The 247778-nt window shown below is 31.2% G+C and overlaps 3 protein-coding genes across 3 annotated transcripts; 2 read left to right on the top strand and 1 right to left on the bottom strand.

Moving 5' to 3' along the window:
- The first annotated feature begins 9240 nt into the window (after positions 1-9240).
- LOC113398203 (thrombospondin type-1 domain-containing protein 4-like) lies at positions 9241-72813 on the top strand. The gene is made up of 16 exons (XM_026636834.2): positions 9241-9487; positions 14986-15049; positions 15957-16072; positions 25610-25727; positions 29207-29309; positions 30978-31108; positions 66076-66256; positions 67989-68149; positions 68227-68535; positions 68682-68906; positions 69186-69425; positions 69985-70132; positions 70670-70845; positions 71262-71436; positions 71704-71793; positions 72402-72813. The coding sequence occupies exons 1-16, from the start codon at positions 9450-9452 to the stop codon at positions 72503-72505; spliced, it is 2379 nt and encodes a 792-aa protein (XP_026492619.2). The 5' UTR covers positions 9241-9449; the 3' UTR covers positions 72506-72813.
- A 2098-nt stretch (positions 72814-74911) lies between these two features.
- LOC113399175 (thrombospondin type-1 domain-containing protein 4-like) lies at positions 74912-191943 on the bottom strand. Its single transcript, XM_026638257.2, has 16 exons — positions 191717-191943; positions 148934-149003; positions 146192-146328; positions 138520-138652; positions 136629-136731; positions 135606-135736; positions 81106-81289; positions 80045-80205; positions 79423-79971; positions 79075-79341; positions 78857-78998; positions 78605-78780; positions 78138-78330; positions 77384-77455; positions 76588-76710; positions 74912-76377 (listed from the first exon to the last, which is right to left on the bottom strand). Exons 1-15 carry the CDS (start codon positions 191752-191754, stop codon positions 76604-76606), a joined length of 2463 nt encoding a protein of 820 aa, XP_026494042.2. The 5' UTR covers positions 191755-191943; the 3' UTR covers positions 74912-76377; positions 76588-76603.
- A 37750-nt stretch (positions 191944-229693) lies between these two features.
- On the top strand, positions 229694-230443 carry LOC113404903 (uncharacterized). Its single transcript, XM_026645977.2, has one exon. It carries the CDS (start codon positions 229694-229696, stop codon positions 230441-230443), a length of 750 nt encoding a protein of 249 aa, XP_026501762.1.
- Positions 230444-247778: the final 17335 nt, after the last annotated feature.

The following is a 247778-nucleotide window of genomic DNA, read 5'->3' as shown; positions in this document are numbered from 1 at the left end:
CTTATTATATGAGTCATATACTGGTAGTTTGTAGTGAAATATAAATGTTATAATATTTATTATTTTGCCCCTTTTAATGGAATTTAAGAGATATTAACTAATTGTTTTGGCACATGTGTCTCATGACGTAAAGAGTAACTTATTTTTATTTTTAAAACACACAGTCAGTCTCGCCATTTGTGCCTTGTATAGGTTGAGTAGTGTCTATTTCTATGCACAATCATTTCTAAATAGCAGACAGACGATCGCGATCAATCACAATGATTAAATTATATCAAGTGGCAACATTTGTTTGAATAAGTTAACAAGCGTTGACAAACGTGTTTGGAGCTAACTTTAATTCATAGATATAGATATATTTGTCGCCTACTTGTTGTCATGCGTAACTTCGCTTGCCTTTAGGAGTTATTGGTCAGGTGTTAAGCATAAAAAATAGCTTAAGTTCTCCCATGGAGTTCAAGCTTACTTAATTCCAAATTTCATCAAATTCGTTTCAGTGGATTGACCGTGAAAGAGCAACAGACAGATAGACAGATTGACAGACAGTGACTTTCGCATATATAATACAAGCTTCCAATCCCCGTTTTACCGCCTTAGGGAGTTTCGTAAAATCTATTAGCGGATGTTTACACTCTATAAGGAACCTACCTACCAAATTTCAAATTTGTAGGTGGGATAGGTTCGGAGATTTCGTGATTAATCAGTGAGTGGTATTTCGCTTTTATATATGTAATATAGATCGAAGAAAGACTAAAGAAAAATAAATAGCACACAACAACAACTTAACTACTTATCTCCACTTTAATTTCACTTCCAAAACATCTTCGCTATAAACGCACACACATCTTTCTGTCGCGATTTATATATAACTGCCAATAGTCATATATGATATACATGTATGTATGTTTGTGCAACGACGATGATGATGGGAAGGCTAGCTAATAATAATAGTAATTTTAGGTAATGCGACCAAAAATTTAGTAACTAATAAATTAAACTTTTGGTAAGAATTATGGATACTATGGTAAGTTTCGAAATTGCTTTCCTAATAAATACCGACCGTAATTTCTAGTTAGCTTAGAGTTTATGAGCTAGAAAGTGGCCCTTAGTAATACGACACCATCCATGACAAAATTGCATGGCGACTACACGTTCGCTTGTGGTTTTATTTTTACCTAAACCGCGAAGAAAAGGAACGTATGTCATTAGCTTTAGGCACTCGCTGCTGATATGTGGTTTCTAAGTCCTACGTAACAATTTATACTGGATGAGGCAAGATTGAAAAATATAGATAATTATAATACAACTAGCTACTTGTTTCGGCTTCGCACGTGTAATATAACGTTAACGAGAGCCACTTCAGTAAAACTACCGGTAACAAGAAAACAAAATCTTTCACTCAACGTATGATTATTTAAAGAATATTTAATTCTTTGTCTATACAAAAACTATAATTGTACAACATTAAATCTAAATTTTTAACTTGTATTCAGTACAACCGTCGCTTTGACATATTCTATGATCATGTAACAATTTATTCAAACAAGCTACCAATTCTTCGCTCGCATGAGCCGTTCAAGTTATTATCAACTTATTTATCGTGATTAGCACGATAGGGCACTTACCTTTGAACTCAGCCACGGTCTCGATTTACTGACCTACTTAAAAGGTATCTAACTTTCTTATAATGGGAAAAAAATAATATGTAAAACAAGGATAACAATTTAATCAACGATGCATTTTTAGTTGACGCAAGAAATATCCTACCAGAATAAGGAGTTACCTCATAAGATAAATTCACCTTTGCGAATCAGTGCAATCATAAATGGTCTTGTTATGTTAAATAAAATATCAGTCTCTCTTATCTACTATAGTGAAAGTATAATATTGATAAGACATATTATTTAATTAATGAATTTATGTAATATCTAAATTTAATGGTAATGTACTGTGTATCTATAGAAATCTTTACAACAAATTCTATCTCTTATAACTCTTTATCAAGCAAATAAATTATGTTGCTTAAATAATAAAAATTCTGTGAAATAACCCTTTTTAATAGACTATCGTATCCTGTACGTATCGAATAAAAACCAACGTACAATTGTTTCATATTGTATTTGATTGATTAGATTGGTTTTGTGTAGGATATTTGGGTACTCAGGATTACTCAGTATTACTCAGTATTACTCAGTATTATTCAAAAAACAATACTCAGGTCAAAGTCATAAGTTATGCACACGCTTAATTGGCATTACAAATGCTGCCTAGTGCTCTAAATAGGCCTCTGTATAAAAAATTAAATGGGATTTAACAACATAATAAATAATAATTGTTAATTAGGATTTTTTTATACGAATGTGAACGACATAACCAGGTTGTTGAACCCTGGATGCTTTAATTTTTAAGGGCATTTTTGTTCCATTTTAGTTTAAATTATCTATCGATGAAACTACCACGGGTCGAGTGAGTCAGTGTGTGTCAATATTAAGCATGCAGTGTACAGAGGTGAATTTGATTTTTCTTTATTATGAGGCTATACGCGATAAGAATGCCATATTCGGTTTACGCCGTATTGGCCATTGCGCCGGTAGAAATGTCAGTAAGCGTACCTGACAATAAACACAAAAAATTACCTACCAAAATAATGGGTCTTGTAATGTCTGTCGTTTCCTAGATATTTACTTACTTTGAATTACTAAAGCGTAAATTAAATTAGGGTACAATCAATAGGCCAGTCGAGATCGAACCTGCGACTTTAATCGCTAAGCGAATTTTACTATTTTTAATGTATTAAGTAGGCGGACGGGCGTATGTATCATCTGTGGAGCTATTACGGTTGGACCATAGCAACTTTTGCTATCAAATATTTGTTGCGGACGGGTAAATTTTGCAGCCGATAATTCAGTGTTATGGAGTAATATGCTACTACATAGGTCCCTAATAGTGATTTATAATTTTTTGATTTGATTTGATATCAATCCGCAACAAATATTCGATAGAAACAGTTGCTATGCTCTAACCGCAATAGCCTCACTGATAATATGTGTCCATAGATATTGGTAAGAAATATCAATCATTCCTTACATCACCAATACGCCACCAACCTTGGGTGCTAATAAACTAAACCCCTTGTACCTGTAATTACATTGGCTTACTCATCCTTTGAACTGGACTACAACAAGTATTACCGTTTGGCGGTGGAATATCTCATTTACCTATCCAGTACCTATCTAGGTACCTACTCAGACGCTGGGCTTGCACAAAGCCCTACCAAGTATATCGATAAAATATTGACACTGTAAACTTATAACAGAATTGAAAATAGATTTATCATATTTCTGAAAAGTAAACTAACATATTGTAAACGCCAAATACTCTAAAGGCTAAACATGTCGCAGAATTCTATCTGACACGGGCAGGCTTCTTCGTGATGTTTTTCTACATCATTGATCACGTGAATATAATTATCAAACAGGATTTGTTCGCGACCTTCTGTAAAATCCACGGTTGGGTTGTTCGCCTTATTCGTCGTCGTTTTACTGTGTCACTAAAACGTGTGAAATAAAACAAAACACAAACGATTCGTTTATTTTTTTTAATTAATTTCACTATTCTGTGTACTCGGCTGTCACACGTAAGATTACAAGTATGTACTTGACTTTTAATTAAAACAACAAATACGTAGGACTAAGGACGACTTTCTCTTTAATTATTTGTATCTGAAGTCCTCATTAGTCGCGCTTAACGTGATTTATGATGGTATTTGATGATTGATTTAAAATTATGGATCATATTTTTGACCTCATAATTACATACATCATTTTTTTTTAATGTTCTAATATATACGGTATAAAAAAGTATAGCCTTGCTGTATAGTTTAATTGAGTATTCGATATTCATGTGTAATATATTTATAGTATAATTCTAAATATAATATGTAAAAATACAAAGTTTTGTTATTGTACATAAGGCACACAAGGCAGATATACCATCTGATGTTAAGTGATGTTCGTCGTTCGTAATCACTGGCACTGCTAAAAGTATCCTATTACTTCTTACCGCGCCAGTGCGCAGCCAATGATCTAAAATGTTGTACATCGCATCCCTTGTCTTTATATATGTATGTACAACGCGTTTAATTATTCTTCAACCTGAACACAACAATACATATTGTATTGTTTTTGTTATTGATGTAATGTATTGTAATGATATTGTATTTGTTATGAGTATTGATGTTTGGCATTAGAATAAAAGATGAGTGGGTAGAACCCACCCAGATACACCTTTTGTGTGGAGTTTAAAGATCAATATAATTACATATTGTATAAAATGGTGAGTATTTGTTTATTGTAATTCTATACTAATTTAATAACATTGGTCTTGAACTATAGGGGTTTTTTGATCAATTGAGGATGTTATACACCGTATGTGTTTACTCTGTATCTCTATTAAACTTATTTTGGCAACTGGTAAAGCGCTATATCGATTTTAAGCTCTTTAAATGTTTTAATTATGAAATGCCGCTTATTACTTTTTGATATTTCACGATTGTGTTCTGTTGACATTTAGAATACAATCTGCTAAACGTACGCGGGTGAAATTAAAAACAAGCCTTTAAAGGGTGTTGAGGGAGACTGCGGTGAGAGGAAAGGGCGGTTTAAGAGACCGTCAAGCCGTTTGCCGTCACGGCATACGAATCGGGTTTACTCCGAAAGCGTGGCAATATAGGTCACATAAGAATATACAGTTATGTCCTACATACGTAGAAGGTTCTGAGTTTCATTTATTTAAAATAAAGTATTTTTATGTACTTTGTAATAACTATCTAATTTTATCGTAATGGTTTAAAGTCAAAAGAAACTTCAATGAACTATAAAATGTTATCAAATAACTTTGTACTTAAGTAATAAAAAGTATGGCTTTAGACCACCTATACTGATGGTGAAAGTAGACGTGCCTACTTTAAATGCGATTCGGGAATTCGGTCTGAATGAATTGAATTAGTTTTGTATTTTAAAAGGAAATCGTTAACTTTGAAACAGTTATTTTTTTAACGATGCTCGCTTTGTATCTGTATTGTTTTGGTATTTATTGCGTATTATACTTTGGTGACATCTTGGAACGAATTAAATTTTGAACGATTTTATGAATGATACGATTAATTATGTTTAATTAATGAGTAGGCGCGCTAGAATGCAATCACATTAAAAAAATGTATGAGTTTCATTTTAGATTAAATTCTTCAGTAACCATTAAAAAGTGAAGATGTTTTAATTTTTTTTTAATACTGAATTTATTGAAAAAGATTGAATATAATAATTCACTGATTGTTTTAATAAAATTGCGTATTATAACAGAGTAATCTAAAATATATATTTTTTTTTTATTACATTACATTTTTAAACGAAATTCCTTTTTTGGTGACAGTAATGACTGTAGACAGTTTTGTTGTAAATTAAAAGCTATTAATAAAAAAAAAAACAGTTTATTTTAACAAAATAATTGCATATCCATGATAATATAATTGTTAAACTGACATTAAGTTAAAGTCTTCAGTGTGAATCAACTGTATTTTTAATGAAGAAAGTTAAAGTTAAGTTAAGCCTAAATATTTTTTTGGCATAGCAACTTATAGCAGCTTCAGTCAACTTTGTAGTACATTTAATATACACATGTACACACATCTAATAAAAAATTTTACGAACGAGGAAGTACTCTAAAGGAGTATTATTAAACAGTAAAATTAAACAGGGTTAAAATTCTACGTAACAAACACTGATTGCCATCGACGTTTATCGTTCACGGAACAATTGGATGACGAATGCGATTTTTACGTCCCCACTAAATGATTCATTCGTTATAATTACTCATTCATTCGCGAGGTATTTATTGCTAAACAATTTGTCTGTTTTTATTGCCGGGATATTAATTTTTAACGTCTCTATCAGTATTATAATAAAACATTGCATGACAGACTATTTTGTTTTGTTCGAGTTAAATTTTTTATACTTTACTAAGTAATGAACTCAAAATGGTTAGAAGAATGAATCACTTTCTCGTTTAATAATATTTTCATTGATAAGTTGAAATAAAAAAATGTAAAATTAAATAATATTTCTTTAAAAAACGATTCAACGCTAAATGATAATTAATATATATTTAGATCAACATTCTGCTTACGTTCATGAGTTTGATGCCTATGCAATATCAAAACCATACTTCATTCAAGTTACAATTTATACTTCATTTTAAGAATACATTTCACAATGCATATTCTTAGAAGAATTCCAATATATCACTATTTTCTACAAATTAAGTCACTTATTAATTTATAGTATGTACAACACTAGAAATTAGTTCTAAGGTGTAGCACAAGGGACTTATGGCTAGTTAGATTTCTTCCAGAGAACCCAGACAGACAGACCTTAAAAGGGAAAACGGCTAGATTGTGAAATAATATAGACACATACATTCTACAAACTAATACTTATACGAAATACATGAATAAAAAATATATATAACAATAAATTATTTATAATATAATATATTGTATTAAAAACGAAATTAGACTAATATTATAAGTTTTTTAAACATTAATTTAAACAAAAATTAAAAAAAATAATGTTAGTTAAATACATCTAAATTACTATTGGTCCTGGAAGTTATAATATAAACTAATACTAACCACGCTGTTAAATGTCTATTTCATTTTCTATTGAGTGATTGTATTTCAACAGTCTTATGCACCAAATGATTTTTTAACATCAGATTTGTTTAAATTCATTGATAAAGCTAAAACTATCTGCAAGATATTATTAAAGTACCGAATATCCAGCTCCGTTTGACAATTGCAGTTACTGGTGTTAAATATTTAAATATTTTTAATTTAAATTATCTATCGATCCATTTGGTCTTAGACCACGTTTAAAAGTATGAACTTTGGGCGCAATTCCAAGATAGTCCTCTGGAATTCACTTAGTTATTGTATGGGAGTAACCCTCATAGCCGGCATGGGAGCGACCGGTGTCCAGTCGACAAAAGTCACTATACCTATGCGCGCGTTCCCCATAGTTCCATAGGGCCTCATAGCCGAGAATTTCAAAATGAAATTATCATGATTTACAATTTGCGTCGCGAGTTTTTTCAGTTTTTTTTTTATGTTTTGCATATTAATCTTTTAAGGTAAGCATTTTTGGTACAAAAATGAATTATTCCTTTTCTTACGGATTATATTTTAAGCTTCATGTTGCAACAATATGGAAAAATATATTGACTATATATCAATTTCCGTAATAAATAAATTATATGTACATATTTATGAATATATTTGTTTGTATATCATGGTATATATTGTGTTGTGTTTTTGTATTTATTTTATTAATAATAATAATACATATGTTTAAATGTATATCGAACATTATTTTACAAAACTCATATTCTTGTATCAAATATTTCGAAGTGGTTCCACAGGCTAGATGTAGTTTCAAATTTTGGTCAAGTGTGAGTGCAATTGTATATTGAAGGTTCCGTATTAGTACATACAGTCATTTACATTTGTGATGCATTCCCTACTTGTTTTATGTATTTATACAATCTATGTACAGTGTGGGTCTATTTTTTGACAGATAGCGAATAGAGACAGTGAAAATAAAAAAAAATGTAGACCATATATTATAAAATAACAAAATGTAGACTATATATTTTAAGATATTAAAATAAAATCAAAAAATTTTCAACCATTCAAGCGCTACCATTATTTTCGAGGAATCCGGTTATACAAAGTGTTCTTAACAGTATGGCCCTAACTTTACAATACACAAAGTACGAAGATGAAAGAACATTGGTTTTATACTGAGGTGACCTATTTCCCTTCAACTTTGTTTACCTTTGCGTTGAAGATACAATGGTGTAGCTGTATTCATATCAGATAGTAACTGTTTTAATACTTTTTAGTTTTTGTTTTTAATAAGTAAAAAATAATCTTTAATATTCGTAATATACTTTTATGTTAATATTTATTTGATGAGGTCTTAAAAGTTTTTATCATTTAAAAAAATCCGTAACTAAATGCTAAATTTTAAATTGTTTTCTGGAAAATATTGTAAATTATTTAATTTGAAAACTTAATTCGTAACTGACGTTCCATTTTTGCCTTAGTTTAATGTAGGATTAAAATTAATACAATAAAAATATATAATTATTTACATAATAAACAACAAATTATATACAAAATCAATCTTTGTTGTTTGATTTTGTATATAAATAAACTTTTTATTCATACAAGAACATTTTTTACATTGAAAAATATGTTAAGACAAATTGCAATCTTTCACATCCGCTTTACGCCGTCGCTTCTATAGTATGTCCAAATTTAATCTGATAAGTTATCCAGTTCAACACAGTGACACAGTGCGAGGTGTCGTAATAGTTTGGTAATACACCTAACTTTATACAGAATATGTTTACCGGCGCTGTTGACTCGCTGATAATGTCTAAGACACGAAAACAAACATTATTCGGATGACTCTTAGCTACGCTTTTGTCGTGGAAAAGCTACTATTATGGTTAAATTAACAAGGTATTGAGTCTATGTAAATTTATTGTTGTTGAGATATTAAATTGTGTTTAGTGTGTTAGGTCATTGAACTTATTACGTACATTCAAGCGGCTGAAATTAAATTGTATCTTAGTTGTTTTAGTTTGTGTGTTTGTTATAAATAATAAACTATACAAAACGTATGTGCTTTGTTTTTTTTTAATTATTTATCCGTTATTTTATATATTTGAAATATTTGATTGCACAACATATAAATAACAGATAGTATAAGAGAAACACACGGCAATATATAATATTTTTTAAATGCGTAGATACTCCTTTTGTGCAGTCTATTTTAATATCTTACAACCAAATATAATATATTATCTGTAGTCAAAACAAAAACTCTTAGTTTCATAATATTAAACTTCTTTCTGCCATATCGTCCTTATTGTCATATTTTTTAGATATAATTTAGATAGTATGATATGTTATAAGAATATTCTTCAGACGAAAATTATAAGGATTGTGTATTAAATTATGTACATTAAAATTAAGAAGTTTTTATTTAGGACGCCATTTTGATTTTTTTTAACGTCGTCATTTATACAATTATAATATTTAATAATTTCTTATTCTATTGAAATAAAATATTTTGACCTTTTCTAAGAAAAACTTTAACGTATTTTTCTTCGTTACAGATATAAGCTGCACACGCAAGTCAAAGCAATTGTGGTTGAAATAAATGAAGTTTGAAATGATTAAACGCGGTGTTACGTGAATAAAAATAATGACAGTAATTACATATGATATATTGCAAGTAATATAGAATAGGTAGCTTAATAGTGTAACTAAAATGAACACGAGTAATTTAATTTTCAAAGTATTCATAAGTTAATAGTGACTTAAAATGGAGAGACAAAAGTTTGAAGGACGGGAACTTTTTTGGTAAGATTTAATTTTTTATATTTCTATATTGTGATTTAATTTATAATATGGTTTTACATATTATTACACGTGATTACAAGTGATAACTACTTTATTTATTTTTGCATAAATCCCGTATTATTTATAATTATGTTCTTAGCCAGGTTTCAGACTACTTGTGATGTAAAATTTTGTCAAAAAACTTACAAACAACAGATAACATCAACAATAACAACAACAAATTTATAGACAACAGTTCCTTTCGCATTAATAACATTAGTATAAATAATGTTCACGCTACACAAAGTCTATTTAAATATTTGACGTAATTATTATTAATTCTGTGGTAGATTTTTATTTGTTCAATTGTATATGACGTGGATATTTTTTCATTATTTGAGCGAGTTTTCTGACGATTGTTCTCGGAAGAATCTGTATTCTGTACTGGTGGTAGCTTTTTATTAATATTAAACTTGTAAAATGACACAAAAGTGTTTGTAAGCGCATACTTGGGTATATTTAAGTTTTGATATTCCTTTGTAATTTGTATTTTAATTTTTATTATTGATAAAAAATATTCAGATCATTTTTAAGTGAGAGCTATACTATAATCTGAAGGTAATTTTATAAGAACACTCTGCTAAGCGGATTCATCAGCATTAAACTCTACTGCTTCGTGTCTGGGCAACCTAACGCACAATCGTTTTTGCTACTGAAATTTTTTGATAAAAAAACTCGTCCCTGGTCGTGATTCTGCAACGTATTATAATCTAGCCACACAACCAACGAGGCAGTAAAAAAATCTGTATAATGTAAATAAAATGGCGCTTGAAATTTAAGAGAACAAAAATAAAAGGGCACAGCCATTGGCTTCAATTATGTATTAGTGAAAATAGGAAAGCTAAAGATACTTTAGGTAACATTTTCATATTCTGAATGAAATTTTCTCCGTATTTTGTGAAGTGAAAGTGTTGTGTAGTTGTTTGACAAAGCTATAATATTATATTGGCAATATTAGGTACATGGTTGTCGTTTACGGTGAATTTATGGCTTTACTGACATGAGGGTACCCGCAACTTAATCGGATACATTGAATAAACAGTTACTTGAAATTTACTATGAAATTGCTGTTTCGAAGGTAAATTTTTTTATAAATAACTTGTTTCCGTCCGTGGCTTTGCCCGCATATGAGTTCAGTTTTAGGGTACATTTTGCGAGATAAAGGTAGCCTTTGTGCTATTTCAGACTATAATCAATCTCTGTGTCAAATTTCCTTTAGATCCGTTCAACCATTGAGAGATAGAGTGACAAACATTTGTCCATTCAATCTTACGCCTTTTTAATATTAGTAAGAAAATGCATAAATGCGTTATTGCTTCAACAATGGTCCAGTGGTTAGAGCGTGTGAATGTAAACCGCAGATTTGGGGTTCAATCTCGAGCTAGCCTAACTAATATTTTATTTACATACTTAATGTGTGTTTATAATTTATTTCGTGCTTGGCGGTGAAGGAAAACATAAAAAAATGTATGTTTGGATTAAATTCTGCATTAGAGCAGCGTGGTGGAATAAGCTCCAAAACATTTTCTTGAAAACCTTGAAATAATATTTTTGCGTTAGACAGCTCATATATAGAGGAAGATTTAAAGGCTACGGTAAATCACGCTCCGACATATGTAGGTGAACCATGGTCGAATATTATAATCCATTTTTTATATGAAATAATTAAGGCGACAGACAAGATAGTATTTTTCAATTGCACAGAGCAATTTTTTTTGTTGCTATGCCATATACTATTAAAAAATATATAAATAGGTATTCTTTCATTTTTTTTATACGAGTCATAGACAAGATCCCACGTCAGTTTGTACAAGTCTTGCATCAAACAATCTGGCCACAGTAAGCGTGTTTGCGTTCAACAAATATTTTTACACGCTCAAACGGTAAACTTTTTGTGATCACTCGAAACTCCTTGGAGAGTAAATGTAAACAGAAATTATACCTCCATTCATAGAGCACGCGCTTTAAAAGGATTAAAAAAATAAGGTGAAGATCGTAATGTTGTTATAAGCGTATGAATATTTCATTGAAGAAATATTTGAGATAAGATTTGCTTTTATAATTCTTAAAGGCATTTGTTATTGTTTTATTTCAAAACTACAGTAGATCTTAAAGAAGTTACTATTGTCTATGGTCAGGTTTTCAAAATTTTTATCTGTATCGGCTATTTTTCAAAGAATGGTATTACCATGTCATGAACATGAACTACAGTTGTTCTATTATTATAAAAATTTGTATATTACACATAACATAAACAATATAATCTCTTCTTTCTAGAATATAAATTATTTTAACTAATATTGACTGTCTATTGTCAAATATAAAATATATACAAAACTGTTATTTACTTGTAAATAATAAATGTTATACTATTTATTTGTTTAGCATAATATGTATTTAATTTTATTAATTTATATTTATAAAAGCTTAAAGTTAAGGTGAAGTAAATAATTTAAGTAGAAGTATAAAATTATATTAATGTATTTTTTGACACGCAAATACAGGATGAAAATCTTAAATATTCGAGTGTAATACTTGATCATAGTAAGGATTTCGATAAACTTCGCAGCGAGATTGCATCTCGCTTGATTGCTTTTCTACTTATCAAAATTCTAAGTATTCCGTTTTCAATTACAGAAGGGTCATGGTCAAAGTAAATCCAATTATTTCAGACATGTTTGAATATCTTACTTTCGTATGAGATTTCAGTTTTCTATACATCTATAAATGGACGTTAAACATCTATTCGAGATTAAAATACTTTTACTTTGACCGATTACCATTGAAGTTGAAACATACGGTATACCTGATTGTCATGGCAACTGATATACATACATTTGAATTCGGAAAATATTTTAGTACTGCCCACTTTATTGTTGCTTGTCCCATACAGATCACATTTTTTATACACAAAAGTTTTGTCAAATTATATTAAAACAATTAAGAGATTCAATACTACTCAGACAGAATATATAAGTACTCTTTGTTTTGAGATTGTTTTAGAAAAAATATGAACGTTCTTCTTAATAACGACAAAAGCTGTCACACTGACCCATTTCGAAATTTAAATACAGTTAAATCAACATGAGACTTTATAAGACCACAAGAAATTACGATAACATTTAGCTCACTAGAAAGCACTGTGATCAGATTAAATGGCAAAGATTCAAATCAATCAACTCAGTAAGGCTGGCTTGAATAAGAATAATCTTTTCTAAATTTAAAATCTTAAGAATAAAAAGTTTCTTAAGCAGTACATCCAGGCAAATGGATTGTCGCAATAAAAGGTCACTCGTTGTGGATATAAATATTAAAATGTAATGTGAGAATGTCGCATGCGTAAGGATAATGCTGAGGAACACGACAAGTAATTTAGAACAGGCAATAAAGATAACAGTAATATGTGTGTAAAATATGTACCAAGGGCGAATAACATAAAAATAACCGCGATCGGCACTTAATAAAACACTTAAGATGTTCATTAGGCGCCTTACAAAGTAGTTTGATCGTTTTAATGTGCATGATACGGGTGCATTCGTCTCTTGTCGAAAATGTATCGTTAAAACTTTAACATCTAATGGAGTTGTCAGATTGCGCAAACCGATGGGAACTTCGTGATCTGCGTGGGTTCGGCGCAGGGTTGTCGACGCTATGGGAAAAAAATACCAGACACCAAACAGAAGTGAAACTACCTTGCGTTAGAAAGTGTTCGAACGTTACATAGAAAACATTGCCATCAAATTAGCTTAAAAAATCTTATAATTTTTTTTTTATTACTAAATGGTCACCACATCTCGTAATAGAGATATTGGCGCCGTAAGAAATTTTAACCTTCCTTACATCGCCAATGCTCCATCTTGGGACCAAAGAGGTAATGTTCCTTGTGCCTGTGTACACTGGTACATAATGCGTTATAACCTTATGATATTCAAAGTTAGAACAAAAGCTTAATTTTGTTTACACAGCATAGACGATGTATTTACCTCTAAAAAAAAAAGCCAAAATATTATTATGCCTTTAAACTTTATGTCAAACTCGTTAGGCGAAAGATTTTTGAGAAAAGAGTGGGTGCAATTCATAATAAAATAAAATTAAACAATTTATTTTTATTGTATGTCTCTTTTCGTGATGCATTTTCGTGTCATCGAGTTTGAAATCATAACGACTTTTAAGAAGTTTCACTTCAACGCTCATGCAAATTAGAAGGATCTCCTTGTAATTTATTTTATTTATTGATGTTTACGAAATCATTTTGAACCACTTTGTAAATTATAGTTGATGTCCATTTTGCCTACTGTTTTAATATAACAAATATTTACTATTAATAAAATATATCTGTTGAATTAATACGATGCAATATACTGACATCCCTATTTAAACTAACAAGACGGGCAAGTATATTGGACACACAAAGTTCGTCACCCACGGACTCATCTATTAACTTGAGCTCTTGTTCAGTTTAGAACAATATGACAACTTTTTAAAGTAATTACTTTAAATATAGGATAATTAATATTTTATTCCTGTGAGCTACAATATTAACTCAGTAATATCTTAATATCTTTGGTCTTAAAATTTAAAATGTATGTTCGATATTTAGGTTATTTTTTAAGCATATTTATTTTATAAGTTTAAAAATGTTCTCATTTAGAAGATTGTACGTAGTATTTAGAAAAAAATATTTAAAAGATAGGTTATAGTCATTTCGATTTAGCCAACAATGAGCAGAGTGTAATTTTCCCATTTAACCAAAAAAAAAAAATGACAATGAGCGACTGATTTATGTGTCACACTGCGCTCTCAACTTCTAACTTTTCTTATTAAATTAATTTTATTATCTGATATTTTTTTTCTATTTTACTATAATCTAAGAGTAAAATTAATGATAAATTACATAGATATGAAGGTTTAAAATAAAAATTAAATTAATTAAATAATTATTAAATTAATTATTGATGTTGTTGTAATATTGGCCAAATGATTTAATTGCTTAGCTTAGTTTTAAGTATAACCTTGTAGTTAGAGTTAGTCTAGTAGAAGTCATCAGTGCTAGTTACGTCAACCGCGAGAACAGCAAACTGTATATACAATGAATTTGACTTAAAAATTGATTGTGTAATGTGATTGTTTTCTTACAAATCATTTTGTTTTTAACTCACTAAACAGTCAATTTAGATAAAGATTTTTTCTTTTTTTTTTTTTTTTTAAAGAAGTTTATTTTTTAAATAGGAATTTAGTCTATAAACGACTAAGTTTTTAAAAGGACAAAACAGAATATTCTAGAGTTTAGAATATTTTGTTCAAAATAATTTAAATAATTTTGCAATTTATTTATTTTCTAATTTCAAGTGGTCAGAGCGACAGTGAGACGAATCCGAGTGTTATAACGTTATTATATAACGATACCGTGTAACGTTACTGTACATGTTTTTCAAATATATTAATCTTGTCTTTTTCAGGGTGGTTATTCTGCAGCTTTCAATTCTGACGATGGCAACAAATGTGACGACTGACACTCCTGAGGTAACTATATAAATATATTGATTTATCTCCTTCCTTATACTAATATAATAATTAGTAGATAAAGTTACTCTTTTCGTTGAATACTAGTGGGTCGCACGCGAAACTTCTCGTTTATTCAACAGATTTTTACAAATTTCGAAACCTATGACAATTTTTTTTTTAAATTTAATATTAGTGTAAGCTGACCACGTCTGTTTGCACGATTTACATTTGTTTTTTTTTATACAGCCATAGTTCTGTAGTTACTTTTTTCCGCTCTCATAACAATTCAATAAACTGCAATCAAGAACCCTCTTTACTTTTTTTCTGCACATCTACGGCTGGAGCTCTTCGAAATGAGACCATAACCGATTTTTTATGTGCAGCTATGGCCCATAATCACTGGGACACAAATTGGATTAAGCTATTAATTTACAAATATGTATTTTTTAGTCTAGTTAGTTGTAAAATAACAGAAGTGACTTACGAAATCGATTTGAAATAATTGATTTGAATAAGTATCTAATTATTAATTTGGTATTAAAATATTTCCGTATATATTTTCTGAAATCACTGAAGACTCATGCTGATTTATTTAAAGAGATTATTCATACAAATGCAATGTATAAATACCTAACAAAGGCTATGTATAAAAGGAATGTAAGTCGAAATTATCCAGTAAATAAAACACGTGGATGTCAACCGATGACAACGAGTTCGAATCCACGTGATGAATTTGTGTTTATAGTTTATGTTGTCTGGGATGAAGTAAAATCATATATATGTATGATTAGATGAAATTTTAAAACATTAAACATTACTATTCACCAACTCGACCTGAAGCAGTGTGCCCACGTGTGGGATATTTGTAGACTGTATTTGAAATTAGTAGCTATGTATAATAGCATAAATTCTTATTCAATTCCAGATAACGGAGGAGCCAGCGATTGGGCTATACGCTTGGAGCTCATGGGGCTCCTGGAGTGCTTGTTCACGGAGTTGCGGTGGAGGAGTATCAGTACAGGAGAGACAATGCTTACCGAGGTATTATATATAACTATATAGATTCGAAAAGTTTATTTTCAAAGAACATCGACACGTCTGGTTGAAACTGTTGACTAATGTGGAAAAAGTTTACTTGGTAGTAGGGTTTTGTGCAAGTCTAGGTACTAGGCTAGGTAGGCAAGGGTAGGTACCACCCACTCATCATATATTCTACCGCCATATAGCAGTACTCAGTATTGGTGTGTTCTGGTTTAAGCCAGTTTAACTACAGACAGAAGGGACATCTTAGTTCCCAAGGTTGGTGGCGCATTGGCGATGTAAGGATTGGTAAGTATTTCTTAAAGCGCTAATGTCTATGGGCGGTGGTGACCACTTACCATCAGATGGCCCATTTGCCCATTTGCTTACCTATATCATGAAAAAAGTAATTACGGCTCTATTTGGCGCTCCGCGTTAATATATGGTACAACACATCAATATGAGAAATCGGTCGCGATTCTAAGTATAAGAATCTATGTAAGATCGTTGCGCAGATTATGACTTTTAAATTAAAGTAAAGCTCTTTGAACGACGTCTCTCCTCTGTGGCTTCCACTGACAACATATGAGCTCACAATTTACTCGTGACACAGTTAAAAAAAAGTAGCTTGTAAAATTGTTTTAGCAAATGCGCCCCTTCAAACGACGTAATAAATTAAACGCTGGTCTTGGAGAATGGATATAAAGTCTGATCTCTTAAGTAGACTCCAATTTATAGAATAAATTTCAGTCCTCTCTCAATCTGGTTAAGGCAAGACCACTAAGTTTATAATAAAAAAAAACGCTCTGAAAAAATAATCTTAATTTGAATTTGGAAGTTGTTGTAAAGGATCCGAGTCTTTGGAATAATGTTGATGAACAATTATAGTAGTTTTAGATTTTTTTTAAAAAATATGTTCGAATGTTCACATGTTATGTTATTTATGTATTAACCTATTTTTAGCTTAGCATAGATGCCATATATATAGACCCAATGGGATTGTTTGTAAATTTGTTGATGAAATTTCCATACAGGTTTCAGGCAAATCACCAACTTATAATAAAGGTGGAACGGGAATCCTATAGGATAATTAATTCTTCGCATACAAAGTTCCGACTTGTAGAAAAAAGTAGTAATTTTTAAAGGCTACGAATCCAACGCTAACTATAATAAATATTTATTTTATTTTTCATTGACCAATGTAAAAAATTGAAAAAATACACTACACAGGATTCGTCTAGAAAACTTGGCGAATTAGATTTCGCAATGTTTATCATTTTTTGTATAGGAAATAAATAAATACGTAAAGCTAATCGGTGTACTATCATATATGAACTAACTAAATGTTATATATGAACTCGCTAATTGTATTAATAAAAAAAAAATACTCTTAAGATAATATCCAAAAAATAATCTACTCTACTCTACAATATTACTTTTAAATGAAGTAAAGGGCCAGTTAATGGTGTTTTTCGTTATACATATACATGAGTATAAATAGTTCGATGTTTTGAAGGTTTATAGTGTCTGTTCAAGTACAGACAACACTATGAACTTTAGAAACATCGAACTATTTTTTATCCTATATCTTGATAGCGAAGATTAATACAACAAAAGGAGCGTCATCGAATCGGTTTAGATGTTCACGCTGAACAAGGCGTTAATCCGCTTCAGGCAATGTGTGCGATAGAAAAGAAATCTGTAAATATCGTGCGCACCGCACTTATGTCCATTACGGTAATTCCCTTTAACGGGTTACACCCTCGAATCAAAAGATAACCATCAGCGATTACTCTAAAGACCTCCGCACTTAGTACAATTATTTTTTCTTCCGTTAAGCAATGAATATTTTAAAGTTGTTGCAACATTACATACAAGAAAATGCATTGCTGGATTGAATATTTAGTTGTGTTTTAACTGTGACAGGCGTGTGTGCATTATTGTAATAATGTCAAACTATATTATGATTTCCAAGATTGAACACTCTAGTCCAAAGCACAAATTTGCACAAGGACAGGGGTTTTAATTGCATCAAATAATAATTACATAAATAAATGACAAAAAGAAATGAGTTTAAATTATATAGTTGAAAATGTGAAATAAAATAGCAGTTCATGGATGTTGCACTGAACGTGTAAAGGTGTCATGTCTTCTTAGAGTAGTGAAGAGGTCGCTGCGGCAAGGTTATAGTCCAAACGCTGAACCAAAACACACATAAGTTAAAATTTCATCTAGTTTCTTCACGATGTTTTCCTTCACGGACGAGCACGAGATGAACTATGAGCATAAATTTAACTCATGAAAACTCCGTAATGCTTGACCAGATTCGAATCTGTAATCAACGGTTAAGATTCTATTCTATTTCTTGGGACGTCTCGAAATTAATATATTATATCTTTTTGTGTAAGTTTTGTGATTTTATAAATGTATGTGTACAAAGTCACGAGTTCAGCTTTATTTAAAAGTTACATAATAAACAGATAAATTTAACGGAACTTTTGGCGGTTTAACATTTAAGACGTTCATTAATTTTGTTCGGATGAAGAGATTAATATGTTTTATGGTTGATATTTTAATCAAATTAATTATTTGTTTGGTGTATGTTAAGTGGAAAGGTATAATTATGATGATATAAATAGTTGTGTCTAATAAATGGTATAGTTGTTAAGTTTAATTAGTAGGTGTTTAAGCGCATGATTTAAATCTTTTCACACACGCGAGTGTCGAGGCGAATAGCGAGGTGAACCGCGACACGAATGTTCACTTGAGCTTGTCATATGCCGCGTTACGGCGTCGTTTGTGACGCTTTTGTCGGTATACCGTTTGCCTTAAGAAGGGATTTAAAGGGTCGAGTGGTACTCGTATTATTTTTTAAGCGTCTATTACAATTACTAAGCTAAGATGCTGACTACGTTAATATTACGTATGCTAATATTTTCTGATATGCATTAAAATTTTAAATTTTACAGATATAATAGTTCTTGAATCAATAGCGTCAGAGTTTATCACAATTAATTTTACGTGTTGTTAAAGCGTAGACACGAATGTGTAAGGAGTCACTCGTGTCTATACGAATGTTCTTCGAACATTCGTGCCGAGCGTGTCTAATGGCGAGGCGAATCATGAACGCGCAAGTTTTAATACGGTACAATAACTTTGAAATAACTGTTATGAGTAGGTAGGTAAAGCGAAAAAAGTACTAAGAAATACATTTCAGGCCGATAATTCTGCTAAAAATTGTCGCTTTATTTCAATCGAATCGAAATGTATGTATGAATAGAATATCTGATGAGTAATAGTACAACAAGCAAAGTAAAGTTTCTTATTCTACTAACACAAGATCCAGTTGCTGTTCGGTCAAATTTTTATCGGAATCTAATCGAGGTCGTATCGTTATGTATAAATTAGTAGAATTGGCTCTCAGTTACGATTAAGCTAAGGTTTTCTTTGTGAGAAATGTTCAAAGTTGAGTCGAAATAGGGAACGCATATTAGCCAAAGTAGGCTCGTAAATTTGACTCGCTGATTGTGTAATTTTTTCAGGACTCAACCAAAAATCGTCTATACCGTTGATAATAATTAATATTTAAATCGTGACTTTTAAGATAAAAATAAGCTAAATATCGTATATAATTTGCAATTAGCGAAGAAACTTCTTCTTAAGTTCAATAATTTATAAGCATTAAAGAAAACGGAAAATAAATATTTTATTCAAGTAGGCTTTTACAAGCACTTTTGAATCGTCATCTTACAAAACTATATTAAGTGAAGCTACTACCGGTTCTACCGAGAAGAACCGGCAAGAAACGCAGTCGTTACTCTTTTTCAATATATAAAATACATAGTTTTAATAAATAAAAATAAAAAAATAAAAAATTTAAACCTTTATATATATATAATGTTGTTTTTTTTTAGTAGTAATTTAATTTAGTTAGATTAGGGTGTTATTGTTGTTATAAAACTTCTCAGACAATGTTGTGAATACCTGTAATTGGTGTACATATGAAGACCTGATACTTTTGACTGTATATTTAATATAAATGTTGCATATGTGTACCGTTGGTCCTCCTATAAAAAAAAAAAAAAATGAAGTCAACAAGTATTGGCGCCACGCTTTTTATCATTTACATATATAATCTTGTATTGAATAATAAGGAAAATTATATTAGATAGTTATAATAATCATTGAATGTAACCCGCCTTGTGAAAGTCAAGGGTTAAATAAAAAGTACGACATAAATACATCGAACACTTATTTAATAAATGTTCTTTAATTCTTATGACCTTTACAATGAAATTCACTAAAGACACCCTAACTAGCCTTTCCGCTGATCATCGTTCAATGAACCTTGAAAATAAAATAATTTTAGATCTTAACTTGCTAAAAATAGAGGCCGATTTCGCTTGGAGTGAAAATTTTCGCGTACAAAAGGTTTAATATGTAAAAGAAAGTAATGGATCCATGTAGCTTGTAGCCAGCTGTTTGGGTCTGATTGTAGTGATCGTGATTGACACGCATCACGATGTAGCTCGCTAATGAGCTAGCCATCGCTATCCGTTCTGTATAACAATTGTTTAAATATTTAAGCCTTTTTACGTTTTGAAAATAATGATGTTAAGCGTTCAGCTAATTTTCAATTATGCTCAACTTCAATTAAAAGGTCATTTAAGAAAAGTATTAATGAATATTATATACTATACAATAATATCATTACAACAAAAGAGAGGAGGAGCAGGTTTTAGTACATAATATTATCATAAAAATAGACACGCTTTGCAGATTCATCCGCTTTAAATTTAGACTAGTAAATGATAATATATAGATAAAAGACCAGTCAGTTGGTATAGGTTGGTAGAATCGATGAGGCCGCAGATCCCGTGGTCCTGGTTCCAAACCCCAGGTCCGGCCAATAAAAAGTTATTGGGTTTTTCTTTCGAAAAAATCTCAGTGAAAACCAGGAGAATGGAAGTTGGAAACGTATACTCCCGTGCTTCGGAAAGCAAGTAAAAGCGCTGGTCCTTGTTTTTCTCGCTGGTAAAACGTATTACGCGTTGCCCCCACGTGAAGTGGGGCGTATGTGGAACTCGCCGGTGCCCAGGACGGCTAGTGTGCCCTAGTACACCAGAATACCCACTAAAAAACCGGTGGTTCCTGCAGGTGGTGGTGGGCTTCGGCAGGCACCACGGTATCGCTTTTGCATCAAAACGGTCGGGCGGGCCATTTCCTAGGGGGATTCCAGGAGTACTAGGAATCCCCCTAGTCCCTGCAAAAAGGCGTTAGTCCTGCGTCAAATCAAATATGTCCTGTGTAGTTGGCTGGTCTCCTAAGATTAGATTAGATTCTCCTAGAGAATAGTCGCGGCCGAAATCGGTTAGAGTGACATCATCATAATTATAATTTTAATTAATACAAAATAATAACTACGAAGTTTCTTGTCGATTCATCTGCAGAATTCATACTCCTAACCTGTGGTAGCTTGAAAAACTTACACAATGACGTTTCCAATATATTTAGATTACCTATTAAAATAAAGTTTTTTTTACTATTTTAAAATGTATAATATCATTATAAAGATAGAAAGAGTCAATTGTCTCTGCCACAAGTAATAAATCCATTTGATATATAACTGCCTTCCCAAGATCCCATTCATAGTTTCCGTTGTCCAGGTATTATATTTCGCGAGCCATTGTCGTGTGCATTTGACAGATATTAATGTATAAAATGAATATAATTGCTATAAATCATCGCCCGTTAGCTCGATGGCATACGGGTTACCAGGCGATGTGAAAGTCACAAACGTATCCACTGCTAACACAAGCTTTTACATTTACACGTAACTGGGGAAAACATTTTTAATAATATGATTTTAGGTAATATTTTATATGACACATTTAGTTTTACGTATCATTTTTCAAGTCACTGTTCACTGTTCACTGTCACTGGTCATTTCGTTTATAACTCTTTATAATTTGCTAATTGAATTTGTAAAGTATTTGAATATAGATCTGTTTATTTTTTTTGTATAAGGTACATAGTTTAAGAGTGGTACTTGGTTTCCTTTCATGTTGAGAATAATTTGAATTAAATCCACGATGGTATTTGACTGTGGGAATGAATATAAATGTGTTCGTACATTTCAATTCGTTTTCTGAAACATTGAGATTGCTCATGATTTTTTTGTATAATTTCAAGCACTATGGGAATTCAATAAAATTAGTTAAAATATTATGACCTTAAATTATAATCTATATTTTATATCAACTGAATTAACCTTTCTATTGATCATGTAACCCGTTACTAACTCAAATCATTTATTGTTTCGTAACGTTATTTTAACGAGTCAAAGCTATTTGCGTACAAATGAAAGCGCACCGTTGATAATTGTAAAGAAACAAGGAGACAGGATTAATATGACCTGTTTTAAAATGCTGTTATGTAGATAAATAGGTAATCAAAATACAGTCACTCTTAATTAGGGTAGGTGCTACGGGTGGGAGATAAAGTGAACGAGAATCAGGCATAGAGAAAGGTTTAATCGATTTGATAAATACATATACTTATATACATATTATGTAGTGCTATTTTATGTATATATATGTAGAAGATATTTTATCTATATGTTTTGCTTATTAGTGACAGTATAATATATATTATGAACTTGTATGCATATTAAAAATGTTTTTAAAATTTGTAAATTTCAATTTTTTTTGTCGTTAAATTCGGCGTATCTATATATGTGTACAAATACAATTTTTATGATAATTACTATCATAGTTCTGAATAGATCAATATAAGTTCAAAAGTAGAATTTAAAATCCCAAAATGTAAGGATAAATAACTATTATACTAAGACAAATTACACTCAAACAATTCTCATAACCGAATATAAATACTATACTAATAATGGAAACTTATACTCGTATTCCATTGATTAAATTAGACCTTAATAACGCCAGAACTAACGGCATATATTTATAATATTATCTAACAATAAAAAAACAATATAATTGTTAATTTAATTTATTAATAAATAACCCAGTACGAGTAGGACCGGCGTCAATTGCTTCCAATTCATTACCGTACGAAATAAATTATTTAGATCACCTCCAGGGATAAGTTCCTTCATTAAGCACATTCTCGTCCAGTATCCTGCTGATAGGGCGGTGTGTTACAAACCGGACAAATTAGCTTCGACCTCATTTGTCATGGCTCTTATAACGACACGAGGCACATTTCATTGGCCGTGTAATAACAGAAATGAAATATTACATGTAACTGGTGATTTGAATCACAATTGCTTCGTAGCAACTACTCTATAACTATTAGGCCATATTTTAGAAATATTGTCGTATTTATTTTTATTAGGGAAATGTAGAGGCTATAAATAAATATGATACAAAGTTGATCAGTTGATACTTTTGATTAAATTGCTATATTTAGAAATGTTATTATCGATTCTGAAATAACTGTTATCAAATTACAAGCTACAAATTATATCGAGTGGACTTTAATTAGCGATAGCATTGTTAGATTAAATTTCATAGGTTCTACCAATAATGAACTCAGCGTACGTCATATGTGAAAATATTCGTTAAATTGTAACCGAATAATAACGATATATGATATTTTACACGAGGATAACGAATGCATCCGATAAGTGGGATGTTATTACAGGCGAGTCTAGATATTTTTCTTGTATAGCATTGTATTGAATTTAAATAAATAATAATACTCGTGCTAATTTGTTATGGTGGTACATGGTGCAAACCCGTCTGGGTGGATGGCATCCACTCATCTGATATTCTACCGACAAACTGCAGTACTCAGTATTGTTGTGTTTCGGTTTGAAGCGTGAGTGAGCCAACGTAACAACAGGCACAAGGCACATAACATCTTACTTTCCAAGGCTGATGGCGCATTGGTGATGTAAAAAATGGTTAATATTTCTTTATTAATAGGCCTTTGTCTATGGGCAGTGACCACTTACCATCAAGTGGCTAATGTAAAAGCTAATTCTCAATATTCTAAGGCTTGTTAAGCTGGACAAAGGTCGCTGATTAATAAATTTGACATAGTTACATCAACCAGTGTTCTAACCTCTGAGCATCCATCGTGACTCCAACTTTGTCGTACGCCATATTAAATCTTACTTAATATTTCAAATAAGGGAGTAAGTTCGTTTTTGATGCTTTCACGTCTTAACTGAACCGATTGTTTTAAAATTTTGCATACAAATTATCGAGGATAGAATTCACAATTTCAGCTAATGGTGGCTTTACTTTTAAACAAAAATGACGATACAAAAAGGACAGAAAGAATAATAAAAAAACATGATTTTAAATCTAGCTGTTAGCCGACATATGAAACGATTATTGATACAGAATTTTTTGAAGAGCGATATACTTAAAAAAATCTCAAGACAATTATCGCCCGATTTAAAGAACTATTAACGCCATCTGTTGACAACAAAATAAAGTAACTGTTTTATTAACATAAATATGAACAGTAGCTATAAACCTTGTGTCATTTCTCGTAAACGTGTCATTTCCTGGGATTTAATTCATTGATGGTTTTAAAGTGGTAAGTGGATAGATAAATATTATTTACAAAAGTTATTTTCTCTTACGGTGATAATTTTCACATAACTTTTCAATATTATAGCTCAATTCGATCCTTTGTTGTGTTACTAGTTGTACCGCCGGCAATTATTTCTACAATACATTTACGACGAAACATAAATGAAAGGAGATTGACCTTTTGACAGTTTTTTTAACATCCAAATAATTATATGTAAGATAACAATTTATAAATTATATGTAATTATATGTATTTTTTTGTATACAATATTGTAGTGATTTTATTATTCAATAAACGGTTAGTAAATATGTTTATCCATGATAATTACGTGTTACAGATTCGTAACAGGACTTGATTTATATTTATTGTAATAAACTGGTGTTGTGTAGTGTAGCGGCGATAACATCACACTATGGTTAAATTAGATTAACGGGTTCAGAGTTATTTGTTAGTTTCTTTCATGTAACCGCCCAATCGTTTTATTTTATTATATTATTAACAGCTTGTTATTTACGACAAGAAATAGGATGCTGTGTATTTCTCATTGTTTATTTTTCTTTATCCATTGTTATTACTTGTGTAGTTAATTGTAATTAATGTTATCGTTTAATGTGGATAATTTATAAATTTGTATCTTTTATGTAAATGATAATATACTCTATGTATTTAGGTAAAGGCTTAAAATAATATTTACAATTAAATATAGTTTATTGGATACATAAAAATTTTCGTTCGATTTTGATGTTTGAATTTATAATTTGATAATTGGAACAGTATCAAATAATGTTTAATCATCACACGTATTGTGTTGAATTACGTTTGAAACTAATTAAAATTTTGAAAATGATTTATCAATAGGCAAATATACTCCTGATGAAGAGAAAATTTCGATGCGTTAAGTATTTATTACGTGCAATAGGAAAGTAAACGTTTTTTAAGTTTTTTTAGTGGCGGATTATAACAATGTAATATTTGTTTCAGATCTCGAAATGTAATTAACAATGGGACTTTATTCTCGACATTAACAGGGCGGTTCACGAGACAAGTTACCCACGACTGCTATGGACTCGATAAGAGATATCATGAATGCAACACACATGTGAGTTGAAGAATTAGCGTTAATTATTATTTATTTTATTTTAAGAACAAAAAGTTATTGCAGGCAAAAGAGTAATAAGATAATAACTAAACAATAAATCTAAATAACTGCAGAAAAAAACAAAAAATCAAACAAACTTATAAACATCTACATGTATCCGTACATCGAGGGTAGATCACCTATTTATAAAAAATGTTTTAAAAGAACCGCAAAAAAAAAAACGCATAACAGAAAAAAATATTAAAATGTCCCAAAAAGGTATGTATCTATTGGTATATAATATTATATAACATTCGTTTTTACGTTAGGCTACAAAATCGCATACTTATTTTCGATAGTTAAGAAGTGTTTAGAACAACAGGCTTGCTGGGGTTCCTTGAATCGGGGGCCCATGCGACCGAATTGTTTCCATTGGCACGCCAGAGCTCACTGGGTCTTCTTCTATTATTTCTTAAATTTTTAGCTTAATCAACATTTTTTAACAAAGGGACGTCCCTGGAGATAAATATTGTTATAAATATATTAATGTTTCAAAAGAGTGATTATCGATCTTAATTATTTTGTGCAAAGTGTAATTTATTTATTTATTTGTTTTAAATTTATTGTTACGAAATATATTTAGATACTTAACTCTATTAAGTAAAATATTCAATGTAAATATATAGTCACGAGTAATACAGACATATAAAAGCTCTTATGAAGTGAAAGATTAATTTGAATCGATATTATAATGACAGTTGTATGGGATAGCGGTTTTGTCGCAAATCTGCTGTAAGTTAATGTACTATTATGCACTACTATTGCAAGTTACAAACGACCGGACACCATTGTTGAAACGGTTTTTATAAGACCAAAAATCATTTCAAAATGATAATATATTTGGAATATTTTCAAAATACCATGCATATGCTGTATCTCACGAACCGTGATTTTTTACGGATGATGTGTTTCTGTTGCCGCTATAATAACAAATAATAAAAACGGAATAGAATAAAAAATTAAGTGAGGCTCCTATACAACAGACACGGTTTTTTTGCCGTTTTAAAGATAATGGTACAGAACCCTTCGTGAGGCCAACTCGCATTTGGCCGCTTTCATCATCATCATCATCATCAAATTCATTCATCGTGTAAGGTTATGAAACTATTAATAAATTTTGCAATTTTGTGTATGTTTGTTTAATGACATTTGCGTCTTTCTCGATGTCAAATTATTTATGGTAAGCCTTACTCCTACAATGACCGAGTAAAAGTGTTAACCATTCCTACTCCGTTAGTGCCCTGCCAATCATATAATTAATCTCAGATGTTATGACTCACGAGGATGCTTCCCTAGTATACACCGGCTCACTCACCATTAAAATCAGAGCAAATGGTTACGTAATAATGATCCGCGGTAGAATGAATAATAAGTAGAGTTTTTACCCATACATGTGAGCTTGCAAATAAATCTAGATCTAGTTTAAATATTGAAAACGAATCGTTTAAAATTGACCATTTTTTTATACATATTTTATGTAACAATAGCCCTCCCGCCGCGTCTGTCCGTATCATAACGCGATAAACTCAAAAACTACCGCACGGATTTTCATGCGTTTTTATTCACTAATGGACGGAGTGATTCATGACGAAGGGCGAACTGTATAATTCAGTATGATATTGTTTAGATTTGCTAAAATATGACGATATCGTTGAAGACGGAAGTTAAGGACATGCCACTTGCAGCTTTAGAGGCGCGCCGCGTTTACCATAATAATCAGCCTGTAAATTTCCCACTGCTGGGCTAAGGCCTCCTCTCCCGTTGAGGAGATGGTATGGAGCATATTCCACCACGCTGCTCCAATGCGGGTTGGTGGAATACACATGTGGCAGAATTTCGTTGAAATTAGACACATGTAGGTTTCCTCACGATGTTTTCCTTCACCGCCGAGCACGAGATGAATTATAAACACAAATTAAGCACATGAAAACTCAGTGGTGCCTGCCTGGGTTTGAACCCGAAATCATCGGTTAAGATGCACGCATTCTAACCACTGGGCCATCTCGGCTCAACACCAATGGTATACTAATGGTAAACCGGCGTTTACCAATACAATTAAATGTATTCATAAACCTTTAATGTAAACCCTTATTATATCCACGCGAAGCCAGGATTGGTAGCTAATATATAAATAAAACATATTATGTTTGATATAAGTATAAATATTTTCTAATTAAAATGCTCCGTTACTATTGAATGGTTTTATAATACTCTAATGGGATCGATTTCCCGTGACGTTTTACATCCTTAATAACCCGTAATGATTGTTCAGTGGAGTTGTAAAGGACGGAAGTGTAGACTAATTGTGTTTCACGATTGTTTAATTATCTGTTTATAATACTTTATACGCATGTGTATAAATAATATGTAAACTTAATAGTCAGTAACTCCTTTGTGGGGCAATGTATACGGTTCTACAATAGGATCCCAGAAAGCGTTCGAAATGCCTCTGTTGCCAATTTTAAAAAAAAAGTTTAGGAACGCTTGTGTCATGAAACGACCGCCTCCTGACTATTTTTATTCATAGTCAATAGTGTAAATAATAAATTGACAAAAAATTCCGCTGAATTTTTTTCGCCGGTTCTTCTCTGGTCAGTATATTTTCTCTTCCAAACCGGTAATTTGACTATCAATAAGGAAGTGTAATGCTTCTATATTCAATAAAGAAATTGGAGTTTGAGTTTGAATACCTTATATTTTGCCTCCTATCCTTTTGGCGTGATGGTTTGTCAGATTTTTATATGCAACGTGCAGGTTTCCTTCAAATGTCCCGATGTTTTCCTTCACATCATAATTCCTTCAGTTTATAATTCATCGCTAGATGAATGAAATATAGCCAGTAGTTATTTATAAGCATTAAAAAGTTAATCTGCCTACTTAAGAACATGAAGTGAAGAACGCAATTATTTTTTATGAATATTTATACATTGAATAATCTATATACCAATAGGGATATTTTAATTAAATGAAATGTTTTGAGATAAAATCTGACATAATACTATTATTTTTTTATTGTAAAAATTCGATCATATTTATTTCTTTTAGTGCGTTATAACTAAATTACGGACGTGAATTTTTATGATGCGCGCGCACAGGATGGCATGAAAACTATATGATGAAGTTCCTTGCAAACCGCCAATAAAGTGTCAAGTCGCTCGAAATAGAAAATTTCACACGTTATCTAATTTTACGATTTTTATTTTATTTCATATTTAAGTTGAAAATGCTTATATCGTGAGTGCGTTATATCTCACTAAGTAGCTGGTGGTGATACATGAATATATTACATTTATCCTAAAGATAATAACAATTTTATTAGTATTACCTTTTAGTGAATAGAATTAAAGAAATAATATATCAAAAAAATTGAATTTCTTACGTCCATTTCTAAAATATAGGCGCCTTTTATTTTTTTAATTTTTTATGATATTATTTTGTAGCAATGTGCTGGTGGCGTGAGAGACATGCGAGCTGTGCAATGCTCGTCCTATGATAGGAGACCATTCCGCGGAAGATTTTACACTTGGACACCCTATATAGACGGTAAGAGACCTTGATGAACTTGGTCCCTGATGGCTCTCTAGATACATAGAAAGGGCATCTCAATCGAAAATCGCTGATTCTAAGACAACATTTAATTTGAATAAGTGGTATATATGTTACTGTAACAGCTCGAACTAAGGTAAATCTTAAGATTTTCCAGTAAAACCTAAGATTTACCGACATGAGTTGGTAAATGTAAGTATTTATTATAAAGGGACGACTTTTTCGGACTTTTACCATTCCAACCTAACCTAGAATGTAAATCCTAAATTTTACCAAGTGAATGATGGTAAAAGTTCGAATCCCAAAGTTTTATGGACATTTACCATTCATAAACGGTAGATCTCAGGTTTTACTGGAAAACCTTAAGATTTACCGCAGTTCGAGCTTTTACAGTAACATATGTATGATATGTGTTTACAATGACTATGATTTTTTTGTTTTTTTGTGATGCAAAGAAATGAGTTAATTCGAGAATAATACGATTATATCAACCGAGTTGCTCTCCTATTGAGTGTATTGTTATCAGTATGTGCATCGACTGCCTCGTTGCTTTACTGGCTGGCTTATAAGGTTGCAGAAGGTCAGGAGAGGAGAGGTCAGGTCAATAGTATGTTATTGTGTTTTTCGTTAAGAAATTTTCAATAGCAGGCCAAATTTGGAAATTGCCAATGCTAAGATTCGACAATTTGTCTTACACACCCGTGTTTGCGGACACACTTACGCACTCTAAATATCCTGGGCAGATACAAAAGTCTTCGAAATTGTTCAGGCAGTATCAGGAGGACATCAGTATTAATGCATTATTTATCAAAAATAAAACATTCAATCGTAGTTGAAAAGTTTTAAAGTGTAAAGTAACTTCGACTCGAATACAAAACTTGATTAAAAGAAGTTAAATTAATCAAATGCTATATATATGCTTGTTTCTTGTAACGAAAGAAAAACAAAATGTCTTTTAAAAATTAGTGTTTATTGCAACTCGTAATCGGACAGGTAATTTAATTAGCATCCTTATAAAATTAAAATCCAGTTAATACTGGTTTAGCCGGTGTCCCATTAATAACGGGGAATAACGGTAATGTTAATTTCAATAATTAATATCAAGCGCTAACTGCAAATAAATTTATATTAACATTGGACATAATGTGACTTTTATTGCAGTTCATAAAGATTAGCCTGTTTTAAACATATTACTCATTGAAGTGATTTTAATCTAACTAATAAGTAGTTATAGTAACAGTTTCATTTCATTGTACTCGGAGGGCTTTGTGCAAGCCCGTTTGGGCAGGTACCATCCATCATATTATATTCTACCAAATAGCAATACTCTGTTGTTCCGGCTTCAAGAGTGAGTGAACTAATGTAATTTTGGGCACAAGTGGAGCAAGTGGATACAGAGATAAATGATCGGGTGATTTACTATTGACTTTATAATTTACTAAGTATTTTAATGTACTGTAGACATACAATAAGTACCGACACTAATAATACCTAACTGGACGCTCATATTAGTAGACTACTTTGCCAATGACGAAGACTTAAAGGAAATTGATCGGTATGTTTGATTTTTCAGGATGAGGTAATTATATGAAGGATAATACTAGGAGTTTCTTTGTTAACCCTTAATCTACTCAGTAATTTTACTAATGTTTTTGTTTTTGACAGGTGATTCCCCCTGCATGCTAAATTGCAGACCGCTTGGACAGCAATTCTATGCATCCCTAGCGCTTGTAGTGGACGGCACGCCTTGCACAAAGCCGGGCTACAGAGCTATATGTATTCAAGGACATTGTAAGGTTAGTAATTTATTATACGTACAAATAGACGAGATTAAAACGGATACTGAGAAATTTGTTGAATAGGTATACCCAGAAAAACCTCTTAAAAATGAAATTTTGTTAATAAAACAGATTCATTCGAAGAAGTCATCAATATATACTTCCTACTTTCTTAGGATTTGCAAAGCTTAAAAAAATTGAGACGATACGCATAAACGTACATTATAAATAATGCGCCTGTTATCCATATGTATATAATAAGCTTGAAATTTTAAAATCATACAAATGTAATAAGTTAGCTGATATTATCAAACTAAATAAAAAATAACTCATTGATCTTTATATTCGAGACAAACTGAAGCATATCTCATGGCTACGATAACGTCACGTCGTACAATATAAAGTTAAATTGCCTCATTTCCGCTAACTTCGAATCGCGTATTAATATGTGATAATTAATTATCTAAGCCTCCTATCTAGTTTAATATCTACAGACGTCGGTGGACGCGTTACTTCTCACATTACAATTTTAGTATCAACTCTTGCAATCAACTCTTAGTTGACTGTTATTAACCCCCTATATTTATGACAGCTCGGTTACAATTTCCGTTCCATCCTTTAAGTAATTTAGTACTTCATTCTTAATAATGTTTATATTTATTTCTGAGAAACTTGCATATGTGTTAATGGAATCACGGCAATATTGCACTAGCAATATTAGTTGTGATGTCTTGAAAACTTTAATTTTTTTTGTCATACTTCTGTTATTATGATTACCTTCTGAATGACTTCGTCAACGGTGGCCATACTCGATTGAGAATAGTCAACTGTACGAGACGTCTTATAATGCAGAAGTGTATGTAAGAATATTCCAAATATATGTACAATTATTATACTAGTTAAATCTTAACTCTTTAATTAATTTAAAACAGATTCCAATTATTCTATTACGTGGATGGCAAGATTCACGTTATTCCGAATTCCAAAAATTTTGTAAGTATAAATCATAACATAATCAGCCTGTAAATTTTCCACTGCTGGGCTAAGGCCTCCTCTCCCGTTGAGGAGAAGGTATGGAGCATATTCCACCACGCTGCTCCAATGCGGGTTGGTGGAATACACATGTGGCAGAATTTCGTTGAAATTAGACACATGCAGGTTTCCTCACGATGTTTTCCTTCACCGCCGAGCACGAGATGAATTATAAACACAAATTAAGCACATGAAAATTCAGTGGTGCCTGCCTGGGTTTGAACCCGAAATCATCGGTTAAGATGCACGCGTTCTAACCACTGGGCCATCTCGGCTCTATATTATATAAATCATATAAAAATATTTTTGTTTTAAAATACTTAATCCCGTGTTGTACAATATAAAACATGATTATAATGATTACAAAAATATATTATACTGTTATTTTATAAACATTATTAACTTCTTGTTCATTTGAGGCTTTAATTATTTATGTCTTAGAAAAACGAGCCTAACAACTATTGTCACTTATGGTGTGTTAATATCTCACAGCTCATGAATGGAAATAAGAAGCAAAAATATATAAAATAATTATATCCTTTCGGAAAATGGGTTGGTACCATCTGACTACCAACTCTGCCACTGCACACGCTCATTGGTCAAATCAAATAGAGCCGTATGTTACACATTTCCGTCCCTTTTCACGGAATCAATCTCACGGTTACAGGAAAGGGGGAGGAAAGATATTTTTCGTATAAACTTTATGTTCCATATTTAAATTATTGTTCTATAATATGGTAATGTAATATTATTTTGTATTTTATCGAATTATAATAAACCTATATGTATAAAGCTCGATACATGAAACTAACACCATAGAAAATATCAAATTGTTTGTAATATTAGAATTCTGTGACAATACTTATCAAAATTCAGGTCTTAAATTAAACCGCGTAACCACGAAACTTAATCGCGACTGACAATTTGATGAATTACCTTATAAAACACTGCAATGTTACAAAACAACATAACGTATGACAAATGTCTTTGCCAATAATTCAAAATTTGACGTCTTCTATTATTTGTAGTAATAAAATGAATTGCCTATGTAAGGCCATATACACACTGACTCTCCAATAAATATGAACTAACAAAACTTAAGTAACATAAAATATAATAACATCGTAATTGGGTTCCATTGTTAACGTAACAAGCGTTTGATGGTTACAAGTTGTAGGCTATGTACCATTTTTAGATGCTGGAGATTGTATTGATTGTGAAGGAATATAATTTAGGAAATTTAAAGTTTCGTATATTCAAATGCAACGAAATTTATGTAACCTATTGACCTTACAAATTTTATCATTTCAATTTCAACTTGTGTGAAAAATTTTGTTTTTATATAATAAATGTCCAATGGAATAATAATTTATATCGACTGGAAACAGTCATTGTAAATAATTGACAGAACATTCTCCATCACTCAGCTGAACCGTTTGGTGGTGGCTAATTCTAGCTGCCTCGTTTGTATAATGGCTGTCCCGCGTGCCTTAAATCCTGGTTCAAAACAATAAAGTCTTTAAGTTTTACAGGCAAGAAAGTCGTTGAGTCCGGAGTAGGGATTGCAATCCGGCGTACTTTTCAGTCCGACCGGATCCGGCCGAATCGGTTCAGATAAATACAATTTGATAAATCTGTCTAATGAGTGGCACAATTACCGCAATAATGAGTTTGTATTATAATTAAAAATTTTTAGTTTCAACAACTTACGGTAAAAAAACATTAATTAGGTTTTTAGCGGTAATCTAAAGTAAGGCGTTATTCTTTACCTGTTTCGTCTGTCAGATACGTTTGCAGTTACATATCGTTTTTAGTAGACAATCTTTTGAAAAGCTTTACCACTTTTCGCACTTATTGAAGAAACTCATTGTATCTATGAATTACTTCTGCCTTAGAAAGATAAGGATGACGAGGATCAGTTATTGTAACTAACTCCTTGTTCATCATCATTCGTTGTGTCTTCGACATCTGCATCTGATTCATTTGATGTTATTGGCGTTGTTGCCAGGCGGTCATCTGCATTCTCTTCATTATTTTTATATAAAATATCGACTATAGCTAATCATAGCTAATGTGCGAAACACAGCTGTTCATAACAATTCATAAGCTTATCTACTTTGACCATGACTCTTGCTCATGCCAATAATATCAGTTCAGTATCAAAACCGAAGTTTTTTAAGCAGTGCTGATAGTATCTTTTGCAGTACATTAACGATGTTAATTTAATCAAGCCTAGATTAAAGAGTTTTTAACAATTAAGCGCATTTAAAGTGTCTACTCATGCAACAGTTCTATCATTTTGCCAAAATTGCTAGCACCGAATCCGGTCCCCGGATCCGGTATATTGGTACCGGATCCGGTAGACGTATAATGATGCCGGATCCGCCGGATTACCGGATCCGTTTTTCCGGATTGCAATCCCTAGTCCGGAGTTAAGATGTTGTTTTTTTCTAGTTGTTTCCTCAAAGTGGAGGCTATTCCTCCTGATATAGAGCGCACTAGTTTTTGATAATGAATGTAGTAAATTCTAGTCATGAGAACTTCTGAAATTTATATCCTGGACTTATTAGCTTTAGAAGCGATGATATAAGCGACTGTTTTCTTCAGATAAATTATTTATCATAATATATATAATACGCTTAAACGCTACACTAAGTAGTAAACGCTAATCTAAGTAGTGCTTATCCGTATTGGACTCGCGTCTTAAGCGGTTGAGATCCAGTTGTTATATCACTTTTTAGTTACTCATCATGGTTCATAAATGCTTACATTTAGGTCCATAGATAAATATGAATTAGATTCAGCACGATTCGTTTCGACTGATTTACTTAAATTTAATAAAAAAATATAAAATTAACTATGTCTAAGTGGACAGTTACAAGTAATTCAAGATGAGAGTGCAAATGACATTCTGTTGAAACAATTGCGATTAATTTACGAGACCGTGGCGATACCGCGAAACCAATCGTTGGCTTTGATCACATTCTATTGATTGTGGAGATAATAAACTATGTGATTTATCGTTTTATTTTGACAGTCATTATGTTGTATGGTTGTACTGTCTAGACGAACATTTACATGTTTAGTCTATTTAGCTATACGCTTCCTTGTGATTAAGACTACTTAATATGTATTCGAATTTGTTGATTGCATTCGACTTATTATTCATTATATCCAATTGTAAAACACTTTCTACACATTATCTAGACATTTGAATGAAGTTAAATGCACAACAAAAACGTAGTGATATGATACAGTAACTGTCGTTGTATGATCAAAAATCAAAATATTCTTTATTCAAGTAGGCTCATAAAAGCACTTTTGAATCGTGTTATACTGTTGAATTTATTTTAAAGCTACCATCGCTAAGCATACGCTGAAGGCGTATCCGCTTGGGACATGGAGAGGCAAATCGAGCTAAGTCTGCGTGATCGAGCAAGAACTCTAACTCTAAGCACTCATATCGGCATCGTTCTTTAAGAAATGTGAATTGTGGTGAGCCGTAGCATCCTTCGGTGAGGTCGTCAAGGTTTAACAATAGTTTTAATAAAGGTGCATCATGAAGGCGTTATAACTGGAGCTCAAATTTGGTTGTAGATTCATGAGGTGGAGAAAACTTGCCAGCCGTCTGCTGATTTTTTATTTGTTTTCGTAGTATAGGTAGGTGAACTGAAAAATGTGTCACCTGATGGTAAGTGGTCACCACCGCCCATAGACAATGGCGTTGTAAGAAATATTAACCATTCCTTACATCACCAATGCGCCACCAACCTTGGGAACCAAGATGTTACGTCCCTTGTGCCTGTAGTTATACTGACTCACGCACCTCTTAAGTCGGAACACAATAATACTAAGTATTTTATGTTAACACGACTTTGTACAAAACGTCCGAATTTAAAATATTAAAGTTGGAGACGCTTGCTCTATAAAATAATTCATAGCAACATTGTAAAGCCAAGGGCAGTTGAAACTCAGTCGTAAATTATTTCAAGTATTGTTAAGTTTACTGTCGTGATAATGTTCTTGCAGTTTCGTGTTTATAGCTTATTTAGCGTGTGACATTAGAGTTCATTTGTGTCCTGTTTGAATTGCTTCATAGAGTATATAAAGTACTCATGTGCGAAGTTTACGAATCAATGATACGTTGTTGAAAATATTAAATAAATATTATTATTTAAAATAAATGCATAAATAAAATTTAAATGTTAATTATTATATTTAATAAATAGGTACTTTATTTCGTGTGATCTATATCTGTTTTAGCTTGTGTTCAAGCATGAATTAATCAATTAACTCGCACACAGAGCGATTTGAAATTTTTGGGCTCGACCCGCAATAACTTTGCAAGTTTTTGCCCCAAATGTTATAGCAGATAGCACGCATTGGTCGAAAACTTTTATACAGGTGACATAGGGCCTGACGAAGGTTGCTAAAGGCTATCTAACCCAAACATATTCTTCGATCTTCATACAGCTTTGCACTAAGCTGTGATCTGACTAAGGTATTAATCATCAACTTTAAGAGATTTATTTCGAAGTATATAATATTATAAAATTATATTTGTTTGTTTGTATGTAGGGGGAGGGATATGGGGGTGGTGGGATGGTAATGGACGGAATTAATGAACCAATTCTTTAAAAAAAAATTACTGGTACAAAGCTACACTATTCCTACAATATATGTATGTACGAGTAGGTATTATCCGTGTATGACGATGCAGAAGATATTATACAAGCACAAGTGTCTGCTTAAACACAAGAACGCACTCTACTTCCACACTAAATCACACTAGCAAAAAGAACTAGTCCTGCCAACTCCCTAATGAAAATTTCTTTACTAAAAACCCAATAAGTTTAACCAAACTGATCCTCGGTATCTTTACCCGACAATAATAGTATAAATCTGAATCTGAAAAATGTTACTTCAAATTAAGATTTTTAACTATAGCCAGAGGTGCGTTTCAGAAAAACTGATAGAAAACTATTTTACAAGACATCTTTTTTTTATGGGAGGGAGAGGAGAAGGGCTTTGTATGGCATTACGAGAACAGAGTAGGTACGTATGAAATTGTCAAATAAAAAATTGCGATCGTACTATTGATATTTTCAATTACAAACATAATGCTAAGCTTAATGATGAGTGAACGACATCTGTGAATCTTTATGTTAAGAGAGTCTCACGTAACGGAAAGTGGAGAATATATTCCGTAGAAGAGCACCTAGGCGGAGTAAACTTCGTATCCAACCTAGGAAAAGAGACTACTGGCATTTGTGAGACATTATTTACCATATTTAACATTTCACATTTATCTGCTTCCAATATCTGTAAACTATAATTATTACTAACTCACCTCATAAATTCAGTATCGTGGCGCCACCTATGAACTCAAACCTTATTTGGCGCGAAAATTGCTTTTATTTGCAAATGGCCGCCAATTTGGAGTTATTTACTATATAGTTATATGGTAATTGTGCGGTGCATTAAAGGGTTTCTTACGTCGGTATTTGAGGTTTATTACCTTGTGTTTCAAATGTAGCAGTTTAGTTGCGTTTATAGTAATTTATTTTGTTGTTGATTGATGATTTCTGTTAGAATCGAATTTTAATGGAATAGATTAAATGTGACATTCACTTCTATAGATATATTGTATGTTCTTTTATGTCATGGCTATCTATGGATATGTTTTCCGAGCTCTCACGAATTATATATCGTCAGAGGAAAGTAAGAAAAGCTTAAGCGCCAAATTGGTTCCTTTGGAATATGAGACTTAAAGTTTACCCGACTACCTAAATATAGTACCTACAATTTGTTCGTTTAGTAGGCCTTTGTGAGTAACACTCTGATACTGACCGTAGCACGAAGTGACTAACTTTTTTTAATGCAATACTATTTGGTAAATTGTCTTTAGCAAAAAATATTAAATTTAATGATAATAATTAACCCGAATTAAGTCGAAAAGGTTTGAAGTTAATATAAAAACTGCTTCAATGCGGTTTGGATACACGTGAGGCATTTTTGTTGTAATCAGACACATGCAGGCTTCCTGACGATGTTTTCCATGAACGCTAAGCACAAAAAAAATTAACACATGAAAATTAAGATGGACGCACTCTTAACACTGGACCATCTCACCACACATTTATATTAAGGAGGGTTATTTTAATAAGGTATAAATAGACTGGCTTTCATTACTGTCTTCCGGTATATGTTTAACAATGGAAGGTATGACCACTTACCATGAAATTAACTATTCACTCGTTCAAAATGAATTAAATTAAAACGCGTACAACTCCCTTATAAACGTTTCATACGCAAACGTTGCAACGTTTTTAAATTCGACCTCGGAATATAACTGTCATTGTAATAAAACAAGTTTCACATCGAAAATGATATCGTTTCACCGTTTAGAAAAATAAATTTTATTGAACAAGTTATGATGTATAAGGTAGATTAAAGAGAAACCGTCTATTATAATTGCGACGACGCCGGCGCCGGTCAGCTATCACCCATCAGTGATTACACCGCCGGGAGCCTTATTCTGTTAACGATAAATTAACACGAGATTGGTGTTAACTATATTAAATGTTATTTCTTTTTCTTATTAGCTTGTAATCACTATAATGTGATTACTTGGTAGAGGTTTGTGTAAGCCTGTTCAGGTAGGTATTCATCAGTAATTATTCCGCCACATAGAAATACTTAGCATTGATGTGTTTCGGTTTGAAGGGTGAGTGAGTCAGAGTGACTACAGGCATAAGAGACATCTTAGTCTTATCGGAATTACCAAGTTTGATGGCGTATTGGCGATATAAGTAATTGTTAATATTTCTTAAACTGCTACAGGTATAGGGGCATGCTGAAATAAGCTATCAACTCCCTGTTTATGTACGACCTGTTAACGTTATTATGATATAATTTTTAAGAAATCTTGCATATTTCTTAAAATAAATTAATAAATGTAATTCTGTTGTTATTTTTTGATTATGTTAAAAGATGCCCGTCCCGACTTCGTACCGGTAAAATAAAGAAGATTTTATCTCGAGATATTTAATTAACTCAATGAGATTATCGTGAATTAAATAAATATGGAAAATTGTGAGAGTAACTCGGAGGCTTCAAATTAAGGGATTCTTATTTGTTTATATGAGACATTCAAATAAAAATCCCGTATGGTAGCAGCTACGCCACCGCTTGGGGATCCAACTAGTACAAAAAATGTTTCAACAAAATTGGTCAAGCCGCTTATTTGAATTATAAGTACGAACACACACACACACACACACTGGAATTTTAAATATATCCATGTACTCGTGTGTTTTATCAATGTAGAAACTGTTTGCTTCTGTATTTAAATAAATGTGTTGTGTTTGTTGTGTATAATAGAGCTTGTTGGTTTCCCAATTAAATATATTAATATTACTTAGGTTATTTGCCATTCTTGTGTGTGGCAAGTTTATGTTTGTCCAAATATAGATGAAATAAAGCTACTATAATGTAAACTCTAACACTACGATTAGCTGTAAGAAATTTATTGTGAAGTTAATGTTTGTTTGTAACAAGATAGCTTCATAAATATGATTTCAAATAATTGCTATCGGATAAGTCGTTTTCAAGTAAATATTTACTTAAATAGTCACTAGAATTATTATATTTATATATATTTATTTGATTTTATGCATATTCTCTATACAATAAAACGAATAATAATGTGATAAATCATAAGTATTTTTGTAGTAAAGCTTTGTTGGGATGTTACTTAGAAAAGCTTTGTACGAGCTTTTCTAAGTAACATCCCACCTACCATTTATTCTTACCCCAAAAAGCAATACTTTGTATTAATATTTCTTAGAGTATCAATGTATAGATGTATAGGTGGTGGTCACGGTCATCAAGAGGACCATTTGTACCACCAAGTTGAATTAAAAATGCAATATACAAAATGTCAATTACTAACATTATCTAAAACGGGATATTTACCATGTTTTTTATTTTTATTTGGTGGAGCTCGATATTTAGACATTATCTACGAATGTCTTGTTCACGAGAGAGTCTCGTGAACAAGAATAAAAATAACCATGTTAATTTAAAATCTTATATAAAATGTCAATTGCTTGAAGCACGCCTAAAGTCAGCATATTTTAGATTCCACCCGTGCCCCATACACGCCCCGTCTCGGTGCACGATCTCATCTCTATACCCTTACAAAGACTGGCAATAAATATTCTATTTAATTATTTTTTTGAAGAATATGGTACAGATCTTTAAGTATATATATACGATATTTGATACAGAGTGTTCAAAATTTTTACTATAATCCTCGCGCCCGTACAGAGCCCCAGCGATTGATATGAGCAAATTATTATTATATACATATCTATTTGTTTGAAGTGACATGCCACAGGAGATGGTAGACAGAATATGTAGTAAACGTCAAAAGATTTTTATAATTTTAAAATAAAACGGAAGAGTTTAACAAAAAAATTCTAGAGACAGCCCCAAGTTTTCTATAAGCATAATTAATTATCTAATTTTTGTCTCAACATCCTTTAGCATTATGCGTATAAAAAACGTGTACGTATGCCTCTCGGGACGCCCGAAAGAAGTGATAACTTAAACGAATCTAAGTTGAAATATTTAATATTTAAATTTTACGTAGCCGCAATCACTAGTTTCATCCGTCAAAAATTGCCTAGCGCCGTAACGCGTTACGTAACGAAGCAGTTTTCCCTCCCATAAAAAGTTATCATTTCAATAAATAAAAAGATGTACAAATTAAACGAGATACTATTCGATCGAGATAATTTTTACTTTTAGGTTTTTGTCTATACACAATAATATAATATATTTTTTTACTAGTTTTACCCATACAGAATCAAATAACAGATACGCAAATTTGCTTTATATCCCTCTTAATACAAATATCTCATTAATAACTTGCCCCACCCGTTGCTTTGCCCACCTGGAATTTAGTTTGTGACTGTAAAAGTACAAACATATATAAAACAGTTCGGTATCGATTTTTCTTCTAGCTTAATTTATAAATATCATATTTCTGAATAAATTCTTAATATTACTGTTATATAAAATATAGCCTATGTTAATTCCGGATAAAGTTGCTTTCTCATTGTATAAGAAGGAAGAGTTATACATTTACCATATATTTATATAATTAAGTTAATATATGCATTCGGAACTTAATGCTGCGAAGAAAACAAAAGAATTATAATATATTTAATTTAAGGGAATTATTTACCAGAATAAGTACGTGAATGGTGTTAAATAAGAGAAAACTAGGCATTCTTCTCTTACGTATGTAAAAACGTATGCGCTGGAATTTGTTGACGCGTCTCGAATACGATTGCATCGTGAACTTTGTGTTAGATTGCCATCTAGATTTTAATTACGTTTTGAGTCACGGTTTTATAAATAACTAGATTCCTGTTCCAATTTCGTACGTGTAAAATTAATATAAATTTATCCCTTCCATTTCCCCCCTTGAAGTTGAAATTTTTAGCCATTTTTATAGATATAAACGTACATTTATATATATGTACATGGCTTTGAAAATATGCTTGTTTGTTTTGCTTTCACATCTCACATCACTCCACAGATGATCTTTATTTGTAACTATCCGTTAAAACCATGAAAATAAATCAAATATTTGATCAGCATTAAATAAGTTGCAACTGTCTCAATGATTTAGTCGCTAGCTTAAACAGCTTCGGAAGTCACACGTTCTTATTCTGTATGTATAAAAATTGTTTTTTGTTTTGTGAGAAGTAAATCTTGTGTGCCTGAAAGAGTATAGTTTAAGAGTTGGCCTTTTGCCTGATCTTAATCCGTTCGAATCGAATTGCTGTCATATCAGAATATGAGAATGAGGGAATAGAGAACGTTCCTGTGTGTGCATTATAAGATCTCTTGCTAACAATTTTGTGATTGTCTGACCATAATTACATAATTGAAACTGAAATAACGACTGTTTTTTATATTCCGTGTTGATTAAAATTATATTAAATATATTTTTATAAAACGATTCATTGATAAAATATTTACGACCGCCCTTGCATCAGTAGTATATTACACACAATAGACTAACCTTTGAAATCTATATCTTAAAAGATTTCACTAGCAAAGTATGTCAATGGCCTCGTATTATATTTTATGTACAGCTATAAATAATAAATGGGATTCTGGTAACATTGCTCTAAATAACTAAATTAAAAATCGTTTCATTTAAATACGACACATCAATTTCTATTGATTGATTCACAAATACAACGCAACTCAAGACAATATTGGTTTTCTTATTTAGTTGTTTTACTAATTGCTTAATTTTGATTTAATTAAATGCCTATTGGATTGGTTGAAGCGACACACGCCTATGACGTCCGATGTATATATATATATATTTTAATTTGGAATCAGTGGTTTTTTGTTTCTGAAATGACGTATGACTGAATGTATTTTTTTACGGTATTCTTAAATGATATTACGTTGCTTAAATAATATATATTCACATTGAACAGTTAAATACTGTGACAGAAGTAATTTCTATAAAAGGACATAAAAAAACAAACAAAATATATTTTATTCATTATTTAGAGTTCAGAGCATACAACAGTTCAGAATGTGAATTATAACGGGAGCTACTTACATTTTTTCATCAATCAAAAATATATTTTTCATATATAAAATTATATTTATATATGAAAATCAATGAATACTAACCCCAAACTCTTTTTAATTTTTATAATATATTACAGCATTATAAGCTTTATTTATTTTTTTAAATTATGTATAGTATATTTTGTAATTCAATAAAATGTTATCAAACATAACATAAGTGAATTATTAGTGACGCAATTGTTCTAAAACTGTTTAACGCGCTCTCTGAAGATTTCGAAGAATCTATACTCCAGTATGCGATCCAATTAATAATATCGTTCCTGCTGTATGTAAATGTATCAATATTATATAAATAACAGGTCGTTTTAGAAATATATACATAATTTTTTTTTTGTTTTAATATTTTTTACTATGAGTTTAAAGAAGTTCAAGATTTTATTTTATAATTTGTGTCTTTGTATATACATATTTCCTACTACTATAATATAAAGTTAAAGCTTAGATTATTAGTATGTATGAGAATAAATAGTGGCCAACCCTTGGTCACTAAATATACGCTTACTAGTATGTAGTGTAAATAGGCACACATAGATAATAAAGTCGACCCGTTTGTTTTTGGTTTTTTGTAGTCCGGCTCTTTATTTAGATATATACGAGTATATACAGTCTATAATTTTCTTAAAAATAAGATATATAAAGATGGCGGCTCGAACGATCGACAATTATTACCAGATAGCTACATTAGATATATTTTTTAGTTATAATATTAACCACAATATAGTCATCATGGTTCATGGATAGGAACACGTTAATTTTAATCAAAGATCGCAAGTTAATATCCAAGCAACATTGAGGTGTTTATATTGTTTTTTTTTTTTATCATCTCGGGATCAATGGCGAAGGAAAGCATAGGAAGGAACACATGCAAATGATACAATTGTATCCAATAGCAGCGTGATGGAATTAGCTCCTAAACTTCTGCTTAAGTAAGAAGATTTGACATTAACCATTTTTAATTTCTCTAATGTTTTAATTTACATACTCATAAATTATTAATTAGTCGATCTATATATCACGGAAAGTTTAGCACTGGCGTTTTACGATCGACAGTACTGAGCTATTGAGTGAACATTACCGTACTAAAATCAACACTAAATCACCATGATTAGTTTATGTCTCCTATAAACATATAGGTATAAGCTATGTAACACGATAAAATTTATGTTTCGTTACTCTCCTAGAGTTTTCATACAAGGATTTATGTACTTCGAGCATAATTGGATGTTTTTATACATCGTGTTCCCTTGGTGACAAATAATTGGATATTACAGTATAATTTATTCGAAACACGTTTGAATAATTATATTACAGTCTCTTATTTATTACAATCGTGCTGTAATCCACAGTGGGGTTTATTTTATCGTGGTGGACATTACGCTTATCCTAGACAAGATAATATTAACCTTTGAAGCTACATGACTAAATATGATACGTTTCGTTCGTTTATTATTTAATATGCGTTCAGTCACTTTAATAAATAATAATTTCGCGTGAAGTGTTGACCGTTCTAATCCTTCTGAAATATAAAATAATATATTATAACAATCATTTCTTTTAATTAAAATATATAGGACATGGTAAACTTTTTCTTTTTAAAGTGAGCTTAATACGTAATTCCAAGTCAGAGAAGCAGGAAAAAAATATAATAGAGGTAAAAACTGAAATGTATCATAAAAAAAATGTCGTATTTGACAACAAATAAATAATGCTTAAAAAAACACAAAATTGTTGTAATTAAGCTCTATGTTTAGTAATACGGCTCTTCTTTATACATCCTATACGTTTTATGAATTGAATGTTGTACAGATGTGAAGCTGGTCACGAGACTAGATGTTTGTTTTAACGATAAATATATGTTATATACAAAGTTACTAAGAGCTGATCATTGAGTAGTTCAGTGTGCAGTAGGCTGATCATCTAAGGTTTTCACATATGAACGTTGGCGCATAGTCCACGCCAGTAGTGCACGATCGCTCTGCGACATCGACGCGTATCGGAAAAACCGTCAACCGTGAAATCAATTAATTCGAAATTCGAAAAGACAATCCGATATTCCGAAAAGCCAGTTTTTATCTGTGTTTAGTGAATAAAATCGGTAAAAAGTGTTAACAGTTGTGTTAAACTTAATATATAAGTATAATTTCTCACGAACTTTTTGAATTTGGAATGAAAATTTTAAACGTACCTCATACAGCACTAAAAGTTTAAGGCATCCGAAGTTTAAAATTGATATATCACACGTAAAAAAAGAACTATAGAAACGGTTTATTTTTCCACAATACCAATAAATATTATCTTGTTAATAAGTCCCATCCCTTCGACGCAGGTGTGCGTTCTAAGCAAATAATTTAATTTCCGTTAAAAATCTCTTATCGTCACAATTACGGCTCCGTGTGAAGTGATGTAACACAATGACAGACCGATGTTAATTTGATGGCTGTCAAACATGGAATATCGACAAGACGGACTGCTGTCTCGGACGAAAAATAAAACACTTTTTTTATTTTAACAGATAATTACTTTTTTTGTAAAAATAAAAACAACAAAATAAAATTTACCGTTGAAAAAATTATAATCAAACATTTACCTATGTAATAATAATAGCTAGAGAAGTTGAAATGTTTTTTTAAAAGTACTTTAAAAAGTTTCCAATTATTTTTAAATGTGTTTAGCCAGTGCTAATTAATGTAGGTCACGCTTCCTAATGAACAAGGATTGAGATGCTCCTAACAGGATGCGGGTTTCATTACGATTACAATGGATACGTTATTTTCCAAGAAAAAATTTAGATTCATGTAATTAATAAAACATAGTACAACTTTATTGAGAGTATTAACACAAATTATAAGTTGAAATTATTATTGTTATATATTATTACATGAATCTGTTTATTTATTTTACGTTTATACGTTTTATAAATGTTGCAAGCTCCTAGCCAGTTGATCATTAAAAATACTTTTTAGTAAGACTTGATATTTAAGAATGAATACAGAATACATTATATCAAAATTCTTAAATTGAAAAATACTTTCTTCAGGTATGTTCTAATAAGCACTTTTAATCGCCTTTTACAGAAGTGTAGTAAACGTAAAGATACCATCGGTTCGGAATATAGATTCCACCGTAAAGAATCGGCGAAACACTCATTAGTTAATATTTTCCAACATTTGAAATACAACGTTATGTCTCATAATTACAATTAAATTTATATGCTATAACCTGTCGGAAAGACGACTAATATTGTCATAACATATTGAATATATATGTATATATCAATAAATTGAAAACTTTTTACTCGTTTTTTGAAGACATTTTGCACATTAAAAATTTGAAATGTTTAGAATTATATAAGATGAAAGTTTATTTTGAAGTACATCTTACTCTGATTTAAAATTTAAGAAATAATATTCATATAAAAAAAAATCTGTAATGTTACAATAAGCTTATAAAAAGAATAAAATGAAACATAATTAAAAGTTAAAAAATAATAAAATTTAATTAATTAAACAAGAAAAAAAAAATAACATCCACAGAACATAAATGACAATTACGTATGCGTAAACTTTTAAAAAGTGTAAAATTAAAAAAAAAGAGAAGGTTAGGTAAATATATTTTTGCGTTGCGACAGATTGTTGACCCCAAGAACGCAGTTGATACTTGAACAATTATGACATGAAATCGCAAGCGGGTATGTAAATCGGTACCATTTTGTAGCAATCTATAATGACTTTACCGACTCCAATAAAGTTGACTTTCGTAGCTCCGTACGGTAATATGAAACCGTTTTAACGAGACGTCTCCCCATTTAGTACACATTTGTTCCTCTTTTTGTAACACTAATCGAATTACTCCATTCGTTTGATCTAAGATTAGTCGCTATTTTTAAAAGTGCACTTGTATTTTCGTTTAATTAATTTTGCGGATACAAAAAGTAATAAAAGCGAAATTAAACATCAAAGTTTTGTCCGTCATAGAGAAGCTGTGTACCTTATCTTTTACTCTTAATCTTAGTACACGTAGAAAAATAAACATCTAAATTATCATATAAAAACTGTTTATTTATTGTAAATACAGATTTTAAAAACGAACAGAACGATTTTGTACGCTTTTATATTTGTTCCTTGATCTTCTGGAAAGTTTATAAGTCATTCAACGCAAGCAATCCCGCGATAAACAACATGTGTTTTTTAATTGGCTAAATTCTTCCAAGATGTTTTCTTGCTTAGAGTAAGACTAATAACGAAAATTTGTATACAGTTAGTATTTAATCACGCAAATTAGTTCAATAAAATAGAGAAAACTTTTAGTGAAGTAAATTTTGTGAGAATTATTTTTCTGTATGATTACAGTAATATTAAATAATTATACAGTTTAGTTTAACACAGTTTAAAAAATTAGTAGTAGAGTAAAAATATATGGTACACAGTTTTAGATACGTCGTTTGGCTAGTATATATTAAAGTAGATGCCAATAATATAAAAACTTTTTGGAAATAAATCTACCCACAAATCTATTGATAAGACTAAATAACGTAAGGATACTTAAACCTTTTAGTCGGGTCATAGATTAAATAGGTATAGAATTCGAATTTGTTTTCTTTAATTATGAGTATATTATGTGTATTCGTTTTTTTTTTTCATAAAATAATATCTAATCACAAAATAAGCTGATGTAAGACAAAGATGATAACTTTATGATTATGCTAATTTTCATGAGCATAATTTATCTATAGTTATTGAGATTACAAGGTGATTACGGTAATATTATTGCAATGTTTTTCAATAGACTTTTTTTTGTATTTTAATTCAACGTTCTATGAAAGTACCACCCAGTCAGTAGTTATTCTGATGCCAATCAGTAATCGTATTTCTGTGTTTCACTTAAGGGGTCAACAAGCCAGTGTAATTAGAGGCAAAGAGAATACCTATCTTTGATTACATGGTTGGCAGTGAATTGACATTAGGGTATGGGATTTATCTGGCACGAATTCAATGACTTTGAGCAAAGATAATCATATATGCATAAGTAAACAGATTATGTAAGTTATTATATTATAATAGAGTAAATGGCATCTTCGCAAACCTAAATATTAAAAAATGGATATGATTATTGAAGTTAACAAGCGGCTAATGTATAGGTTTAAATGTATTTAAAGCGTGACGAATGATACTTTAAAAAATGGCGCTGTCATTCAAGACAGGACCGCGTTAATTTTTCGTCAAGTTTTTATTAGAACGGCTATAAAAACTACGAGTGACGATCAACAAATTGAGGATTGTTACAAGGTTGATTAATATTACGTACCCCGGTCGATAGGGCTGATAATACACCCTTTGTTTTACTGAATAAGTATGACTGTTTATATAATTCCAGTTCAATATTCTACTTTACGTAACGTGATTCGTAATAAGTATTTATATTAAAATTTAATTTTGTCTTATACATTAAATGTTTTTATTAGTAAACTTTTCTAGGGAGGTGTACTAGCAACATCATTCGGCTTATCTAAAGTGCAGTACAAATTCAAAAATGGCGTACATGACTTCTTAGCTAGATTTCTAGATTCATTCTTCTCTCAGTATCAAAGGTTAGTTGGAAAGGATCCTTTATAAGATGAGTACTCATTTGTGCATTTTTATTTTATTAATTTCTAAGCGTTATTAATTCATAATATCTGAGTGTTTATTATTTTATATTATTTATAATATCCTCGTTGCATAATTTGCTCAATTAGCGTTTATTTATTTTTTATAAAACATATTTCTTGCAGTTTGTATTAACATATAAAATATTAAAAACATTTTCTTGAAATTATGTTTTCTCTTTTTAAATAAATTAACTTTGTTATATGTCAAAGCCATTCTGCCTAAGAATATTTCTAATTTTTAATAAGGCACATTGATTTAATAATAGTTTTTTTTTTTTAATTTAAGCTTGGTATTTTTTAAAAATAAAGTTTTTTTGGTAAATAAATTTGTCAGCCCTAAATGTCATGTCATAATTGGATAGAAGAGGACATCTTTGTTTTGATGTATTGTCATTAATCATAATTGTTCTTCTTCGAAATACATATCTGTGTCACTCAGACTTCGACGGCTTTTAACTATTTCTGTATTTTTATACATTTTAATGTAATCCAGTTTAAGATGTCAATCAAAAATTGCGTAGATTTTTTTTAAATGAAGAATATTTACTATTGACACTCATGTCCTTTCCACTGATCTAATCTTGAGCACGTTGGCCCTTCTAAAGGGAGACTAACGAACGAACATAAATAAATAAATGCGTCAGCCTAATGTAAACAAGAGAGTCCGGGAACACAAGAGCACTATAGTACTCCTTCTCTTAATCCGATGGGAGACTACCCGACCTGACCGGTAGAAGCTTAGCCGCAGGACCAAATGCATTACGTGCTCTCTGAGGCACGGGATTGTTGAACCCTTGACCTAGGACTCTGCAGTTTATAATTAAACGTTCGATCAACAAGGCAAAAGCTTTATGATATATTTAAGTATTAAAAGCAGGTTTTGTTTACAAGTGCTTGTATGATACAAACGATTTCAACAAATACCGTTTGTAAGCTCTGCGTAGATAAATCTTTTCAAATGATAGTTTATAGTTACACGGTCATGTATAGTTTTATTATACGTATCATGTATTCCATTTTTAAATTCAAAAATGATAAGTAACGAAAATTATATAATGGTTGTCTAATATCAAAACATCACAGATTTATGACCTCTTGGTCCTTTCGACGTATTAATTCCTTCACATAATGGACTTGTAGCCTCCTACATGTCAATTCAAATAACCAATGAGTGTAATATGCATAATAAAATTATGGTCAACTTTACAAATATAGTTTATGACCTCAATTTATTTTTTATCATTCTTGTACGATGTTACGTTAACTATTATTAGGTATGTTTCAAATGTACTCTGTAACGGTCCTATAATGAATATACAATTTCAAAAAATTCCTAAAATTTCCAAAGAAATTAGCAAAGAACAGGTTGTGGTCTTGAAGGGCTAAAGAGAACTTACTTTGATAGCAAAATATTTGTACTGGGTAAGTATAATATTTTTAACCTAGAACTTTTAGTGCTTTAAATGTTTAGAAGTATTCTATTTTCCTTGAATCTTATTTATCGAATAGAGATATTACACGATAGATAAAAAATAGTTCAGCTATAGGATCAACGGTTTTACGTGCTTTGGGTACGCGACTGTAAATACTGCTAAATACCTAACTTCGGGCTGTTTCTCAGAATTTCTGGACACAAATACAAAAACTTCTATATTAGTCTGACCCAAGGGTTTGAACCTAAAACCTCCCCATATGAACCAGTCGACACTAAGTTGTGTCACAGACAAAGTCGCGTATAACCGTACGTACGAATACAATTGAGAACATGTTCTTCGTCTATGAAGGGTTAGTCATTTGAAATAATTGACATATTTAGTGATGGAACATTATCACATTAGGTTTAAAGCGGTCGACTCAAATTGATTTATGACTAATTTTAATTACATTAATCACGTCATAGGGAAGATGTTCGTAACTAACAGAGGCAGAAGTCTGACAAAGAACTTGCATAGAGGCTTAAAACTGAATTATTTGCTTGTTGCAGTTTTTTTTTTTAAAGTTTAAATATTAAAACTTTTTAGTGATATTACTTATTGTTGTCAAATCCATTAGTATCCACGGTAATACAATTAATAGTTAAATTTCGAAATTGCGCTAAATATGGAAGAAATTAATGACAAAATTGAGAGAGCGCTCACTGTTTGTTCTATTTGATTTTCGATTGATGAATTGCAATTAGTCCACGGTCGGGGTCGAAACATTTCTTATTAATTGTACTATGGCAAATGAGCTAACGGACAACCTTCGTCATCTATTGGTCACAGACGTAATACTCGTGTGTTTAATTGTCGATACGCTATCGACGTTCGCTTCTTTTTGTATTGTTGCGTCTATAAAACAATTGATTAATCCTACGAGCTTGCTCTCAAGATTCATCTCATTAACGCATGAAATGTATAACGTAGAAAAACAAATTTTTGCATAAAATTTCGAGAAGCCATTTTTAAATAAATATAATTAGTCATTCATAGCATAAAAATGTTTTTTTTTTTTTTTAATATTTTTTTTTTGACATTTAAGAAAACCATTTTCGGTAACGCGAAGATATATTCTTCTCATCCACCAAATTTTGCATCTAGTACAATAATGTGACTATTACTAAACTAGTGTTATAAAAACCATGTGATACTCAAAGAGACCAGTGTAAAAAATTCGCTGGACAATTTTGTAGAAGTATGTAAAACAAAACAAAACACTATAATAGGGCGCCAACTTAAACTATGACGTCATTTAGGTTTGAATTTTTGAGCAATGTCATTTTCATAATATACATCAGAGTTATACATATATACGAAAATAATAGTAACAATAGTATCAAGTAATAAATAAATGGGCTTTATATGTATGTTAGATAGTGTATATGTTATGACAATTACATTGACAAATGCACGATCCATTTAAGGTTTTGTAATCTCGTATCTACAAATATGTACGAGATGAACGAAATTTCACTGTTACGATGTTTTATAGTGGACATCAATCCCATGTTATCGTGACAGTGTTATTTGTTATGGAGTCATGTCTTCATAGCATGAGAACGAAATTATTTCATTGAATTAAATTAAAATTTAGTTGGTTTATGGTGTGGTTAGATTTATTTAACCTTTTAATTAAATAATGTTGACATAATATATAATGATTGTTTTTTTTTTTTGTGAAATGAGAAGAGAAATTATGTGATTTTCGGAAAATTCACTTAATTATTCTCACAATCTCGACAAGTTTTTTTTTTAAAGATTAAAGAAAGAGTGCAAATTGAATAGATTATGTTTGAAGAAGTTTGATAAAAGTTTTATTGAGTTAATATTACAAACGAGGATGTATCGCCGTTCTTCATTTACTCTGGAATAGATCGTTGTGTTTATTTATTTATTAGTTTCAATACCGATACCCTCAGGTTATCCTTAAAACTATACCATTTTTAAAACATGTTTAGATATCAAATAATATATATATATATATATATATTGTGTTGTGATATGTGTACATGGTCGGGCTAATGGTATGTGGTCACCGTTGTTAATAAATATTGGCACTGTAAAAATATTAACCATTCCTTCCATCGCCAATGTGCCACCAACTTCGGGGACTAAGATGTTATGTCCCTTGTGCCTGTAGTTACACTGGCCCACTCACCCTTCAAATCGAAACACAACAATACTAAGCAGTTTGGCGATAGAATAGGTAATGAATGGGTGGTACCCGTGGTAGGAAGGTGGTGGCTTGCACAAAACCCCACCACCAAGTAATAATTGTATAAATTAAACTATTTTACCAGTTCTTTTATGTCAGATTGTATTCCATTATTTACGTTGGTAGATTTTTGAACATCTTTCATATTTATTTTTACTTGTCCAACTTTCTTGTTTAAATTCCTTGATAATGTTTGTTAGGTGTTCGTGTCTGTATTGCATCGAAATAATGTTTGTACAGTTCATACAAAAGTTACCTACTTAATCTATTCAAGCGAAATGTCTTTACTTTTGAACGTCTAAGATGATCTCAATATTGTTACACTGGGAATTATCTGCCCGTTACAATATCCCAGTTTCAATGAATCGTGTTACAGCTGTTGGCGTCTCGCCATCAACGGTTTTACGAGCTTAAGAAAATTCGAAGTATGCGTTGAGTATTCTTCTTAGATGTATACTCAGCCTATATACGAAATTAACTGCAGTTAAAATGCGCGTATCGTTTAACGTTTATGATTTTATTAACAATTATAAAATTCGAAACGTTTGATGAATGTGCAAAATTGGACAACCTTGATCTGTTTTCTTGGAAATGCAGTTTTCAATTACCTATATTATCATTAATGTGCGAAAATTTTACATTTAAAATATTTAGGTTAATGTGCATCTTTGTTTGCAGTTTGTAGCAAAAATCAAAGAAATGCATAAACAAATTTCTTTACAACGTTTAAAAAATTCTGTCCTCTTTGAAGTTAGTGATTAGTTTTAACGTTCTCATTCTAATAATCAACATAAAATAAAACAATTCAAACCGTGTTTATTAATTTATTACTTGTTATGTATAAACAAAAAAAAAAAAATACTTTTCAAGAACATGCTTTTATTTAATCCTCGTACCAAACGATAATGTAAAATAAAATTAATGTTTTCCAACGGATAATTAAATGAATTAAAACTAAACTGCACGAAGAACCGGATATAGCAGTTTCTATATAATGAAACGACATCAAAGTGTAGGCAGTTAAAACATAAGTTCCTTAATATATTACTATAATCTTGAAATACGCGTAATTGCATTACACACGGCATGCAAATCAATCCGACTGATATATGACAAATTAATGGTAATGTTTTAATCCGTGGCGAATGTGAAACATTTATACCCAGAGGTCGATATAAAGACATCAATAGGGATTTAGTTTGGCTCCGAATCATTCGAGATCAAAGCTGATATTTGAACTTGGCAGTAATTATGATTCAATGCAATAATAAAGTTTATTCGTACAGAGTTAGGACGCCTGTCCACTATTTTTAAGTCACGTGTCAACGTTGAATGATTTAGGGCCTTGTACGCGTATAATTTGTAACTGCCATAGCAAGCAAAACCGTCGGCGGATGTTGTCTGCCACGTGTTATATATAGAAAAGTTAATGTATTGTAGTTTTTTTCAATTATGAAACATAAGAAAACATATCTTGATTTGTTATTATAGATTATGTTGTATTTTATTCTGTGATTGTGATTATTGTTAATAAATATATTGGCTTAATACGGTTTTAAAAAATTTATTATTATATATAGAATTATTATTTAATTTAGAACTATAATATGCAATACATAACTACATAAAACATCATCTGTTTACAGGGTTTCCGAATACTTATTTAATACAATGGCACAACTGATACTTTATAAGAGATTTTGATGCAGAATATCTACATATATATCTTCGATATATAAGTATATAAACTTAAATATATTAATTATTTTATTTTACTTGTTTCAGACAAGTTTGTATATATTTATAGCACAAGACATTTTAATTTTATACAATACTTATATTAAAACTTTATATTAAAGACAAAATAACACATAAATACGATTCAACGATCTAAATCTTCATTCGATCGTTCATAAATGTTCAAATGATATCAGCTTAACCTTCAGAATCATTATTTTAGATTACACAGAGCATGTAGCATTCGGGCTTATACAATTGAATGATCGTAAATAGCTTACTGGTATCGCTTTGGTCTGTTTGGTTTGGCTTAAATTTATTGTTTATAAATCCCTGTTATATTACAAATCAATTGTAATTACAAAATCAATATCAATATAGTAAAATCTTAGGTGATAAATAAGGTTAGTGTGCGTTGATTTTTATTACATAACGTAATTTTAAGTAAGCTGTAAATAATTTATCGATAAATAAATATAATAATTACCTCCAATTTAATGAATATTATGTAATGTAATTTGTAAGGCCAAACCGGCAATGAAATTTGAATCATTTTATTTAATAATTATATAACACTGGCACACACAAATTCGCACGGAAAAAGTTGTCGTTGGTTTGCCGGGAGAGCTACCTGCGTTACGGTGATATTGGGATGCCGCTATCCACTGATTAATGTCATGTACATATCCTTTTATCTAAATGAATATATCGTATATACTAAACAAAGGTAGAGAGAAGTTCACACGATAAAAATATTTTTTTAATTCAAAATATTTAAAAATTCAAGTACCTAAACGATATTTTTTTTGTAAATGAAATTAAAAATGAATAGTTTTTTGATAATATGATAATAATAATAATAATAAATTGACTGCACAGTTTTAGTAATATAAGGAAATGTGTCCTTAATCTGAAATAAATTACCTTCGTGGTATAATACGGAAACAAGAGAAGATGACGCTTTCATCTGCAATATTCATCGTTCTTCTGATTACCGTAAGTATTAATTTTATACATTAAGTAATTTTAGCATACGAGTGGTAATAACAATTTTTTTTTTTCATAAATAAAAACATTGTAAAAATGTCCTTGAATATTCCAATAATATTAAGAAACTGAGCCCAACGCAATTTTTTTTATTAACAAAAATATATTTCTGAACAATAAATAGCTAAAAATAATGAATTGCCCGACTCGACTTCGTCGCAGTAGAATGATAATTTTATTTACTTCCCCAATATAAACCATCCAGTGACCCAGTTAAATACACATAAGTTTTTTTACAGTTACATACACACGTACATAAGATTATCATACAGATTGATTGAGAATCTCCTGTTTTTTTCTAAATTTTTTTTAATATAGCTAGGCGGACTAGCAAAAGGGGCTTAAGGCCTAAAAATAAGTAGTCACCATCGGCCATAGACAATGACAATGTAAATAATTAATTGATAAATAGGCTCTGTATGAAATATTAACCATTCCTTACATCGCCAATGCGCCACCAACTATGGTAACTAAGATGTTATATCCCTTGTCCCTGTAGTTACACTGGCTCACTCACCCTTCAAACCGGAACACAACAATACGGAGTACTGTAATTTGGCGGTAGAATATCTGATGAGTGGGTGGTACCTACCCAGGCGAGCTTGCACAAAGCCTTACCACCAAGTAAAGTTAAAGTTTCTATGTTGTTTAAAAATACTGAAACAATTTATATCAATATCTTCTGTACCCAAAATAAATCAGTTAAATAGCGTGGATTTTAATAATTCGATTTAATTTCAAGTATGGGACGGATAATACTGGATTTTTTAAAGTGTTTGCTTACAATACATAAATGTTTTGTTAACAAAGAAATCTGATGAGAAATTCTTTATGACCAGGACCTTAAAGACCAGGATTTAAAAAGGACCAGACTCACCGCACTCTCTACAACCTGTATTTGTCCTGAATTTCGTATTTATTTTAATTTATTCTAACATAATTTAGTGATTTCAATAAGTTAGGTAACACATACTTGTTTGTAGAGTCGCCAGCGTTTGCCCGAAAAGCGTGTAGACCGACGACTGACAAATATGGATTTAATAGATTGATTTTTAAACATTATGGTAGCTAATAATTTAAAGATTAACATATAGTATTTTATACCGGATAAACAATGTGTGGACTTATTTTGGGAACATGACTGTACAGATATTCAGATTGTGCCAAGTCCACAAAAAAAAAACAAAAACAAATTCATTATATTAGCTTGAATTATACTAAGTATTTTAGGTAAATTCGTCCACTTACCAGTGAAACGGTTTCTTAAATATCATTTGTGAATAAAAATATACATACAACTTAGAATGTTTGATTTTCATTATTATTTTAACAGATTTATACATAGTCTTAAATTAAATAGTGACTCGATAGATACAAAAGGAGATCAATACAATAAAATAGCTAAAAACCAATAAATTTAAAATGTGTGGTAATTTTCCTTAAATTCTCAAATGTCATGTATGTAATGTACATAACAATGTTATACTCGTATACTTGCAAGAGCACACACTGAAGCGACATTATTAAATGAAAACTAGATATTAAACGTAACTGTGAAACCGGGGCGAGTCGCCAGTAATGGCATACATATGTATATACATATATATATATATAATACAAATGAATATATCATGTTAATATAAGTTAACACACGACATAGAATAAAATTAAATAATTTAGTAAGAAATACGCTGTTATTATTCAAGGAATTAAATTACTATAATTTCAAATATTTAATACGGAGTTATAGCTATGATTTGAATACGAGGTGTTATGACAGTTTTGTGAGTTGTAATTACTATGTGACCTTTTATTTACCTAACTTCGTGTATAGGGTTAATTATGCTTAATACTAATGTTATATAATATTTACTTTTGTACTGTTATAAGCTTAAGAAGTGTTTCATTGAAATTTCATCGAAGCTGCCGGTAATGAAGATGTTTTTTTGAATATCCATATTAATGTAGGAAATTAACTCACAAAAATTTGATATGTACATATTATCATGAAAGGGACTTGTCATGTCATTTAAATAATATCATGTCATTATAAATATTGGCTTATATTTATTTAAAAAAGATGAAACGAGTAAGTAAGAACATGTATTACTATAATTAGCTAATTTCCACCCGCGGCTTTGCTCGCGTTTAAGTGAAGGGGGCAGATGTATGTCTTTTCTGTACCCCTGACAACATATATGCAGAATATCATAATTATCGTTTAAGTATTTGCCGCTGAAGCGTAACAAATACTCTAATTTCGAATTTACTCGTTGGAGATATTTCTTGAACTATCCCACTCTTGAAGAAATATCTTTCCATACTATGTAGGTACAATTGTATATAAAAATTTTACTTCCGAGCAACGGGAGTGAATTTAATTTTTAATTTCGAAATGTTCGGTATAGATTAGAAAAACACCCACCCAGTCATAAACATATATATACACTTTAACTTGATTACACTTTAGTATTAACAGTAAAAGCTTAGAAAGTACATTGGTCTGATCCATTAACGTAAAACAAGTTAAAGGTGTAATATTATTCATCTCATTAAAAAACGTTTTAAAATTCTTATATTACTGAAGTGTAACGATCAAATAATTTATCGTTTATATTAATGGTGACGGATTCGTGTAAACACGAGACCGTGGGCGACAGCCGACTGTGTAGTCTTAATTTGATTTATAACAGCATTAGTTTAATTAAGGTTTTTGAACAATTACGCAGAGTTTTTATAATTAATAGATGTCACCTCGAACGGGTTAATAATAAACTACATTTTAAGGCTCGGCCACATGCACGCAGAAATATTAAGCACGCAAACAACATATATTAAAAAAATCTATTTTTTAAGTAAGGAAAACGAATTAAAATATAGTTGAATTTTTTTCTTATTAAAACATATGTTTCGAATGTTTTATTCTTATCAACTTTTATAATTAATTTATTATCCTTTAAAATGTTTTGCGAATACTACAGAAGTAATAGTTACGCCTTGAAAATTACCTAAAAAAAACAGGCTTTAAGACTATATGACAAGTAAATTGGCTTATTTTATTGTGGGTATTTGTGCAAGCCCGTCCGGGTAGATACCATCCGCTCATCGTATATCCTACCACCAAGCAGCAATACTCAGGATTATTGAGTTTCGGTTCGAAGGATGAGTGAGACAGTGTAACTACAGGCACATGGGATATAACATCTCAGTTCCCAAGGTTGTTGCCGCGATGACGATGAAAGGAAAGGGTACAATTCTTACAGGGGTAACGTCTACAAAAAGTGATGATTACTTACTATCAGGTGGCACGTTTGTCAGTCCACCTACCTATGCCATCTATTTCATACTTGCTTACTTGTATGTATGTAAACCAATTGTCATGGCGATCGGTTGAACTACATAGTTGAAGTACAGCAGTGCCATTTTGTGGCAAGTCAACAAAGTCTTATATAATAGCTACTCTGTATAATAGTATAATAACTACTCCGTGACAAAACGATATTTTTATTATTATATTATATTGATTTAATGCCGATAAGACCAATGGTATTGGTGTACCTATCGATCTCGAATAATTACGCCTAAAAATTTTATACATAGTTTGGTCAGTGTTCGAAATTCGATCGTAATCATTTCTCAACATATTTTTTCTTCTCTCTCAATTTTTATCGTTAAAACTAAAGTTTATCAATAACTGCCATACAAAGAAAAGAAAACGATCACAAACAGAGTAGAAAATTGTACTGAACTGATAAAACATATACCTATTTATACATAGATGAGTTATTGTTAAGCCCATCTAGACATCAACTCTCAAGACTTAAAAGGGTAAACTACCGTAATTTATTTCACAAAATTAAAGTATTTAATGCGTCATATATTTGAGTATAAACATGTTTTGACTATCAATACAAATGCTACAATCAATTTAAATGTAATTTACAAATTAAGCGTAGATTTATTAAGAACTTTTGATCTATTCAATATCATTGATAAATTATATTAATCACGAACTTGCGTTTAACGACAGGTAATTCGTTTCACACTTAATTCTAATTAATGGCCTATTAGTGGACGTTTTCAATTACGTATTGCGTTTGATTTATAAGTAAATACATTACTAAGTATTTGATGATTAAGAACTGCGCCAAGATTACGGTGATCATATCGAAAACAACTATTTTTATTGGAATATACGTTGCTGTCAGAAGACCTTTCTGGACAAAGTTAGTTTTGACTGACATAGGCATATTTTTAACTGAAAATATAGATTAGGTTTGGTTTATTTGTAAGGGGCTATCTGAGATTTGGGGTTGACAGGTCCTATTAATCCTTAGATGTGTATATACGCGCAGTTAAAATTAACTACGCGTATACACATCGACTGCAAACTTAAATAATTAATACTACTAAACTTAACCTAACTTACGTATGTATAGAAATACATTAAAAGGTACATTTGATTTTGCTAGTTAAGTTTTATTTTGTCCTGTTTTAATCGGCAAGTTTAATCATAGCTTGATATCTATAGGAACACTATATATGCGAAAGTAACTGTCTGTTTGTTTGTCAGTTTGACTATAACATGATATCGGTACTAATAATTTAAATGCGAAAGTAAGTCTGTCTGTTACGTTTTCACGATTAAATTACGGAACCGAATTTCATATAATTTGATTTGAAGTAAGTTTGAACCCCAACGAAGGACATAGACTATTTTATACCCAACACTCGATCCCTAAAATGCGAGCGACGCGGGTGAAATGTAGTTACATACATATCCGTACCGGTTCCGTTACATCTTTAAAAGTAACAGAAGTGTATGTTAAATACATTTCTAAGTTACTTCTTGCGTGTTTAACCGTTGCTTCCTTATATCAATTCAGCAATAAATAATTACTTACTTCATTTGTTGATGACTGACATCAATGTTTTCAAGGGCTTTTGAGATGGCTTTCGTTCATATTAATTTGAATAATTTAATTAATCTTTCACTGGTAAATGTTAGTACTAAGATTAAGAGCGTATTTTGTTTTTATTTTTCATACTAAAGTTGACACTTAATCTTAACTAGCTTGAAGTTAATACGATATAATAACAAGAATAATTTCATAATTTAGGCTTGTATGCAGGATAGTTTTATAATGTCATAAGTCGTTATTTTAAGTGGTGTTAAGACTTTATATTGAATGCGTTTTAGGTAAATAAATAATTTTCGATGGTATATTAAATATACGATACAGTGACCACTGAGCCTTATAGCATAATAAATATGTCTTAGTTCATTAAAATTCTCAGGCATATGACAGTTCTAATGTTGGTAAAACGGCGCCGGCATTAATATAAATTTACTAGCTAATTTACATTTGTATAAAGTCATTAGCCAAATAAAGAGAAGACGTTCCTTATAGGATGTTTCACAAATATTTTGTTAAGACATCTGCTAGACCCGTGACTATGTTTACATGGACTATGTATACACGGAGACACATTTTGGCCAATCTGGGCGAGTTGTGGCCTCCCCTTATTTTTTATTCAATGTTCTATATGAAAGTAAAATAATAGCCTAATCACACTTCTGGGCTATCCCACAACGCACTAATATAGTTGTTTTATAGACTACTAGCTTTTCATCCAAAATATATATTTCTTCACAATGTATTCCTTCACCGAGTACGAGTTAAGAATATCAGTAGTTCTGATCTGCGTTTTAATCTCTACTAATCGTTTAACAATCACGTGTCCTCATATCTGGGCGATCTGGACACGCTGAGTTAGTGTACCTATACAAGGGAAAAAACAACTCTTGGTTGTTTGTACGTCAAATGAAACCAAAATTCTGTAGTTAAACATTTGGCGCAACTTGTTTTTAAATTTATTTAAGAAAATATACAATTTTCATTATAGCCAATTTTATTTTTTGAGATATTTGTTAATTCGGGATAAGTAAGAGAAATGTATGCTTAGTTTTAATATTATGAACAGATATACTTTAAAAGTCAAAAATGTCGTAAACGGTGACGCTTTAATAAAATGAGATGAGTTGTGTCACAGACGGTTGGGACGAGAAAACTATGTATTACATATTAAATGTCCAAGACAATGAAATTAGTTAACAACGTCAGAGAACAATTAAATTACAAGGAATATTTTTTTTATTAAAAGATCCATATGAATTCAAAAAATAACAAAAAAAAATTAATAACGTTGTATAAACCGTATATAATGAAAATAAACAGAGGGGAAGATAGAGAGGGAGAGGGAAACGTTAGCTGGAATCGGCATAACGCTTTTTCTTCACGTGACTATTTCTGCACGTTCACTCTGCTGTAAGCCGCGTAAAAAAACTTCGTTCCAAATTTTCTCTATACAAATAAGTAAGATAATTTAGTATCAGTCAAACATACACTGAGTTTTATTATTACGAATAGATTAAAAATAAAAAAAAAAGTTTTAAAAGATTAATTCCTTAAAAAAAACTCTCCAATACAAATATAGTCATTGTACAGATATAACAGTCTTTTAAGATTTGACATTAATTATTATTGAACCTTTAATACAAAATGCAAATTTGTTTCGTTTTCAATTAAGTCCTGCGATTGCATTATCTCGCTTAAAATGTTTTTAAAAGCAGATAATCGTAAAATATATAGTATATTGTTTTCGATACATGAATAAACATCATAATAACTTAGTATTGTTTAAAAATAAAAAATAAATAATAATACGAAACTCTTACAGTAAACACCTTTTATACTTTTAATAAGCAAATGTTTATTATATATAATATGCAAAGTATAGATTAACAGAACTACGCGAAAACAAAATACGATCTGTGCAAACAGTCGCGTCGCTTAAACATACGTACATACTTTCTGGAATTGAAACTTTTTTATAAATATTTAGAATGTTATGACATTATTTTCTTTGGATTTTTTTGGTAAGTCTCTTTCAAGATATGTTATTAATTATGTATGTATATATAAGATGTTATAACTATAACATTTATCCGTGAATTTAGTTCTTTTAGTTTAAATGTTAAAATATATAGTTTCAATGAGACAACGTTCTTAGCTATTATTGAAACAAAAAAAACTGTTCAGCTATCATCAGCTGTTTTTAGTTGTTAAAGGGATTTGAGCCACATTGACTGTTTACAGTTGCAGCTTCAACATCAACTAGAATCACCATGATACCCAATTTCTATAATACTGTTATAAGTTACTATATTTATTTTCAAAAACTATGTTTTAAAATTATGAATAACTATTACATCACAAGTGATATTCTATTTTTAATAACGTGTTCCTTGATCATTCGAGAAATAAATATACCTTTTGATAGCTTCACTTTGTAAGAGGCGATAAAAATAATATAAATTCGGCAGAGTCAAGATCAATCTATTCGAAGCGCTCGGAACCGCGAAGAATATATAGTTATTTATATAAATAATGGAATAAGATATAATGTTAATGAGGTTATGTAAATTAGCTCCATAAATGTATAGTAGATACCATGAAGCTCGTTTTCGATCGTAAAAATAATCACAAAAGTAATATACACTAATGATATTATAATTAAATGGGTTATAAATATATTGTTATAGTCATTGGTTTGAAATTATATATTATTTTAAGTAATAGTAATTTTTTAAAGTCAGCTGTCGTGTTGTTATGTATGTAACGATTTGACGATTCATTTGTATGACGTTTAATAAAGATCTATTCCATATATAGTTCATGGACTAAGGGTAGTGATGTTTACCGGTCAGGTGTTGGCGTTAAGGAAACCGATTTATTATGTTTTTTTTTTTAAATTATATATTTTATGATATCAGTTTCTTAATTTTCTAACAGTTAAATTGATATATTTTATTCGATGTTTTTTATAGTAAATCAATTTAACAATCTGGTAAAAGATTGTCAATCGTAAATAATATTATAAATGTTATAATGAGTTTTTTTGTCACGATTTCACTTAACTAGTCAATTCTCATGACTATTTTCATACGATTTTTCAAAGATACAAAAACCGAAATATGGTACTTAACTCAGCCACTCACAGGTAGACAAAGCCACGGGCGAAAACTAGAGATTATATAAATTATAATAATAGCGACTTAAAAAAAAACCATAACATTGATATATAACTATTTGATGTGTGTAACATTAGGAAGTCAAAATATAAAAGATGAATCATTCAAATACTTTGAATCAAATCTATTAAAAAGCAATAAAACCACAGATACATAATCTTATGTATATAAGACATAAATTTAATGTAAAATTTCGTAATCGAGCTTTTATCTGACTCATCTTGTAAATAGCATCCTTGATCGGTGTGTTTGTAAGCGCCGGCGCCTCGACCATCAACTTTGTATCTTTGTAAGCAAATGTTAGGTACATTTGTAGATAGCAAATATCGTAAAAATATAACTAATACAATGTATTTAAAAAGGTGTTTTGGATTGGTTGTTACGTCAGACGTTACGAGGACGACGGATATTATTAATAGTCCTATAATAATAATATGGATTCAATTTTAACTGTTAAAGTAATAATATTATAGAGGTCAGATTTGATTGTTTGTTTATTTCTGAATTGGAGCAAAATTTAGTAACGCAATTTTGTAATGCAAACATGCTACGCTTTACGCTATTTTCCGGCCAGACAGGATGTACAGGATGTTTATATGTTGTATATTTTTTGAGATATTGTTGCATATTTCATAAACAAATTTCGTACTTGTCTGTCAAAAGTATAAAAGTCCGGAACAAAATATATACATATATATGTAAAGAAAAAATATGTAATTTTCTTTAATTTGAATTCCGCGCATCAACCGTCATCGCACGCGCAGTAACATGACAAATAAATTTTGTTAGCCATTAATAAGATAACCTAGAAGCATCTCGTGTTTGTGAAAAGTAAAGTATCTTAATTGTGATTTAGGAACTGACATTGTTAAAAATAACATTAAATGTCGTTTTATAAGATATTTTCTGTTATTTTTGTGATTAGGACGACACAGTAAGTCAAACACAATTGAATCTCTCTTCTTACAGAGAAACTCAATTGTGTTGTGTTGTGTAATATATATTATATATTTATAATAGCTTTTGCCTGCTACTTCGTTCCCGAAGAAGTTGAAAATATCTTTAAAGTACATTTAGGAGCTGTTTGAAGTGCATAACGCTAATTATCATTATTAAAGGATTAATATTATGTTTATAAAATCTTCGTGTATATGTAACAATACATTATTTTAGTACAAATTCGATTATCACAAAAAAAGGTTATAGTGAGACAATCTTAAGATAGACATGCTGTCCTGTATTTTTTTTTTTAGAAATTTTAAGAGGGAACAATTTTGTCACACATTATTATTGCGTAACTTTAACCGTTTACGCAGCGCACGTAGAAGGAGCTCTCAAAAGGTATACTGTTTTTTCCCATTTTAACAACATTTTTCATTGATACTCCGCTTCTATAAGTCTGTAACCTGATTGTATATAGTATATAGCCTAAAGCTTTTCTCAATAAATGAGCTATCTAACACTGAAATATTTTTATCAAAAGATAAAAATATCATGTTCGACCAAACAAACTCTTGAGCTTTATTATATTAGTATAGATGAGTACGGGGCCAATATGTCAACGTATTTAGTTCACAAGAGTACCATTCTCCGCTTCCAGTGAACTAGTGCCAGTCTGTCGAATCTTTCGCTATCAGCACGACTAATTCTAGAGAGCTAAATAAGAGCACGAACTTCGATACTAGCAAGACAACGTTAGATCGAGTCAATTTAATGTTACCCGGACGATGTCTGGACGGAAAACTAGCATCACGCTATTTCTGTGACAAAAAAAAATCACATTACTCAAAATCACATTTTGACAAATTAAATAATTTATTAAAACATTTTCTCGAACATTCTATGGTTATCGAAGTTTTCGATCGAAACTCGTATCTAACAATTGTTTATACGCATATACGTATACGCGTATTTCTAGATCTTTCGATATTTTAATCAGGGTCGTATATCATAATGTGTTTGTACAGTGCGAGTATGACATTCCACTGAACAATACGTAGACCCATTAGGCAGATTGTATTCTTGTCAACTATCAGCGATTAAATGTCGCCGTGATGTCGCCCAGTAGATACTCTTCACGCTCGACTCCGTGCTAATGGAGATATTATTACAGATTCCTAACCTGCTATGACAACATGGATAAAGGAGTGTCGTGTTCTATTTAAAGATTGGTTTCGGTAGTTTTCTATGAATCAGAGACGTCTTTTAACATACTTAACTCAATATTTATTATGTTTCCAAGATAACTGAAGTGTATTTATTGCCTTATAAAATATTTATGGATTATATATTTAGTAAAATAAACCTACTTAGATTATAAATTGTTTAATAAACTTTAATTTTAATATTTCGTTACCACTGTAAGAAAATGTATCGATTGATTTAAAAAAAATTAAATTATTACAAATAATTATTTGATTAAAATTGTTTGGTTTTGGATCCTAAGTTCGAGTATTCTTCTTAAGAATATACATATACTTCTAATATCAAAACCAAAATATTCTTTATTCAAGTAGGTTCAAAAAACATGTTTGAATCGTACCGTTACTTAATTAAATGTAAAATGATAATCCCTGGAATAGGTTTCATTAAAAACTAATGAGTATTTATGGTACAAAATTGTAAAGTAAGGTAGATGAATGTATTTAACTATAAGGCGTCCACGTGGAAATCAATAGTGTAATCATTTTTTTTTGTTGGAAGTAAAGTTTATAAGTAAATCTTATTTTAAATATGAATGTATTAATTTGTAATTTTTTGAAGAATTTGTAATTTTTTAAAAAGAGATAAGGATTATTCTGTGTTTGATGACTAAATTTATTACATATTATGGCCTATTTTATAATCATCAGTTAAAAATGTACTTAGTTGTTTTTTTTGTAATAAATTGTCATAAATTCAAATTGACAAATTGTTACATCAATACTAATTTTATTTTAGTGATGTTCTAATTTCGAATGACATTTTAACGGTCTGTTTATCTATATAAGTTTTGTTATGATATTTATGACTGTCAATAATTTCTATGGTTAAATGTAACCGCAGGTGGTAGGCCGGGACGTGCTTTCGGTGGCAGGTAGTCGCGACGTGCGCTGCGGACGGCGGTTGGTGTCGGGCCTGTTCTCCCGTCCGCGGTTACCCCTCGGCTACTCCTATGTTACAACGGTACCCAGAGGCGCCTGTCGGCTCAACGTCTCGGAAATCGTATCTAGCGATAATTATATCGGTATGTTTTATATCTAGTCAATATAACTTACCTTACTACTTACTAATGTTTGATATTAAATACTAACTCGTCAATCCCGCTTCTTTCCCTGGACGTTAATTACATTTTATAAATAACGAAGTTAAATCAAATGACTCTTTATGGTACACCAATAAACACATAAATAAGCCACGTTTAAGAAAGATGTATAAAATGCGGCTTTATCGCTAAAACAGCGATCTCTTCCAGGTAACCTTGAGGTAGAGGAGAGGAACAGAAGTAATAAAAGTAGGGGTGTACATACCAAAGCTAAACATAATATTTAAATACATTAAACTTAAATAATAATATGTTTAAAATTAATCAATGTACAATTACAATAGATAATATATAGATACACATGCATACGTATATGTATGTATATGATTAGATATATATCAAATTAAATTAAATTCTTGCGAAAGATTATTTTATGTTCGAAATTTTAAGTAAATCAGCTCGTGATCTCATATTATCCAAAGATGTTACATCGCGAACATTTAAAATGTAACATTTTTTCTTTAATTGCGAGAGAGTGTTAGCGCGTTGGTGTCACAAGCTGACACACTTGTAGTTCTGGTTTCATTTTAAATTTGTTGCTTAGTCTATAGTACAGTTGTCTATGACGAAGTTAAAATTAATAGGGATCAGTAAATAAAATGATTTATTTCGTTTTAATTTCATAATTCAAAATATTTATATAAGAGGATATGATGGCTTATTCAATTTAAGCCGTTGAAAACATCATTACAATGACGGATGAATTCCGCATGACAGAGTTCGCATTCGCGTTAGACATTCATTTGTTTGCAGTCAATGGTCCTTTGATGAAGGCAAATGGGCCGCAAACATTAGGTTAGTCACTTATCAATCAATGTTGTATGTCTGCTTGATCGTAAATCATTCGTAAATGCAACAATAGACGCCTTCGATGTCCTGCGGATTATGAATGGATCTAACCTTGCGCTTGTTTCCGCATTATTTGAAATCAATTAGTCAAATTTCGAAAGCCGATATGGTCCAGTGGTTCGAACGCTTGAATCTTAATCTAGGTAAGCGCAAGCAACACTGAATTTTATGCTTAACAGGCCAATACTTAACTTTTATAAATTTGGACTAGAGCACTTCGACTTTAGCTTGTCTTAAACAAGTTCTAACTTATTAATGTCAAAGCATAACACTGATATTACATTCTGTCGTTAAACTATTTAAAAGACGTGCATGGTACGTTACATTGAATAACGTATTTTGTATAACATTTATTAACTCGATGTGTTTGAACCAAGGCCAAAGGTCGGGGTCAATGCATAAGATACAAGTCGGTAAAGCATTTAATAATTCCTGAGCTTGTAAACTAAAGGTACGCTAACAAGCTATGAATATTGCGAACCGCTTAAATACGCTTAGACATGCACAATGTACTGATCTTATGGCTCTAAGTCTGCGAGTATCTCTTTAAATAACAATAAAATTATAGACGCCTACAATTTTATTGTCTAAGTAAAATATAGTTAAGATAGATTTATATTATCATATTCAACTCATCAATGAATTTAATTGTGTGATACCAGCATTTGTTTAAAGTAATTTATGCATTCAATTGAAATATTCAATGTCAAATCAATAGTTATTTTTGGAAAGCATAAACTATGTTTAATATTCATCATTTAAATTCAAATCTTTCATTTTTATTGTATTTATTTTTCATCTGTAGCGTTGAAGATAACAAATGGCTCTTACATTATGAATGGAGAATTTGCAGTCAGTACCCCAGGGACATATGAGGCTACTGGTGCTAGATTTGTTTACACCAGAGAAGGTGGTCTTGACTCAGTTATTGCATTGGGACCTACACACAGTGCCATCGATATTATGGTATGATAATAAATTTACAAGTGTTTCTTTTTGCTTCTAAAGTTAATGAAACAAAATTAATGAAATCTTTATTGCAGATTTTGTACACGCAACCGAATCCGAATATAAAATACGAATATTTCACTGAATCACTACCAGGTGAAGCTGACGTGGAATCTGTGACAAAAGTTAATTCACCCGAATCAACAATCCTTCCCAAACACACAAGGCGGCATCATGGATTCGATGGCCATCGAACTAATAATCCAGGATACCCAGACTCAGCTGGATTAACTAAAGAATCGAAAGATAATGCTATAGAAGAAAACGTTGTGGGTGGAAGGAAATTTATGTGGAAGATACTCTCCTATACACAATGTTCGAGGAGTTGTGGAGGAGGTATACAGGTACGTTTATCGTCTGTATAAGAAGCTATTGCTATACAAGTATAGGAAATAGTTATTGTTTTGAATGTGTAAATAATTATATGAGTAAAGATAATTTTTTAATAGAATAGATAATTTTTTGTAATTCAAATTCTTGGTAATACTAGGTAGGCAAATACAGATGTATTGAGGCAAGCTCATCAGGAGACAGAGAGGTATCACCTGTACACTGTGCGGGGTCACCGCCACCTGGAAAGAGACGAAGGTGTGGTAATTTACCCTGTGCTCCAAGATGGAGGGCGGCTGCTTGGTCACCATGTCCTCAATGTGGTCCTGCGACAAGAACTAGGATAGTCGGATGCGTGCAAGACCACTCACGAGGTATAACTAAGGTAAGTGAGTTTGTTGAATTAGAGTTAAGGATACTTACGTTATAGGATAACGGCATTTATTTTACAAATGTTTATTTAACGCCACCTAATATATAGTTGCAAGATTTTATCTATACATACTAATGCGTGCATTTGTTCTAAATCGAAAGAACAACAAAGTTCGATTATGAAATGTTAGTTTACATTAACTAAAAATATTCTTTTATAAAACTCTCTATAAATATTGAATTAAAATTATATTGATTTGCGTAAAATCGTCTGATTTCGTATTATTTTCAGATAAGCGATCAAAAGTGTCCGGCACCAAAACCCTCAACAACTGATACGTGTAATATACCAGATTGTGGATTAAACACAGGAGTTAGACACATAGATCGATTGAAGTCACGTGTTCAAACAGATACATTTAAAGATGGGCCGATTTATACGATAGCTGTCAATACATCTGATGATGACCTCGGACCAGAATATAGTTTCAGTGCTGGAGTGGGCAGCTGGCTTTATACTGATTGGTCTGAGGTAACATTTTATTTGAGCGTTATAATTTCATTTATTATTTGGACTTTACGTTTTTCTAACAAACTTTTACTTAATTAATCTAAAAACTGGTCAGTATCTTGACCTCATAATGTAGACTACAAAATACGTCTCACATATATCTACCAACCCGCATTGAAGGAGCGTGGTGGAATATGCTCCAAATCTTCTTCTCAAAAAGGAGAGGAGCCCATTAGTGGGAAATTTGCAGGCTGTTAATGTAAAAACAAAAAATATACCAAAATATTTATCCATTAATCTCCAGGCATCATCCACACACAAACTTACACGCATACAACACATGCAAAAACACACACACATCAATACTAATTCTTTTAATCTTCCTTTCTACATGTAAGTAAAAAAAAATCCTATAGTGGTTTCTTTTTTATGTTTTAAATACAATATTTCATTGAATATGTTTAAAGCTAGCTAGTATAAATAGGACCAGACATCTATCGGGCGAGCCTTCAACCAGGAGGACAACATTAGTATATAATATGTACATCGTGGGTGGTATAAATAATTATTTTTATTTTAGTGTGTAGGTTGGTGTGTAGGGGGAGGCTTACAAACGAGAGCAGTCCGTTGCGCTGATCCTTCTGGCTGTCCCCGGAAATCCCCTGAGTCGTCACGCAATTGTGCTCCAACTCTGCCTTGTGAACCTCATGACGGTCATTGGTTTATGGGTACGTGTATTTAAATATTACATGTTTATGTACTCTGTTGCTTTATATCTTTGTTATAGTGACGTCATCAAAACATTTATATAAATATACTATTAGCACAATTAATAGACGCTAAAAGCATTTTTATGTTAATTCAATTTCATTTTTTTATATTTTATTTTACTATAAATAAATAACAGTTGAGTTTTTAAAGTCATAAGAGTACACTTGCAGATAGTTTATTACCATTTGGAAATATATATATTAATGAGTTCGTTTTTATATGTAAACTTTGACAAATAAGTTTTTTTGGTCGGTGATTCTCCGCCCTATATTCGTTAGTATATTTGTGTTCGTGATTTTTTTTTAAATATCGAATATCTTGATAACAAATGACGGTATAAACTGAAAATTCATTTAACGACTTTTAATTGCATAAAACATATTAGATAACATTGATATCGAACTTGCATTTGTAAATTTAAATTATCAATCTGCTGAAAATGTAGATGAATAATATATTTATGAACTACAACTAAGATATTTTTTAAACTTTAGGTGATTGGTCACCCTGTTCATCTCCATGTGGAGGTATGCAAGTTCGCGGAGTACTCTGTATAGGGGGGAGTGGGAGACACCTTCGAGATTCGGCCTGTAAGGACGCTAAGCCCGAGCGCGAAAGGAAATGTGGAAACGAATGCCCACCCGCTTGGTACTCTAGTGAATGGGGACAGGTACAGATTTTTTAAACTTCTTATGGGAGGGTAAACTGCTTCGTTACATAACGCGTTACGGCGCCAGTTTGTCGGGCTTCTTTTTCTCTTACATACGGCAGCGATAGGCAGACTTCTCTCGGCAGTAGGAGGTTCTTTTTTGGAACTGGCAGATATCGTTACGTAAGGAAAAAGTGTTATGACACCCCAGCCGACCTTTTTCTCTGTCTATTTATATTATATAAGATTTAATATTTAAACTCAATTTTTGTTATTGTTTATATTCATGCGGAAATGTTCTTAAATTTCGATATTTTATTGTGTCTTTCTTTTAAAACATAACATGTAGCGAAAATAACTTCGCTTCAAACCAATTCGAAACCAATTTTTTTTTTTTACCAATATTTATTCATTTATTAGCAAGCATTTATTTTTAGTGTACTGGTAACTGCACGCTCGGTGTAGGAATACAAAGACGTACAGTCGTGTGCGCACGCGCGGACGGCAGTGCTGCCAGTGACGACGACTGTATCACACCCCGACGGCAAGCTAATCGCGCTTGTGAGCCCAAGTGTACTGTCGAACCGTCTATACCACCAGATTTAACCATCGGTAATATTTTTGATTATATAAACATATTATTTTCTCATTATAAAAATAATTATGATTTTTTCAAATAAATATTTTATCATGAATATTTTATTTGAAAATATAATTATTAATTTTTAATATATTATTTAAATAAATAAATTACTTAAAATATAATATAAAGTCAATTAATAATATTGTATCGGTATTATTTTTTATATCATAAGTGGTAAGAAGTACTTCTACATAAATTTTAAAATATATAAGTTTAAATATACGACTGTATTTCAGAGTCTCAAAAAGCGGGTACGGAAATACCGACGACACACACACCAACGTCCACCACACAAAGGAACTATAACACATTCAATGAAAAAAAAGGTATAACTAGTTAAACGTTTGAGAATACTTTATTTACTCTTTCATTCAGCACTGGAGTTTAAAGTAGTAAAATATGAGACTGTAGACCGTCTACTGGTCTATGGGCCTCTGGGAACACTACTCTCCTTCAATGCGAGTTGTTGCATTCACATGAAATATACTTGTATTCGAAACATACAGGAGCTTAATTTTCCTAACACATAAACAGTTTATCGCTTTAGAATCAAAAGGTAATCGTTGTCGTTTAGCTGAGTATCTATACATAAACATAACGATCCAGTTGCGGTTCAGACTAAGTTGGTTGATGTAGGTGAAATATAATCTGGATCCGATATAAATAAGAATTGGACCTGAGTTATTATTAAGCTGAGGTTAATTTCTGTGTCGAAGTAGAATCGAGAACGTATCGTTATCGTTATAAATTAGTAGAATTCACCCCTAGATTGGAGCTCACCGTTGAATTATAAATACTAATTAATCACATGCATTCTTAGCGATACTCGGTTGATCTTGCATATTCTAGCCACTGAGCTATTGTCTATTGTAATATCACAAATGTTAATTAAGTGTAATAGGAATTATGATTGTTTTTTTTTTTATTGTTACAGACTGCGAAGACAAACTGCCAAACTGCTCGCTCGCAGTCCAAGCCAGACTTTGTCACTACAAATATTACATACAAAATTGTTGCGATTCTTGTAAAGTAACATGATTACTTACATTAATATCGAATGAAATTTGAATATCGATTTAAATTCGATCACACTAACGTTCGGACAGTTATATACACGAACTTTTATACTTAGCATTACAAAAATAACTCGAAATAATTGTGTAAGCGAATAATAATTATAGTTTTATTCATATTGTATTTCGGTGTGATATTTATTTTCTATTAAAATCATAAGCACATAAGTATTATGACATTGTATTAATTTAAGAGTCAATTCAATGGTTCTTACAATATTTTGAACGTATAATGTAAATAAAAAACAATAAAAGTGCGTTACAAAAACTATATGGAATTGTTATTTTATTTATAATGTAAAATTACACATACATTAACAGCCTGTAAATTTCCCATTGCTGGGCTAAGGCCTCCTCTCCATTTGAGGAGAGGGTTTTGGAGCATATTCCACCACGCTACTCCAATGCGGGTAGGTGGAATACACATGTGGCAGACTTTCGTTGAAATTAGACACATGCAGGTTTCCTCACGATGTTTTCCTTCATCGCCGAGCACGAGATGAATTATAAACATAAATTAAGCACATGAAAATTCAATGGTGCTTGCCTGGGTTTGAACCCGAAATCATCGGTTAAGATGCACGCGCTCTAACCACTGGGCCATCACGGCTCATGTGAAATTATTTGTCGCTTAATTTCGGTGGAATCGAACTCGGTAACATCATTTTCTATTTAAGATATAGATACTTGAATATAGTCTATTTTGATTGAACAAATCCGTTTTTTAATAATAATAAAGTATCTTATTATAATATGATGTCTATCCTGTTTTGTCTACGGTAGCTATTCTTAAAGAAGGCAAGTCAGGATCTTCTCGTAAACCAACATTTCGAGAGGATTAGCAGCAGAAGTGTAATCAATGCCTAATTCCAAACTGCGGGCTGCTATTGGGAATTGACAGAAAAAAAACAGACGAGGCATTTCAACCCAGGATTTAGTGGTCAGTAGTCTTTGAAGTTTGCCATTCTCGAGGCTGTTGTCTTATTAAGACACGAACATAATAAATGTCTGAGAGAGAAGATTTTGTGTCAAAATAATGTTCTAAATATAAAAAAAAAATTGTCAGCACACAGCGAGGAAACGCTTGTGTACAGTATAGTATTCAGAATAATAATAATACTAAAGTATCTATGTACTTAGCTTTATATTACCATAGGAGACTCATCACTCAAAGCTGCCCACAGACTCACTATACATTATCTTGCATCATAGTGTCGTCTACCTTCTCGTGCAAAACGCTATTGCCCCTAATAGTAGTTTATTTTCAAGGTATTACAGTATCTATAAATTAAGTATGTAACAGTCCTAGTTGTGAGTATAACAATGCCTGTGTAATCCCGTATATTTTTGAACTACAGATGTTAAAAACAAAATGAAGTTAGTGATTACTTGGACGTTCTGAGGTATTATGATACAAATCTATTCTAATAAATATAATTCTCAAATGCCTTACTAAAATAACGACTTAACCAATATTCATAAAACTTATATAAAAAGATGCAGCTCGTTTCGGAGAAGACGTCGGTATAATATTTATTTAAGTAAGTGCGATTTGCAGGTTTGCCTGCTTTAAGTTTTGACTATTGACGTGACAAGCGTGTTAATGTTCTTGCGACATATTAACGACCCTACTGATATTATCAATTGCCTTGACATAGGCCTCGTGTACAATGCCTTATATAATGCTGTTGGTTTTATTGTATAACGAGACCAATGAGTTATTTGCTACAATACATACAATAAACATAACATTATTTGTATGAGGTCATTACAAATGATGACAGATATACCGGAAGCTGAAAACTGCTAATATTGTTTATTTTTAAATCATTTACTTATTGAGGTGATGTCATCACTCGTTTCCTATATTTGTATTCAAAATGCAACAAACATTCATGTTTAGTTTGCAATCAGTATATTTGTAAAAAATATTATTCAATAAAAATAATATTTTTTATAAAATTATTTACTTGGCGGGAGGATTTTGTACAAGCCCGTCTTATGTGTTCTTATGTGTTCTTTTGAATGATATTATTCATTTTAATATGTACAAATTTCATCTACATATACTTTTTGGGTTGGGTGATATGTGTAGTACAAAAACAATACAAATCTTAGAGCTGCTGATCTGCAAACTAGATAGTATTAAGGACGAAACAGCTTTTCCTTCCATGCTTACAACTATCAATATTAATTTTAAGTGGGCTACGGGTTTTATATAAATATTAATAATAAATAATAGATAAATTTAATGTTGAAAAATATGATACGTTCTACAAACGATGATTGTACATGATTTAAATTTTATAAATATATATTATTTAACAATTGTAGAAAATATTATTTAAAGGTAAAGGAAAATAAAACAAAATTCGGTGTTTAAAGCTTAATATTTTTGTACGTTGTTATACGTGTTATTAGTACAGACAGAAATGCCGTTACATTAGCAAAACCAATTTAAAAATAAACATAGTTGTGATGGTACGGTATAAATTATTGTGTTTGTTACCTATAACATAAATACTTACAGCCGGTAAATAAATGCGCTATACAAAATAATGTAAATATTTACATGAAATTTGCTATAAGAACAGCTCCACACGTAGACAATAGGTTGAGAATTGTTTTTTTTTTAATTGTATATTTTAAATTAAGAATATGATCGATCGGTATATAAAACTGATTATAACATCTGTTTATGTATAGTATGCATTCATTTCTGCTATTTTAACCTTGGCGACATTTGATTGTCACTTAACGATACAATTAATCGTGTGTGGCGCCGCCTTAAGCGTCCATTTCTTTGTTCACACATTCAGAATCAATAAATAATGAACACAATGTTATTGTTCCTTAATTACATTTAGAAACATTATCTTTTAATTTATAATGAATACTATAAAACCCTAAACTAAATCGTATATTAAATTTAATGACTAATCTATGATATAGTTTGAATGGTTAACTAAATATATTTTATAATACATTTGTAGAAATCTCATAATTAATATATTTCAGAACTCAGAAAAATGACAGAGGCAAGCTTATACAATTGTGAATAAGGAATAATATGCTTTAATGTTATATAAATATGATATATTTTCATGTATTACATTCTCTTTCAATGGTATTTACCTTTAGTGACATAAGTTGTTTATTATTTTTATTTAATTAATTAATGGAAACCGGTAGGTATAGTAGTAAGAAGTAAGGTCTCAACACCGCTCTCAGACATCGGTACTGTAAGAAACTATCCTTTATATTATAGCCACCAACCTTGACCACTAAAATGTTATGTCGTTTGCGCAAAGTGGCTCCCCCTACTAACCCAAACAGAACAATACTAAGTATTGCTGTTTTCCGGTAGAATATAGGTGTGGGTGATACCTACCCGGATGGGCTTACTCAAAGCCCTATCACCAGATTATTACTAAAGATTCGTGTCACGAGAGGCAAACACCATATTACGTCTATATTCTGGAGATCATAAAATTAATTCCTAACTTATAGAAATACAAACGTTACTTGACAAATGAACTTCTATTTATTATTATTGATAAAAATAGATTTATATATATTGTAATATATTATTTTTTACTTTTAAATTGATAAGAGGAAAAGTTCATTAGCCTTATGTATAGTGAAACTTCTTATAATTAATAAGTTTTGAGTTAAAAAGCTATTTTAAATGTAGTTAATTACATTTTTATTTAATTACTGAAAGTGAACAACTTTACACATACATACGTTATTATTTGTATGCATGTCGGTATGTTCACTTTAAGTTCATTTGTATCACAATACTATGAGTCGTAACTCCTTTGCTTCTAACATTACCTGTAAGAAAAAAAAAACAAAATTAAATTTAAGCATGAACTATTTTATGTAAAATGATACTGGTGCTAATTCGTATTATTAATCTCAATATAAAATTTAAATATATTCGATTTATTAATAACATTCCAATTTTGAAAATCGATTTAAAATAGGAATAATACATCTCGATTCATTTCAGTTATATTTGATTAAATATTTTGATTAACTCACCGTGGTTGATTGCCGTTTACCGACCGTGGCAAGAATGGCAGCAGTTATCGCCATAATAGTGGTAGTGGCAGAGACGCGCCTGCACCGCTAGCGCGCAGTTGCTGAGCTTGTCCGCGCATGCCCCTGTGCACATAATATATTGTATAAGTATATTAATAGTATATGCACTCATATATTTAAGAGAATATATTTATATCGTAGACTAGCTAATTCCGCTGGAGAAGTTAGAGTGCATAAGTGTGTGATCTTTCGTAATTCCATAGTGTGCTAATCCGTAAAGATTTTAGGCACTTTAGAGCCTTATTTAGCTATGAATATTGTAATAATAATATCCATATTAGTGAATACTGTTGTATATTGTAACATTTGTTAAATAAAAGAATTAAATAAAGGCTTTAAATGAAAACGTCTTTACTATTTCGTCAATTATTTGACTATTTATAATTTATTTTTTATTGACCAAAAGTAACCGCAATTTTGTCTATAACGACACACGCGTGTTAAAGTTAAAGTTACAGTTTAAAAAACATAGGTGGTTATAACTCTTATCAAATATAACTTTATTAAAATGGGTTGTAATTTTATCTAATGTTATAAAACTTTTGTACAAGAGAGGTTGTATATTCATCTTGACACAAAATATACAGCAGATGAAACCGCGTCGCAGTTTTAATTATACACTAAATGATATAAGTATGCAGTTTTACGGACTTTTACGAAGCCACCCAGTTTTAGTTTAGTTTTATTTTAATTGTAAGTACGATAATACTTAATTATTGCAGTAATTAAAAGTTACCTTTGCTAAATGAACGTTCTCTGACGTTCTGTGTGTTTTGGCTTTGGTGTCGCGTTACACGTTGTTGCGGATCTGTAATAGAAATATTTATTTTTCCTTTCAGGAGAGCGGTTTGTCAACAAATAATATTGTTTATTAAACACTTTATATATAAATAATTCGGAAGTTTGGATCAGATACGCTGAACGAATGATATTGGGCACAGGGATAGATTAGAATAGAGTCTGGAATAGCACATAGGTCGCTTTTTATCCCGGCTAAATGTACTAAACACCTACAACCCCCCCTCCTACAAATCAAAAAACTATAATAGTTGATTTATTTTTCATATGTAAAAAGTTGAAGTTGCGTCAAGATCGACTTTTGTTTTTATTTTTCATTTCAAGTACTATTTTGCATCTCGCAGTAAATTTCAGACCATTGTCTTATCTTAACGTAATAGGCATAAAATAATTAGAAACATAATAAATCTGTTGTTAATGTCTTCAATTCTTTAGTTGTATCTGGCATTATTTCGATTGTTGTAAACTATGTAGCAAAAAACAAATGGCTCGTACATTGAAGTGACTACTACCTAGATTTTGTATAGCCCACAAAATGTATTTTAGTCGATATTTTTACGATTACATTTTAATTAAATTTACACTGACTTGCACATAACATATAAACATATGTAGGTTCTTATTTTGATAGTAGTCTTTTGAGACTAATCTGCTATAAATTAACATAATAACATATCTTGTTTAATTCCTACCTGTAGCCACAACGCTAATGGCAGGCTTGACGACCGGTCGCGTGGTGCAGCGCGCGGGCACGCACGAGCGGCGCGCGGGCGGGCGCACGCTCGCGCAGTCCGCGTCCCGGGCCGCCCCGCCCGCGCCCTCCTCGCCGCCGCGCGCGCACCACACCGTGCGCGTTTGGATACCAGCTTCACATGGACCGGTGCACTGAGTAAAGTTTATTATTGTGTCAGCTATATATCACTTTTTCATCGGCAAAATTAGTATTTTCTAGCAGTTGCGTGTTTTTCTTTCGGATTAATGCTACAATTATAATAATATACCTTATTTATTGCGTTAGTATTTATATGATGATTCATTGGCTTGTTGATTTTTAGTTATGACAATATAAAATCAACATCAACAATCAACAAAGGGGTCCCCGTCTGGGTGCACAAAGCTTTAATACCGGTAAAAATTGTTGATATCTAATCGTACTTACCTCTCCCCAATCACTGAGATACCAAGAAGGAGCACAATTTCCTCCACACGCTCGTTCTGATTCAGGTTTGGTCGTTTTACACAAGTTATCACGCAGCCGTCTGCCGTTTCCACCGATGCAAATCACTCCTCTAACCTGTCGTCCACCACAAGCCGCTGAGCATGCTGACCAGTCACCTAGAGTAAAATTGATATTATTTATATGCTTTAGTCTAACATTAAAAAAAAACTTTGTGTAAGATTTTATATTAACCAGTAAACCATTGCGCATCACACTGTTTCCTTAAGGAGCATGTTTGAGAAATATGAGGAGCTCGGTGAGCTGCACAGCCGTCAGGTTCTGCGCAGCGAACTGCACGAGACTGTACTCCACCTCCTAAACACCAGCCTACGCACTGCAAAAAATAACAAGAGTTACTAAATGCATAACAAAGTAAGTTACTTCGATGGTTCTAAATGAATTATTTTTACCTCAGACCATTCCGTATAGAGCCAACCTCCAGCAGCAGTGAAGCTGTACTTGGGTTCATGTGTGAGGTTAATTTCATTATCCGATACGTTAGAAGCAAGGGATATTACAGGACCTTCACGGAATGTGTCAACTCGATCATTTGGACGAACTTGTCGTCTTGCATCAAGTCGTGGCGAGACTTCTGAGGCAGGTTTTCCATCACAGTTAGGAATTTCACAAGCTTCTTCACTTGGCGGCATAGGTAGCGGACATTTTTGGTCACTTATCTGTAAAATTATTGTTTGTCACAATTTTCAAATAAAATTCGAAAACTGTAGAATTAATGTTTATTCATCTAATCTACAAACCTTAGTAATACCTCGAGCATGGTCTTGGACACATCCAACTATTCTAGTACGATGAGCCGGACCACACACTGGACATGGTCCCCACGCAGCAGCTCTCCATCTAGGGGGACAAGGAGCCACTCCACACCGTCTACGTCTAGATGCAGGTGGCGTTCCGGTGCAATGAGCTGGGGACACTTCACGATCTTCTTTACCATCAAGCTCAACACATTTAAACTTTCCAATTTGAAGACCACCTCCGCAAGTTCTCGAACATTGCGTGTATGATACAATTTTCCATACAAACTTCCTGTCACCAATAACGTTAGTGTCTAATTGATACTGATTTTCAACAGAGCTAAATTCTGGTTGCTTCGACAGGGATGGGCCTGATTTTTCTAAGGCTCTCGTGTGAGATTCGGCATTGTGGTGTCTATGGTGTCTTTGAATTTGATGATGAGTTTGCTCAGGTTCACTGTTCGAAGTTGGAATATCGTTACTAGTTTCATCTGGCAATGAATCCGTAAGGTATTCGTATTTTATGTTCGGATTGGGTTGAGTATATAGGACCTAGAAACAAAATTAGTTTTAATACTGTGTTCAAAATATCGAATATTATATTATTGATTTGGTTATTTGTTACCATAATATCAACAGGGTGGTGAATAGGTCCCATCGCAAATATTTTGTCCAGACCAGAAGATCTAGAGTAAATAAATCGTGCGCCAGCTGCCTCATAAGTGCCTGGAGCGCTGACAGCAAATTCGCCATTCATGATATACGAGCCATTGGATACTCTTAGTGCTAAAAATAAAAAAAAAACGCCCCATGTTACTTTAACAATAATTTTAGAGTTACATATTAAATAATTTAGTCTCTTTCTGTTTTGATATCATTTATATCTAATTGAGACGTTTATGTTACGTTTCAAATATTTGATCATGTAGTTAATACGTTAAATGTACCGGTATTGATCTTAGTGTTTACGGAACAATCAGCGAATTGGTATCCTCGAGCATTGGCAGTGCGTCATGCAAATAATTACTCGCCAATTGTAACGGCGGCTATCTCCATTTATCTCACAATTTGCGGCGTAGGCGCTTCTATTGAAGCGATGCGCCAGCGGACTGTACGCGTGCAATTCCTATAAATCGATTCGACATCGATCTTTGCACTAGTGTACTCTTCATCTCTCTATTAAAATCTCGATTGACCCAATATTCGAGAACCAAATAACTTTAATAAAAATTGATACATATTGGCTGGCACTATTGTGACCGAAAGATTTAATAAACGGCCTTGGATCCAACATCTGCTCATTGCTAATTTACTACTAAGTATATCTACAATTGAACTAGTATGACCGAGTTCAATCAAACCTACCTCGAGTCTATGAAATTATTTCTTTAAATTTGACCTAATTTGTAATGATTTTCTTCATTAATTTGTCATGACCTAATCATAGATATTTCAACATACTCTGTCAGTACTTGGACTGCATTTTATTGACACTTATTATATATCTTGCGCACCTGGTTATAAGAGAATTAACATTTGCATCTAAGTAGATAATAATAGGGAGATAGATATTTAAGATAATCGTTATGGAGCAAGAACTTTAAAGGTCTCATATCTGTCGGCTTATCTGATCTAAAACAAAACGAAATCATACGATAGTAAAGTTTTCCATTAAAAATGTGTTACCGATGTAATTCTCGCTGGTGACGATTTCTGAGACGTTGAGTCTGCAGGCGCCACGCGGTATGGTCGTCACATAAGAGTAGCCCAGGGGCAGGCGAGGCCGAGAGAAAAGTCCGGACACGAGGCGTCGACCGCATTGCATGTCGCGGTTAGCCGTCGTTGCCAGCACACCCTCGCGGCCTACCACCTAAGAACAAAAAATACAGATATTAATAATTGATAGTAATAACTTTTTAATATAATATCTTTGTAACATAATTTATATAAAAGAAAATTATGTATTTAGACTAGTTTAAAAATGTTATAAGTAATACATAAATATCTGTATAGAAGCATAAGACTTTCTTGCCGATTATCAAAATTCTACCATCTGGAAAGAAACATCTCAGACCAGAGAAGAACCTTAAACCTGAGAAGAAAATAGATAGAAAATAGATAGTATGGTGATCGTTTTATTCCCAATGCGTGCTCTTATCTGTAAATTGTTAATTCTATAATAACCTTTAGCACACAAACTTTTAACGGTTTTCTTAAGCTAATAATATAAATATTTTGAACATGATCGCAGCTGTTTGTAAAACGTATACATTGTCCCACCAAATAATACTAATTTGGTAAATAGTAGCAAGTTTATGTTTGTTCCCTGCTTAAATAGTGTGCACATCGCAATTACCAAAAAAAAAAACGTTTATATTCTTACGAACATGCATGCAAAAATGCGTATACATTCTGAATCGCATAATATGCGTAATTATTTAACAATTTTTATACTTTTATGCAATAAGTTAAAACGAACCATTTGTAGATTCCAATTGATGTTCAGAATGTTCTTTAAATAGCGATTAAAAATAGACAACACTCATAATTTTACGCAAAATTATATTCGCCATGGTCATTCCCATGAGGTGATCTACGAACAGCAACGCAGGGTAAGGATTAACACGTCAGCATATTACACGGATGTCGTCGGGAGACCGCCGGCATCGCGCAGTAATTATAGTAATATACTCGTAGCAATGAGCGTTCTTCTCATATTGTATTTCATCCATATGCGAGTTATAAGTCGAACATTATAAATGTAAGAATTTGTGGGATGTTACAGGTTACTCAATCACGCACGACAATGAACCATCTAGTATTTCGAATGAAACGCGTTTTTAAACTCCGATTAACAGAATAAGCGATAAATTTTGACCTCTTATTTGAGTTTGGGAGAATATAAGATAGAGAGACTGTTATGGACTCCTATAAGGTTTTTGATATTCTTATTCGTTTTTTTTTGTTTTATTAAAGTATAGCTAATAATACTTTAATAGAAATATCTGTATATATATAAAATTCCTTGTTATGTCAAAATTCTTTTATATCTAACCTCATACGTCAATATAATAATTTTGAGCTGATCATGCATATCACTATACTAATTTGTTTAATAAATATTGATAGTCAATTTACAAAACTCCATATCTATATTATAAACGTATTTTTGTCTAGCTACCTAGCAGCCTCGGTTTCGCAAGGGTACAATTTTTTATAAATAAAATGATATGAATATGTACATATTCATTCATTTTCAATTATATCATTAGTTTCGGGGATTACCCCCTACACGAAAACACACAAATTTTACGTCTTTTATAATGTAATAGTATAGTTATTATGTAAAGTTAGTTTTAATAGAATTTCATATAAACCTTTACAGATCGAAATATTCCAAAACTCTTACGTTACGTCGTAAGATTAATGACTAAGTGGTCTATATGCGACTAATTGATCAAGCTGATTTAAATTCATACGATATATTTATGTGTTAACAATTTCAATTTCCCGCTGATTACAATCTCATGTAATGGACATAACATTTAATATGTTACAAGGCTATATCTTAATAGAATTAATATAAAAATGCAAAACATTTTAAATATTGATTATTTTAAATGTTTACAGTAACGTTTTAATTTTTATTTTCGTACACATAAATAAAACACTTGTTTTTGTTTCGGTCGGTATATGATATAGCTCTAAAAAGAAAGGCAAGCTATAATATGCCTATAAAAATAGAATAAGCGCTTTAAAAGAATAATCGCTTATCAGATTAAATTGCATGTCTAATAAATCGTAGCTCTGTGGGCGACCCGATGATTGAAACATGATATTGGCAGGCGTAGCAAATGTCTACAATTTAAACTACACTCGCATTGACTATTCTTAAGCCCGCAATTTAGGATAATGATTCATAGGGCAATCTACCCGCTCATAATGTACAAAATATAGCAATTTTAAAATAGGAATTCCTCATTCGTCATAATTTATAGGAATTAGTAAGAGTCGAAACAAAATATTACAATAACTGACACCTGGATGTTTTGTTGTCACTTCTAATGAAAGTCCGAATAATAGAGTATTATAGAGTTGTACGTTTATTTATTTACAAGCACTCCTTTTTTTTTTAAACATTTTCATTTAGTAATTTATGTCATGGGAGTAATATTATTAAGATACAACATATTGTATCTGAATAATATTGCTAATGTTGTGTTTCAAACTTGTCTGTTGAGGCAACACCACCCATTGACATTGCCAATGTATGAAATAATAACCTCCCTTACATCACCAATGCGCCACCAATTTTGAGAATTAAGGTCCTCGTGCCTGTAGTTACACTGGCTCACTCATCCTTCTACCCGGAACACAACAATACTAAGTACTGCTGTTTAGCGGTAGAATATCTGATGATGTGCCAGACAATCTTGCACAAAATCCCTACCGTCAAGTAAATGTGAGTCTTCAAATGTCAAACAGTAAAGGTGTTTTTAATATTTCAATATGTTTTTTTTTTTAAAAGACTTACTATCATTCGAATAGAATATACGTGCAACAGTTACGAGGGACACGTCGTATTTTTATGAGCTACGAGTAACATTTACGAGTATGTTATTTTGGTATCAATATAACGAGAATGATATAAATTGCTTATGTAATATTTACAGTTAAATATATATTTTTTATGAGAAGCACTTTATGTTCGAATACATTTAATATACAGTAACTCGAAACTCGAGTAAAAAATATATCTAAAATTGATATATGGTAGATGTATTTCTACATATTTATATACTTGGTGGTAGGATTTTGTGCAACTCCGTCTTAGAGGTACCACTTAACGCCAAGCAGCAACACTATTTTTATTGTTATTATTGTATATCTGCAGAAATCTTGTCCGTGCTTATTTTATCTTTTTAATTGGTATTTTTTTATTTTATTCCTTTGTGCCATCAATTATCAACAAATGATAATTATTAATTTAAGGCAATACTTAATAATGGCAATATTGTTGTGTTCCATTGAACCTGTGCATCAGTGTAACTACGGAGTACGGGTACAAGGGTCATAACAACTTGGTTCCCGAGGTTGGTGACTTAGGTAGCCACTATATCGACATTGCAAGGAATGGTTATTATTTCTTATAATACCGATGTCTATGGACACTGGAGTCCTCTTACCATCAGGTGGCCCGTTTGGCAGCCCAACTAAATATTTGAAAAAATATTTATGCTAAGATTTATGTTTGATAAATACATACGAAATTTAAACAAAAACAGTTTATCTTGAGAAATAAAAACTAATATTTAAATTTAACTAATTTAACTTTACAATCACTTACGTACAAAAGCTTAGCACAGTCTTTATATGACAATCAATCTGCACCAGTGAAGTCGTGGTTATAAGATATTTTTTTAAAATTTAATTATAATTTTTTTTATATATTTAATTTTTCGTTTTAATTTTGCGATATCCATAAAAATCAATTATTTTTTTATTATTTCCTAACTTTTTTCTTATTCTTACATAATATTATAGTCAAATAAAATCTCTTTCTCTTTTATATAAATTCAATCTAGTTGCTGATGTACATTTGTTTGAGTACTTATGTGTATGGCAGACATACTTGTAACCAAGTGAAACCGCGAGGCAAAGCTAGTGATGTCGTATTATTAAATCAATTGCTAATTGTTGTAACCTTGCAAGCTATTAATTCTAAGTACTCTTGTAGGTATATCACAAATTCGGCATTCGAAAGATTGATTATGATCTTGGAATGTAAAAAATTACCGTTATGGACTTTCGACATTGAATATATTATATTATAGACATACAAAATTGTCGTATATATATTTTTTGTAGGCTCAAGCAAGTGTCGTTATAATCAGAGATAAAACATCTACCCAATACGACTTTTTCAAATAAGGGCATTTTTTCCACAAACTCCAGCAATGAGTCCGATTTTTGGAAGGTTTTTATTCATTAAATCACCCTAACTGGGTTATTTACTCTATTGTACATGGGCTAAGAAAAGATCTAGTTTTTCAAAAATAATCTAAACAAGTTCAGATATAACACGCAGATCGATTCCCTAATAGCTAATTACAAACGAAATCGTAAAACAAATAATAATTTGACACTCACTACTTGAACTGACCGTAAAATGTTAAAAGCCGATCTACAGTGATTACTTGTTGATAGAGCTTTTTGCAAGCCCGTATAGATTGCACTCATCAGATGTTCTACCGCCAAATAGCAATACGTAGTTTTTTGTTTTCCGGTTTGAACGGTGAGTAAGCCAGTGTACCTAAAACAGTTTAAACATGCACAAGGGACATAACATCTTAGCTCCTATGGTTGGTAGTACGTTGGTGATGTAAGAAATGGTTTAGATTCCTTTCAGCGCCAATATCTATGGTAGGTAGTAACCACTTACCATCAAGTGGCCTATTTGCCCACCTTACCCTTGCCCACCTTTTAATTCCATAAAATAAACCGCAAAACATTATGTTTTGCAGCAATTAAAATCCTATATATCCTAGTGATCCTAATATTGATATTTTTATTAACGAACCCTGTCGGCACAACTGAAAGCCATTAAACTAAGAATTGAATTGAATTGAATTATAGATCGCTTGTCAACAATAAAAAAATAAATAGCAAAAAACTGAATCACTTAATACAGCAATAGTTACTAAAATCCTTAAGAAAAAAATTATATCCGATCATCTAAAAAATTAATATATATATACAGACGAATTGGGAACCATTTCCCAGGGCTGTAAAGAGGTTAGTATAAAACTTTTATATACTATTACATAATACCGCATTTATTTTTTCATCCAGAGTAATAAAATAAATAATAGGTGCACAATTAAGGTTACAACTGTTAACCAGTTTATAATTTGTTCTATTGCTAAGTTAATAAGCAAGAATACATAAACATCTTAATAATCAATTATAGTACAGGGTGGGCACGGAAAACCCTCGTCTTAAACGCCAAAAGCCTCTTCATTCACCTAAAACGACAGTATGTGCTGCCATATCAGCAAAGGGCATAATCGGTCCATATTTCTTTGAAGATAATCAAGGAAATAACGTAACTGTAGACTCAGTGGGATACGTGAAGAATTTGCGAGAGTTTTTGACACCACAGTTACATGAATTTGATGGATACAACAGCAGGACTTGGATGCAACAAGATGGAGCAACATGCCATACGTTAATTGTGAGTTTACCGGTGGTCAAAGAAATGTTTCCTAACAAATTGATGTCTGGCAGAGATGATATCCCATGGCCTCCAAGAAGCCCGGACCTCTCACCTTGCGATTTTTTCTTGTGGGGATATCTAAAGAGTCGAGTGTACTTTAGTAAACCAACGACCATATCCCAATTAAAAGAATACATCCACGAGGAGATAACCGCGATTCCTCGCAGCATGTGTCACCGAGTTTTCCAAAATTTACGTAGTCGCAGGAGTAGTTGCAGGAGTGTCAACGACGAGACGGAGCACATCTCGACGATATAATTTTTAAAAAATTAAATTTTAATAAATGTTTATTACGTTAAATAAATCATCAACAAAATAATATGTGTACTTTTATTGCTACTCATGTTTCAAAAGTGCAAAAATTTATGGGCCACCCTGTATAAAGATAATCGGTTTCAAAGCTTACTAATTATATCTAATTATGCGTTCCCAATACAATCACAGCGGCTAACAGTATCTATAAAATAATTAAGTTATTCTGATTACTTAACAATCGTGAAATACATGTATTTCAAGTTTAAACAATAAAGAAACTTAGTGTTTTATACTTAACAGTAACAGAGGAGCTTATTTTTGTAATAAATAAATAAAACTAGAAATAAAAATAAATGTATTGAAGGTTTATGTTGAATCTGGAGGTAAGTATTATTTTTGTTAATTTGTACGGTAGACACAAGATCGTGATTAATATTTTTAGTTTAAGATTCTAAAGCCCGGTTATTATTTTGTCCATTTAAGCATATGGTAAGATATATTATTTGATTTTAGTAGGCTTTCATGCTTGTGGTAAACTTAGTTCAAACCAGTCTTGATAGGTACAAATATCAGTATTCTGCCGCTATACATGAGCCAATGAACCAGTGTAATTATAGGTACAAGGTACATATATAAGAAATTAGATACCATGGGTGGCAGAGTCTTGACAAACTAAGAGCTCTGACTATGGGCTAAGCCATGTATGTAGTACATAAATAAATCGTCAGAATTTAGTATTCTAGAGATATTTTAAAATTCGAATTTGAAAATATTAAATCCCATCTAATATACGTTTTAAGAATCGTGCGACAAAAACATGTGTATACAAAGTCAATAGCAAGATGCATATGGCAATGATTACGTCATTTCGTAACATTCACTGTGACGCTAATGCGTGTTGAACATTAGTTGATAGTAATGTCAATTTTATGAGCCGAATACAAGATAACGACGTCTAAATCTCATATCGAACGGCACTGGAAACGAATTAATCGTTGAATGCAAAATATTTTTTTATTACGCAAACGTACAAGGCACCGTTTTGATTTTAGTTTTGTGACATTCTTGAACAAATAATATCAAATGCGACGCTGATAACATTGGTTGTTCTAGGTTGTTCTTATTTCCTTTAATGTATATATTTTTAAATAAATCTTTATTAATACATTTTTTAAATGTTTTGTTAAATCTATTAATGTTCTCATTTCAGTGTTGCCTGTTTTTATAACAGGGGACAATTACCTACGTATATTTTGTATATTCTGTCATATTCAGATTGTTTGTTTTAACATTGCGTCTCGTTGTATAAATAAAGAAGCTCTTGTTATTCAGAACACGTGACTGTAGCACAATGTAAACATTCAAATTAATTACTTAATATTTATTTGATAAAATTCTAATTTCGACTTAAATCAATATATAGGAACGAATACAGTCAACAAAACAATACCCTTTAAGTATTCACAAAGAAAGTCATGGTCAAGTTAGTAGCAGGTGCTGTATCTGCTATATTTAAACTGTTGAAAAGACTTTCATTAATTGGTTCAATTAGGCCATTAGGTTATTTACCTTTGACTAATTGGCAGATTGCGCGCTGCAACTAGATGCCAAAACTATTAGACTATTTGATTTGTAATCATTAAAAACAGAAATAATGGCTAAACAATCATAGCCCAGGATATAAAATATGTGAAGGTTAGTTAATTTATGGTTACTTAAAGAAATAAAATATCACGTGCTTATATAGAAATTCGCCAATTCTAATGTCTGTTTCACTTACTAAGTTGAATAAATCCCTTTCGTTCGTATAAATTAGTTTACTTGTATGATTGTAATCTAAATTACTATCCAATGTTTGGCATTATATCCCGTATCGACTTAAAAAAAAAAATCTTCGGGATTTAAAAATTACAGGTAAATAAATATCATATTTAGTCAATGCAATGTCTTCATGATTGCATGTTCGTGTAACGCACTTTTAAAAAAGTAGATTTAGTGAGAATAATGATATATTATCAAATGTAAATCAAAGTAACGCAAACGACGACTAGTTTTTCCAAAACAAGAATTATTTATGACGTTTCCCACAGTTGTCATTATCATCAATAATTAAGAGTCATTATTACGCATGTTCAATATAAATAGTCTCAAGACGGTTCCGTTGCGATATATATGTTTAGGGACTTTTAAGCGACAAAGCTTCTCTTAATAAAGTTTATCACTACTAACAATAATAATAATTAAATTAAAATCACTACCTATTTTAACTTTAACTAGTAAATCATTGCTGCTATATCTGAGTCAGGTATAGACAGTATGCATGACGACATCCATTAAAATTTACACCAAAACGACGTGTCAATACCTGTCTCCTCTCAGAATTTGCGACATTTCCAAAGTGCTTTAGCTTTTAAAAGAAAAAAAAAAAACAATGAAATAAAATAATAATATTATTAATTGTAAATCACAAACATATAAATTTTACAAACAAGAACAATTATATAATTTAAAGAAGAATATCAAAAAAAGACAAAGTCACGTGATTAATGTACGTGTAACGAGATTTTACAGGAGGATGATATCAACCGAGGAAGAGAAGTGTCGGAAGACTTAACGGCGCGTAAACGGCGTATTCCGCTGACACGAGGAATTAGAACAATGGAGCATCGCATTACAATGTTGCAGACTTGGATTCCTTTAAGCTGTTAACTACTAGGTGTTCCCTACGACTATGTTATTTTTTAAACACTCACACAGACACACATGAAACACACATTACATTAACAATGCGCCGGCAAACAGTGTCGTTACACTGGTTCACTCACACTTCAAAACGGAACATAAGAATACCAAGTTGTGCTGCTTGGCGGTAGAATATTTGATAGGTTGTACCAACCAAGACGGCCTTGTTCAAAGGCCTACCACCAAGTACTATTTATGACGTCATGCAATCTCTACCGCCGCTCTCTACTCTCTTGTGTTAGTGTTGCATATACTGTATACGTTAAAACCATAAAAGGTGAAGTAAATTTATTGTATTAAAAGAAAACTTTATATTATTTTGGTTTTCTTAAATTATACTACTTTCAATGATTATTCCGTGATTAGTTCCGCGAATGCTATATATTATTTTCTCCTATAAGACCCGTAATGTTTACGACTATTTCCCGTAATGTTTCAATGTTAGAATCGTGAATTTAAATATTTCATCGTAGTTATATTTTTTCTAGTAATAGAAAAGACCATCCATAACATATTTTGTGAATCCAATCAAAACTCTAATAAACTAAATACTTTTTAGAAAAAAACGCCTGGATTTAGGCTCGGGTTCCATCACAGGACACTAATTATTGTAAAAAAAAGCATTGTAAATCTGTTTATTTGAAAAGAGCAACTATGCGAGTTTCTTGCCGTTTCTTCTCGCTGGAAGCTGCTTTCCGTAACGGTGGTAGTATTTAAATATAGACGATTCAAAAACGCTTCGTTGTGAAGTTTACTTGAATAAAATTGATTTGATTTGATTTAATATCACAACGGGTTGGCCTCTAGAGAAGCCAAGATGTTATCTTCAATTCAATTTAAGTTTTTTTTTTTGTTGAAAATTTAATGGTGTCAACTTCATTATATAACAAAAGCCTATAAAATACAAAAAAAATTAAGTTTGCCTTAATTAGATAGCCGGCATAACATAAAAAAAGTTTATGATCAAAGTGTGACGGTTCTGAGCTATTCTTGTCGATTGATGCGAGATTCCAATCAACGTCAGTCTGAAGGGTAGGTCAATATTAAGTGTCAGTCGTAAAACAAGATAATGAAACGAAAGCATCTGGGTTACAGGGAGCTAAATGATACGCCCCCATATAAAACCCACTCGTTACACTTCGAATGTTTCGAACAGAGTATTTAAACGTTTCAAAAATTCATGCTGAGATCTTACGATAGAGTGACACGTCGTAAGATTCTTATTTTTTAATGTATTAGGAAGGCAAATAAGCTTCATGGTAAGTGGTTACCCCCACCCACATCCCCCACCCACGTAAGCCTAAAAGACCAGTTTTAAAGCGCCTCCAATCGTGGAATCCATGATGATACGTCTTTTGTACCTTTAATAATTATAGAGACTCAAACCGTAATACAGCTATGGAGAGTTACAATAATGACAGTACTTCAGCTACATCAGTCAATTTCAAAGACTAGTGTTGTCATCGTAGGAGATATTACAGAAGACAAATGTGCGCATAAACTTAAGTACACTCCATATTCAACTCGCCTAATATTCCACCATTGACCTGTCCGACACGATCAGATACAGATCAGGTGCAGAGAAGCACCTACTTCTCGTTGTAGTGGAATGTAAACGACAGATATTGAGAAATAATTAATAGCAAAACTATTAAAAACCCACACGGGAGTTTCCGATACGCGGTCTTAAAAATAAACTAATGGAAGGAAGGTATTGAGCGATTACGGTTGATTTACCTATATAGATTCTTCAATATCAAAGATCTAGTTCCGTTATTGTAAAAATAACTAAATTCTGCAGCAAACTTTAAACTTTCACTTGTGCGTAAATTTCTATTTTATACTGTATGTAATCACTTGAGGTTGTTAGAAGTATAAAATATAATCTATTATAGATTATATAAAATAGAAATCAACGCAACACTTTACGCATAAAATAAACTTGACGCTTTTAATGTTAAAATACTATTTTATGGTGGTTTAGAGAGTTGCCGTTAATCTAAAGATTTTTTTTTATCTAAGAAAAAATAAGTGTAAAGTACAGTAACTGCTTGTAAGTGTCCTAATGATGGGCTTCAGCTCACCTCAGGTTGCACAGCCAACCACGAGATAAACTGTTAGCACAAATAAAGTACTTGAAAATTTGCTAGGGGTTGGTGTGGGCTGCCCGGGTTTGACCACCTTGGATCTCAAAATATTAAAAATAGTGTATTATCATAAAATGATTTTCAGTTAATTATATATCCGTTAATTTTAATTCGAACCTAATGGATATATTCATTATCCTTTTTGAAAAACATTGTCAGAAAAATCCTGCCATTGTCTGTCGAAGCTCGTTACTTTTAAGTTCCTTACACATTATTTAGGTCTCAATGACACTTAAACATTTGCTGATTCATTTCTAAGAATAGATGTTGATTCATCGTTTTCCTTAAAAGCGTGAAACTTCAATGAGCTATTTTCACGAGGAATCAGCTGGTTTATTAGACGTGCCTACGTACGTCTTTATTACTTTCAATTGTTTGTCGTTTATGGCAGAGCTGAGCTTGAGCAAGGTCGAAACGTTTAGGGCATGCAATTTAATGCATACATAACAAAGAACAATGTGTCGCTTTAGCGAAATATAGTCTTTAATATACAATGAGAACGAAATCACAAGCTCGAAATATAGAATGGCACGCGACAAATCATATAATTAAAACAATAGCCGAGCTATTATAAATTACAACGAAGTTTCATTTAGTGCAACTAGTCCAGTCGTTGACTTTCCATTATCATATACGATGAGTTTCACCCGGTTTGTATTATAAATTTACTAGCTCCGTGACTCCCTCGGCTCGGATGTAATTCCGCAGTCTGAATTCAGCGTCATGAAGCTTGAAATATTCATCAATACGTCAAATTGTTCGAGACAATCTCAGCGGCAGTTGGTTCATGTCCGTCTAATTATACGAAGGACATTTCTGGAATACTTCAATCGTGATAGCTTTATGTATTTGTTTTAAACGACTTCAATCAGATATATAGTTAATTGCTTTCAAGAAATAAGGGCATTGTGATCGTTTTATTGTCAATTTTGTCGAGAGAATCGAAAATAGAAGGCGTACAGGCATTCAGCCTAATAATCAAGTTGATGAAAAAGTTAATAGAGTACATCGTATTTTTGAATAGTTATATTAGGTATGTTCTACAAATGAAACAAAATAAGTATTTAATGTGACAACAGACTATGTAAACAGAGAACAGAATGAAGACAACTGGGTCGCATCGTATTTATCGTGAAACACAATATTAGTCATTAAATAGGGTAAATATGTAAAGTATAACAATATGAATAATTATGTAATAAGTGCATGGCCACGTTCTTTGTCGAAATGATTTGTTATAAAACATTACCTTTAGAAATAGTTTATCATTAAAACTATATACGTAATAACGGCCTGTAAATGTCCCAAAATTGGTCAATGGTATCCATTACTCTCGGTGTTTCTTCGCCTTAAATTCATACTTTCTAATCACTGAGTTATCTCGGCTTTAAGTAAAACTTAATTATACAACAAATAATTTTAGAAATGTCTTTCAGTTATCATAAAGTCGTTCATTACAAACATTTTATACTGCATAAAAAATTAAATAATAATATATTTTTTAATTATAATATAAATTATTAGTAACTTATTAAATATTTTATAAATATTCAATGACTTAAATTTTAAGAGAATAGTCGTTGCAGTATTGTTACTCAACTGTAAATGGTCAACGACCTAAGATCGAAGACAATAGAATTGCTGACAGCCCTTTTTAAATATTGTTTTCGGAAATAATTTAAATTCATCGATAAATACGTGTTGCGTGGAGGTTATATAGTTACACAATGTCTTGTTTTCTTCTTTTGAATGTCATAATACTGATGAAAGAAAGAGATAGTTTGATGTTTAGATTTAACAAGTTAATTAGTAGAGTTGGTCTTTTAATAGCACATTGAGTGGTTCTAACCGAATACATTACTTTATTTCAAGAATAATTCTATACCAAGTGATGAGAAAGTCGACAAAATATTAAGTAGTCTGACAAACTTAAATGGATACACTTCAATATCAAAGGTTTTGGTTTACAATATGTTTTTTTTAATTAGCCCAAAATTTCTCATTTGGGAAAACTTAAAGGATAAATAATATTATATAAATCTATATATATCTATATAAAAAATTATATACCTCTTAGTACATACACAATTAACACTGTTAAAGTAAATGGACAAAGCAAAGTATTGAAAATTTGCAGATCGTACGTGAGATCCGTTTTAAAGTAAATATCGCAATTGAGGTGGCGCCAACATTCTTTATTAAATATAAACACAAAAATATAGTTAAAACAAACGACATTCGGCTCGTAAAATAATACTGGGTAAATGCTTTATAACCAGCGTGGCGTTTGACGATAATGTTGATTTCCTGGTACTAAAATGAACTGAGAATTTCAATGCCAAACTTTACGACCGGTAAATGAGGCAACACACGTAAAAAATGCTCTTGATACTGAAGGATTTCTGAAAATTAAAATCTTTGTTTTGATTTGTCCTTTATTAAATAAAAATTCATGGGGAATAGTTTAGATTGATTTTTTTTAATCAATTGCTTAGCAAAGATAATAAGAATGTTAATATACTGAACTATAAAATACTTGAATAATAAATGTGTCTGATGGAGAAAAAAACAATACTGTTTGTAAAAAAAGTAATAAAATTCACTTTGTAAATAACAAAGTATATTAATTTAATACGATTGCAAGTTCCTATCCATGCTTAATAAAATATATATCAACATTTATTTTATTTGCTTTACTTTATCACAAGATTATATAAGTTATATAATTGTTTTTAAATTAATAATACTTATTATTAAATGAAATGATGAAGATTATTTAAATTATCAGGATTAAGTTTATCGCTCTGTGAAAAGGGATAGTATTTTATTTTAGTAAATATTTATAGGTTGTATAGAATATAATCAATATCAATGAAAAGAAATGCAAACAATTAATGTTTATTGATCGTTCAAAAAAGGTGTCAAATACAATAAGGCAGTTGACCCAAATTGACAAAATACGAATACGTTTTGACGTTCACAAATTTTCTAATCAACACTAGGTGACCACAATGATTTAAAATTGAGCGTCTAGACATGATTGCAATTTACTGTGATTTACACGTAACGAATTATTGTCGAATATATTTACTTAAACAGAATCGGCGGTTGCGGGTTGCAACTGTTAATTTTTTTAGTTTCCATGTGTTTAATTTTTCTTAATAATAAAAAAAAAGTAAAACTTAATTTCACTTACTACCTTCGTATATTGAACGAAATTCCGTTACAGGTTTTTCATTGAAACTTACTCTAGAACTCTTGGTTCAGTAGATAAATATACTCTAACTTTCCTTTTACTTTAATTAAATTCTCTAAATACATCGAACGTTTTCCTTTTTTAAAAGTGTTTTTTTTTAATTACACCACTGTTAGTGTATAAATCTTGCAACTAGCACAATCCATGGCTCCGCAAATTTGCAAACATTTTTGAGTTATCTAGTATATTATTTTGTTTTCATAATGTTAACATAACAATGAAAACGTGTTTTACATACAATAAATATATACGCTATCTATCGATCTGTTGTCGTTAAAGACTATTTGCATAATATTTTAACACTTCTACTTGTTTCAATATCAAATTATAATGGAACAAGGTTAAAAGGTACTAAGCGTGCTTTATGTAACACGTCAGTGCACGAACTTGATAGTACCGCCGCTTATGTTCGAATTAAACAGGACTCCGGGTCAATCACGATCCGGGTAGTGTAGATAAGCCAGATATAGACCTGCACTTTTAACCTTTCACTTTAAATATATGAAATATTTTTTCAACATTAAACTTTGTGTTTATATCAGTGATGAAAGTGTTTTTAAATCGGTGTGAAATGACTGGAAGTCAATTAATTCATATAACAAAAACACTGTATAGGGAATTTAGATTTTTTTATATTATCCAATAGTAAAATATTCGTCATGTGCATAATCGATCCTACGATCGTTATTGCAACAAGGTTAGGCAGCATGAATGACTGCTTATGATTCCGTCTAATAAGAAAATATTGAGTTTGCAGGGCGTTATCCTGTGTAGACCAATTACCATGGCGATCGGTTGAACGCTTGAGGTTGATGTGCTGTATCGCCATCTAGCGGCGAGTTAAAAAAAAATCCCAAAAAAAACTATCGCCATGAAAAAAAAAACTGTTAACATTCACGGTGATCGCCCTTTGTTTCGAAGTCACAACCAATTCTATACTAGTTTCGCCACCACTAAATTTTAAACCACTGGTTTTAATTCAATCAACATTTCATTAATAATTCACCTTTTGTTTATGAATTCGGTCGGTTAACAAACAGGGGGAAAAGGTATTGAACTGTTTTGTGTTTGCCTTTTTATTTTATTTTCTATATGTGTAAGATACATATTAAATTAATATATACTTACCGCCACGATGACCATAAGAAGTATCGCTGCTGTACACGCCATGACGGTTCAATATGTTCACAAAGATCACAAACTTGTATGTTCGCTTCTTACACAAGACAAATATAATTTTGTCAGCAAAGAATTGTTCGATGAATTATCACTGGTTTTTTATTCTGAATTAATTATTTTTATCATCTGTGAAAGCACATTTTATAAAACAATTATAGCAGTTATGTAGATATATAATATCTTATGTATTTAATTATATTTATATTTGTTACTTTATGTCTTATTTTTGCACGTTTCTAATTACTCTGTCGCTTTGCCAGGCTTTTATTCTATTATTATATAAAAAAGTGCGTTTATTTATGTACACGCGTCGCACGTGAGAAGTTTATAAATAATAATATTTATTTGCATGCACATAAATAATTACAATAAAATAATAATAATCTACTTATTATTAATAAAATAGTAATTATAATAATAAATGTAATTTCTTCTTTTTTCACCACTACTATATAGCACACACTCAGACATTTAGACGTTCACGATTTAAATTTGTATTAAAATAAACATTGTAAAATTAGATAAGATGCGAAGTTTTCTATTTCGAGTGATTTGACACTTAATTGGCGGTTTAGCGAGCAACTTCATCACGTAGTTTTAATATCACCCTCTATGCGCTCATTATAAAATTTCATTATCATCATTTTTTTCATAACACACTAAAAGAAAGACTTCAAAAATCATGTCAACCTTGCGTGTAACGTCTGTGTTTGCGAACCAAAGTAAGGTAACCCCCGAGGTAAGAAATTGTTTCTCGATATGAAAATAGGAGAAACACGTTATCGATAACCGAGTTTACGATTTATTAATGGCAATGATAACCTTAATACTTTTTTATGATCCAATCGGCTGCATATTTCAATACTTGGACTTGAAATATTCAAAAAATATATATTTAGATAGCACATTGTAGATTTAGATATTAGTCATAACTAATGACTTAGTTAACTAAAAAAAAATTAATCCTCTTCCGACACGGAATTATTTTGTTACGTATTTATTTTAATAGCAACATGCTATCACAAATGTCCAAAATTCGATCGACATTACTGATAAATCGATAATGCACTTAGCCGGTTCTATATTACAATAGTTGTCGCCCCTGGCTTCGTTTGCGATTTTAGGGTTGGTCGTGTTAAGCATGAGAAAAGTTCAAGCTTGCTTATATACTACATAAAATTCAGTTAAGTGGGTTGTCCGCGAAAGAGCGACAGAGAGACAGGCAGAGTTACTTTTGCATTTATAATGCTGATAACTATTTTTTTTAAACGAGGTTTTAGTTGAATTGAGTACATATTTATTTATAGACTTTTTTTTTTAAATATTGAACACATGGCTGTCTTTTTTTATTAGTACGTTTATGTATGATGGAAGAGATGTAGATCATGTCACAACTGTTTTGACGCTGAACATTCAAGACGATTGTGTCTTTTTCTGTGTCTGCGTCAGTTATACGAAAGCAAATTGTACAAAATAATGACAATTGTCATTAATTGGCATAACTAATATTTGAATTATAATTTTTAAATTTGAAATTGGAATTTGTTCTGATTATTTTATTTATAGTGTAGCATGTCAAATAAGTGATTAATTTTTTTTTATATCCGCTTTATATATAAGCAATGAATTTTATTTCTGGATGTTAAGTAGGTTATATAACACGACAAAAACATTAGCAATATTATTGAAATTTATTGTCTCTGATAAGATTTGAATTTAAAAAAAATGTAAGTTCAAACTCTATGCATTATTTTTAATAAACATGTATATTGTATTACTCATCAGTTAACGATAATCACTTAGATCAATTATCGTATAATGGAATTTCCATTTTTTATATTAATGAAAACATGGTTTTAACACCAAAGATGGAACATCTGAGCACCGAATATATTTAACTGTGGAATTATGAACTGAATGTCATATAAAATTAAAAAACAAATGCCGGAATCAAACCTTGGCACCATAATGTCCTTTCGTAATTCCTTATGCTCGCAAATTGTTAAAACACCGAGACAGAGTAAACAAAACTGTGAGATAAAGAAAATAACAGAGATACGGCTGCCTTATCAAAACATATGTGCAATTTACATTCTTAAGATTCTTAATTTGTAAAAATGAAAATCACGTAAATTATATCAGCTAAAGTTAACTGGTCATCTTACCGAAATAAACAAAAGCATTGCTAATAAATTAAGTATTTTATTAAATTAATCATTAATTTTAGATTTTATTAAAGAAATAAATTTTTCGTTAACATTTTCAACCATAAATATTCTACAGCTGGAGAATAATCTCTTCTCGTGTGAGAAGTATACGGAGATTTATATAGCATTTACAATAGCTGGATTAGCGTAAAATCTTCCTGAATCTTTTTCAATTAAAATGTCCTCGTAGTCTTATGATATTTCCTTTGTAACGTGAAAACATTTATTAAATACTACTTAACGCGTGCGGGTTCGCCTGCGTATGTTCGTAGGCGTTCGTAGGTTTTAATTATAAAAAAGTGTCCTTCCTTGAGGTTCAAGTTTGCTGCATATCATATTTCATCAAGTTCGGTTCAATGATTTAGCCACGAAAGCGAAAGAGACAGACAGACAGGGTTACTTTTGTATATATAATATTAGAACAGATTATTAAATTTATCAATAGTATCAGCTCAAGGAGTATTTTCAAAAAAAAAAAACGGCGTTTTAAGTATGTTATTTGTGTAAATATGAGAAGTTTTATCTATCAAGGCCGGAATTAGGGAAGGGCAACCGGGGCAACCGCCCAGCGGCCTCCACATGAGATTCCGACGAGTTAAGTAATATAATCTAGATATAGTGAAATTATAATAATGTTAATAACGATTGTTTGAAAAGTTACCGATACAAGTTAATCATTTATAACTTACTGATAGAAATTAAAATATTCAAATTAATTAATAATATAATTATTAGGGTCTCCACGCCTCTGTTACTCTAGGGCCTTCACTGCTTTGCGGTCCCAGGGACTACATAACTTTAAATCCGACTCTGCTGTCTCTGAATGATTAACCAGCCGTTTCAGCTTTGCCCATAATTTTGAGAGTTGAGGAATAGAGAGTACTTGTAAGCGCGCGCATTCATTCGCACTATAATATTTTACGGTAGTTATCCGCAGGACCATAGATAACATAGAGTTTCATATCAATGTGTTCTATGCATTAGACCATCTCGACTAATTTTAAAATCATGACATAAAAAACGTTAGCAGCCTGTAAATTTCCCACTGCTGGGCTAAGGCCTCCTCTCCCTTTGAGGAGAAGGTTTGGAGCATATGCCACCACGCTGCTCCAATGCGGGTTGGTGGAATACACATGTGGCAGAATTTCGTTAAAATTAGACACATGCAGGTTCCGAGTACGAGATGAATTATAAACACAAATTAAGCACATGAAAATTCAGTAGTGCTTGCCTGGGTTTGAACCCGAAATCATCGGTTAAGAAGCACGCGTTCTAACCACAGGGCCATCTCGGCACATAAAAAAAACTGAAGCAGAATTTTAAAATTATAAATGAAAAGAAAATTATAAAAGTTGCATTTCTCCTTCAACGACACATGAAAGCAGCGTGGCCTAAATAAAATTAATTAAAAATGGCATCCACTACCGTCCTTATGTATGTTACATTTTTAAAGTACGATGAATACCTCAATAGAATCCACTAGATAATTACTTCAAAAAAGTAATGAGTCCAGGTGGCTTAGTGCATATAACACGTGGATCTTATCTGAAAAACCCATGTTCAAATGTTCTTAATTTGTGTTTATAATTAAACTCGTGTTCGACGGTAAAAAAACCTTAAATCCTAAAAAAATCTACATGTCTCCTATTTCATTCTGCCCTATGTATACCAACACGCATTAGAAGGAGAGGAGGTCTTATCCCAGTATTGGGATTTTATTTAATTTCATTGTTTACTTATTAGGTAGGCATAGGAGCAAATGGGCTGTGGGGATGTAAAATTTTGTGGGGCTTATCTAGATATGAACCTACTATATTTGGTTAAAGCCTACTTAGGCTTACCACTAGACCACATAGCTTTGATTACAACTGCATAATTATTATTAGTTCTGAATTTTCCAACACCTTATATTAGTAACGATAATTTTTTTTGTTTTCTATTTCGGCCACCAGGTGTCGTGTCTCCATATGATCTCAATATCACAGAAACGGTACGAGTGATGCATCGTTTAGTATATTTTAAAAGCCATTAACGTACGAGATGGGCGTGTGTTTACAATATTCTTTTCATGTGTTTTAAAATCGTATAACCTTAGTCTCATTGTTAATTATAATATGTTAACATATATTTTAACACGCTGTCAAATGTTAGTTGTGCAAGAAAACATTTGTAAAGACATTTATACATTTGATTTTCAGCAACTTCTTCGAGACAGACTAGCAAATGACTAGTAGGATTTTTGTAGCGTTATTTCCAAACACATAAATAATTCACAACATGATGTATGTCTGTCCAAACCTTACCAAGGACGGGTCGTAGATAAAGAAAACATTTCTATATTTAAACTGTGTCTGCGAATCTGTTTGAGTGGAGTTAGAACAACATTTTTTCTGTCTACATAGTGTAAGAGATCAAGATGATTTTTTTTTTTATATAGAAATATGAGCAAAAGTATTCACTAAAGAATTTTTGTAATATCTTTTTGTTAAAACTACTAAACTAATATTCATAAAATTTATACCAAAAGGTGCAACGCTTATCGAAAAAGGTTTTAGTATATTTTAAATTATTTTATACATTGGTAGATACGCTCGCAGTTTCACCTGCTTTAAATTTAGACTATTGGGACAAGCGTGAATTTTATGTTCTTCTAGTATATATCTATAAAATGTACAAAGAATAAATAATTCGTTATTTATACGGACCAGACCGACAAAAAAGGGATGTTCTTTGCTAGCAGTGAGACATTTGCTTACTGATAATTTAATGTAACTTTACTATTTTTACTGGCAACACAATCCACAGTTACAGTTTTTGCAAAAATATTTCATGACATAACACGATCTTATTTTATTACAAACTATATAAATAACATTTTAATATCGTCTAAATATAAATCGTATGTATTGATTTCAAATTTATTATAGGACTGGTGTATGTGCGTCATAATTTTAATAGAAAACCATCGTAATTGCTTCCTGTGACGATTCCAGATTTTATGTAACAGTTATTTATGGTTACGCATGCCTTGTTACGATGTTAACATTTTAAAATGAATCATATTTGTATTATATCATATCCGCAAGTGGGTTCTACATATGAGACCACGGTTTTGAATACGGGATTTTGGCTGAATTTCTTCAAGTAATGTCCTCTTGACCGATTACGTTCACGACGACTTTGTCAAGGGAGACTACCCATCTGCGCGGGAAATGTTAAAGTGCACAAGTATGTGCGCAAATACAGGTATTCCTTACTTCTGTCTGTCTCATAATCCGTTGGAGCGTCAAATTCGATACGACTGGAATTAGGCGCGATAAACGGTTTTACTTGTTTTTCGAGGCACGGGATAGTGAACTCTGCCAATTTATAGAATCCAGGCTACAGAAAACACCGTTACGAAAGTTGCATACTTCTCACAAATACACGTATCCATCAATTACTGGAGCAGAGTAATGGAAGAATAATTTTTAATGAAGAGGAGGAGAGCAGGACTTTTCTCAGTGGTGTGGCATATCAATATTATAGTGTGAAGTTTATCTGGAGAACAAATTATTATTATCTCTCTTCCTCTAGTCCAACGGGACAGCAATCCAAAATAACCGGAGAGATAGAAGCCGTTGGATCAACGTAAATCTTACGTGCATCAAACATTTTACTAAATCCTGACTGACTATACAAAATTGGTCGAAAGTATAAATAATTAACTTTTCGTTGGCCCTACGCAGCATTTGAAACACTAGACGGAAATAATACCAATCAAACATAAATATTTACCGATACAGTACAATATGATATCAATTTTATTAATAATTAAAGTTAATGCTCTTAATGTAATACAAGATCACAAACGCGTAGCATCAACAGAAGTAAAATTTCCTTTCGTTTGTATTGCAATTCGTATTCCGTGTCTGAAACTCAACGTTTCTTTGTATCGAGTGGCGATTAATTCGGACCTACATTATAGACCAGATGTTCATCTGTAGTAATATTTCTAAAACGTTAATTAAGACTATAAAGTGGAGTCATTATCCAGTAATTGTATTCATTACTTTTTGATAAATCGATGAACATCTCAAATGTGATATAGTTTGAATCGACCCCAAACGATCTTTTAAATCGAATTTCATCAACAAAGTATTAATATTAAAGACACAAGTATCAAAATTAGCTTATTTTGATTACCCAAAAGAAAAGTAAGAATTATCAGTGACCGAAGTTACGAGTGGAATCTAATGATAAACTGAGCTCGAGTGCTATAGTAAGATTACATCTGATATTTATTTTATCTATATCATAAGAACACTTTAATATAAAAACTAGCGTGTTATTCATTTTTTTTCGAAATCAGGCAAGGAAATGATCCTTCTGATGCTGAGTGGTTGTTTTTGCCACAACAGTGTAAGAAGTATAACTAAATTATACATCAAAGTATTACTAGTTACAATGTCTTACTCATCTTTTAAAACAAAACATAGTTTGATTGTGGAATAAATGACGAATGCTTGGTACCTACCCAAATTCACATGCTAAAGTCCTACCGCCATAAAATCAGGGTGAGATTATCATCATAAATATATACTGAATAAAACCACAACGAACAGTTTCAAAATAAAATGTTGAGCAACACACTCGATATAACGATCATACTAGTATGCGAATAGTAACAAGAGAATTCAATGAATTTACTATTTTAAAAATGTTTGAATAGTTTGCGTGTTCGTTAAATATTAATCGGAATACTAGCGATTGCTTTTGTTCTCAGTACGATAATTGAACATCTATATAAAAAACTTTATGTGTTTGTCCGTCATTTACAGGAGTCGATTTCATTTACGTTGTTTTTATCGAGTGTAATAATTCAAAAAGTTTATAATATGTCAGTACTATAACTAGAAAAATATCACTAAAAAAATGTATTTTAATTTTGACGCCGACGATAACGCGGATAAAGGCTAGTTCACAAACGTTTCGTTTCACAATTGCTATCATGGCACGTGACTGACGAGTTTGAATGGACGCCCCGAGCAAGTTTGGCGGAAGTCCAACCGCACTGATTATTTTGCTCTCGTAAAATATGAACCACTAATCCCTTTTGTACAGAATGTTTTTTCAGAAATTAATAAATCAGTAAGCCATTAGACGTTAAAATTGTTTCAGGATTATTACACGGTTTCATGTGGTCCGAGAAACAACTGCGAATATACGGGGTGCGTATAAAACTGTTATGAAATCATTTTGTGGTACCATTTTACGTTCCACTCAAATAAGACGTCGTATTTTTTTATATTTTACGAGTTGTTTTATGTTAAAATGAATGCGTGTCTTTTGATCTCTTTTTAAAAATTTAAATCTAATTTTATCACATGCAAACAATATTTTATTAAGATATTATGTTATGAAACTGTTGACACTCATTTTACGGTTATTATGATTAAGTTTGGAACAAAAGATTTACAAAATAACTGTTGTTCATATATAAAATATTCTATATCCGAATCGTAATAAATAGCATATGTCACCGTTAATGATTATATCAAAAATTTATCGATAAAAATACTAAAAATATTAAATATTAATATTTATTCACAATTTAAAACCGGTCTCGGCTTCTTAATTACCGTCTCTGTGATCAGATAGGTTATTTGATTGTTATGGTTTCATAAGATCTTAATAGGTGTGTTCTTAGTTCAATTATCAGTGGATTTATTAGAAATAAAATATATCGACAGCTTCTAGAGTTGGGTGTCGATGAATTGCCATATGATTTATCGTTTGCTAGTGTATAACGACAATGTATAATTTGTAAAATGTATAATAGCTTAATTTTTATGGTTATTATATTCGGTCGATTACGATACCGAACAGACTCGTTTATTTTAATAAAATAACAGTTAAAGCAAAATGATATATGATATCTGAATACGGAAATTAAAAATTAAACGTTCTTTCGCGTATAGATAAGGAATTTACGCGGGGTTTTCGTTAATGAGTTAACACCTCGGAATTCGTAGTGTTTGTTTGAAGTGTACAAGTATAAGCAATTTTCTGGCATTTTGTTACAGATACGTTTTATGTGTGAAAATTAGTAGTTCATCGAACCTTGCGGAGGTTAAACAATTACTACTTACTTCTGGTAGTCTTCAACGTTTTCCATAGCATTGAATAAACATGAACTATCCTATCTGGGATTTTCTGTTCTATCTGTTTTTAATGCTATTACTTGGTCGTTCAACCTATGAGTTTAAAAATAAAAACGACTTAGACCATATTTTGCTACGGTTCAAAATAAATATGCTTACCATTATTCATTAAAGCGACTACAGAATACAGTAAACATAAATTAATACGTTGATTATTATTCACAATCTGTTAACAAAGATTAACAGCTTCGCCGACATTATCGTAGATCGGTCACAAAATAAACGCGAGATATTAACGATAGAAAATTATGCTTCGAGCAGAAGCAAAATTGACATAAGAGATAAAACTCTGTCCCTTTTCCAGCGATTTAGGGCAAGCAAACTGTTTTGCTAGGGCGCCCGCGTAGACGAGGACGCGTACACTATTGCAATATTTATTGTATTTTGTAATTGGTCTGTTTTATCATCTTATCTCGTCTGTCGTAATTTTGATTCGGAGATATCTTGCGCTATCAAAATTATAATCATTCGAGGCTCCATATATAGACTATAGTTTCAGTTTAAGCGTTTGTATATTATATATAAATTAAAGCGTTTCTTGCTTCGTATTCTACTAATGTTAAACGATTCGTTAGTTCTCAATTGGTATTAAAGATTAAATATCTTTGTAAATTTTTATTGATGACACCTTTATAAAAAAACAGTCATAGGATCATATAATACTGAGCAGTGGGGGATTAAATAAATTGACAACCCACCTAGCCTTTTTGCTTTGTTTAACTTTGTAAGATATATTTTTTCTACCATTACCCAATATAATTTATAATTATGTTTTTTTTTGGTTATCACGTAGTTTCTCTATCAAATAGGGGAAATATATGGTTTTAACAACTTCATTAGCAATTATTTTTTTAACAATATTCCCTATTTCCTGGCTTGCCTAGGGGCTCCTAGGCAGTTACCTATACTGCCCAATGGATAATGCGGCCCTGATACTGAGCTGGAAGTTTTTGTTTTGTTTCCAACATTACATAGCAATAAAAAAGTTATTACTTTGTTTCAAAGGTGGACACGTCAATTGTATCGAAACTTTCTTAACAAAAATGAGGTATTGCAAAGGGCATAATCAAAATGAGGCATTTGTTAGTGTATAATAATATTAAAAAAAAGCTATAATACTACCTAAGAAATTCGTCTATAGTGACCTCTTTATCTAATGCCATCGGAGATATTAAATTTGTTTTAGATTACATTTATCCGTCAACGGATCTTATCAGGGATTTATCTACTTGTCAGTTTTGTTCAAACATTAATGACAGCATTCAATTAAAGTTTATAACTCGGACGTGTATTGGTTTTATAGTACATCAATCTGTGATGTAAGAGTGTATTACACTAATTCTATTAAGTTTATTATTATCTGAAGCGAAAATTACATGATTTCTGAAATGATAGTTATGAAAAATGACGTTTGCGTCCAATATTTTTTAATGTTATTCGTTATTTGAAAATTTTTCTATCTACCTATTTAGATGTCAGAAAATGAGTTAATCTTTAAATTCCAAATTTAAAATTTTGTTAAAGTACCAAAGAACCACTTTTATAATCGCATTTTTTAAGATTTTTTTTTATCAACGATTACAACATTATAGAAGAATTAACTATTAATGACATAGAACAGTTTATAATTACAACTGATCGCCAACACTGATTGGCATTCGCAAAAAATACTCTTATTAATTAAGCAATATAATTAGTACATAATCAAATCTCAGTAGAAATAGGCACGTGTGAGACAACTCTTATTTAGGCGGCGAGATAAGAGTAGTATCAAAGAAATCTAATGAATACATACATAGTTAGCAGTTAGCAGGACTACGAGTAGGTGTTATTATGACGTAATCTTTATAGAATTATTATTTTGATCTATTCTTAACTTTAGTTTTTTTTTAACACAATTTCGATCGACATTACATCGACATATATTTGTTTTTTTTTTAATTCAACCTTTTTGGACGTATCGCCTCGTTTGTAATGTTTAAGTGAAAATATTTTGTTGCAATTGCTTCACTTTTTTCACGTCCGCTAATTTGCAAGCGCTTTATTTCATGACAGTCTATGCATGTATTATTACAAGTCTGATTAGAATCGATTATGATTTAAAGCTCTAGATAAATGAACTCCAGGTTGAATAAAGAGCGTTAAATAAAGGGTCTTTTCATGTGAAATGAGATCGGGGCTCGTGTAACCTAGTTAGTAAGGTGATAACAGAAATTAGGTAGATAAGGTGATAACAGCCTCACCTACTGTGACATTGAAGTCCAGTCGACCTTGGTCTGTAGTTTCTTCAAATGGAACATACATTTATTTTGATGTGAAATAATATTCAACGTTAAATTAAAAAAAAGTGCTAATAAATACTGGACAAAACTCTTTTTGTTTTTTTTTTTAAAAAGCTGTATGTCACATATCGCGTTTGTTATAATAGTTTAACATAAATTACTGAACCCAATGAAAAATTAGTCACATTATAACTGGAGTGATTTATGGACGAAAATGAATGATATTATATTTTCTTACGTTTCTAAATAGTATATTTACAAACGTGGTGTCATAATTAATGGCCATAGTTAATATAGAAGAGATAAATTAGTACAACTTTTATCTAAAATAATTTTATGTTAAAGTGATTATTAAAATTTATCTCAAGAAATTAAATCCTAATACATATATATTATAGTATCATTTACTCACGTCTTGTATACATTTATAATTAACACAAAAAATATATGCCGTATTTTTAAGGAAATTTAGCGTGCGAATGAGTTAAAGTTGTTTTTTTTTCCGTATAAGTGACAAAGCCTGTTTATTCATTAGCTATCATTTATATATTTTTTTTTTAATATTTCGTGTATCATTTGTGTTGTCTATCATATTTTATTATTTTTATGGATGTTTCGTTTTTAATTTTGTTAAAATATTTTTAAATTTGACAGTTTTTTTTAAATGTTATCGTTTTGGTTTATTTAATTAAATATAATTTGTTATTAATGTTTATAAATTATATATTAATTTTAAACCATTATAAAGTGTCGTTGAATACGACCAAACAAGTTTTTTTTATCAGAATATTTTTTACATATCGATAATAAAATTAAGTTGTTCACAGATGATATCCATGCAGTTAACACTTCACATTTGCTAGTTAATTATACTAACTCACGAAAAAAAAATAATTAAACTGTCAATCGAGCGAATTGACAGCACGCATTTTCGCGCCAATTTCCCGAAGAGCGCGTAAAAAGTTCGTTGGTGGACGTTGGCGCGCTCGCGCTCTCAATGTGAACTGTGAGTCGCGAGACCATCTCACTACCTTACGATTTACGAGCGTGACGCAGAAATAAATAACATATTAGAGCGCGTTTACAGGATAGGTCATATGTATATATTAAGTTCATGAGAATAGTCCCAAAAATATTTGCAAAGCAAGAAGTTTGTCTTCAAATGGGGTAACAAAAGTGTAATTTAATAATTACTTATCAAATGCGAATCTAAATCTAATATTAGAAACAAATTAATAATTTAGAGGACTTTTAAATTATTAAAATCAATGAAAATGGTTGAGGCATAAAACTTTCTTAGTTTGACAAATTATGCCTGCTCGACACTATACTAAGTATTTTACTTAGGTATATATTTTTAATACTTATAATAAATTAAAAAATAACTTAATTGTAGTAACTTTTTATTGGCTTAGAATGGGATTTAGATCTAGGTTTTAGTTATTAGCCAGTTGTAAAACGAGGCAGTTATAATTAGGCTCTATATAATTTACCATTATCATAATTTATAAAATAAAAACATAACTGATACGTATGCAATTGCATAGAAAATAATATAAGGTAGACTCTTTCTTATGAAGATTATCATTAAGATACGAGTTATGAAATCTCGTTGAGACTTGATAATCAAATCTTACGTAATTCTGCAATATCGATTTCCTCTTAATTATATACAGGGCATTCCCGTTAAGAAGAAGCTCTTTACAGACGTTAAAAATGTATTCATTTTTACAATCATAACATCACTGACATAAATAAAAATTGACCTGGATTCTGATGACAGAAAATTCTGAAGTGTTCTCAAATTTTAATGATGACGTTTTAATTTTTTTATTTTTCGAAATAAACATTTTTTAAGATAAGATAAAATTTAAGTCGAGATATTTTATATACTATATATAGTCTTTGAGGTGTTTATGTATGAAATATGGAAGTTTTACCGTCGGTTTCGTTCGGGTGAAATTATTTCTTTTGTTGTAATAATTTCGATGCATGTAATAGTATCTATATATATCTACTTCATATACGTATTCCAAGCTATTTTCTATTATATTATTAATTAAAATTCAGTAGATAAAAATCACTAAGTACTTAATTTAATAAAATGTTTTATATTTTGATAAACTATTAAAGTTATTTGTCAGATATATATATATATATATTATTAAATGATAATTATAATCATACTAGCTATATATGTATAGCCTTTGAAAAGCTGTCATTGGGTAGCTAGACATTATCGCCTCTACACGAATACATATTTTAATAATAATATTCTCAAAACGTAACTTTACCAATTACAAACGATTAAAATTTAGTGTTATTAAGATTATTTTATAAAATTATAGGCATTTGTGTTAATAACTATCTTTACAGCCGCGACCTATAAGTTCATAAATCGATCCATATTTAGATATTTTGAGATACATCAACACGTTTTAAAGCCGCACTGAGTTTATCATAATTGGCTATTTCCTTAACGTGTACGGACGAGCTGGTATATATGTATAGTTACTTTTAGAACAGAACCACAAGGGTTTAAAAGGGTAGCCGAGGTTTTACCAGAATATAATAATAATCTCTCCGTAATTTTGATATAGGTATATTGTAGTTAACCTAGTACTTCATGTTTTCATGTAATTTTTTAAGCCGTTACCGAGATACTATGTCTACAGTATGTTTATATTATGCAGTCGTCGGTTACAGATGCTGTTTTTTATACTTATTTTTATATACTAAGTAGTAGGTAAAAAGAGCAGCTTGAACAAAGTAGATTTTTGGTATATCGATAAATCTCCGAAACAAAAAGTGCTGGTATAATAAAGGTTGGTTAAAGCACTTACGAAAACGATTGATAGACGAGCTTAACGAAAATTCCCTTGGAATACTCTTATGACATCCACGAATTAAGATTAGGCTATTCTCCCCCGAGGCGAGCTCCGCCATGCGACGAACGGAACGAGGCCCGTAAGTATGCATGAATATTAAAACCATCTCACAACTTCTCCGTGACGAGAATGACAGAGGTTTTAAAAGGCAAGATCTCCCAACATCCCACAGAGATAGAGAATCCCACATAAAATGCTACTCCCCTTCAGAGGCGTGAGCTCTTTCTACTAGAAGACATAACCTGCTTATTCAGGTGGGGATGATATATTCTATTCACTAAGTAAACAGCGTTATAAATACGTACAATTATTTTCGAGCGTCACAGATCAAGAACAACATCACAATAACAAACATATTCAATCTGATTCATTTGTTTTCGGCGGTAAATCAAATAGATCGATTTGCCAACTAACATAATATTTGGTCTAGTCACAGGCTGGCCTTAACATAGTCGGGTAAATGAACGATAAAACCTTTCAGATAACTGTAATTTGACGGACAGGTGTAATTAGCCGCTACTCGCTACCGGCAAATGGAAGCTTGATGATAAGGTGGCTTATTCTCTAATCGTATGATTGTATTGCTTCAAATAACTCGCTTTAATAATTGTATTCAATTATTTTGTAATAAAGACATGCGTATTTATTAATCAATTGTGTTTTATCGCTTGAACATGGCTATGTTTTGACGGTTTTCTTGTCATGAGTCAATTTATGAATTTTATCAAATTAACTGATTAATTTGAAATTTTGCATTAAATAGTATTTTAGTATTTTATAAATATTGTTTTTAGTACGAAGTACGAAAGTAACCCTTCAATATGGTCATGTACAGATCACTTTATTAACAATAAAATTATTATTGTTCATAACTTAAATTGAACAGACATTAAAATGATTAATTATTATATAGATATATCGATGGACAAATTAAAGTAATTTTAAAGTTACGATGTACTAAAATGAAGAATTAAGTTAAGAAAATGGTGTCTTAATTGTGTAAGATAATTTTTATTAAGTATTATCATTATTAAGTTATTGTCTTGTTTAACTGTAATATACACTAATTACTATTTCAGGGTCCTTTGAAATAGTCTCTACTCTTACCCCTTCTGACTTACTGTCAAATTAGAGAGTTTTAGACATAAGCAATTATACCTACATTTTATTAATTTGATATAATGCTAACAGTATTATATTATTTTAACAATGCTGCAACTAATAGAGCTATGACAATTAGTGGTTATCTCAATGTATCATTTAATTTGTCAATGTTTCGCCTCATATGGTGGTCCCGGTCTATTAAATTTGACTCTGAAACGGTGATGTCTAAAATATCAGGTATGCAAATACCTACCAGTCAAGTTAGGAGCTGAACTTATTTTAACATTAGGAAAACTAAAATTCTATCATATAATATATATCTCTAAATTGCAGACAAATTTACTAATGTTATAAACGCAAAAAATCGTAGATGAATAATTCTTTGTCACGATGATTCACTTTCATGCAAGCCCATCTGGGTAGGTTAACCTACCCAGATGGCGTAAGCGACATAACATCTTAGCTCCTAAGGTTGGCGGCGCATTGGAGATGTAAGGAATGGTTAATATTTTTACAGCGTCAATGTTTATGTGTTGGGCGGTTGTGACCACTTACCAACGCGTGGGTCCTTTGCTCGTCGTCACAGATAAAAAAGTTATTTTCACTGAAATAAGACTATGAAAAGCTCGTCTGCCTACTAAAAAAAAAACTAAGTAATTTACTACATAAGTGGAATACTGGTATAATATTTTGAACACAAAATATAAAAAAAAATATATAATATTACATTTTTCGCTTGGCTTTATGAGCGCAATATAAAATGACCTTATTTAAACCATATGTAATTTATTTCTTTACATATTTTTAATTAACAAAATTCTCATACAATATATATCGGTTGAGTACAGAATAAGACATCAAAGAACACATATAGTTAACAGCAAAAGTAAGCAACGATGCCCTTCGAGATTACTACTGATATATTAACGCTAATGTTTCATTGCGGAACGTTTCGAATCTTGTCCAGCTGTTGCATTAGTATCGCCGATAATCGACGAATTTATCACACGAGAGCACCGCGTATGTATTGTGGGTGTCGAAATGTGGTGCCGGCACTTAGTGCGAGGAAATTCGAAAATAAACCACGCAATTTCACTTTATATCAATACTAATTTTATTTATGTATCGTTGGCGAAATTATAATTCCATTTATTTATTTTTATTTATATTGGCATTATATTTTTTCTTAATATTTTAATTTATTTTAATAATTTCGACATATTTATTATTTATCGACCTAATTATTAATGTTAACTGAAAAGTATTTCGTATGTTTGTTATTTTATTCTTAATATAAAAAAAAGTATGATACTTCTTTAAAATCTTTTATAAAGGAACCTAATAAAGTTACAATAAATAATTACTATGCTTTAATTCTTTCTATAACCGTTTTGTCTACAAAAGATGAATATACAAAATATATTTTTAATTATCATACGCTTATTTACTCTCTTTCTTACTGTCCACTATGTTAATAATAATTCTTCATCAGTATTATGTTTATTCACAAACCGTTAAAATTATATCACAGCTTCATTAGCAGGAATAAAAAAATCATAGGACTTTAACATCAACTGTTTCCAAGATAATTTTTAAATAGAGAACATTAGAATCAGGCATACTAAAAAAAGGATGATGTTGTGTTATTTATTTTCAAAAATGTTAGCAACAACTGTCAATCCAAATCCTTCGAGAGCTTCATACAACGAGAATAAATATAAATAACAAATACGAGGAAGGACACGCAGTTTATTTAAAAAATTAAAGTCTTTGAATTTGCGAAAATATCAGCGGTATGTTATGCAATTCCACAGTGAGCTGATAAAAATGTTTACACACTGCGTTCCAAGTCACGATGATTAACGTCTTGAGCTTGTGATACAATTTCATACAAGCATTCCATTTAAAAATATATACATTTTTATGTATCGATATAATTAAATATGTCAGACATTTTTTTTAAATACAGTATTTAATGAATAAGCTAGAAGATGAAATATCTAATACTAGGGACTTGTACTGGCTTCGTACGGGCGCAATGCTGATGTGTCTTTATATACAACGTTCACAGTTTTTTAGTCATTAGACAATACAATCCGCTCTGTCAATGCCTTTTAAATCTGTAATATCTTCGAAAATATTAATTTAAAGTAAAGGGACATATTGATTTATATTAAATACACAATCTATTTAAGGTACTTAATTGGATAAGGATTAATGCTGTATTGCTTAAAATCGCTTCGAAAATAAGCAACTATTTCTCGTAAAAAGTAAAGAATAAAAAATTGTTATTGTGGATTATCCCTAAGAGATAGACATACACCATCGGGGACTTTTTTGTAGATCTTTTAAGTGGTACAATATTGTAGGACATTATTTTGATCTATCCTGTAGGGTTCAACCAGCGGTTGCAATGTTAGCGCAAAAAACTGTGTTTACTTACGACATCACATTAGAAATCTCTAAAATTATCAGTGTTTCTCTACTATATTGGGCATGTATTATATATTTAAACCGTTCCGTTGAATCAATCTATCTACTAAAAAAACACATCAAAATCCGTTATGTAATTTTAAAGATACATAGGGACAGACAGCAGTAAGCGACTTTGTTTTATACTATGTAATGATGATGATACAGGTATGTGAACTTAAAGGAAATATATTTTGGATGTGTGTTCTTCAATCACACCGAAGCGGCTGGTAAGCTAATTAATTGGCCTCGAAGTCGATAATGTTATGGAATAGAACATTGTTATATTTACATAAAAATAAACTTGACTACATTCAACGACATCTTCTGTAGATAGGATTTGTAAATGCAAACTTCTCAGTTATTCTAAATTTTCATTGGGGCCAAGTCGTCTAAGGAGAGTACTCAAAATACAAGAATTTCTTCTTTGCATGGCTAGACTCGACGATTAAGGCCACCTCTCAGGTTGGTGAGCGTCTTGTTTGTGTAATGGAAAGAACAGATTATATATAGGCTGTGTACGTAGCTAGTCTTGTTCGTTACGCACATTTCATAACTTTAAAAAAAAAATTGACACATGAATAAATGACATGGGGCCTATATGGGTAACGTTGTTGTTTCATCAATGTTTATTGAAGTCGAAAAGTGTTGCGTAAAAACTTCGTCGCGGTATCACAAAGTAAAGATTTCCCTTAAAAGGTTCAACAATATGACAGTTGCTTGTCTCATAAATCATTCTACGACGGTAACGTAATTCGACCGTTTTCACGGTGTTGCCACACGTATAAAACATTTCTGGAAGCGGCTTTTTCGTGATACATTTTCAGAATATTTAAATATTCACTCTTAAATCAATTGGGCTATTAAATAATTTACAACATTTCTCAATAACAAATTTGACAGATTTATATCCAATAATTATCTTGTCTAAATTATTCAAAGGGTACCTAATTATATAATTAAGTTGTAAAGTTACTAATGAAAAATATTAGAACATAAATATTACCTATGTAGAGTAATATTTCAACTTTTAGTCCTGTCTAAATAATTGTATACAATTTTATATGCAAGTCGTTTTCACAGTGATTATATTTTTGTATTTTTTTAAATTGCCACTTATGCCACTTTATCATGTTGTAGTAGCAAAGACTGGCCTCAAACATCCATATTAGAAGATGCCCTATTCGGCGCGTTGAACTCGCGACCTTGGTCAAAAATAGTCTAACGAATTCACCAAATTTACGCCACTCAAAACAAATTTGTTTAGAGCTTATCTCAATTCATGGTCCCGTATATTATATATGGTATATGGTGGCAGTTCCTAAAGTATTTTTGTTAATACGTATTAAGTTCTATCACCCTAATTATGATCTATTATTGACGTATCAACAAATTGTTAATTACTACACACTACCGGGAATTTGCATTCGCTCTTGTTTTTGTATTCGCTTTAGTTGCTTCATTATAATATTCCGTGCGCTCCCTTTACCTTTTGTTTTATAATCTGATGTACAAAGTAAGTTTTTCTAAATAATTCCATTGATTTTTCAAATACTATTATTTATGTTCAAGTGTCTCGAGGCTCGGGTTTAGTTTGTAAAACTGTTTACTTTCGTAATTCTTTACTGCTGCTAAAAGCAGTTTAATAAAAAATACTATAAGTGTTATACGAGAGATGTTCACAATAATGATTAAGAAATTGCCTTAAATAAGAAAAAATATTCATTCATAAGATCTAAGGAGTTTTAAGGAGATGCCGTCGAAAAAGCATTGCACGAGATTACATTAAACCACATCTAGCAAATTTATCTTTGAATTTTTTTACTAGCTGTTTCTTGCTAGCTCAAGTCGAGATTTTTAAAACCCAGGCCAGCACCGCTGACTTTTCATATCCTTAATATCTGTTAGTAATCTTGCTCGGCGGTAAAAGAAAACATCCTAAGGAAATTTGCATATGTCGGATTAAATTTAAAATTAGCTTTTAACGTTTTTCTTAAACGAGAGAAATGTACATAGTATTTTTAAAAAAATTGTAACAGTTTATTCTTTTTTAAATACAAAAAAAAATAAAATGTTAAATTATTGGAATCTATCCAGTTTTAACGTGTATGAGTTATAAGAAAACTTTCGCTTTTATATTAGATGTAATAAAAATTCATTTCGATGTACCAATGAGTTAATAAATCAAGAAGATAAGTTTACGTTTTTTCTCAATTGAAAGCGATGTTTTAATCTTAAATCGTTTCGAGTTATTTATCATATCAATTTCACTAAAATAACATCGGTTAAATTATCATAAACATAATATTTCAAATCAATATTTCATTGTTCAATAAATGTATGAAATCTAAACATTTGTAACGTAACCAAATATTATTCCATGGCTTAAAAATGGCAGTTAGTCAGACAAGTAATATACAGGTCTAACGAAAACATACTATGCGATATATTTAAGCCAAACAAACAAACACTAGAGGCATATTTATGTTTCTTATTTCGTTTTCATTGAGTCACAACCGAATTCAGTAGTATTATCTAGAGCTAATTATAGGGACCACGCAACGCATTGCACCGTTTAATCCTAGGGAATATTTAATAATAGCTTGTACATCAATTGATTTATTTTTGTTATGTGAATATCGGTTAGGAATGTTAAGTAACGCACATGATTATGATTCAGATGACCGAATGAACTAATGTTCAATGTTTGGTTACAGTTTTTCGTAAAATTTTTACGTACACGACTGAATTTAGTGAATGAATTTTACGATCATTCAAATAAATCGCGCAATGGAATCAATATTTTGAATACTAGAAATGTATACAGTTTAGAATTTAAAGTGCTTCCGAGTGTTTTCACGATATAAAAATTCGTTAATACGAGTTATTTTTTTAATTAACTTGATATCTTAGTATACATAACGTAACAAACCAATGTGCACAAAAACGTAGATAAAAGCGCCTATACAATTTAGCAATAAAAATTATAAATTAAAAAGGTTAGCGTATTATTTAGAAAGTTTTTTTTTTGTCGATATGTAGGTATGTTCCCAATAACTTTAATTTCAATTGAACTCAAAACAAAAGATCGATATTTAATTTTATTTACGACAAATATATATGAATATCATGACGAATATGATGTGAATGATAGAATATAATATTTATGATCTAGATAAATTAGATAATAATCATATTATATTATAGTTAGAACAATATACAATCCCATATTTTCTTAATAAACTCCATAAAACAAGTATTATTTATTTAACTATTATTTTCATTAAAAGGTAAATAAATCATATAAGGATAATAAACATACTAGACGTCGCCCGGTGCTTCGCTCCCGTATTAGGGGTTGGTCGCTAGGTGTTAGGATTAAAAAGTACCCAATGTCCTTCCCTGGAATTCAGGCTTGCTTCATACAAAGAGCAACATACAGACAGACAGAGCTATTTGCGCATTTATAATATAAGTATAGATCAGGCAAGCGCTTGCGACGTTTGAATTGCAATTTAACAAGATTAATTACAAGCTATCATTAAACTATTTCATATACAAAGACCATTTAACATAAGTGATAGGCCGAAGCTGGTTGTGCACAGAACACGTGATTTATTTAAATAATTATGTGAATATCGAGTAGGAATGTTAAGTAACACGTGCGATGATTCAAATAATTATATTCGGTCAATGAGTTAACACTTGGCGCCAATTTATGGTATGATCACGAATCTATGAACATTATGAATGTTTTAAATGCACTGCTTGTATGATCGTCTGATTGTAAGTGGGACGCAAATGGGAATAGATTATTACACGGCTTCATTAACTGCTATGTAAGAATTTGTCTTTGGTATATGAGAAAATGATAAGACTGGGACTGAGACCGTGTCCACTGGACCATATCCCAATATGGTCCAGTTGACAAGTGAATTGATATATATGTAAAATTACAGTATAAATGATGTTTGTGGTTCAATCTTCGTTTTGTTCGTTTCGTTCAGGGATAAGGAAAAGAGTATATCAAATGATATAAAAAGCATGAAACTGATAACTCAAAAAGAAAATATAATTTAAAGTGTACGTATGTTTACTTGAAGTTTACTTATACGACAGATTATATAGCAGACATACAATAGCTGCGTAGGTATCACCAGCTCATCAGTTAAACTACTGGCCAAAGTTTCCTGTCTAAACGGTCACCCAATGTCATTTTAGACACAAATAAGATTATCTTACAACTTTACTAAATTGCCTTTGATAAAATAAGTAAAAAAAAAGCAAAAACAAATGATAATAAACAATGAATAGACCTATAATATTTTCTCAAATAACTTGTCTTCTTTATTAATATCCTAATATGGTAACTTTTTTTTTTTGGTTAGTTCTATTGATGACGATTGCCAGATTAACGCAATGTATCGAGTTATAAATAAGCCGAAGAATTGCTTGGTAATCTAGCTAGGTGAATCAGACCAATTAGAGCACAGTTATGTTATATGAGGAATATGCCGTAATGCCTGTAACGAGTCAAGTTTAAATGAACCGTTTTGTTTACGCTTATGGCGAACAAACAAGCAGACATGACGATCGCCTTATGGAATGCGTACGCCATTGACAAACCATGCGTTTAACTTTGGAACGCTGATTTCGGTATATTTAAATGTATAAATCAAGCAAGTTTAACCAAGGAAGGACACATGCTTTTTGCAGCGGACGACAACTAATTAACTATAAAATCTACTTCAATAAACAATATTTTACAACTATACAATGCTATAGTAGTGGTAAAAATAGAATAAATTACATTTATCATAATTATATATACTAGGAGGTCTCCCGCGAAACTTCGCGTTTATTCAAAAGATTTTTTAGGACTTTGAGAAAAACAGTCCTTTTTTTTAATTCTATGATAACCTGTACCTGTGTTGTATAAATTTTGTTTAGTTTGACACCTTAGCAAGATTTACAATAGCAAATTTAATTAGTCGAAAAGAGTTATTTGATAATGTGTAATATATACCTATACCTACATTTAGAATCGTACCTACCTTTATTTTATTTAACATAATTTATTTAACATAAATCTTGTCAAATGACGATTTGAAAGTGCTTAATTTTTAAGGATTTGGTATAAAGTGAATTTCTTCCTAGGCTTGTTAATAACTTGTGATACTGGGATAAAAATACTTAATTTGATGACCATAAAAACACGAAATCGAAAGTAAAGTGGAAGAAATGAAAATCAGGAACAGTCAAAAGTATTTTTGCATTATGTCTGCAAATTATTTCAGCAACAAAATATATAATATGATATCGGATACACCACTTGCTTGAAGTAAAATTCGCAATAGATACAAATGAGCATTTTTTAAATAATTAATCTTTAAAACTAATCCATCAAAGAGATAAGAAAAAATAATGTTGGTTATTTTGGTAGCTAAATAACTATACCCCCGAAAATAGTAATCTACACTAATTTTATAAAGAGGTACAATTTGTTTGTATGTACTAAAAATAAAATAAATCCTCCTGCTCGTTTGCCACCTCTAACATAAAAGAAAAAAATAAAAACATCCACTGATCGCAAGTTACATCGCACCCGTGCGAATACGGGGCGGGTCACTGGTATGTTATAAGTTCATAGTATCAGCTGTATGTATTCTTCATCGTAACATCATGAACTGTCGTTAAAGCATGTTTTTGATAACTTATTTCAATATCGTTGTGAGTATTTCAAGGTCATATTTAAGTGCGATGTTTATGTAACATTTGCTTAAATTTTTCATGTAAAACAGTTTGCCTTTCATAACATGTATTGAGATTTTATTGTAGTCGAGATATTAATTCTTTATTTATTTGAACAATTTTATTTGCGGTTAGTAAGGCAAAGCACGACGATGCGCGTTCAAGTAGTGCATCATTGATAATTATTGCTTCAAAAACTTCAACCAAATACTCTTTGTACAAAATCTAATTATGTCGCTTGTCACAGACGTCGTGAAAAACATTTAATTGGTTCGCTATCTGTCATACTTATCTTATCTTATTTTACGTTTGTCTTGTATGCAAAAGTGACATATTTCTGTGACATCGCTGGAATGTTAAAGGTAAACATTTTGATTGGCTCGTTAATACAATGTCATTCCGAATTTCGCTAACAATAGCGTTTAAGTATTACACTTTCGCTAAAACCGTTATAAGATTTTCATTTTTGTCTCTAGCATTACATTGAGGAAAAATGTTTGTTAAAAATAATAACAATGTGTGTAATTAATAATTATATACTGCATTACGAAAGCTGGATATAGGAACTCATGGTTAGAACTGAATCATTCTAATTTGGTCTTCATACTCGAAAATAGAAAAAAAAAAAGATTTATTTTCTGAGCAATTTATTCGTGCAAATAAAAAAACCTATTATTTAATTTAATTTATTTTTTACTTACATAAGAATCATTAACATTAAACACTATGTATAAAAAAATAAAAATAGTTTTTGTATGTGACAAATCATGACCGCGTGGAATGTTGGCAAAAATCCTAGCAGCATTTCCCCGAACAAACAATTCGTCTCTTATACCCAATCATGTTTTTGTTCCATTTTAATCGGATCTTTACCTACTGCAAAAATATCCAATAAAAGTAAAACACTTCGCCTTAATGCCTCCTCTTTTGACAGGAGGACTGGTTATTATTAATGTATTTGTGCAAATATAATCGGAGGATAAACTTGTCCAATTGGAATCAGCATTCTATTTTTAATAATAGTAATTTTATTCGCATTACTAGTAACAGTATAAAGGATGTCGTTATTGCAAACGGAAAAGGTAAGTAATAATTATATTCCTAATTGTTATTTTTATATAGATATTAGTTACCACGAAAATAGTAAATATTTTTATGCATTACATATAATGAACTCTGCTTTGATATACTAGTTTTAGTACCAATAGTAGCGATAATATGTTTAATGATATCGACATACCAGCTGGTGCATACAATTGCAAATCTAGATGAAACAGGGCTTAAATTTGTTGGATAGTTGTTATATTTTGGTAGTGTTTATTTTGACAATCAATAAATAAGTGTAATGCTTCTATATTGAATAAAGGTAATTGAGTTTGTGTTTGAGTTTATTCTGTTAAGATTTTTACCATGCCTCGGAAATCAAGTAAATTCGTAACCCGTATTCAATCATTGCAGCCGTATAAGACTGCCTTCCAATCAGACTATGAGGGTTAAGGTGCAATTATGTAATTCAGGATGACTTTATCATGACGAAATTCTATTTTATAAGCAGCACTTTATATTCTGAATATTACCTTTATACGTGATGATCGTTATATGAATGTTGAAGAAGTTAACACATTGAATATATATGAATAATGTTTATGTTTAAGTACAAGAAATGATCTCAACATATATTATGTAATAGTGATGAGTCCTTACGCTTATAAGGTTGGCTTTAAATATTTATTGGTGTACTCAAAAACATTTGAGCCGGTCAGCCCAGTTGTTAGAATACGTGAATCTTTTGATTGGCAGAGAATAGCTCAGTAAATGGAAGATGATTGTGGTAGCAATTTATTTTGCAGTAGGCGTAGCATTTTCATGGTCTTTTTGGTTGTATATAAATGTCGATATTTTTCTACAAATATGCTAATAGAAAATTCGAATTTAACGTACCCTTCCCAGTTTTAAGTCATACTTGGTTCGTTTTTTTTTTATAACAAAGACAGCGGTAGACAGTCGAGCAAATGCGACACCTAGTAGTAAGTAGACATTGGCAAGAAATATTAACGACGAACTAAGATGTGATTTCCCTGTGCCTGTGTGTATTGGCTCACTAACCGTCCAAACTACCAAGTGTAAACTTGGTATTCTCTGTGAAGTAACAAATATTTTTGGCATATTATAATGACTACGCCCATGTGTGAATGACGTGTTTATATTGACATGTTGGTCACAAAGGGATATCTCGGCGCGATATAAACCAGTCAGTGAGATATAAGCCAGCGCCGCCTTTAATTAGGAATAATATAATTATGTACGACAGAAACTATTCATTGATTATTTAAACGAATCGATCTTAGTCGATCTGATTCATCGGAACAGATAACATTTACGACTTTTCAATTTCAATATCAAATTTATTTATTTTTTCGTTTTGGTTTGTTGCATAAACAGTCTTGAATCAAAAAATATTCGTTAAAATATACAAGAGAAAGTTTATTAAAGTATTATCTTTCAGCTCTCAGTGGACGAAAAGGAAACAATGAAAGTTTATTTTCTTCGTGTTATTATAATATATTTTAGTATATTTATATAAAAATATTATCTAACTTGATGTATACATATATATTTATAACTTTTCTTAATAAATGGATTATTCAGTTTCAAGTTGAACTGGCAGATGATATTATCACGTTTAAACAAGCGAACTTTTCATTAAACAAACAAACCAGTATTTTGTATAAGTGACCCGCCCAGGCTTTGATGTGGTACAGTTTAATAATAAAGAAAATGATATGATATAAATTTTAAAAAATAACAAATGTTACCTTTTTATAATATTAGTATAGAGTTTGATAAAAATATCTTAATCTTTTAACATTTAAATTGTAGTCGTAAGTCCATGACAAATCCATAAATAAAATCGTTCATTGTATGTTCTCAAATAATAAACACAAAGAACACTTGGGCGGAACTTTGCGTAAAATATTGACTAAGCGTTTAATGATATATTTTCAGTACCAAAAATCTTTTTCGTCGTTTTTATTTGACATCGAGTCGAACAAAGGGCTTCTGAACTAATAAAGTACTTCCTACAATTTATCGCTACTCTCTGATTCCTTGCTGATACGCATCGGGATATAAATTATTTAAAAGCAAATCTCTTAATAAAATAAAACTTTGATATTGACGCAGCAGTTTCTTAGGATGTTAGTATGTATGAAATTAGCAAATACGCGCAATCTAAGTCATACTGGCCGGTCTGAAGTGATTATCTCCGTGACTTTCGAACATGCGTGATACGAATCAGTAAAAAATCGAATATTTACGAAATCGTAGCTTCGCAACCGATAGTTATTCCAGCTGAGGGTATTATTTACTTTATTTTGATTTTGCGTAAGTGGAGGCACAACGGACAATAATAATAATTAATCTCAGCAATTTATATGCACCTGTCTATGTGAACTAGGTGTTGATGACCACTTACCGTTGGGTGGTCCATTTGCTCGTTCGTCTAGCTATATCATATAAAAATACTTAATGTTTTTGCATGTCACAGTTACCTTTCAGTATGGCAACTATTACCATTAGACCTATTCCGCATTCTTTTAATTTTTAATTGTTACTGTTGGCAATCCTAAATACTCTATTAAATAACTAAATGAAAATCCGTCTTTGCTCGGGTAAAATAAATAAAACTAAACAAATATAAACATACTAACTATCCCCGCTTGAAATTATTATTTGGAAGACACTTTTTGAATGCACCCGTAAACCCCAACGGGTCACGTTAGACGTTCAACAACTTCATGGATTTAATATGGAACTATATCAATTATACCTTTTTTGCGGATATGTCTTTATCGACTAAAAAATATTTTACGATTTACAATCGTGGATTGGATTAGATCGGTTCATATCTTAGACCTGCACGAGAATATTAACATAGATATAAACAAATACATAAAGACATGGCCTATTAACTAATGACCTTATTTAATTCATTATAATATAGTCGAGCATACTGTGTCGACATCAAGCCCACAGGAATATCAGGGGAGATGTTAACTTCAAAATTTAAGTATACATTATTACCAGATCCTTTGAATTGTTATTGTGATATGGTTGTAATAATTAATCAATTGCCTCGTCTTTACTGGAGCATTTTTAGCGTAAGTACTTTTAAATTATCCGTTACATATTTTCAATTAAATTGAACCGAACCGAGCTATAACGTTATAGCACTTTTGATCGTAATGTTATTACCGTCTTTAAAATTATACCGCTTACTTGGACTTCTTTTATGAATATTATAAAATTTTATAAATTTTAGATGAAGCTCGTTGGAGGTTATAACATACATATAGATAGATTTGTTTTAATAAATATAACACTTATATTTGAATATTAATGAAATTCTTTAATGAAATATTACTCAAAATCTGTAATGAAAGCTCTAAATCTTCCGATTCCGGATTCACTTCCCTCCATTCTGGGAGAAGTCTTGTAGCTTATTCCACCATGCTATCAATATGCACCATGCCAGATCTATTCCATATATGAATAAAAAACTTTAAACATCGTATTTTAAAAGTTTCTATTTTCATTTTCAAGTTTAAATCGCTTGTGTTTAGGCCTGGGTTCGATTGAGTCCATCTCCGATCACAATCGCAGATAGACACGTTTAGAACTAACGTTTCCATTGTCTTTACGAGTGCCGTTACAACCTGTATAAATTTACTTCCTAGTGGGGTGAGAAGGGAACAGATTTATGAGCTAAAACTAAACTTTAAAAAATACCGATAACTAATTTACCTTATTATTTTCAATTTATAAATTCTAACACAATAAATAGTTCAGTTAACTATTTTATTTAAATCCCTACTAGTTACATTCTGGTTCAAAGTATTCAAATTCAGAATGCATTCTATCTTCTTTTTTTTAATTTTTTGAAAAGCAACATAGACTTTAAATGTGCTTATAAAAATATCTCTTGGCTTCTATGGTTGCTCTCAAGAGCCCAAGAAAAACAAACAGTTTATACGTAAAAATCTGCGTAAATTGATTTAATATTCCATCTTCAAACAAGTAAGTATTGAAATACAATCACGACCAAGGAACAAAAAACATTCATACTTAACACATTCTGTTACTTTGATTCTTAAACATATTTGTAGCTAAGATTCACATATATATAACGACACGACAATATAAATGTGGCACAAATTAGTTATATACTAATTTGTGCCACAATAACTTGGTGGTAGGGCTTTGTGCAAGCCCGTCTGGGTAGGTACCACCCACTCATCAAATATTCTACCGCCAAATAACAGTACTCTATATTGTTGTGTTCCGGCTAGAAGGGTGAGTGAGCCAGTGTAATCACAGGCCCAAGGGACATAACATCTTAGTTCCCAAGGTTGGTGGCGCATAGGTGATGTAAGGAATGGTTAATATTTCTTACAGCCCCTTTGTCTATGGGCGGTGGTGACCACTTACCATCAGGTGGCCCATATGCTCGTCCGCCAACCAATGCCATAAAAAAAAAATTCGAACGAATTAATGTTTACGATTCATCTAATCTTTTGGTTGTTCTACTAAAGCACGTGTCGAGTTCGCGCTGACGCCAAATCGTCGATGTAATTTACCAATTAGTAACTCTGATCGGGCACTCACGCTCCACGCTTGTGCCCTTTACGGATTTCATACAGTTTAAAAATATTTATTACACTAACGATGTACAACTTCGTAGAATCAAAATTATATGTAATCATTTTTTAAATTAATACTCTTCGCAACAGATAGGATGGCTCTGTGGATTTAACGTGTGAATCTTGACTTCACTTAGCATTGGTTTCCTTCATAAATTTTTAATGGCGTTGTTGTTAGACATAAAAAATAGTCTAATATGTTGTCATAGGCTACTTTTAATGCATTAAATCTTGCTTCATACCAAATTTCGAATTCGGTTCTGTGGTTTGACCGTGAAAGAGCAACAGACAGATAGACAGACTTTCGCATTTAAAATATTATTATAGGTTTAATTTTAAGTGACTATTGCAAGAGAAAATATGATGATCAACGTGCATGTTCGGGAAATCTGCAATATCACGACGTTTCACTGCAGCTTGTAGGAGCGTAGTGTCGGCATCAATTTTTAAAATATGTAAGTTTCGTCAGGATGTCTTACCCAATACAATCCGAAAACTTGAATATCCTCAAAGAGATTTATAGGAAATATATTATTTAAAATGTAAAGAAAATTAAATTAGGTATACGGAAATCTTTATAATCCAGATTAAAAATGTACAATATCTGATAACTTATATATTAATAGCTTAAGCCGATTTTTATCCCAGTGATTATGGGCCATAGCTGCACATAAAAAATCGGTTATGGTCTTATTTTGAAGAGCTCCAGCCGTAGATGTGCAGAAAATTAAAGATGATTCTTGACGGCATTTTACTAAAGTGTAACGAATTATCAAATAATTAATTTTAGAGAGCGCAAAAAAGTTACTGGCTGGTTAGAGAGCACTACGGCTACGGCTGTATAAGAAAAAAAATTAAAAACGTAAACAAAATGAAAGTAAAAAAAACCTTTTAGAAAAACGCGAAATATCGCGGGAGACCCACTAGTATTATATTAAAAATAAACATAACATAACAATAAAAACAATTATACGATCTTCATAATTAAGTCTTACAAATCATTAATCTTTTTACAAACTTTATGTATGAACTATGAAGCCGTTAAGTTAATAGTGCTCTGCCTCATTACAGATCACTGGATCAACTAGGGATCAACCATGCTCGGTAACGGTTCATATTAATAATGAAACGTACAGCTTCCGAAGAGCTCACCGTTACTTCGCGTATCAATTGCGGTACTACACTAATACTTATAATTTTGCATAGATAAATATTGACGTCCGTTCCGAAGTACCGGTGTGATGAATGAGAGAGCAGAGCCGATACTTTCAACTTTAGTTATAAAATATGGCGTCATAAAATACGACTGCTTAGTATGAAATTAGGTAATAAAATTTTCAGTAGCGTTTAATTTATCACCTTGCTTGCGTTGAAAATTATATCACACTTAAATAAAATTAAAATCTATTTATACTTATAAGTTAACTAAGACGATTGCAACGCCTAACTGAAAAAAAAAATACTAAGCCAATATAAACAAAATTTATACAGAGGTTTACTATAATGATGATGACCTGCTGTAGTTGCGCTTCGCAGTTCCACTCGATTGAAAGATTATATTAGGCTAGTGATGTAACATGCAATTATTTTATGCACGTTCATCAAAATTTGCAATTCTGTTTCCAATAAAACGAAATCAGAATGTACTTAAGGTATTGAACGAAAGCTATTACGAATGAAGACAGCTTCTATACCGTTCTGAATTACGTAATAACGTGATATTAGAGGTACAGAGATGGTATTAAACCACCACCAGCTCTTTAATAAGCAGACGCTGGGCGACTAACAAGAGTCCTACATCAAGAGCGCCGCTTTGTGATTAGCTACAATTAATTTGTCGCCTCACAAACAGCTGCCCTTTCATTATGCGACTCGATACATTTCAATTTGAAATTCATCGATATTATGTCGTAATGAGAACATTCTTTCATTGGCTCCCTGGGAAAGAAATATACTTTTTATAAGTCATACAGCCTGTTTCGTATTGTTAGACACATGTTCGTTAATTGGGACGCGAATATTTTTTTAGTTTTTTTTTTTTAATATAAACAAGTTCAGATAAAAATAGTACAGCCGGTTTACTATTAAGAGAAATATGTACAATGCGTACGTGAATATGCGCACGATTACTGCGCATCGTTGAACTTTATTATACTTTTTTAATATAAAACTAGAAATAATTTTCATTATATTTCATTATTATATACAAAATATACTAACTATTTTGTTTCATTTTTTAATTTATTAAGTTTTTTTTTTGTGCAGATATATTTTTGGTGACCCACATTATTGCCAACATAAAAAATAAAAACTTTAGATATTAAATGAACCGTTATTTTTGTCAATATTATATGGCAGCCGTTGTCTTAACGAAACTTGTCGAGCATTTAATCGATAAAATAATAAAATTTTTAAACCCTAAATAAAGTTTTAAAAATAATAATGCATAGTTTCCATAATTGCCAATAGTTTGAGAACAATACTGAAATAATAAGAGAGATATTATAATAGCTTTAAGGATGTTTTAAGTTCACGGAAGCGATTTAAAGCGCTGAGATCGAGAACGGATGTAATTGATAACGCAAAAGGAAGTTCATACGTTAATGGGAATACAATATTGAATAATATTATTTATCGTTACTGCTTTTGTTTGCTATAATACTGTCAGAAGTTGATTTATTAAAGTTAAGACGTTTATCTGTGGTGAAGCGCGATATACTCTGCCAATGTTATTTAAAAAGTCAGTTAATTTGTGTATCGACTATATAACAAGACCATCCGAAATATATTTATTTTAGCGTTTAAAATGTAGATCACAGTTATACTAATATTATAGAGATAGGCGTTTTTATTTGTTCAAAAACGATCGACTCGATATGGAAGTTTCAAGTTCTTTTTGTTTATGATAACGTAGTCAGAGAGTAAATCCAGTCCAGCCGCTGCCAAAACCATAATTTATAATTTTATATGTACACAAAACTATTATACGTATCCGAGAAATTTGTCGGTCTCAAAAATTTCTATAGAAGTCAGCGTCAGCGTCTTTATTTCACGTCATTATAAAACAAAAGCAACAAAATATATAAATATTGATTTGAAAAAATCTATATAAATAAGGGAGAACTTATTTACATTTACTGATTATTGGACCATTAGTTTTACAAATATTATATGATATTTAAATAAACGCATGTAAAAATACTAGGGACGTTATACGAGGCTATGTCTTAGTGCGGGCGAATAGCCCATTTAGCGAATGCTTACATATTTCATTGATTAAAAAATTGCTTGGGATAAAATACCTAATTTACCTGCATAAAGTCTGGACGAACAGTTTTTAAGAAAGTATAATAACACTACGGTATTCGCAAAATTTTAGTAATTGGATTGAGGGATTTAATTTTTGAAATATATTTGAGTTTTTATAAGAAATTACTTCGATTTTTGATGTCATAAGTGGCAAACGAGCAGGAGACTCACCTGATGGAAAGAGACTACTACCTAGTGGACATCTGTAACACCGAGGTCCTTGCAGGTACGTTACCGGCCTTTAAGGAAGGAGTACGCTCTTTTCTTGAAGGTTCCCAAGGCGTATCGGTTAGGAAAAACCGCCGGCGAAAGCTGGTTCCACAGAGTGGTTGTGATTTTATTTATATGTCTAAATAGACTGTCAAAGCTGAGTACGCGTCGAAAAAAACAGTGGCCAACTCTCTACGTACACCCACACTAATAAAATAGAATGAATTTCGCGAGTTTCAAGCGTAGCTTTACGCACACATAGATAATAAAGTTGTCTTTTTGTTTTAGTTCTTTTATAGTGCTTCAATCTATCTAGAAATTTAAACAATCTAAGATAAATTATTCCTAAATAAATATAGACTCTTGTATAAAAGTAATCTAAAGGAAAAACAGTGAAACTGTCACAAGCTAGTATCCCTGTCGGCTGTTATTTAGCATACGATAAATATTAATAAGCTGTTTCCTGCACTCAATGAAATTACTGCCTCCGTATCTCCCAGTTTTCGCTATCGACTAAATTTTTTATTTAATAATTTATTTTAGGAATAATATATTTATTCATTTTAATTGTAATATTATGATCGATATTGATAAACTATTTCTTTATAATTTAAAAAATAAATTATCGTGTATAATCTAAAACCAAGCGATGGTTTAGTGTCTTGATTTTTTGGTCGGGTCATCTCGATCTACTTTCCGAAAATTTAAATGTGCTTGCTTACGAGAGCTGTTATTTTGTTAAACCTTAATAAATGATTTTTTATCTTTATTTATTTTACTCACATAATTAATTATAAAAGTAATTAAAGGTAAAATTTTATAAACTACTACGGTAGATTATTGATTTATTATTATTATTGTAACACTGAAACGAATTTGATGAATTTTTGGGTATTGTATGTTTGAACTCTTAGGAAGGACATAAGGTTCCTTTTTATACCAAATACCTGACCTACCCGTAAAACGCCAACTAGTAAACTATGAGTCACCGTTAATGTTTAAATTTATTAATATCATGTACTTATAAAATAGTGCATTGCACGTGGATACAACCAAATATATAATACTGTAAGATTTTGTCCAATACACGTTTTCTAAGTGATCTGTATGAACGCAGCAGTTTTCGTGAGGTATGTAGCGTTTATGATCACAATTATTTAATCAAAATGTTTTCACATATTTGTATCAATTGTTAGGAGAACGAACAACAAACAAACGAACAGATAAACCACCTTAGTGTGTTGTTATCTTTACTGATTGATATCAGTCTGTGAGAGAAAAGTGAATTTGTTTTCAAAGTATCGTAAATTGTTTTAGAAGAGGTAATAAGTTACTAATTTATTTTTAATACTGTGTAAGTTTTTTTTATAAATCTGAGTCTCGACTAAGTGATAAATGATTTAGTGCTCAGAATTACAATATCATTAACGTACTAAAAAAGTAAGTCTTTACTTAAAATTACCGTTTAGGTTACCCGTGAGTTAGTTTTGCATTTGTAATATCTGTATAGATAAGATATACTAATTTTGTTTAATATAAGTTTTCACTTAATAATAGAATAAAGACTTCTGAATATTCTATATATTACTCGAAATAAATCTTCGATTTCCGAACTCGCAAAATGTTCCGAATAATTTTATCATACTTACGATATCATAGAAACGGTATCTAGTCGTAGTGAGTCAAGCATTCGTAGTCAGATAACCCATCTGCGGCACATTACCGCACAAGGAATGTTGTTTGTGTGAAATTCGCTATCATCTGCTTTAGTCTTACACCGGAGCTATTTTCGCGTACAAACGTATACAGTATAAAATATTATGAACTAGTTTCTGTCCGCGTATTAAAATATTTATAATGTATCTCTGCGATAAATTTTATTAAGATCTGTTGAACCGTTCTATGGCGCGATTAAACATACATCCATCTTAACTTTCGCATTTATAATATTTGTATAAATAAGTTGACATTAAATAATTTAATTAAAAAAAATGTGATTTCAAAATTACTCCTTTTTAGGTTTATAATTCTTTTAATAGGTTACCAAAGCCCAAAACAACCATTTTTATACTTGTACGTCCGTCCATTAATCTTCAAACGGAATACAAATGAAAACAGTTACTTTTGGAATACCGTTTAGTATTTATTTAATAAAAATCTGTTAAGTAGAAGACTATCAAAATATACATACAAGTACATCTTCATGATTACGCACATATTCTATCTAAAAATTAAATGAAACGCGGGTGAAAACAGAACACAGCAGGCAATAACAATAGTTCCACTGGTTCAAAGTATTTTGAGTATCTCACGTACAAACGAATTGAAATATCGATTATGACGTAATGGATTTATCCGTCTTTGTGTACAGAACCCGACACACGACTGACTCGAGGATTGCGCTCGCTCTAATTAATTTACACCGTAAGAATTTTGTCGCCTTATTTTGTTTTTACTTTTATCTACATTAAAATGTTCTTCATTTTAGGATCGTCGTTATATCTTAGAGTTTATTGACGTGGTTTCAGTTTATCATAAAACTCACCAGGAGCTTGAATAATAATAAGTTTATTTTTTTCCTACTTCCGTTGGAATAGACTATACGTAATAACATATAGAAGGAGAGTCGAATGGATCAGTGGATTGAATCAAGGCAAGTACTGAATTTTCACTGAATTTTTATATACTTAATACGTTTTTGTAATTTATATCGTGTTCGGTGGTGAAAGAAAATATCTTAAAGAAATCTGCATGTGCCGGATGAAATTCTGCCACGTGTCTACCAAACCGCATTGGTGCTGCGGTAAACTCCTTCTCAAGAAGAGAGCAAGCTTTAAATTAGCAGTAGCACAATTACATGCCGTTACTATTTTACTTTACTTTTACGTTTGTTGGTTATTTGCGCTCGTCTTGTTGTATATTATCCGATAGTCAATTATTAAGCCGTTAAACCGCAATAATTTGTATTTGTGTGTTTCGATTTGAACGGTAAGTGAACCAGTTAATGCTTAGGGGACGTAACGTCTTAATCCCATGTATCTTAATATACATTTATATATATATTGTATTATTCAAACAATATATTCATTTAAAGGTAAAATTGGCGTAATTGCGTATTGTAAATTTCTAAGGTCAGTGACCCCTGTATATAAATCTGAAATAGTATAATAAGTATTCCAACTTATTTTACTATAAAATAGACCACACTTACCATCGCTTGAGGTTCTAACGGTACAATATATTAGTAGTATTTGACAGTAATTGTTGTGAATTGCTATAGATCGCCACGGAATCCTTAGCCATTGTATATTGATCTTTCATTCATCAAGAAAATGAAGTCAAGCGATAAATCTCAAAGGTCTAAATGGCTGGTGCTGGAAATGCAAGGATTTATTTCAAACCAGCATCTTCGTAACTGTTGTTTGCGTATTTATTTATTGCTGTTACGATTGTCACTTAACTCACGAAACGAATTTCAAAGCGATATTGTCCTAAATATAGTACTTTGGAACCAATTTCAAATAGGAATGAACCTTTGTTATAGTTACGATACGGTGAAACTTGTACGGGTATAAGCAGCATTTTGTGCAATTTGTTCAAAAGATGAATGTATGCTAACCAATCACCTCAGAACGGCTGAACGGTTCTGAATACGTTTTAGCACAGAGAAACAACCCCCGTCCCCCTCCAAATACACACAATATTAGATACCTTATGGCTTATTCTGTAAACATGACAACCTGTTTGACAATTTCATGGTTAGGATATAGTATTGTAGCCTATTTTATTTGGTATGTTTATATCATTACTATATTGTATATTTTAGTTTAGTATAGTATCGATCTGATCAAACTATTATATTGATATTCCATATGAATATTAACCTTACAACTTGTCCAGAGTTCAAGCTGTCTCTATGTGAAATTATATTAATATCATCAGTTCACCCGATATTAGGAATAATACCGTGTTCTTTGTATTTACACTTGAAAATAATAAAGGTACACACATATTTGCCGAGTTTCAATCGCCGGTTCTTCTCTGGTCCGAGGTGTTTGCTTCCGTTGGTAGATTTTTGAGTATCGATAAACAAGTGAAACGATTTTTGACTTTCATTTTGATACAGTCTCTCGTGCCTTTGTTTATCTCAAAAACAGTAGATCATTTGTTTTTAATACAAATCACATTTTGTTTTATTTTCCTTGATGTCCAGTGAAGATATAGGCAATGTGTTGCATTGTGTTTAGATATTGTATGATCACACCAAATGTTTCTTTTTGGGTGCTATGTATCGATCATTGCTTTGTTTAATGTATCTTATAAAATTTGAATATAATATACCGTAAAATCTAGTATGACAGTGTTTCATAAAAAGTAATAAAACATTTTTTTTTATTTTGCACTCTTATTTTAAAAGTAGCTTATTTCCTTGTTGCTCGAGTGATCTCTTTATTAAATTCGTTCGACAATTTCTATATATTTACATATATAAACTGCTATTTACTAAAGATTTATTCATTCGTACAAACCGCTCTAATCATGAGATATTTAAAAAGGAACGAGTTAAGGAAAATATTGTGAGAAATAAATTATTTAGACGAGAATGTATTTCAAGTTATTAATATAAATTGTGGGGTCTCAACTCACACGATGTATGGCTTTAGGCTACACTGTGCTGTGGGTATACGTGCCAATCTCGACAGCCCAGTCACGCCCGCACCACTACAAATCAGATCTAATACCGCAAAAGTAAGAAATATTATATTTTATCACAAATTATTGCAAGAAGGAATCATTTCGAAGATTACTATTTGTGATGAAAATATTGAAATTTTTACCAGCTTATATAAATGATTCTTGTAATCTAGATCGGGTATGGTTTCATTTTGAAGAGCTTCAGCCTTAGATGTGCAGATAATTAAAAAGAATTCTTGTTTGGAATTTACTAAATTGTTACGATTTAACAATAAAATAGTCTTAAGGAGCGAGAACAAGTTACTGGCCGGGTGCCACTATACCCGGGCTAGGGCTGTATAAAAAAAAAAAACAAATATTAAACGTGCGAACAGACGTCGTCAGTTTACAATGAAATTAAATCAAAACAAAATCTGTTGAATAAACGCGAAGTTCTCGTGCGACCCACTAGTCATTAAAAACAATTCCACTGCAGTGTGATATTTCCAGAATGTTATCTGATTGCCGTTAAAATCATTAATAAAGGATCACAATCTTCAATAGGAGATAATATTTAAATTGTCAATTAATGTGGTCAGCCATTTGCATCGCCACACTGTTAAGCTGACAAACTATTACTTTTCTACTTTCTTTTGTACAATTGCTTAGGCTTAGAAATTGTTTTTGTAACTCAGTGTTGTTTACAATAAAGCTACCTATGTATATATTTTTGTATGTATTTCGATCGTGATTCGTAGAGTACGTAAAGTCCTTGATCCCGGTTGTTATCAGCATCGGATTAAAGTACTGGTTGGTCCATAAATAATGTGAAGGTTAAATGGCAATCTAACGTTAAAACTTACCTGCTCGATCTGGATTAGAATAACAATCAGATGTTGACACAATGCTGTATAAATGCGTAAAGGTTTAAGGTAATTCAAACAAAAAAAATGGTGCGTGTAGTTACGTTTTTTTGTTCAATATTCAATATATCTTTGATGTTTCAACTTTAAGTTCGATTCGCTTATTCTTGAATATATATTTTATTGTTCCATGTGAAGTTGTTCAATTTTTTTCTGAGCGCTGTTACATTTGGAGCTATTCCACTCAAACTATTTAGTAACACAATTTCTTACAGTAAATTAAATCTTCAAGTAACTTATAATTTTTACAAGACCTGTCTCAGCTGGAGAGTTATTTAGTTGATATGCTAATATCGAGTGGATGAAAAGTAAATTGTATACTGTTTATCTTGCTAAGTATATAATTTATGTGCTGCACAGGCGTACGAACCGATTGCTTCTGTCTTGATAAGAAACTTTGCAATTACTAATCATTGACTACTAATGTTGAAGTTGTTTGGAAAGCCGTACCATTTAAATTATAACTTTAGGTAGTCATATACATCGATAATGTAATCACTCGTACAATGTAACTCGAAGGATATTTATTGTCAAACTAATTATGTATAGGGGACAGTAACTGTCGCGGTCTAGACCTAACTTGGCCTATTAAAAATTTAAATTTCATAACAAAAACACATCGATAAATGAGAACACATTGATCAATAAGGCATATTACTCAATACGAGATTATATGAAAGGAAACGAAGCGTGGACTTAGTATTTATTGATTTCTAACCAGGATATAAAAATTTAATCGTACTTTATTGACATACTCTGTAATTAAAGTGGTGGAAAAGAGTAATTAATCTATTTTACAAACGGTAGTTTTACATTTAAATCAGCTCTGTAACTTGACGACTCGAAAGTGGATTTATGAATCTATTTAAATAAAGAATATTTAGATTTTGACAAACAAGGATCGGTCGTTCGGGTATTGTTACTAGTATTAGGACGGGATGTTAAATAATTTGTTTTACTGTTAGGTAATATTCAGTAACGGCTCGGGGATCTAATTGACAGTTGTTTCATATACATTAAGAATTTTCGCTGTGCCCGAAATCGATCGATATAATGTTTTTTTTTTCTTTTTGAAAATATAAATCTTAGTAATATAAGTTATTAAATGATAATAAATAAGTATAAATTATAATAGTCTAAATATTTTATCTTTTTGTCGTTAATAAATTATTGAAAATACTGTATTTATGTAAATTATATTATTTATATACATTTTTAAAATCTTGTTTTAATGTATTGTTAAAATGTAATTACAATAAAATTGTAAGTCAACTGTGACTCATCTGATCACATTCAAATAATATCTATTTATTTCTTATTAAAAAAAAGGTTAGGTATATCTAAAAATTGGGCATATCTTTTGCTAATAAAAAAATTGTACATAATATAAAAAAAAACACTTTCTTATATTGATAAAAATATTTATCTTATTCCAATGATTATAATATTTCGGGTTTCAATCCAATGAAGATTTAGTAATATTTTTGCTACTCACCGGTAGATGGCGCTATATAAATTAATTAAAACAAACTAAGCTTTGGTAAGCAGTATTTATAGTATATAGTAAAAAGTATGTTTTTATATAAAATATATTAGTAATTTATCTTACCTTACAAGAACCTTGTACACAAATAGCGCGATATCCTGGTTTCGTGCAAGGAGTGCCGTCGGCGACCAAAGCTAACGAAGCGTAGAATTGTTGCCCGCGCGGACGGCAGTTGAGTATACACGGCGCATTACCTGTGTAAAAGGAATGTAGGTAAGTCTTCGTACTTGAATATTTTTATCTAGTTATCTATAATATTTATATTAATGTAGTATCGGTATTCGATTAAAGGGTTATATTGATTGACTTCATTGCGAAGGGTATCTATAGTTCTATAGTTGCAATAGAAAGGTTCCATTCGACTTTGTATATTGATATTTTATATTTATATATTATATTAGATATTATTTATATTTTATATTCGATCAATTAATCAAAATATACTTATACAGTTTTTTTTTGTATTGACATGTTATCAGAGATTAAAAGCAATTTCTGCCCAAAATCCAGCAATCATTCACTCCATTGATTATGACCAAATTAATTACACTGGTGCACCCACCATTCAAACTTCGACTTGTATTGTTTGCGATAAGATTACTGGTAAGTCGTGATGATAGCGTTATCCACTTTTTTCGGCCAACAGATACCGGAACAGCCTTAAAAGCTTCTTTTCATGATAACTCTACCACCAAGAATGTTTCCAGAAAATTCTGAATAATAAAGATACGTTGAACTATTTTATTTTTTATATTTACTGGCAAATAAAATATCTGATGGTAAGTGAAGACTACCGCCCAATCAATGCGCCATTAACTTTGGGAATTAAGGTGTAAATTACCCGTAGTTAATCTAGTTCACTCAATCTTCAAACTGAAACACAATAAAACTAATTATTGCTGCTATGATGAGCGGATGGTACCCAAACGGGCTTGAATAAAACCAGGTAAACAAAGTTAATCATAATATTGTATTTTATTTTACTTTATATATACTTTTGAAATCATGACGATTCAAAAGTGCTTGTAAAAGCCTACTTGAATAAAGTATATTTTGATTTTGATGACGTACAGTAAAAAAACTCACCGTCCACATAGGGTACCCAGGTGTAAAATCTCCCACGGAATGGTCTGCGATCGTAAACCGCGCACTGTTCAGTCCGGGGATCACGGACTGGACCAGGACAAGGCTGTTATAAATATAAATAAGCTGTTATAAATTTTGATATAAAATTATAAATATTAATATATTCAATTAATATTATTGTACGCGATATCTAAGGAGTTGACCGTAAGACTTGAAAAAACATTTTTGATTTAGATAGTATTATGGAAGCGTTTTGTTACACATATTATATCACGGTACACTCTAACGAACAACAGTGATCATAAAGGTCTGCCAATCCGGCAAACAATTATCCAACTGTACTCTTTATTATCAAATAAAGACCTTAACAGCCTCGCCGTTTCAGCCTTCGCAATCTTATCAGGGAAACTGTGCGTGATATCAGATAATGCACAAGTGTGTCACCAAGAATAATTGTCCTCTATTCCCTCAGTATCGTAATCTGATTGTTAGCCAATCAGAAGCGACCGATGAAAGCGGTCTTCTGTACTTTCCAAAGCTCAGAAATGTTAATACTACCGACTTCCAAACTTCGAGCTCAGCAGCTCTCAGCTTTAGAATTGTTTGTCAAAAAAACTTTTTATTTACTTTACTCGGGGCTTGAACCGAGGAACACTGGAAGGTCACTGGCAAACTATGGATCAGTAGATGAAGCAAGAACGACAAAACGGGGACACAGGTGTATTAATGCGGTTGATGTCTGTTTAGTTAATTAGATACACTTGAATATAATTAAAAAAGGTATGTATTAAATGCAAATTTAATGATGAAATTGAGGTGCGTTGAGTTTTATAAATAGTTTTAGGTACAAAAAATTAAAGCAATCAATTGTAAAATTTAAAATACCCTTATTAAAAGATTCAAATAAGAGTATATATATGTACGGTCTATAGATTCTCAAAACATAATTAAAATTTACAAAGAAAATTGAGAAGAAAATTGATCTGTTGTATTATAGATATATGTACTTAGCATAATAACGTGAAAGTGTCAACAAGATGTTTTTCAAATTTTCCTCGACTTAATTAATTTTATAAATGTTAACCAAAGTCAATTGTTTTTAAGTCATATTAGGTTTTAACTTATAGTTGAAACCCAATAGTCTTGATATTTGGTCTCGCATTCATTTATAGATGTATTGCGTTCCCTCTACGTTAAATTATCGTCGTTTTAATAAAATAAACTAAATAAATATTTAATTTGTATTTTTTTGCTGTCTTTATTCTTAGTCGTCTCACACACACTATAGCATTTTGTAAGCGTGAGCGTCACTCACACTAATGCCTGCCGATATTGATTTAATGTGGAAGGGCGCGCCTTCGTGAGTGAATAAAGAAGCGATTCATATTTATTGAGCTTACAGTTCTGAAGTGGCTACAGATTATGATTTTAAAATGTTACATATCAAGTTAGAAAAAATATTAACGCAATCGAAGTAGTAGTCGTTGCCTCGCGCATGCGCAGTGGCACAATTACAATAATATAATACGAAAGAAACTATTTCTGTTTTTTATAAATCTTTAAACCGACTGTATTGAAATTTGACATCGAAATGGCATAGGGTTTAGAAGTCGTCTACGTGTCGTCATCGTAGGTGATAGTCACGGGGCAAACATACCCGTATAAATTACTGGAAAAATAATTTTGACGTGGATGGAGTTGAGGAAAATAATTAGTTCATGTTTAGTTTTCATCTCGGACTCACTGGTGAATAAATGAAATTCTACCAAATGTATATCAGATACAACCACAATGGAGCGTTCAATAAGTCCACCCAGAAATTCCCTGTAATTTTGAGGGACTGATATTTACCGACTACTGCTGTTGGCTGCAGTTAAATGTAATTACATACTGTTGTGTTGCATTCGTGGTAGCGACGCGCAAGCCCCGGACAGTCAGGAACGCTGGCAGCGCTCGCGTTACGTGTTCGACGTATTCTTTCCGCGCTCCTAACCAGCTTCCTTCTCTTTCTACTGCGTCGCCATCTGTAAATTAAATAATATAACTTTAAAATGATTTTAAATATTATCTAGTATCTAATTAAAAGATTAACATAACACATTTTAATGAACTAAAATGATTATAAGGAATAGATTTAAGTATCAACTTATATGAAAAATAGTTAATAATAAATATCTATTACAGAACTGTAACAATATATACTAACTACTGATTTTTTAACGGTTCTTCTCGGTAGAATCTTCATTCAGAATCGGTGGTATTATTACTTTTATTACAGTTCTGTAAAATGACAATTCAAAAGTGCTTGTAAAGGCCTACTCTAATAAAGTAGGTACATATGTATATTTGGATTTAATTTGATATAAAAAGCATGCATCTCTTTCAGACAACCATGCAATGACGTTTGCAAAACTTATCACAACTGACACAATATACACACACAGTCACAGGCATACTATGATAACAGTGGATACGAATTGTAGTTACTTGAAAATATGGAGATAATTGTAATTTTCCAATTTATTTTAATTGTAGTATCGTTGTTATGCCATGTGATGTTCGGTCCTTGTTAGTTTGTTAACATCGCCTTTGTAATAAGATGCTGTATTTATTTTGCATTACGTATGCATGTGTGAATCTACAGTGTGAATGTATGTATGTGTGTGAATGTGCAAGTTACACACATCTAACAACGAATTAATGTAATTTCTTATTTTTATTATATTACCGATAATAATGCAACTGTTAACAGTTATAATATTTCAAATTTAAATTTTATTTCATTAAATAAAAAATATTTAAATTAAAGTGCCTAGTAATAACTAATAAATAGAATTTACTTATGTGTACAACTACAATGATATTACTAGGAGGTACTTTTGGAATGTACGAAGTTCTTTTACGGTTTACAGTAGAGTGGACTGGCAGAAATTGTCACGTAAGGAAAGCGCGTTATGCCCCTATTATATTTTGTTATTGTTCTAATTCGCACGGGAATTTTTTATATTTTTTTATCATATGCATTTTTTATACGTGTTATTTAATGTTGTTATTTATTTTATTATGTCTGTTATTTAGTTCGTAATATATAGTGAGAGTCCACCATGTGTCATGTTTTTTAAATTAAATATTTTAATAAATGTTAATGAAAATGTAATCAATAAAAAAAAAACTAAATATGTAAGATCGAAACAGGCGCCACGTAATTAAAAAGTTATTTAACCATTGAGCGCTTTTATTTACGGTGTTAACACAAGTCACGGTCGTCATTGCTTTTAAATTTTAATTTAAATTGTTCTCAAGCACCCTTATGAAGTACAAACGTATGTTAATGAACGAAACATTACATATGGAAATGGATCTCTCTTGTACATTTGAGTAGACAAGTGTTTTTTATTTTTTTATAAATGTACTAAGTTTTTAAATTTTGGACCACGAATTGTGTTTTGTTAAACGAGGCATGTTTGTTTGAAGTAAACTGAATGTGACGAAAACCAGTTATTCGATGCTATAAATTTGTCTATTTAATTGTAAATTTAAATTTTATATGCGAATAAATGGGTCTTTAATAAATATATATTTTTTATGTAATTTTAACTTCAAAAATATATTTTGATATATATATTTTTGAAATTATAATATTTAAAAGTGCATAAATAACACCAAAGTCTGCTTTCATTGTTATTTATGTAATTTTATTTTCATATTAAGGTGATTTTGAACAGTCAATTAATGGGAGACTAATTATAATTATTATTTTAAAAAGGCGATAAATTATATAACACACGATACTACGCGAATCATTACACAATTAGGCCGATGAAATCTATTAACGATTTTTCACACGACTGTACAATACCATCAAATTGTAACTTTCAAAATCGTATTGTTTCAGCTCATCAGTAGAAGCACACGGCAGGGCGCCACTTTTGTCCCGTAATTAATATTACGATTCCAAAACAGTTACATCACCGCCACCCATAACTACACGTAGGTATTGAATTGTGATACGGTTTTTTGTTAAGCACTATTGTTACCATTCGTTTTCGTAGAATCGCCTATCAATGTTTTTTTGTTCCATGCTACAGTAGTACAGTCATTATAAAACAGGCTTCTGGTAGAATAAGTCGATCATAAGAAAAAATTAACAATTTCAAAAATATGATACGTGAAATGAAACAGTAATTTAAACGTCACCCTATAAGCTAGAAAAATTTAAAATAATAGCAAATTATGTAACAACACACGAATATCAAAAATGTATAAAACACAGACAAAGTATTTTTTAAATAAATATAATGATGCGCTATAGCTTTGACGTTTTAAGGGAATGTGACGCAACAAACTGGCTATCATTCAGCTCGATGTGGATACTTCGTCCTATATATCTCAGCTCAGCATTCTTCACAACGAGAATAACTTAAGAAGGCCACACGTACACAATGTAGTGTTTATAACCTGGGTGATGGAGCCTATTCCATTAGCAAGTGGAGTTAAGTTAAATAAACTACTTTGTCCTTGAATTGACATTACACCATTATATCTAAATAAATCTGTCGTATTTATTATGGATTCGTGAAAATCTAACACAAGGTGCTGCTCGCCATTTCTTTTACTTGAACTTGGCTTGACACGCTACCGCGTTAGACACGCGATTTAGAATGTCGTCGAATTTACCATCGGTAATTTGGAATTAAAAAGGATATGAGTTGTTAAGCGGAATAGTAATGTATTAAATTAATATATGTCAATTAAAAACTTTCTCTAGTATATATACCGGCATATAAGCAAATTGATTGTATTTAATGTATTTTATTTACGAGCTGAGATGGCCCAGTGGTTAGAACGCGTGCATCTTAACCGATGATTTCGGGTTCAAACCCAGGCAGGCACCACTGAATTTACATGTGCTTAATTTGTTTATAATTCATCTCGTGCTCGGCGGTGAAGGAAAACATCGTGAGGAAACCTGCATGTGTCTAATTTCAACGAAATTCTGCCACATGTGTATTCCACTGAGAACTGCTTGTACGTAACGAATAATGGATACAAATACACAAAGAAGTATTGTTGGTTTTATATTATCAAAATTAAATGAACGCATCATATTACTTTTAAACAAATGTTCATTAAACTATAATAGCAATATCAAATGCTACCGCCATGAAATTGATGGCGAAAACCAATTATACAATATCATTGACGCGATCAAAGGAATGTTATTCCAACGAATACAACGATATATTCATTTAGTACGTATTTTACAACACATATGACGCAAAAGCTCAGTTCGTGTAATCGTTAAAGTACGGTTTAAACATTTGGTTCCGCACATAAAGCGATTGTTAAAATAAATTTTGATTCTGGTTCGATTGGCCCGCATGCAATATTTTGCGGTCGTCGTGTCCAGCTGGTGTGGTCGTATTTGATAGCTCTCATAGTAATGAATTCAGCATTCAATTCATTAAATAAAATATGAAATGACAATTTTAAGTCTACTGCAGATATACTATGTAAAGTCGTATTAGAAACTCATCACAACATACGATTATGAAATATTAGAATGCGATGCGACATTGATTATAATAATTTCGACATTTAAAGGACTCACGTATAAAAATGGCATATCATATTTTGTATGGCAGTCGACCTATCGAGCTAAGACAATAGATCATTTTATTAATTAGGCAGTACTATGCCAATAGTTTTAAAAAATAAATTTGACTGCAAATCACAACATGTTTATGTGTGTGTACGTGTGCATATAACTAAAATTATAAAAGTTATTTGTCTATGGTTTGACGGTGACAAATGACATTGACATAAGACGCTATGACAGCTACATGAATTCACGTGAGTCAGTTGAACGGAATACAATTCATTCAACTGAGAACACTCGACTGCACGTGCACACTGACCAATGACCATGTCAGATAAATAAATTGAGTCAAGATTTCGTAATCCTTTAGCTTCCGTAACATATTATATTGTCAGACCAAAAAACAAAGGAAATATATTTTCATAGCAAAGTAGGACTTCAAATATAAACTTTGAAATTAATAAAACATTTAATGTTATGTTTAACCTGTTAATTTTACTTTCATTTTTACTAGGCATAGATAAGTCAACTTGTACTGGTAGTAAATGGTTATCTCTGCCAAGACACTGGTAGACATATTATTATTTTTTATTTATTCTGTTATCCATGGAATCAAACATGATATTATGTCTGTTCCTGTAATTGCACACATACAAACAGATGAGCAATAGAAGGGTATCTGGTTTATATCATATCAAAGAACATCGTTATTTTTGACATTATTAGTCTATATATATAGAACTTAAGAAAAGGCGTTAACGAATATTTAGATTACCAGCAATAGAGGAACTGCCAATGCGTTCTCAGCTTTTGAGGACATTTATGTCACTAATAATCTATACTTCTATATGAATATTATAAGTGTGAAAATAACTCTGTCTGTCTGTCGATCTTTCACTACTAAACCAATTTTTTTGAATTTGATGAATTTTGGTATGAAGCACACTTGAACTCCAAGGAAGGACATAGGCTACTATTTTGCCTAACACATGACAACCAACCTCTAAGAGGCTAGCGAAGCCACAGATGACTAGTATTAATATAAACTTATTCCTAATATCAAAATCAAACAAACATATCGTATAAAACGCTGTAAGATCTAAGCGATCTCAAACACTATTTAATCGAGCTGAGTTTTATGTTAGTTATTTTTCTATCAATTTATGGCTCCGCTATACGTTATCGTGTTAACACAGACAGCCAAACACTAACACGATACACACTGACTCAGCGCTATCCCTAATGAACCTACAACATTCACATAGAAATTCGAAAACCGGTGCAAACAATGATATAACAATCAAACATTAGCGATTGGTTCTTAAATTATTGTGCGTCAATCAAAGGCGCTGTCGAAAATAGTTGTAACTTGTATGCGAAGGCTTGTTCCATCTTTCGTTCAATATTGCCTTAATTTGGTATGTTGGACGTAAAAAGGGCGATCAGGGTCACAACGTATGTAGCCTTTGACTCAATGATTGGTTCTGATGGCGAAACCACATTAATGATTATTGGTTCCCAAGTAAATGCGTCGTCTCCGCGTGCATATAAAACGTAGTTTTTGTTTGTGTCTGTTGTAATGTTTTGTTAGTTTATTATTGCATTTGTGAGCTTACAAGATTGAAGTGACGTTAAGGGTCTATACGATAAACCTTTCTTCATATTAATATGATGCCTGTATACGTGTTGAAATAAAGTGAAATTGGAGCTATTTTAAGTTTTATACAACTTATATTTAATTCGATTGTAGAATATAGATAAGTGTGATTTTAGCTCCAGGTCATAGATTTATTCTTGGTTATTGTATTTCTTGTACAATCAAATCTAAGTGTAAATAATAATTTCAAAAATATTCATTTAGGCGTTAGGCTTTAAAAGTTCTTAAATGGACTGACTTTTTATGTTAGCAATAATTTATATTATTTTTATTTTTTATTTTAATAAATCTTAACATTGGATTAAGCAGTTGATATTTTTACAATGCAGCACAGTTGTAACGAGTAAATTATGATATCTCTGGTACAAAGGCGATCGCCGATGCCGTCATAGTATTCTTTTTTGATTGCCCCTACTATCGGTCACGTTATTAAAATGGTTTTCATAATTATTAAATAAATTTTATTATCATGCTTATACTTTTTTATGAATAGAAAATATATATTTTATGTATCGACATATTTTTTCTCTATCGTTCGGTACAAAAATCATCACGAGTATGTCCTAGTAAAATAATTCAAACAATAAATTAAAATGTCTATAAAAAAATGATATTATGTGAGATGCATCTATTTAATTTATACCATATCGTACCTCGGAAATGGGAGCTTCCTTGGCTCTTATTATTTATTATATATGTATATAAAAGTGATAATTATTGTTTTAATCAAGATTTACTTATACGGATTATCTTAATACAAAATTATGAATCAAATTATTAATGCAAATGTTTCAGAGATATACGAAATATTTTGCATAATATCAATGTACATAATAATAATTGCTCATTAATCAATGATACGAGACACAAGTTTTCGCCTAAAAAACTTGAAATAATTCATAGCTTCTTTAGAATTTATAAGTCTTTGCTGTTGATACAAACTTTTACAAGCTATTTTTTATTTCGTCATTATTAAAAAGATAATATTAAAAATTAATAATAAATAGAGCATAATTCGTATTTTAAAATTTATCCTTTCGCACATGAATTATATTTTTATTTTAGTCCTTTCAATGTAATATTTTTTCCAAAATACAATTTAAAAATATACTCGATTTGTATATTCGAGAACCAATAGTAGCGAAGTGATCTCTATAAGGTTCTCCTGCGGTGGGCAGATATCCTTTACAGATTACGCGCCGTATCATTAGATATCATTGTGATCTATGATCTACGATCAATGGGCATTGCAGGGCCGACCACGTGAACTTGTTACTTACCGTTTTTGAATAATGACCCTGCTATAAGTTTTTATTCAATTGTAACAATTTTAATAACATTTTCATTTTAATTAAATTAGGTCTGTTACTATTTATTGCCTCGAATCGGTATTAAAAAAAATTAAGTACAATTTTAACCTACACTATTTCACACGGTGTAAAATTATTTCTGTTTAATTATTAATAGATTATTTATTTCTTTACCTATTTTCATATAACGATATTTACCAGATTTGGTTGTTTATGTTATTAAAAGAAAACATCTCTGTATCCAAAAAAAATATTCAACGAATTTTCAATAAACATAATTTATTTTTTTCTAAATGTTACTGAGTATTTGTTTTTAAAAATTCATTGAGAAATATAAAAAAAATGGCGGCTTCTAATAATGAAATAAATTAAGACAAAACTCGACCAACAATATCGATAGAATGCAATCATTAATCTTCTTCAACCGTTGACTTGTTTGTTTTTCCGAGTCAAACACGAATTTGGTTTTTAGTTAGAACTTAGTAAAGGATATATTTTAATTTAATCTATCCCGTTATCTCTTAGAATGAATGTTATAGATAGGTATTACCTCGTTCGATCGTCTGATTGTTGTCGTTTTATAACATTTTAATTTGTGTTTTATTTGTTAGTTTGAAACTTCGATAGTATATTTAATCGGTGTTGCCAGATCTATTTATCTTTTTAGTAAGATTAAATAAATATAACTTTAATTTTTTTATATGGATATTCTTACATTTGTGTTTTAGCTAATAATTAATATTGTCTGTGTCTGTATTTTTTAATGTATTTTTTTTTGTAATTCGGAAACTCGTATGATGTTTCGTAAAATTATATTGGGTTTTTTATATGTACACATATTTGCTAGTCTTAATTATGTAATGTAAGCTACATTGTGTGCAAATTTTAGGTCCAAATATTTTTTTTTTCCTTCTATCGCTCTCTTCCTCTTAATTCGTTGAACTTTATTAGACAGTCAGATTCTGAAGCTGTTATCTATAATAGACTAAAAATTCACCTAGTAGGATCCCTTGGAAGACAGTGCCTCTCCTGCACGGCGACTCCGCCGCCGCAGGTCCGCGAGCAGGAGCTCCACGCGCCCCATGCGCTCCAGGCGTATGTCGTTACGTTCGTTCGTGTTAGCGGCGAATGAGGCTGGAATATGTAAATAAATGATTTTATAAAGACATATAATTATACATACTGTTAATATCTTCAAATACATTTGTAATATCTTAATCAACTTTCCTCACATGACTACAATGAGCCAATTTTATAAACAAGCAATCTTAAAGCCAGTAACTCAGGATCTGCAGTTTTGTTGACGAGTCCCCTAGCGTTGCGAAGACTCGTGTTCGATCCTACAGATAAACTTTTCTTTCTTTCTTAAGCACTTTTAGCTAATATGTATATAATTGTGATATAATTATATACATATTTGTATATGCATATATTCATATCTTTAAAATGGACCAGTACCTCGTTGAGGTAGTATTTAGGCGGAATAAAAGTTTGATTTTGGTTAAATAGAAAAAAGGTAGATGTTCATTTATGAAATCTTTAGGACTACGGGCGAATGGGCCATCTGATGGTAAGCGGTCACCGCTAATAAGTCTTGGGGCCGAAAGAAAATTTGACCAGTGTAAGTACAGGCACAAGGGAAATAACATTTTAGTTCTCAAGGTTGGTGGTTAGCGATGTAAGGTATGGTTAATATTTCTTATGCCTATTGGCGGTGATGACCACTATAACCATCAGGAAACCTATCTGCCTGTCCACCTACCTACACCATGAAAAAAATAACTTAGTTGTTAAACCTGTAGATACACTTGTACTAACTGGATCTTAAATGTAGTTTTAAATAAAAATGTAAGAAACATATTTATAATACTGGTACTGTTTATAGCATTCCAAATTCGTGTTTGACACGAATATAACGATATCACATTTCAAGTGCTTAATGTATCTTTGTTTATTTCCAATAAAATTAATAATATCTATTCAATCTACATTTTAGCCTTCTCTCAAGGTCAGAGAAGGCGTGTTTTCCAAGGCACGGAAGTATAGCATTACTTTCTACATGCTTCTGATATTTTCGTGATATAAAAATACAAATTCACAATTAGCTGATCGCGGAATTAAACATAGGGCTTCACAATAATACAGTCGTATAAGTTAGTAATTAAACCAACTAGGAGTATTTTTTTAAAAAAATCAATGGAACTAAACTAAAAATGACAATTACCTTAATATCTGAAACACCGGAATATTAATTTATTATTATTTTTAATATTTAATTGTAAAAAAATTACTTTTGTTATGATTTTGATATGCATGTGAAATCCTGTTTACGATATTTCATAAAAATATCAATGGAAAGGAAGAAAGGCGAAAGTGCCATAATGGTACTTTTGGGAAATCTGTTTTAAAGTTAAGTTAGTAGATCTCATTTCTCATAAGTACGATTTCGGGACGATATATAAAAAGTATTAGAACATTTGCAATATATGTCTCTTTGTAAAAATTTAATCTAAAAATAATAATGAAAACAAAAACGAAGCTCTTTATTATAAAAAAAAATTTTTAATAAAGGCTAACAGCATCACGATAAAACGAATTTGAAGATTTTTAGATAGAGGCTTGTTTGTATTGCAGGTTGGTTTTTCTGTATTATTAAAACTGATAGGGATGAGATTCATATCTGCTTATTGCAATTGCTGAGAGCAGCTAGCTACTTTAAATGTTTAATGTTTTCCTTAAAATTTTCTATAACCAGCCCAAAAAACAATAGTTTCAAAAATCGAACAAGACATAAGACCCCTTTGTGACAGCTTGTGTAACAGTAGTTTTCATAGTAAATAAATTAATATAGTATTATTATTGTACGACGAACTTCACTTCCATTGTACCAAATGGTCTCACAGTTGTAACCAAGAGATATAAAAGCAATATATACATATCAGACAGGTCATAAAAACTTAAACTTTGATTGCCCACGCAGTTTCTATTGGGGACATTATTGATTGTTCATTGACGTAACTAAAATATTCCGCTTAGCAAATCAAATAGGCATCATTAGACAATGAGGCCAAAGTAATAGTAATGACCCAACCGTAGGGTATGTCGAATAGTTATTAATTTCAAATTATCTTAAACTCAAATGGAAATAAAATTACCAATCATAAAACGCGTTACATCTGTGTGACCATTACCTTACATGTGAGTATTTGGTAATTTTTACCTAAAGATTAAATACATTAATGGTAATGTACGGATGTTAATTCAATAAAAATATCAACATCCATATTGATATGTATACATTAGGATTATATCAAAGTTACTGTGCCTAATAAGGAATCACATCTAAACATTTTCCATTTAGTGTTTTGTTTTTTTTTTATTTAATATATTCATATTCGTTAGTGACATTTCAACAGAACAGCGATCTTGTAAACGAGAGCACGTTTATTATTTTAAGATCCAGTTTTTAATTTTTATTTTCCAAATTTAAATATTTTATCTGCTGCTCTTTACTCTGCCATATAAATAGTTGTATTGTTACCTTAAAAATAGTTATGTTGTTTAAATTATCGATTTTTGAAATATAAATTGATGATCCTATAGAAAATTTATAGTTTTATAGCTTAGATTACATAAAAATTATAAGTAAATTTTAATAGGTTTAATAAAGTCTATTAATAATTAAGTATTGTTTTGATTTAATACACTGAACTTGATAAATAATATAGTAGGTACTCACTGGCAAGCCGACCTCGGAACTCATATTTTGTGCATATGTTAGTGGTATTCTCAGCCATACTGCGATTAATCTGTAACAACAAAAAGGTTCTATATAACATATTTTAAATACTACGTGATTATAAATACTACATTCAATAAAATTACTTTCAATGTACGATAATGTAAATATAAAATAATTATTTAATATATATTGATTAAATATAAGAGAAAAGTACGAGTACGTAAGAGCAATATTTAGTATTATTGTGTTCTACAGGGACATAACATCGTAGTATCCATAGTTGATGCATTGGTGATGTATGGAATGGTTACTATTTTTTAAACCAACCACCACTCACCAATGTCTTCAATGTCTTTTGCCCGTGTTTTGTATGTATAGGTCTTAAGAATTACATAAAAAGTAACATGAGTGTGTCGGTGGGTTTTTATAAGTATGTGTGTGTTTAGTTTGATCATGAATAGTAACGATAAAATCAATTAATTACACAGCCCTTTTGTTCATTATTTATCTATATAACAAGTTAAAAAATATGTAGAAAAAAAAATTGCTTCTGTACAATATAATCATGACCGCATGGAATGGCGGCAGGAACGCTGCTAACATTTCGTTTCCAATTCTCCGAGCGATACATTAATGAATCAACCTATCCCTCAATGGAAGCAGTATATACCTATATTCAATATACAGAAAGGATTTAATAGGTTTTTGAAAAGTTATGGTTTAATTTGAAAATGGAGATTAATATTTGCGGTTTGTTCAATTCAGCATTTCGTCGGCTCCTAATTTAAATATTATGTCCCTTATCGGCTATAGAACGTTCTATCAACTTAAAAACATTGTAACAATAATAATTTATAAGTCTATAAAATTACCTATATTTTCCTACACAGGATAGAAGTGAAGCTGTTTTTTGCAAGTGTTTAGCTGCGACGACTGTTTGTCTAAGTCAAATTTTGCAAGCCGAATTGGATACACTTTTATCCTACGGTGCTGAAATGTATGTGTACGATGTTAAATCATATTTATGTTAAGCATGACTTAATTTTACTCCCTGGTTTGGTTCCGAACGAATAACTCCTCAACAGTAGAAATTGCTTACAATATTTTTTTTTTTTTAACTTTTACTATTAATTCACTGTCTGATGTAACCTAAACGTTTCACTTAAAATGAGTCTTATGACTTACATAAGAATTGATAGTGTATTTAAAGTAAACTACTATAATGATCATACATACATGTATGTATATATTTAAAATAGTTCCTCGAATACAGCGAGCACAATAATTATTTGTTTAAGCTAGACATATCATGTTAATTCACTAATTGAATTCCGGGCAGCGTGCAGTAGATAACGAGAATGCAACTTGCATCTCAGTAGCATCTGGACCGAATGAACCTAATTCAACTTCCGATATCGCTATTTCTGTCAGACAATTTGTTGTAAACAATGTTTGTTATAGATTTACTTCATGTAAACATTGAATTAAAGGACATTAAACGGATTATTTTTTAGGATAGTCTAATAAGTATTGAATATTAAAATGTATTTATAAATCAACTTGTGTGTCTGGACTTAGTTCCGTTCATTAAACTCTAATGTCATTAGGTCTGTTATTGATTTGAAAAATTAATTATAAAACACAGATAAAAAAATAAAAAATATTGATAATAAACAATGACATAGTGTACAAAATTACGTGCATGTGTATTTCAATTCATCTATCCATCCTACCCATTGCTAAAGGATATACGTATGTAGATTTACGATTTTTTTCTAATCTAATTTGAATTTGTTCTCCGAAAATATATCAATAGAGCCGAGTTGGTCCAGTATCTAGAATACGTTAATCTTAACCTAAAAACCAAACCCGAGCGACGTTGAATATTTATATGTTCTCGGCATAGAAACATCAACAGAAAACCTACAATTGTTTGATAAAATCTGCTGCATGTGTGCATTAAATTGATTACGTGCTTGATGCCATACTTAGTGTGGTTCCGTACATATTTTACAAAATCGATAAGGCTATTGGAGCTCAAGTGGTAAAAAAATAGTGTAAAATCATAACGATACTTGTTTGATCGTAATCAGTTAAAAATGTAATTATGATTCATGTATACTTTCTGTCAATCAAACCAACTTGGTGTTACGTTTCAGGATATGAACTTCGAGTGAGTTAAGCATTTCGGTATTTAATTTTAGCAGCAATAAGGCCTCATTATTACAGTTAAGCCACCGCATATGGTAATTGTAAAGCGTTGCTGTCGATCGCGGAGATAACTCTTTATAATTCTATACGACCATTATATTTTATATGAATGTTTCAATGTCTTTGCCTTAAGCATATTATCCACTTATATTATTATTATTATCCGGGGGGTTTTTAAAGACAATAAATAAGTGTAAAAGTTATATATGTTGTTTACTTTTTAAAACTATTACATTTTGCAAATATCATTTATTTTATATATGAATATAATGGCATTAAAATTCTTAATAAAGGTATCGACTTTATAATTCGGTCGAAACTTCCAGAAAATAATATTATTTATATTCAAAAGTATAACATCTATTGACATATGTTATGATGTTGACAGTTTTTTTTACTTTTTAAATTTATATGTACTAATGAAGCAATGGTGTTATTACCGTTTGTGACCCCAAAGAAGCCAGCTACTTTTTTTATAATTAACTAACATTCTGTTCAGGTATAAGTTTATAAACAAAAGATTAAATGCTTTAATCCTTAAATCAAGTAAGTGAAATTTATAGTAATAAAAAATGGTAAAAAGTTATACAACTGTTTTTCCCAGATTTTTCTCCTTTGCCTGACCAAAATCACCAGCTGCGCTATTTTTCGAGAACTCCCTTCGTAATACACTCGTTTAATATTCAATAACGAGTTACTATAATACGTTATTGTGATATTTTCTCTTTAACTGTTATAATTAATACAATGAAAGTTGCATGTTATCTTCATGAAAATTTACGCTCGTGTTGCGGTGAGTATTGAATTTGTTCTTATGGAATCGCTCGAAAGACTTGCGGTACTATATTCGTTTGAGGACGCTAGCTGTTCAAAGGTTTATACCAAGCTGAACCACATGAACGTTATTAACATATCAATAACATATATATTAAAGATTAAACATACGCGCAGAAGCGGAAAAGCTGTCAACGTAACGCATAGACAGGGAATATATAATGATTAGCAACAAAGGGCTCAACTAAATCGTGTCGAACACAAACCATACACATCATTTATTATTAAATAACAATTATAATTTCCGTCACAGCCCCGCGTGTTCTTTATATCGCCGATCGGTGGCGCTTTGAATATAAAGTGAGCGATAAGATCGCAAAGGGCTTGCTAAGGCTAACCGTTCATTGGGAAATAGCGCGATGTAGCGCAGCTTTATTATTATAAGTTAAGTAATAATGTATATACAATTGTGCCAAGGGTTATAGAGGTGTTCTTCGATACGGGTCAGGAGAGTTATATGGCAGAATTTTATCCAACACAGTAAAGAAAAGTTCGCAAGCAAACCTTTAGTGTGTTTAAGAAACATAGCAAATGTTTGACACAACTTGCGGTTACACTGGTCTAATTGTATTTACGGCACATATAATTTTGACACGTTTCAAAATTTCAATCTTGATTAGCAATGCATATGAGTTATACAAGATGGAATCTTATTATTAAATAATAATAAATAAAAGACATGATTTTATTGTTTCTGGACGGTTAAATTCATCTTTTCAAATCGTAATGTTACAATTTTTTTTTTAATTAATGTAACTATTAAATATGAAAGCGATTTCATAATGATAAAGAAGTCAATAAAATTTAATAAAGGTAATAAAGTTTAGTAAATATCTTTGTATATACATAGCGCTATGTAAAACATCAACCTTACTATTTATAACGTGTGTCGAAGGTATGAATGAACACAATAAATCTATTTATTTACCGATTTGTGTAATGTATTCAAGCGGCATGTTAAGCGTTTTGATTTTTAGGCTATGGGAATGTCATTGAGTTTAATTTGAAATATTTTAACTGGTATAAATGGTATTTATTTGACGTCTTGTTAACGCTATAAGAGACGTTAATATAAAAACAAAATTCCGTCTTAATGTCATACATCGAATAAAATTCTAGGCGTAAAACATTAAGTTTTGTTGAAACTTTGAACAGTTTCTAGGAATTATAAAAAAAATGACCTACCATAGCAATGATTAAATGTTAATAGAAATGATGGAAGATTCGATATAGTTTTTGTTACCCGTTTTTGTTTATTATCAGGGCACATTCCGCCTCTTTTGTTAGTCAGAACTAAATCCAGGTTATTCTGTTGTACGCGAATATTATATATAATCTCAGAATATCTTTAGACAGACTTCCTCACGATGTTTCCCTTCACAGTTGAACACGAGACGAGTTGTAAATACGGTTTTAGCACTTCAAATACTGATGCTTAGTTATAAACAAGCAATTTTCAGTTAAGATCCACCTGTTTCATTGGGTCTCATTATCGCTATTCTAATAATATCAAGTGATAGACATTGTCCAACTTTGACATTTGCCAATACATTTTAATATTTTTTTGAACAACGCTTCATAAAAAAAAAAACTAATGAGATCTCGTTGCATTTCAGACAAAATAAAAAGTTTAATGAAATTTATTTCGAATCAATGATAAACGTATATAATTTTATTTTCATTTCTCTCTAACGATTCTAAAACTCTTTTCAAAAATCCTATTTTATACATTGCTTTTGATTATTATTAATATTCACACAAAAGTCAACTTTTATAGAACAGACTAAATTACAAAATGGAACATATTATGTATATTCATATGTAAAAATATTCATAAAACTTTGATACAATAATGTTGTCCCAATACTGTTTCGATCACACTTAAACAGTGTTGACACTGAACACGTTGGAAATAGGATCATGTTTACAACGGCGGCATTTTTCAGTTGGCACTGGCATATTTAAATATAGAACGCGTTGACATATTCCTTACATGCGACGATTAGTCGTTAAATCGTATGATAATTTTTTTTAATTTTGAAAGGAAAATATATGAGACAAGACATGACATTTAGGGATTGAACTAACACAAGTAATATTTTATTAAATCATTAGTAATTTTAAAATTTCATCACCTTCACAAATATTTTCCTTTGTTTGTAAAATAATTGTGAATGTTTCTTTTGTTTAATTATTTTATTAGCCGTGATAGTTATAAATCACAATAAACAACTTATATCTGATACCCCGAAATAATTTCTCAAAAAACATTCTTAAATACTTAGACAAATTATTTTATGAAAATAATTCTCTAATATTCTGAAGTAATTCTTCCAAATAAATATAAACTTGTAGCTAATATTAATACGATTTTTAAATACATTGGGTATTCCAAAACCGTGTCACCCAAAGTCAGCTGTATGTATAGAATATGTCGCTTATCCCATGGGGCATTAGGTAGCTCACATCATCAAGGAGTGTCCGCAGTCATGGACGGGTGCTCGCTTGCGTCACTTACAGAGTAATCTGCCGATAAATCACAACTTCTGGTACGATGAGATCACGGATTTCAGTCGCGCACCAATGAAAGATGTACCTAATTTGATACTCGAATTTATGCAGCGTTGAAAACTAATTTCGAGTCGTTTGATATTTGGTTCGATTTATAATTGTTAAGTGCTGCTATATATACGACCTACTTATGTGTTTTATACATATGTAGTTTATTATAGTTTCTGGGGATTATTATAGATTATGTACAAGTAGCTTTGTAAATGATTTAAATATCGGTTGTATGTTTTTTTTTTTATGAAACAGTTCCTATCAGCCAGTAAATCTCAACTTGAACTAAAGCTTTGGAGTTTAATCCATATCCCGCTGCTTCGCTGTGGGTTCTTTGATAAAGCAAAATTTCATCAAACTCATATACGTCTCTTGGCTTTATTTATGTAAGACCATTTTTTGATATTAAATCTAATTAAACACATAGAATATCAGTGTTGATTGCGTGAACTGAATTTTGAGAACTCCAGTTAAGATTCACGTGTTCTGTATATGGGTTCATCTCAACTTACTAGTCCATAGATAGGTATATAGTATGCATTCCATGAATCCGTAAAATAATGAGCTAGCTACTCATCTAGGTTTTATAAAAAGTATTTTATTGAAGGACAATCATAGAATATATATTTTTTAAATTAATTACCGTTGTGGATATGCACAAAAACAATAACCCAAAATTATTAAAATCGGATAAATGGCTTAATAATACATAGATGAAAATGATACAAATACAATTTGTATTTATTAAGATATATTATTTAATTTATCTAAAAATTAAAGTATCGCAATATATCTTTTAAATAACTGGATAATATTGATATATTTCTTCTGTCAATATTATTTACGTAGTTTTTAAATTAGGTCGTAAAATTTTCGAATTGTACAATAATAAACATATATCAATACATCTTCTTTAATTAACAAACACTAATAAAGAATGATGTAAATCACAAATATATATTCTATGTTCCATATATGTGTTTAATATATTGTCTGTGGTGATAGGGCAATTAGTCAAATTCGAATTTGGAACGATGTGTTTGCCATCTTTAAAATGTTTGTTGTGTTAATGCGTATAATCTTGGGCCTGTTTCGATAGTTCATTTTCTTGTCGGAAGACGTGAGATGTCGATGCGTCATGAACGAAAAGTATTTTCGTCTCGATTAGTGTTGTTACCGTTTGATATTCAAGTTGATCAACTTATAATTATAACTTATTGGCTACCCGAACTGTATTCACTAGTTTTTTTTACACTCAATATTGTTTGTAATGTCTCTAAAACTATTGTTACAAACGGCGAATGAGTCAATTCAACTCATCAGAAAATTATTTCAAATTAATATGTTACTTACAACTATAAAAACTGAGTATTAACGTGCTATATAGATGTATCATATTCGTATATTGGTGTTATATGTTTGTACATTTTTTTTGTTTAAAGTATTATACAACATACAGGAATTTACTACACATTTGTTCATAAAATTTCATAGACTCATCAAAGGTAGTATGAGATTGCTCCAAGTTGAAATTTGTAATATATTAAGATTTCATATCAATGAAGTTTACCTATTCTATTTTTAAAACTATTATTGTAATGTAACCGAATTGTATATCTCTCTTATTTGAAATCTAATATAAAATACCATAATTGTACTTGTATAACAATAAAGTAACAGATTAGTGTACGCTTCACACGAATAGCTCTTACACTAAATACGTATTTATTTATACTTTAAGACGTGAACGGTTTCTAAGTGCATCATACAAATCACATTACTTACGGTAATAATTTACGTTTTGTGTTTTTAAAACCGAATTATGAAGACAATATCTTAGGCCATAAATTGCTCCGAGTACTATTAAAACTGATGAAATATTTAAAAACCGAATTAAAAATTCATTTAACCCTATTCTACTAAAATTTACGAGCGTCTGATGTAAATTTGCCGGTCGCTTTGACCCTCAACAGTAGCCTTTATTGCGGCAAATTATTAATTTGTTTACAGAACAGATAAGATCAACCCTTTTGTGTGAGCCCATAAAACTAATTGGTGTAATTCGTCTCAATCGGTTATACGATTGGGGTCTGAGGTACCGAGGCGTGTATTAACCCGTTACACGGTCAGTGGTTTGATTACGGGGATGCGGTTTCGCTTTGTTATATCCATTAGTTTTTAACGGCCTATTAATGTCATGCATTCGTGTATAGTTTTATTAACAATTTTACATTTTATACAATTTTTAATGTCAATAAGTTGACTAACGAATGATATTTGTGTCTTCTTATCGATACAATGATAATTTATTATTTTAATGAATCTGTAGGTGAATTATTATTGTGTATATAATTAGTTTATTAATTTATGATATTTATTTATTACACTATACAATTACACAAATACGATATAATATTCTATTTATTATTTACTAGCTGTGCCCGCGACTTCGTTCGCGTAGTTGTCGGAAACACTATCATGATTATCGTTTGATTGCTCACGTTGGTTTTTGTTATTATAATCGTCAATAAGATTTAATAATATGTTTTACAGTACTTTAGCGTAGATTATATTTTTAGTTTTATTTTCTTGTGGTAGAAGAACATACTGATTTTGCCCGCAACCCGATCTTGACAACGCGACATATAGTTGGCCGTGTGAAAAGCAGTCTTGACGTAAATCGATTCCTACGTGTTTAAATGTTTGGCCCTGTGATTTATTAATGGTTACGGCAAAAGATAACTTAATGGGAAATTGAATTCTTTTAAAATCAAAAGGTAAATCATTTGGAATCATTGGGATGCGAGGTATAAGCACTGTTTGACCAACTGCCGGACCAGTCAAAACTGTTGCAACGATCACGTTATTGCGAAGGAATTTTACTTGAAGGCGGGTCCCGTTACATAAATTTGGTGGTTTAAGATTTCTGAGTAAAATTATCGCAGCACCTATTTTTAACTTCAGGGAATGTGGTGGAAGGCCGCTCGGGTTTAAAGAATTGAGAAACTCTTGTGGGCAATGGACAGCATCTTCTTGATCCATTACATTATCAATAGATGTGTAGGTAGTTATATCGCCTGGAAGTTTGGTTAAAATTAGGTCGTTAATTTCGTCAACGCTACTATTTCTCGCCGCCAATATTGCCCTTTGACACATCCATTGGTAATCTTTATTTTCTATTTCGACGATATTAGGGTAAACTTTTGATATTAAATCCTCTATGCTAGTCACTTTTTCTCCTAAATCGCGATCAATTTCAATTTTATTTTCAGAATGAGGTACTTTTCCATCTCCTATTAAAAGTAACTTTGAAGGAAAATTTGTACTTCCTCCCCCCAAATGTGCTCTCATATTCGTAGATAGTTTTAAGGTATGGACAAATTTCCATAACGGTGAACTTTTAAGGCAAGACCTTACAATGTCTGCTCTAGTTCCTCTTAAAATTACCGGTAAAGTTTGTCTAAATAAATTACCAACATCTGTGTTTTTATTGCTTATTGTTATACGGTCAATTATGACAACCCTTTTCTTAAACATAAAAGAAATATTGTACAATAGTGTACGATTGCGAATATTTTTTTTGTTAACAATTCGATGCAGGTGTATCGACATCTGGATGTAAGACAAAAGAAAAAGTCAATTGTAAATAAATAAATCACAAACAAAATTCATACTCTGCCAAAACAAACAAAACGTTCAACAGGAAATGTAATAGTAAATCTGAATGACTTTTCTTTGTCTTGGATTAGGAGAAAAGTTCATGAATTGTAATACCTGACGGTAGACATGTTTGCTTAAACACTCAATTTTGATTCCAATTTTCTGTCATTATATAGGACCACTATGTACGTATAGGGTTTAAAAAAACATCAAGAAGAAGTGTATTTATCGATAGACCAGATTTACAAATTTGGAGTATATCATATATTTACAAACCTACCTTGGCTGACACCGCCTCCAAAAATAACATTAATTTTAACTATAATATATTATCGTAATAACTTTGCTGACTTTTAAATAGTCTAAATATTTTTAATTTCATTTTACATAGTATAAATCTAAAAAATATTGTGATCATTGTTTGTTATTCATAGGTTTGTGTTAAGTTAGATTTAAAGTGGGTAGGTACATACTTATCTCCTTGCGTGGAAACACAGAACGTACCTACATATTGGTAAGTAGAATAAGTTACTTGATTATTAAGTTGTAGAATAATAAGCAATTATTTTTTACTTTTTAGAGCATATTATTTTTTTTCTCTTTTGAAGTCGGTTTTTTTTTGTCAAAATTTTTGTTTCTAAAAGATTCGGCCGAGTATCGCTAACGTGCTCCTTAGAATTGTTCCGTTCCCTTCCGTACCGTTACTTTGTCATGGATCCTATGCTCAGAACCTTACCAAACTTTCACCATAGTACCCTTGAAGTATATCCTTTATAATAAAAAAAGAATCATTAAAATTGGTTGGCACAATTTTGAGTTATTCACCTATTTATCGCGCACATACATAATGCACATTTAAGACTTATATCGTTTTCATAAGGATACCATCATCGTAACAGGATAAAATTAAAATGGGGCCCCACGGGAAGCACTACCTTTCAAACAAAAAAAAATTATCAAAATCCAGTGAAAAGTTATGAGGTAACAGACATATAAAAAAAAATACAGACGAATTGATAACCTCCTCCTTTTTGAAGTCGGTTGAAAACAAACAATATTAACTTAAACGTAATAAGATAAACAAACCGAACAATAAGAAGTTTAGATTGTTTCTCCTTTGGTGTTATTATTTCATAAGGTGATTATAGTACAACCGTGTTGAATATGCTTGAACGTAATAGAAATTACTTGAAATATTGAACTACTAATTTATTTGTGTAGTCATTTTAAACGATATTCACCTATTTGCTTATTTGCATAATTTATTTTCTCAGTGATGATTAATCTGCATCGGTGAAAGTATCGCTCGCCATTTTGAACTTTTTTACGTGTGTAATGTAATTTTTATACCTTATTTATACCGTGAAACGTTTGAATTGTTTACTTGCAAAGTACGAAGGAATGTTCATTGAAATTTTATCTTATATCGTAAGTTAAAACTACAGCAGATTATGATTTAAATGTAACCGATTTTAAACGATAAAAAATAATGAGCAAATAAGCTGATAACAAAACCTAATTTTGATAAATAATTTAACTATTAAGAATGTTAATTTTTTTAAGTCGTTATTTGCATTGCTACTTCGCAGAACTACACCGCGGGTGAGAGTGGCGAGCGCGGCGGCGGGGCTGACCCGCCTCCCCCTCATCCGCCGCCGCGCCCCGCCTGCTAGCACACTCTTAACAAATAGACATATAGTGTCACAGACTTTTTTTTTATTATTAAAAGAGGAATATATCTTCATACACATTTTTTGAGTAACTTAAAACGTTTATGCTGCGCACGCATCGAAAGTCCATAAATGTGAATAATTTTCCCCGTTTTTGCAACATTTCTCACTGTCGCTGCGCTCCTATTGGTCGCAGCGTAATGTTATATAGCCTAAAGCCTTCCTCTATAATTGGACTATTCAACAAAAAAAGAATTTTTCAAATCGGACCAGTAGTTCCTGAGATTAGCGCGTTTAAACAAACAAACAAACAAACAAACTCTTCCGCTTTATATATTAGTATAGATGTAATAATATAATATACATACAGTACACACCGACATTACACTTCATATATTTATTTTCATATATTAACACAAAATATTAATACACAAGCGTACTCGGGCGAAACCCGTAGTATGCGGCGGATCGGCCGAGCGACGCTTTTGTTCCGCGTCTACCCGCCACCGCGTAATATCGTAAGTCGCCAAAGAGTGCATAGCTGATTAGTTAGTCGATCTCTCACGTTCGATGCGATTCGTTTACTAGCCTTTAATATCAAATTGTTTTCGTATTTAGTTTTAGTGATTTAAATGTTTTATCAATTCTATCAGAACTGTTGCTTTCTTCTTCGGTACTCTCTGTTACCTTCTGACTTTTTCTTTCTGTGTTCATTGTGTGCGTATTATACGAGTTACGATCAAGTTGTGGACATTGTTATTTCTTCCCGCTTTACACACTACGCACACACCTATAAATTCATTTATTTTTAAATATTTGTATAATTTTATTAAAATATTAGTTGAAATAAAATTTTATAGGCATATTAAAAATAGTTATATTCATTAAAAATAAATAAATCTTTTTTGATGGTAACTTCAGTTAAGTACATCATTATTTGTTTCAAAAATGTCATTATTTTTAATATCTACGGTTTAGTTATTTTACTTTCATAATAGCTTTTAATTAAATTTAAGATGAATCCAATAAATCTCTAAAAAAATGTACATTTCAACTCTTTTTTTTATCATTCTGTGTGTTACGAAACTTCGCATTTTTAATATTAATAATATCAACCTTAAGTTTTTATATGCATTTATGCATGCACTTAAAGCTTAATGTTGTAGTCAGATCAGGTATAATAAAGATGACAGTAAGCTTCCGTGCACTGTGGTCCTTAGTAAAATTAATTGCGATAAAATATTATACATATCCGACTTCGATGCGATCACATAATATGACGTAATGATCAACTTGCGTGGCGCGAATATCTGACCGCTCCCTTGGAACAATAACGGTTCAGAAATTCTTCATGTTGTTGTCATTGTCTATGTATTTAATTACCGTTGTCACAGTTGGCACAGTCGTCAACTTCGGCGGTTGCAGAACGTGAGGTCTCGGCTACTAGTCTAAATATAAAGTTGATCCACAAATTTTCTGTTGCACTCTGAAGTTATGCAGTAGGAAGTTCTAGATATCGTGTAGTTCGTGAAGCGTTGTTGCTGTTCCTGGTTTTATTCCGGTCGTGTCAGGTTAGCCTCGGACTTTAAGAGTGCAAATACAGTATTCGCGCACATTTTTGCATGTTCCGTTAAGAATAGCCGCCGTGCCAGAAATGGGTCAGGAGGACATCATCTTTATTAACTATCGTGATTGTTTTTTTAACGAAAACGTTCCCGGCTATTAAGACGAGGATGTTGCTTCTTTTAAATTGAATATAGGACTGATCATCAATTCACCTTGTTAGATATATAAATATATATTTCGAGAGAAAAGAAGAGATAAATACATGTAGATAAAGAGAGAGAGAAAAATAGATACATTATTTCCTTAAAAATATCTATTTGTATTTTAATACAATATAGTACGTTAAAGAGCTCGCTTTATTTAGAAATTATATGTTCTACATTAGATAAATCTACATAGAAATCAACATCACAATCGACATCTGTTCATCTCTTGGTACATCTGAAACCAATGACAGGTTTTGTACGAATACAATGGTAGGTTTTGTACGAATTGGACTTGAACATCTTATTTTATTATTGTGTCGTGATAGCGGTTTTAGTTACAGTTACAATTATACAAAATTTTGATCTAAATCAATATAAAAAAATATAATTAAACTATTCTTTATTTAAGTAGGCTCATATAAGCACCTTTCGTCATGTTACAATGTTGAATTAAATCTAAAGCTACCACCGGTTCGGAAAGTAGATTCTACTGAGAAGAACCGGCAAGAAATTCAATAGTTACTCTCTTCCACCATTTTAATTACAGAGTACGTCAATTAAGAACAATTATAAATATAATAATTAATTATAAAAATTCTAAAGAGACAGCTCTAGAACGGGCAATGGGCATGTTATATTATTGACACGCGTACGTTGAGTACTAAAAGTACACGTAAAAAAAGTATCTCTTTTGGATACCGGAACAATAAAATCACCGATTCAATTGGTGGGAGGGCTATGTGCAAGCTTGTCACGTTAGGTATTCTACCGCCAAACAGCATTTTTTAGTATTGCTGTGTTTTGGTTTGAAAGGTGAGGAAGCATGTGTACAGGCACAAGGGACATAATATCTTAGCGCCTAAGGTAGGGGGCGCATTGGCGCAATGTAAGTAAGAGGTGACCACTTACCATCACGTGGCAGATTTGCCTGCCCGCTCACCGATATTAGAGAAAACTAAAGAACGAAGTTTGTAGATAATAAATAATATATTTACATATTTATTATTATATATAATCATATAATTTAGATTTCAAGTCAGAGAGAGAGAAATTTGAGTTTAAACTCTCATTCCTTACAATGTTAATGCAATCCGGCCAGTATTGTTTTGATTCCGTAACGAGTTCTTCTTATCACTTGTAATTCTGATTCGAAGCTCTCAAGATGGCGATTTATCCCGGAGCGTGACTTCACAAAGCGAATAACGGAGCTAGACTCGCAATTAAAAAGTACCAGTCTAGGTTCCGAGAGTTAGGCGCTGCGTAATAAAGATCTATCATAGATGTCAAAGATTATGGAAATGGCATCAATCATAGTTGGTAAAAAAAAAAAAACATTTTGTTTTTAACTTAATTGATATTTATTTAACGAGAAAAAAATGCTTATGGTAGGTATCTGTAAGTAAGCAATTCATTTATGAAACTAAATTTCGGGTTGATACTGCTATTTATAAATAAATGGTACCCGTAGTAGGTTGTGATGTGATGATTCGTTTTTTTTTCTATATATAAATAACTCTATAAATTATATTATTAATGAATATGATTTTATAAAACAACTAATATCCGCCTCGTTAGAAGAGCTTTAGTTATTCGGGATCAGATTTTAGGTTAGGTTAGGTTATATCAATTTCTGTACTCTTTACGTTTATAAAAAAAAAATCGTTACGATCGATGAGAAAATGAGTTTATCATTTTCGTAACAAAAATATAATAATAATGTTGATAACAAAATTGGGATTCTAGAAAGCGAGCGCGAGTCGGACTTGCAAACGAAGGATTCCGTATCATTATCTACAAAAACGGCAATAAAATCATGTACAGTGTATGTGGCTAACATATAAACTTAAGCCCTTAAATATTTATTTTATTCTAAGTCTAACTTGATACTAAATATACAGCCTAGTGACAGACGGACAGATAGACGGACGAACAGCGGAGTCTTAGTAATACCCTTTTACCCTTTGTGTACGGAACCCTAAATACTGACCTAATTATTTTACATTCCTATTGGCGGTTCAGTATATATACCGTACAATACATTATTTTATACACCAACAATATACCATTTCTGTATATTGTTTATGGTCTTAGAGAATCAACTACCTACAATTATTATGTACGCTTCCACGCCTGTACCAGATTGCTACTTGATTACGGCCGCTTTTGATTGATTGTGCCCTGAATGTATAAAATGTGCAATTTGTAGGTAGACTTAATTGATATTTGAGAACCGAAAACAAACATTGGATTTAATGAGCGCAATTTTCGAATACCTGAATAAAATATGTTTAACGTAATCTGGTGGTACAAAAATGTCTATTAGAATCTTTGTATTTTGAAAATCAAAATGAGAATGGAAAATATATCATTCATTTGAATCGTTAATGTGCAAGATTAAATTAAAGCCGACGAATGAATGTAGATTTTATCGAAAATTTTATCGAGAAGAAACGGCAAGAAACCCAGTAAGTTCTCAGTTTCTAACAATCAAGTTACTAATATAGTTAAAAACGATTGAATTGTTACGTCTTCAACAACATATTTATTTAAAACCTTCTATAGTGTGCAGCAATTCTTATTAACCACAAAGCCTTATAATATATATTCGAAAAACATAGAAGTTATAAATAGCAAAGATAAAATATATATGTACCTTAAAATTTTGTTATATGAAGATTTATACAAATATATAAGCACGCAGCATGGTGATCATGATGTCGTCCTTACCGATTTCGCTCATCACAGACAATCTCAAGGAAGACCAGCCAACTACACAAGACATACCATATGTTGTACACAAATGTATACGCAATACGTACACAGGTCCAATATCCTCTAAATCCAGTCCGGCAAATCCGACATGACCGGAAAGAGTTGGCGCACATCTATCGAGGATAGAAGAATTTTTCGTCAGAAAACCGAATAGCTTTCTATCAGTCAACCTGGGGTTTGAACCCGGAAACCCCAGGATCTGTGGCCTTATATCAAGCCACTAGACCAACGACATAGTCAAGTACTAGGTACATAATAACGTAATTATCAAAATACCTTTGATTATAACTTAAAATTGAACCCTAGATTAATTAGATAATTGATATAAATTACAACCAAGGAATGCAATCATCTAAGCCCTATTTATATACGGCAGTAAATCGAACTGGTTAATATTAAAAACAAGTATTTTTATAAAGGTAACATGTTTGATTATATTATCAGTACATAAACTTGAAGTTTGAAAAACCTTTGATTAAAAATGAATAGCTCGAATCTTGTTATGTCTTACGAGTTATATCGCGTTACCATTCACGTTGAATATATATATATATATAAACAAGTACATTCTCGATACCCAAACTGTCAAAATCCAGTGATACACAATCGGATCCACGACGTTGCGAAAAAAGGCACGGACAACTATGACCACGTGGACGTAGATTAACTACTCACGACAGGAGAGAACAGACGCATGACCAACAACTGAACGTACTTTCCGAGACTTAAAAAAATCCAAAGAATACATAATAAATTTTACTGAGCATACCAAGGCTTTGAACTCGGCCTTTCCAAACAACAGCCGAACAAGCTAACCACTTGAACAACGAGGTAGTTGCTAGTTAACTGTACATTTAAGTCACCACTAAGATACACCGCGCTTAATATAAGTAATAGCTATTCCACTAGTATAAATGATTATACGTCGAATGCAATTATTGCAGTTATCTCTATACGAGTTGAATTTAAATCATAAATTAGTGGATTTATTTAGCTGTAAACATGCGAGGCGCCACACCGCTAGGAATCTACTAGTGTGACATCGATATGGTCGTTTTGCAGCCAAGCTTACTCACGATAAATATAAATGCATCATAAACTGTACCACGAATCAATATTATTAGAATTATAAAGTTTAACTGTAAATTATATCCACGGAGTACTGATAGCCAGAGACTGCATTTAATTCAAGATTATAGATGAAACGAGCCGTCTCAACAAGTCTCTTATGTGATCAAAAAACACAACACAAAATCAATTCAATCGGAATTTTTCAACTATTCTTGTTTTTAACAAAAACTAAAGCGTTTAATACAAATAATAATAATATTTTTTTTTATAGACATGGACATGCTGGAGAAATATCACCAAGTATCTAGAATCCATCTAAAATCACCAAGAAAGACTACTGGCACAAACAATTTAATTGTGATGCTGTCTGGAAATAGAAACGAGAAAGCACATAAAATTACCGAACTAACTTAATAAATATAATATGAAATATAAAATAATAATACTACAAAAGCACCGACAACATGTATGCAGAGATTAGAAAAACTAAATAAGAAAAAAGACAAAAACCAAACGTTATTCAAAATTTAACAAGCCAGCTATAATTTTGACATTTAATTCAACGTTTCGTACAACTTACGTCTATAAATTAAATCTGGTCCATCAATATTGTCCCAAAAAGTTGTCTGGGAGAAAAAGTAGTTTAACAATAAGGGTACATACATTTTATCGTGTTCTGGGTTTTTATGTATATTTGTAATATATTTCTTTCCTGCAATCTGTGGGAGAGATTTCGTGAAAAGGGACGGAAGTGTGTAACTGGAAGCCGGGGAAGCCCGCGCTATTAAATTTGACCAATGAGCGCCCGCAGTAGCCAACACAAGTCAGATGGTACCAAACCTTTTTTCGAGAACATATAATGTTAATGTTGCATATTTCCGAAATGTCAGATATTATACATCATATGGGACTATTGTAAGCATTTTTTTTTAGCATTAGCAGCCTGTAAATTTCCCACTGCTAGGCTAAGGCCTCCTCTCCCTTTGAGGAGAAGGCTTGGAGCATATTCCACCACGCTGCTCCAATGCGGGTTGGTGGAATACACATGTGGCTGATGTTTTCCTTCACCGCCGAGTACGAGATGAATTATAAACACAAATTAAGCACATGAAAATTCAGCGGTGCTTGCCTGGGTTTGAACCCGAAATCATCGGTTAAGATGCACGCGTTCTAACCACTGGGCCATCTCGGCTCTCAAGTAATATTGTAAGGCTCGCTCGTAAAATATAAGGTGAAATAATAATACGCTGCCTAGACTCTGCTGCTTTTTTAATAAGGTCCTATGCCTTTACATCGACTCACTCACGCTACATGAAAAAGTACCATAACAAATTTCTTAAAAATAATTACAGCTGTTTTTTTTTCGCAAACAAACCGATAAACCATATCTATGCAATTTATTTAGTATCAGAGGAATTTTTTGCACATTCCGCAAAGGTCTATATGACATAACCTAAATAGTAGTAAAATATTTGCTGATTAAAAGTTTACACGAAGCCGTCAAATTACACACGAGACCTCTTGAGTACAAACATAAAAGTCTGGCGCCTCGACTAGACGAAATACTCATCTAGCGAAATTAACGACCCGTTTCATTAGTAAAGAACGTGACCAGCACTAAGTAATGTGCGAATTAAAAAAAAAACGTTTAAAACAAGTGCAGTGCATTCCTTAATATTTAAAATTAAAGTCATTGGGTATAAATTAAAAAAAAAGAATAAGTTTTAAAAAACCTTATTAAATTATGAAAACAAATAATAAAAAAACGTTTTTTTTTATTTCGCATATATCGTGGTTTGAAATTAGAACACGTTCTTAATTTAAATTTATGGAGCACTCCGAATGATCGTGGCTATTAACTAATTATACTTGTATCCAACGACAATTCTATTCAACTATTTTCGTAACATGTTATCTTGGATCATAAATTATTTGAATAAAGATTCACACATTGTATAAAAAAGATTCCATGTTCTTTTTTTCATCAGTGTAAATAATAAATCAAATGTCCTACATTTAATTTAATTAAAACAAGATTTGTTAATTAAATGAAATCACATTTCAATTCACAACACAAATGTATTTAAACGAGTATGTTCATTGCTCAGACAACACGTTTTATGAAACGTTCATAATAGAAAATTTAATATGCATAATAAAATCTTAAGACTGTTTAACTGACATAAAGATGCTATGAACAGCTCCTACATGAATTAGAAGCATTATTTGCAGGTGAAATTTTTAAAATTCACCCCACAAGATTTCAATAGCGAATGAAGTTTCTTATCGAAGTTCGTTCGAATTGGAAATTTCTTGTAGAAGTATCGTTTAGTCTATATTTTTACGTACACGAAATAATCTTTAACCACGACTGCTGTGTAAAAAAATATGGTTAAAAACACAATTTGATGAAACAAAATGTAAAAATTAATCTTTAAATGTAGATTTAGTTACCATTCATTAATTAATTTTTTTGGTAATTACGATATGAATCTCGGTTATAATTTTAGATTCAAAATATATCCGGAAATTCGCAATAAACTGAAATCGATTTATAAATAGTATTTATTTATGCATTACTTTTGTATTTAATAAAAGTATTTTCTTTGTATTTAATAAATAATTCTAAAAGTTGTATTTATGTGGTTTGGTTTGTATGAACCCATAATCAAAATATAAGCACCAGTAAGTTCTCTGACGCCGTCAAGAGAACAATTTGCAAACATTGCACAATGCTAAAGACACCGTTATGTGCAGTGAACTAACTTTTGTATTATCGTCAGATACGGAAGATAACATTCGTAGATAACTTTAGAAAATAGATCACGGGGTAAATGACTGTATTCATTTTGGTATCAAGAAATACAAGCAAACATAAGAAGTACGTTTAAGTTTAACTAACATCAATTTATATAAAAAATAGATTTTTTAATGTATTTTATTTTATATATTTCTTGCCATTAGAATTATTTGACCGTAAAACAAAAATAAATATTACAAAATAAACGGTTGCCTCATTCGTAGCAGAAAAAAATGCTTAGAATCCAATAGTACGTCCCGAAATTTAAATCAGAAGAATTATTACAACAAAAATTTCGAGTAAATATTCGAAGAAGCTATTTTGTTTCAATAATATCCCCTTAAACAAGAGGAGCAACAAACCGATTATGTTTCATATTATAACTTCTTTGTATGTTTGCACAGTTATGATCAAATAACTTCTGGTAAAACGAAGACGACAAACATCGGTCCATTGTTTACATTTGTGACGATAAAAGAACCAATGCAGGAAGATATAAAAAATCTATTTAGACACTTCCTTTACCATGTACAGGGAGTATATACACATATTTGTATAAATATATATTGACATTGCCCTTTATATAATGTATTCTGTAGAAAGAAACAAATAATTTGTACAGTAATTGGATCCCTATTTTATAAAGCTGAAAAAATTCTTTGTTCGCGCTAGTTTTAGGATGATGTGAGAGTACATTTTATAAAAATTGGGCTGCATAGTCCCTTTATAAATACATGATCATTTACTTATATTATTTAAAATCACGGGGCAACTCACGGAGAAGAACATTTCACGGAGAAAAATATCTATTGCTTAACTCGATTGAAAACACATAAACCATCGAGTTTCGTTTAATTTTTAGTACAGCTTTATCTGTTAAATCGATTTTGATTACGTTTAAAATCGTAAAATTAGAGTAAAGTTTTGTATAAACAGAGACTGATAAAAAATTAAGGTGGCATTTTCTACGTAAAAATTAATCGGTAAAGTCTAAAAACTTTATGACGAACTAAATAATTGATTTGCTTGTCCATCCTTTTTAATAGAGTTGGCATTTCTAAATAGTTGAAGCTTTTTTATTGATGTAATAATCCGGTAAAAATATTCAAAAGTGTTTGTTAGAGTGTACCTACTTGAACGGGAACAAATATTTTAATAAATATTGTTTCGTTTGACTAAGAAGTACACTCAATGTGTACAAAGACTTGATGAAATTTAGCATGATGATAAAACTGGTATATCTTACTGGATGCTTTTCCGATGTATTTCCATACGTAGTTTAATTTATATACTTAATTTTATATACTTTGTTTATCTATTAATTATTATATAATTATCTTATTAGACTTCCTCCGTGTTTTATTGTCATAAATAAATTAATAAATATCTGTAGTAATAGTAGTATAATTGCAAAAGTAACTCTGTCTATATGTCTGTATGTCTGTTACGGTTTCACGATTAAACCAGTGAAATTTGGTACGGAGTATACTTGAACTCCAAGGATGGACACTTTTTACACTCTTAAACAAAGTTGGATATGAAGGTTTGTATTCTAATTCTTGAAGTATTGAATTTCACGCGGGGAAACCGCAGATAGAGTTTATATAGATACAAAAAAAAAAACTATCGCAACAATTGTTTTTTTTTATATAAATGTACAGTTTTAATTTGCAATATTTGGAATTTAATGCTATAAATTTTATTCAGTTCTAAAATCTAGCAGTAAAATTTATTTCTACAAATCTTCGACAAGAATTCGATGGGGACCAAGTATCGGTATTTCCGACATGCCCTCGGTGTTAGTTCAGCGTTAACGTAAGAAATCTCAGAAACCCAATGTTATTTGCTAAGAAAACTATTGTGACATGGGCATTTATTTTGTACACATTTACGAGTACGTGTACAGAAATGCACAGATAATACAATATTGTTTTATCTGTGTATACAAAGACATTTGTTTATTCGAATTTTGTATCTGTGAGAGAACCGGTATACGTATCGGATTCAATTAATTACAATCTATTATTAATCTAAAATCTAGTTTTAACTGGATAAAAGTAATGGGAATGATTTTGTAGTTGTAATATTTTAATAAATAAAATATTACGCAGCCACTTTTTACGTTTCACAGGTAATATTAGAATGAATTATCCTGACAAATTCTACTAACTTCGTGTCTATCTTATGAAATGTTGTAAACTTAATTGTGATACGCTAATTTGATCCGTGTATCCTTTGAATGTTATTATTATTACAATCATTGTCGCTTGTCATTTCTGACATTTCGAGTCGTGTTCTGCGTTGAATTTCAAGTTTGTCTCTACTGAGCCAAAACATTATGTCACTCTTATGTCAGGGAATAATACTGTACTAATGTATTATGTCGAATTAAATTACATCGTGATAATGAGTAAGTATCCTAATAGTACTATGTAGTTTTGATATTAAAAACCAATTAATATAGGTTTTGACAAAGATCCACGTTATAAGGTCCAGAGTTATTTTGGATGTCTATGTTTTGGTGCAATGCATATATTATAATGATATTGATTTAAAATCGGTTCAATTTGACGAACACCTGATAGAATTTGCATTTGCAGTGGTTTGTTTCATAAAACTAAACATGAAAATGTAACGGTCAATTCAAACCAGACAAAAACATAAAAATACTAGTTAAAAAAAAACTTTCACCGATAATCTAATATTACTCTACTTATTTCTTCTTTAGTAAAAACATATTGACGTCATTGTAATAATAAGAATATTTGTAAAACGAAATTTCATGATTAGTTAAGTTTTCATCATGCCAAAGTTACGTGGAAGCAAAAGAAAGAAAATTATAAATGTTCCCATAACAGCAAAGTTTACTGCACCACTCACCATACGGATAGTGGCGACACGCTGCGCCCGGTTGGACCGTGTAATGACTGTTTTCTTAAACAGCTACACATTGCAGATAGCTTGGAACAAGTGTTCCATACTATTATAATATCACGGAAATATGACCTCTATTGACTCAAGTCGAACGCCAAGTTTGCGTAAGATAATAGAAAAATATTTTTTTGGAACTCAATATTTCGCTACTAAAATATTTGGTAAAACCATAATATAAAAAATAAGCAAAACAATTTCAATAGATAAAGATAGAGATCTATCGTGAACTTTATGATGATGCAATTTTATCTGTAATATATAATCATAGCAAACTAGACTCGCAGCAAAATAGGGTATCACCGTAAATCGTTTTTTAAAATTTCACGATTGACATACGAAGTGAGTGTGGTCACTTTACCGAGAGACTTTGTCATAGTCGATTGCATCACAGTTAGCCAAGCACTATTATATTAATACAGCTAATATGAAGATAAATAACAATTTTAATTCATAAGGTTCAATTGTCAATCAATAGATTTAAGTTGATGACATAACCGGGTAAGGGTAAGGTACAAGAGATCTTGCCCCACATTTTGAATTATTTAAAATTGACATATTATTAACTTGTAAGCCACTCGTTCATCCGGTATTATACAAATACTTCATCAATTATATGACTACGTCGCAACAAATTGTCAACGGATGCGTGAGCTGTTTTTAGGGTTTCGTTAGACAAATGAAACTGCGCTGAGACTTTGAATTGCGTCTCTTTTTACGTATCAGTCCATTTTTTCACTTTAATTATAATTTTAATTACACAAGTGACAAAAAATCCTTTTTATGATAGTTTGAATCGCCAGATACGGAAAGAATCGTTGCACCCAAATTGAACATATAAAATACATACATATTAATCTTAATTCTGAATATTGGTGGTAGGTCTTTGAGCAAACCTGTCTGGGTAGGTACCACCCACTCATCAGATATTCTACCGCCAAACAGTAGTACTCAGTATTGTTGTGATCCGGTTTGAAGGGTGAGTGAGCCAGTGTAACTACAGGCACAAGGGACGTAACATCTTAGTTCCTAAGGTTGGTGGTGCATTGGTGATGTAAGGAATGGTTAATATTTCTTACAACACCATTGTCTATGAGCGTTGGTGACCACTTACAATCAGGTGGCCAATTTGCTAGTCCGCCTACCGATATCATAAAAAAAAAAATTGTACGGAACTCTAGATGTTTGAGTCCAAAGATCCCTTGGCCGGTTTTTGTCATTTCATTATTCGTCCCAACATATTAATTTTGTAGCTAAGCAGATTATGAGACGAGTCTTCACTCTTTGAATACAAACACAGCGCGTGCTAGTTAAGACGTTTAATCCATAACCAGTAACGATTATTTATAGTCAAAAGATTAATACATCGCTTTTGTGTCTTCGTTTGAAACTATACATCACTATTGACATAGTTATACTACTATTTTGTTTATTAACGTATTTTTTTGTTGTGTGAAAATATAATTAAATATTCATAAATTGCACAGTGTAATATATTTCTGAGATCTTTTCTTTAATTATGAATCATCTCACAATAATATATTATAATAAACTAACGGGAAAATACTACGGAATAAAAGGTACAAAATGACACAAATGCATATAATATTTTTAATCGATTTTTATTATTGTAGACCCTTTGACTTAAACATTAAAGTTGAAAATTGAATATAGCGACGTGATTTATATTATTGTATTTATACAAAATCATGCAGTAGAGTTGCGTAGATAATTTTTAGCTCGTTATCAAGACAGATGCAATTCTTTTGAAACGTTGGGCAAATTAAAAAATGTTTCAGCATGGTTAAAAATGAAAACTTAAATTATAATATATAAATACTTGTGTCACCAGTCTATTTAATAAACATATGATATATTTAACATATAATAAATTATTATTCATAAGACAAAAGAAATAAACCACTTTTTTATTAAGTTTTTTTAAGCGCTAAGCCAGAGATTAACTCTTAACACCGATTCAGTAGTCAGTTATATTGTGTGCCGTATTTGAACTCGCGAACTAACAACGCAAAGACGCCGTTTATGTTTTGTTAACCTACATTACATGTATTATATACTACGGCAGGGCTAATATATTATGATCATTTAAAAAAAAAATATTTAAAAAAGAATTGTTTTATGGTTCATTGACCCTAGAGCAAAAATTAGTATGAAATTCTTCCAAAATACGTTTAGTTATTAATAATTCGCATTAATATAATTTCCATCTTTGAAACGAATCGAAAGCAGTTATATCGATATCGTTATTGGAAATTCGATTGATTTGAGATTAATCGTTACAATTATTCTGGATACGAGCATCATTCGCATACGTTAATGCCAATTTCAGAAGCGAAATTGATTTAAACTTGACCCATGCTGTTCCCGCGAGAGATTGTTCAATTTCTAAATGTAAAATCGATTTTATATGATTCGTTCTGTCTACATTTTCAACTGCCCATTAAATATCCAAACATAGTAGAGCTTAGAGCCAAACTTTGATGCATTCGTTGAGAATAAAATTTCAAAATGAAATTGTTTGCAAGGTTTTATCTTTCTGTAAAAACACATCGTAATTCCTAGATTCGTATTCGAATTTATTGAAACCTTGACCGGTATTTATTAGCCAACTCTAGCCGATAGTTTTACTCGTCGTAAAGATGTCAACGCGTCAGACATGTTTACAGACACATAGACAAAGACGAACACAAGATCAATAGGTTTAATTAGACTGCATAAAAATGTATTGTGGAAATTATAATTTTTTCGTTGACCGTACTTTTTCAAAATCTTTGAATGTTAATCGAAATATTTTCAAATGTAATGGGCAGACTCTTAAGAAGGTTTTTCTGGAGCTTTACCCGATAAGTTAAAACCATTCTGTATGATATTTGATTTGATCATTATTCAGCGCCAAAATGCTATCAATTTCGTTAGATGATACAAATTACACAATACATAGTGTGAATCGAATATAACGCCTCAATGAACGTCGTGAGAAATACCATTAAATTAAACAGTGATTTAATTACGATAATTAGCCAATATGTAAGTGATATTTACTTGTGAATATCGATTTCATCCCACATATTAAGCTACGTGTAAAACTTCAGACTCCGTTCATACAAATTTTGATTATTAGATTTAATTTTAATTATTATTAATTCTTGTTGTACTTGTTAGTATCAATATCGTCACTCTGGCAATCGCAGTCCACTGCTGGAGATAGGCCTATCTCAACACCCTACTCCCACTTGGCTCCAATCACCACCTCGGGTCATATAATTTAGATACAATTGTTACTAGACAAGTTGTACTATATTAAAAAAAAGCTAACGTCTCTACATAATATAAAACAAACACGATTCCCGCTGTCTGTGCGCTTAGGTCTTTAAAGTACGCAACAGATATTAATACAGTTCAAATAACAAAATGATCCAAGAGAAAAGTTTATGTGTATAATATATGCATATTGTAGCAGAGAAAAGCCGATAATTTCGACTGTCTATAGAATATAACAAGATTTTTTCTTATTATGTTTCGTCTTCGGAAGTTGTATATAGAACCTCATTGGATCCGTGTGAAGCCGGGACGAATAGTTAGTAATGTAATGAACGAAGCCGAATTTAAAAAATACGCTTATTCCTCATATGCCTGCCTGCCTTACAGAAGGAAAAACAATATAACAAGAGATACATTTAATCGAGCTTCCAAGATTCGACCTCTGTCTCGATAATGATCCCTTTAATGTCATGAACAGACGACCTCGTTACAGTTTTATATGTATGTGAGACAAATATTACTCAACCAGTTATTTGCCTATGCGGTGGCAGTCATCGATAATTTCTTAAACTTTTGTATCCTTTATGTGATGTTACACTATAGGTACTCATGTTACTCAATTAAATAAACTATGTCACATTACAGACAATCACGACAAACGAATAACCGAATGCAGTGTGAATGTATGTCCTATTTCCGAGACCGATGATCCGCAACGTCGCGCCCGTGTTACGAAAACGCTGTCACAAAGCGCCACTGTTCTTTGTCACTCGTATTTAAATAGTTTGAAATAAACATTATGCGTTTTTGCATTACTTTCCATAGCGAAAGGAAAACTCCTCCAGCGTATAAACATTGCTTTAATGTTTGAGACACAATGTTCCACTGCTTGTTAAAACTACAAAATCACAAAGAAATCATAAATAAATTATTATTTTAACATTATGAGCCGAGGTGTCAACGAGAATAGAACCCGTGGATCTTGTGGATTTAAAATTGAAGATTACGGGTTCAAATCTGGTCAAATTAACAAAGAGCTTTTAGTAGGCGGTGAAACAAAGTACCATGAGATAATCTGTAATTATACTAAGAGCATATCCACAAACATACAATGAAGCAATGTGCTCGACTAAGCTCAAAATCATCCCCTCATGGGAGATTCCTTCGCCCCACAGTGGGCATTTACACTATTAATGTAAATTTAATCTTTGGTCCAGCAAAGCTGTGCAACTAGTAAATATGATGGTGTCAAAACGTAAATTTATTTCAGGCAACGGAGCAGTTTCATGGTTATTAGACACGTCATTCACTGTCGAAACTGATCCTATCACTGGAGACAAACTGTTCTGTATCAAGAGACCTCGTTACGTGGAATTTTAACATTTATTTTTCTGTTACAACATTTAATAATCTACTCAATGTTAAATCCTCAAACCCTCATATATTAAACTTTTCGAGTATAGATAGACGATTTGAACGTGTTCATTTTAAAAGCTACTAGTATTTTTGGTATAGCAACAACAATAATGGTAAGACACACTATTGGACACAAAAAAAAAACAATAAAAATAAACGAACAAATAAAATAATAAATTATCTTACAAAAGGCTAAACAGTGATATCTTCCAGGCAAGCTTAGAGAAAAAAATCTAACGATATAGGTGTGTAAATTTTGCAAGATATGACAAAACAATACAAGCATAATACATATATAATATCATATATTATACATTTACAATATAATAGTTATAAATATTCAATAAATATTATTGATATATTTGACGTTGTTGATTAGATTTCACGGATAACAGTCCGTAAATATCCTACAACGAGCAACTCTTCCAAATGTTTCAAGCCCACGTGTTAACTAGGATCTACAACATAATACTTATACGACAAATAATGTTGTAATAAAAAATACAAAAGTTTACGGTTGATAATGGTTCAGACAGCTGGTAGGCGCGTCCCGTCTATTAGTTATACCATTTATTCTGAGGTCTCCTTGCACGCGTCAAAATCGTTATGCACGGTGAACTTGGGCTATAATTAACCTTGTACGGAATTCATTTCCCTTTATTGACCCCTTCAATTCAGCGTTAACTGTTAAAATAGATTTAGCATTATAGTAGGCACTTTATTTATTGTTACCAATAATAAAATATACACTTTATTTAAATTCTATTACATGAAAAAAATATTGAGCATAGTATTCGTAGGCGTACTGGGCCCCATTTCTACAAACAAATCAACAGTTTATCGCTATAGTAGTCGTTTAGCTGCGTACCTATTCTACAAACGCAACGATCCAGTTGTGGATCGGTCAAAGTTGGATCGGAATATAATCGAGATCGTATCGTAACTGATATCATTAAGTATAATTATTCCTCGATGAGTAAACCTGGTTAAGATTAGCGGAGGACTGTATGTGCCTCAGACAAAGAGTTACATAAAAGTTTTGCTGCGGGTGATGATGATGGTAATACTATAATTATTACAGATTATTAGATTGATATAAACATTTAATTTTGTACTACTAGCATTAAAATCAAACCGTACAAATAAATATCTAGGTATAAAAAAAATAAGGAAAATAAATATCGATTACCTGTTAATGTCAATATGCCTGATATGGTTTCTGGCCATGCCACCAACAACTGTTCAAAATTTCCACTCAATCGGATGAACGAACAAAAAGAATACGAACAAAAACAATGAATTTATATAATACTATAACGCGGTATACGTTGTTCTGCCTTTTATTCAATTGGGTACGGTAGAGAATCTGATGTGTTGAAGTGCAAGTCATATTTAACCTACCCGTGTTCCAATCTATTTGCGGTCGGCGGATGTCTTTTCATTCCATTCTCCTCTATTATTCATCATCTGATCGTTCAAATCCATCTCTCTCGTATCCCTCATCACACATTCCATCCATGCTTAGTTAGGTCGTCCTCTTCCCCTCTCTCCCTCTTCGCTCATACTCAACGCTCTTTTAGTAACGTGTGTCTTCTCTCTGCAACATGTACAGCCTGTAAATTTCCCACTGCTGGGCTAAGGCCTTCTCTCTCTTTGAGGAGAAGATTAGGAGCATATTCCACCGTACTGCTCTAATGCGGTTCGGTGGATTCACATGTAGCAGAATTTCGTTAAAATTAGACATATGAAGGTTTCCTCACGATAGTTTCCCTTCACCGCCGATCACAAGATGAATTAAAAACACAGCTTTCCTTGCTTGCCTAGGTTTGAACCCGCAAACACCGATAAAATGTACGCGTTCTAACCACTGGGCCATCTCGGCTCGTCGTCTCCTCTCTGCGCCTCACATCAACTCAAATGGTCTCGGACATGTGAGGTTGATAGGCAAGTGAATAGATTAAAAACCGTCTCCATATAATATGACATAATCTATATGTAGCAAGTTTTACGGTGATTGGCCAAACGGTATCGCAGTCTATTAATATTAAAGAGGCTAATAATAACAAAGTGTACATGAACTATAACTTGTGGTATAATATCGTATTAGAGCAACAAATTATTCGTCATCCTCAACGCTAGTAGTATTTGTCAATGGTATTATTCTGAATTTATTTATTATTTAAGCTTTACGTTTGCAGTTGCGTAAATGATACGTTTCTAAGTATAGTGTTGTAAATAAAATGATATTAGCAATTAATTTTAATGTTTATTACAGAATATCACGCGATCGCTTAAGTAACTAGATGAATGATATACAACTTTTGAATAATAAATTTTATGAAAGTTCTTACAGTACTTCCGCCGATGTATTCGGTGATTTCATGGAGCAGATATGAGGTTTTTGGGAGACTGTTTATATCGATAAAATGACGTCATTTTAATAAGTATCCTAAATGTAACACATATTCAATAGACTTTTATATATACTATAACATAATAGCTGCAAGCAATGAATAATAATGGGAAAGCCAATAATGTATTTTAGAAAAACTTTACCAGATGTGTCGTGGTCACCATGTCAGGGTTAATGGTATCCAGTATATCGTACAGGTTTTTGCAACTAAATAACATTACTCACTATCTAATATTATAAATGCGAAAGTAAATCTGTCTGTCTGTCGCTCTTTCACTTCCAAACTACTGTACCAAATTGAATGTAATTTGGTATGACACAAGCTTGAAGTCCAAGGGACGACATAAGCTACTCTTTTATGCCTAACAACTGACGACCATCTCCTAAAACACGAGCGAAGCCGCGGACGACACCTAACAGTAGTACCTAATAATTCTTGAATAACAAACTCGGAACTCTTCGCAGAACACGATAGTGAAATGTCGAGAGTCATAAGTGACATTTGTTATAATAACATTATGATATTCAAAAGGATACGCGCATCCAAATGGCGTGTCAGCGCAAGTCAGTTTTCTACATTTCACGAGTGAAATACGAAGTGAGTTCTCACAGAATAGAACTGCAGGACTCTACGACGTTAAATAATTCAGTGGAACTATATAAAATAATATAAAAACACATAAAAAAACGTGTTGCTTAATGTACAATAGTGTGGAGAATCAGATTTAAATATTGATTCTAAGCGTGTAAACGAAATTTTATCGTTAATTTTGAACGAGCTTGATCGGCTCTTTATGCATATAAAATATATTCATTTTTCGTATTCGTAATTATATAATATTAACACATACTTTCTGTAGTTTTGTTTTTGTGCATTTTTTTTACAAATAGTTTCAAATTATTATTTATTTACTTAATTGATTTTTAAATTTTAGTAACCAACAAAGTTTTTCGGATAGAAAAAACATTTTCTATAAGCTGTTCCTCACGTGTAACAAAATTTTTTTAAATAGGTAGAAACTTACTCAAATAATACGCAATAAATGATACACTGAAGATTAGTATTACGTTTAAATATTTTATGTAAGAACCTAACATTTCATTCTAATGTACAATATATAAGTTTATTGAGTAAATAGAGATTATTTAATTTTAAGCGAACGCAATAATTTTAAAAACTCATGATTGCAATAACTTCTAGGTTGTGATACGATTTGGTATGTATTCAAAATAAAACGGTTTTTCCGATCGTGGTATATACCTAATGTACGTACGTCCATGTGAGTTTAGTATCTGACAAAACTTAGTTTGAAACAAATGAAATCCTTTAGTAAAATAATATATATTCAGAAATAATAAAAACATACAATACTCAGAGCTTCTTGATAAACAATAAAAGAGTTAGACGGGGCAAAATCTATGCAAATCAACGGAACTCATCTTTATGAATATGGCCTTGGGGATTCAAAGTTGACAAGACATTGACCGGTCTGCTGATTAATTTAGCACATTCAGATTTTTTTTTCGTCCAAAGTCGTTAACATTTCATTTTAGACAGAAGTTGTTTTATAATTCGTATAAGAAATTCGACATAAGGTATCTTGACGTTGATTTATTGAAATCTTTTGTTGGAAAAATTGTTACGTGTTAACGAGTTGAAATTTTCTCGAAATGTTTACAAAAACTATTGAATATTATAATAATTTTCACTTATATTATCCAATAAATAATGAGGCATTTTTTTAACGCCTACTATAAGAAACTACTGAATTAATGTACATAAAACTATAGCAGAAGATAGCAGCACGTTGTGGAGAAGTTTTTAGTAGATAAAATTATTATAAAAATAGTTGCGCTTCTTAGTTTCACCGGCTGTAACAAGCGTAAATTTTATGTTATTAGTACGTACTTCTTTTTCCTTAATTTTTCTCGGAATTGGTCGAGGCTTATTGTTATACAACCAAAATTAAGAAATACTATATTTATTTCAACGACTTTAATTCACGATCCAAAATATGAGGTTATATTGGAAATATAGATATTTTTAAGACTTTTTGAATAGCACACGACTTCAATTTAATGTATTTATAAGGCACAGCTAAAAGCTGAAACATAAACATATTTCACGTACGAGTTAATGTATGAAAGTAAAAATAAAATTTAATGATGTCACAACTAGTGATCATTTTTAATTTACCAATTTGTGAGTAGCTTTGATATAGAGTTGCTACAATAACGAATAAATCAAGCATTTCAAAGTTGATTTTGCTGAATTGCTATGGACATGTTTAGACAAAAACAAGTCTGGAACATGCTTAAAGGTTAGTTTTAAGACTTTCATATCTCAAACTAACATTTATTAAACAATAGATACAAACGATCTTCACCTACCACATCGCGAACATCGTGTGCCCGGAAACAATCGTGACGGCGCGTTCACACGCTTTGTTTTATTTGTTATTTCTCACAGCATTTGACTCGATCCTATATCGATAGTCTTCCTTGTAGACTTGTAAATGTTAAACATTGTTAGTATTATGGTTTAGAAATGCATGTTGCATCTAATAAACTTTATGGGTTATAAGTCTTTATTAAAGTGATGGACGCTCCTCTAATAACTGCACTATCGTAATATAACGCAATATCTTCATAGCGCAACGTCTTTGCTTTTTCCAAGATTAAAAAAGAACAGATGAGTGTCGTTCTTGAACTAATTTAAAAAAAGAAAGAAAACTCCTTTCAATTTTTTTTCTCATCTTTAAACAATTTTTCCGAAAAACGTAGTGTAAGGGCAGTGTAGGACGCCCTGTGGCATGGTGGAGCGATGATGTATGGAAGGTGATGAGAAGGGCCGAAGATCGGTCTCAATGGCGCGCCTTGGGGGAAGCCTATGTCCAGCAGCGGACTAATACAGACTGATAGGATGATGATGATCATGATGATCATGATGAAACAATTATTTGATAGGTGAACATTACGTTATCCACAGGTTACACGAAACAGACTATATTTATGTAATAAATACATTAAATTAAATCTCTATCGCTAGGACTGAGACGTCCGTAGACAATGGTACTATAAGAAATATTAACCATTCCTTACTCGTCAACGTGCCACCAAACTAGGGAATTCAAATGTTAAGTCCCTTGTGACTGTAGTTACAGTGGTAATGATATCGGATGAGAACCACACGTTGAAAAGCTGATTATATTCATTTGAATTAATACGGATTAGAAGTTCGTTGTGTTCTTTCCTTTATTAGAGTTAAAATGTCATTGTATGTGATAAACGTAAATTACTTAAAATTTCTACTGATATAATTTATGTTAATGCAACTTCCTTGATCAGTCCCTTTCGTCCGACAACAAATTGACGTAACTTTTAACAAAAAGAGTATTTTATACGCCGAAAAGTGACAGATTGAACAGATAGAGAATAAATGAGAACGCTGCTGTGGTTTAAAATAACTTATGCAATAGTAAAACTCATATATTTAGATTTTATTTTAGTTAGAATATTGAATATAATTTCCACCATATTATTATTATTATTAAATATGACTCTTGACTATTTATATAATATGTTTTGCTAAAAATAAAAATAAAATAAATTTTATTTTGTTTAAATTGAACATGTGTAATATTGATATAATATATTGTTCAAGAACTAACAAAGAGATCAGTATATAGATTTTTACATATATGATTATGAATGCGTGGGCAAAACGGTTTTTTTATCGAATTATATGTTTATTATAAGCCATTAGCGTTGATATATTGTCGCGGAAATATTTTTATTATGTTACTTTAAAAAGCAAAAAAATATTCTTTGCTAATAAATATCTACACGTTCGATAATATGCAAAGTTAAATATATAAAGCTATTTTCATACGGCATTGCAAAAAAAAATAATATATTTTTGCCGCGACGATGCTTTTGATGCGTTTGTGATTGGTGTTTGCATTTGTGCGCGCTTAACGATTTGAATCGTGTAAACGCGGCATCAGCAGCAAACGATGTCGCTTTTTTTTACGGCCCCGTATGGAAACAGCCTAAGAATTCATTCGTTTGTGTTATACGATTAATTTAAAATAAAATATATTTTTATTCAAGTAGGCTCGTACAAATTCTTCACGAGAATAAATTAAATTTAAAGCTATCACTACTGTTATTTGACAAATAAAATAATTGTAACTGTATTTTTTAAACATGGCAATAATATTTTTAAGTGGATACTGAGCTCTCAGTACAGAATAGGCAAATGATTTTTACGCTATTTCTTAATGTTATTTTCTATATCACATAAATATACTTTAAGACATTGAATTGATTTAAATATGTAGTTGAAAATATTGGTGCCGACGAGCATGAAAATGGATAAATAATATTAAAATTGACCCAAATCGATAAAGGAATACCACCCAAGGCGCCTAAATTCTCGACGCGTGTTATATTAAAAATACATAATATTCCTTTCAAATGTTTTTTTAATTCGTTTCGTTAAATTTGTTACAGATTAAAAAACAATCTTTTTAATAAATAGTAATGTTATTTTGAAAGTTATTAAAATATTAATTTTAATTGTTCGATAAATAGGTTATCTAGACTTTAAAATATTCAGAGATTAGCATAAAATTGTTATTGGCAATTACATATTTTTTAAATATATATTTTATAATGTCTGTGTCTTGGTAACTATGCAAGGAGTGGCCTATACATTAAATTAGCAATTAATTTTTTTGCTAAAATTGTATCAATTATTTTTAAGATCGCTGCTCCCGACCATGTCATTTTCTAATTTTGAAATTTTTAGTCTGTAGTACAGGCAGTGGCTAGTTATATAATGTGTTACCTATATACATCAGGTTTATATATATGTATATATGAAATGACGATGCGTGGTAGCGACTGAACCGTGACGGAACCTCTGGGTAGAGCAGGGAAGAGCAAATTTGATAATTTTCATTTCCTAAGTAACAGTGTAGCATCCCCTTGGGAATTCATTACATCAGTTAAAGACGAAAATCATAAAACCAGATGACGATATTAAAGAACAAAGATAGATTGTATTTGCAATAAAAAAAATTTTAAAATTTAGCTATTCAGTTAAAGTCTAATAACGAATGCTTGGTCTGTGGAGATTTGATAATAAGTTATAATAAATATAATTTAATTTATATAGTGAGCAAATAAACATGTTAGTTAATTTATAAAAATCTCCTAGTTCACGAAATAATAATAATATTATTTTTTGTACACCACACTCATAATCGGCGTATTGTTTTATTAAATAATGCTGATGCTACTTGCTTTCTTGATCAATGTGTCCAAATAATACACGGTTTTTTTTTAAATTAAGTATGAAATTGATTAATTTATGAAAAAACTTAATTCATCCAGTGCTCGGTGGTAGGGAGGAAATTTTGTAACATTTTTATCTGGAATACGGATTTAGTGCAACGTCACATATCACGATCATTTCTGATGTGGGACTTTCACAGCTTATTTTCACTTACTATGTCATTACTTTTTCATATTGAAAATGCATCAATCGGAATACAACACTATTATTCTATAAACGGAAGTATTCTAAAACAAAATCACCTAAAATTATTATAATATCCTCATTAAGTATGTAAAATAAATTAAGATTGATAAAAAAAAATATATATTCAAAAATTAATCATTGCAAATTAGAGAATTCTATAAGCTATTCTTTAAATGAAATTTATCGTTATTAATTAAAAATCCTCTATAAATCATGAATATTCAATTTTATCATTCAAACTTATGGTCCAATATTGTCATTTTAAGTAGTCTTGGGCGTATTTTATATGATAATTCATCTTAAATTTAGATTATTATTATTGAAGCTAGTCAACAACATGTAGCTGTAACTATAAGGATTTCACTGCCATTTCAATTCGATCTAAGTTCATTTATTTTGAACTTCTGTAACAGTCCTTAAGTATCTCTTTGTCTGGTATTTTGAGACAGTTTATTTATTTACAGTTCGACACTGGACCATCTGATGTGGTTACCACTGCCCATTGCTACTGTGAGGAATGTTAATCATTTCCCATATCACCAATGCATCACAAGCCTCGGTAACTAAGATGTTATGTCCCTTGTGCCTGTTGTGACACCGGCTCATTCATCCTTCAAACCGGAACACAACGATACTCAGTATTGCTGTCTGACGGTAGAATATATGATGAATGGGTGGTATTTATCCGGACTTTCACAAAGATCTTACACCAAGTTGATTTGAACGGCAAAGATAAGTTATAAAGCCTCCGCCCATTTATGTGTCAGGTAAACTAGAAGATCACCGGCTGAGCGACCCCGACGGGAACCGTACTGGCAGTCGCTAATCAGCTGGTACTCCTCTAGGTACCGCAGGAGGAGGTACTCATGCGAAGTTTGGACAAGTAGTAACAATTATGTATTAGTAGTAGCGTTTATGATTAGTTCTTAAATACACTGCGTTTCCTCAATAACCTTTAGATACAAACATCACGTTACGAAATACGAAACTGTAATACAATTACTTGTTTTGACTGTACGAAGTGAATAGTCACTAAAATAAATGACTAAGGTTTTTTATCGGTAAGTACGTGTAATGAAGACTAATTGATTGTATTCGTGTAATCGAATAATACCTGGGATATCGAATAATAATAAAGAATTAAACATTATATTATTTACAATGAAAAATACTTTGAAATTTACTATCATTCGGAGTTGTTTTGATTACATATACCGATTACCGTTGGTTGCCTGGAAGAGATCGCTATGTAGCGATAAAGTCGCCAAAATTGTACGCGTCTTTTGTTAAGGCTGGATCTATTTTTTATTTATTTATTTTCTCTGTGTGGTGTACAATAAAGTATAAAGTAAAGTAAAGCACGTATATTTTTTTTAATTAGTTTTTAGATTGAATGGAATTGATTGTAGTCGATCAGAAATCGAAAAATTAGGAGAATGTATGTGTACGTACGTATAAATGATCGTATATAATATAAAACTTTAAATTCCGTTTAGGTTCGAATACTGTAAGAAATTCTGACAAGAAATTCCCATTACTATTTCGAATACACCGCCGGTTCGAGATTGAACTGGTTACTCGACAGTAACTCGCTGCGTTATCATAGAACCATTAATCAATCCTTACATTTAGCCTTTAGTAATTATAATTAATAATTTTATCACCTATTCGAGCGGCGCCTGTACCCTCTGTTACCACTTGAGCTGTGACGTCAGACAATTTATTATGTGTTCATTCATGATTGTTTAAGTTTTTTAAAGGAATATAACAATATTAATAGATTCGTCGTATTTATATTATAATGATACTGTTACCTTACTGTTAACTTACTTTTAAAATAAAAAATAAAAAGAGACAACAACATATATCGAAACGAATGTTTGCGAAATTCCTTTATCCACATAACAGCTAGCTAGTCTGTTAAAAAAAAAAAACAAAAGCGCGCCAAACTGCCATTATTTTTTTTTATTTTCGGACTCGAATAGAAAGGTCGATATTGTCGCGACTTGTAAAAAGTGTTCGTTCGTTCGTTCGTTCATGCGTTCATGTCTTTGTTAAAAGTGTTCGCTGTATTTTATTTGGATTTGTAAGCTTAATTGAGTAAGTAGTTTACTTCGATGTATATGATTTTGTGGTTTATTAAAACATAAAACTTTAAACTTAAGATATTTTTTCTCGACACTATCTACTGCCCGTGCAATGTCGCTAGTTTAAAAATATATACTATTCGAGATCTATTCCGTGTCATGGTAGACTACTTTACGGGATATTTTATACTATAGATTACGTTTTTTTTAATTTTATTATTAAAGAGTCAAACTCAAAAATATATATCTAAAATCTATATTCAAGTAAGCTCTTAGAACTTCCGAATAGTAAATTTACCAGACTATATTCAATGTATAAATGGTAAAAACTAAGTTTAGTTTACTTTAGTTGCAATTATCAAACACAATTATTATACATATATGTAAAAACAAGAAATACTAATAATCCAAGCTAAAGAGCACGATAAAACTATCGTCTATATAACTTTAAGTATAATATGCCTTATTCATTTCAAACGTCAACTTTAAATGTATTTATTGGTAAATTTAATGGTGTTGCATGAAAACATGTCGGATATTTGAGTCAATTACGAGTATATGACGTCTCGTATCAGACCACATGCGTAGTTGACATGAATTGAATGCGGCGATCTGATTCGAAATAATTAAGTAAATTCTGATGGTCGACCAAAGTGAGTTGTGATTGTATGTCACTATTTAGTTGGAGCGATCACAACTGTGACTATCGAGTCACGTGTCAACGTTGAAAATATAATTATTTAAGACGTGCACACTTGTATACTGAATGGTAAGAAGCCAAATTACAACATACGTAACGTTACAAGTTAACTTTAAGCCGGTAGAAAATTTTCGTTTAAATTTTCAAGGTCAAATTTGATTTAATATACCATTATTTTTATTTTGTGCTTTTATTTGTGCCAAGAGGGCACATATTATTTCGCCAATGTCACGTGCGACATAACATTGAATTGAAACGTTTCTGACGGTATTCTCTTTAGTTATGACATTTTTACTACATTATAAATTCGTATATCTGAAGAGACCAAAACTCGTCGCAAGGTCGTTGTGGTATTTACTATCAATTTTTTAATAATTTATATCGATTTATGTGAATGCAAAATAATTTAGACAGTCTAAAACACACGTATTATTTTACATGTAATTCAAAACTTAAAAAAACAAGTAGGCCTTTACCCATGACGGATATCGAAAGGTTCATTGAAATCGAATAAATTAATTTGCTTATCGATTATAAGTTAATCAATCAAGTTTTTTCAAGCTCCCAGACCCGAACGGCATTGATGATAAAATCTGTTATTTTTTTTTTTTTTCATCTAGTCTACTTCTTCTAAAGAGACATTACAAAGAAGTAATTTGTATTAACATCGATATATTTAGTATTCGATAATAGTTATATGGCAAGCATTATGTGCATTCGTGAAGTCATTATGGGTTCGGCTGGATTAGGTCATGCTTTAGTATTTCTGGGAGTACCTAGGTATAATTAAAGCATTTTATATGATTTAATTGAATGCTTTTATGTAATATTTGAATTGTGATCGTTGTATCGTAACAGACGCCGCTGAGAGCATGTGTAATGTAGTAGGAATTACGGAATTCTTTATTGAGTTCGAATGCCCCTGTAGAGGCGAAACCATTATTTTGATTTTTCTATCCAGAATAAGTTTGGAGCAAGGAAGTAACACAGTAAACACTGTAATACAACAATAATATAATCCCATTAGTCCCGCGTCTGGCCTCTATTTGGCTAGGTCGATTTTTATATGATATTGGATAAGCGGACGAGCAAATGGGTCACCGGGTGGTAGGTGATCACCACCGCCCTTAAACAATGGCGCTGTAAGAAATATTAACCATTTCTTATATCACCAGCGCGCTAACAACCTGCCAGTCCATTAAGCCTATTACTCTAAATAAATATTAAATAAATATTGGACAACATCACATATATTACTCTGATCCCAATGTAAGTAGCTAAAGCACTTGTGTTATGGAAATCGGAAGTAACGACGGTACCACAAACACCCAGACCCAAGGCAACATAGAAAACTAATGAACTTTTTCTACATCGACTCGGCGGGGAATCGAACCCGGGACCTCGGAGTGGCATAGCCATGAAAACCGGTGTACACTCTACTCGACCACGGAGGTCGTCATCTGGCTCACCTACTACTACTGCTACTGGCCCTTCAAACCGAAACACAACAATACTGAGCACTGCCGTATGGTGGTAAAATATCTGATGGGTGGATGGTACCTAACATCAAGTAAGGTCGTTTCGGACCGCAAGCACATAAATATATCATTTAGATATAACGAAGTTTCAGATTCAAAAGCAAAAAGAATGGAAGAGAGGATATTTCGTTTCCAGTGAAAATATACACCGAGATATCTTCAAATAAATATGACTTATTGTGTTTGTATATATAATACTCATTTATAAATTGTGTTTTTGATATCTGTGCGACTTAGCGCTTTTATCTTATTACAGTACGTCATCTATCTTAAACTTGTCTGTAATAGATCGCTCAATTAGATATCAAAACACTTAATTAAATGTCTTGGTTTTTGTCCTCGAATATAATCTATATTTGGTACACTTTTACTAATTTAAAATGAAAAATTGAAATTTCAATTCAATTGTTTTGAAAAAGATGACGAATAAACTTGTACGGGTCGGGAGATATTCTCTTACATATATCAATGTATAAAGTAGCCCCGTCCCGACTTCGTACGGGTAAAATTCGTGCAAAGTTACCGCACTTCCTCCCCTCAGCCCTGCAGTTGAAATTTCCAAAAAGTTGCTCTGACTATGAGGAGTAATTATGCTAAATTTCAAGCCCATAGAACCTATAATTTCGGAGATCTCGTGATAAGTCCGTCCGTATAATTTTATTATTTCTTCGACAATCCACAACGATAGGTAAATCTTGCGTTCATGATATTTCAAGTCTAGTTAAGTTTAATTACCGTTATATTATTGTAAATGAATGTTTCGTTTTTACGATATGATATTACGATATATAATTAACAGTTCTACTCATAAACGTTCGTTTAGAGGATATTCAGTTAGAGTTCGCTTTTTGTCATAAATTATTTGATATTCGAGTGAAAAAGTATAACATTTATAGTCAGAACCGTAGATGTAAAAAACAATGACCTAAACAAATAATAATAATAGTAAAAATAAATGTTTTTTTTTTCATTTAACATTACTGTATAATTTCTCTAAAATAGACGAAAAAATCGGAGCGAATATGACACTAAACAAATACGCAACACATATATAATTTACGCAAAAGGCTATACATACAACTGGACATGACAATACACAAATAAACGAATCCCTAATGTCCTGCGACTATAAATCTTATCCAGTTGCGATTTCTAGAATGTGTCCACCGATTCAATGGACAGGTTATAAATAAGGACAGGTATTTTGACACCCCGCAGCATTTCTCTAAGGAATGTTGACCATTGAGGCGTTTCTAATTTCTTTCGATATCCTGTGTCCGAACCGCTAAATGCCATTCCTGTACGGATGGGGACACTGGTTAATGATGCGTGTGCTGTTTTTACGGTTAACATTTTGAAATTTAAATATAGAATGAAAACATTTTTACGCTCAAACGGTTATATTCGATAACACTTGGTTTTACACAATAATAGATTATGTTTTTTTAAGTAGGTATTATCATAAAGCTTAATAAATATGAAAATGATATTAGATACTGTCTATATGTACTCGTTCTTAAAAACTTTTTGTTAAGATAAATGTTTTCGAATATATATAGTTGATAGTTAGTTCAGGAGAACCACTTCTGTTCATTTGCTTTATTCGTTTTCTGTCTCAGCCGCTTTTACGGCTGAACAACTACCCCTAATTTGATGAAATTGAGTATGAAGCAACATTGAATGCCTTGAAATGACTAAAAGGTTAGGTAGGAAACCTACACCTTCATGACTCAAAAACGTAGGTTTCTTTAAAGTTAACCAAAAATTGATCACGTTTAACATACTTTTCAATGAATTGTTAGTCTTATGTATACGACGGATCAATGTCCACGTTAGGTATAAAGTCTTCGGAATTTAGAATCTGGACCGCCCACGAAAATGCCCGTTCAATAAATATCGACCACGCAATTATGCAATTTAAAACTCATAGGAAACGAAAGTAGTCTGAATATAATTGTGAAATACTAGATAAGACAGGTGATTATGTTCGATTTTAGAGAGCATTCATGTAAACGCAAATTCGCCCTCTACTTTGTCACTCGAATTAAACACGTTTTATTCTTAAACTTGTTTAAGTCTGCTAACTCGTTAAAGTCATATGTTGTATAATGTATATTTGTAATTTACAAAACTATCTTAAATCAAATAACAGTTAATTATTTAGTTACATAAGACAGAAATGGAATATAATTTATCGGTTAATATTGTATTGTATTAATTTTAACCCGCAAAAGCGAATTATTGCAGGTTCAAATCCGAGCAAACGCCTCTGTTGTGATGTGTCTGAACACACGGTGGATTAGCTTGTTGGATTATGTTCCAAGCTCTCACATCAAAATAAGAGGATGCGTTAGCCCAGTAGTGGGATATTAGTGCAAGGAAGTAGACATGAGGCACAATTTGAACCTAAACATCAGCACTTTTAAAAGACAAAACACCTCAAAGTTGTTAATGAGACTTTACGTACTGTCAAATATAATTAATATATGTATATAATATATTTTAAATATCCAAAGTACCTATATATTTAAAAACTATAAAACAAAAATAATTATCCTAATACCATCATAAAGTTAATTTCATGGGACATACGAGTACGAGTTCAATAAACTTAATCAATATAAATTGTTATCATAAACATGTAACTCTTGACAAAAATAAATCGTCGTTATTGAAAACACCGAAGGTCAATTATTTATTAAGTAGTATTGTTAATGTTATAAATCTATTAAATATATCATATAAATCTCAATTTTAACTGCCACTTAACGGTTAGTCGTGTAAAGCGTCACTTTAAGCTAACTTCTAAAACCGACCGTTGATTCTATAGTAGTTATTCTATTTTACGACCGAATAATTTGTTTTTACTTCGTGTTTATAGGTTGTAAATATCAATTGTTATCGGATATCGTAAAATTGATGGATATAATAAAATCTATAACAAAGAATAGACATTGTTCATACAATAATCAGTTCGTTAATGTTTGTAGTAGCTACAGTGCCATGTCACGGTAGTATGCGCAAGCGACCCAGTGACGTCTCCCAAAAAGACGGAGTGGGTACTGCTGGTTTTTTAGTGGATATTTCGGCGCCATCAGCGCCGGCGAGCCCCAAATACCCCTCCACATCATGTGGGGGAAACGCGTTATGCGTATTTCCAGCAAAAAAAAAAAAAGCTACAATGCCATATTTTTTTCGTTTACATGGTTACACTATAGGAGTTCATACTTTGTTTATTTTGTACGAGGGAAATATTTTATAGAAACAATTAACAAATATTAATGCATGATTCTGTAGGTCACGTAGAGTTTAATAAAATAATTCTAATTTTCTTTTATGTTAATAGCGATTTTGCTTTTTTCTCGTAGGTAGTCTTTATTTGATTTTGGTTGCGACCGCCTATGTGTACTTTAAATATCAAGTAGGTATTCCTTGCACTGTCTGGTCAGCTAAAGATATCCTTCAACGTGTCATGTCATCTTGTAAAATAAATAAAAAGGAAACAATACTTACATTGACAAATATAAAAGGAAGCGTCTTTGATGATCCATAATTGAACTATAATATCCGATGTGACTAAAATCAGTAATTAAATTATATAATTGCACTTAATAACAACACTTTAATTAAATATCTATCTAATGAAATGAGTTTTCTATTACTTCTATTTTATTTTTCTATCACGTGATATCGACTTCTGTCATCTTCTTCGAATTCTCTCAGCGCATTGAATTGGGACCTGTAAAAGAAATTATAGCTATAATTAAATTGTATTACATAGAAACAAAACAATATTTACTATGATTTTTAAATAAGAGATTTTTTTTAAACAATGAATTTTAACCAAAGGTTGCGAACTTACAAAGAGAAAGAAATGTGCATGCTTCCACCGGTACGCAATGTAGAGCGTACATTGTACATCGGCATGATATTATGTATTCTAAAATCCCAATATCTGAATGCAGAGGTAACGTCATATTGTCGGGTGGCCCTTTTTATCGAAAGTAAAGAAATATTTATGCATAACGGTATGATTACACCGTCTTCTATAAGTGATGGCGGCTACTTGCTACCAAATGGGTTTCATGCTTTCTAAATAAAATACAAATAAATCTTATAAGTTTAAAAGAATAATTCTTGTGTGATACGTTTGTAATCCATTTCGTTTACCTCAAGACAAGACTCTAATCATTTGGATCCTATTTTAGAATTACAATAGTTACTCTTTATGTTTATCTAAATATACGTCTTTCCAGAACAAAAACGCAATATTTCACAAAATAAAATAAGAAATCGACTATAACTAATCAATTATTAGAGCCGAGCCGTCGCTCAGGTACAATATTAATAAAAAGAAAACGAAAGGCGATAAAAAACTTCTTATAAACTATGTAGTAACATAATTTAATTTCAATAAACACCCATCCGAAGTATCGACGTGCCTTTGAAGATCCCTGAAATTCTCTAGTGATCGGACGCGTGTTGGACTAAAAATAGACGACACCTTAGTTCCATCAATATCTGACGTAAAACAAATAACTCACTTTATAAATCGTGCCGTGATCGCTCTGGGATCGACTTCCCACACGATCTAAAACTACACACTCGATAATAAAACAGTTATGTTTGTTTGTACACTTTATATTGAATCTTTTTTTGGGTGTAAGAGATAAATTGAAAGGTCGGATCAGATTGCAACGATTTTGACAAAATACAGTATAAGGTGTCAGATCTATTCCATCCCCTTGACAAAAATCATGGTGACCAGGTTGAGACATAACGTAGCCAACAAACCCTTTCACGAATATAATATTAGTTACGACATACGAAATATAAAAGTGTATAGGTAGAGGAGATCTTCGATTTATAGTTGCGGGCTGCCCTCTCTAAACTTTTACTCAGTCGATCGTTCAAATTCATATATTTAGTATACCGAGACGAATAAATATTGCCTAAAGGTATTTGGTTTAGAGTGTCTCGCCGAAACTGCCTTAATATTAAGCTATGCGGATAGAAGCCACGGATAGTATTCCCATTGTTTGTTTAGTATTTAATTTGTAACTCAACGATATACAATTAACACATTCTGTAACAATTATATTTAAACTTAGTCTGGTTATAGAATTATATTATTTGTTTAGATTTTCTAATATTTTTAGTCTGCCTTATATTTATATTTTAATAAATGTTGTCACAAACAATTTAGTTAAAATTCTTATTTACTTTAGGTATATTAACCTTAAAAAACACATTTAAATCATGAAGAAAATAAGAAAATAATGTCTCGCTGTAAATCATAATATAATGTTATAAGTATAGCCACATATAATATCAAACTAATATTTGTTATTAAATCCTTAAAATAATTGACTATTAAATTTTGCACAGTGATCCACCATTTTTGTTAATTGGCTTACATTTGACGAATGGGTAATTGAGATAATACATTCAAATATTCATTAATTTAGTATGCATGAAAGATTTATTTAATAGAAATCTTAAATCTGTGTGATAATTGCAAATTGCAATATAAAATAACGATGATAATTCTCGAACAAAACATGTAATCTATTTAGGTATTAGTAACAACTTAGATATTATTTTAAGATACACTATAAGCTTGGCAATATATGTTCAAATTACGGGTACTAATCCGGTTATATCCTGACAGATCAATTTTCACTTGATTTATAAATATCACTTGCTCGTCTGTGAAGCAAAATATCATATCATATGTTTTGGATGAAAATTTTCCACAAGTGTATCCAAATAATCTATCGAAGCAGCTAGATAGAATACACTTAGAGCTTATTTTCTTCAAAGGGTCAGCCTTAGATACATTGTCCTTTTACAGGATACATTTTTCTCTGAGAAGAATATTTAGTTCGGTATTTTATTATTTTTTTCAAATTTGACCAAAAATAAAATAGGAATACACATGCATATTTTCCTATCTCATTCGTTGTCATCGCTTTGAGATATATGTCCATATAAAAATGATCAATAAGAGGTATGGGATTTTCGGTGCATACACCTGAGTGATATACAAATGTTTTTTTTAACACATATTTCATCTATTCGAGATTTTGTTTTATTCTGTTCATTCTTTCATCTAGCTTAAACTGAGAACTCCTGAAAGGTAATCTAGTTTCCGTTCGTGGCGTTGCGGTTGAGTAGTTAAGGCATGAAAACGTTATAAAGAAATAAATTCACTTTCACATTTATCAACACATACCTCACATCCCACATACACATTCAACACACACGGTCTTCTTACAATCACACACACTGGACGCACATTACACAGACGCACATTACACAGATTTTCTTTTATTGTTTTTTTTCCTTAATGTAGAGAGGGACTGGCAAATTATGTCAAGTGTTCACCACCAACAGTGTCAATGTTCATAGACACTGTTGTTGTGAGAATTTTGAGAAATATTAATTCCTAAAATCGCCAATGCGTCGCCAACCTTGGTCACAGCCTGATGTCATGTCTATTTTGCGTTGTGCCTGTAGTTACACTGGCTCACTCACACTTCACACCGGAATAAAACAATACTAAGTATTGCTGCTTGGACACAGAATACCCGATGAATGGGTGGTACCGAGCCAGACCGGCTTGCACAAAGCCCAATCACCATTACACACTAAATATATTATTTTGGATAATCACGTTACAGACTAGTTACGACACAGATACATTACTTGACTTATAATTAAACCAAGACTAATTCTTACATGTTAATTTATCATAAATATTATTAAATATTACAACATTACGCATAATCTTGATATACCTCTTGTATAACAATAACATAAATTAATAATACTAATTTATAAATTCGTTAAGCCAATAACGAGTTACCGGGATTATAATCATGATTTAAATATTAGTTCACTTAACTGTTACAATTTCATTTATATGATTAATAAATTTATGTATATGTTGGCGTCTCGATATACATATCAGAACAAAAAGAAGTGGTAATCGTTTTGATTTATTATTATAACGATACTCGACAAGCGTTAACACTTTGTCAGTTTACTAAAACTATGTAGAAATGTAAGGCTGTTCGTTCACGTATGTTTTGTATGCTTTGTATCGCTTGTCATAGTGAGTGTTTTGTAGTTTAAATATGTGAATGAAACAGTCTGAATAATATTATTTACATAATGTCCTACATTGTACTTATTTGAATTACAGTGTAAGATTTGAATTACAATTTATATAATTATTTAACCTTTTTTATTTTATTTCTGTAATGAGCTTTTGCCGCAATTGAATGCTACGTCTCTAACGTTCTTACGTCTGGATAAGATGAAATAATATGCTTAAATCGGAAGAACATTACAGCATTCTATCCTATTATGTTTTATCTATCTGTTTTGTCTTTAATACTTCATATACATTATATTGGATGAAAGCGTAATTTACTGTAAAAAAAAAAAAATAATAGTTCGCTGACAATATCCAAAGGCAAATATACCTCACGCGTGCAATCGGGTACAAAAACAAATATGATTTATAATTGTACACTAAAATGGCTTGTAATGTACTTGACGTAATTTATAATATATGACGGAATAAACCACGTTTAAAATAGCTTTGCATCGCATTGACTCCTAACTTCAGTATAACGTCAGCCTAAAGATTATGCGTTATAGCTTCCGAACATATAAACAATGGAATAGTATTAAAAACGCGTCAATGTACAAATTGAAACGTCAGTTATATTGATTTGTTGTCGGTATCGTTACGAACGCAAGTCAGTTGACGTGATGATATATTTAATATAATCGTGTTACATTTGATACAAGTCTGTTTGAAACCTATGGTGTTATTAATTGTACTGTGTTTCGTATCTACTTAAAAATAAATAAATAAAAGTTTATAATTTAAATTTTGTTTTTTTTTTTATTGCTTTAAAATTTATTTTATATGTTTTATCTAAATTGATAATTTAAAGTGACATTTTAAAGAATAGCAATACTATTATTTTGTTTACTAAGTTTGATTAAACCTAATTCGATTTTTAAAATATGATATTTGATATTCCTCTATTTGTGGATATACATATAAGCTATTCCCGGTTTCCTGAATAATAATAGAATCTAAATTCAACTCACTTGACAAATATTTAAAAAGCTCATACATCGTAGTTTATTTAACGTTGAAATAACGTTATCAAGTAGGCGTTTTATATTGTGAATATTAAACAACTCGTTTTTACGACTTTAAAACGTTCAATCAGACACATAAGACAAAACCGTAATATGGAACAGGTATTTTAATGTTATAATTTGAATAACATATTAGACATTTATTGTTATAATTTAGGTTAAATTGAATATTTTCATTCTAGCTACGCTGATAAAAAAATTAACCGCAATTTATAACCGCAGAATCCAATAACATGTTTATATAGTGACACGATTATTATAAAGATCATATAAAACTTAAATATATACAATTATAGTGTTTATTAGTTTTTAATAAAAAAAATGATTTTAATAGATACTTTTTTTAAAAAAAATTTTGAAATTGCATTTTTGACATATTTTGAAAAAAACGTGATAACTCGAAAATGGTTCACTTTTGCATTATGCATATGGGGGTTAAAATTATCGCAAATAATCACCCCTATCACCCCCTAACGGGAATACGTCGAATTACCAATAACCCTGTATATCACAACAATGTAAGATTATTAGTTCTGCTAAGAATGTAAAATTAATATGAAAAAGTTTTTTTCTATACATATTTATTAATTTTTTTTTTATATTATAAATAAATAATAAATAAATATTGGACAACATCACATACATTACTCTGATCCCAATGTAAGTAGCTAAAGCACTTGTGTTATGGACATCAGAAGTAACGACGGTACCACAAATACCCAGACCCAAGACAACATAGAAAACTAATGAAGTTTTTCTACATCGACTCGGCCGGGAATCGAACCCGGGACCTCGGAGTGGCGTACCCATGAAAACCGGTGTACACACTACTCGACCACGGAGGTCGTCACGTCTTCAATTTAATAAAAAAATTTCTAATAAAATAAATATAATAAAATAAATATAATAAATAAAAAATAAATAATAAAATTGAAATTTTATAACAATAATATAACTTGTCATAAAGTTTCTACAGGTATAAATATAAAACGGTTAAGTAGGTATGTCACCAATAAGGCGATCAATACAAGCGTCATAAAGAAATATTTCAATTCTTAGTTTAATGGCTTTTAGTTGTGCCGACAGGGCACTTATTTCTGACAGGTGTCATGACATGCATATTGCCTAACCTTAGAAACCATTCATATAATATATTTGTTAAGTTGCAACAAAAAGTTTTCATGACAACAATATTTAAAAAAAAAAGAAAAACAAAAGATGCCATTCAAGTGATCTCCATTTATTTTAGTCTTTTTACTGTTGTGTATTAAATTTTATCAACCTACATAAATATGGAATAAAATAGAAAGTACCTTCCACAATTAATTCGGTGTCAAATATCAGTTTGTTTGGACCACATCCGCGTTTAAAGTCAGTGATGTGACAAGAATGACATTGAACCTGCTACTTAATTATCATAAGATCTATGCATTCGTTTCGGAATCATTGACCAAGTCGACTTGACCATGTGTCAAGTTTATTAACGTCCCGTGCGGAATTATACAGATATGGCTTTGATGTATTCGATTTTTAAATTGAATTTATCGATTGTAAAATAAATGAATTTATATAGAAAAATAGCTCCAGCCGTAGATGAGCAGAAAATTAAAGAGGATTCTTGTTTGCAAATTACTAAATTGTTACAATTTAACCAAAGAATTAATCATAGACAGCTGGCTGGATTACTGGCCGGCTACAGAGTGTACCTGCCTGCATAAGAAAAAATATTAAACCATTAACAAAATTATATATACTATTTGACATTAAAAATGTAATTTAAATAAGTTTTCTTAATTTTGGCGTCAAATGTAGATGAATGAGTTTACAATGAAATTAAATCAAAATAAAACCTGTCATAGGTTTCGAAATTCCTAAAAAATCTTTGAATAAACGCGTTTAAAGTTTCGCAGGAACCCACTTCTTTATTCAAATAGGCTCATAAGCACTTTTGAATCGTCATGTTTTGTATTCACTCTATAATTCACACTCTCATCCGATCCCGAATCTGATAAGACGGCAATCCAATAAACCATTTAGCAGTTGCGGATTCAGGCTACGGATGTATTTAAGGTGCCTAAAGAAAGAATTCGAATTATTACGTAACAATTCTTAAAGTTGATAACAATTATTGTTCTGATAAAGTTTTAGCGAGGATTACAAAAGGAGAAGTAATTCATAAATTACTAAATCTAATTCACGGGGGCTTGTTAAGTTAAGCAAAATAAAATAGTTCTTGTAACATATATACTATATAAATATTTATGTAGATGATAGATTAATTATTAATTTACTATTTAATAATATATATTTATTAGTTCCATTGTTGCTAAATATTATTAGGGTCAGTAGTCAACCAGTTGGTTTCTGAAAGGCAAATTTTAATTGAAGCAGCCAATTATATTTCTGGTTCACTAATAACGAATTAAGTCGATTTACAAAAGTGGGTCCGAAATTTCTAACAAGAATTTTCGAATGCATTTTTAAATTAAGCTTAGAAATCGAAAAATAAAAATTATTCCAACATATTGATGATTAAAGTTACCTGTGTTGACAGTGTTAAACAAAATCGTTTTGTATCCTAAATAATTGTTATCTTGTACATATGGAACAAATCAATTGAACATTATACCAGCCGTTGATAAATGAAACCTGTTTATTGTCATTATATATTATACAGTTATAGTTTACATAGTCTTTAATACTCGTAACGCAATTAGTTCAGTAAAGCTATTCTGTAAGAAATAAAGACATTCGATTTTCGACTCGATGTGTCTTGTGTCCTTTTTATTACTAGTGTTCGCTCAGTGGTTGCTATTCGATCATAATTAAAGGTTGTATAGGTATGTATAAGAGGAAGACGTAATATGTATATCAATTTGGAGAATCCAACTTTTTTTTTACATTTATTTTTGAGCTTTGGAAGTAATATTTCTTTTGGCACGTTATGAAAAAAAAATGTCATTTTTAAATTCAATTCTTAGTTTAATGGCTTTTAAATGTATCGACAGGGCACAGACTATTTCGTCAATGTCACGTGGGATGAATACACGAAAGAGATTGAGGTAACAAACTCAATTAAATTTTTAAAAATAGCATAGTAGTAGCAATTTCCTTGTTAATCCTTAACCTAGAACAACACAAACATTAAGAGTTAATAATAAGTTAAATTAAAAATTGTTAGTACTCAAAACTATTTACAACTAAATTCTATTACATTTAATGTATTTATATAAAAAAGAACAAAATGGACTACACACAAACGTCACCAACATTCAACGTTTATAGGGCAAGGGACTTTAGGAGGGAGAATGGCATGTCGTTTTTTATGTTGCGCGTGTACACACAGTGACAGGGTGACGTGTAATATCATAATGAAGTTGTTCGCAGAACCACCAATTAAATGCCAAGTTGCTCGAAATTAACAATTTCACATTATTTTATTACAAATTTGAAAGTATGTAAGTGTTATAGCTGTGATGTTTATTTGTGTTTATAATTCATCTCGTGCTCGGCGGTGAAGGAAAACATCGTGAGGAAACCTGCATGTGTCTAATTTCAACGAAATTCTGCCACATGTGTATTCCACCAACCCGCATTGGAGCAGCGTGGTGGAATATGCTCCATACCTTCTCCTCAACGGGAGAGGAGGCCTTAGCCCAGCAGTGGGAAATTTACAGGCTGATTATGTTTATGTTTATGTTATAGCTGTGGTGAAAAAAAGAAGAGAAATTCCTTTTTTATAATTATTAATTTATCGTGATTCATATTTTTTAAGCTATTAAAAACTATTTTTTAATAGTTTTTATTTTTGTTAATAACAATTTAATACCTTCCAAAGAAAATCGGTAGAGGAGAAAAATGTACTGAACTGTTATGTATTTACGGGCAAGCTGTTCATCCTAACTTCATATGGGTAAAATAATAACTTTAAAAACACTTCAAATAGTACAGATATCCACACAAACACACACAAAAAAGACAATAAAATCGGTTTTGCTGTATAGTAGTTCAGTGACATACAAACGTAGGTACTGAATAATTATATATAAAATAATAATGATATTTTTATAAATAATTAGTGTAATCAATATCGCTTAAAATTTTCGGTCTTGCGTTGGAGTTTTAAGTACGTAAGTTTTTAATGAACGTCTCAACAGTATAATACGTCCAGTTAAGCGAGATTGTTTTAACATCCGCGCTTAAAGTCAACACTGACAGGGACTTCACATCCGTTATTATGAACTTTGTTATCTTTCAACCAACTATTGACGACAAACCGAGCACGCGTCTTATAAAAAAAATTAAGATTCTGGTTTGTATGATTGATATTATTTTTTCAGTATGTTATAGTTCCATAGTCACAAATGCAGGTTTTTCTTGGTTCAAATATAATTGAAGAACCGAAATAGCCCAGTGGATAGAATATACGGATTTTAACTAAAAGATCGTAGGTTCAATCGATGGTGAAGGAAAACATCATGAGAAAACCTACATACATGAATCGGAAGAACTTTTGATTCATGAGAAAAAAGGTTCTACCCGCAATAGAGTAGGGTCGTGTCGATGAGTGAATGCCCATAACCGATTACTATACTTACGGCTCAATTTTATCATTTTGAGAAAAGGTTCATTAAAAGTATAACACTTCACCTTATTGCCTCCACTGGTGACAGTAGGGCTGGTTCGTTTTTTGCCCAGAGGATTGGAATTGCGATTTGCGAACGGGGAAATGCTCCTAGCATTCTTGCCACCATTCCACGCGGTCAAGATTTATATAGTAATTATTTTTAATTCATATTTGTATATATTTGAGGACTTAATGTTAATAATTCTTATGTAAATAAAAAAGTAGTATTCCATTATGTTTATAATAATAATATATAAAGCTAAACGGCTAGTTTGTTTGTTTAAATACGCAAATCTCAAGAGCTACAAGGCAGATGGAGAAAACTATTTGGGAACAAGGACTACATAACTATCATACTACTATTACATATATATATATGTCGATATCATTATTCGTTTTTAATATGAGAAATGGAAGACTTATACCCGAACGTACTTACTCAAATACATTCGTACAAAGCTCTGGAGACTAAACACGTAAAGATTTACTGAAAATCTGAGTGAATTGCATTAGTCTATACCAATATAACGTTCCATCGAAGTATAGAATTTAAACTCTAGTTTCTATTACAATATTTATAATAAAAGTATGTAGTTAATAAATTATTTAAATTACGCTTAATATAATGTATGTATGGATGTAGAGGAAGGGACGACCAAAGAAACGATGGATGGATTGTATGTAAGACGATATGGCTGAAAAGAATAAGCTTATAAGAAGAGAAGAGAAGAAGAAGATATGCTGCGCCGACCCCAATTATAATTGGGATAAGGGCAGGAGGATGATGATGATAATTAAAAATAGATTTATATATGTAAGACTTGCTGATTATTTTATAGCTAATTCCCTATTAAAAAAATAAAATATATAAATACAGATAAAATAAATTACTTTGTGCAAGCCAGTTTAGGTATCACATATTCTACAGTCTAATAGAAATCCTTAGAATATTTGAGTTCCGCTTTGAAGCAAGTAACTAAAGCCAAAATGGACCTAACGTCTTAGTCCCCCAGGGTTGTTGGCGCATTGAAAAATCAGACGGCTGCCATTTTTAAGAAATAAAAAAGCCATCAAACTAATGTTATTATCACGATTAATAAAGTTATGTTACATTACAAACAGTTTTGCCAAAATTATCGAACTTATGTGTTATTGGAACAAAAGAACACCCGCGGCTTTATTTATACACGAAAATAAAATTTATTGTTCGTAACAATAATATTAACATAGCTATGATAATAAGAATTCTTTTATAATACTTTAGGGTCCCGTAGAAAATAACAAAAATCAATAATGACTCCAACCATTAGATCTACATCACACTTTGTAATTATATTTTAATAACGTCGTATCAACTATGATATCTATAAAAAGCGTAATATCTTTTGTCTATTGTGTGTGTATCTGTTTATTACTTAACACTCCTAAGCAAGTTTTTTTTAGTAATTCATATTTTAACGCTTTACACAGATTTGTACATTATGTTTTTTTATTTTACCGTCATATACGGTTGTGTATGTAGTTTATGAGAAATGAATATGATCACAAAAAAATACAGGCTCTATATCTAGGCCAGTGATAGACGTGTTAGCATTCTCTTCCCAATTAAATATTAAACTTGTATAAGGAGTTGGTGCGACGATAGTCCAAAGGGCCAAGATCTTATCAGTGACCTTCACATCGCTGACCTGTAAGCCATTATGCTATTAGACGTAAATTAAATAATGAAATATACTGGTAACTCTTTAAAAATGTCAACCCACTTATACAGTAGAGTATTTTTTTAAAACAAACAAAGAAATATGTAACAATAGTGTTTAATAATGTTATTTACTAAAGAAGCCGCCTACTGGCCATGGCCAGTCCATATAATAACTTTAACAAGACCATCGCATGCAAATTTGTCACTCTTTGGAAATATGTCATAAAAAACGCCCACAGACTGTACATTCTTCATATATAGTTATTCATTATATTCCCATGATTGATATACTTTGTTGGGTAATGCTTAAAACAATAGATTATTATTTATATTGTTTGATTCGATATTAGTTAAAATTATTTTTTTTTAATATGGCAACTTCCGAAAATAAATTACAATGAAAGTAAAAATAGTACGATTAAAAAAACATTGCATGTAAATAAACTAAGATTGGCACAAAAGAAAATGTTTAAAAAATACATTGACTTAATAACGGGGAAATAAGCTTATAACGTTTTTCATTAAAAAAATAAAAACTAATACTGTGTTCTCTTAATCATCTACAATATAAGCAATTTATAAGTGTTTGAATGAAATGAAATGAAAAAATGGTGGAACATATTTAAATATGGAACACGAAAGCATTGGTCAGCGTTGCAAAATGTTAATTGCTTAGTTATTTTTAGTGTCCAAGAACAAGGTCTTGTTATAAGAAGTGTTAGTTGGGTAATTGATTTTTAGTATTAATAATAATATACATGGACTACTATGTAGTTAATTGTGGTCAGTAGTCGTCTAAAATGCGTTTTTGTTATGAACCATTACATTGGTAGAGAGATGTCGTTATTAATTTTTATTTCTATACTCTATTCCAATCATAACAGGAAAAAATCAAATCAACAACATTTGACAGCAAATTGACGCGATATCATTGGTTGAGAGCTTGATTAATATGTGATATTCACTATGGCTTTGCGAAAAAATGGCGTTTAGAACGTCGACGAAACTGTTATCAAAAACTGTTAGAAAAAATCGCATGATATACATAAATCTAAGGTTTGTTTATCTTTTTTCCTACGTCCATTGGAATACGCTATATTGCTGTGTACTAATGATGAGTAAGTTAAAGTTTTTACAAACACCAGGACCAATGGCTCAAAGTGCATACCGGCAATTTTTCACCGGAAAAACCGAACTTATAATGTTCCCCCCACGGTATAAGCCCTGGGACTCTATCGGAATTAATGGCCTTGTGTGTCCTGTGTTTTTCAGTAGATTCTAAAGAAGAGCTGGTTGCGATCGTCGTCTAGTGATGTTAGTCTGGAACCACCGAATTCGAAACAAAAAAGTGTGTTCCCTAATTTATAATATGAAAAAAAATTACAATTTATCAATTAGCGTCTTTATACATTACATGGTGGTAGTCCTTGCAAGCCGTTCTGGGTTGGTACTACCAACTTTACGTTGGTCACTACACTAGCCATTGATATCGGCACATTTAAAAATTTTCATCTCGCATCTTCAATGCGCCACCAACGATCGTAGTTAAGATGTTATGTCCATTGTGCCCATAGTTACACTGGATCACTCAGCCTTCAAAACGGAATACAATAATATTAAGTATTGTTGTACTACGTTGTAAGTCGCGAATTGAAATTTAGCATGGTTACTCACCATGTTAAATTTCAAGTCGTTTAGTATTATAATTTCGGAGATCTCATGAAGCACTCAGTAGTATTTCGGTTAAATATAGATTAAGTACAATCTTGTAGGAGGAGGAATTGTTTTTATTTCAATAACCCAAAGTGGATTAGGAATAAATGTTACTAATCCCGATTAAGGATTTTAAGCGATGGTGTTTCACTACGAAGTAATCCGATAACTTGTTTTTTTTTTGTTTATACAATAGTAGCATAGACACATTTCATTAAGTTAACAATTTCCAAAGATTTATAAGAAAAAGTATTGTAAAAAAAATAGTTGAAGATAATAAGCGTTAACAGCTCAACGGCATACAGCCTGGAGATGTCAAAACGTTTTTGGCTCGTACACTTTTAGTTCTAGCTTAACGTAAAAATTAATAATATTTATTTTCTGAAAACATTCACTGTTAATATTATATTATTTATTTGGCATCACGAATGTGATTACAATTTACAGGGAAACCAGATAATTCTGACCTTATCACACTTACAGAGTTTCTTTATACTCAGACGTCTTTACTATCTATAACCTATAATATTATCTATTTATTCTATTCGGAAATATTATAAATGCGAAAGTAACTCTCTGTCTGTCTATCTGTCGCTTTGTTACGACCAAACCACCGAACCGAATATACGAAGTACAGTATGAAGCAAGCTTGAACCTGAGGAAGGATATAGGCTATTTTGTTACGCCTAATACCTAAGACGACCAACCTTTAAAAAGCGAGCGAAGTAGCGGGCGACGATAGATTTAATGTTTGTTTGTATATTGTATGTGCGAATTCGAAATTGACGAGTTTGGTACATTTCCTATTAAAGAGGATAGCTTCCTATTCGTAATTAAACTAATATTTTTGCTCTACATATAAGCAAAAATAAAATCCTAATAAAGATAAAATAATAACTATTTATTTACTCACTAAGTAAATAAATGCAATACATGAATGTATTTGCAATTCATTTTGAATTAAATTCATCTTTCTTATTTTTGGCATCGTTGCGAATAATTTAATACACAATATATGTTACGTCCTGTTTAAGTTCCGTAAACAATTTGAGAACACATAGCCCAGCTTAAAAACGCATCTTTTAAATAAGCTTGATGAATCGTCTGAGATCGACGCCGAACTGGCGGAGGATGGAGGAATTGTTGTAATTGGTGTGCCCATAAAATTACTTGTGCAATTAAACTGTTGAATGACGTCAAAATTCTTCAATACCTTGATCTTATGCAATTGAAAACTCACTTATTAGAACTCACACGAATCAATAACTGTCGTAAATTACTAATTACTACTACGAGTATTATTAGGGTTATCTCGTGAATCGTCTCAGAGTCAAAATCTATACAATCGTTGGTTAAATTTGTGATTATAATGTTAAAATACCCTCAAATAACACATTCAAGAACCAAATAGCCCAGTATTAGTAAACAAGTAACTACGATATGTATTGAAGGTATTGAAAACCAAACAGACCGACGACGGATGTAATAACTATTTTTAAATATTAAGTTAATACTATTGTCATATGAGTCACATTTTTGTCTTTATGAAAATAAATGATCTTAAACCATTTTAGAGTTAGAATTCATGAAATTACTCGTTAAGTAGTCGTTTTAGTTGCTTGCTTGTATTTGGGTTCGTTTCAGTGACAAAATTACGTCGATAGTTACATTGCTTTTGAATAAGTTACTCTAACGGCTTTCAATGTCTAATTGAAATATGATGATATATTATTATAAATATAAACCATGCTAGTCCAACCCATGAAACATAATTTCATTTGACATGTGCAGGTTTCCTCACGATGTTTACCTTAATAATTACAACATGTCGAAGTAATTATATAAAATTAAAAATATATCACTATCTTCTAAATTATTAAACCTAAAAAATCAAGAACTTTTACCACCATTATTTTCGTGATATATTTTAAATGTTTTTTTTTTTAATTGTATATTTTAATTTATTGAATAAAATCAATCTTAAAAGCCATAAATATCAATAATTGATTCATAAAAAAAAATGCCTTTTCTATATTCTTATCTAAAACCGGTAAATTTACTCGTAATATTTGTTCGTAATGTCACATTTTGTTATTTTTTTTTCTACAACAGACGATGGTTCAGAATCGGGTAACTTAGTAGGAAAATAAATCAATTTTTCTTATGAAACTGCGGTAGATTATTTTAATTTATTTCTATATGCAAATTTAAAACATTTTATAAACACAACGATTTTATGCTTTCATTATATCAATCTTTTTAATTTTATACTAGTGCTATAAACAGATCTAGATAAACTCGATAAACAAGTATCAAGCTCATAAAGTATTTGAAAAAATACAGAAGTGTCAATTAATTAGTCGAAATGTTACTGCCTACTTTATTTATCTGAAGACATAAACTAAAAAAAAATGTTTTTTTAAATGTCAAATGACATGCACACTTTTGTAAAAAAGGATTCGAAATTATTGTCAAAAAAACAGAATACATTCGAAAACGCGTTCGAACACAAGATTGTTGTTCCACTATAATATAAACGGTACATGACTCAGATATTAATTTACACTTTATAGGATGTCTTACGCATAATCGAACTTTAAATAATAACGGCCTTAAATTATTATAAACATTGTTAAACATTGATTTCTCTCTTTCTATCAACATTGATTTTACATTTGAAAAAAGAAGACGATGTTAACCAATCACCCCTAAATAACATTTATAGCCTAAGTCGTTAGTTTATTATTATAATCGTATTATTGAAATTGGGTATGAGCACAACACGTGATCATTTCACTCACACATTCAAAAATGCTTATAATCTGTTTTAAAGATTTACTGTCCATTCTTATACAAAATCTTGAGATAAGCTATCAAGATTTACTATCAAAAGAATATGTCGACATTAGAAGCAAAGTGAAGGTTTTGATATGGTATCAGCTGTATATATTTCTACCTAAACTTTTTGTACAGGAAATTTCTTCTTGTACACAATTTTCTTTGCCACAAAAACTAAAAAAAAAAAGTAAAAGTCATGTCAATATTAATATAATTGTTTCGTGTATCTATAACACACATGTTTATATATTAACATAGTAATAAAGCCGTTTAACTTATATTTTGCGTGTCACTTTCATCACCCTGACCGGAATTAAGAGAAATGGTGTCACATTATTGTTCGAACAATTGTCCAATGTTTGTGCCCAAGCATCTGTGCAAATAATGCGCTGCCGTGAACCAAATTACATTATAAATAAACGTCTATTTAAAAGACATATAAGAATGCTACTCTTGTCCTAATATATAACAGACAATCGGGTTTCGTTACAAATTGATGTAATTATTTAGTGCTTAACTTGACTCTTTTAACGTTAACAAATATAAAATTATCTTATCATATTTCATGTGAAACTAGTTCTTGAGCGTGACTTCGTTCAAGTAAAATTATTAGTTTTGTTGTTGGTCAAAACTATGATGTAAACTAACTATGATAGAATTATCCATCAAGAGGTTAGCCTTTTACGCATAGAGTATCCGTACCTTCTTTAAAAAAATTGCATTAACATATAGATGATGATTAGAATGAGTTATATCATTTATTTTCAGAATTAAAAGATCTTTATACCGTCTGAAATTATATGAAGACAACGCAATAATTAATCAATAACTAAAAATAATAATTAAAAAATACAATAATTTGTAGTTATTACTATAAATTATACAATTATAATTTAAACGAAATAAAAACACTTACTTTAAATACTTAAGTAATTTCACTCGATAATCTTTGATAAAATATTGTTTTTATAAGTAAAAGCAATCGATACTGCGAAAAAAAAATAGCTTAAATAAAACCGTATTCTAAGCGAAATAAAGTCCAAAGTTCATCAAAACAATAGAAACATTGTGTTATCGGACTCCGATTACAAAGATTAGGTTGTATTAGGTAACCGTTTATCTTGTGTAGGTGTTCTATTTTCCTAAACATTATCTATTTTTGTTAGGCTTATCAACACATCTGCATATCATTTGAATTGTTTGGTCACAAAAATATTCTTTCACATACTAACAATAGTTCCTTTACATAAGCAATATGCGACATAGCATCATCAAAGTTCTAGTATGTTATTAAAATTCTACAATGCGAAGTTTTGCTGTCGAGCACGAGAATCAATTTTAAGTTAGTCGTACCGATATACCAGTCGTACAGTCTGGAATAGTAAAGAGTAAATTTGATAGTTTTCCTTTTTAATAAATCTTTTAACGGGCTTAAGCGTTTATAGTATTGTGTTGTCTAAATATAATATATTAGTTGTTAAGATAATTTTAAGTTATTAGACATGGAGGACTGTGAGATTTGTCATAGTTTAAGTTTATATAGAGGAGTGCATAGAGCTATATTTAATACAATATGTGTTATAAATACATTATATTAAACAAAATGAAACGTTCATAGTTTACGTCATGCTTAACTTAAAAGTAACAATAAAAAAAAATAACTTTTTTTTGTTGTAATAACGACAAGGCATGGTCCAGCTGAGCCTAATTTTTACTATCTTTCAAATCAATGTATTTTTGGAATGTCAACGAATTATGATGAAATTTCGATCAATGGGCAACCCTAGTGGTTGCATTGCACAGTAGTTATATACAATAACAATGTAGCGAAGTACAAAAATAACAATTACCGCAAAACTATTTACATAATAAATTATTTTTCTGTATTTTAAAAAACAAAACAAAAAAGGCATTTACAAACTTGCCTGCGATAATAAATTTATACAAAACGAATGATACATTTTTTAAATGTTATTTTATCTATTGCACAAATTCGACACAAGAAATTCAATAAACTGTATTGAAATTAGACAGATGTTTAACCTGAGTTTACCAAACAATGTGTGTTTAGCATAAGAATTATATTCAAACGATTTTACAGTTAAGATAGTTACATAAAATGCAATGTAGTACTGAATACAGAAAATACGTAACCGATTTACCGTGCCTTTGAAAATCCGTATATGGAATAAAATCGCGTTCCAACATTAAGTGTTTATTGAAAGATTCTTACGTGTAGCCGTATTCTGAATTATTAAGATGTAAAGCAATGTTGCTAACTCATAAATTTACGGGTGAATTATAGTATGGATTGATTTTTAATTTTATGGTTGTTATTACATTTTCCAATTAAATTAATTAAAACTAAATAAACGGATAAAAAATATTTTTTTATTAATAGACATTTTGTTCCCGCCATATTACGTATTATATAATAGAGTGTGTTGTAATCGGTTCTTGATCAAATTCTACTTTTATTGACCGAAATATTTCGTTTGTTTAAAAGTATGTATATATATGTACTAATATTCTGAATGCGAAGGTAACAGTCTGTCTCTCTGTTGCTCTTTGACGGGCGAACGAATAAAACGAATTTGATAATTTTGATACGAATATATATACGTACCGAGAGGTTATGTGGAAACCGGCTGTCATGGTATGGGCATGTTATGCGAAGGAATGAGGACCATGTTGTGAGGAAAGTCTTGAGAGTGGATGTGGATGGATATAGAGGTAGGGGACGACCCAAGAAACGATGGATGGATTGTGTGAAAGACGATATGGTTAGAAAGAATGTTACTTGTGACATGACGTCAGACAGAGAAGTATGGAAGAAGAAGACATGCTGCGCCGACCCCAAGTAAAATTGGTATAAGGGCAGGAGAATGATGATGATGATATATACGATTTGGTATGAAGCGAGCTTTAACTCTAAGGACATAGGCTTTTTATACCTAACACCTGACGACTAACCACTAAAACGCGAGCGAAGCCGAACAGAACAACTAGTTGATTCTAAATTTTTTGATAATAAATATATCCAAAAGTAAATCTCTTTACAGTAATTATTTTTATAATATTACTGTTTAATATTTGTGGCAAATGAAAGGGAATTCTAATTTATTAGCCACAAATAAAAATACGAGATAAACTCAAACTGACACTATATCGGAAAAAATAGTGTCAGTTTGAGTTTCTCTCACTGAGCATCAATAATAAAATATAGATTTTAAAATATAAAGAATACCTTACAATGCTAATATCAATAATAATAATTACAAACCAATTGACCTACTTGGAGTTGCTCATAAAAAAACAGACACTGTGGTGTTCAAGGAGCTCACTAAAGCCGAGCGACTTTTGATTCGATCTTCTTTATGTCCGCATTACAAAGAGACAAACGAGTATTACTTATTTAGGTAATAAACAAATTGCAGAGTTGTGTAATTATGTACATATCAATAATAATGAATAATTATGTGATATTCAAAGAGCCGAGATGGCCCAGTGGTCAGAACGCGTGCATTTTAACCGATCATTTCGGGTTGAAACCCAGGCAAGCACCAATTAATTTTCATGTGTCAAAAAAAAATATAAACACAAATTAAGTGTTTATTCGTGCTCGGCGGTGAAGGAAAACATCGTGAGGTAAACTGCATGTGTCTAATTTCAAATTCTGAAATTCTGCCACATGTGTATTCCACCAACCCGTGCGGAGCAGCGTGGTGGAATATGCTCCAAAACTTTCTCCTCAAAGGGAGAGGAGGCTTTAGCCCAGCAGTGGGAAATTTACAGGCTTTTAATGTAATGTGATATTCTCGTGGCCGATATCCTCTACGATGGCCATTCGCAAGGAAAACTAGGGAAACATGTCCATTTATAATCCGATCGAATAGCAAATATGACATAATCAGAAAGATAAAAATGAAACCCATATCTTGAGGAAGCATTTTTTTGCCGCCATTAGGTGATTGACCAGCCAAGCAAGACCTCGGGATCTGCGGACTTATATCTAGCCACAAAACTTACGAGGCATTCAAATATAATATGAATGAATAATATATATGTAGACGCTTATAAAATATATTGATTTAGTTGATAAGTTTATCTTCATACTCTTGAATCTATTTTTTATAAAGGTTTGGTTAAACACGATTTCTCTTCCGCCGTTTAAATACATCGAAACCGACTTAGCCACTATGTCATATAAACGAAGTTAATACCAGTTTCTGTTCAACAACTTCTATTTTAAGCTTAGCACCTTTGCAGATAGTAAAATAAAATAATATATTATTGTACTGATCGGATAATTTATATTATAAATACGTATATTTCCAAAAAAAGCGTTAATGTTATAAAATATATATTTTTAAATGTAATTATATTGTGAATGTATTTTTGTTTAATAAACTTGGTATCATTAAGAATTCATAATGCAATTATGAAATCAAAAGAGTAAGTAGTTCCTTCTGTCAAAACCGTAACGACGATCGGAAATGATATATGTACTTATATTTTCATAAAATCAGGGAATGAGTTATTTTGTATGGATTTAATACATCTCAAATGATTTACACAAGTTTGATGCTGGTATTGCAACAACAGCTCGCGAAACTGATATTAAGTAAAAATGTCGGCTTTAGTATAATTATAAAATAGATTTATTAATGATAAACACACGAATAGACAGGCATAAAGGACGTACACGGGACAAAACACTGATTCAGAATTCCGATTTTATTTTACGAATTTCTAAAAATGATGTCTTTGCCACGCTAGTTATATCTGAAACAATTGCAATAAAAAAAAAAGATGGTATACAAATAATATCGTAGCAAAATATTTTACATAATTTCAAACAAAATACGTCTTTACGATGTTGATAAATAAGCCAACGAATGTCGCAAGAATATAATTTCAATAGTACTTTTTCTACTCACTGTCATGATAAGAATAATTAGGTTATCTGAGCTACCTATTAAAGTTATTAAAATATACTAGTTTTATGTCTGGGAAGATGTTTTATCATTGAATAATGTTCTAGTAAAGTTCTTAAAAATGTGGACATTGAGAAATTTTTAGAGTATAAAATCTTAGTGACACAGTTAAAAAAGCAAATTATAGTAATATTGTTAGAGTATAATAAATGACCATTTATTTGTGAAATACGATTATACGGTCGCATTTTTTTTAAAATTATGGTTTGATTATTTATATGTGTAGTTAGACAGTCAAAGCTCGAAACGCGTTGAAAAATATTATACCCCATAGTTTGCCACTAAGTACACGCACCTAGAAGTATGACGTTTAGTGTGAGTCTAGCATATCTAGATAATAAAATTGTCACACACACCAAGATAATCAATTTGGTTCGTTTGTTTTAGTTCTTTTGTAGTGCGACACTTGAAATGCATAAATAACTAAGAGTTGACTTTTTAAGAAACAAAAGCATTTATATAAAACGGATAGAACTAAAACCTTAGATAACCGATGCCGTCTTCTTGACAGTATATTGCTCATTGATAGATAAGCAAATTGACAAGCAGATGGTTGTAATGATAAGTCAAAACCTTGGGCAATAACACGCTCATTCATCATACATCAATGATCGCAACGTTATTCTTTGCTGTCTAATTACAGATTATCCAAAATATAAATACACGAATCACTGTTCCACGTTATAAAATGTGACGTTAAAGGCACATAGCACTAAATAAACTATAAATGAATTTATATATTTATATATACATATTGTTAATGACATTCTAAAAATATAATATTAATTAAATTTGCGTAAGAGCTTTATTGTAAAAACATAAATACAGAAAAATGAAGTAAAATTAGCCTTTTATGCGTGGAACAAATATATTGTAAAAAAATTGACCAATTTTAGTTACATGTGTTACCCCCTTATAACCAGCTGTGTCATTAAGAGAGGATGCAGTAATTAACATTGCGCCATCAAGAAACTCAATCCGCTAAGGCAAAAAAATATGATTGCTATATGAAAGTAGACTTAAAGTCGATATATTTATTTAAAACTGCAAAAAGGTTTTAATGAAAATAATATTTATAAACTTTAGAAAAATAAAATATTTATTACAAATAAATGTTTCATGGTTCTGTAGCAAATATAAAAAAAATGTTTCGTCTGATTCATCCACGTCGCTGTTTCGCATAGTTTCTAATTTGAATAAAATTTTCACTTTGACTTGAGAGGTAAGCTGAAGCTTCATGTCATCATACTCTACATATCATCATCATAGCCCAGTTTTCACGAGCTTAAATCGCGTTCATAGTTTCGCTAGATCGTGAGGAAACCTGATTGGAAGTTCAGCCATACCACTAATTATAGTGGTCACAAAATAAATGAACATGTAAAATTTATAAAAAGTTACGCCTCACCCCCTCCCAATTGAATTTTTTAGTAAACATATGTAAACATTTTAGTTAATGATTTCAATGTCATATATACAAGTACAGAAGAATTTTATATCGAAAGATAATAAATCTATACTAATATATAAAGCGGAAGAGTTTGTTTGTTTGTTTGTTTAAACGCGCTAATCTCAGGAACTACTGGTCCGATTTGAAAAATTCTTTTTTTGTTGAATAGTCCAATTATAGAGGAAGGCTTTAGGCTATATAACATTACGCTGCGACCAATAGGAGCGCAGCGACAGTGAGAAATGTTGCAAAAACGGGGAAAATTATTCACATTTATGGACTTTCGATGCGTGCGTAAATTTTTTTTGTTTGAAAGGTAGTGCTCCCCGTGGGGCCCCATTTTAATTTTATCCTGTTACGATGATGGTATCCTTATGAAAACGATATAAGTCTTAAATGTGCATTATGTATGTGCGCGATAAATAGGTGAATAACTCAAAATTGTGCCAACCAGTTTTAATGATTCTTTTTATAAAGGATATACTTCAAGGGTACTATGGTGAAAGTTTGGTAAGGTTCTGAGCATAGGATCCATGACAAAGTAACGGTACGGAAGGGAACGGAACAATTCTAAGGAGCACGTTAGCGATACTCGGCCGAATCTTTTAGAAACAAAAATTTTGACAAAAAAAAACCGACTTCAAAAAAGAAAAAAAATAATATGCTCTAAAAAGTAAAAAATAATTGCTTATTATTCTACAACTTAATAATCAAGTAACTTATTCTACTTACCAATATGTAGGTACGTTCTGTGTTTCCACGCAGGGAGATAAGTATGTACCTACCCACTTTAAATCTAACTTAACACAAACCTATGAATAACAAACAATGATCACAATATTTTTTAGATTTAAACTATGTAAAATGAAATTAAAAATATTTAGACTATTTAAAAGTCAGCAAAGTTATTACGATAATATATTATAGTTAAAATTATTGTTATTTTTGGAGGCGGTGTCAGCCAAGGTAGGTTTGTAAATATATGATATACTCCAAATTTGTAAATCTGGTCTATCGATAAATACACTTCTTCTTGATGTTTTTTTAAACCCTATACGTACATAGTGGTCCTATATAATGACAGAAAATTGGAATCAAAATTGAGTGTTTAAGCAAACATGTCTACCGTCAGGTATTACAATTCATGAACTTTTCTCCTAATCCAAGACAAAGAAAAGTCATTCAGATTTACTATTACATTTCCTGTTGAACGTTTTGTTTGTTTTGGCAGAGTATGAATTTTGTTTGTGATTTATTTATTTACAATTGACTTTTTCTTTTGTCTTACATCCAGATGTCGATACACCTGCATCGAATTGTTAACAAAAAAAATATTCGCAATCGTACACTATTGTACAATATTTCTTTTATGTTTAAGAAAAGGGTTGTCATAATTGACCGTATAACAATAAGCAATAAAAACACAGATGTTGGTAATTTATTTAGACAAACTTTACCGGTAATTTTAAGAGGAACTAGAGCAGACATTGTAAGGTCTTGCCTTAAAAGTTCACCGTTATGGAAATTTGTCCATACCTTAAAACTATCTACGAATATGAGAGCACATTTGGGGGGAGGAAGTACAAATTTTCCTTCAAAGTTACTTTTAATAGGAGATGGAAAAGTACCTCATTCTGAAAATAAAATTGAAATTGATCGCGATTTAGGAGAAAAAGTGACTAGCATAGAGGATTTAATATCAAAAGTGGTAAACTTTTGATATTAAATCCTCTAATCTATCTAAATCATCTAATCCTAATATCGTCGAAATAGAAAATAAAGATTACCAATGGATGTGTCAAAGGGCAATATTGGCGGCGAGAAATAGTAGCGTTGACGAAATTAACGACCTAATTTTAACCAAACTTCCAGGCGATATAACTACCTACACATCTATTGATAATGTAATGGATCAAGAAGATGCTGTCCATTACCCACAAGAGTTTCTCAATTCTTTAAACCCGAGCGGCCTTCCACCACATTCCCTGAAGTTAAAAATAGGTGCTGCGATAATTTTACTCAGAAATCTTAAACCACCAAATTTATGTAACGGGACCCGCCTTCAAGTAAAATTCCTTCGCAATAACGTGATCGTTGCAACAGTTTTGACTGGTCCGGCAGTTGGTCAAACAGTGCTTATACCTCGCATCCCAATGATTCCAAATGATTTACCTTTTAATTTTAAAAGAATTCAATTTCCCATTAAGTTATCTTTTGCCGTAACCATTAATAAATCACAGGGCCAAACATTTAAACACGTAGGAATCGATTTACGTCAAGACTGCTTTTCACACGGCCAACTATATGTCGCGTTGTCAAGATCGGGTTGCGGGCAAAATCAGTATGTTCTTCTACCACAAGAAAATAAAACTAAAAATATAATCTACGCTGAAGTACTGTAAAACATATTATTAAATCTTATTGACGATTATAATAACAAAAACCAACGTGAGCAATCAAACGATAATCATGATAGTGTTTCCGACAACTACGCGAACGAAGTCGCGGGCACAGCTAGTCACCAATAAAATATGTACGGAACCCTACAAATTGCGTGACCAAATAAGGTTAAAGTTATTGTTTATTGACGCATTTTTTTCTTTCAAAAGTTTTCATAATTATTATGGTATTTTATTTCACAAGTTAATTACTTTATATCAAAATATAATATTTCAATCATTTATATTTGTAAAAATGTATCTTACATATTAAAATATCATACACATTTTTTCGTATTAACGACAAAAAATATCACGTTCGAAAATTGTAAATTCAATATCCGAATAGTACTCGTAACAGAGATTAATTATAATTATAAAATTATTATGTTTCAAGGCGATTCGTAAAAAATGGAAAGTATTTTACATCGAACGAACGAATTTCGACCACACACTTTGTAATTTATCTTCTTGACACTTCGAAGTGTGACGTTAAAACATATTACCCTTCATGTATATAAACGATATTTTACCTTTTTTTTTTAAATAGACTGGCACAGGTGCAAATATGTCGTAAGTGATTCTGTAATGAGTAGGTAAGAACTTTTGAAGTAGCTCATGTGACATAATAGCTGAAAGGAAACCAGGTGAGTATCATATATCATCATGAAAAGTATGTAAACGGATAGACGGGAGAAATACGAAAAAATAGTATTGGATGAACCCAAAATGAAAATATATTTTATTGAAAAAAGAAATTTTACAAGTTCCTTAGCGTCGTCATTTCATAAGACATTATATTGAGCTTTAAATGTAATATATATAATTTATTCAAGCTAATTACGGTTCCGAACTTCTACCAAGTAGAACCGATAAAAACTCTGGTTAATCTTCTTCACTGATAAAATTACACAGGTGTGTTTATTAGATACAATTATGTCCTGAACATCAAATAAATGTCATCTTCAAAATTTTTATAATCTGTATAATCATGTATTGAGTCATAAGCCTTATTTTTTTATAACATATGTTGGTTAACGAGTAAATTGTCTACCTGATGGTGAGTGGTCTGCACGTCATTCCTCTGTCCAAAAACAATGACGCCTTGAAAATTTTAATTATTCTTATTGTCTTTTAAGAGTATAAATTTAATTATTGGCAAAATTAAACTATGTCAGGGACACAATGTGACATATGTATAGAGTAACTTAGTGTATGACTAGAATGAAAGATGAACCATCGTCATTACATAGTATAAATCAAAGTCGCTTACCGCTGTCTGTCTCTATGTGTGCACAACGGATTTTGATGCAGTTTTTTTTAATAGATAGATTGATTCAAGGGGAAGGTTTACATGTATAATACATGCACAATATAGTTGAAGAATACTGATAGTTTAAGAGATTTCTAAAGTGATGTCGTAAATAAACACATTTTTGCGCTTTAATTGCAAACGCTGGCTGAACCCTACGAGATCCGTCCGAGAGATAGTTCGTGATGGCATATGTCTATCTCTCAGGGATAGCCCACAACAACCATTTTTTATCCTTTACTTTTTACGAGAAATAATGGCTTTATTTCGAAGCGATTTTAAGTAATACAGTATTAATACTTAACTAATTAAGTACCTTAAATACATTGTGCATTTAATGTAGATCAATATGGCCTTTTACAGCATGTAATTTAAACGAATATTTTCGAAGTTATTTTATACAGATTTAATATGTAGGGACATAGCGGTTTGTAAGACATTCTCTAGTATATTTAGTATCACTATTGCATCCGTGCGAAGCCGGGGCGGGTCTCTAGTGAAATATAAAAACACAATTTTAATGACTTTCCATTTTTATTCGAACTATTAAAACAGCTCCTACATTTTTTTTAAAATTGATATACACACTTGTGTGCGAGTGTTTTTAATAGATTTAGTTAATTAAAAATACTTATGCGTGTTTTGTACATATTTTTTATCAATTATTATTATATTTAAAAATTGTTCTGATAATAGACGACTAGTTTGAACGTTCCTGACATGTTAGTATTTAATCAGTAGTATGGGTTTACCTTGCTTATTTACTTGCTTGTTTACGCAACACAACAATACAATTTATTACTGCGTTTGATGAGATTAACTGGAGCGAATCACAAATCGTTTGACCAATGATAAATTTTATTCGTATAAATCATTAAAAACGAATACGACGATATAAATAATTAAATACGAAACGACTTAGATCGTACAACGTGAGCTTCGATAAAAATGATGACGTAATTTTTTCACCAGATCACGCATCAATATATTTTTTAAATATTATAATTAATAAGGTATAAGATTTATTTTCAAGAATTTTTCTATTATGTATATTTATTTATTAATTAAAAATAAGAAACATATTCTTAGAAATCTCAAACTCAAACTCAAACTATAGGAATAGAAATAGGTTGACAAAAGCTAAATTTGTAATACAGTTACCAAATGTTTTTATCATTAAATCTCTTTTGGCTGTTTTCATAAAAAGAATTCGCTACGCTGAGTTTCGTATATATCATAAGACTTTTTTGTTCACTTGCTTCAGTAAGACTACTTTTTACAGCATCGAATTCCGCTAGTTTGTAACTAGATAAAATTTATTTCCTGAGTTCTTCAATTTTTTGTACAAACCATTGAAGTAGGTATTGAAATTTGAAAAAAAAAAATTATACAATCTTTAATTTTGACAGGGAATATATATATAAAAATTGTAAACTTAAACTCCAGCTAAGAATGCTACCAGCATTTCTTCGTCGAATCGTCCACATAAATAAAAACATATATGTAGTATATACATTAAAATAAAATTTGCACTCAGTCACATCTGCTATTTATTCATCCCGAATGTTTTTCGAATTTAATGTTAATGTTAAATATATAATAATTTAAATAAATAAAAAGGTAAAAAAATATAAATATTGATAAATTACATTTAGATTAAACGGAGTTTATAATTAAATAGATTAAAAGCAATTTAATCTGTGATCTAATTATTTTCTTCGAACCTCATCCCTTCGTATCGTTAATAGCTAGTTTTTCGTTAATGTCACGTGTTCCATAGTGCGTGGGCTTGTAAAATAAGCCAAAATTGCACATAACGTAGTAGTGAAAAAACTCATTTGATAATATAATTACGCAACATTTATCACAAGAACGCGCGAATGAATGATTCATACCGAAAAATCTCATTCATAATTAGTATTTTTTGCGGACTTAGATAAACCGAGTAACCTCTATTACTATTTCCGTAACTATGATGAATTAATTTACTATTAAAATGAAAACTATATGGATAAAGTATCTGCCTGTTAATGTTCCACAGCTAGGCCTCATTTTCCTTTCGAGGAGATGGTTAACGGAACTGTTACGATATTGTATTAAAAGTAAAATATGTTAAACTTTAACGATTTTTTTTAAATTGCCTACAATAAACATACTTTTAAAAATAAACATTTTTGTTACAATCACTGTCGAAACAAAATCTAGTTAGTACTGCATCACTAAATCTGTATGCAAAATTTCAGTTAAACCAATTTGAGTGGAACCTGTTTGAAGTTCAGTTATAAGACTTGAACCACACACACTGAAGTTATGTAAAAGCTTGTAAATAGCAGTAACTACTATCATTATACAGTTGTAAATTGAACATTAGAACAGCCAAAGTACCAAGTAACTTACTATTCATGTTATGATTGCATGTTTTAATGTTTAACGTATAAGAAAATCCGTCAATAACCCACTGTCAGGTTATGGCTTCCACTATTAGAAACATCACAAACATTAAGCTCCAATGTTAGGAATGGGGAATAAATTATATATTAAATTAACATTTTGATATATGATTACATACTATTGAACAATTATATATATATGTGTGTGTGTGTGTGTAATAATAATATTTAAGAAGTTTTTCTTGGGTGTGTTGTTATTAACTGAGCTTTTACTTTAAGGGTTCTACCTTTATGTTGTGAAACTCTTAAATTTGGAATGAAAGTAACACCTGGGGTCCCTTTCGCTTTTATCGTGTATATTGCTTGATACCTTTGCCAATATTGTTATCAAATTTCAGTTTTTTCTGTCTAGTCAATAATTTATAAGGCTACAAATCCTTAATCTTATGTCAAATCGCCTGTCGCGTATGCATACAAAATGCATTAACACATAATTTTTTAAGAAATTATCAATAGCAGCCTAGAGTAAGGATCTTAGCAGTGCTTTTTGAGAGACCTAAACAAAATTCGTAGCTCTTGAGCCAGATTTATCTATTTTCAAAGGTAATTGAAATTATTTACAAATAGTAATCGAACAATTTAGTTCGTCGGATTCCGATGCAGCAGTTTATACCCTCCAAACGTTTATTTTATCGGACTACACCATAGTATTACTAGTAACCTACATCCAGCACGAAACAGTAAAATCAAACGATCGAATGCGTTAAGCCATCCACCGATAATGTTATCGTGTGGCCCCATAACTCCGGATCCACACATGGTTCCCAACTTAAAACCGAGTTAGCGGACACGCATCATTTGATCTTTGATAAATTTAGTATTATTCTGAATAATATAATTGATCTTAATCAATCTTAATTATAAACAATTCGTGCTTCTAATAGATCGTATTCTATACATTCACTAATCAATTATCTGTTTAAATTAATACGTGAAATAGTCTGGCGTTTTATCGAATATGTTTTTCCTTAAATATTTAAAAAAGTATTGCATCGCGTCATAACTAGTATATTATTTATTTAATGTATGAGTCTCACAACAAAAAATACACACTAAATACATATTTTTAAATTAAACAGTATAAATATGGGTTACAAGTTGATTGTTCCTTCAATTATAGGAGACCATAGCTTACACTATTAAGCATAAAATATTTAAATACAATTAAGATAAAAAGTGAAAATATAATACATAGCAGTAAAAATAAAATAAAAATAAGAAAATTCGAAAAAACATGAACTTAAATTAAAAATAATTTAATTAAACATTTTATTTTTGGTTTTTATTAGGTTTAAAGTTTAGAAGTTTATAAATGACAATATGTGTGTTTAAGTGTTTGTAGTCGCACTTTCACTACGAAACGAATATATTTAATCAAAGAATGAAATGAAAAACAAGCGAATAAAGCATGGGAGTAGTTTTCCTTAAGTTTTGTTATTCTTTGGAGGTCAACGTGCTGAAATACAGTCAATACCTGATTATTCTAATGAAGTCTGTAATCCAATTTGAAAATATAATTAAGGTGTTAATTCATACAACAATACCTATCTGAGCTACTAAGGGCCCCATTCCGAAGGTCATTGTACGCATTGAAGAAATAACGACCATTTAACATACATTGACTGCAAATCTGCCTTCAGTAAAAGGTCCGTTTATAATCCTCTATCCCAATTTAGAGATATAGACGAAAATACGTCATGCGAGGCTCTTTGCAAATTTGAATCTTCACTTAATATATTTATTTAAATTTAACCGTAATATTGAACTATTCTCAATTACATTCGGTTATGATCGTTTGAAAAATAAGAATTTTATTCTAATATATATTTATATTTCTAGTTTTCGCCCATGGATACGCACGTGTTTTAGGAATAGTCGTTGGTTTTGTGTTGGTGTTAAGAAGTTGCCTATATTCTTCCTTGAGGTTTAAGCTTGCTTCAAACGAAAGTTCATCAAATTCAGTGGTTTAATAATAATAAATAAATATTGGACAACATCACATACATTACTCTGATCCCAATGTAAGTAGCTAAAGCTCTTATGTTATGGAAAATCAGAAGTAACGACGGTACCACAAATACCCAGACCCAAGATAACATAGAAAATTAATGAACTTTTTCTACATTGACTCGGCCGGGAATCGAACCCGGGACCTCAGAGTAGCGTACCCATGAAAACCGGTGTACACACTACTCGACCACGGTGGTCATCAAGGTAGTTGAAAGGTTAAGAGTTACATTCGCATTTATTATATATTTACGTTTCAAAGCTTTTAAATTGTACACAATTACGACTCACCACTATCCGAATACGATTCGCCAATTATTATACTTCGATTGTAATATACCAGAAACCTTTATGCATGTGTCAACAAGAACTGTACAACGTTTTGACTCAATCGGATGAGTGATGTAGGAACGCGTACGAACCAAACAAAGATACATTCACTTATACAGTACGCAGATAAAACTCTGCAAACAATATCACTAGTTAGGAAAAATTCTGTGATGATGATATCGACCGAATTTGGTCGCGGCGATCAATCCCAAGGAAGACCAGCCAACTATGCAGGATATATCATAGCGGAAAAGTGTGTGCACAAACACAGGAGCATTTTCTATTCCTTCACTCTCATAATTCCATAGAACGGCTAATCCGACAAAAAAAAGAAAAGAAAAGAGTTCACGCGCAGGGTCAACAGTTTTACGTGCTTTCTGAGGCATGGGAGTCAACACATTTCCAATTTGCCAAACTCCAGACTGTTACTGAGAAATTTTCGAAAGAAAAACGTCCTAACTTTTTTACTGGCCGGACCTGGGCTTTGAACCCAAAAGGCAATGAGGCAGTCATTCGAACCAGTTAATTCCTGTATATAAAGATTGTATGGAAATAAAGAAAAATATAAATGATACTAATGGATTGGACGGTTTTGTTTCAAGTATAAAATAGTAATAACAGTTCCGATCCGTCAATTCGTGAAGAATTATTTGAAGCTATAATATATGTATATCTCTTTACTATGAACGCCGATTTGATTGACCAAGTGTCATCGATCCCTTAATCTTAATACTATCAAAATTTATGCCGTTTAATTTCACACACATTACATCGAAATGTAAAAAGACTTAAGTATAAAAAAAACGTACGTTAAAATGACTCTATAACAAGCGTTTCGTTTCTTAAAGGACAATGCGATAGCTCGAAATGTTTCGCTAAAAGGTTGAATCATAATAAAAAAAATTATGGCTCAGTCATGTTTCAACGTCAACATTTTCGCATAAAAACATTCGTAATCCATTGTAAATTATTACGCGTGACTTAATATCACTTATGTAATGTACCGTGGGTCATTAACCTCGTATTTAACATCTGATTTTATTTGATTAGATTCTGGGCACGAAAGTACAAATCTTTGATCTCTGAACAAACAAACCGGCCGGAGTTTTTATCGTGATGTGCTAATTGACCCAAAAGTGTTACAATTATGACTCAATGTAAACAATGACGTCATTTCTCAAACTATCGACACTTATGAAATTAACGGAGACTCACGATCGGATTTTATTTCGTCTGATTTTTATTAATTACTGAATAAAATAAAACAAAAACTGCTTTATTTACGATCTCTTTAGATACTTTAATAAATTAATCTTCTAACTCTGTATGGAATTGTATAAGTTGGACTTCAGAATATTATGTTTGCTTATTTTTTGGACCTCCTTATCGATACGAGGTCGTAAAATCGTGTAGTAGACTTAATGGCTATTTATTTATGTATGTTATATATGGATTTTCCCACTCCGGTTCAAAATTAGAAAGTAATACTAAGTTTTCAAGTTGTGCTTAATTTGCAATTCATCTAGTTCCCAAGGTTGAAAACAAATGTGCCACATGTATTTCCACCATCCGCTAATGCAGCGTGGGGGGATAAGTTCCGAACCTCCACAAAAGCAGAGGAGACACTTAACGAGTAGTGTTAACAAAATACAATTTTAGATATTAAGCTAATTCGTATTAAACTATAATGATAAATAAATAGTGCAATAATAGTTCCAAACTGGACTTTAGCTCAATAAGGCTCAAAATACTACTTGCCGTATTTTTACTTAAATATATTTTAACAAAATTTTAACTTTAAAATTTTGGAAAAGAGTAACTGTTCCACTAAGTTCAAGTCTTGCCGGTTCTTCTCGGTAGACATCCACATTCCAAGCCGGTGGTAGCTTCACTTAATATAGTTTTGTAAAATGACGATTCAAAAGTGCTCGTGAAAGCCTATTTGAATAAAGTATATTTTTAATTTGTTCTATCTATATATAAAATCGTTATTGTTCTACCGCCATCAAAATTACATTCAAAAGTCCCCGAATCAATAAAGATAGAATTTCGTTCCTTTTGTATTCATGTCTCCTCTAATACGTATTATAATCAAATAGCGAAATATGTACATAGATGTAATAATAATAACATAAGTTTCGAGAATAATTCAACATTAATTTATTTAAACCATTGAATACTTAAAGTCTTGCACATTCAAGGCTAGAGAAGCCGCAGAGCCCGGAGATTACGCCCTATAAATTGCAGGCCCAGTAGAAACAACTACACGATACGCAAATCGCAATTTATCCTTCCGTTGTATATGTTCTGTTCCCGTTATAAGACTCGCTTGGAAGTGAGAAAATGTGCACCTTTGGTTGGAATCGCGGCTTCGGGATTAAAAATATCATTGCTATTGCATTTCAAATAAGATTAAACATTATCAGCATCAATCAAAATTAATTACTTTTGTTGTCAATTATTTTTAAAACAAAAGAAGCTTAATTATTTACGATTAATCAGTAACTTAAACAACAGAAACTAAAACAGTAAATTAATAAATTTAAATCTTATGTTAAAAAAACGGACGCATTACTTGATAATTCTAACTAAAAGATTATAATAGATTATAAAATAATTGGATTTAATTTATATTTGTGTCAATACAAGATAAATATTTATTCAATTGTGTTTAATTACCTATGTAATTGAATCATAAGATTTAAGAGTAACTATTGACTTTCTTCGTTTGAATCTACATTCCGAGCCGTTTAATTTAATTATAATGAATATTACAAAATGATAATTTAAAAATGAAAAAGTGAATTACTAAGAACTACATAATAAAGTACATTTTGTTTTTGGGTTAATTATGAGGTTAATAACTCTATAGTTTAGTCTATGTATTTATAATCTAAACATAATCCCGTATCGATTAAATTTTAGAATATCTTAAATGTTAATAATCCCATATAAAAGGTTTACGTTACCGTAACAAAAGCAGACAAACTGATGAAAACTAGTTTACACTAATTGGGCACGAACTAACGTTCATAGGAAATTATGGGAATTCGCGTTAACGATTTTTTATGTCGAGAAGCCGTTGAAAAGTTATAATCGGTAATAAAATATCGATATTTGAATAAATGTTACTCGTTATTGTCTCGTATGTTTATCTTTATGTATAAAATTCCGGTATGCGTGTTTTCGTAATTCGTCTCTTCCTATACTGCTTGGCCGATTTTGATAAAATGTTTATATTTCATTTGTAGACTCACGTGGATTGTTTTTAGCTAGAGTTGGACCCGGAAGGTGGAACTTTTTTAAAGTTCCGATTTGAATCTTCTACTTGTACTTGATTTTCAGGCTTCCGGTAACTACTTTTTTCTTATGAGTGATTAAAAAAATTCATAAGAGTGACTTAAAAATATAAACATTATTATTCAGTAATCAAACGAAATTGCCCGTTATGCCCCTATAATTATCAATATTTAGAATTATTTTTTTTTCAATTATATTTTGGAAAAAGAAATCCATTCCATATGACACAAGCGCCATCTATTGTCCATTAACTGTACCATTCCAGAAACCTTTGCACAATATCATCAACTATATTGTACAAATTAACCACGATACAATAGAAAGTATACTGTATAGAGTAACATACATTTAAAAAATTAAGCGTATAAAATTAGATGTAAATACTGTCCAATTACACACGGTTGGTTTTTATCTACATAGACTAATATTATAAATTCTGTAGCTATTTCACTGCCAAGCCCCTGAACCGAAAATTTGTTGAAATTTGGTATGAAGCAAGCTTGAACTTCAAGGAAGGTTAGGTTAGGCTTTTTATACCTAACACCTAACGACCAACCCCTGCAAAGCGAGCGAAAACTATTTTTTAATATCTTAAGAGACATTGTTCTTACAACATTTTACTCAGTTCGTGCACCTTAATTTCAAAGTCACTGCTTATAGGATTTATTCTGACAAAGAGAAACACAACTTGCTTCAACATTTATACTACGACTTAATTTAAATATACGTAATTATCGTTCACCTATATACGTATTCCAATAAAATATTAAGTCTGCTGAATTTATCTAAAGTTCACTGGCAGAGAATAAAGTAGATTTACATTTTTTTAATGAAGTTTATTATTATACTTTTTATATAAGTCCATATGATGTCGTCATATATTCAAAGATACTATATCCGATATTAATAGATGGGCGTGAAATGCGTAGAGCCTAAAGAAGACTTAATCGGACATCGAGTAAGTCAATATCAAGGACAGACCATTCATCCATTTAATATAGGAAATTTATTTTTAATCTATTTTTATTTAAAGTATTCTGAAAAGTTAGGAAAGAAAATATGGATACGACCTCAATTCCGGGGCAGAATAAAAAAAAAATACGTCAAAAGATTTAATGATTTATCTATATTTTTTGCAAGTAGACTGTGTGCTTGATATGAAATATATTACTTTTTCAATTAATATTACTCGTGGGAAAGCTTTGATCTTTAAAAATTAAACATTTCACTCAGTTTTTTTTAAAGATCCTAAAGAATTACTTTCCTTTATATTTATTTTTAGAATTTATAGGTTACTTACAAAACATTTTAAATTACATCGCTCTATGACCGAAAAACATATTTACACACTTTTCGGTATAGAGGATATTCTAATGGTTGCACGGAGTTATTTGATAATGGATTTGAGATAATATATTGATGGATTTTTTTTATTTCGTCGTCGTATGATACATACATACACTACAATAATTTTATTTTTCCCGCTGTCCTAAAAGCGCGTTTTTTGCGGACGTATTTGCTGCATCACAGGAAAATATGTTTAAACATAATCATTGTCGTTTTAAAGTCTGTTTTAAATATCGTGGAGTAAAATTACATCGTTTAAGTCTTAGTTAGAAGTTATTGCACGTTTTATAGAGCAATAGAACCTATGATAATTACACTATGAATATTTCTTAATTAAATTAATCTAGTTGTAATCGTTTCAAGGTCAAACACTTTGCACCGAACCGAAGTACGTATAAGTAATATAATATTAATATATTTTGTATACAAAAAAATTGAATACATTAAGAACCTTTATTTAATATTAATAGCTTAAACAGTAGATGCATATACATAAAATCAATTAATCAAAATCATCGTAATACGTAAAACATTAAAAATTGCATAAAATGACTTGGAAAAACTTATGTCCCAATTTTCCAAACATGTTATAATTAAAAAAAAAATCTATCAAACTATATAAAAACATTAAAGTTATGAAAATGATTTACAAACGACGTGAAAACGAAAATAAGCGCTTCTTTCGTAATACATTAGCATTGTCCCAAAACTATTAGTTACGACAGTTTATTCAAATTAATGTGCGGGCTAGTTTAAGGTTAGCTCATTGAACTACGTATCCGGTTAATTAAATTACTGTCAATTGAATAATCGATACGTAAAATCATTCAATATATAAAAAAAAACGTAACAAAATTCCCGCAAATTTTCCTTATCAGATACTGACCTCAAAAATCACGGATCACTGAAAATCATTCACTCATTCACAAACAACGGAATTTCAATTAAGTTGAATGAATAATGTTTAGTTATATTTTTTGTTCACGAACAGTTTTTGTTAGTCTCTGTAGTCAAGTGCGAAAGCCGCGTGATAAGGACCTCGTGGTGTCGAGCGGCACGTCCGACCACGAACGCGAGATGTTGTCGACTATGGAGTACTTGGAATGGGACATCGGTATGACTATGAACTGTATAATATGGTCTCAGATGCGTACTACTATTTACTTCTTTATACGACAGTATATGTTTTCGTTCCATATATTCAGTTGACTGAAAACTGCTTTCAAATAGATAAAAGTTTTAGATGTATAAATCGAATGTGAATTACGAGTACTGAGAAATGTTATCTATCTTTTTCTTAATGTTCTGTTTGCAATCGAGCTCCCATTTCTTAGTGCGACGTCAGGATTATGTTCTGATGTTAATTGTATTTGGATACGTTCCAAGTTCTTGGCATTCGTTGTTCAAGTAATTTGTGATATATAACTATAATTATTTTATTTACTAAAAGAATTAAAAAACAACGACACCCCGAAGAATAAATAATTTATAAAAAAAAACTGACAAAAGATATATTTTTTCAATTAAGTTAATGTTCAAAGTCTAGTGTCATTCATCCTAGTTAAATGTAATTTAGTCACGTCAATTCGAAGTGAACAATTTTCCTCTTATCTGTCAATAAATCATATTGAAAAGGCATTCAATTTGGTCTCAAGAAAGCTTATCCGATTGATTTGAATGTCATCATTCAATGCTATTGCGAGTTTATCATTTCATTGAACTGATGTGGACGTAATCTTACCTATAGCATAGAAAATAAAATATATTATACTTATAATATATCCACACTTTTCTTTATGATTATTTGAAGTAACAGTCTGTAAATGCCCCACTGCTGGATTAAGGCTTCTCCACACTTATCCAATTCGGGTTGATGGATCTACATGGGATGGAACGAGGTCTTCCTTCGCTATCGAGTATTAAAATAAGGGTTATAAATACATACTAAGCACATGAAAATTTAATTTTGTTGCATGGGTTCGAACTCGCAAATATCGATTGAGTATGGCGTGTCCCATTGAGCGTCAGGTCATTTCGACTTCAGAATAAAAATGAGAAAATATATAATCGAACGAATTAAGTCAGCTAACTTTGAATATTCTTAAAAGTATATTGTCGTATTTTTTCATATTTTGTATGTCATGTAACTCTAGTTTTTTTTTTATACTTCATTTATACAAAGCAATAGAATCGCTACAAATTTCACGGCTGTCCACCGTATTGTTACTGACGTAGCACATTGTAAAATTACACCGCTTTATAATGAGGAATTTGTAATCTCATAAGTTCGTAAACATAGAATTTGTTTATGTGATGGAATTCACCTGAACGTAAATACTCAAATGAGATTTTTACACCTGTTTGAAGACTATTAAAACATTTAAATGTATTTATTCTCTGTATAATGGTTTTCCGGTTCCGGTGCTCGAAGCGTAAACACAGTTGTAGTGTAGTCCCCAAACTTATTGTAATTAAAAAACATTTACGGATTATCGGACACAGCGAGTATTGAAAAACATAACTATAAGTGCAGTGGATTTGTGTAAATATTGACTCTGGCGTGATTAACGTGAAAATAGAACATATCACAACAAAACATCAAAGTAAGAAACCAACGGTTACCGTATTGAGGGTAGATTTTTTACACACAGTATTAATAGAAACATCATACATACGTCATAGCAATACTGTCAGGTTGATATTGTCTATGACGTTCATCGAATCGGTGTTGCCAGCTTAAAAGTTACCTTTCGACGGCTGCATTCCATTTTACGAAAACAAGTTAAAACTTAAACATGGATGATCAATTTCAAATTTTGTTTGATAAAATGAAAATCGAAATGCAGAAACAGACCGTTGAGTTGAAAGAGTCTATAACAAATTCAATTATGGAGAAAATGGAAGAAAAAATAAAACCTATTATAGAAGAAAACAAAGATTTAAAGATAAAAATAAATAAACTTGAAAATGAGATTGAGTATTTGAAAAGAGATAAGAAGCAAAACAACATTATTATTTTTGGACTAAAAGAGGAAGAAGAACATACGTCTGGGCTAATACAAAAGGTGAAGAAAATATTCAATAAAGACATTAATATAAACGTTGAGGCTTTTGAAATAAACAACATTTATCGCATCGGTAAGAGAAGCCCAGGTGTAAAGCCGAGACCGGTTCTGCTCTCCTTTGTTAATGCATGGAAGAAAAATGAAATAATGAAAGTCCGAAAGAATCTCAAAGATATATATGTTACAGAGGATTATACTAAAGAAGTTTTGGAAAAGAGAAAATTGTTACAAACTAGACTGAATGAAGAAAGAAATAAAGGAAATTTCGCATATCTGAAATACGACAAGCTTGTGGTAAAGGAAAATAATACAACCAAGGAAAAAAGAAAAAGAGAAATATCTTCATCGCCGCGAGACAATACAAAAGTTAAGAAACAAACCTGGATGCCATCACAAGACAATAGGCGTAACGCTTTTGATGTCATGAGAGGCAGATCCAACTCTCTCTCTTCCTATACGGCGGATAATAATAGGCAATAACAATTAGCTATCGGCAACCGGAAAACACAACTACTTAATACAGAAAACCATTTAATTAGAAACCACCAAACTCCCCCAAGCCGACTGGTCCTCGTGGGGGAAAATGACCAAGACCCTCTAAAGATAGAAAATAAAAAGAGAATACGATATAATGATATACATATAGCGACTTTAAACTGTCGATCACTAGGAACCACGGAAAAACTACAAGAACTAGAATTAGCGTTGGACGAAATAAAATGGGACATAATTGGTATTAGTGAAGTGAGGAGATTTGGAGAAAAAATAGAGGACCATGGAAAATACATACTGCACCATATTGGAGAAACGCCCGGTTTATACGGAGTCGGATTCCTGGTCAAAAGAAATCTTGCCAAAAACATACAAGAACTCAAAGGAATCTCAGAACGGATAGCACTTCTCAATATTAAATTACCTGTAGATGGAGAGGAAGAACAATTATGGTCTATAATTCAGGCGTATTCGCCTACCGAACCAAACAGAAAAGAAGATTTAACAAAAGTCGAAAAATTCTACGAAGATCTACAATCAACCATTGCAAATACACATAAAAACGTAATAGTTATGGGAGACTTTAACGGACAGATTGGCAAACAGAAGAATGGAGAAGAATATACCATAGGAATTCATGGATTTGGCAATAGAAGTAGTAACGGATCTCGGGTAGTATCTTTTGCTATTGTAAATAAACTAAGCATCCTAAACAGTTTTTACAAAAAGAAAACAACAAAGAAATGGACTTGGATCTCTCCTAATGGCCGGTATAAAAACGAGATCGACTATATAATGTCTAACAATGTAAAAGCTTTTAAGGATCTATCTGTCATAAACGATTTCAATTTCAACTCAGATCATAGATTAGTTCGAGCAAAATTATCAGGGTCACGTGCTAAAAGAGCACGAAAATTCCACAACAGTTTTAAAGCCATTGAATGCACCGGTGATACTGATTTACTTCTGACCAACCTCGACATATCCTTGAAAAGTGGGGAAAAAGAAAACGAATATGTATCGACTCAAGAAAAATACACCAATCTACTCCAACAATTAAAGTTAGAAACTAAAAAAGTAAATATGATTAGTAGAATAGAAATAACATCGAAAAGCAAGCAATTATTACAAGAACGGAAAGAACTTATACAACAAGGAAAAAAAAATAATAATAATAATTCTCAAAAGATAGCAGAAATAAGTAAGGAAATTAGTAAACAACTCAGGAAAGAACGAAAAGCAAAACGGTTAAAAACGTTAAGAAAACATATAGAAAAAACAGGAGGAATAAAGAAGGCAATAAAAGAATTAAACTACAAAAAGGACTGGATTTCAAATATGAAAAATAAAGACAGGGGAAAGACCAGTAAAAGATCAGAAATACTAGGAATTGCAACGGACTACTACAAAAAACTATACCAAAGTCGTAAAAGTGAACAAGTTATAGAGGAATATAACTCAGAAAATAAAGAGGAAATTGAGCCAATTCTAAAGGAAGAAACAATAAAATCTATCGAATCCCAAAAACTAGATAAGGCACCTGGATCAGATTTAATCACAAACGAGCTATTAAAAATTACTTTACCAGTGATGGCCCCTAGACTTACAGATTTGTTCAATGAAATCCTCGAAACGGAAACCATCCCGGAAGATTGGACCAAATCAACAATCATATTGCTGCATAAGAAGGGAGACAAGGGCGATATAGGAAACTATAGGCCGATCAGCTTAATGTCCAATATTTATAAAATATTTTCAAAAATCATACTAAGCAGAATCACCAATACATTGGATGAAAACCAACCTAAGGAACAAGCTGGTTTCCGAAGTAAATTCTCTACTATAGATCACATACACACTCTCAGACAAATTCTACAAAAATATAGTGAATACAATAAAACATATTACATAGGGTTTGTAGACTTCAACAAAGCGTTCGATACATTGGAACACAACTATATATGGGACGCTCTGAACAGGCAAGGGGTTCAAGAAAAATACATACGAATAATTAAAAATGTATACACAGCGAGTACAGCAAAAGTTAAACTTGAATCTGCAGGTAGTGAATTTCCTATTAAAAGAGGTGTACGCCAAGGAGATCCGATATCACCTAAAATATTTTCAGCGGTGCTGGAAATGATTTTCAGAAATCTGTACTGGACTAAAAATGGCCTCAATATAAATGGCAAAAATCTCAGCCACCTACGCTTCGCAGACGATTTGATTGTATTTTCAGAGAATGCAAGAACTCTGGAAATAATGTTACAGCAATTATCCGACGAAAGCTCAAAGGCCGGCCTGACAATGAACCTAACGAAAACCAAAATTATGACGAATTCCCAACAGGCAGTACCCAACGAACTGATTTTAGTAAATAACGAACAAATAGAATATGTAAATGAATATATATACTTGGGTCAACTTATATCTATAGATGGCAGCATGAATAAAGAAATAGAACGAAGAATAACTAATACTTGGAAAAAGTTTTGGTCTCTTAAGGAAATATTTATGGATAAAGATATGCCAATGACAGCAAAGAAGAAAGTATACGAAATATGTATTATACCATGCTTACTATACGGGTGCCAGACATGGGCGTTAACAGACTTACAAGAAAATAAATTAAAAGTGTGCCAAAATTCGATGGAAAGGAGCATCTTGGGTATAAAAAGGAGGGATAGAGTAAAACTACAAATAATTAAGAAAAAGACCAAATTTAAAAATGCACACACAGCCTACAGACAGCTCAAATGGCGTTGGACGGGGCATATGTCGAGAGAAAATATAGAAAAATGGAGTAGGATAGTAACAGAATGGTATCCAAGGGATGGAAAAAGAAGTAGAGGCAGACAAAACAAAAGATGGGAAGATGACTTGCGGAAAATAGCTGGCCCAATATGGAGCCGATTAGCAAGAGACAGGAATACGTGGAAATCTTTGGAGGAGGCCTTTGTCGACAGACAAGCTGTTCAACTAAAGCAACCAGTTGCCGATCACTTTAATATAAATTAGAATTAGAATATATATTTAGTTTTTAACAAGTAGGCATTTATCAATTTATTGTAAAAAGAAGCAGCATTAAAGGCTATTTTATTTTATTTTATTTTATTTATTTTATTCTCTGTAAATATATAAATGTAGATTTAATAATAGAGTATTTTATCTCGTTTTATTTTTACATAATACGAATTTATTCAACTACAAAACATTATTTGGAATATGAACACAAATGAAAGCTTTCCCAAATTCTAACCTGTAATCTTCGATTAAGATTCCACTGGGTCATGTCGGTTCTTATTTCAAAAGTTTTTTTTTTAATTCTTTTAATTATTGATGCTCTATTTTCTATCATACATCGGTAAATGACTTGTTGTAAACATGAATGGTTTTTGCAATTAGAAATAGTCTGTGCAAGTATTTCTAGTGTGACTTACCATGTTTTGTTAGGGCTTTGTCCTAGCCCGTCTGGGTAGGTACAACCCACTCATCAGATATTCTACCATCAAAGAGCAGTAGCCAGTATTTTTGTGTTCCAGTTTGAAGGTTGGTAGCGCACTGGCGACGTAAGTATGGTTAAGATTTCTTACTGCACCATTGTCTATGGGCGGTTGTGACCACTTACCATCAGGTGGCCCGTTGCTCGTCCGCCTATCAATTTCATATAAAAATACCATGTTATAATAAGCGGAATTCGTTATTTTTTATTGGAACTAAGTTCTTTTACGCAACTTACAATAGAGTGAACCATCATAAATTGACACGTGAGGAAAAAGCATTACGCATCCAGATGACCGTTCCCTCTCTTTCTTTTACGCTCTGTCTCATTCTAGTGAATAGTTTTTTATATAATAATATTTAAACTATTTTTGTCACTGTCTTAATTCGCTGGGGATTTTTTTAATAACATTTTTTTCTTTGTGAATACTGTTTGTAATTTCTAAATACTGAGCTATGTTGGCTCATGAATCCATTAAATAATATTCAAATTTAGTTATCAGTTTTTATCACGTTATATGTAAATGAAATGTCAACAGCATTTGATTAACTCGTTCTATGAGTATCTTGTAATAATGACGACTGTCTGTCAATTGACACGTTATGACGAGCTTGATTTCTTATTTAGTTGAACTATTCTATGAGAATAAAGTCGAAACTCGCCGTAGGACACGATTGTGAATTGTGCGAAAGTGATATGTCACATCTATACTAATACTATACTTATACTTGTTAGAAATACTTATTTATGTAGTTACATTTATATTATAATTATATATTTAATAAACTCATATTTTGTTATTGTATCTGATTTCATAAAAGTATAATCGATTTCAGAACGTCATTTGTATGGCTTTACAATATAATACAAGATGTTTTCCCGCGCAAAAGAATTATTAAAAATAAAAAAGAGAGTCGCGCATGGAATGAAATAGCTGATTTTTGTGAATTGAATATTTAACTTCAGAACTATAATATTTATAAAATAAAACAAATAATAAATAAATATTCTGTGTACTGGTGTATTTATTATACTAATACTAGTAAATGCGAAAGTAAATCTGTTTTTCTGTCTGTCACGCTTTGGGTATGAAGCAAGCTTGAACTCCAAGTAGGTAGTATTACTACTTTATAACAACTGTCCATTATCCCACAAACGCGGGCGAAGTTAGGGCCGACAATTAGATTATAATAATTGCTCATTATAACATTTTAAACACACACTCAATCTGTGTATAAACAATATCAAAGGATGGTATGTTAAAATTGCCTGACAGTTCGTCTGTCTTGTAAGTTATTTCTACCGATGGAGTTTAAGTGAAATTCAAGTGTAAGTGTTTATATTTGACTAAATATTAAATTCACGAGCAAATTTTTTTTTTATTCTATATACTTGCTGCCCGTTCTGACTTCATACGGCTGTAATTTTTTTTTCAACCAAACGGCAACCCTCCCATCTACAAAAAGAACATCAAAATTCGTAGAGTCGTTTAGGAGTTCAGTGACGCACATGTACGAAGAAATATACATACATATGTACTCGCAACATTTTTCTAGTAAACTTAATTAAGAAGTTCTTTAAAAAGCACTTTGAAGTTTTACTAAGCGACTACAGATTTCTTATGATTTTTTTTTTATTGATGTTTCAAAGTGACGTTGAAGTATGTCACATAAAAAAATTTTAGAGATAAGTATTAATTAGATAAAATTAATAAAAGTATTAAACTAATTATGAAGGTGAGCATAAATTACAACTGCCTCATTGGTTAAGTGCTCAGTTTGTGCGATTGCAGATGAGGCATCGATTGGAAATGAGACAGATATTCGGATATATAGCCTGATGTTGAGAGGTCGTTATTTTCCTAGACATTGTCGCTATAAGAAATATTACACCACAGTGTTAACAATCGCAACTATGATGTTAAGGCCCCTGTGCCTTCAATCAAACTGGATCATTCACCCTCAAAACCGGAACAAGGCAATACAAAGTATCGCTGTTTGGCAGTAGTGGGTGGAACTTTGTAAAATAAAGTTAAATTATATCTAAAGACAAGTTATCTTGAGCTCTGTCCGGTCGTGTTTAATTGCCGTTCCATCAGCTTAAACGGCTTATACGAGTAAGGGAATATAGGATTCCCTTGCGTTTGATCGTTCATAATATCATAATATCGTTTTCGTCCGTCAACAGACAGAGATAAATTAAAAGATGGATAAGGAGCTGGGCGTACTTCGGGCGAAGTGCAGCGGAAATAAATTTTCATTGCCAATAAAACAATACACTTAAATAATAAATGAAATAAGTGAGAACGATTAGTTCACGAGATAATTAAAGTGGACAAAAAAAAACTCATCTGTGTGTGCATGCTCGCTTTTCGCGCGGTAAGATCAATCGCTCAGTGTAGCCATTCGCAATATTTTTCCGCGCGTGGGTTCGAGCATGCGCCTGTATCGTCTTAAGTCAGTATCTGACGCGATTATTAGATATCTATATGTATATAATATTAAAATAATATACAGCAATTTTTCTATGCAAGATTATTTATATTTTATACATCAATTGAGAATAAACATTACCTCATTAACTATTAATATAATTCATTGATTCTTTTATAGAAACTTTGATTTGATATTTAAAATGTACAAGCCCTGCTTGGTGGTAGACATATAGTCTATTTGGATGGATTTCACAAATAATCAATTTATCAACCGTCAAACTTCAACACTGAGTGAGCCGATGTAGTGCATGTAATAAAATCTAGATATTGATATGATAACTGAACATTGTAATTTAGACATCTTAGAATACACAAGTCTATGGCGAAGGGTGACCACTTTAAAATATGCGGATTATTTGCAAATAAACCTTCTTAATTTTTTTTAATGCTTTATATTTGTAGGTATTAATCCTTATGATTATAAAAAAAGTAAATGTTATTATATTATATAGCTAGCTAAATTAATTAAGTATTATGCTGATCTAGGGAGGTTTTTATACAAACAAACTTAAACGAGTTTTTTAAGTCGTTTAGATCACCGATTCGGAATGTCGATTCTGCTAAAAGAACTACCAAAAAACTCAGCACCTCAGATGCCTTTATAAAAAAAAATAGCGCGTGCAACTCGGTCGGTAGTACATGTACATGACCTGACACGGTACGCGACAATAATTAGATTTTTCAGTTTTATTTTGAAAAGTTACGGTGAATATGAAACGTTAGACTCAAATTCGACTTTGATTAATGTTTGATGAATCAAAACATAAACCACTTATTAAAAATGAATTTAACAGACTTGTACTCTTTTTTTCGTAACATTTGGTGACCCGGTAGATTTCTATTCTCAATAAAAAAAACAATAACTTCGTATTTTTAAAAACAACACAACGACAAAACCAAAAAAAAAATTAACAACAATATAATCGTGACAAATAATCGCAAGTCTTCAGAAAACCAACAACATACAGTATTATGTAACATATTAATTTTGGAGACTCGCAGGTTAAATCATTAGTAAAATAGTCCACGAACATGAATAACATTTTACTATATTAATTTGTTATATTGTTGAAGGACGCATAATTTATCATAGTATTTCAATCGTAATGAATGAAAAGCTAAATAAGGAAAAGATCTAAAGAAACGCTCAGGTAACCCAAGAAGGCACCAAAGAGGTTAACACGGCGAAAAGTAATACAATATCTAATATCATTTAACAAACTCATTACTGAATTCTCGACACGATTAGTTCAGCTAAGTTTAGTAACCGAAGCTGACATCCAAATATGTAAGTATTCGAATCTCCAAATAGTTTGCAGAAGTTTTAAAGATTTTTTTCTATATAAATTATATCTTCGTTAATCGAAATAAAATATTTTGATAAACTTAGATAACTTGGCTCGTGTTTAGATTTAATTTACAAACATTTTTAAATGTTACAAAACTTGTTATTTCATGGGAGTATTTTTAAAGCTGCACTTCATTTGCTGTTTGAGAATTTTGAAGCAGTTGTAATTGTTGGTACGACTTTAGAAAAACTTTGACTCTGTCGTTTTTATATATATACTAGCGACCCGCCCCGGCTTTGTACGTGTGTAATGCTAATACTAAATATACTACAGAATGTCTTACAACATTCACAATTTCTCAGACATAGGCAATACAAACCGCTATGGGCCATATTGATCTATATAAAATGCACAAGGTATTTAAGACCTTTTTAAGGTGTACAATACTGTAGTACATTATTTTGGTCTATTTCGTAGGGTTCAGCCAGTGTTTGCAATGAAAGCGCAAAAATGTGTTTATTTACGACATCACTGTAGAAACTTCTCAAATTATCAGCGTTTCTCTACTAAATTGTGCATTTATTATACATATAAACCTTCCTCTTGAATCAATCAATCTATTAAAATAAACCGCTTCAAAATCCGTTATGTAATTTTAAAGATATTAGCATATATAGCGACAGACGGCGGTAAGCGACTTTGTTTTATACTATGTAATGAAGTACACGTGTTTTTGTATATGTATGTTTACACGGATCTATGTTGATAAAGTTTTTTTATCACATAGGTACGCGAAGGGTAAAAAAATATATCGAGATGTGATAAAATCGATTCCAAACTAGTCCAATATAATATCAATTGTAGATTCGTTTTTTTTTTTTATTTAATAAATAAGCGGAATTTAAGATGTTAATACTATTGCGACTGTAGACTGTAGCTACACTGGATCACTCAACCTTCAAATCGAAACACAACAAAACAGCAATACTTAATTTATTGCTGTTTCGAGGTAAAGTATCTGGTGCATTGATGGTACCCATCCATAAGGCTTGCACAAATTACTACCATTGAGTAAACTATCGGAACTAACCGAACACGGCAATATGTAGAAAAACTATTTAATAAACAAAATAATTTATTTACATTAGATTTATTAATATTAAGTCCTTAAATATTTACAAATGTGAACCTAAGTTTAGAGGGCCCTGGGCTAACACTACTTAGGGGCCCATCTACGACATATCTGAACGTAGACTTGAAACCATACGACCTGTTTAATTTAATGAAGTTATGGATTCTTTCGCATTATCGTCTATTTTTGTCTTTGACTTGACTTAGCTGGGGCCTCCTTGAATCCAAGGGGCCCTGGGCTGAAGCCCAAAAAGCCATATGGTAGATCCGGCCCTGGTGGAATAAATTTAATTAATTAAATTTGCTTAAATATGACAATAGCAAAAATGTGTTTTGGTTTACTTGTCCGGTCGACCGGACATTCGACACTAGAACTTATTATTTTGTAACTAATCATATCATTGAGAATGTTTGAGATAATTCTAGATTTTTCTGTCTTATATGAAGATGTCGTTTATAATATCTGCGTATACACTACATACTTGGTCAAACATAGGCAATATATCTACGCGATACGACCAAGTGCTGACCAAGTGTGGTCCCGCCTTTATAATTGTCATTTTAAAGTTATCCATTATTTGATTTCTATCTTGGGACTTTATTTGTGACTTAATTGAACTCACTCGTACAGTTACTTATACAAAATATCTGTAGGCACGTAACTAATCGTGACCGTCCTAAATTCGATTCATTTGTACCCCGAAATGTATAAAGTTTTTACAAGCGAACGACGTCTTAATGCGTGTGTATTTTTTGCATACAATTAATCTCAATAAAACATCGGTTATTAAAATTTATTGTGACCAACGGTCTACAATGTATGTCGTGTAATATAATGGATACGAGGAAGCGAGGACGACTATTAAATTACCTGCGAGTCGTATTTTATCTAGTCACGTGACTTCAGCGTTTTAATTATAGAAATATATTTGCAACGAATTTTATTTGTGGATAATTAACGATATACATTATTCGGGCGAAAGATTGAATTAGAAAAGAATACTTTGAAGATAGTTCTGGAAAAAATAAATCACGTGGTTCCTGCGTATAAATGAACGTAATATATAAATTATATATATTGAACATAATTCCGAATTACATTTTCGAAAATTACAAGTTCAATTTGTGTTTTTTTTAATAGATCTACTAGAAATATTAATCATTTCCTACATCGTCCCTTGTGACTGTAGTTAAATTGGCTCACTCACCCTTCAAATCGTAACACAACAACGCTAAGTATTGCTGTTCGCTGGTAAAATATCTGATGAGCAAGTGGTGCTTACTCATGCGGTCTTGCACAAAAGACCTACCACCAAGTAAAGTTCTATAAGTTGGTATCAAAATTATTATTGCATTGTTGTGTAATCGTCGGTGACTTTTTGCAGAATTGCAAGGAATTCTACGGACATAAATAACCAACTACTCGTATTTCAGTGGAAACACGACTTAATGTTACTCGTGGAAGACGTCGTTGTCAATATTGTATATTTACATGAGTGTGTGAATGATGTACATATGTGTGTGTACACGCGGAAGCCACGTGATAGATTTTATAATTTTTACAAGATTTCATTTAACTCTGAGTATCATTACCTGTGTAGATAAAATTTTGTGGAAATTTCCTGACTTGGGCCATACTCTTGGCACTAAACAACTTCAATTAAATAAGAATTTGTATGGGTAGATATCACTCAATCGCCTAGCAGCAATGTATTTTTGTGTTCTGGTGTGAAGTTTGAGTGAGCCAATGTACAGCCAAAAATCGGTACAATATAATAACTTTTTCCAAGATTGACGATGCTAATGTCTGAGCGGTGGTGACCACTTACCATCAGGTGACCCATTTCCCCGCACTATTTAATAAAAACAAATTTAAAAAAATAAAAAGCTTTAAAAATAATTAAATATGTACCTAATTTGTTTTTTTTTTTTTTTATAATACTGTATTATTTTTGTAAAGCAAAGTTTACAATAAAGGCTGAACTTTGCTTACTGATGTTTATTTGAAGTACATTGAGCGTAAGTACTTTACTTTTCAAAATAACTCAAGTTAATTACACAATTTTCTGTCACGTACGCGTGTTGACAGCAAAAAAGTATCCAATTTTCCATTTGTGAAGACGCAGCTTTATAAATAACCTCCATCTTCCTGTTACTCAACGTGTGTACTATGAATGTAATTTGATATGAAATTGTCTGCTAGATACTCGTTCAATACCACATAGGGTATTTGGTACCACATCATAGCTGTATGAAACCTTGAATATTAATACAGTACTATAAATAACATTAGTATTACCAACAATTATATTAAGGCAGGATGCAATTTAACTGCAATTTTTTGTGTTTTAGTAAGAGGATATCTGATTCCGAATCAACTAGAATTAGGGAATTTGTGTCGACATAGCTAAATAACGTTAAATTTAAATAAGGTTAAATAACGTAAATCTTAACCGAAGTTTGTTTAGCCCAGCATTGGGATATTTCAATGCTGTTATTTACATTATTTTTATAGAGAACACCTTGTGTAATAGTCCAGTCGGGAATAAAACGCGTTGCTTTTGAAAAAATACTAGTAAAGATAATTTCTTATACTCACCGAAAAAGCTCATTTTACATTAATTCCTAGTACCTAGATACAGTAGTACTCTATCTATATACTTAGAGTCAGCAATAACAAGTGCGTGTATATACAGCGCACTTATAAAAAAAAAAGAATATTCCCTTAAAAAGGATCATTTTAACTCAACCATTAATGGGTTACTTCTTTAAGTATTTAGTGCCCCGTGCTAAACGATTTGTGTTAACGTATACCCTGCGCGTTAGATATACAATAAGATATCTGATATGGGATACCTTCTGCTTTTTTTTAAGTCAGCAAAATAGCCAAAAATCTCAAATAATATTTATGAACTATTAAGTTAAGCCTAGAAATATCATGCTCCTCTGTGCTACTGGGGAATCCCGAATAATTGGATGAATCCAAAACATAATGTTACGACATGAAAAAAGTATAAATAAATCTCGAATTGATGAACCACTACGACTTATTTATAAAATCAAGATTCTATTACTATTGTAAAAGCTCAAATAACAGAATACGATATTTTCATTAGAACTAAAACACACGAAGAATGTTAAATATGCAAATTTAAATTCGATTAAAATTCTATAGAAATGTTCCTTAAAATATTCCGTTCAGAAATCCAACAGGATTTCTTAGCGAATCTGACTTATCGTATGCGCTTAGGGCGCGTTCTATTGTCTCCCGCGGCCATCTTGCATTGTTCATTGTCTATTCGTAGGAAAGGTTCGGATACTATGAACAGAATAAAATAAAATTGTCTGTACATAAATGTAACTCACATTTTAATTTTATATATTTAATATATTTTGACTTTTATTTTTATTTATTTTTTAAATCTAAATTGTACTTATTAGAGATTAATATTATATATACTTTATTTAATTTATTATTATCTTATATTTTTTAAATATAACTACTGACAGCTTAGCTTATCAGTTTAAATTCAATGATTGGCCAAGTAGGTGTTCAAATATGACAACTTATTTTATTATCAAATAAGTATCAAAACCATATTTGAAAAAAAAACTACATTTTTTTATATCTTTTCCGCCAAAAATATCTAGGGGAAGACCAAGTCATGCTATTCAGCTAGTCGTAATACATCTTACTTTATAGCTACCACCGCCGCTAAAGTATTCCCGTCGATGGCCCTTGACAAGGCGCTTATATCAGGTGAAAATATGAACTGCGTATAGTTTATATGAAATATTAACATTCTTTGTTTGGACTTAATTGAAAATAATAAATAAATGCTGTAAACTATATACAAAGTTACAAATTATTTGTCGTAAACTGTACTTAGTTGACTTGTAGCAAACTTAAATCAAATTGTAAAGTAATTTAAAGTAAGAAGAGGTACAATTAAATAAATATTTTGATAGCACATTTTATAAATTTTGTGCGTAATGATTTATTGTAGTGATTAGTGTCGAACGTTTGACATAAATCGCCATTGAAGTAATTGTTTTAAAGTCGATAATGCATATAATAATATCGTAAATACGAAAGTATCTCTGCCTGTATGTCTGTCTGTCTGTCTGTTACGATTTCGTGGCCAAACAACTAAACCGAATTTGATGAAAAAGGGTACGAAGCAAGCTTGAACTCTAAGGAAGGACATATGCTCCATTTTAAACCTAACAACTAGCATCTAACTACTAAAGCGCGAGCATAGCCGCGGGCGATAACTGGTACGCAAGATTTTGTTTGCAAGATGTTTGTTTGTTTGTGAGGTGCAAAACATTCAAGAACTCGTACACGAATAAAAAGCACACAATCACACTATACACTCTCCGAGGACAAAACGTCCGGTGAAATATCTGAATATGGCCATTTTGGTTACCAAATATTAAATCATAGAAATTCGAAATTCAAAAGTTATAACGTTAACAATGATTTTAGTAGTTATTTTGGTTAAATGCATCAGGATGATTGCATGGTTATTTTCGTCACTGTCAATCAATTGAATATGGTTAACTTATCTCGGTCTTTGATATCGCCGCATCATAAACAACCTTCATACAAGCAGCACAATTGTTCGACAATATAAATTAACTGCAGAAACGCAACAGGTCTTAACCATCCTAAAGGAAGGCGCTGCGCCAATAAGATGTCCTATTTAGTTCTTTTTAATTCGAAAAATTTAAATATTTTTCCTATATTAACGCCTTACATTTTGAAGATATTACCATAATAATAAATAGGCCACAAGATCAGGTTCACGTTCACAGGCTCGATCCACAGACGCTGACACTGCAGGAAGTAAAACTTCTCACGCAGTCGACCTCATTGCACCTTGTGGAAAGTATGTTCACCTATTCGTAGAACTCTTTCTTCCTAAAATTTTCGATGCTTCATATTTTCTGATGCCTGATAGGAACAATAGACAAGAATATCCAGGCCAATAAATTTCTTCCCATTCCGATCTATTAAATAGAAAAAACGTTAACGATATTAATAACGACAATTTCATTCATACCTGTACTATTAATACTATAATTTTCGTGCACTTCAAAAATGTCACATTGCGAATCTTATATATTAATAGCGTAAGCCGATTTTTGTCCCAGGTATTATGGGGCGATAGCTGCACATAAAAAATCGGTTATGGTCTCATTTTGAAGAACTCCAGCCGTAGATGTGCAGAAAAATAAAGATAATTCTTGTTGACTTGACTAAATTGATACCATTTAACAAAAAAAAAAATTATAAAAAAAATACTGGCGCTATGGATGTATAAGAAAAAAATGAAAAACGTAAATAAAATTAAAGTAAATTGTTTTCGACAAACTCCGATACTAACTGAATTAATATATACTATTAGATATTAAAAAAATCATTCAAAAGAGGTTTTATCATTTTGGCGCCAAATGTGTGACTTGCTGTTTACAATGAAATGAAATCAAAACAAAACCTGTCATAGGTTTCGAAATTCCTAAAAAATATTTTGAATAAACGTGAAATTTCGCGGGAGACCCACTAGTATATAATTATTGATCTAAGTGCAGCTAACAGATCGAAATGTCTATTTCACTGAGAACAGGCAAGAAACTCAGTAGTTTTTTCTGTTAAACTGACTTTTGATTTCGATGTAAGGTATGGTTAATATTTTTTATAGCACCAATATCCCCAGGCGATGGTGACTTACCAATAAGGAGACCATTTGTCCTTCCGACACAAACCGAATGAAGTTTTATATATACTCGAAGAAGAAGATAAGATAAATACTAGGTATATTTAGAGTTTAAAAAGCAACATTTTACTAACTAATAAGTCGGCCACGCCATTGTGGGCGGTCTGTTTTCTTAAACAATTTATGCGTTCGGCGCCTTTGGGACCTATCATGCGGTGACGTGTTAACCAAATCAGTGATAATGTAAGTAATGACCATTGATAATTTAAGCAATCAATTCGAGAACTATTTGCGACGATGATCTTATAACTGATTCATTTAATTGGCAATTCAATTCAAGCTACGATTCGCGTTTTCTAGATAAGAAACTACATAGTACTTAATGGTTATGACTTTAATTTAACGTTTTCCAATCGAGTACAGAAATGTTTGTCATTTTATGATTCCAGCTTTCTGATTTGTTTATATATTGATTTATACCGCTATTCATTAAATATAAAATTTACATATCTATAATTTGAATACTTTTTTTTATATTCCAATTCCAAATATATAACAGTGGTGACGTGCGATTTTCTTTATTTTAAATTCGAATGAAGTAGACGTATAGCTAATATAATTAAAGTTGATGAAGTATCTGACAGGAGCAAGGTCTAGTCAATATGTAGTGGAACATATCTAAATCTGTCTTGAGTATAAAGTAACACCTCGTACAATAGTTGGCCATTTTACTAGAATGTAAGTTTACAAGTCAGTACACATCGGGTCTTTTTTGATCATGAAGGTTTCATTTTCAATCATTTTTTTTTAAACAACCACGTGCCAACCTCGGTAGCTAAATTCTTATGACTCTTGTGCCTGTAATTATACTCACTCACCCTTCGAGCTGGAACGCAACAATATAAAGTATCTGGTAGTTACGTGTTAATGACGATTTAGAAGAACGAAGACATAAAATAATGCTTAAGATCAGCTCATAGATTCGATGGCATCTCTTGTCTTGTAACATTTACGTAGATGCAAAAGCATAGTTCTTATAGCCTGAAGATCTATTCTCGGCGATGTTTGTTTTTCTTTTTATTATAAATATACAAATCTATTCCTTTTGTTGATTATTATTAAGATGTGCTTGTATGTTTTCATTGCCAAGTATTTTTTTTAGAAAATATTAACTAAAGTAGACGAGATTCCTCTTTTCCACATTTTTAATTAGATTGATATATATTTAATTGATGTGTTACATTTCCCCAGCTAAATAGACCTCAATCGTGAGTGAGCCAGTGTCACTACTGGCACAAGGGTTCCATTTTAGTTCCCACGGTTGATGGCGTATTGGCGATGTAAGGATCGGTTAATATTTCTTACAGCGCCAATTTCTATGGACGGTGGTAAGAACTAAACATCAAATGGACGAACATTGCCTCCGCCATTTTTTTTATTAAGTTATTCGTCGCTAAACTGCAGCTTAAACATTTTGCCTATATTATATCAAGCCCTCGTTTATCCACAAGGAGATCCACCGTTATTCTCAATTATCTTCAAATACGGGAGTCGTATCGCTTTGCTATCAACCGCAACCGCATTGGTTTGACCTTTACCCGACACTACGTTTGATATGTGTCTGTCACTGTAGTCTGCATTCCAGTTTATAGGAATCAGGTTAGTCTCTCTGTAGGATTATAACGTATTTTAAATCTCTTGAATGATGTCTGTCTATACTAACGTTATATATGCGAAAGTAACTCTGCCTGTTACGCTTTCATAGCCAAACCACTGCATGAATTCGATGAAATTTAGGCTACATTTTTATACCTGACAACTACGAACGCACACAAAATAATAAAAATTACAATAAAATATAACGTATCTGTAAATTTGGATCGTAGATTTCAGTTAGCTATAATCTTAACGTAAAGAAAAATTCAAAACTAAATAACGAATATAAATTATATCCAAAAACAAAAAACATGATTAAAACGGACTAAGAAATTAGAATGATGTACATGAATGAAATAATCTTAATAAATTAAAATGAATCTTTCATTGTAAGTTTGTCCTTTATGCGTTCCCAAACCGTATTCTCCATATACCCGCGGAAGTCCCTTGCCAAAAAAAAAAAATAGTCTTTGTATGTTTGTCCTTCTATATAAACGTTTTATGCGGTCGCTTATTCTACCCGTGCGCCGAGAAGGGTATCAAGTATTATATTTTATTTTTCTTTGTCTTATTGCAAAGAAGTTTATATAGGTATTTGATATAGTTCCATATTTAAAATTACCTTTGAGTACAAAATTAACATTACTCTTTTTCCATGAATATTTCTTTTATTACACTATTATCTCAGTTATTGGAAGTATCTGATTAGATAGAAATTAAAGTTTAGGTCGTAAAGTAAGATCGGAATCGGATTCGGATCGGTTGCGTACCTTAATCGACTTGTAAGCATTTCTATTGAAATTGGACCACAACAACCCTTTGTTTACACTTCACAGCATTAGGCACATGTAATCTAGAATAGACAATCTTTATTAGTCAACTGAGCCTGTATTATTAAGCTTTTAGTGCTATAGAGACAGTTGCGTGAATCTCATAGTAACATTTTAATATTATTTACACTACGTACACTACACTAATGGAACGAAAAAAATGACAATTAAATTAAAAACTTGAGCATTCATAGACAAGGCCTACAGAGATCTCTTCCGGGTTCTCACTCTTTAACTTACATATTATTATTAGAATAAGTTATATAGTAATAGTAAGTTACATACTAATATGTATGTTATACATATTAGTGCATTATATATAAATATGTAATAGTTACTATATGTTTTCAATCTAGTCAAATAGTTTTATTTTAAATTCGTTTAAGTGTTGCCAATAAAAAAAAGTGTTTTTACTCAACAACGTTTACAATAACGCTAAGTCATTTATCATATCATTGTATCTGATGACAATAACATTGAATTATTAACCATTTTACAATACTCCAAATAAATATTTCATTTTTATAAAAGTATCTTTATTTATTCGTACAAAAGACCCTTGACTTTAGCATGCAGCTATTCTGCCTAAAAGTTAACAACAATTTACTTTGACCTATATATATTTTTTTCGCATTTAAATAATAATACGAGTATATAATTTTAAATTATATTTCAAATAATAAGCTTGAATGTAAATTGTA

Source organism: Vanessa tameamea, chromosome 18 (genome assembly GCF_037043105.1).
Source record: "Vanessa tameamea isolate UH-Manoa-2023 chromosome 18, ilVanTame1 primary haplotype, whole genome shotgun sequence".
Classification (NCBI taxonomy): Eukaryota; Metazoa; Arthropoda; class Insecta; order Lepidoptera; family Nymphalidae; genus Vanessa; species Vanessa tameamea.
Note: the sequence above shows the minus strand (reverse complement) of the source record. Positions and strands in the feature narration are given on the sequence as shown.

Coding starts and splice junctions, on each gene's coding strand:
- LOC113398203 (XM_026636834.2), top strand. CDS start 9,450: ATGGAGAGACAAAAGTTTGAAGGACGGGAACTTTTTTG. Junction 29,310..30,977: donor TTGGACACCCTATATAGACG/GTAAGAGACCTT, acceptor TGTTTTTGACAG/GTGATTCCCCCTGCATGCTA. Junction 66,257..67,988: donor ATCTAGCGATAATTATATCG/GTATGTTTTATA, acceptor TTTCATCTGTAG/CGTTGAAGATAACAAATGGC.
- LOC113399175 (XM_026638257.2), bottom strand. CDS start 191,754: ATGGATCATCAAAGACGCTTCCTTTTATATTTGTCAAT. Junction 80,206..81,105: donor CACCAGCGAGAATTACATCG/GTAACACATTTT, acceptor TTTTATTTTTAG/CACTAAGAGTATCCAATGGC. Junction 78,999..79,074: donor TCTATACGGAATGGTCTGAG/GTAAAAATAATT, acceptor TATTTTTTGCAG/TGCGTAGGCTGGTGTTTAGG.
- LOC113404903 (XM_026645977.2), top strand. CDS start 229,694: ATGGATGATCAATTTCAAATTTTGTTTGATAAAATGAAAATCGAAATG.